General features: G+C 45.7%; 1 protein-coding gene and 1 pseudogene across 1 annotated transcript; both read left to right on the forward strand.

Moving 5' to 3' along the window:
• The first annotated feature begins 27,532 nt into the window (after positions 1–27,532).
• On the forward strand, positions 27,533–174,865 carry LOC141201518 (uncharacterized; annotated as a pseudogene).
• Positions 174,866–216,056: 41,191 nt separating this feature from the next.
• Positions 216,057–217,061, forward strand: LOC141201519 (uncharacterized; the record flags this gene model as incomplete). Its single annotated transcript, XM_073663522.1, has 1 exon — positions 216,057–217,061. A coding segment is annotated over one exon (1,005 nt), but the record flags the coding sequence as incomplete, so codon positions are not given.
• Between the last annotated feature and the right edge of the window lie 71,297 nt (positions 217,062–288,358).

Raw genomic sequence — 288,358 nt, forward strand, 5'->3', positions numbered from 1 at the left:
GCTTTGTTGCAGGACAAGATGACGTTTTCAGCGGTACCATTTTTATTTGCATTCGTCTTTTTGATTGCGTTTTATTGCATTTTTTGTTTGGCGGTATGATGATAAAGCATGTTTTTTTTTTTTACCGTGTTCACTAAAGGGGTTAACTAGTGGGACAGTTTTATAGGACAAGTTGTTCCGGACACGGCAATACCATATATGGGTACTTTTATTTTATTTTTATTTATTTTTTTCCACAATAATTTTGATTTATGGGTGCAATATACATATATATATATATATATATATATATATATTTTGGATTCTTTTTTTTTAAAAATATTTTTACAATTTTTTTTTTTTTTCAACATTCTGATTCTTTTTTTACTTTTACATCTTGTCCCACTATGGGACTTTCACATTCTATTTTCAGATCGCTTGTACAGCATAGAGAGCAGCAGCAGCTCCCTGTTCTATACAGGCTGTCACTGCTGCAGAGGGAGAAGATACTTTGTTCATGCACTGCGCATGACCAAAGTATCTTCCTGCTGTCCGGGGACCCAGATGTTGTCATGACGACATCGGGTCATCACGGCAACATCCGGGAGCTGAGGCAGACAGCGCTGATGCCAGCAGGAAAGGTGAGTATCGGCAATCACCTCCCCTTGCCCCCGCAATCCTGCGATCGACTTTGATCGCAGCATTGAGGGGGTTAATGTGCAGGGAGCGGTGCAGGACCACTCCCTGCACATAGTACCGGGTGTCAGCTGTGACAATCAGCTGACACCTGGCGGATATCGTCCCGCACCGCTTGTGTGCGGGCGCGATCGCCATATGACCTAATAGTACGTCATTGGTCCAATCGGCCCAGGTCACCATGATGTACTATTAGGTCATATGTCAGAAAAGGGTTAAAGCAGTTGGCGCTGTTGGACTCATGGGTCTGTGCGACAGATGGTTACTTCTGAATCCAGGCTAGCTCCAGCTGGTACAGATGCTCGTCTTGGGCCTGTCGCTTGGCTCTCTCGGCCTGGGCCTGTTGCTCGGCAGCCTCTCAGTCAGCTTGAGCCTGTCGCTCAGCAGCTGCTCTGCTCACACCTGGAATTTCAGGATCAGCTGCAGTCGTCTGTCACGGTCGTCTGCGGCAAGCTGCTCCAAGCCATCTGCAGGTGGGGGTCCACACTACCCTGGCTGCGGGTCTTCCTGGCAATCACAGGTGGGACCCCTGTGGCAGCGCTATCTGGGCTTTGGCTAGCCGCCCCCTCATCAGGGCTCTGCTGTCAGACTGGCTCTGCGGCATCTTGCAACAGTTCAGCAATCAGTGGGGCCTCGGTTTTGCCCGTGGGGTCAATCTGTCTCAGTTCTCAGAGGACAGTGATAGTGGCCTTCGCCTGCTGGTGATACCAGGGCTCTCCACATGTAGCCATCATTGTCAAACAGAAGATAGAACAGAAAAACCAGAGAAGGGAGGGGATGCAACTGCTACACGTACAGTAAAGACCAGATAAAAAAATATTAAAACACTGAGTCTGGGTCCCTAAAATGTTGCACAGAATTCTTACAAGAACCGTGCAAGTTTTCAGTGACAGGAATGATTGCTTAATCCAGCCACTGATGTTCTGTAATATCCCACCGCTTGCCACCAATTTGTCAGGGATTCAATGATCCCAATTACTCACAGAGACCACCCACTGTGATGTCTTGGGCAAACAGCTCTCTGCTGCCCCCCTCCTATCGTCCGGACAATTGCAAGATTGGCCGACGATCAATATAGGAGGCCGCAGGCTGTTCTCCCTAAGTACTTATCAGCAGGCTAGCAGTGAGCATACGGCATGGACACCACCTTCTAACACATGGAATATATGTACAGTACAGACCAAAAGTTTGGACACACCTTCTCATTTAAAGAATTTTCTGTATTTTCATGACTATGAAAATTGTACATTCACACTGAAGGCATCAAAACTATGAATTAACACATGTGGAATTATATACTTAACAAAAAAGTGTGAAACAACTGAAAATATGTCTTATATTCTAGGTTCTTCAAAGTAGCCACCTTTTGCTTTGATGACTGCTTTGCACACTCTTGGCATTCTCTTGATGAGCTTCAAGAGGTAGCCACCGGAAATGGTTTTCACTTCACAGGTGTGCCCTGTCAGGTTTAATAAGTGGGATTTCTTGCCTTATAAATGGGGTTAGGACCATCAGTTGTGTTGTGCAGAAGTCAGGTGGATACACAGCTGATAGTCCTACTGAATAGACTGTTAGAATTTGTATTATGGCAAGAAAAAAGCAGCTAAGTAAAGAAAAACGAGTGGCCATCATTACTTTAAGAAATATCTAGTTTCGCTGGTTGACCGCAGAAGCCGAAAGTGATACCATATTTTCCATTATGAATTTACCTTTCTTTAGAGACCATACATGACATAGCTGCGGTCTGTTATTTTGTACTTTTGCATTACCGCTCACCGGAGAGGCATAAAGCTACGGAAAATTATGCATATGTGTCCCATTATTATCGGAAGTATAGAACTTCCGATATTCCGTATTTCGTGTCGGTGCTGGCCAGACTGTAGATTTCTGTAGAGCAGAAGTAGGATGCCCTGGGGGTGAGAGAGAATTCCTTTGAAGCCAGGAACTGAATCATTCTAACCTAGGTGTATAATTATCACAGGCCCGTGCCACTAGGAAATACACTTGTATGTTAACTTGAGTTTGCCACCTCTCCTGTGTAAGTGATTTGCATGGACAGCTTCTTTTGCTTCTGACAGATGATCGATAAGTGAAGGGGAATGAGGGGTTGGGGAAGTTGTTAATATTTTCTATGACATTGGGAATGTCTCCTACCTTACCTGTTGTTCTCCATCCAAGAGATTCTACAGGCCTCTACGGGGTTCTCGCCATTCGAACTTCAGTATGGCCGAAATCCACGGGGTCTCCTGGATATAGCCAAGGAAATCTGGGAAGCCAAAGTCATGTCACACAGAAGTATCATTGAGCACATGGAACTGATGCAGCAGAAGATTGCGAAGGTGATGCCCATCGTAAAAGAACATCTCCTCCAGGCACAAGAAGCTCATGCCAGGGTCTACAACCAGTCAGCCAGAGTGAGACAGTTCAATCCGGAAGACCGAGTCCTTGTGTTAATTCCTACTGTGGAGAGCAAGTTCTTAGCCAAATGGCAAGGGCCGTATGAGGTGGTGGAGAAGCTTGCTGATGTGAACTATAAAATTCATCAACTAGGAAGACAGAAACCATATCAGATCTACCATGTAAACCTCATCAAGCCATGGCAAGACAGAGAGCCGGCTGAAACTCCGTACTTGCTGGGCAAGCCAGAAGGCGAGGTTAAAGGTGTCGCCATAGCAAAGATGCTGTAGAAGGCCCAAAAACAACAGTGCCCAGACCTGTTCTCGGAATTGTTGGGTTGCACAAACATCGTAGAACACAAAGTTATGATAGAGCCACATGTGCGCGTAAACGTGAAGCCCTATCAAATTCTGGAGGCCCAACGAGAAGTGATCTCCAAGGAGGAGGAGCATATGTTGAAACTCAGGGTTTTTGAGGAATCCAAGAGCGGCTGCTCGAGCCCGAATGTCCTAGTCCCTAAGACCGATGGTGAATGGTTCTGCAACGACTATTGGAAGTTGAATGAGGTCTCCAAATTCGACGCATATCCCATGCCACGCATCGATGAGCTGATTGAGAGACTTGGGCCAGCAAGGTACATAACAACCTTGGATTTGACGAAGGGATATTGGCAGATCTCCATTGCACAGGGAGCCAAGGAGCACACTGTGTTTTCTATGCCAGATGGAAGCTTCCAGTATGTCCATATGGAGTTTGGACTTCAGGGGGCCCCTGCAACCTTCCAGAGAGCTATGGATTGAATCCTTGCTCCCCATAAGCAATACACCAGGGCATACCTGGACTATATTGTTATCTTCATCCCGGACTGGGAGAGTCATCTGGAAAAGGTCCAGGCGGTGTTTGATGCTCTAAAGAAGGCGGGGTTTTCAATAAACCCGAAGAAATGTGCCATGGGGAAATAAGCCAAATACCTGGGTTATGTAGTGGGTAGAGGCGACATCAAACCCCAAATCAGTAAAGTGGAGGCAATACAAACCAGGCCGAGACCGCTGTCAAAAAAGCAGGTTAGAGCCTTCCTGGGGATCGTGGGATACTACAGGAGGTTCATACCAAACTTCGCCATGATGGCCACACCCCTGACTGACCTTCTTAGGGGGATGAAATCGGCAATGGCCAAATGGTCTGAAGAGGCAGAGACTGCCTTTCAAAAAATGAAAGGAGCTCTGTGTAAGCAACCGGTCCTGGTTGCCCCCGACTTTAAGAACGAGTTTATGCTCCAAACGGACGCCTCAGATGTCGGTTTAGGATCAGTCCTTTCCCAGGAGATACACGGGAAGAATCATCTTCTCTGTTCTTGTTCTCTGAGTAGAAAGCTGTCCTCATGTGAGAGGAATTATTTGGTCATAGAGAAGGAGTGCTTGGCCATAAAGTGTGCGGTGGACACATTACGATACTATCTGATAGGACGTAAGTTTAGATTGGTATCCGACCATGCCCCACTTAGATGGTTGAGGGAAACAAAGGGTTAAAATGCTAGGGTCACCCGCTGGTTCTTAGCCCTACAAGATTTCAACTTCCATGTAGAGCATAGAGAAGGGAAGCTACATGGTAATGCTGATGCCCTATCGAGAATCCCCTGTCTGGCAGTAGAAAATGCCAAGCCCCATGGTTTTAAGCAGAGGGGGGAGGTATGTAAAATGTGTAATGGTCGCCTAATCGAAGGTATGTATGTGTCAGAGATGGCTGGTCTCTGTGATGTAACCCGGAGTGTTTTCTCTAGTGCATGTAAGCACTAAGAGGATCATTGAGCTGTGAGAGTGTAGCGGGTCTAGCTCACCTCTGGGTGTGGTTAACAGCCCATATAATGGAGGCTGTTGTTTGGTACATGGTCTGTGTGTCTGAAGGGAGGAGGCCTCCTGGCTAACCAGAGACTTTGCGAAAACGACTGTTTTCTTTTTTTTTGTCCGCATTGTTTGTTTTCATTTTGCTTTTGACTGGTTGATGAAGCAAATAAACAGTTATGGACATTTAAAGGAACATGCCTCCTGTTTGCCTCTCATCGCACCTGAGTCAGTACAATCCCTACAGCCATTAGAACCCCTCCAACTTAATATTGGTCCAAGTGATGGTGCTATACATGTCGTGTTTCATCTCTATAAAAAGATAAAATCGCAATAATGAGCAAGACAACATCTCCCACCTGGGACCTCCAGGGGCAATATATCCTGTAGGTTGGTGATCGCTTAAAATTCTGAAGGGCCAAGCACATTCCACAAACAGCCCCAACATGAGATCATATAGGGGGGTATGTGGGTGTAACCTTGAGCTAATAAAAAGCAGTATTAGAGTTTGGTTAATTTGTCAGTCTTTGGAAGACATACAGTAACATTGTCAACAAGACAATGATCCAAAGCACATTGCTAAAGCAACACTCGAGTGGTTTAAGGGGAAACGTGTAAATGTTTTGGAGTGGCCTAGTCAAAGCCCAAACTTTAATCCAATTGAGAATTTGTGGTCAGACCAGAGGATTGCTGTTCCCCAAAGGAAACTCTCTAACTTTTAGGAGCTGAAGCAGTTTTGCCTTAAGGAATGGGCAAAAATCCCAGTGGCAAGATGTGGAAAGCTCATACAGACTTATCCAATGCGACTTGCATCTGTAATTGCTGCAAAAGGAGGATCTACAAAAGTACTGACTCTAGAGAGGTGAATAGTTATGGAAACTGGGGTTTCAGTTTTTTTGTCCTATTTGTTGTTTGCTTCAAAATACAAAGAAAACCAAATGTTCACAGTTGTAGGTATGTTCTTTATATGAACTGATACAAACCTTTAGAAAAAAGGAAATTCCAGGTTGTGAGGGAGCAAAACACAAAAAATGCCATGGGGTTGAATACTTTGGCAAGCCAGTGTAGTTTGTTGTGGGTTCTGACCATTTTCCCAATCGGAGTGCTTCCCTCCGCTAAGCTGTGAGCCATTTCTGTGACATCAGGTTTAGTGTTTTTTTTTCATTATTCCTTTTTATTTCATGTAATTGTATATATTGTGTTGTGTTTTTACCATTTTGTATCATCTTGTATATTTTTTATAAACACTGCCTATCTTTCTGGAATAAATATATAAAATTTAATAGCAATTCCTGATCATGTGCACAGATCTTACAAATTCTCATAGAAAATGCGGGGATAAGGTTTGCAATGCGTTTTTGGGGCCAAATTCACACAGATTTACCACATCAAAAACGCATCGTGTGCACATACCCTTATGCTACCTGTAACGGGTATCCAATTGGCCTGTATAAACAATTGGCAGTGGCAGCTAGTAGTGGTTCCTTTTTTATTATCGTGCAGTTGGCAGTGACTGTAAGGGGTAGAGGTGTATCTAAAACATATATCCAAGCATTGGAAATGGAGGTGTATATACCATACGCTCACTGTTAGTTGCCCAATAACCGGCCTAGCAGTGGAAGCAGCTGCAGCATCGTTAATCACTCGTCAGTAGTGTTGAGCATTCCGATACTGAAATATCGGGTATCGGCCGATATTCGCGGTATCGGAATTCCGATACTTAATTCCGATACTTTTACAATATCGAATACCGGAATCGGAAGTTCCCATAATGCCTGCGCTCTGCAGTGTCTGTGAAGGATGACAAGCTGGATGGCAGCGCTCAGCTGAGATCCAGCCTGTCATCAGAATGCCATCCCAGCGGGGGAGAATTCTCCTGATTGTTTAAAAGCCGGCGCGCGGTAAAAAGCCGCCGGCTTTTAAACAATCACACAGACCCATACTGCTTCCCCGCAGCCTCCCACCCCGATCCTCCGCTCCCCTCGCCACCTCCAATCCCAATCGTAAGTTAGGACCGGACGGGGAGCGCAGCACCAAGGAGCGGGGAGCGAAGGACCCGGGCGGGGAAGCCGGCAGTGAAAAGACTTCACCGCCGGCTTTCCCGTTCTGTGCTGCGCTTTCCCGCCGGTTATTTCAAATGAACAGCTGAGGTATCAGGTGATGCTGATCAGCTGTTCATTTGAAGTAGCCGCGGGGCCCTCAGAGGGTTCATGTGAGTTCATGCTTGACTGCATGAACTCACATGAACTTTCCCACGGCCGCACAGGTCAGCCTCACCTCCCAGACCATCAGCCCGTCATGATTGGTGTGTGTGCGGGTGTCTGTGCGTGTGTGTGCGGGGTGTGTGTGCGATGTCTGCGTGTGTGTGCGGGGTGTCTGTGCGATGTTTGTGGGTGTGTGCGCGTGTACGCGGTGTCTGTGCGTGCAGGCAGACATAGGCCGATGTGACACTACTACTCCCATCGGCCTATGTCTGTCCCCCGTCCACTCGTGCCAGCAGGTTCAGCTCGATGGGAGCAGTAGTTCCCATCAGCCTGATCCTGCTATTTAAACTGCCCTACTGTGCCCCAATAAATTTTAAATACATGTCATTGGTGGCCAGTGGTTACCTACAATAAATTAGTTCATACATTACCTGTCCCCGCCGATCGCCACCTAAAATAAAGTAAAAAATAAAAAACTACACCTATACTCACCTAGACACCTAATTCCCCGAAGCCATCGATCTCCTGTAATAAAATATAAAATAATAAACCACAACCTTATCCTTACCCCTCCGTAGTAGTCCACGAGTGTCCCACGAAGATCTCCAGTTCAGAGCAGCCACATAGAATGTGACCGCTCTGAACCGCTGCCACCGCTAGAATGACGGGGCCGTAAGGGTTCACCGGAGTTCAGGCAGCGCTGCTCCGGTTAGCTCCTTTACGGCCCTGCTGTATCGTGAGAAATTCCCACGGTACAGCACTGCCGTAAAGGAGGTCTCCGGAGCTGCGCTGCCTGAATGCACTCCGGTGACCTCAGTCAGTGGCTCCCGCTGCCGGGAGCGGACGTGTTCCCGGCAGTGTGAGCTTACAGCAGCCATGCACAGCTGTCACCATCTCCAGATGTGACAGCTGTGCATGGGAGATCAGCGCAGGAACGTGGACAGGTAACTATTATTTTTAGTAAACTAAGAATTAAATAAAATGGTGTGTTTTATTTCAAATAAATTATTTTTTTCTGGGTGTAGTGTGTGTTTTTTCTTTTTAACACTTTGTAGGTTAGTAATGGGGGTGTCTTATAGACGCCCATCATTACTAACCTGGGCTTCATGGCAGCTGGCGCTGACATGAACCCCACCACTATTACCCCACTGCCACCGCACCAGGGCAGTGTGGAAGAGCGAGGCTAAGTGCCAGAATTGGCGCATCATATGGATGCGCCATTTCTGGGGCGGCTGACGGCTGGTGTTTCTAGCCTGGGAGGGGGCCATTATTCATGGCACCCTTCCTGGGCTATTAATATCAGCCCCCAGCTGTCTGCCTAGCCTTTGCTAGCTATTAAAATAGGGGGGACCCCACGTCATTTTTTTTGGGGGGGTCCCCCATTTTAATAGCTAGTAAAGGCTAGGTATTCAGCTGGGGGCTGATATTAGTAGTCTGGGAAGCTCCGTGGGTTTTACCCCCTTCCCAGGCTTCAAACATCTGCCCCAGCCGTCTGCTTAACCTCCGCTAGAGACTAAAATTATGGGGGATCCCACGCCATTTTTTTTTTAAATAAATCCTTTATTTTAACACTAAATGACATTTGAGGAGTTAATAAAGATGCAGTCCCTAAATTATTATTTATTTTTTAATTAATTTTTCCCAAAACTTTTGACGTGGGCTTCGCCATATTTTTGTATGCCAGCCAGGTACAGCATCCAGCTTCTATGAACGCGCTATTTTCCGGGGCAGCTGCGGACTGCATTTTTCAGCGGGGGGGGGGGGGTTTGGCAGAAAGCTTGGGTCTCCCTGCGCTGCAGATTCCAGCCCCCAGCTGCCTAGTTGTACCTGGCTGGACACAAAAATAGGGAGAAGCTCCACGTTTTTTTTTAATTATTTCATGAAATTCATGGAATAATTAAGAAAAAAAGGGCTTCCCTATATTGTTGTGTCCAACCAGGTACAAATAGGCAGCTGGTGGTTGGGGGCAGCCCGTTCCTGCCTGCTGTACCTGGCTGGACACAAACATAGTGCGAAGCCCCACGTCAATTTTTTTTTAATTATTTCAGGAAATTCATGAAAAAAATTGATGTGGGGCTTCGCCCTATATTTGTGTCCAGTCAGGTACAGCAGGCAGGAACGGACTGCGCCCAACCACCAGCTGCCTATTTGTACCTAGCCGGACACAAAAATATAGGGAAGCCCTTTTTTTCTTAATTATTCCATGAATTTCATGAAATAATTAAAAAAAAAAATACGTGGAGCTTCGCCCTATTTTTGTGTCCAGCCAGGTACAACTAGGCAGCTGGGGGCTGGAATCTGCAGCGCAGGGAGGCCCAAGCTTTTTGGGCCCCACCCGCTGCAAATTGCAGTCCGCAGCCGCCCCAGAAGATGGCGCTGTACCCAACTCATCCAGGGCCCTGGTGCGGTGGCTCACTGGGTAATAAAGGGGTTAAGGCCAGCTTGGCATTATCAGCTGGCCCTAAGCCCGAAATTCATGGGGTCACGCCAATATTAGACATGACCGCCATGAATTTCTAGTAAAGTATTTAAAAAAAACACAAACACCCAGAAAAAAGTCTTTTAATTGAAATAAAGACACAATTCTTTATTGTTCTAAATTAAACTATACTTACCATCACACCCATTCCAGCTGAAGCCAACGATCTCCTGCAATAAAAGAAAAATAATAAAGCAACCTCATCCTTACCTTTCCATGGTTCCCACGACAGGGAGAATTCTCACGCTGAAGCGCTGAGTGCAGGAGAATTTTCCCACGCTGTCAGTGACGAGCATGAGGTGAGCTGAGTTCATTGGACATGACCTCGGCTCATCTTTATGCCGTCACAGCCAGACACTGAGGAGCGCAAGCAAGCCTGCGCTTCTCAGTGTCTGCGGGATGACAGGCTGGATGGCAGCGTTCTGCTGCGGTCCAGCCTGTCATCTCGATGTAGCAGAGCTGAAGCTGTCGTGGGAACCATGGAAAGGTAAGGATGAGGTTGCTTTATTATTTTTCTTTTATTGCAGGAGATCGTTGGCTTCAGCTGGAATGGGCGTGACTGTAAGTATGGTTTAATTTAGAACAATAAAGAATTGTGTGTTTATTTCAATTAAAGGACTTTATTCTGGGTGTTTGTGTTTTTCTTTAACTTTGACTATGGGGTTAGTAATGGGGGTGTCTTATAGACGCCTCTCCATTACTAACCTGGGCTTGATGTCAGCTGGCATTATATCAACCCCAGCCCTATTACCCCCTGCCACCGCTACAGGGCAGTGGGAAGAGCGAGGCTAAGTGCCAGAATTGGCGCATCCTATGGATGCGCCATTTCTGGGGCGGCTGACGGCTGGTGTTTCTAGCCTGGGAGGGGGCCAATATTCATGGCACCCTTCCTGGGCTATTAAAATCAGCCCCCAGCTGTCTGCCTAGCCTTTGCTAGCTATTAAATTAGGGGGGACCCCACGTTATTTTTTTGGGGGGGTTCCCCCATTTTAATAGCTAGTAAAGGCTAGGTATTCAGCTGGGGGCTGATATTAGTAGCCTGGGAAGCTCCGTGGGTATTACCCCCTTCCCAGGCTTCAAACATCTGCCCCAGCTGTCTGCTTAACCTCCGCTAGAGCCTAAAATTATGGGGAACCCCACGCCAATTTTTTTTTAAATAAATCCTTTATTTTAACACTAAATGACAAGTACAGTAATCAACACTGTCACTGTACTTCATATATATGTGACTGACATGTTTCTATCTATCTAATCTATGTGTGATTCTCTATTCTTTCTATTCTAAATTGTCGGGTACAGATGCTGAATTGCCGGCCGGCTTTTTTAAAGAGACGGTGCACGAAAACACTAATATTTTTTTAAATAAATCCTTTACACTAAATGACAAGTACAGTAAGCAACACTGTCACTGCACTTCATATATATGTGACTGACATGTTTCTATCTACCTAATCTATGTGTGAAGCTCTATTCTTTCTGTTGTAAATTGTCGGGTACCGGTGAATGCCGCTGATGAATTGCCGGCTTTTCATGTCATTCTACATTATTCTTAGTTGTTTTACTTCATGTAGAATTAACCTACAAGGAAAGAAAGGGTTTATTTTCATTCCGATATTTGTGTCCCATTGACTTGCATTGGCTTCCGGTATCGGAATCGGCGATATCCGATACTGTTTGGGTATCGGCCCGATCCAATCCGATACGATATTTCCTGATATCGGAAGGTATCGCTCAACACTACTCGTCAGTCAACTGTGTAATTGTCCTGACGATTGGAGGCGACGGAGTTGCATCCCCTGACAAACTGGTGACAGCAGTGGGATCTGGGTGATCTCTCAATTGGTGTCAGGGGTGGGACATTACAGAACATCAATGATCTGGTTTGAGCAATCATTCCTGTCACTAAAACTTGCACGGTCCTTGCGAGGATTCTGTGCAGAGTTTTGAGGATCAGACTCAATGTTTTATTTTTTACCTGGGACAATAGTGTACGTGTACCAGTTGCACCCTTTCCTGTTTTTCTCACCAATCTTCTATTTGGCAATCATGGCTACAGTTGGGGAGGTCTGGTACAGAAAGCTGAAGGAGGCTCTTGCTGCGGTCTGTACAGTCAGACTGATTGACTTCACTTCATGGATGCTATGTGGTTATTTGGGTATACTTCAGTATAGGACACATATCAGATTGTATTAGGAGTCGCTGGTGAGCGGGGGCGCCGTATTATCTTCAAGCTAGGGTGCCAACCTCCGCAGCAAGGCAGGGACACCTATTAGCGACTTAATAGGGCAAGAAGTTAGGTTGCTATATCATTCGCTTGTCTCGGCAATAAACTCTTTTATCTACCGATATTATTGTTATTGCACGGCCTATAGAGACTATGTTTACTTCACCGAGGCTGAAACAAATTGATGCCAATTTCTATGCCTTGTTTTGAGCATTTGATGCCTGGTAAATGGGATTTTTTAATTATTTGTGATACTCTCACCCGCGATATACCTTTTAAGTATACTAAGGTTTATCTAACTATTAGGTTTTTCCTCTGACTTACCTTCATATTAGTAAAGCATTGTATTTTGTCTGGTGGGTGATGGACTTCAGGTCAACTGGTATTTCTGGTGGAAATAAGTGGTCTACCAGGGCTAGCCGTCAGTGGGCAGGGGCGCCACATTACGTCAAAGCTAGGGTGCCAACCTCCGCGGCCAGGGAGGGACACTTTTCAAGGTATCACTAGGGTGAGATAGAGATTTATCATTCCATACCTATTTTTTGGGCAAGTTTTATATTATCTAAAAGTGTTATTGCGCGTATTTGTCCCATATGGAGTGTTTTTTTTTCTGGTCTTTGACTATTTTAATTATATGATCTAATAAAGGTTATATTTTGGCTGGTATTTTCCTTGATAAGCTGTGTTTGTTAACCTGTCACTTGGTAAGCCTAGCATGGACCACCACCTGCAGATGGCCTTCCTGCAACTCGACACAGACGATTGTGATGGACGACTAATGCAGATTCAGCAACATCAAGAGTGAGAGGCTGAGAGAGCCGAGCAACAGTCCCAACTCGAACAAGAGCACCAGCTGGCGTTAGCCCAACTCCAGACGGAGCCATCCACCCCACTGAACAGTGAGTCCAGTAATGTCCACACCTTTAACCCCTTTACCCCTGAAGTTGGTTTGCACGTTAATGACCGGGCCAATTTTTACAGTTCTGACCACTGTCACTTTATGGAGGTAATAACTCTGGAACGCTTCAACGGATCCCACTGATTCTGTGATTGTTTTTTTTTGTGACATATTGTACTTCATGATAGTGGCAACATTTATTTGATATCACTTGCGTTCATTTCTGAAAAAAATCGGAAATTTGGCAAAAATGTAGAAAATTTCGCAATTTTCAAAGTTTGAATTTTCATGTCCTTAAATCAGAGAGATATGTCACACAAAATAGTTAAATAACATTTCCCACATGTCTACTTTACATCGGCACAATTTTTTTTTGTTAGGAAGCTATAAGGGTTAAAAGTTGACCAGCGATTTCTCATTTTTCCAACAAAATTTACAAAACCATTTAGGGACCACATCACATTTGAAGTTACTTTGAGGGGCCGTTATGACAGAAAATACCCCAAAGTGACACCATTCTAAAACTGCACCCCTCAAGGTGCTCAAAATCACAATCAAGAAGTTTATTAACCCTTCAGGTGCTTCACAGGAATTTTTGGAATGTGAAAGAAAACAATGAACATTTAACTTTTTTTCACATAAATGTTACCTCAGACCCAATTTTTCTTATTTTCGCAAGGGTAACAGGAAAAAATCGACCCCATAATGTATTGTGCAATTTCTCCTGAGCACGCCGATCCCCCATATATGTTGGAAAACCACTGTTTGAGCACATGGCAGGTTTCGGAAGGGAAGGAGCGTCATTTGACTTTTTGAATGTAAAATTTAATTGAATAATTAGCGGACGCCATGTCGCATTTGGAGAGCCCCTGATGTGCCTAAACAGTGGAAACCCCCCACAAGTGACCCCATTTTAAAACTAGACCTCTCGAGGAACTTATCTAGATGTTTGCTGAGCACCTTGAACCCCCAGGTGCTTCACAGAAGTTTATAAAAATGAGTCCTAGAAATAAAATTTTCACATTTTTCCCATAAAAATGTTTTTCAGCCCCCAATTTTGCATTTTCATAAGTGTAACAGGAGAAATTGCACCATTTGACTTTTTGAATGTAAAATTTGCTTGAATAATTAGCGGACGCCATGTTGCGTTTGAAGAGCCCCTGATGTGCTTAAACTGTGGAAACCACCCACAACTGATGCCATTTTGGAAACTAGACCCCGCAAGGAACTTCTCTAGATGTGTGGTGAGCACCCTGAACCCCCAGGTGCTTCACAGAAGTTTATAAGGTAGAATAAACTTTTTCCACAAAAACTACTTTTTAGCCCCAATTTTTTTATTTTCATAAGGGTAACAGGGGAAAATGGACCCCAATAACTGTTGAGCAATTTCTCCTGAGTACGCCAATACCACATATGTGGGAAAAATACACTGGGCGCACAGCAGGGTTCAGAAGGGAAAGAACACTGTGTGACTTTTTGAATGGAAAATTGGCTGGAATCCAGGAATCGCTCGTGCATGGCAGGCAATCCTCGGAAGGCTTTTTTGGCTGTATAACAGAAGCAAAACATATGGGGTGGAGACTTGAGCATGACACTCGAGCACCCGCAATACGCGGTGCATACCCGAGCACGCGATGCAAACTCAAGAAGCGAGCACTTGCGCTCAACACTAGTTGCTATATCGTCATTATTTTTTCTTTACTTTTTAAAAAATCCCAACTCCAACACAACCCTAACCCTAGCATAACCCTAACCCTAGCACAACCCTAAACCTAGAGTTTATTTTTTACGCTGTTCCTCGTGCGGTATAAGTGATTAGACGACTTTATTTTTCGGGTCGGTGTGATTACAATGATACTGGATTCATTTCAGGTTTTTATGCTTAGCAGCGGTCACACACTAAAAGATTTTTTGCAAAGACAATCATTTTTCCATATTTCGGCCATACATTTTCCATATTTTGGCCAACAGTCATGTGACAGCTTGTTTTTTGAGGGACGAGTTGACGTTTTTATCGCTACCATTTTCGGGCACACATTTTTTGATTGCTTTCTGATTTTTGGGAGGCAGAATAAACAAAAAACAACAATTCAGGAATTTTTTTTATGCTATTCCGCATGTGGTAAAATTGATAAGGCGGCTTTATCTTTCAGGTCAGTACTTTTACAGCGGTACAACATTTATATCTTTTTTATATTTTGGTGCTTTTACAAAATAAAAACTATTTTATAGAAAAAATAATTTTTTTTTTGCATCGCTTTATTCTGAGAGCTATAACTTTTTTATTTTTCGGCTGATGGAGCTGTATGGCGGCTTGTTTTTTTGTGGGACAAGATGACGTTTTCAGAGGTACCATTTTTATTTACATTCGTCTGTTTGATCGCGTTTTATTCCATTTTCTGTTTGGCGGAATGATGATAAAGCATAGTTTTTTGCTTCATGTTTTGTTTTTTACAATGTTCACTAAAGGGGTTAACTAGTGGGACAGTTTTATAGCTCAGGTCGTTCTGGATGTGGCGATACCAAATATGTGTACTTTTATTTATTTTTCATAATATTTATTAGTACAGTATATATAAAGTTGTTTTTTTTTTATTATTTTTTCTTTTTAATATTTTTTTTTCACTTTCTGACACTTTCTTTTACACTTTATCCCACTATGGGACTTTCACTTTTTGCAGGCTCATCGTTGCATAGCATACAGATGCAGCAGTAGCATCTCTATGCTTTGCAGGCTGTCAGCCCTGCAGACACAAGTTAAGTAGAACGTGCACTGAGCACAATCTACCTAACTTCCTGATGTCTGGCGACCCAGATGTCGCTGGGTCACCATGGCATCGATCGGGACCCTGAGCACACATCACGGAGTCCCCATTCAAGGTAAGAGGGGCGTTGCTTGCTCCCAGAATGCTACGATCGACTTCAAGTGCAGCATTTCGGGGGTTATTGTGTCGGGAGCGGTTCGGGATTGCTCCTGGCATATAGCACAGTGTGTCAGCTGTGAGAATCAGCCGACACACGGCGGCGATCACCGCACACAGCTTCTGTGCAGGCACGATGACATTGTGCGTAATAGTAGGTACTTGGTCCATAAGGCCTAGAGCACAGGGACGTACTATTACTTACAATGTCAGTAAGGGTTAAACCCAGTCCTGAGCATTTTCCTGTCATGGAGAAAGACGCTGATCGGGACACATTTTTGAGAAGGTTTGCGAAATTCTGCAGACAATACCAACTGCCTGATTACCAGTGAGCCCGATATGTAACTGCTGCGAAGCAAAGCTCTGGATGTGTTCGCCTCTCTCCCTCGAGATCAAGACGGAGGCTATGAGGCCACCAAATAGGCCCTGATAGGGAAATAACAGCTGACTCCTGAGGTGCACCGCAAAAAGTTCTGGACCCTCTAACGTGGACCTCAAGACAGCTACAGTGATGTGGTGGACGTTCTCAGAAGCAACTTCAAGAAGTGGGTCCAGGGAATATCTGTTACCCAAAGAAGAGAGGGGAATCCAGCTCAAAGGACTGTGAAATGTCTTTATTCACAAAGTGCTCAGTGGAGGATAGAACAAGCCATCAGCGATACAGCTCACATGACAGGTGATATCTACCCTTAATCATGATGATCGACAATGGTGAGCAGCTGCTTATATACAGAGTTCCAGTTAACACACCGGTATCTTAATTAAATAGCAAAGTTACTCATTGAAAACAAGTGATAACAGACATGGAACAGAAACACCAAGGTTACTTACCGGTAGCCGGTTTTTCCTGAGCCCATGACAGCACACCTTGAGAGAGAGGATCCGCCCCACCAAGGACAGGAAACCGTCTGAAATAAAAGGGCGGTACCTCTCCCTCGCTTCAGTTGTTTACAGAGCATTGAGAGGACCTCCCTAAACAGGTTAGGCACATAACCAACACCACAATATACATATACACACCACCCCACACAGTGCACACCAGGGTGTGAGAAACATAGAAAAAATAAGGGGGGGAAACTACGGGTGCTGTCATGGGCTCAGGAAAAACCGGCTACCGGTAAGTAACCTTGGTGTTTTCCCCTCCCCCATGACAGCACACCTTGAGAGAATTCTGGAGAATTTATGAGCACCCTAGGGAGGGACCACCGCCTGAAGTACCCTTCTCCCAAAGGTGAGATCAGAAGAGGATAGATCCAACCGATAGTGCTTAAAGAAGGTGGATGGTGTAGACCAAGTAGCAGCCCTACATATCTGCTCGATCGAGACGTCTGCTCTCTCTGCCCAGGAGGTTGCAACGGCTCTGGTGGAATGAGCCCTTACATTGTCCGGGGCTGGAACCCCTGTGGACGTATAGGCTAAGCAAATGGCCTCCCTGAGCCACCTAGAGATGGCACCCTTGGACACACCATGACCTTTCCTACACCCTTGAAAGGCCAGGAACAGAGAACAGTCTTTCCTCCACAGACTAGTCATGTGAATGTACTGTAGCAGGGACCTCCTAACATCTAGGCTATGGAACCTGACTTCCCCTGGGTTCTTGGGATTGCTGCAGAACGAGGGTAGCACAATCTCCTGACTACGGTGAAATCTAGATACCACCTTGGGAAGGTATGCTGGATCTGGCCGCAAGGTGACCCTATCCTCAAAGATTTGTGTGTAAGGAGGATTAACCGAGAGGGCCTGCAGATCCCCCACCCTACGGGCTGATGTTAAGGCCACTAGAAGGATGGTCTTAAGGGTGAGAATTTTTGGAGAAACCTTGTGTAGGGGTTCGAATGGTTCACTAGTAAGAGCGTTCAAGACTAAATTCAGGTCCCAAGGAGGAACACCCATGGACCTAACCGGTCCAGCTCTGGCACAGGACTTGATAAACCTCGAGATCCACCTATTCCCAGCCAGATTACAATTGTAGAGTGCTCCCAAAGCTGAAACTTGAACCTTAAGGGTCCCTGTAGCTAGACCCAGGTCCCGCCCCTTTTGCAGAAATTCCAGGATCCCTCTGATCGGAGGTTTGCTCGATAGCGGAATATCTATAAACTCTAGGAATTTACCCCAAACTCTGCTATAAATCTTAGTTGTAATCGGTTTTCTGCTCCCCAATAAAGTAGAAACTAAGCCTGGTGAAAACCCCTTGCTACTCAATAGCGACCTCTCAAATTCCATGCCGAAAGATGGAACCCCCTGGCCTGGGCATGGAATACTGGTCCCTGCATGAGAAGGTCCGGCCTCTCTGGTAGAATCCAGGGATCTGACACCGACATTAGCCGAAGCAGAGAGAACCAAGGCCTCTTGGGCCAAAAAGGGGCTATCAAAATCACCCTGGCGCCTTCCTCCCGGATCTTCCTCACCACTACTGGAATCATCACTAATGGCGGAAAGGCATAGGCCTTCCTGAACCCCCAAGGAATCTGGAGGGCATCTACGGCATGGGGATTTTCTGCCGGATTTAGGGAGCAAAATCTCTGCACCTTTCTGTTTGCCCTTGTGGCGAAAAGGTCTATGTCTGGCTGCCCCCATAACTGGACAATCTGATGGAAGACCTCCGGGTTCAACCCCCACTCCCCCTGTCTTAGGGTATGGCGGCTTAGAAAATCTGCCTTCACGTTTTCTATCCCCTTTATGTGAAGGGCGCTGAGGGATAGGAGGTTTCGCTCTGCTAGACCAAGGATCCTGTCTGCCACCACCATCAGAGGGCGTGACCTTGTCCCTCCTTGGTGATTCACATAGGCTACTGCGGTTCGGTTGTCGGACCTGACCTGGTGATTTTGGATGTGAGGGAGGAAGCCCCTGAGGGATCTTTCTACTGCCCAAAGCTCCTTTAAGTTTGAGGATGATCCCCTCTCGTGGTAAGCCCAGTGACCCTGTATTGAGAGTTCTGCCAGATGACCCCCCCATCCGTAACTGCTTGCGTCGGTCGTAACTACCCGATCTATCGATCTGGACCATTGAACGCCTGTGGTCAGATTTCCCCTGACTGTTCACCACGAAAGAGAATCTACTACTTCTGGGGAGAGAGAGAGCCTGCCTTCTAAACGCCCGTTGCAGGACCTCTGTGCTGACAGGACCTCCCACTGAAGCCGCCTCATATGCCCCTGGGCCCACATTACTGCTGGGAGACAGGCCGTCATAGAACCCAGGAGGGACATTGCCTCTCTCAGAGACATCTCTGGAGCTTGAATGGCCTTCGAGACTAATGCAATTAACCTGCAGATTTTGTCCTCTGGGAGGAAGCAGGTTTGACGACGAGAGTCTAGGATTAGACCTAGAAAGGTCTGAGTCCTGGAGGGGGTTAGTCTTGATTTTTGGAAATTTACTAACCACCCCAGCTGATGCAACACTTCCGTGACCACTAGGAGCTGACTGGAGCAGTGGGCTTCTGTTTTCCCTATTATCAAGAAGTCGTCTAAATATGGCACGATCACTACATTCTTGATCCGTAGGAAGGCTGTCACTTCTGCTATTAGTTTCGTAAATATTCTCGGGGCAATGGAGAGGCCAAAGGGTAGGGCAGCAAACTGAAAATGCCTCAGCTTCCCCTGAATAAACAGGGCTACTCTCAGATACTTCTGATACTCCGGATGGATTGGGACGTGATAATATGCGTCCTTCAAGTCTATTACAGCCATAAAGCAGTTGCGATGTAAGAGCTTCACTGCCGAGCTTACTGACTCCATCTTGAAAGTCTGGTTTTCTACTACTTGGTTCAGACTCCTGAGGTTGATGATGGTCCTTAAGGACCCGTTTGTTTTTTTTATCATGAATAGTGGGGAATAGAACCCCCTCCCTCTCTGTGTTGCTGGTACTTCGAGAAGGACCTGCTTTCCTACTAACTCTAACACTTCTGTTTCCAGGGCTAATTGTTCTTCCTGGACCTTTCGTAGGGGGGTAACCACAAAGGTCCGCCAGGGGGTCTGGCTGAACCGGATCTTCAGGCCCCCACTGATAATTTTCAGAATCCATGGGTTTGTTGTTATCGCGTCCCAAGCTGGAAAAAAGTGGGAAAGCCTTCCACCCACTTCCAGCCTGGCGTCATTGGGAGGATCTCTTCGAACTCGAGGATGGTCCTCCAAACATGTAGCCCGATTCTTTTTTGGACTTGGCTTCCCATTTCTTTTTGTCTCCCGGAGGACGACCCTGGTTAAATTTTCTTCTCCGAAAACTAAATCTTCTTGGTTCCCCCGAAAATCCCGGGAACCCTTTGGTTTTATCGCCTGCTTTTTCTAACAGGTCCTCTAACTTTTGGCCAAACAGGAGTCTACCGTCACACGGGAGGGAGCACAGTTTCTGTTTCGAAGGTAGGTCGCCTGGGCAACCCTTGAGCCACAAGGCCCGCCTGGCTGCGTTGGATAGTCCTGCTGCCCTAGCTGACAGTCTGACCGAGTCAGCTGAAGAGTCGGCCAGGAAGGCCGAAGCTGTTTGAATTAAAGGTAGCTCTGCAAGTATTGCCTGTCTGGAGACCTTTTTATCTTTAAGCTGGTCTTCCAGCTGTTGGAGCCACACCATCAAGGACCTCGCCACACAGGTGCTAGCCACCGCTGGTTTTAGGCCACCTGCTGCCGCCTCCCACGTGTGGCACAGGAAGGAGTCAGCTCTTTTATCCAGGGCATCTTTTAGGACGCCAGAGTCCTCCAAGGGCAGGGAAGATCTCTTTGATGACCTTGCCACAGTCCCGTCCACCTTGGGGATCTTATCCCAAGATTCCGCATCCTTCTCTTCGAAGGGGTACCTTCTTTTGGAGAAGGAGGGTAAAGCCCCTGATCTCTCAGGTCTCCTCCACTCCTGGTCAATGAGGCCCTGAATCTTACTGTTCACCGGAAATGAGCGTCTCTTCCTCTCTCCCAAGCCCGCAAACATGATGTCCTCCCGGGATTTAGATGCTCTCTCTTCCTCCAGACCCATGGTTGATCTTACTGCCCTAACCAGTCTGTCTGTATTCTCAATGGGGAAGCAGGGTCTACCGCCCCCCGATGAGGAAGAGGACGATGAATCCCACTGCTCCTCGGACTGGGAGGAATCAGAGACGGAGGAAACCTCTCTACGGGGCCTTTTCTTCCCTCTAAGGAACCCCTTCAGGGACCCCTGAACTTCTGCATGTACTATGGACTTTAAATTTGCAGCAAAATCCTGGGAATTCTCAGCTATGGTTTTGGTCACACAGCCCTGGCAAAGTGGTTTCTGCCACTCTACTGAGAGGGAAGCTTGGCAAAGGGCACACATCCTATGCTTTTGCTTGGCACTACTCTTCTTAGGCTCCTAAAAAAAGGAAGCACATAAGAGACTTCCTGTTACTAACCAGTGACATTCACGAAGCTCACTCACCCTGGGAGGTCACAAAAGGGTACCGGATTCGGAGGCTGTCGCGGAACTGATGATTCCATTCTGGATGGTCCCGAGGCGCTCGAAGCCTTACTCCTGCGGCTGCCACTACGATTACTCGAGCGGCTGTCTGTATACGATGCATCCCTCTGCTTCTGTTGCTGAGGTGGGGGGGGTAAGCTGCTGCTCCTGGCTATCTGGATCAGCCATGTCTCAGAAGCGCACCACGCTTCCAGGATAGCTCCCCCCTTAAATATAGGGCCATCCAGCCTCCTCCGGTCTGTGGGCCCTCCCCCTTCCTCAGGCCGGAGCTCCGTTGAAAAAAACCGGCCTGGGACGCTCCGATGGGCGCCGCCATCTTGGATCGGCGCCGCCTCCTGACGTCACCCAGCGCGCCGCTCCCAGCATGCCCTGCGCCGTGACGTCAGGCGCGTCACACCCGGAAGCGTTCCACACTGCAGGGGGAGGACGGCGCCGCGGTCTCCGGGAGGACAGAGCCTGCCTCACCGCGTGCGTCCCGCTCGGCGCAGAGACCCCAGGGGAAGCTGCGGACGGCGCTTCTGGGATACTGAACCCGGTGCACAGGCCAGTGTCCGCTCTTCCACACCGGGACAGCCCCAGGTAAGTCTTCTTTCCAGACAGGTTCCCCATCAAGGACAGGAAACCAACTGAAGCGAGGGAGAGGTACCGCCCTTTTATTTCAGACGGTTTCCTGTCCTTGGTGGGGCGGATCCTCTCTCTCAAGGTGTGCTGTCATGGGGGAGGGGAAAAACCCAGCTGTCACAGGTTTACCGCGACAGAGCGGGGTCAGAAGACAGCAGCGTCTGAGTTCAAGTGCTCCTGCATTGAATAGAAGCACTTCTCCTTCATATTAAACAGTTCAGGTTTCTGTCAGCAGTGCAGGAGTTAAACTGCTCAGCTTTGAGTCTCTGTAGCGTCCTTCTTGGAGGTTGTCAGCTGTGCAGCATCAGCCACTCCCCTCTCCTATATAGTTTTTGCTCTGGCTATCTGCATTGCCAGTGTAAGTCTTGTACAGCCTGGTGAGGAGCGCAGGATTCAGTGTTCGGTAGAGGCATATGGAGTGTTGATCTTTGACTGTTGCTTGGTGTTTCGGTTGTGTGCATTGTCCCATCCTCTCCTATTTGGTTTTTCCTTCCTTTCCTCCCCAGTGTTCCTCTCTGTTGTCTGTCAGTACATATCTGTATGATTGGTATTTTTATTATCCCTGTGCTGTGTTCCAAATTATTATGCAAATAATATTTTTTCAGATTTTCCCAAATTACCTATATGAATTGCAGTCATTGTAATTTTCCAGTCAAATAACTATTAGAGTACAATTGAAAGGTTTTTTGTACAAACTGCCTATGATAACAGGATATTTTTAAAAAAATAAAACACTCAAACTGCACTCAAAATGCATGTTCCAAATTATTAGGCACAGCAGAGTTTTCAACCTTTTCATTTTAATAAAGAACAAAAAAATGTTCATTTTTGAAATTATAAGCATTAGCAGGTTATTACACACTGAAATCAAACAGTTTTCAACTCAAAACTTTATTCTAGGTGATGTTACATTTGCACATAGGACCGCTTGTTGGAAAGGAGCTTCTGAACTCTCTCGTCCATTGAATTTGTCAGGTTTTGGATGGTTTCTGCTTCAGTTGTTTTGCATGAGGACAGAATACCCTCCCAGAGCTGTTGCTTAGATGTGAGCTGCCTCCCGCCATCATAGACACTCCTTTTGATAATGCTCCAGAGGTTCTCAATGGGGTTGAGGTCAGGGGAGCATGGGTGCCACACCATAAGTTTGTCCCCTTTTATGCCCATAGCAGCCAGAGATGCAGATGTGTTATGTGCAGCATGAGACGGGGTATTATCATGCATGAAATGATCTCGATGGTCCAGATGGATGGAGTGGAGGATGGCTGGTTGATGGACACCCCATGCAAACACGGCTACGGCGCTAACAAGGAGGAGGTGGAGTAATGTTTTAGGCTGGAATCATGGGGAGAGAGATTGTCGGCCCTTTTAGGATCCCTGAAGGGGTAAAGATGAACTCCATAATGTATGTTGAGTTTCTCAAACAGCACTTCCTTCCATGGTTCAAGAAGAAGAACCGTGCATTCCGCAGCAAGATCATTTTCATGCATGATAATGCCCCGTCTCATGCTGCACATAACACATCTGCATCTCTGGCTGCTATGGGCATAAAAGGGGACAAACTTATGGTGTGGCACCCATGCTCCCCTGACCTCAACCCCATTGAGAACCTCTGGAGCATTATCAAAAGGAGTGTCTATGATGGCGGGAGGCAGCTCACATCTAAGCAACAGCTCTGGGAGGGTATTCTGTCCTCATGCAAAACAACTGAAGCAGAAACCATCCAAAACCTGACAAATTCAATGGACGAGAGAGTTCAGAAGCTCCTTTCCAACAAGCGGTCCTATGTGCAAATGTAACATCACCTAGAATAAAGTTTTGAGTTGAAAACTGTTTGATTTCAGTGTGTAATAACCTGCTAATGCTTATAATTTCAAAAATGAACATTTTTTTGTTCTTTATTAAAATGAAAAGGTTGAAAACTCTGCTGTGCCTAATAATTTGGAACATGCATTTTGAGTGCAGTTTGAGTGTTTTATTTTTTTAAAAATATCCTGTTATCATAGGCAGTTTGTACAAAAAACCTTTCAGTTGTACTCTAATAGTTATTTGACTGGAAAATTACAATGACTGCAATTCATATAGGTAATTTGGGAAAATCTGAGAAAATATTATTTGCATAATAATTTGGAACACAGTGTATATACATTATTCTCCCCCACTTCCCTGGGTGAGGGAGGGGACAGAAAAGGGTTTATTCAGGAGTACAGCAAGGTCGGTGGCCCCAGCATCTGCACCATCAGAAATAACCTGGGGATCAGGGATGACTAGGGTACCCCTAGAGTTAAGACAGGGAAGGAGCCCCTGGCCCAGAGTAATCTGACAGCAGCACTAGACTAGTTGTCATTGTACGGTTACAATAGATCATTTGAGGTTAACCCATTGTGGATCATATGTAAATACTGTGATCAGGTAATGTTGTAATAAGAAAGCTGCTCCTGACAAAACATAAACGGCAATGATGCTTCCACAAAATATATGTACAGTATAGAAATATTATCTATTGAGCCACAGCCTCACTGCGCAGGCGCGGGACCAGCGGCCGGACATGTAGAAAAGCGCATGCGCCCCACAATATCAGAGCTTTCCGGGAGCAACATTCCAATACGTGGGCGGCGCCAGCAGTGACTGTATGCAGCGCCGCCCCTGATTGAGTAGCGGGATCACACCCCTATGACTGAAAACGAGCAGGTAGGACAATGTATATATAATGTTATAAAATCATTATACTACCACCGATTTTAATGAAAAAAGCTTGTTAGTGTGACGCACATTGCATCACTAGCAAAGCAATGGGGGCCGTGTAGAGCGCAGCCAGGACGCGACAGGTTCCCTTTACAGCCAGGGATGTCACATTCAAATACACAGAGGCCAAAGGTCAAAGCTCGGACAAAGTCGCCGACCAACCTGGATATTTATAAAAAAAATATGTCTACAAATGAGGAAATTTTTCTTTATCAAATAAAAAGACTAATTTAAAAATTATAGTGGAATATTATAATATGTTATGTAAAAGCAATAAAAAGCACATGGCCCAATGGCCTCATTTATATATGTAATTTAATAGAGGATAAAAATCCTTGAATGAAATAGATAATGTATGATGCAAACAAAAGTGCCCCCAAACACAGTATGATACCCCCACACTCACAGTATGATGACCCTACTGTACCCCTCTGCCTCAATCCCCCCCAACAAAGAATGGTGACCCCATCACAGTATGATTCTCCAACTGTAATCCCCACACAGCCCTCCATACAGTATAAAGGGCCCCACATAGCCCTCCATACAGTATAATGGGCCCCACATAGAGCCCTCCATACAGTATAATGGGCCCCACATAGAGCCCTCCATACAGTATAATGGGCCCCACAGAGAGCACTCCATACAGTATAATGGGCCCCACAGAGAGCACTCCATACAGTATAAATGGGCCCCACATAGTCCTCCATACAGTACTGTATACACGGCCCCGCAAGGTGCTCCGTACTGTATACACGGCCCCACAAGGTGCTCCGCGTACCGTATACACGGCCCCGCATGGTGCTCCGTACCGTATACACAACCCCGCATGGTGCTCCGTACCGTATACACGGCCCCGCATGGTGCTCCGTACCGTATACACGGCCCCGCATGGTGCTCCGTACCGTATACACGGCCCCGCATGGTGCTCCGTACCGTATACACGGCCCCGCATGGTGCTCCGTACCGTATACACGGCCCCGCATGGTGCTCCGTACTGTATACACGACCCCGCAAGGTGCTCTGCACAGTATACGCGGCTCCGCATGGTGCTCCGTACTGTATACACGACCCCGCATGGTGCTCCTCCCAGTATAATGGCCCCAGATTAAAAAAAAAAAAATCACCTCTGCCATTCCAACGCTGATCCCTACCTACCTGTGGGCCCACAGGTCATCTCCCTTTCACTAGCGCCGTGGCCACTCTCCTCTGTGCGCGCCCTCCCGTCAGTCCGCACGATCCGATGGGAGGGCGCGTGCAGAGGACAGTGGCCACGGCAGTATTAAGATGATGGCTGACGCCCATGCAGCCCAAAACCTCTGCTGGAGGACCGGCCCGGGGGGCATCTGCCCTTCTGCCACCCGGCCCAGCCCGTCCCTGTCTGCCCTTATCGGGGTATCTAAGGCTGCACGAAGAGCCTACAACAACCAGCAGAGGGCAGCAACACAGTGACATCGTCTGATCTTGACTATGAGACAGAGAAACACAAAGAGACAGCAGGAGAGACAGACGACGGAGGGGGGGAGAGAGAGACAGACGACGGAGGGGGGGGAGAGAGAGACAGACGACGGAGGGGGGGGAGAGAGAGACAGACGACGGAGGGGGGGGAGAGAGAGACAGACGACGGAGGGGGGGGAGAGAGAGACAGACGACGGAGGGGGGGGAGAGAGAGACAGACGACGGAGGGGGGGGAGAGAGAGACAGACGACGGAGGGGGGGGGGAGAGAGACAGACGACGGAGGGGGGGGGGAGAGAGACAGACGACGGAGGGGGGGGGAGAGAGACAGACGACGGAGGGGGGGGAGAGAGACAGACGACGGAGGGGGGGGGGAGAGACAGACGACGGAGGGGGGGGAGAGAGACGACGGAGGGGGGGGAGAGAGACGACGGAGGGGGGGAGAGAGACGACGGAGGGGGGGAGAGAGACGACGGAGGGGGGGGAGAGAGACAGACGACGGAGGGGGGGGGAGAGAGACAGACGACGGAGGGGGGGGGGAGAGAGACAGACGACGGAGGGGGGGGAGAGAGACAGACGACGGAGGGGGGGGGAGAGACAGACGACGGAGGGGGGGAGAGAGACAGACGACGGAGGGGGGGGGAGAGACAGACGACGGAGGGGGGGGAGAGAGACGACGGAGGGGGGGGAGAGAGACGACGGAGGGGGGGAGAGAGACGACGGAGGGGGGGGAGAGAGACGACGGAGGGGGGGGAGAGAGACGACGGAGGGGGGGAGAGAGACGACGGAGGGGGGGAGAGAGACGACGGAGGGGGGGAGAGAGACGACGGAGGGGGGGAGAGAGACGACGGAGGGGGGAGAGAGACGACGGAGGGGGGGGGGGAGAGAGACGACGGAGGGGGGGGGGAGAGACGACGGAGGGGGGGGAGAGAGACGACGGAGGGGGGGAGAGAGACGACGGAGGGGGGGGAGAGAGACGACGGAGGGGGGAGAGAGACGACGGAGGGGGGAGAGAGAGACGACGGAGGGGGGGAGAGAGACGACGGAGGGGGGGGAGAGAGACGACGGAGGGGGGGAGAGAGACGACGGAGGGGGGGGAGAGAGACGACGGAGGGGGGAGAGAGACGACGGAGGGGGGAGAGAGAGACGACGGAGGGGGGGAGAGAGACGACGGAGGGGGGGGAGAGAGACGACGGAGGGGGGGGAGAGAGACGACGGAGGGGGGGGAGAGAGACGACGGAGGGGGGGAGAGAGACGACGGAGGGGGGAGAGAGACGACGGAGGGGGGGAGAGAGACGACGGAGGGGGGAGAGAGACGACGGAGGGGGGAGAGAGAGACGACGGAGGGGGGGGAGAGAGACGACGGAGGGGGGGGAGAGAGACGACGGAGGGGGGAGAGAGACGACGGAGGGGGGGGAGAGAGACGACGGAGGGGGGAGAGAGAGACGACGGAGGGGGGGAGAGAGAGACGACGGAGGGGGGGAGAGAGAGAACAAAGCATCACAACAGGAAGAGGCTGCTGCACTGAGAGCGGAGGACCTGTGGTGACGTCACTGTCATGTGATCAGGGGGCGGAGCTCAGGAAAGGTAGAGACTAAATCCATGTGGGCTAAAGGACCTGACGTCATACCCATAAGACTTGATGATGTCACCGGAAGGGGCGGGGCCTCGCGCTCCATTGCTCTCTGCTGCTGAGACTGTGGCGATTACTCTGAGGAGCTGAGGTGATTTGGGGGCGGAGATAAGTGGATGTTCCTGTATGGGGGCTGCACAGGGAGCAGGGGGATTCTGAAGGTGCGAGACTGCGTGGGTGAGGAGGGGGTCCTGTTACTTGCGTGGAGTCTCCCCCGTGACCGTCCCCCGCTGGCGCTGTAGTTACCACGGTGACCGTCCCCCGCTGGCGCTGTAGTTACCACGGTGACCGTCCCCCGCTGGCGCTGTAGTTACCACGGTGGCCGTCCCCCGCTGGCGCTGTAGTTACCACGGTGGCCGTCCCCCGCTGGCGCTGTAGTTACCACGGTGACCGTCTCCCGCTGGAGGTGTAGTTACCACGGTGACCGTCTCCCGCTGGAGGTGTAGTTACCACGGTGACCGTCTCCCGCTGGAGGTGTAGTTACCACGGTGACCGTCTCCCGCTGGAGGTGTAGTTACCACGGTGACCGTCTCCCGCTGGAGGTGTAGTTACCACGGTGACCGTCTCCCGCTGGAGGTGTAGTTACCACGGTGACCGTCCTCTGCCGGCGGTGTAGTTACCACGGTGACCGTCCCCCGCTTGCGCTGTAGTTACCACGGTGACCGTCCCCCGCTTGCGCTGTAGTTACCACGGTGACCATCCCCTGCTGGAGGTGTAGTTACCACGGTGACCGTCTCCCGCTGGCGCTGTAGTTACCATGGTGACCATCCCCCGCTGGAGGTGGAGTTACCACGGTGACCATCCCCCGCTGGCGCTGTAGTTACCACGGTGACCGTCCCCCGCTGGAGGTGTAGTTACCACGGTGACCGTCCCCCGCTGGAGGTGTAGTTACCACGGTGACCGTCCCCCGCTGGAGGTGTAGTTACCACGGTGACCGTCCCCCGCTGGAGGTGTAGTTACCACGGTGACCGTCCCCCGCTGGAGGTGTAGTTACCACGGTGACCGTCCCCCGCTGGAGGTGTAGTTACCACGGTGACCGTCCTCCGCTGGAGGTGTAGTTACCACGGTGACCGTCCCCCGCTGGAGGTGTAGTTACCACGGTGACCGTCCCCCGCTGGAGGTGTAGTTACCACGGTGACCGTCCCCCGCTGGAGGTGTAGTTACCACGGTGACCGTCCTCCGCTGGAGGTGTAGTTACCACGGTGACCGTCCCCCGCTGGAGGTGTAGTTACCACGGTGACCGTCCCCCGCTGGAGGTGTAGTTACCACGGTGACCGTCCCCCGCTGGAGGTGTAGTTACCACGGTGACCGTCTCCCGCTGGAGGTGTAGTTACCACGGTGACCGTCTCCCGCTGGAGGTGTAGTTACCACGGTGACCGTCTCCCGCTGGAGGTGTAGTTACCACGGTGACCGTCTCCCGCTGGAGGTGTAGTTACCACGGTGACCGTCCCCCGCTGGAGGTGTAGTTACCACGGTGACCGTCTCCCGCCGGCGCTGTAGTTACCACGGTGACCGTCTCCCGCCGGCGCTGTAGTTACCACGGTGACCGTCCTCTGCCGGCGCTGTAGTTACCACGGTGACCGTCCCCCGCTTGCGCTGTAGTTACCACGGTGACCGTCCCCCGCTTGCGCTGTAGTTACCACGGTGACCGTCCCCCGCTTGCGCTGTAGTTACCACGGTGACCGTCCCCCGCTGGAGGTGTAGTTACCACGGTGACCGTCTCCCGCTGGAGGTGTAGTTACCACGGTGACCGTCTCCCGCTGGAGGTGTAGTTACCACGGTGACCGTCTCCCGCTGGAGGTGTAGTTACCACGGTGACCGTCTCCCGCTGGAGGTGTAGTTACCACGGTGACCGTCTCCCGCTGGAGGTGTAGTTACCACGGTGACCGTCCTCTGCCGGCGGTGTAGTTACCACGGTGACCGTCCCCCGCTTGCGCTGTAGTTACCACGGTGACCGTCCCCCGCTTGCGCTGTAGTTACCACGGTGACCGTCCCCTGCTTGCGCTGTAGTTACCACGGTGACCGTCCCCTGCTGGAGGTGTAGTTACCACGGTGACCGTCCCCCACTGGCGCTGTAGTTACCACGGTGACTGTCCTCCGCTGGAGGTGTAGTTACCATGGTGATTGTCCTCCGCTTGCGCTGTAGTTACCACGGTGACCGTCCACCGCTGGAGGTGTAGTTACCACGGTGACCGTCCCCTGCTGGAGGTGTAGTTACCACAGTGACTGTCCTCTGCTGGCGGTGTAGTTACCACGGTGACCGTCCCCCGCTGGCGGTGTAGTTACCACGGTGACCGTCCTTTGCTGGCGCTGTAGTTACCACGGTGATCGTCCTCCGCTGGCGGTGTAGTTACCACGGTGACCGTCCTCTGCTGGCGGTGTAGTTACCACGGTGACCGTCCTCCTACGAGGCTGATAATGAGCGGTCAGGTCGGCGGAGGAGGCCGCGGTGGAGTTTGTGGCTTTTCCTCCAGATTCTTACTGATAAATGTCGGATATTTGGGGCAGAATTCAGTGATTGTCGTTATATCGTCCCCTGTGATCTCCATCTTCTCCTTTATCATGAAGACGCCGGCAGGACGAGATCCCTCCAGCTGATCCAGTGCTGATCCCTCCTTCTCCTGAATGACCCCCGGAGGATGGACGAGGACGAGACCACCAGAAGATTATTACACTTCACCCTGGAGATCATCTCCCTGCTGAGCGGAGAGGTAACTCCTCTACATTTCTATCAGATTTATTGTGATATGTAACAAGTCTGACATCGGGAAGAGGAAATCCAGAAGAGGAAGAGAAGGATTCTTTACTGTAAGAGCAGTGATTGTGTGCAGCTCTCTGCCAGGAGGAGTTGTCATGGGGATTCCCTATAAGAGCTGTAGAGGGGCCTGGATGTCTGTCCTGAGTGTAATAATATTCCAGGTTATGGCCCCAGATTACTGGAGACGTTTATTGATCCCGGGATTTCTACTGATTGTCAGATCTGGAGTCGGGAAGGAATTCTTCTCCCTAAGTGTCTCTCTCCATACACAGGATTACACAATAGTGAGGAAGACACCGGGGGAGGGTGTGACTCCCATCATCCATCTCCAGGAGTCAGGAGGGCGGAGCTCGGGCCCCATCACAGAGCCTCCGCCGCACCCCCCGATACATGAGAGGAAGAAGAAGAAGATCCTAGAGCTCAGCAACAAGATGATTGAGCTGCTGAGCGGAGAGGTGACTGCTGGGACATTATACAGGACAGCACTGGAGGATTCTGGGTGATGACCGGAGAGGTGACTGCTGGGACATTATACAGGACAGCACTGGAGGATTCTGGGTGATGACCGGAGAGCTGACGCTGGGACATTATACAGGACAGCACTGGAGGATTCTGGGTGATGACTGGAGGTGACTGCTGGTACATTATGCAGGACAGCACTGGAGGATTCTGGGTGATGACCAGAGAGGTGACTGCTGGGACATTATACATGACGGCACTGGAGGATTCTGGGTGATGACTGGAGAGGTGACTGCTGGGACATTATACAGGACAGCACTGGAGGATTCTGGGTGTTGAGCGGAGAGGTGACTGCTGGGACATTATACAGGACAGCACTGGAGGATTCTGGGTGATGACCGGAGAGGTGACTGCTGGGACATTATACAGGACAGCACTGGAGGATTCTGGGTGATGAGCGGAGACGTGACTGCTGGGACATTATACAGGACAGCACTGGAGGATTCTGGGTGATCACGGTGTCGTTGTTGTCAGGCTCCTATAAGGTGTCAGGACGTCGCTGTCTATCTCTCCATGGAGGAGTGGGAGTATCTAGAAGGACACCAGGATCGGTACCAGGAGGTGATAATGGAGGAGCTCCGGCCTCTGACATCACCAGGTGAGAGGAGACTCTTGTTGGCTCCTGTGGATGTGATGACGTCTCTCGGCCTCGTCCTATAATAGATGAGTTTTCTCCAGACTTGCTCTGGTTTTCTCTACATTTTCTCACAGCTTTCATTCCCTGATTATTCTCTTCTGATCTGTGAGTCGCGGTTTCTCCGCTGTCGTCTTCATCAGTCTTGAGTCTTCGTCCTCGGCGGCTTCTTTCAGAAACTTTCACCTTCCTTAGAGCATCGGTCACATTTTGTCTGCAGATGTCCCAACTCTTCTGTCCGTTCTCTCCTATGATTTCTTTCGGTACTGGAGTCTGATCGTTACTCAGCAGAGTCGGGGTTAATTTACTGATGATTTTTCATCTAATCTGCTGTCGCTTGTCCATACCTCTGAACTCTGTGTGGCATTGACCTGGTCTCTAATCTGAGCTGCTGTTAACCTGCGATTTCTGAGGCTGGTGACTCGGATAAACTTATCCTCAGAAGCAGAGGTGACTCTTGGTCTTCCTTTCCTGGGGCGGTCCTCATGTGAGCCAGTTTCTTTGTAGCGCTTGATGATTTTTGCAACTGCACTTGGGGACACTTTCAAAGTTTGCCCAATTTTTCGCACTGACTGACCTTCATTTCTTAAAGTAATGATGGCTAGTTGTTTTTCTTTACTCAGCTGCTTTTTTTCTTGCTTAATACAAATTCTAACAGTCTATTCAGTAGGACTATCAGCTGTGTATCCACCAGACTTCTGCACAACACAACTGATGGTCCCAACCCCATTTATAAGGCGAGAAATCCCACTTATTAAACCTGACAGGGCACACCTGTGAAGTGAAAACCATTTCCTGTGACTACCTCTTGAAGCTCATCAAGAGAATGCCAAGAGTGTGCAAAGCAGTCATCAAAGCAAAAGGTGGCTACTTTGAAGAACCTAGAATATAAGACATATTTTCAGTTGTTTCACACTTTTTTGTTAAGTATATAATTCCACATGTGTTAATTCATAGTCTTGATGCCTTCAGTGTGAATGTACAATTTTCATAGTCATGAAAATACAGAAAAATCTTTAAATGAGAAGGTATGTCCAAATTTTTGGTCTCGTATGTATGTGTGTATATATATATATACACACACACACACACACACACACACACACACACACACACTTAGGTCCATATGTATTTGGACAGAGACAACGTTTTTTCTAGTTTTGGTTCTAGACATTACCACAATGAATTTTAAACAAAACAATTCAGATGCAGTTGAAGTTCAGACTTTCAGCTTTCATTTGAGGGAATCCACATTAAAATTGGATGAAGGGTTTAGGAGTTTCAGCTCCTTAACATGTGCCACCCTGTTTTTAAAGGGACCAAAAGTAATTGGACAGATGAAATAATTGTAAATAAAATGTTCATTTCTAGTAATTGGTTGAAAACCCTTTGTTGGCAATGACTGCCTGAAGTCTTGAACTCATGGACATCACCAGACGCTGTGTTTCCTCCTTTTTGATGCTCTGCCAGGCCTTCACTGCGGTGGTTTTCAGTTGCTGTTTGTTTGTGGGCCTTTCTGTCTGAAGTTTAGTCTTTAACAAGTGAAATGCATGCTCAATTGGGTTGAGATCAGGTGACTGACTTGGCCATTCAAGAATATTCCACTTCTTTGCTTTAGTAAACTCCTGGGTTGCTTTGGCTTTATGTTTTGGGTCATTGTCCATCTGTAGTATGAAACGACAACCAATCAGTTTGGCTGCATTTGGCTGGATCTGAGCACACAGTATGGCTCTGAATACATCAGAATTCATTCGGCTGCTTCTGTCCTGTGTCACATCATCAATAAATCACTAGTGACCCAGTGCCACTGGCAGCCATGCATGCCCAAGCCATCACACTGCCTCCGCCGTGTTTTACAGATGATGTGGTATGCTTTGGATCATGAGCTGTACCACGCCTTCGCCATACTTTTCTCTTTCCATCATTCTGGTAGAGGTTGATCTTGGTTTCATCTGTCCAAAGAATGTTCTTCCAGAACTGTGCTGGCTTTTTTAGATGTTTTTTAGCAAAGTCCAGTCTAGCCTTTTTCTTCTTGATGCTTATGAGTGGCTTGCACCGTGCAGTGAACCCTCTGTAGTTACTTTCATGCAGTCTTCTCTTTATGGTAGATTTGTATATTGATACGCCTACCTCCTGGAGAGTGGTGGTCACTTGGTTGGCTGTTGTGAAGGGGTTTCTCTTCACCACGGAGATTATTCTGCGATCATCCACCACTGTTGTCTTCCGTGGGCGCCCAGGTCTTTTTGCATTGATGAGTTCACCATTGCTTTCTTTCTTTCTCAGGATGTACCAAACTGTAGATTTTGTCACTCCTAATATTGTAGCAATTTCTCGGATGGTTTTTTTCTGTTTTTGCAGCTTAAGGATGGCTTGTTTCACCTGCATGGAGAGCTCCTTTGACTGCATGTTTACTTCACAGCAAAACCTTCCAAATGCAAACAGCACACCTCAAATCAACTCCAGGCCTTTTATCTGCTTAATTGAGAATGACATAACGAAGGGATTGCCCACACCTGTCCATGAAATAGCCTTGGAGTCAATTGTCCAATTACTTTTGGTCCCTTTAAAAACAGGGTGGCACATGTTAAGGAGCTGAAACTCCTAAACCCTTCATCCAATTTTAATGTGGATACGCTCAAATGAAAGCTGAAAGTCTGAACTTCAACTGCATCTGAATTGTTTTGTTTAAAGATCATTGTGGTAATGTCTAGAACTAAAATTAGAAAAACGTTGTCTCTGTCCAAATATATATGGACCTATCCGTATATATATATATATATATATATATATATATATATATATATATATATATATATATATATATATATATACACACAAAAACATTTGTTCTAATTTTGGGAGACAAAGCAAAAATAATGGTAACTTCAATCTGAGATCCTGGCGTGGTAATAAGTGTAAGTCTCCCTTACAGGGATGTTTGTTCAGAAGAATATGTATTATGGAGCTTTTCTGTGGAGTCTGACCAGACAATCTCTCCTTGGCTCCCCGTGTTCATCAGTAAGCGCCCATGACCCCGGTGCCTGCTCTCTAGTTGTCCTTTCTACACATTGATAGGTACTAACCGCTGTGTACCGGGTGCTCCCCACAACACCGTCCTTCCGGGTTCTGTGACTTCGTACGTCAGTCGTACATGTGCCCTTTTTTCCTCCTTTAGAGTCAAATGCAGAACTTGCTGCTTATTTTAGTGTTTATACCGAGGCGGATGTTGAGAGTTATCTCTATTTAAAGAAGAAGAAAAACACGGTAACCCGTCTTTTAGTAGATCAGGTTCTCTCCTCTTAGTGATCCCAGAGGATCCTGTCCAGGACGGAGGCCGTGTCCTCACGGTGACATCATGAGCTCTCAAAATACAATCACTGGTAAATGGTCACCGTCCTTCCCCCAATCTCTATACAGTGATTTAGGAGAGAAGAAACCAATGGATAGAAATGTGGAGCTTTTTCCAGCTCCTCTGTGGTTCCATCCCTGGTGGAGACGAAACTTGGAGAAGTTGTGTTTTTTAGTACGGCTACTTCATTGACTGATGAGGGTCTTCTCTGTCCCTCTCCTCAGGGTCCTCATCCTCCGAGTGCAGAGCAGAAAGCATTAGGCTTTGGTCTCGCTGATTATCACTTCATACTTGGGGCCCACAATGTGCTGGGACCTCGGTACCGGTGGTGAGGACCGCAACAATGTAATTTATTCACTGATACATAAACATAGAATTACCGGTTCTGAGAGACGAGTCTCATATATAGACAGATACACGGCAGGTCTTGTATTCAGTCTGTGTGTCTCCACAGATGGATCCAGGGGGAGAAATCCACCAGAGAGATGTCCCCGTTCTCTGTATCCCCAGGACTGTCCAGAGGAGAATCACAATATCCCGGAGGATCATCAGGTAGATGACACTGAAGTCCCCACAGCATCTGACCATGATGTGATGGGATTTGAGCTCATCTTACATTTTTTCTTTTTAGGATGAAGATCTGATTAATATTAAGGTTGAAGTTATACATGGAGCCCAAGAGGCGACCGCAATATGGGCCGATCAGCAGGGTGAGGAGGGGAGACTGTCATGTCTGTTCTGTGGTCATCTACTACTACTTCCATCATTGCATGACACAATCTACAGTGGCATGTAAAAGTTTGGGCACCCCTGGTCAAAATTACTGTTATTGTGACCAGTTAAGCAAGTTGAAGATGAAATGATCTCTAAAAGACCTAAAGTTAAAGATGACACATTTCCTTTGTATTACCCTTGGACATTTGTGTGCTCAGATAACTTTGACCAATGATTCAGACCTTACTTAGCCTGTTAGGGTAAGGGCTCATTCCCTATCATCGTTAGGAAAGTCCAGCTTTATAAAAACCCTGCCTACTCTAACAATGTGCCAAATAAACAGCAGCCATGGCTTCTTCTAATCCGCTGTCTAGCACTCTGAAAATGGTGGAGGCCCACAAAGCAGGAGAAGGCTATGAGCGAAGCGTTTTCAAGTTGCCCTTTCCTCGGTTCAAAATGTAATAAAGAAATGTCAGTTAACAGAAACAGTGGAGGTCAAGATAAGGTCTGGAAGACCAAGCAAATTTTCAGTAGGATTGCTATAGAGGCAAATCAGAACCCCCTCCTGACTGCAAAAGACCTTCAGAAAGATTTAGCAGACTCTGGAGTTGTGGTACATTATTATACTCTTCAGAGACACCTGCACAAATATGGCCTTCATGGAAGAGTCATCAGAAGAAAACCTCTCCTGCGACCTCACCATGAAATTCAGCGTCAGAAGTATGCAAAAGTACATCTAAGAAGGTCTGATGCATTTTGGAAACAAGTCTTGTGGACCGATGAGGTTAAAATAGACCAATGATAAAAGTTGTGTGGAGAAAAAGGGCACAGAATTTTAGGAAAAGAACATCTCGCCAACCATTAAGCATGGTGGTGGATCAATCATGCTTTGGGGTTGTGTTGCAGCCAATGGCACAGGGAACGGGTAGAGGGAAGAATGGATTCCATGAAATTTCAGCAAATTCTTGATGCAAACATAACACCATGTTAAATGTAAAAGATGAAAATATATATAATTTATTATTTATTGTTTTGCCTAAAATACAAAGGAAATGTCATCTTTAACTTTAGGGCGTTTAGAGATTATTTCATCTTCAACTTAACTGTTCACAATAACAGTAATTTTGACCATTGGTGCCCAAACTTTTACATGTCACTGTATTCTGTCACTATGTGTTTCCTACAGATGGACTCATGGAAAGAAATCCACCAGAGAGATGTCCCCGTCCTCTGTATCCCCAGGACTGTCCAGAGGAGAATCACAACATCCCGGAGAGTCATCAGGTAGACGGTGCTGAGCCCTGTACCGGATCTGTATATGGGGGGACATTTCTGATCGAGGTCATAGATGTCACAGATTTTGGTGGTTTCTTGTATTGTGCTGATTGTTACATCTGATATATCAGGAGGAAGATCCAACTAAGAATAAAGTGAAGGACGAGACAGAAGAAGAAGCGATGACGAGGAGGGATCAGCCGTGTGTGAATGACGGGAAGGAGGAGATTCCTGTAGATGTTTCCATAGGTATGTAATAATGACCGGCGTGTGATGATGATGACTGGCGTATGACGATGATGATTGGCATGTGACTATGATTAGCGGCGTATGACGATGATGATTGGCATGTGACTATGATTAGCGGCGTGTGATGATGATGACTGGCATGTGACTATGATTAGCGGCGTATGACGATGATGATTGGCATGTGACTATGATTAGCGGCGTGTGATGATGATGACTGGCGTATGACGATGATGATTGGCATGTGACTATGATTAGCGGCGTGTGATGATGATGACTGGCGTATGACGATGATGATTGGCATGTGACTATGATTAGCGGCGCCTGACGATGACCCTTGTGTGATATTGTATGAAGTCTCCGGTGCAGTGAAGCTTTATCCGCCGTCCACATCACAGCAGAAGCGTCCGGTGATGGCGCGGCTGCTCTTGTACAGAGTCCGGTTGCGCACCGATGAATAACTGGGCCGCATTCACACCTCTTAATGATTTAATAAGCACATTTTTAATTTTCCTAATTGTGTTTTTTAATATTACTTCCATCTTTTATTTTCGTATTATTCTTACACAAGTCTCTTGCTGCCATATAAATGACTGAGCTTGCGATTCGGACAGAACCCCGGGGGAAGATTCCGTATAATGAGGCACTGTGGACGCCGTCTGGCCTATGATCCAGTGATGTCCATCTTTTTCAGCGTGCATAAAAGCGCAGTCGACCAGAGGCTAGACGGAGTCCGGTGTAACTCTGCTGCCTCATTATTCTGAATGGATCCCTCAGGGGTGTCATCTGAATCGTGTATTTTGTAGATTTAGATGGAAACCCCGATGTACAGTGGGTACGGAAAGTATTCAGACCCCTTTACATTTTTCACTCTTTGTTTTATTGCAGCTATTCGGTAAGTTCTAAAAAGTTCATTTTTTTCTCATTATAGTACACTCTGCACCCCATCTTGACTGAAAAAAAACAGAAATGTAGACATTTTTGCAAATTTATTAAAAAAGAAAAACTGAAATATCACATGGTCATAAGTATTCAGACCCTTTGCTCAGACACTCATATTTAAGTCACGTGCTGTCTATTTCCTTGTGATCCTCCTTGAGATGGTTCTACTCCTTCATTGGAGTCCAGCTGTGTTTAATTAAACTGATAGGACTTGATTTGGAAAGACACACACCTGTCTATATAAGACGTCACCGCTCACAGCCAATAAAGACAAAGCTAGGTAATTAAAATAAATCTTCTCTCAACGGGTTAATTACATTGGGGGAATTTTTAATAGTAGTGGACAACTTCTTTAATTGCGTGGACACTTTTCTATACTAAGGGCAAGATACGAAGCTTGAGAGTGAAATGGCACTGGAGGTACATTAAGGGAACCTGTCATCAGTAATTACCATTAAAGAACTATTTGCTGTCTAATCTCTGCCACCCCTGACTTGTGCCAATGTCACCAGTTTATGTGTCATTCACTTTACCCGTCATTGTGTTGAGCTACAACTAATGAGATCTCTGATATTATAGGGTTTATTATGGTTAGTAGATGCAGACATTTTTGCTTTGTGCACAGACTTGCACAAACCACATTTATTTCCCCCACATTCAATATGCAAATTGCCTCTTCAGAGAAAAAGAGGACTTGTACTCTACAGCGCCACCTATTGGAAGCAGCAATCCTACAGGTCACAACCAACCATTTAACGAGTCGTTCAATATGACTTAGGATAAAAGTCAAATCAGAATCTCAATTTGCAGACACGGTGTTTCGGGCTGTTGGTCCTCGTCAGTGCAAAGTACGAGTTCTGATTTGGCTAGGTGAGAGCCACATTCAATAAAACCTTTGGTATTTGTCATCCACGTGTCAGTTGGATTTCTTGTAGAGACATAAGCTCGGAGAAATGATGTTACCAATAATAACGTCCCTCTCAGCAATGAAGGAACAACTAGGTATGAAAATCTCTGCTAGATCCTTGTCGGTGTATAACATAGGTAAATGTTTTCTGGTAATATTCACTATATTATAGGAATCTTCTCTGCAGCCAGTATTGAATGCATCTCTAGACTGATGGATGTTTCCTTCTTTGTGAGTTTTCGGTAATGTATGAAATATTGGACATTGTGGGTGATTTTCCTTTAATCGTTCTATTTGTTTGGCATTAAGTACAGGCGATACCAAACCCTCCTCCAAAAGACAATGTAAGGGGGTATTGTATGAATTAGTAGGATCTCCATCTAGAGTGCGGCATATATTAGTATCGTCATCCATGTTCATAACCTCCGGCTCATACAACCCACTATCCAGAGCTGTAATCGAGCCCCCTTTATCTGCAGCTCTAATGACTTTATTAGGGCTGTGCTCAGGGCCGTATCTGGCATTCATGCTGCCCTAGGCACTTTAAGTGGTCACGCCCCCTACTGGTAATTCATACTAAAAGTGCTCACACCCTTTAGGCCCCCTTCACACGTACCGGAGACACACACGTACACCCATTATAATCTATAGGCTGCGCACATGGTCACACGGACCGGACATGTCCGTTTTTTGCCGGCAGCTCTGACGTCAGTACGTCCTGCACACAGATGACATAAAGTGTGACATCCGCACACACGTCTGTGTGACACGTGCCGGAAGAGAGTGCAGAATAGAAATGACAGATATTTAGGTGTTAGATGTGCAAAGATCGAGATAGATGATAGATATCCGTGAGATATATAATTAGTGCCCTGAGTGTGTAGTTTACTGTACTTGTGTTTAGCTAATAAATTAAAAAAGCGATGTGGAGTCCTACCTATTTTTGATAACCAGCAAAGGTAAAGCAGACAGCTGTGAGTGGATATTATCAGGGTGGTAAGGTCCTCGGTTACTGGGCCCTTCCCAGCCTAAAAATACCAGCCCTCAGCCGCCTCAGAAATGGGGCACCAATTCAGGTGCTTCGCACGGCTCTTCCCGATTGCCCTGGTGCGGTGGCAATCGGGGTAATGGCGGTTAGGGTTGATGACAGCTGTGATTTGTCATAAAACACAGCTGTCTTCAAGCCCTCAGGTTAGTAATGGAGGGGGAAAGGAAAGAGATCCCGACACGCACCTGTAGTCAATCATTTATTCCACATCCACAAATCTGCAAAACGCTTCAGCTCCTCCAGAGCTTTTCTCAATTGTGGGCAATCACATAGAAATACAACATTTATATAGAAAAAATAAAGGAAATGACATCACAATGAAATAAAAAATGAAAAAAACTACAAACATTCATATAATCATATTAGTCTCATTATATAAAATATACACTGCTCAAAAAAATAAAGGGAACACTTATATTCTGTTGTGTAACTCCAAGTAAATGAAACTTCTGTGAAATCAAACTGTCCACTTAGGAAGCAACACTGATTGACAATCAATTTCACATGCTGTTATACAAATGGAATAGACAATGGATGGAAATTATTGTCAATTATCAAGACGCCCTCAATAAAGGAGTGATTCTGCAGGTGGGGACCACAGACCATATCTCAGTACCAATGCTTTCTGGCTGATGTTTTGGTCAGTTTTGAATATTGGTTGTACTTTCACACTCGTGGTAGCATGAGACGGACTCTATAACCCACAGAAGTTGCTCAGGTAGTGCAGCTCATCCAGGATGGCACATCAATGCGAGCTGTGGCAAGAAGATTTGCTGTGTCTGTCAGCGTAGTGTCCAGAGGCTGGAGGCGGTACCAGGAGACAGGCCAGTACACCAGGAGACGTGGGGCGCCATAGGAGGGCAACAACCCAGCAGCAGGACCGCTACCTCCACCTTTGTGCAAGGAGGAGCACTGCCAGAGCCCTGCAAAATGACCTCCAGCAGGCCACAAATGTGCATGTGGCTGCACAAACGGTTATAAACCGACTCCATGAGGGTGGTATGAGGGCCCGACGTCCACAGATGGGGGTTGTGCTCACAGCCCAACACCGTGCAGGGTGCTTGGCATTTGCCACAGAACACCAGGATTGGCAAAGTCGCCACTGGCGCCCTGTGCTCTTCACAGATGAAAGCAGGTTCACACTGAGCACATGTGACAGACGTGACAGAGTCTGGAAACGCCGTGGAGAGCGATCTGCTGCCTGCAACATCCTTCAGCATGACCGGTTTGGCAGTGGGTCAGTAATGGTGTGGGGTGGCATTTCTTTGGAGGGCCGCACAGCCCTCCATGTGCTCGCCAGAGGTAGCCTGACTCCCATTAGGTACCAAGATGAGATCCTCAGACCCCTTGTAAGACCATATGCTGGTGTGATTGGCCCTGGGTTCCTCCTAATGCAGGACAATGCCAGACCTCATGTGGCTGGAGTGTGTCAACAGTTCCTGCAAGATGAAGGCATTGAAGCTATGGACTGGCCGCCCGTTCCCCCAGACCTGAATCCGATTGAGCACATCATGTCTCGCTCCATCCACCGTTGTCACGTTGCACCCCAGACTGTCCAAGAGTTGGCGGATGCTTTAGTCCAGGTCTGGGAGGAGATCCCACAGGAGACCATCCGCAACCTCAGCAGGAGCATGCCCAGGCGTTGTAGGGAGGTCACACAGGCACGTGGAGGCCACACACAATACTCAGCCTCATCAGGAGCATGCCCAGGCATTGTAGGGAGGTCATACAGGCACGTGGAGGCCACACACAATACTCAGCCTCATCAGGAGCATGCCCAGGCGTTGTAGAGAGGTCATACAGGCACGTGGAGGCCACACACAATACTCCGCCTCATCAGGAGCATGCCCAGGCGTTGTAGGGAGGTCATACAGGCACGTGGAGGCCACACACAATACTGAGCCTCATTTTGACTTGTTTTAAGGACATTACATCAAAGTTGGATCAGCCTGTAATGTGTTTTTCCACTTTGTACAGAACAAAGTATTCAATGAGAATATTTCATTCATTCAGATCTAGGATGGGTATTTCAGTGTTCCCTTTATTTTTTTGAGCAGTGTATATACACAAAGATGAAAAAACGTCCATAACAAAGTATAATAACTGTCAAATTAAATATTTTATTTTACACCAATACACATTGCCACAAATATATATATAGGCGTATATACAGTGCTGGCCAAAAGTACTCAGTTTCTTCCTGAAAATGATTGCAATCACAAATTCTTTGGTCTTATTATCTTCATTTAATTTGCTTGCAAGGAAAAAACACAAAAGAGAATGAAGCAAAAATCAAATCATTGATCATTTCACACAAAACTCCAAAAAAGGGCCAGACAAAAGTATTGGCACCCTCAGCCTAATACTTGGTTGCACAACCTTTAGCCAAAATAACTGCGAACAACCGCTTCCGGTAACCATCAATGAGTTTCTTACAATACTCTGCTGGAATTGTAGACCATTCTTCTTTGGCAAACTGCTCCAGGTCCCTGATATTTGAAGGGTGCCTTCTCCAAACTGCCATTTTGAGATCTCTCCACAGGTGTTCTATGGGATTTAGGTCTGGACTCATTGCTGGCCACCTTAGAAGTCTCCAGTGCTTTCTCTAAAACCATTTTATAGTGCCTTTGGAAGTGTGTTTTAGGTCATTGTCCTGCTGGAAGACCCATGACCTCGGAGGGAGACCCAGCTTTCTCACACTGGGCCCTACATTATGCTGCAAAATTTGTTAGTAGTCTTCAGACTTCATAATGCCATGCACACGGTCAAGCAGTTCAGTGCCAGAGGCAGCAAAGCAACCCCAAAACATCAGGGAACCTCCGCCATGTTTGACTGTAGGGACCGTGTTCTTTTCTTTGAATACCTCTTTTTTTTTCCTGTACACTCTATGTTGATGCTTTTTCCCAAAAAGCTCTACTTTTGTCTCATCTGACCAGAGAACATTCTTCCAAAACGTTTTAGGCTTTCTCAGGTAAGTTTTGGAAAACTACAGCCTGGCTTTTTTATGTCTCGGGGTAAGAAGTGGGGTCTTCCTGGGTATCCTACCATACAGTCCCTTTTCATTCAGACACCGACGGATAGTACAGGTTGATACTGTTGTACCCTCGGACTGCAGGGCAGCTTGAACTTGTTTGGATGTTAGTCGAGGTTCTTTATCCACCATCCGCACAATCTTGCGTTGAAATCTCTCGTCAATTTTTCTTTTCCGTCCACATCTAGGGAGGTTAGCCACAGTGCCATAGGCTTTACACTTCTTGATGACACTGCGCACGGAAGACACAGGAACATTCAGGTCTTTGGAGATGGACTTGTAGCCTTGAGATTGCTCATGCTTCCTCACAATATGGTTTCTCAAGTCCTCAGACAGTTCTTTGGTCTTCTTTCTTTTCTCCATGCTCAATGTGGTACACACAAGGACACAGGACAGAGGTTGAGTCAACTTTAATCCTTGTTAACTGGCTGCAAGTGTGATTTAGTTATTGCCAACACCTGTTAGGTGCCACAGGTAAGTTACAGGTGCTGTTAATTACACGAATTAGAGAAGCATCACATGATTTTTAAAAGGGTGCCAATACTTTTGTCCACCCCTTTTTTAGGTTTGGTGTGGAATTATATCCAATTTGGCTTTAGGACAATTCTTTTTGTGTTTTTTCATTGAAGACAAATTAAATGAAGAGAATAATACCAAAGAATTTGTGATTGCAATCATTTTCAGGAAGAAACTGAGTATTATCTGACAGAATTGCAGGGGTGCCAATACTTTTGGCAAGCACTGTAGGAAATGCAAAAAAAACATACTAATAAGTTTTACTTATATAGCGCCAACATATTCCGCAGCACTTTACAATTAAGCGGGGACATGTACAGACAATAAATTCAATACAAGGTAAGACAGTTTAAACAGTTACATTAGGAGCGAGGGTCCTTCCGCTCGCACGCTTACAATCTACAAGGGAATGGGGGGACACAGTAGGTGAAAAGTGCTTGTTATTTCAGGTCTGGCAATTATAATAAATAGGGATTTTTACATAAAGCTGCATGATCCGGTCATCAGCCTGTATGTATAAGTGCAATAATCAAGTATCGAGTGCAGTTATCGTGTGCATGGAGGGTGAGGAGACAGATGAAGAGTAGGGAGCAGATTCTGAATAATATTTAGAAGGAGGAAAAAGGGGAAAGTTGGTTTACTGAGTAGTTGAGGTGGTCGGCTTGTTTAAAGAGATGGGTTTTTAAAGCGCGCTTGAAGACATGGGGGCTAGGCATCAGTCGGTTCTTCTAGGGTAGAGCATTCCAGAGAACTGGCACAGCACGAGAGACGTCTTGGAGACGGAGGTGCGAGGTTCAGATTATGAGGGATGTTAGTCTTAGGTCATTTGTAGAACGGAGGGCACGTGTAGGGCGATAGGCAGAGATGAGAGAAGAGATATAAGGTGGTGCCGAACTGTGGAGAGCTTTGTGGGTGACAGCTATGAGTTTATATTGGACCCTGTAGCGAATGGGCAACCTGTGTAATGACTGGCACAAGATGGAGGCATCGGTGAAGCGGCTGGACAGAAATACGACCCTGGCTGCTGCATTCAGGACAGATTGGAGAGGAGAAAGTTTGGTAAGAGGGAGACCGATCAGAAGAGAGTTGCGGTAGTCCAGACGAGAGTGAATAAGAGCGACAGTAAGAGTTTTAGCAGTTTCAAAGGTGAGAAAAGGTCGGATTCTGGAGATGTTTTTAAGATGCAGGTGACAAGAGCGAGTGAGTGATCGGATATAGGGAGTAAAGGAAAGGTTAGTGTCGAATATGACCCCAAGGCAGCGAACGTGCTACTGGGAGTTATGGTTGAACCATCCAAGGTAAATTCAATGTCAGGTAGAGTTGGGTTAGTAGAGGGGAGAAACACAAGAAGTTCAGTTTTGTAGAGATTCAGTTTAAGATAGAGGGAGGACATTATGTTAGAGACAGCGGACAGACAATTCTTAGTATTTTGTATTAGGGTAGGGGTGATGTCAGGTGAAGAGGTGTCAGCATAGAGATGATACTGGAACCCAAATCTGCTGATTGTTAGTCCAATAGGGGCAGTGTATAGAGAGAAGAGGAGGGGGCATAGGACTGATCCCTGCGGGACACCGATAGTAAGGGGACGAGGAGAGGAAGAGGAGCCGGCAAAAGATACAGTGAAGGAGCGGTCAGAGATGTAGGAGGAGAACCAGGAGAGAACAGTTTCCTGGAGGCCTATAGAGCGGAGCATAGTGAGGAGGAGCTGGTGATCCACAGTGTCAAATGCGGCAGAGAGATCCAGGAGAATCAGCAGGGAGCAGTGACCTTTGGATTTAGCGGTTAGTAGATCATTAGAGACTTTAGTGAGGGTAGTTTCAGTGGAGTGTAAGGAGCGGAAACCAGATTGTAGAGGGTCGAGGAGAGAGTTATCTGAGAGATAGTGGATTAGACGGGAGTGGACCAAGCGTTCCAGGAGTTTAGAGATTTAAGTTAGATTAGAGACAGGTCTGTAGTTAGCAGCACAGTTCTGGTCCAGGGATGGCTTTTTAAGTAAAGGGGTTATGATGGCATGTTTAAATGAGGAGGGAAAGATACCTGAAGAAAGAGAGAGGTTAAATATTTTAGTCAGGTGAGTGGTGACCACCGGGGAGAGAGACTGCAGATGTGAAGGAATGGGGTCACTGTTGCAGGTTGGGAAGAAGTGAGGAGCTGGGTAACTTCTTCTTCTGTAACAGGCTCAAAGATGGCTAGTGAGCTTGAAGTGCGGCAGGGAAGGGGATCCAGGCACTGAGGAGATTGGACCAAAATGACCTGATGGATGTGGTTGATTTTTTCTAGGAAATAAGTGGCCAGATCCTCACCGCTGAGGTTGGTGGTGGGGGCCTGTGCATTAGGTTTCAGGAGGGAGTTTAAGGTTTCAAAAAGTCATTTTGGATTGTTGGACAGTGAAGTGATGAGGGGGATGTTATAGCAGAAGATGAGGTCCCCCAAGTTCAAAGACCCCATCTATGCTATATAAGTCTGACGGTTACCTTAGGTCAAAAACAACAACTAAATGTTCCTTCCTTGTATCAATAGAAACTAACGTGTCCTTGCTAGTCATCAGAATGTGTCTGATTAAATGTTTCAACACAAGCATAGGCATCACGAGAACAGAAACCAGTCTTTTTTTGCACAGCTAAATTGTATGATCGGACCATATATGGTAAATCTGTTTCTTCCTCCAGGGTGTATATAAACCCTATGCTTTGTAATAAAGTTAGAGTCTGTTGACGCATACTACCTGTCTTGTGTCTTATTCTCTCCGGGCCTGTATACTAAAGGATAGAAGAACCAGAAAGCAGTGACGACAGGGGTGAAGTAGGATTGTTTGGCCAGATGAAGGGCAGAGTTATAGGTTTTGAGCATGAATTCATAGTGGATGAAGTCCTCTGCTAAAAGAGATTTTCTCCACTGACGCTCAGCGCACCTTGAGCAACGCTGAAGAAAGCGTGTTTGCATTGTGTGCCAGGGCTGCCGTTGTCTGCGTTGGGTCTTTCTGCGTGTAGAAGGTGCTACTTCATTTAGGGCGCTCTTCACTGTATTATTGTAGTGTGACAATGCCAAGTTTGGACAGAAGAGGGAGGAGATGGGGGCTGAAGATGTGTGGAGATTGTCCATAAGCTGCTGGGTATTAATGGTACGTGTATTCCTAGAAGTGTGGTAAGTGGGGGTGTCCCAGGTGAGGAGACAGTTCTTGACAGAGAAGGAAAGAAGGTTGTGGTCCGACAGCGGGAAAGGAGAGTTAGTAAAGTCATGCAGCGAGCAGAGACGGGAGAAAACCAGGTCCAGAGTATTCCCGTCTTCATGTGTAGGAGAATTAGTAACCTGTGAGAGGCCGAATGAGGAGGTTAGAGAAAGTAGATGAGAGGCAGATTGGGAGAAGGGATCATCAATGGGGATGTTAAAGTCTCCTGTGATGAGCGTGGGGATGTCACAAGATAGAAAGTGAAGAAGCCAGTTGGCAAAGTTATCCAGGAACTGGTGGGAGGAGCCTGGAGGGCGATACACAACTGCCACTCACAGTGAGAAGGGTTTGAAGAGTCTGATGGTGTGGACTTCAAAGGAAGGAAACATAAGTGAGGGAACTGGGGGGATGACCTGGAAAGCACATTGTGGTGAAAGGAGCAAACCAACACCTCCACCCTGTCTATTCTCAGGTCTGGCCGTAAGTGAAAATTTCAGCCCACCAAATGAGAGAGCATCAGCTGCGGTGGTGTCTGAATGCTGGATCCAGATTTTTGTAATAGCCAGAAGGTTAAGGGAATTAGAGAGGAAAAAATCGTGAATGTAAGTTAGTTTGTTACACACAGACAGTGCGTTCCAGAGGGCACAATGAAAGCAATAGGAGAGGGCATGCACTGAATGTTACTAAGATTAGCAGGGTTTCTATATGCAGCTGGAGGAGAGTGGTGTATGCTAGTGCAGGGAGGCCCAGTGTTGGGGGAGATGTTGCCAGCGACTAGGAGGAGAAAAATGAGAAAGAGCAGGTGGTGCAATGATTTGTATGAACGTTTTGCGTGCTGTATGGAGGTAGTGGATGGTTTGGAGTGGGTGAGAAATATCAGTGGAGCCTCAGAGTTATACATGAGAGAGGGGAGAAGGGAGGGGTGGATATGGAGAGAGTGCACAGAATGTGCTAAAGGGCAGGCGAGATGTGAGAAAGCAGAAGTTAAAACAAGTAAGATAATAATCATCGTACCATTTAACTATACGCACCAAAGTCTAAAAAACAAATATCATCATTCACCCACAACACATTCTAATTCTCCTCTGTATATCATAAATGGGAAGGAAAAATTATTGACCTAATTTATATATTATTTATTTTACATTTTTCGCAATCTCCACTTTTAAATCTGTATCTGCTGCCTGCAGTCTATCAGCAGTCAACAAGATTAAATCCAGGGAACACTTATTAATCTGCTGGAATTGATCGCACAAAGTCCCATCCTCTGAAAACAGAGTGGGGCGCAGATGGACTCGCAGTCCTCGCGATAGGCGTTTTTCTCCACAGTATTCCATTACAGTTGCAGCATGAAGTTCATAGGAGACTCACCTTTTGGATTCTTTTCCCAGTCACGTCTCCTGAATTCACTTGTGGATATTTTGAGAAAGTCCGTAGATATCGTTGTCTGAGACAAAATACCAGGTGATAGAAGAAGTGAGTGCTCCTAGGAGAGGAGGCGGTATTAAGAGAAGGTTATTAAGGAGCGAAGCCTTCTGGATATTGACTGTAAATCGTCTGTCTCCTAAAGGCCTGAATCTAGAGTATAATGTGAGTCCGTCAGTAGAGCTGGGGGACAAATGTCCCCTTTCTCTTCTTTCTTCTTGCAGACAGTACAGACACGGTGGTCTCGCTGGAGCGCAGATACCGCATTGTGCACTAACACATCTATGGTTATAGAAATGATCGGGGTCAGGAATGAAGTTGAGATTTGATGAAGGTTTTTTATGGATAGAGCAACATTGGATTCCGGGGAAGAAGCTTTCACATTACTATTTGTGGCTTCGGTTCTTATGTTGTGATAATGTCGGTATACTCATTGTTTTTTCAGTATGTAGACAGTGATCAGGTCATAGAAGGGTTATGGGTTTAGAATTGCTTTCATTTGTCATTGGGTGAATATTTTAATATCTGAACGGATGACTAAATTATCAGCATTAGAACATTTTAATAAAAAAAATAGAGAAAAAAATAATAATTAAAATATTAAAAATTCTCCAGACCCTCATCACAAGATGGCGCCGAGAACTCTGCACAACAACATGGAGAGGAGGAGATGGCGCGGGAGGATGCTGAGGCTGAGTCGCACCCGGGAGAACCTGAGCCTACGTAAAGACAGGTATCTGTACAACTCCGCTCTGCTATACAAGACACAGACGTATCTCTTAGGCCGGGGTCCCACTAGCGTACGGTGTGCGATGCGAGACCCCCCGATGCGATATGCTAATGACACTCGCTGCTGCTCTGCTGCGAGCGGGAGCCGAATGTCAGTGCTCCATGCTCTGATCCTCTCGCACGGCTGCAGAGGGGACGGGGAAATCACTATCTCCATCTCCTCTGGTGCTGGCATTGGCGGGAATCGCACTGCACTCGGGTGGTATCTGAGTGCAGCGCGATGTTTCACACGCACCTGTAGATTATATGGGTGCGTGCGATCCAATCGGAGCTGGAAAACAAAACGCCGCTGAGCAGAGAATCCGAGGATTACTGGGTCCGGACGCAGTCTGGGGTTTTATCAGATTGAAGTGAGAGCGAGCCCTGACTGGGGAAACAGATGAACTTACTATAGATGTGAACCTGATGAGACTACTGGACTTACAGAACCTCCAGGAGCAGAGAAATCCTCATCACTGGAGAAAGCGGCCACTATGTGACGTCAGAGGGAGGAGGAGCCGGAGGAGCGACTGCACCGGGATCATCTGCAGATCTGGGCGGGGCAATGACCCCTGAGGGGGAGGAGCTGCGGTGACGTCATCACTGTCACATGACCGCAGCCTCATCACAGCTCCTTCACCATTATAATAACTTTATAGTTTATAGAATCATTACAGTCTGTGAGGAAACACTGCGGAGCCAATCACCACCCGAAGCCCCGCCCCTGATCACATGGCGGTGACGTCACCACAGGTCCTTCACCACTTCTCTCCTGAGCCCCGCCCCCTGATCACATGGCGGTGACGTCACCACAGGTCCTTCACCACTTCTCTCCTGAGCCCCGCCCCCTGATAACATGGCGGTGACGTCACCACAGGTCCTTCACCACCTCTCTCCTGAGCTCTGCCCCCTGATCACATGGCGGTGACGTCACCACAGGTCCTTCACCACCTCTCTCCTTAGCTCCGCCCCCTGATCACATGGCGGTGACGTCACCACAGGTCCTCCCGCTCTCAGTGCAGCAGCTCCGTCCTGGCTGTGCGCAGCTCTTGCTCTCTGGTATCAGCCAGCAGCAGGTTTCCGCTTCCCGCCATTCCGGTGAGATTACAGGGAGGGTTTGTGGTGAATCTGTGAGAGGAGAGTGTGGGGTGAGATCAGAGCTGTTCCTGTGGAGGCTCCTGCTCCATGTGACTGCGGCTCCTCAGTGTTGTATGGGGGATGTGCAGCGGCTCCTCCTCACCTCACCGCCCCCGCTGGAGGTGTAGTTACCACGGTGACCGTCCCCCGCTGGAGGTGGAGTTACCACGGTGACCGTCCCCCGCTGGAGTTACCACGGTGACCGTCCCCCGCTGGAGGTGTAGTTACCACGGTGACCGTCCCTCGCTGGAGGTGGAGTTACCACGGTGACCGCCCCCGCTGGAGGTGTAGTTACCACGGTGACCGCCCCCGCTGGAGGTGTAGTTACCACGGTGACCGCCCCCGCTGGAGGTGTAGTTACCACGGTGACCGCCCCCGCTGGAGGTGTAGTTACCACGGTGACCGCCCCCGCTGGAGGTGTAGTTACCACGGTGACCGCCCCCGCTGGAGGTGTAGTTACCACGGTGACCGCCCCCGCTGGAGGTGTAGTTACCACGGTGACCGCCCCCGCTGGAGGTGTAGTTACCACGGTGACCGCCCCCGCTGGAGGTGTAGTTACCACGGTGACCGCCCCCGCTGGAGGTGTAGTTACCACGGTGACCGCCCCCGCTGGAGGTGTAGTTACCACGGTGACCGCCCCCGCTGGAGGTGTAGTTACCACGGTGACCGCCCCCGCTGGAGGTGTAGTTTCCACGGTGACCGCCCCCGCTGGAGGTGTAGTTTCCACGGTGACCGCCCCCGCTGGAGGTGTAGTTACCACGGTGACCGCCCCCGCTGGAGGTGTAGTTACCACGGTGACCGTCCTCCGCCGGCGGTGTAGTTACCACGGTGACTGTCCTCTGCTGGAGCTGTAGTTACCACGGTGACCGTCCCCCGCTGGAGGTGTAGTTACCATGATTACCGTCCCCCGCTGGAGGTGTTGTTACCACGGTGACCGCCCCTGCTGGAGGTGTAGTTACCACGGTGACCGCCCCCGCTGGAGGTGTATTTACCACGGTGACCATCCTCTCCTGGAGCTGTAGTTACCACGGTGACTGCCCCCGCTGGAGGTGGAGTTACCACGGTGACCGCCCCCGCTGGAGGTGTAGTTACCACAGTGACCGTCCCCTGCTGGAGGTGTAGTTACCACAGTGACCGTCCTTCGCTGGAGGTGGAGTTACCACGGTGACCGCCCCCCGCTGGAGGTGTAGTTACAACAATGGTGACAGTCCTCTTCTGGCGGTGTAGTTACCACGGTGACCGAACTCCGCTGGAGCTGTAGTTACCACGGTGACCGCCCCCGCTGGCGCTGTAGTTACCACAGTGACCGTCCCCCGCTGGCGCTGTAGTTACCACGGTGACCGTCCTCTGCTGGAGGTGTAGTTACCACGCTGACCGTCCCCCGCTGGCGTTGTAGTTACCACGGTGACTGTCCCCCGCTGGCGCTGTAGTTACCACAGTGACCGCCCCCCGCTGGCACTTTAGTTACCATGGTGACCGTCCTCCTACGAGGCTGATAATGAACGGTCAGGTCGGTGGAGGAGGCCGCGGTGGAGTTTGTGGCTTTTCCTCCAGATTCTTCCTGATAAATGTCGGATATTTGGGGCAGAATTGATTGTCGTTATATCGTCCCCTGTGATCTCCATCTTCTCCTTTATCATGAAGACGCCAGCAGGACGAGATCCCTCCAGCTGATCCACTGCTCATCCCTCCTTCTCCTGAATGACCCCGAGGATGGACGAGGATGAGACCACCAGAAGGTTATTACACTTCACCCTGGAGATCATCTCCCTGCTGAGCGGAGAGGTAACTCCTCTACATTTCTATCAGCTTTATTGTGTTATGTAACAACTCCGACATCGGGAAGAGGAAATCCTGAAGAGGAAGAGAAGGATTCTTTACTGTAAGAGCAGTGATTGTGTGCAGCTCTCTGCCAGGAGGAGTTGTCATGGGGATTCCCTATAAGAGCTGTAGAGGGGCCTGGATGTCTGTCCTGAGTGTAATAATATTCCAGGTTATGGCCCCAGATTACTGGAGACGGTTATTGATCCCGGGATTTCTACTGATTGTCAGATCTTGAGTCGGGAAGGAATTCTTCTCCCTAAGTGTCTCTCTCCATACACAGGATTACACAATAGTGAGGAAGACACCGGGGGAGGGTGTGACTCCCATCATCCATCTCCAGGAGTCAGGAGGGCGGAGCCCGGGCCCCATCACAGAGCCTCCCCCACACCCCCCGATACTTGAGAGGAAGAAGAAGATCCTAGAGCTCAGCAACAAGATGATTGAGCTGCTGAGCGGAGAGGTGACTGCTGGGACATTATACAGGACAGCACTGGAGGATTCTGGGTGATGAGCGGAGAGGTGACTGCTGGGACATTATACAGGATGGCACTGGAGGATTCTGGGTGATGAGCGGAGAGGTGACTGCTGAGACATTATACAGGACAGCACTGAAGGATTCTGGGTGATGACCGGAGAGGTGACTGCTGGGACATTATACAGCACAGCACTGGAGGATTCTGGGTGATGACCGGAGAGGTGACTGCTGGGACATTATACAGGACAGCACTGGAGGATTCTGGGTGATGACTGGAGAGGTGACTGCTGGGACATTATACAGTACAGCACTGGAGGATTCTGGGTGATGAGCGGAGAGGTGACTGCTGGGACATTATACAGGACAGCACTGGAGGATTCTGAGTGATGAGCGGAGAGGTGACTGCTGGGACATTATACAGGACGGCACTGGAGGATTCTGGGTGATGACCGGAGAGGTGACTGCTGGGACATTATACAGGATGGCACTGGAGGATTCTGGGTGATGAGCGGAGAGGTGACTGCTGAGACATTATACAGGACAGCACTGGAGGATTCTGGGTGATGACCGGAGAGGTGACTGCTGGGACATTATACAGCACAGCACTGGAGGATTCTGGGTGATGACCGGAGAGGTGACTGCTGGGACATTATACAGGACAGCACTGGAGGATTCTGGGTGATGACCGGGGAGGTGACTACTGGGACATTATACAGGACAGCACTGGAGGATTCTGGGTGATGAGCGGAGAGGTGACTACTGGGACATTATACAGGACAGCACTGGAGGATTCTGGGTGATGAACGGAGAGGTGACTACTGGGACATTATACAGGACAGCACTGGAGGATCCTGAGTGATGAGCGGAGAGGTGACTGCTGGGACATTATACAGGACAGCACTGGAGGATTCTGGGTGATGACCGGAGTGGTGACTGCCGGGACATTATACAGGACAGCACTGGAGGATTCTGGGTGATGACCGGAGTGGTGACTGCCGGGACATTATACAGGACAGCACTGGAGGATTCTGGGTGATGACGGTGTCGTTGTTGTCAGGTTCCTATAAGGTGTCAGGACGTCGCTGTCTATCTCTCCATGGAGGAGTGGGAGTATCTAGAAGGACACCAGGATCGGTACCAGGAGGTGATGATGGAGGAGCTCCGGCCTCTTACACCAGGTTCGCTGTAGATGACGTGTAATGATGAATCTCCCATTTTCGGCTTTTCTCCTCTTTTTTTGCCTTGTACATGTGACTCTTGTGCTGCTGTTCTCGCTCCCTCCCTGTCTCGTCTTCTCCACTCCCCTCCCCCATCGCTCACACAGGAGAGTGATTGTCAGCAGCGTTTGATTTTAGATTCTATGGATAAATCAGCAGATTTCCGATTGTGTTTGGAGGACAATGAAGCCTCATAAGGCGACAGCAGAAGAAATATTAGGAAGATTCATCGCTTCATGACATAATGGCCGATCAGTAATGAGGGTTATGAAGGGTCGTTCCTCCTGAGCTTGTTGGGGTCTCAGGACTCCTGTTCTGGTGACTGATGGGGTCCTCTGTCCCCTGATCCGACGTCCCACACCGGGCGGTTACTCTGGTGACGTCCCTCCCCCGGTATCAGTATGGTACAATATAAGAGAGGGCCCTGCTCACAGTCTACATGTTAGAGGGGAATAGAAGGAGTTTCTTATCGGACACGACCAGAATAAGATGTTACACGTCTCTGAGGTCTCAGATTTGTAATGATTTACATTTATTGTGTATTGTTACTTACAGGGAACCTGTCTGGTTGGATATCACCAGTAACATGCACATATGGGGTTAATCTGCTGGCTAATAGCATTAGGGAGGTGCCCGGCCGCTGTACTGAGTGTGCGGCACCCGGAAGCCGCCGGCTTTCAGTCATGCAGGCGCTAACGCAGCTACAGTCACCGTACGCAGCACTGAGCGGCGTCTGTAACTGCGCCCGGGACTGAGACTGACAGCCGGCTCAGCAGTGCATCAGTACAGAGCGACCGTCACTCAGTGTCGGGGCGCAGTTACAGCTGTCGCTCACAATGCTGCCAGTGGTGCCTGTAGCTACACCTTCTTGATTCCTTGGGATTACAGTCTGGCCTATGCATTTTTTGTGAGGGTGGTAGTAGTGGCGAGGGACTGTTGTGTTCCTACACCCTGGCTCCCTGACAAAGACAAATGTCCCCATTCTCCTGTGCTGTGCGTGTGGTGCAGAACACTCACGTTTTGGTCGCAGATCTCTGCCGTCTTCGGTTTTTCCATTTCAGTAACCGCCGCACACACGATAGGGGACTTCCACTCCGCTTTATAAAAAAGAACTTTACTTAACCGTCCAACTTCACCATGAGGGAACACGCAGTATTGGGCGCATCCTTTTCCAGGTTCACAGTTCATTGCACAGCATATGTTAATATTCACCGTCTGTTTCTCCTGAGATGTCCCTTCCATAGTCGACCTCTTTGGCCTCTGAGACCCTCGCAGTTTTTAGAGTCCCGTTCCATTTCCTCTGTACTATTCCCCGTCTGACTTCCCCTTCTGGGAGATTTTGAGACAAGTTACTCTGCTGACTCCTGTGGACCGTAGGCCCCGAACATTAAGGGAAAGTCGTTTTAGAGTTCCTGACTAACGTTCCTCTGCTGCTGGTCGGACCGGGTTTCTGTGCCCCCTGGACCTCCAGCTACTGCTCTGTCACATCCCTCCCTCAGAACTAACTGACAGGAAAAAACGTTACTCCGCCCTGGCCTAATCTCCTCCCCTTTTGACTGGGCCAATCACCAATCCTCCTTCGGTTGCTGGGCAGACTTCCCCGTTACTCCCCTGCTGCAGTCACTAAACCTCCTGGTAACTACCCCGGCTCCTCCTGCTCTGCAGCTATTGCTGAACACATTAACTGTTTCTATCCTAAACTATTGCGTTCACCACTACACTGTACCCAATTCCTAGTAATAATAATAATACGTTTTATTTATATAGCGCCAACATATTCCGCAGCAGTTTACAATTAAGCGGGGACATGTACAGACAATAAATTCAATACAAGGTAAGACAGTTTAAACAGTTACATTAGGAGCGAGGGTCCGGCCGCTCGCACGCTTACATTCTACAAGGGAATGGGGGGGACACAGTAGGTGAAAAGTGCTTGTTATTTCAGGTCTGACAATTATAATAAATAGGGATTTTCATATAAAGCTGCATGATCCGGTCATCAGCCCGTATGTATAAGTGCAATAATCAAGTATCGAGTGCAGTTATCTTGTGCATGGAGGGTGAGGAGACAGATGAAGAGTAGGGAACAGATTCTGAACAATATTTAGAAGGAGGGGACAGGGGAAAGTTGGTTTACTGAGTAGTTAAGGTGGTCGGCTTGTTTAACCCCTTAAGCCCCGCGGGTGGTTTGCACGTTAATGACCAGGCCAATTTTTACAATTCTGACCACTGTCACTTTATGAGGTAATTACTCTGGAACGCTTCAACGGATCCCCCTGATTCTGAGACTGTTTTTTCGTGACATATTGTACTTCATGATTGTGGAAAAATTTCTTTGATATCACTTGCGTTTATTTGTGAAAAAAACGGAAATTTGGCGAAAATTTTGAAAATTTTGCAATTTTCAAAATTTTAATTTTTAAGCCCTGAAATCAGAGCGATATGTCACACAAAAGAGTTAATAAATAACATTTCCCACATGTCTACTTTACATCAGCACAATTTTGGAACCAAAATTTTTTTTTGTTAGGGAGCTATAAGGGTTAAAAGTTTACCAGCGATTTCTCATTTTTCCAACAAAATTTACAAAACCATTTTTTTAGGGACCGCATCACATTTGAAGTCACTTGGAGAGGTCTTTATGACAGAAAATACCCAAAAGTGACACCATTCTAAAAACTGCACCCCTCAAGGTGCTCAAAACCGCATTCAAGAACTTTATTAACACTTCAGGTGCTTCACAGGAATTTTTTGAATGTGGAAGAAAAAAATGAACATTTAACTTTTTTCACAAAAATGTTACTTTAGACCCAATTTTTTTTATTTTCACAGGGGTAACAAGAAAAAATGGACCCCAAAATTTGTTGTGCAATTTCCCCTGGGCACGCAGATACCCAATATTTGGGGAAAAAACACTGTTTGGGCGCACGGCAGGGCTCGGAAGGGAAGGAGCGCCATTTGACTTTTTGATTGTAAAATTTGCTTGAATAATTAGCGGACTCCATGTTGTGTTTGGAGAGCCCCTGTGTGCCCAAACTTTGGAGCTCCCCCACAAGTGACCCCATTTTGGAAACTAGACCCCCCAAGGCACCTTTATAGATGCATAGTGAGCATTTGGAACCCCCAGATGCTTCACAAATTGATTCGTAAAAATGAAAAAGTGAAAAAAAAAACACTTTTTCATTTTTACGAATCAATTTGTGAAGCACCTAGGGGTTCCAAGTGCTCACTATGCATCTAGATAGGTGCCTTGGGGGGTCTAGTTTCCAAAATGGGGTCACTTGTGGGGGAGCTCCAATGTTTGGGCACACAGGGACTCTCCAAATGCAACATGATATCCGCTAACAAATTGAATGGAAAATCGGCTCAAATTGTTAGCGGACACCACGTTGCGTTTGGAGAGCCCCTCTGTGCCCAAACTTTGGAGCTCCCCCACAAGTGACCCCATTTTGGAAACTAGACCCCCCAAGGCACCTTTCTAGATGCATAGTGAACACTTGGAACCCCCAGGTGCTTCACAAATTGATTCGTAAAAATGAAAAAGTGAAAAAAAAAAACACTTTTTCATTTTTATGAATCAATTTGAGAAGCACCTGGGGTTCCAAGTGCTCACTATGAATCTAGATAGGTGCCTTGGGGGGTGTAGTTTCCAAAATGGGGTCACTTGTGGGGGAACTCCAATGTTTGGGCACACAGGGGCTCTCCAAACGCAACATGGCGTCCGCTAACAATTTGAGCCGATTTTCCATTCAATTTGTTAGCGGACACCATGTCGCGTTTGGAGAGCCCGTGATGTGCCTAAACAGTGGAGCTCCCCCACAAGTGTCCCCATTTTGGAAACTATACCCCTCAAGGATTTTATTAAGGTGTATAGTGAACATTTTGAACCCAGAGGTACGGCACAGAATTTGTTTACATTAGGTCATCATATTGAATAAGTTGTCATTATTCTTGAGCGAAAGTGCTCGCTACTTGAGTTTGCATCGGGTACTCAGGTATGCACCATGTACAGCGTGTGCTCGAGTGACATGCTCGAGTCCCTGCTCCGCATGTTTCACGGTTATTAGACACCCAAAAAAAACATGCGGGGATCGCTCGTGCATGGCAGGCAATCCCCGTAAAGTTTTTTGGCCGCGAAGCATATGGGGCAGAGACTCGAGCATGTCACTCAAATACCCACGATACTCAATGCATACCAGAGCACCCGATGCAAACTCAAGTAGCGAGCACTTGCTCTCAACACTAGTCGCCATATCGTCATCTTTTTTTCTTACTTTTGAAAAAAATCCCAACCCCAGCCCTAACCCTAGCACAACCCTAGCCCTAGCACAACCCTAGCCCTAGCACAACCCTAGCCCTAGCACAACCCTAGCCCCAGCACAACCCTAGCCCCAGCACAACCCTAGCCCCAGCACAACCCTAGCCCCAGCACAACCCTAGCCCCAGCACAGCCCTAGCCCCAAACCCAGCCCTAACCCAATCCTAACCCAAGAGTTTATCTTTGACGCCGTTCCTTGTGTGGTATAAGTGATTAGACGACTTTATTCTTCGGGTCGGTGTGATTACAGCAATGCCAGAATCATGTGGGGTTTTTATGACTGACAGCTGTCACACACTAAAAGACGCATTTTTTGTAAAATCTAGTTTTTGCATCGCCATATTTTGAGAGCTATAATTTTTCCAGATTTTGGCAGACAGTCATGTGACGGCTCGTTTTTTGCGGGATGACTTGACGTTGTTATTGGTGCCATTTTCAGGCACGTGACATTTTTTGATCGCTTTCTATTCCGATTTTTTTGGGAGGCAGAATAAACAAAAACCAACAATTCAGGAATTGTTTTTTTGTTTTTTTTTTAATTCTGTTCCGCTTGTGGTAAAATTGATGAGGTAGCTTTATTCTTCGGGTCAGTACGTTTACAGCGGTACCACATTTGTATCATTTTTCTATGTTTTGGCGCTTATACACAATAAAAGCTATTTTATAGAAAAAAATATTTTTTAGCATCGCTTTATTCTGAGAGCTATAACTTTTTTATTTTTCGGCTGATGGAGCTGCATGGCGGCTTGTTTTTTGCGGGACGAGATGACGTTTTCAGCGGTATCATTTTTATTTATATGCATCTTTTTGATCGCGTGTTATTCCACTTTTTGTTTGGCGGTATGGTGATAAAGCATTGTTTTTTGCTTTATTTTTTTTTTTTTTTTTTTTTTTACCTTGTTCACTGAAGGGGTTAACTAGTGGGACAGTTTTATAGGTCAGGTTGTTCTGGACGCGGCGATACCAAATATGTGTACTTTTATTGTTTTTTTTGTTTTTTTTTTATAATAATATTTATTGATGGGTACATTATATTTTTATTTTGGGTGGATTATTTTTTTTATTTTTTTTTTATATTTTTGCAAATTTTTTTTTAATTTTTTTTTTCCACTTTCACACAGTTTATACACTTTATTACTTTGTCCCACTCTGGGACTTTCACTTTTTTTTCTCTGATCGCCTGCATGGCACAGGAATGCAGCACCATCCCTATGCCATGCAAGCTGTCAGAAATGCACAGTGTGAAGATTGCTTGGAGATGCACTGCGCATGTCCAAGCAATCTTCCTGCTGTCTGGTGACCCGGATGTTGTCATGACGACATCGGGTCGTCATGGCAACACCCGGGAAGCCTTTGCAGACTGCGCTGGAAGCCGGAAGAGGAGGTGAGAATCGGCGATCACCTCCCCTTGCCCCCGCAATGCCGCGATCGACTTCGACTTCGATCGCAGCATCGCGGGGGTTAATGTGCTGGGAGCGGTGCAGGACCGCTCCCTGCACATAGTACCGGGTGTCAGCTGTGACAATCAGCTGACACCCGGCGGCGATCGCGCCCGCACAGCCTGTGTGCGCGCGCGATCGCCATGACGTACTAATACGGGTCTGGCTCTTAAGTCCCAGGGCACAGACGCGTATTAGTACGGCAAATGTTGTTAAGGGGTTAAAGAGATGGGTTTTTAAAGCGCATTTGAAGACATGGGGGCTAGGCATCAGTCGGATCTTCTGGGGTAGAGCATTCCAGAGAACTGGCGCAGCACGAGAGAAGTCTTGGAGACGGAGGTGTGAGGTTCGGATTATGAGGGATGTTAGTCTTAGGTCATTTGTAGAACGGAGGGCACATGTATGGCGATAGACAGAGATGAAAGAGGAGATATAAGGCGGTGCAGAACTGTGGAGAGCTTTGTGGGTGAGAGCGATGAGTTTATATTGGACCCTGTAGTGAATGGGCAACCAGTGTAATGACTGGCACAAGATGGAGGCATCGGTGAAGCGGCTGGACAGAAATACGACCCTGGCTGCCGCATTCAGGACCGATTGGAGAGGAGAAAGTTTGGTAAGAGGGAGACCAATCAGAAGAGAGTTGCAGTAGTCCAGACGAGAGTGAATAAGAGCGACAGTAAGAGTTTTAGCAGTTTCAAAGGTGAGAAAATGTCGGATTCTGGAGATGTTTTTAAGATGCAGGTGACAAGAGTGAGCGAGTGATCGGATATAGGGAGTAAAGGAAAGGATAGTGTCGAATATGACCCCAAGGCAGCGGCCGTGCTGCTTGGGGGTTATGGTTGAACCCTCCAAGGTAATTTCGATGTTAGGTAGAGTTGGGTTAGTAGAGGGGAGAAACACAAGAAGTTCAGTTTTAGAGAGATTCAGTTTAAGATAGAGGGAGGACATGATGTTAGAGACAGCGGACAGTCAATCCTTGGTATTTTGTATTAGGGTAGGGGTGATGTAAGGGGAAGAACTGTATAATTGGGTGTCTTCAGCATAGAGATGATACTGAAACCCAAATCTGCTGATTGTTTGTCCAATAGGGGCAGTGTATAGAGAGAAGAGGAGGGGACCAAGGACTGAGCCTTGCGGGACGCGATAGTAAGGGAACGAGGAGAGGAAGAAGAGCCGGCAAAAGATACAGTGAAGGAGCGGTCAGAGAGGTAGGAGATCCAGGAGAGAACGGTTTCCTTGAGGCCTATAGAGCAGAGCATAGTGAGGAGGAGCTGGTGACCCACAGTGTCAAATGCAGCAGAGAGATCCAGGAGAATCAGCAGGGAGCAGTGACCTTTGGACTTAGCTGTTCATAGATCATTAGAGACTTTAGTGAGGGCAGTTTCAGTGGAGTGTAAGGAGCTGAAACCAGATTGTAGAGGGTCAAGAAGAGAGTTATCTGAGAGGTATCGGATTAGACGGGAGTGGACCAGGCGTTCCAGGAGTTTAGAGATGAAAGGAAGATTAGAGACAGGTCTGTAGTTAGCAGTGCAGTTCTGGTCCAGTGATGGCTTTTTAAGTAAAGGGGTTATGATGGCATGTTTAAATGAGGAGGGAAAGATACCTGAAGAAATAGAGAGGTTAACCCCTTACTTACCGGGGACGTATTAGTACGCATATTTGCGTACCGCCGGTTCAGTGAGGGCTCCGCCGCTGAGCCCTCACTGAACCGAGCACATGTCAGCTGATTCTTACAGCTGACATGTGCCCGCAACAGCCGCGGGTGGAATCGCGATCCACCCGCGGCTGTTAACCAGTTAAATGCTGCTGTCAATCTCCGACAGCAGCATTTAACGCGCGCTTCCGGGTAGCGCGTCATAAGCCCCGCCCACCGGCGACCCCGTCACGTGATCGCGGGTCGCCGATGGGCGTGCATGACAACCCAGGGTCTGCAGCAGACGCCTGTGGTTGTCATGATCTTGTCGCTATGAGCGCCACCTAGTGGTCGGCGCTCATAGCACAGGACCATTTCTGCTGCATGCAGGGGACCTGCTCGTCCCCTGTATGTAGCAGAGGCGATCGGACAGTTGCTGCTTCTAGTCTCCTATGGAGACTATAGAAGCATGCAAAAAGTAAAAAAAAAAAGTTTTTAAAAATATAAAAAAAAATAAAAAAATATAAAAGTTTAAATCACCCCCCTTTCGCCCCATTCAAAATAAAATATATAAAAAAAAAACCCACATACACATATTTGGTATCGACGCGTTCAGAATCGCACGATCTATCAATATAAAAAAAGAATTATTCCGATCGGTAAACGGCGTAACGAGAAAAAAATTCTAAACGCCAGAATTACGTTTTTTGGTCGCTGCAAAATTGCAATAAAATGCAATAACGGGCGATCAAAACATCGGATCTACCCCCAAATGGTATCAATAAAAACGTCAGCCCGGCACGCAAAAAATAAGCCCTCAACCAGCCCCAGATCCCGAAAAATGGAGACGCTACGGGTCTTAGAAAATGGCGCTATTTTTTTATTTTTTTTTTTACCAAATTTTGGAATTTTTTTTCACCACTTAAATATAAAAGAACCTATACATGTTTGGTGTCTATGAACTCGTAATGACCTGTAGAATAAGAAGAGCAGGTCAGTTTTAGCATTCAGTGAACATAGTAAAAAAAATAAATAAAAAACAACTGTGGTATTGCACTTTTTTTGCAATTTTACCGCACTTGGAATTTTTTTCCCGTTTTCCCGTACAGGATATGATAAAACTAGTAATGGCGTTGAAAAGTACAACTCGTCCCGCAAAAAATAAGCCCTCACATGGCCATATTGACCAAAAAATAAAAACGCTATGGCTCTGGGAACAAGGGGAGCAAAAACGAAAATGCAAAAACGAAAAATGCTCCGGGGCTTAAGGGGTTAAATATTTGTCAGGTGAGTGGTGACCACCGGTGAGAGAGAGTGCAGGAGGTGTGAAGGAATGGGGTCACAGTTGCAGGTTGTAGGTCGAGAAGAAGTGAGGAGCTGGGTAACTTCTTTTGTAACAGGCTCAAAGATGGCTAGTGAGCTTGAAGTGCGGCAGGGAAGGGGATCCAGGCACTGAGGAGATTAAGCTGAGATGTCCTGATTGATGTGGTTGATTTTTTTCTAGGAAATAAGTGGCCAGATCCTCACCGCTGAGGTTGGTGGTGGGGGCCTGTGCATTAGGTTTCAGGAGGGAGTTTAAGGTTTCAAAAAGTCGTTTTGGATTGTTGGACAGTGAAGTGATGAGGGTGGTGAAATAGGATTGTTTGGCCAGATGAAGGGCAGAGTTATAGGTTTTGAGTATGAATTTATAGTGGATGAAGTCCTCTGCTAAAATAGATTTTCTCCACTGACGCTCAACACACCTAGAGCAACGCTGAAGAAAACGTGTTTGCATTGCGTGCCATGGCTGCCGTTGTCTGTGTCGGGTCTTTCTGCGTGTAGAAGGTGCTGCTTCATCTAGGGCGCTCTTCACTGTATTATTGTAGTGTGACAATGCCAAGTCTGGACAGAAGAGGGAGGAGATGGGGGCTGAAGATGTGTGGAGATTGTCCATAAGCTGCTGGGTATTAATGGTACCTGTATTCCTATAAGTGAGGTAAGTAGGGGTGTCCCGGGTGAGGAGACAGTTCTTGACAGAGAAGGAAAGAAGGTTGTGGTCCGAGAGCGGGAGAGGGGAGTTAGTAAAGTCATGCAGCGAGGATAGACGGGAGAAAACCAGGTCCAGAGTATTCCCGTCTTCATGTGTAGGAGAGTTAGTAACCTATGAGAGGCAGATTGGGAGAGGAGATCATTGATGGGAATGTTAAAGTCTCCCATGATGAGGGTGGGGATGTCACAGGATAGAAAGTGAGGAAGCCAGGTGGCAAAGTGATCCAAGAACTGGCGGGAGGAGCCTGGAGGGCGATACACAACCGCCACTCACAGGGAGAAGGGTTTGAAGAGTCTGACAGTGTGGACTTCAAAGGAAGGAAACATAAGTGAGGGAACCGGGGTGGGGGGTGACCTGGAAAGCACATTGTGGTGAAAGGAGCAAACCAACACCTCCACCCTGTCTATTCTCAGGTCTGGCCGTATGTGAAAATTTCAGCCCACCAAATGAGAGTGCAGCAGCTGCGGTGGTGTCTGAATGCTGGGTCCAGATTTATGTAATAGCCAGAAGGTGAAGGGAATTGCTGAGGAAAAAATCATGAATGTAAGTTAGTTTGTTACACACAGACCGTGCGTTCCAGAGAGCACAATGAAAGCAATTGGAGAGGGCAGGCACTGAATGTTACTAAGATTAGCTGGGTTTCTATATGCAGCTGGAGGAGAGTATATGCTAGTGCCGGGAGGCCTAGGGTTGGGGGAGATGTCACCAGCGACTAGGAGAAGGAGAAAAAAGAGAAAGAGCAGGTGGTGCAATGATTTGTATGAACGTTTTGAGTGCTATATGGAGGTAGTGGATGTTATACATGAGAGAGGGGAGAAGGGAGGGGTGGATATGGAGAGAGTGCATAGAATGTGTTAAAGGGCGGGCGAGATGTGAGAAAGCAGAAGTTAAAACAAGTAAGAGGCTGATTGCAATGACTAATGCAATACAACTGACCAAGAAGCAGCATGTTTGTATGAATATCTTATGCACCTTACCTGTCTCCTGCCCTGTCCAACTGCCATTGTATAACTGCTTATTAAAAGCACTTTAAGCTATTGCACTTAGTCTGTTGCACGCGTGACCCAGCACGCGTGCTATCCTGAGCCAGAGCTGAATATATATGAATTGAAATGTCTGCTAACATGCAGCACCTAATCTAATACTCTACCTATATATACTCACCCTATAACTAACACATCAGACATTAGGTCACATACATACTCATATATAAACACAGGGTACAGCAATATGTGCAGAAAGAGGGAAGAGGCGCATGACCGTCCTGGTCTCCCTCTTACACATTTCCTCCCCCGTGATATTAATATCTCACTCCTCTGCTACGTGTTATCTCTTCTGAAATCTGCATTGTATCTCCATGTTACTTGCAATGCTCTGCAGCTAATCACTGGTATATACACTGCTCAAAAAAATAAAGGGAACACTTAAACAACAGAATATAACTCCAAGTAAATCAAACTTCTGTGAAATCAAACTGTCCACTTAGGAAGCAACACTGATTGACAATCAATTCCACATGCTGTTATGCAAATGGAATAGACAATAGATGGAAATTATTGTCAATTATCAAGACACCCTCAATAAAGGAGTGGTTCTGCAGGTGGGGACCACAGACCACATCTCAGTACCAATGCTTTCTGACTGATGTTTTGGTCACTTTTGAACGTGTAAACCTGCTGCCGTTTCACTCGGGTGCGCCAGTTACGTTCCCTTCACCAGCCTTTGTTGCGCCTTCACCCAGGCTGCATTGTACAGAGCGTCCTGCTCTGCAGCTTAGCAAACAAACCACTGACTCACCCAAACCTTTGCTGAAGGTTTTTTAATGGATTCTGTGGCCATGAGCCACTTGTAAGACTCGGCAGGAGGGAGTGGACCGCCCCACTGCCACCTGCAGATCACTCCCAAAATAAAAGCCCACGCTGGGTTTTCTTAAATCCAACTTGGTCAAATAGTTTGACCAAGTCCAAACTTTCCTTTTATTTTGCTCTGCAGCCGCAGGTGTTTCTGTGACTCCAGTGCACTCCAGCGGGTTCAATGTGCCTCTATGAGCATCCTGGGGGATACATACCGTCCCCTGCATATAATTCCCCTCACTGCCTCACGACTGTAATACAGAGATAAAAGCCTGTGATCCCAATGTATTACCTGTGACAATACGGCTTTTTTTCTCAGTTATTCCAGACGATTAGATTTGTTAAATCAAGAGAAATGGCATTTATAGAAGGGCCGGATGATTTTCTCACAGTGAATGTCATTGTAGGTTAAAATAATTGAAAAAGAATGTAGAACTTGTGGAGACCGGTTGGACTTGATGGACCTGAGTCTTATTTAAACCTATATAACTATGTATTCATGGGGTTAATCGCAAAGGTCAGAGTTTAAGCCCCGATCGCTGCAGTTACAGGTAGATGCTGGATATTGGGAAGGGATTAAATACTTTATAGGAAAAAGTATATTTTATTAGAACAGATGTTTTTCGGTCATCCCATCTGAAAATAACTATAAAGTGAAGACCCCGATGGGCTCATACTGGGACCCCCTCACATAGACTCCTCGGGTGCTATTATTTTCAACAATAAAGAGGTTAAATAGCCGGAGGTTTACTTATTTCTAGTTCTCAGAAGGAAAAAAACTCCTCAGACGACCCCCCATGGGGAATCGGCATGTGTCCCTTATTCATTATCCTGTGACTATGACATAAATCTGTGTTGGGAGTCCTCCTATAATCCATGTGGTGACGGCTCGGAGGACCTGCTTCTCCCGCTGCTCAGTGACTGGGCTTCTGTGCACTGCTGATCACCATTATTGGCATCCCTTCATTTATTTCATGGCCTGTACAATATCTTCAGAAATAATGAAAGTTACAGTATATCCTTAGGACTTTTTTAATTGGTGGTCCAAAGTAATACAACAATAGAACATTGTTTAACCTCCTTGTGGCAATTTCAAAGAAGAAACCGAATAAACAGCATGTGCAGCAATAAAGGCCCCCCTAAACCCCTAATTAATACTTGGCAGAAAAACAAGAACATCCTCCAGCGGTAGCCAGAAATATAAAAAGCAAAGTTTATTGATCACATTAGAAACTGTAGTAGCAAGTCACCAAAAGAGATCCATAGATATTCTATTCTATTTTCTGCTGTTTGTCTCCACGTCCGAGACTGGATGAAGACTGCTAATCAACGTTGGGTGAGCTGACTATTCCTTTACCCCATTCCTCTCTGTTCTTCAAGTAATTAATACTTGGTTGCCCACCCTTTGGCATTGCTGACAGCCTCCACACGTTTCTTGTAGCCATCTATAAGCTTCTTGCACTTCTCAGCTGGGATTTTCTCCCACTTTTCCTTTGCAGTTTGTTCGAGCTCTTGAATGTTTGCAGGTTCTTTTTCCCAACGGCAGATTTCAGCTCACCCCAAAGATTTTCAGTGGGATTGAGGTCTGGACTCGTTGCTGGCCATTATAAAACAGTCCATGTTTTTTCTTTCTCAACCATTCCTGTGTACTTTTGGATGTGTGCTTTGGGTCATTGTCTTGGTGGAGGACCCATGATCTTTGACTCAAACTACATTTTCTTTCACTGGGTAGGACATGTCGCTCTAAAACCTCTTGATAATTCTCTGATTTCATGATTCCTGTGATATGGTCAAGGCCTCCAGTACCAGATGCTGCAATGCAACCCCACAGCGTTGTGGATACTCCACCATGCTTAAGTGTTGGTAAGGTTTTCTTTCCTTATATAACCTTCATTGCGCCGTCTGTAAACAAACTGTTGCTTTGCATTGCCAAAAAGCTCTATTTTTGTTTCATCTGTCCACAGAACATTTTCCCAGAAGGATTGAGGCTTGTCAAGGTACTCTTTGGCAAAGATCAGTCGTTCCTTTTTATGTCTTTTATTCAACAATGGTTTCTTCCTTGGCCTTCGGACATAAAACTCTGCTTGGTTTAGTGTGTGGTGTATGGTACTTGTTGAAACCATGACCCCAGACTATTCCAGGTTGGCCTTCAGGTCTTTGGATGTTTGACGTGATGTTTTTTTTCCACTGTTTCCACCAATCTTCGAAGACCTCTTTTGCCAATTTTCCTCTTTCCAGGGAGGTTCTTGACGGTTCCATGCTTGGCAAACTTATTAATGACATTGCGCACTGTTGAAACTGGGATACCAAGGTTTTTGGAGATGGCCTTCTACTCTTTGGAAGTCTTGTGTTTGCTAATAGCAGTTCTGATGTCCTCAAGCAGCTCCTTTGTCTAATCCATTGTGACAAAGGAACGGGGCCTACCATGTGGCTTTTTAAAACACTGAAGTCATCATTCATTGGCTAATTCTTGTCACATGGGCACTGACAATCACAGGAGAATCTCTTTTGTGATTTACCACAGGCGAGTCAAAATGTGTTTCCATACTAAATTAAGGTAAAGGTGGAAATACCAGTGACACAGAAAGCTTTCGATTTTTCTATTTTTCCCTCCCATTGTTTTTTGTTTTAAATTATCATTTGCTCTTTTGTATTTAACATGAGTCTCTATACAAAAAAACTGTTTCACTTTATTCATTTTTTTCAGGAGATATTCCACATTATGTACTTAAAGCGCACCTGTCAGCAGGATTGTGCTTAGTAAGCTACATAGACTGTCAGGTAGGCGCCATTACACTGATTAAAATGATACCTTTTTTGATGAAATCCGTCCTGTGGTTCTTGTGTAATCTTTACTTTCAGTTTGGAGATAATGATATGCCCGTGCTCCAGGGCGACCTGTGGGGGGCGCTCTATCTGGTGCTCTGATTGCATATTCACCTGTATGCTCTTATGGCAGCTCACTGTGCCTTCACTGACCTGCCTCCTATTTTACCTAGCCACGCACTACTAGATGCATTATGTAAAATAGGAGGCAGGTCAGTGAACGATCAGTGAGCTGTCATAAGAGCATACAGATGAATATGTCAGCAGAAACCCAGATAGAGCGCCCCCCATAGGCTGCCCCGGAAAACGAGCATATCATTATCTCCAAACTGAAAGTAAAGATTACACAAGAACCACAAGACGGATTTTATCAACCAAGGTATCCGCTGTCTAGCACTCTGAAAATGGTGGAGGCCCACGAAGCAGGAGAAGGCTATGAGCTAAGCGTTTTCAAGTTGCCCTTTCCTCGGTTCAAAATGTAATAAAGAAAGGGCAGTTAACAGAAACAGTGGAGGTCAATATAAGGTCTGGAAGACCAAGCTAATTCTCAGTAGGATTGCTAGAGAGGCAAATCAGAACCCCCTCCTGACTGCAAAAAACCTTCAGAAAGATTTAGCAGACTCTGGAGTTGTGGTACATTATTGTACTCTTCAGAGACACCTGCACAAATATGGCCTTCATGGAAGAGTCATCAGAAGAAAACCTCTCCTGCGACCTCACCATGAAATTCAGCGTCAGAAGTATGCAAAAGTACATCTAAGAAGGTCTGATGCATTTTGGAAAATATATATAATTTATTATTTATTGTTTTGCCTAAAATACAAAGGAAATGTCATCTTTAACTTTAGGCCGTTTAGAGATTATTTCATCTTCAATTTAACTGTTCACAATAACAGTAATTTTGACCATTGGTGCCCAAACTTTTACATGTCACTGTATTCTGTCACTATGTGTTTCCTACAGATGGACTCATGGAAAGAAATCCACCAGAGAGATGTCCCCGTCCTCTGTATCCCCAGGACTGTCCAGAGGAGAATCACAACATCCCGGAGGATCATCAGGTAGACGGTGCTGAGCCCTGTACCGGATCTGCATATGGGGGGACTTTTCTGATCGAGGTCATAGATGTCGTATATTTTGGTGGTTTCTTGTATTGTGCTGATTGTTACATCTGATATATCAGGAGGAAGATCCGACTAAGAATAAAGTGAAGGACGAGACAGAAGAAGAAGCGATGACGAGGGGGGATCAGCCGTGTGTGAGTGACGGGAAGGAGGAGATTCCTGTAGATGTTTCCACAGGTATGTAATAATGACCGGCGTGTGATGATGATGATGACTGGCATGTTACTATGATGATTGGCATGTGACTATGATTAGCGGCGTGTGATGATGATGACTGGCGTATGACGATGATGATTGGCATGTGACTATGATTAGCGGCGTGTGATGATGATGACTGGCGTATGACGATGATGATTGGCATGTGACTATGATTAGCGGCGTGTGATGATGATGATTGGCATGTGACTATGATTAGCGACGCCTGACGATGACCGGTGTGTGATATTGTATGAAGTCTCCGGTGCAGTGAAGCTTTATCCGCTGTCCACATCACAGCAGAAGCGTCCGGTGATGGAGCGGCTGCTCTTGTACAGAGTCCGGTTGCGCACCGATGAATAACTGGGCCGCCTTCACACCTCTTCTTAATGATTTAATAAGCACATTTTTAATTTTCCTAATTGTGTTTTTTAATAAAAAATATGCAAATTTATTAAAAAAGAAAAATTGAAATATCACATGGTCATAAGTATTCAGACCCTTTGCTCAGTGTTGAGTAGAAGCACCTTTTGAGCTAATACAGCCATGAGTCTTCTTGGGAATGATGCAACAAGTTTTTCACACCTGGATTTGGGGATCCTCTTCCATTCTTCCTTGCAGATCCTCTCCAGTTCCATCAGGTTGGATGGTGAACGTTGGTGGACAGTCATTTTCCGGTCTCTCCAGAAATGCTCAATTGGGTTTAGGTCAGGGCTCTGGTTGGGCCAGTCAAGAATGGTCACAGAGTTGTTCTGAAGCCACTCCTTTGTCATTTTAGCTGTGTGCTTAGGGTCGTTGTCTTGTTGGAAGATGAACCTTCGGCCAAGTCTGAGGTCCAGAGCACTCTGGAAGAGGTTTTCATCCAGGATATCTCTGTACTTGGCTGCATTCATGTTTCCTTCAATTGCAACTAGTCATCCTGTCCCTGCAGCTGAAAAATACCCACATAGCATGATGCTGCCACCACCATGTTTCACTGTAGGGATTGTATTTGGCAGGTCATGAGCAGTGCCAGGTTTTCTCCACACATACCGCTTAGAATTATCACCAAAAAGTTCTATCTTCGTCTCATCAGACCAGAGAATCTTATTTCTCATAGTCTGTGAGTCCTTCATGTGTTTTTGAGCAAACTCTATGCGGGCTTTCATATGTCTTGCATTGAGGAGAGGCTTCCATCTGGCCACTCTGCCATAAAGGCCCGACTGGTGGAGAGCTCCAGTGATCGTTGACTTTGTGGAGCTTTCTCCAATCTCCCTACTTCATCTCTGGAGCTGAGCCACAGTGATCTTGGGGTTCTTCTTTACCTCTCTCACCAAGGCTCTTCTCCCACGATTGCTCAGTTTGGCTGGACGGCCAGGTCTAGGAAGACTTCTGGTGGTCACAAACTTCTTCCATTTAAGGATTATGAAGGCCACTGTGCTCTTAGGAACCTTCAGTAATGCAGAAATTCTTTTGTAATCTTGGCCAGATCTGTGCCTTGCCACAATTCTGTCTCTGAGCTCCTTGGGCAGTTCCTTTGAGCTCATGATTCTCATTTGGTCTGACATGCACTGTGAGCGGTGAGGTCTTATATAGACAGGTGTGTGCCTTTCCAAATCAAGTCCTATAAGTTTAATTAAACACAGCTGGACTCCAATGAAGGAGTAGAACCATCTCAAGGAGGATCACAAGGAAATGGACAGCATGTGACTTAAATATGAGTGTCTGAGCAAAGGGTCTGAATACTTATGACCATGTGATATTTCAGTTTTTCTTTTTTAATAAATTTGCAAATTTGTCTGCATTTCTGCTTTTTTTCAGTCAAGATGGGGTGCAGACTGTACTTTAATGAGAAAAATAAATGAACTTTTTAGAATTTACCGAATAGCTGCAATGAAACAGAGTGAAAAATTTAAAGGGGTCTGAATACTTCCCGTACCCACTGTAAGTGTTCAGCGTACAGCACAGGATAAATATGCTCCAAAATGTTCTGTACCCCAAAATGCCACCAAGAGCTTCTACTCAACCCACAAAAAAAACAAGTCCCCACTCAGGTTCATCATCTGTAAGCTCTGGAAAAGTGACGTGGCTCCCACTTAAAGAAATCCAGTGACATCCGCGCTCCCAAATCCAAATGCCCCCTCCTCCTGAGCCCCACCGTGTGCAGTTAGCATCCACATGTTTGGCATTACTGTAGCGAGGAGAGACAATTTATTTCTCCAGAAAGCACTAACTGGGAATCATGTACTGGGCACTACAATGTACCGGACACTACAATGTACTGGCCACTATAAGGGAATATTTGCATTTTCACTTCGCAACATCCATTACTGCTCGTTTCTGGAAAGCACCCATGGAGTCAAATTCATCACTACACCTGTAGATACATTTCCATAGGGGTGTAGTTTGCAAACTGGTGTCACTTGAGGGGGGATTCTGCTCTTCTGCCATTTAGGGGCTTTGTATATGGAGTCTGCAAACTGTTCTACTAAAGTTTGTTCTCCAAAAGTAAAATATTGCTCCTTCCCTCCCGAGTCTCGCCATGTGGCTAAGCAGTACAGTACAGCCACATATGGGGTATTGCCCCGTTCAGCAGAAATTGTATAAAGTTATGTGGTCATTTTTACCCATTTTCCCTTGTGAAAATGTAAAATCTGGGGCTAAAATAATATTATAGTGGTAAAAATGTAATTTTTTTTTTCTTCACTGTTCAATTGTATAACATTTTGTGAATCACAATTACCTTGTATTCATTGGGAAAATGCGCGGTGGATGCTGGGTGTGAAGCGCGGGGAAACCCCACTCACAGCCCGGCGTCCACCGCGGGGATCGCATCACCGAGTCACGACTCACTTGACGTGACATCAGGGGAAGCAAGAGCCGGCTGCAGCCGGGGGTCGCGTGATGCCGGTGAGTGGCCAGCGATAGCGCCGCTCACAGCCAATAAAGACAAAGCTAGGTAATTAGAAAAAATCTTCTCTCAACGGGTTAATTACATTGGGGGCATTTTTAATAGTAGTGGACAACTTCTTTAATTACGTGGACACTTTTCTATACTAAGGGCAAGATATGAAGCTTGAGAGAGTGAAATGGCACTGGAGGTACATTAAGGGAACCTGTCATCAGTAATTACCACTTAAAGAACTATTTGCTGTCTAATCTCTGCCACCCCTGACTTGTGCCAATGTCACCAGTTTATAAGTGTCATTCACTTTACCCGTCATTGTGTTAATGTTATGGCATGTAGTTGTCCTCCTTATTACCGGTACTTTCACTGACGAGGGTCTTCATTGTGAGATCCAGAAAATACATTTAGAAATCTCTTTTGTGTTGAAGAAAAAACTCACATCTAATTTATCTTTCCTCCTTATAGGAAATCCTTGTGAGAATAACGGTTCATCACTAAATTGTAAAAAAGAAGATATCTGGGAGCACTCTAATGGAGAAAACCTCATCACCCTTCCTGCACCTCCTGGACTTCACAACACTTCACTTTCTTATAATCCTCCTAATCATGAGGAATCATCTCCTGAACAATCTCACATTGATACCACAATTCCAGGTGACACAGATACAAGATTTCAGTGTGACAAGAAATTTACAAAAAGTTCAGATTTTTTAACACACAGAAAACACACAGGTAAAAAGCCATACTCCTGTTCAGAATGTGGGAAATGCTTTACATATAAATCACAATTTGTTATACATGAGAGAATTCACACAGGAGAAAAGCCATTTTCATGTTCTGAATGTTGGAAGTCCTTTAAACTTAAAGGGGATCTTATTACACATCAGAGAATTCATACAGGAGAGAAGCCATATTCATGTTCGGAATGTTGGAAATGTTGTAGAAGTAAATCAGACCTTGTTAGACATCAAAGAATTCACACAGGGGAAAAACCTTTTTCATGTTTGCAATGTGGAAGGTGCTTTACACATAAATCACAGCTTGTTACACATCAGAGAATTCACACAGGAGAAAAGCCGTATTCATGTTCAGAATGTGGGAAGTTGTTCACGAATAACTGGAGTCTTATTAACCATCAGAGAATTCATACAGGAGAGAAGCCATATTCATGTTCAGAATGTGGGAAGTCCTTTACAGAGAAAAGGAGTCTTATTCCACATCAGCGAATTCACACAGGAGAGAAGCCATATTCGTGTTCAGAATGTGGGAAATGCTTTACAAATAAAGGTGATCTTATTACACATCAGAGAATTCACACAGGAGAAAAAACATTTTTGTGTTCACTATGTGGGAAGACCTTCACAGCTAAAGGGCATCTTAGTAGACATCAGAGCATTCATACTGGAAAGTCGCCATATTCATGTTCAGAATGTGGGAAGTGTTTTAGTTATAAATCAGATCTTGTTAAACATCACAGAATTCACACCGGAGAAAAGCCGTATTCATGTCCAGAATGTGGGAAATGCTTTACAGAGAAATCAACACTTGTGACACACGAGAAAATCCACACAGGAGAGCAGCCGTATTCATGTTCAGAATGTGGGAAATCTTTTATATGTAAATCAAATCTTTCTACTCATAAGAGAATTCATACAGGAGAAAAGCCATTTTCTTGTTCAGAATGTGGGAAATGTTTTAAAAGTAAATCAGAGCTGGTTTTACATCAAAGAAATCACACCGGGGAGAAACCGTTTTCATGTTTACAATGTGGAAAATGCTTTACAGGTAAATCACAACTTCATAAACATCAGAGAACTCACACAGGAGAGAAGCCGTATTCATGTTCAGAATGCGGGAAATCTTTTATACATAAATATCAACTTGTAAAACATGAGAGAAGTCATACAGGAAAGAAACTGTAATTATGTTCACTGTGTTTTATAAAGTTTAATAAACATTGCTCAGCATAAATGAGTACACCCCCTTTGATGAGTAAGATTTTTGTTTAATAGCTCACTGAACAGAAGATCAGTTTCTAAAATTTTGCCAACACTGAATTTCATAGAACATTTTTTTTGTAATCAAAACATGAAAGTAAGTGTAATAATATAACTCTCATTAGAAAATCTTCAGTTTTACTCAAATTAGTTGATGCAAAAATGAGTACACCCCACATCAAAAGCTACTACATCTATTATTTTGTATGGCCTCCATAATTTTAAAGGACGGCACCAAGTTTTCTAGTCCTGGAATGAACAAGTTAGTGACAATACTATATCTATCTTTTTTCTCTCTTTCAATAACGAGCTCTTAGAGCCTGGATGCTGGATGGAGCGATGACAACTTGTCTCTTCAGAATTCCCCATAGGTGTTTGGTTGGGTTCAGATCAGGAGACACTTGGCCACTGAATCACTGTCACCCTGTTCTTCAGAAATGTAACAGTGGCCTACCAAGGGAACAGAGTGATGGCAGCATCTTTTCTTTCACTACAGAGCAGAACATCTGTGAATTCAAGATACCATCAATGAAATGTAGCTCCTCATGCAGCCGCACATAAGGACACGGCCACCACCAGGTCTCACTGTAGACACCATGCATTCTCATTGTATTCCTCACCTCTTCAATGTTATACAGTTTTGAAGCCATCAGTTCCAAAAAAAACCTTTATCTTGGTCTCATTACTCCAGAGTATAAAGTCCCAGGAGTCTTCATATGTTTCCGCATGTGTCCTGGCAGATTGTAGGGCGGCTTTTTTGTGTATGGGATTTAGGAGAGGCTTTCTATGTAGACAACACCCATGTCTGCCATTCCTCTATAGAAAACATTGTCTGCTTTCAGCTCATCTCTCAGTGCTTGGATGAAAAATCACAATTGGGAAGGAATGGACGGGACAAAGAAAGTTACTGATAATCCAGCACTTGTTTTGCAGTGTGAATAAAACCAAAAACTTTTATTGAACAAATCAAATTAAAATCATAGAAACATTAAAAAACAGATAGGAGCAAAACATCTCTGCGTTTCTACCTGGTATTTGTGTTCAGTTCTTCTTCATGACATAATAAATCACCAGTAACTGGCTTCTCATACACATCATAGGGTCTAATGCACAGCGGAGACCCCCAGCCCCAAATGGACGTGTGCAAGTATGTCTACATTACCCCTATGGATGATCATATGTCCACAACAAAAAGCATCCGTGCAATAGAAGAATGAAGTGTCTGCATCTATAATGTGTATATTATGTATAATTACTATAAAAGAGGGAAAAAACACAATTCAGTAAATGGATACAAGGTCTGAAGGAAGCTTCATATCACTGGGGAATCTGGAGTCCAATTCCAGAATCCACAAGGCTTCTCTGGGGTGTACTTTTTATACCAATCTCCCCCCTTAGCTGGTCTGGTGACATATTCAATACCCACAACTGTAAAGTGATTAATCCCTATTGTGTTGTATGAGATGTTGTGATGCTGCAGATGTATTACGTGTTGTGGGGCCAAGAACGTCCCTAACGTGTCCCCCAATGCGGTGACGTAAGGGTCTGACCGTGCCCCCCACATATTGCAGCAGACAAGCTTCACATTGTATGGTGTCAATGACGTGTGGAGCTTCAACTAATGAGATGTCGGATATTATAGGGTTTATTATGGTTAGTAGATGCAGACATTTTTGCTTTGTGCACAGACTTGCACAAACCACATTTATTTCTCCCACATTCAATGAAACCTTTGGTGTTTGTCCTCCACGTGTCAGTTGTCTTTCTTGTTGCTGGATCCTTGTCAGTGTATAACATAGGTAAATGTTTTCTGGTAATATTCACTATATTATAGGAATCTTCTCTGCAGCCAGTATTGAATGTATCTCTAGACTGATGGATGTTTCCTTCTTTGTGCTTTTTCGGTAATGTATGAAATATTGGACATTTTGGGTGATTTTCCTTTAATCGTTCTATTTGTTTGGCATTAAGTACAGCCGATACCAAACCCTCCTCCAAAAGACAATGTAAGGGGGTATTGTATGAATTAGTAGGATCTCCATCTACAGTGCGGCATATATTAGTATCGTCATCCATGTTCATAACCTCCGGCTCATACAACCCACTATCCAGAGCTGTAATCGAGCCCCCTTTATCTGCAGCTCTAATGACTTTATTAGGGCTGTGCTCAGGGCCGTATCTGGCATTCATGCTGCCCTAGGCACTTTAAGTGATCACGCCCCCTACTGGTAATTCATACTAAAAGTGCTCATACCCTGTAGGCCCCCTTCACACGTAAGGGAGACACACACGTACACCATTATAATCTATGGGCTGCGCACATGGTCACACGGACCAGACATGTACGTTTTTGCCGGCAGCCCGGATGTCAGTACGTCCTGCACACAGATGACATAAAGTGTGACATCCGCACACACGTCTGTGTGACACGTGCCGGAAGAGAGTGCAGAATAGAAATGACAGATATTTAGGTGTTAGATGTGCAAAGATCGAGATAGATGATAGATATCCGTGAGATATATAATTAGTGCCCTGTGTGTGGAGTTTACTGTACTTGTGTTTAGCTAATAAATTAAAAAGCGATGTGGAGTCCTACCTATTTTTGATAACCAGTAAAGGTAAAGCAGACAGCTGTGAGCGGATATTATCAGGGTGGGAAGGTCCTCGGTTATTGGGCCCTTCCCAGCCTAAAAATACCAGCCCTCAGCTGCCTCAGAAATGGCGCACCAATTCAGGTGCTTTGCACGGCTCTTCACGATTGCCCTGGTGCGGTGGCAATCGGGGTAATGGTGGTTAGGGTTGATGACCGCTGTGATTTGTCATAAAACACAGCTGTCTTCAAGCCCTCAGGTTAGTAATGGAGGGGGAAAGGAAAGAGATCCCGGCACTCACCTGTAGTCAATCAATCATTTATTTCACATCAGCAAATCTGCAAAACGCTTCAGCTCCTCCAGAGCTTTTGTCAATTGTGGCCAATCTGTTGGAATAATGCATATTAATCTGTATGTGTATTGCAACAACTACTATGCTGTTTCATATGTTGTGCATATTGTGAGGTTGTTAACAAAGTTGTGTTTAAAAAAAAAAAAAAAAACTCACACAGACAGGATGCCCCCTCCTTCTCTTCCTGTATTGTTGTTATATGTTTTGATCTCCTCATGCTGCTCTAACACCAGACTCCATGCTGTGCCTATGCTGGATATGAATAAACCTACATTCTGTGTTCTAAACTCTGGATGTCACACGGATTAATCCTCTGCTAACAGGTTATGGGCCCAGATGTCCCAGAGTCCCCAGAGTCACAGATCCCCAGAACACAGAGGAAAGAAAAAAAAGAAAGACAGCAAGCTGAGAAGAAGCAAAGATGGCCACCAGCAGCAGCAGCTCCATGAAATTTACAGTGCCAAGTCTCACTAACCAGAATTATCAATCCTGGAAATTCAAAGTGAAAATGCTGCTGATAAGAGAAGGTACATGGAAATACACACAGGAGCCTAAACCTGACCCAGTGCCACAGCAGTGGACAGACATGGATCAGAAAGCACAAAGTACCATATCACTCAGTATAGATGATGACCAGATTGTGCATGTGTGTAAATGTAATACTGCAAAGGAAATGTGGGAGCAGTTGCAAAAGGTACATGAGAGGATAAATTTAAGCAATAAGCTCTATCTCACGAGAAAGCTGTACCAGTCTAAGCTACAGAAAGGCCAGGATATGCAGGATTACATAAGAAGTGTTCTGGAAGTTGTAGAACGCCTGAGAGGCATTGGGGAAGATCTAAAGGACTTTCATGTGGCCGCATTACTGCTTAGTGGCCTTCCAGAGAGCTATGATACGCTTGTAACCGCACTAGATGCGCGTCCAGATGATGAGCTTACACTGGATTATGTCAGGGGGAAGCTCATAGAGGAATATAAGCGAAAGGCAGAAGGTGTAGACAGTAGGACATGCAACACAGAATCTGCTTTACAGACACAAAACCTAACTGATAACAGGAAGCACATAAAAGAAACACGTGAATGTTTTGTTTGCAAGAAATCAGGACATTTGAAAGCTGACTGCAGAGTCTGGAAAGCTAGAATGAATCAGCTGAAAAAGCAAAGCAGTCATCAAAGGGTTAAAAGTGCTGTATCTGGAGAAAATGATTCTGTGAATGCTGAAACTGCATTTACTGTCAGTGCAAATACATCAAAGCATGCATGGTGTATAGACTCTGGAGCAACTAGTCACATGACTAATAACAGAGACTTCTTTTCTAAGCTTGACCAAAGTAAGTCAGAGAAAGTGATTATGGCTAATGGTCAGTACATGACTTCAGAAGGCATAGGAGATGGTTATATTGATTGTCAAATCTCACCAAAACAAAGCAGGAAGATCCCAGTAAAGGATGTGCTGTATGTGCCTAGTCTTGAAAGTAATCTACTATCTGTGAAGAAACTCACAAAACAAGGAAATGAAGTTACATTTAAGCATGATAGCTGCATCATCTCAAAGGAAGGTCACACACTAGCAGAGGGAAACATCACAGATGAACTTTATCAGCTGAAATGCAAAGAGTGTGTGTATACAGCGCAACAAGAAGAGCATAAAAACTGTATTCATGTGTGGCATAGGTGACGCGCCCCTGGGCCTGCTGTGTCGCGTAGCGTCTCGCACACGGGGGCTTACCCGGAACCGTATCAGATGAGGGTTGTAGTCTCCGAGCGGCGAGACCCGGTCCGTGCCCAGGGAGTCAAGCTCAGTGTATGGCAGTCTTGATAGATGTTATTTGAGGGTCGACTACGCCACCCGTTGATTTGCAGCTATGGAGCTGCCGCTGCAGGGCAGACCGCTGAGGCCGGTGTAGAATTGTGCAGCGCGATAGTATAACCCCCAACGGGAGGGGTATGGCCTCAGGGCAGCCGACGTGGAAGATAGGGGTAGCAGGAACCACTCAGAGACGGTGCGGTGTAATTCAGGGTCTTTACTGGTAACAACGATAGACCCTCCCGGAGTACTTGTTAGCGATCGGGGCCTGGTCAGTCCTTGAGCAGATGGGATCTCCCCTGGCCAGGCGGAGTTGTAGGCCTTCACAACTAACTGTACTCTTCTGGCTACCTTGCTAGAGGCGGGTATAAGTAGCCCACGTCCCTGAGTGTACCGTGTGGTGCTCACCCGTATGGCCGGTGACTCGGGGCCTTCTAATGGCTTCCGCTCCACGATGGCGGTGCTGGTCCCACACTTGTGACCGTGCCTTTGGGTTTCTGGGACAGAGGACCTGCAATCCCCTGCCGGTCGGTTTCTGCTGCTGGGTAGAGATTAGTCCCCACAGCCTCGGACTCCGGGTCCGGTGATACTCCTCAGTCAGGGCGAGCTCTGCAGCTGCCAGCCCCTGACTCTTTGTAACACTGCTCCACAGAGCTCCTGTTGTTGCTTCCTATGCTGCTTCTCTGTCTCTACTTCTGCTCTTCTTCTACTCACTAACCCTGCCTCAGCCCCGGGTTTATATAGGGGAAGTCCTTCCCCTCCCAAGACTGGGCAGGAGGTGTGGCATGCACAGGATCCCTGACCAAAGGACCTCCCACCTGCTCTCAGACATAACATTACATTACTGTGGAAACCAGACCCCTGGGGTGCCACATAGGCGTCTGGCACACAGAGACCCAGAAGCAATAAGAAAGTTAGTCCAAAAGCAACTAGCTGAGGATATTACAATTGATCTATGTAACCAGACAATGAAGTGTACTAGCTGCATCAAAGGGAAAATGTCTTGGAAAGCTTTTCCTAAGAGAATTAGTACAACAACAGCACAGCCACTAGATTTAATACACACAGATGTCTGTGGTCCAATGAGCACTCTGACCCCAGGGAAGAAGAGATATTTTCTCACATTTATTGATGATCATTCAAGATATACAGTTGTCCACCTGCTTCACAGCAAGAAGGAAGTTCCAGAGAAACTTGAAATATACCTAGCTGAAGTATATAATAAATTTTTAAGAATGCCAAAGATTCTACGTGCAGATAATGGGACTGAATATACAAGTAATGAGACACAGAGCATTTTAAAGAAAAATGGAATCCTATTTCAGACCACTGTACCGTACAACCCAGAGCAAAATGGTGTCGCGGAAAGAAGGAACCGAACACTATGTGAAAGTGGAAGAAGCATGTTATTTGATGCAAATCTGCCCACAGCATATTGGGGTGAAGCAATCATGACAGCTTGCTATCTTCAGAACAGACTACCAGGTAAAGCTACAGAGAAAACTCCATTTGAGCAATGGAATAGCAGAAAGCCAAAACTACATCACATAAGAATATTCGGAAGTAAAGCATTTGTACATGTTCCCAAAGAAAAGCGAACTAAGTGGGAATCTCACGCTAAGGAAGGTATCCTGGTAGGCTACAGCGAAACCCAGAAAGGTTATAGGATTCTACACCCAGAAACAAACAAGGTCACAATAAATAGAAATGTAGTGATTGATGAGAACTTTGTATCACCCAAGTTTTGTGACATCACGCCAGTAGTCCAGCTGAAGTCACAATTACAAGACAGCAACAAGGAGGATGTAGAGGTCTGGCTGGATTCTTCAACTAATGAAGGAACAACAGAACAATCAGGTGAATCTGAAATCAGGAGATCGTCAAGATCAAACAAAGGTATACCAGCTAAACGTCTATCCTACATTGTCAAGACACTACTTGAATCAGAGCCGCAGTCATGGGATGAAATGCAAGCACTACCTGTCCATGAAAGAACAAAGTGGATCGATGCCACTAATGAGGAAATCAAATCGCTTCATCAACTCCAAACTTGGAAACTCACCAAGCTACCACAGGGCAAAAAGGCAATCAAGTGCAAGTGGGTCTTCAAAACCAAATATGACTCTGAAGGTAAAGTCCACAGATTCAAAGCAAGGTTGGTCGCAAAAGGATATTCTCAAAAGTATGGCGAAGATTACGATGCTACATTTGCTCCAGTCGCTAAACAGACCACGTTCAGAGCTTTGTTAGCTGTAGCTGCTGTACAAAAGATGTATGTCAGGCATTTGGATATAAAAACTGCCTTTTTAAATGGTGACATTGAGGAGGACTTATACAAGACTCAACCTGAAGGTTATGTAAAAGGAGGTGAAGAGAATCTTGTTTGCAAACTACAAAAATCTCTTTATGGTCTTAAGCAATCAGCAAGAGCATGGAACACCAAGATGAATAAAGTCTTGTTGGAAGAAGGATTTAAAAGAGGTCAAGCAGATCCATGCTTATACACAAAATATACAGATGGAAAGTGGATGTATATTCTCTTATATGTGGACGACGTGATTGTTGTTCATCAAGACGACGCAGAAATTGGAAAAATGACTGAAATTCTGAATCAGCACTTTGAAACAAAAGACCTTGGAAGTGTGACATATTATCTAGGAATCCAAATCCAGAGAGAGGAAGAACGGAAGTTTTCTTCTAAACCAAAGTGCAAAAATTAATTTGATTCTGAATCAGTTTAAAATGTCAGAGGCCAAAGGTATATCAACCCCAATGGAACCATCCTACCTGAAGCTGGAAGGAGAAGACCTGTTGCCTAACAATGAGAAATATCGTCAGGCAGTGGGGGCACTTCTATACATATCAACTATGACTCGACCGGATATCACAACAACAGTTGGAATCCTTTGCAGATATGTGGAAAAACCGCGCCAAAGAGACTGGAATGCTGTTAAGAGACTTCTCCGATATTTGAAAGAAACGCAAGATGTAAATTTAAAACTATCTGCAGCAGGAGATCTAGAACTTACCGGCTATGTAGATGCGGATTGGGCAGGCGATTCGCGTGATCGTAAATCCACAAGTGGATACTTGTTTAAAGTTGGAGAAAGTTCAATCTCCTGGTCTAGTAGGAAACAAGTGTCTGTTGCCTTGTCATCTACAGAAGCGGAGTATGTGTCCGCAGCCTATGCAAGCCAGGAGGTTGTTTGGCTAAGACAATTGATGGACGATCTTGGCAAACCGACAACTCAGCCGACGGTGATTTATGAGGACAACCAAGGATGCATTAAACTTGCATGCAGTGAAAAGATCAGTGCTAGAACCAAGCACATTGACATCAGACATCATCATCTACGTGATTTGATAGATCGTGGCATAATTCAGTTTGTCTATTGTGAAACTGATAAGATGGTAGCTGACATTATGACAAAGCCATTGCCACGAGCTAGGTTCCAAGAATTGAGAACCACAATGGGACTAAGAGGATAAGTAGTTGTTGAGTGGGGGTGTTGGAATAATATATATTAATCTGTATGTGTATTGCAACAACTACTGTGCTGTTTCATATGTTGTGCATATTGTGAGGTTGTTAACAAAGTTGTGTTTAAAAAAAAAAAAAAAAACCTCACACAGACAGGATGCCCCCTCCTTCTCTTCCTGTATTGTTGTTATATGTTTTGATCTCCTCATGCTGCTGTAACACCAGACTCCATGCTGTGCCTATGCTGGATATGAATAAACCTACATTCTGTGTTCTAAACTCTGGATGTCACGCGGATTAATCCTCTGCTAACACAATCACATAGAAATACAACATTTATATAGAAAAAAAACAAGGAAATGACATCACAATGAAATAAAAAATGAAGAAAACTACAAACATTCATATAATCATATTAGTCTCATTATATAAAATATACACTGCTCAAAAAAATAAAGGGAACACTTACACAACAGAATATAACTCCAAGTAAATCAAACTTCTGTGAAATCAAACTGTCCACTTAGGAAGCAACACTGATTGACAATCAATTTCACATGCTGTTGTGCAAATAAAATAGACAATAGATGGAAATTATTGGCAATTATCAAGATACACTCAATAAAGGAGTGGTTCTGCAGGTGGGGACCACAGACCACATCTCAGTACCAATGCTTTCTGGCTGATGTTTTGGTCACTTTTGAATGTTGGTTGGGCTTTTACACTCATGGTAGCATGAGACTGACTCTACAACCCACAGAAGTTGCTCAGGTAGTGCAGCTCATCCAGGATGGCACATCAATGCGAGCTGTGGCAAGAAGGTTTGCTGTGTCTGTCAGCGTAGTGTCCAGAGGCTGGAGGCGCTACTAGGAGACAGGTCAGTACACCAGGAGATGTGGGGGGCCATAGGAGGGCAACAACCCAGCAGCAGGACCGCTACCTCCGCCTTTGTGCAAGGAGGAACAGTAGGAGTACTGCCAGAGCCCTGCAAAATGACCTCCAGCAGGCCACAAATATGCATGTGTTTGCACAAACGGTTATAAACCAACTCCATGAGGGTGATATGAGGGCCTAATGTCCACAGATGGGGGTTGTGCTCACAGCCCAACACCGTGCAGGGCGCTTGGCATTTGCCACAGAACACCAGGATTGGCAAAGTCGCCACTGGCGCCCTGTGCTCTTCACAGATGAAAGCAGGTTCACACTGAGCACATGTGACAGACGTGACAGAGTCTGGAGACGCCGTGGAGAGCGATCTGCTGCCTGCAACATCCTTCAGCAATGGTGTGGGGTGGCATTTCTTTGGAGGGCCGCACAGCCCTCCATGTGCTCGTCAGAGGTATCCTGACTGCCATTAGGTACCAAGATGAGATCCTCAGACCCCTTGTGAGACCATATGCAGGTGCGGTTTGCCCTGGGTTCCTCCTAATGCAGGACAATGCCAGACCTCATGTGGCTGGAGTGTGTCAGCAGTTCCTGCAAGATGAAGGCATTGAAGCTATGGACTGGCCCGCCCGTTCCCCAGAGCTGAATCCGATTGAGCACATCTGGGACATCATGTCTCGCTCCATCCACCAACGTCACGTTGCACCACAGACGGTCCAGGAGTTGGCGGATGCTTTAGTCCAGGTCTGGGAGGAGATCCCACAGGAGACCATCCGCAACCGAATCAGGAGCATGCCCAGGCATTGTAGGGAGGTCATACAGGCACGTGGAGGCCACACACTATACTCAGCCTCATCAGGAGCATGCCCAGGCATTGTAGGGAGGTCATACAGGCACGTGGAGGCCACACACAATACTCAGCCTCATCAGGAGCATGCCCAGGCATTGTAGGGAGGTCATACAGGCACGTGGAGGCCACACACAATACTCAGCCTCATCAGGAGCATGCCCAGGCGTTGTAGGGAGGTCATACAGGCACGTGGAGGCCACACACAATACTCAGCCTCATCAGGAGCATGCCCAGGCGTTGTAGGGAGGTCATACAGGCATTGGAGGCCACGCACAATACTGAGACTCATTTTGACTTGTTTTCAGGACATTACATCAAAGTTGGATCAGCCTGTAGTGTGTTTTTCCACTTTGTACAGAACAAAGTATTCAATGAGAATATTTCATTTGGGTTATTTCTGTGTTCCCTTTATTTTCTGAGCAGTGTATATACACAAAAATGAAAAACGTCCATAACAAAGTATATTAACTATCAAATTAAATATTTTATTTTACACCAATACACATTGCCACAAATATATATATAGGCGTATATAGGAAATGCAAAAAAAACATAATAATAAGTTTTATTTATATAGCGCCAACATATTCCGCAGCACTTTACAATTAAGCGGGGACATGTACAGACAATAAATTCAATACAAGGTAAGACAGTTTAAACAGTTACATTAGGAGCGAGGGTCCGGCCGCTCGCACGCTTACAATCTACAAGGGAATGGGGGGACACAGTAGGTGCAAAGTGCTTGTTATTTCAGGTCTGACAATTATAATAAATAGGGACTTTCATATAAAGCTGCATGATCCGGTCATCAGCCCGTATGTATAAGTGTAATAATCAAGTATCGAGTGCAGTTATCGTGTGCATGGAGGGTGTGGAGACAGATGAAGAGTAGGGAACAGATTCTGAATAATATTTAGAAGGAGGGAACAGGGGAAAGTTGGTTTACTGAGTAGTTGAGGTGGTCGGTTTGTTTAAAGAGATGGGTTTTTAAAGCGCGCTTGAAGACATGTGGGCTAGGCATCAGTCAGATCGTCTGGGGTAGAGCATTCCAGAGAACTGGCGCAGCACGAGAGAAGTCTTGGAGACGGAGGTGCAAGGTTCGGATTATGGGGGATGTTAGTCTTAGGTCATTTGTAGAACGGAGGGCAAATGTAGGGTGATTTACAGAGATGAGAGAGGAGATATAAGGCGGTGCAGAACTGTGGAGAGCTTTGTGGGTGAGAGTGATGAGTTTATATTGGACCCTGTAGCGAATGGGCAACCAGTGTAATGACTGGCACGAGATGGAGGCATCAGTGAAGCGGCTGGACAGAAATACGACATTGGCTGCCGCATTCAGGACGCATTGGAGAGGAGAAAGTTTGGTAAGAGGGAGACCGATCAGAAGAGAGTTGCAGTAGTCCAGACGAGAGTGAAGAAGAGTGACAGTCAGAGTTTTAGCAGTTTCAAAGGTGAGAAAAGGTCGGATTCTGGAGATGTTTTTAAGATGCAGGTGACAAGAGCGGGTGAGTGATTGGATATAGGCAGTAAAGGAAAGGTTAGTGTCGAATATGACCCCAAGGCAGCGGCCGTGCTGCTGGGAGTTATGGTTGAACCATCCAAGGTAATTTCAATGTCAGGCAGAGTTGGGTTAGTAGATGGAAGAAACATAAGAAGTTCAGTTTTGGAGAGATTCAGTTTAAGATAGAGGGAGGACATGATGTTAGAGACAGCGGACAGACAGTCCTTGGTGTTTTGTATTAGGGTAGGGGTGATGACATGGGAAGAGGTGTATAATTGGGTGTCGTCAGCATAGAGATGATACTGGAAACCAAATCTGCTGATTGTCCAATAGGGGCAGTGTATAGAGAGAAGAGGAGGGGGCCTAGGACTGAGCCCTGCGAGACCCCGATAGTAAGGGAACGAGGAGAGGAAGAGGAGCCGGCAAAAGATACAGTGAAGGAGCGGTCAGAGAGGTAGGAGGAGAACCAGGAGAGAACAGTGTCCTTGACAGGAGCATAGTGAGGAGGAGCTGGTGATCCACAGTGTCATATGCAGCAGAGAGATCCAGGAGAATCAGCAGGGAGCAGTGACCTTTGGATTTAGCTGTTAGTAGATCATTAGAGACTTTAGTGAGGGCAGTTTCAGTGGAGTGTAAGGAGCAGAAACCAGATTGTAGAGGGTCGAAGAGAGAGTTATCTGAGATATAGCGGATTAGACGGGAGTGGACCAAGCGTTCCAGGAGTTTAGAGATGTAAAGAAGGTTAGAGACAGGTCTGTAGTTAGCAGTGCAGTTCTGGTCCAGGGATGGCTTTTTAAGTAAAGGGGTTATGATGGCATGTTTAAATGAGGAGGGAAAGATACCTGAAGAAAGAGAGAGGTTAAATATTTTAGTCAGGTGAGTGGTGACCACCGGTGAGAGAGACTGCAGGAGATGTGAAGGTTGTAGGTCAAGAAGAAATGAGAAGCTGGGTGATGTCTTCTTCTGTAACAGGCTCAAAGATGGCTAGTGAGCTTGAAGTGCGGCAGGGAAGGGGATCCAGGCACTGAGGAGATTGGGCTGAGATGTCCTGATGGATGTGGTTAATTTTTTCTAGGAAATAAGTGGCCAGATCCTACCCGCTGAGGTTGGTGGTGGGGGCCTGTGCATTAGGTTTCAGGAGGGAGTTTAAGGTTTCAAAAAGTAATTTTGGATTGTTGGACAGTGAAGTGATGAGGGTGGTGAAGTAGGATTGTTTGGCCAGATGAAGGGCAGAGTTATAGGTTTTGAGCATGAATTTATAGTGGATGAAGTCCTCTGCTAAAAGAGATTTTCTCCACTGACGCTCAGCACACCTTGAGCAATGCTGAAGAAAACGTGTTTGCATTGTGTGCCAGGGCTGCCGTTGTCTGTGTCGGGTCTTTCTGCGTGTAGAAGGTGCTGCTTCATCTAGGGAGCTCTTCACTGTATTATTGTAGTGTGACAATGCCAAGTCTGGACAGGAGAGGGAGGAGATGAGGGCTAAAGATGTGTGGAGATTGTCCATAAGCTGCTGGGTATTAATGGTACGTGTATTCCTATAAGTGAGGTAAGTGGGGGTGTCCCGGGTGAGGAGACGGTTCTTGACAGAGAAGGAAACAAGGTTGTGGTCCGACAGCGGGAGAGGGGAGTTAGTAAACTCATGCAGCGAGCAGAGACGGGAGAAAACCAGGTCCAGAGTATTCCCGTCTTCATGCGTGGGAGAGTTAGTAACCTGTGAGAGGCCGAATGAGGAGGTTAGAGAAAGTAGATGAGAGGCTGATTGACAGAGGGGATCATTGATGGGGATGTTAAAGTCTCCCATGATGAGGGTGGGGATGTCACAGGATAGAAAGTGAGGAAGCCAGGTGGCAAAGTGATCCAAGAACTGGTGGGAGGAGCCTGGAGGGCGATACACAACCGCCACTCACAGGGAGAAGGGTTTGTAGAGTCTGATGGTGTGGACTTCAAAGGAAGGAAACATAAGTGAGGGAAGCGGGGTGGGGGGGGTGACCTGGAAAGCACATTGTGGTGAAAGGAGCAAACCAACACCTCCACCCTGTCTATTCTCAGGTCTGGTGGTATGTGAAAATTTCAGGCCACCAAATGAGAGAGCAGCAGCTGCGGTGGTGTCTGAATGCTGGATCCAGGTTTCTGTAATAGCCAGAAGGTGAAGGGAATTAGTGAGGAAAAAATCGTGAATGTAAGTTAGTTTGTTACACACAGACTGTGCGTTCCAGAGAGCACAATGAAAGCAATAGGAGAGGGCATGCAGTGAATGTTAATAAGATTAGCAGGGTTTCTATATGCAGCTGGAGGAGAGTGGTGTATGCTAGTGGTGGGAGGCCCAGGGTTGGGAGAGATGTTGCCAGCGACTAGGAGAAGGAGAAAAAAGAGAAAGAGCAGGTGGTGCAATGATTTGTATGAGCGTTTTGAGTGCTGTATGGAGGTAGTGGATGGTTTGGAGTGGGTGAGAAATGTCAGTAGAGCCTCAGAGGTATACATGAGAGAGGGGAGAAGGGAGGGGTGGATATGGAGAGAGTGCACAGAATGTGTTAAAGGGTGGGCGAGATGTGAGAAAGCAGAAGTTAAAACAAGTAAGATAATAATCATCGTACCATTTAACTATACGCACCAAAGTCTAAAAAACATATATCATAATTCACCCACAACACATTCTAATTCTCCTCTGTATATCATAAATGGGAAGGAAAAATTATTGACCTAATTTATATATTATTTGTTTATTTTACATTTTTCGCAATCTCCACTTCTAAATCTGTATCTGCTGCCTGCAGTCTATCAGCAGTCAACAAGACTAAATCCAGGGAACACTTATTAATCTGCTCGAATTGATCGCAGAAAGTCCCATCCTCTGAAAACAGAGTGGGGCGCAGATGGACTCGCAGTCCTCGCGATAGGCGTTTTTCTCCACAGTATTCCATTAAAGTTGCAGCATGAAGTTCATAGGAGACTCACCTTTTGGATTCTTTTCCCAGTCACGTCTCCTGAATTCACTTGTGGATATTTTGAGAAAGTCCGTAGATATCGTTGTCTGAGACAAAATACCAGGTGATAGAACAAGTGAGTGCTCCTAGGAGAGGAGGCGGTATTAAGAGAAGGTTATTAAGGAGCGAAGCCTTCTGGATATTGACTGTAAATCGTCTGTCTCCTAAAGGCCTGAATCTAGAGTATAATGTGAGTCCGTCAGTAGAGCTGGGGGACAAATGTTCCCTTTCTCTTCTTTCTTCTTGCAGACAGTACAGACACGGTGGTCTCGCTGGAGCAGATACCGCATTGTGCACTAACACATCTATGGTTATAGAAATGATCGGGGTCAGGAATGAAGTTGAGATTTGATGAAGGTTTTTTATGGATAGAGCAACATTGGATTCTGGGGAAGAAGCTTTCACATTACTATTTGTGGCTTCGGCTCTTATGTTGTGATAATGTCGGTATACTCATTGTTTTTCAGTATGTAGACAGTGATCAGGTCATAGAAATGTTATGGGTTTAGAATTGCTTTCATTTCTCATTGGGTGAATATTTTAATATCTGAACGGACGACTAAATTATCAGCATTAGAACATTTTAATAACATTTTTTAAAATTAAAAAAATAGGAGAAAAAAATAATAAATTACAATATTAAAAATTCGCCAGACCCTCATCACAAGATGGCGCCGAGAACTCTACACAACAACATGGAGAGGAGGAGATGGCGCGGGAGGATGCTGAGGCTGAGTCGCACCCGGGAGAACCTGAGCCTACGTAAAGACAGGTATCTGTACAACTCCGCTCTGCTATACAAGACACAGACGTATCTCTTAGGCCGGGGTCCCACTAGCGTACGGTATGCGATGCGAGACCCCCCGATGCGATATGCTAATGACACTCGCTGCTGCTCTGCTGCGAGCGGGAGCCGAATGTCAGTGCTCCATGCTCTGATCTTCTCGCACGGCTGCGGAGGGGACGGGGAAATCACTATCTCCATCTCCTCTGTTGCTGGCATTGGCGGGAATCGCACTGCACTCGGGTGGTATCTGAGTGCAGCGCGATGTTTCACACGCACCCGTAGATTATATGTGTGCAAGCGATCCGATCGGAGCTGGAAAAGAAAACGCCGCTGAGCAGAGAATCCAAGGATTACTGGGTACGGACGCAGTCTGGTGTTTTATCAGATTGAAGTGAGAGCGAGCCCTGACTGGGGAAACAGATGAACTTACTATAGATGTGGACCTGATGAGACTACTGGACTTACAGAACCTCCGGGAGCAGAGAAATCCTCATCACTGGAGAAAGCGGCCACTATGTGACGTCAGAGGGAGGAGGAGCCGGAGGAGCGACTGCGCCGGGATCATCGGCAGATCTGGGCGGGGCAATGACCCCTGAGGGGGAGGAGCTGCGGTGACGTCATCACTGTCACATGACCGCAGCCTCATCACAGCTCCTTCACCATTATAATAACTTTATAGTTTATAGAATCATTACAGTCTGTGAGGAAACATCAGACAGAAAAGGAGAAAAGAGAAGAAACAATATTTATTTTATTTTCAATGTTTTATTTCTTGAGAATCTAATATAAAGTAGGGACAAACAGATGATTTCATGAAGAATCTTTGCAGGTGTATAACAAGGAAACATAAAATATAGATATTTATACATTCAAGTGAATTATTCTTGTGACATCACAAGAAGAGGGGAAGTGTCAGATATAAACTTTAAGAATAAAATATATGATTCCAAAAAGAAGAATTTTTTCTTAGATTCATAAACTAGTGTCATAATGTATAAGGAATAAAGTAGATTGTCTCAGGTATATACAGGACCAGAGAATAAGAAATGGAGGGAGGGAGGGGTGAGACAGACTTTGGTATAGAAGGAAAAAGGAAGGAGGGAGTGGGGGAGGGGGGTCCAGTATATTCTACGTCAGATCTTCAAGATATTAATAAAACATTAAATGGTTGAGGACAGAAAATGAGTAGAATTCCTGTAAATCTGCCGAGGATTCCAGACATAATGGAGGAGGTAAGGCTTTGTATTGAGAGAGCAGCCAGTTCTTCAGTATGGTTCAGTTGATCAATTCTGAGGATTAATTGTTTCTTGTTTGGGATATTTGAAGGGCGCCAAAGTGGGGGTAGGAGAAGTTTGCCGGCAGTAAACACGAAGGAGGCCAATTTAGACAAGAACTTTTTATCTGGATCAATTGGAAAGTTTAGAAAAATATGTTTAGGGGTTAGGGCTATGTTGGTGTGGAGCAATTCGTATAAGGTTTGGGAAACGATTTTCCAAAATTCTTGTAAGATTTGACATGACCACCAAAGGTGGAGGTAGGAGCCCGTATGATTTTCCCATCTCCAGCATATATTTGGAGTGGTAGGAAACCATTTGTGGGTCTGGAGTGGAGTGGTGTACCAATGGGTGATTATTTTGTATGAATTTTCTTGGGCTTTAGCGCATTGTGAGGGGCCGTGTGAGGACTTGTAAATGTGTTTGATTTGAGGTTCTGTAAAGGAGCAGTCAAGATCTTTTTCCCATTTTAATATGACGGCTCTTTTCAGTGGGACGTCTCTTGAGAGTAAGATGTTGTAAAGGGTTGAAAGCGTTTTCCTCGGAGGTCCTTTCTGAGAACAGATAGTTTCATAAGAAGTAAGTGATCTGGAGAGATCCCCTTTAATCATGATCTGGTGTAGTGTCTTCTTTAAAGACTTGTAATGGATGTAGGTATAATTGGACATTGTAGGTAATGTCTTCATATCTTTAAAGGAAATAAAGGTGCCTTCATTGAATAATTGGTCTATAAGGGGAGAGGTGTCTAAGTTCCTTTTTCTGAATTTTTTAAAGATTAGAGAGATAAAATCTGATACTCGAGCTAATGGAGCAAGGGCAGGGGCGAAAAAATCTACTACTGATTTCCAACATTTAACCACCGTACGAGTGAGGAGGTTGTGAAAAGTGTTTTCATGTATTAAAGTAGAGGGTGAAAAAATAACTGAGCGTGGAGGTATGGGGGACATGTGTTCCTCTACAGAGAGCCAGGGTTTCTCTTTTGGGTTCCTGATCCACTCAATAGTTCTAGAAAGCACGGCCGCTAAGTAGTAGTTATGGATGTTGGGGGCTCCCATGCCACCTAAAGTTTTAGGCATTGAAAGAGTACGCGAGTTAAGTCTCGAGCGGTGATTGTTCCAAATGTAGTTAAAGAAAGGAGAGTTAATTTTAGTTAGAAATGCTTTTGAAAGCGTAATGGGTAGCATTTGGAAAAGGTAGATGAATTTGGGTAAGAGGATGTTTTTTATTACATTTTTTCTGCCCATCCAGGAGAGGTAGGGGGCTTTCCATTTTTTGGTATGTTCTGTTATTAATGAGAGAAGTGGTTTATAATTTAGATTGTAGAGGTTTTTTTGGGATGCACTTATCTTAATGCACAAATAGGAAATGTATTTGTCTGGCCAGCGGAAGGGGTATCGTGATTTCAGGTGAGTTAGAGAGTATACGGGTATGTTTATTCCTAAGGCCTCAGATTTGGTTACATTTATTTTAAAATTAGACAGGGAGCCATATCTCTCTAGGATCTGCATAAGGGCTGGTAGGCCTTTGTGTGGCTGCGTCATGGTGATTAGGAGATCGTCTGCAAAGGCCATGGTTTTGTGATGGAGTCCCTGAAGTTTAACACCAATTATGTCATCACAGAGATTAATGGATTTGATCAAGGGTTCCATTACCATAATGACTAACAATGGTGAAAGAGGCCAGCCTTGCCTTGTTCCATTATGTATAGTAAATGGTTTAGGCAGGGAGTTATTTAGTTTAATTTTGGCCGAGGGGTGAGAATACATTTGGAGAATGGCTGATGTTACTAATGGAGGGAAATTAAAGCAATTAAGAGTTTCTTGTAGGAAGTTCCAATCCACTCTGTCAAAAGCTTTCTCTGCATCAGTACCTAAAAGTACCAAGGGAAGCTTGTGGTAAATAGAGTATTGTGTCAGGTGAAGGATCCGCCAAGCATTGTCCTTACCCTCCCTACCTTTAATGAAGCCTGCCTGATCCGAGATGAGATTAAGTTAGGTAGGAACTCTGCAATGCGTTTTGCAAGCATGGTTGCTTAAGTTTTAAGATCTAAGTTTGGTAGAGAAATCGGTCTGTAATTGCTACAGAGTTCTGGATCCTTGCCTTCCTTATGAAGAAGGGATATATGGGCTTCCAAAGATTGAGGAGGGAAAGGTTCGCCCTGGAGTACCTTGCTACACATTTTCGTGAAATGAGGTTCTAAGATCTTGGAGAAGGTTTTGTAGTATAAGATAGGAAGGCCTTCTGGGCCAGGAGCTTTTCCCTTGGACCTATTTGACAGAACGGAGCGGACTTCTTTAATGTCGAATGGTTTGGATAGAAATGCCTGTTGTTCCGGGGATAGTTTAGGCAAATTAATTGTAGGTAAAAAGGATTGAATGTCTGAGCGTTTTTTTCTCTATGTTTGGAAGAGGTTCGTCTGGGTGGAGATTGTACAGGTTAGAGTAATATTTTAAGAATTCTGAGGAAATATTATTGTAGTCTGTTGTACTTTGGCCATTAGGGGTTTTTAAAGAGTGGATATAGGTTTTAGCTTGTCTTGATTTGATTAACGACATCATAAGTTTACAAGTCTTATCGCCATTCACAAACATGCGATTTTTCCAGTTAACCGCTTCCCGACCGCCCACTGTACATAAACGTCCGCGCTGCCTGGGCTCTGTGCAGCGCGGACGTTTAAAAACGGTGGGTGGTCCCGCAGCGCTCAGGACCCCCAGGGTCCTGCAAGCGCTGCGGGAGCGGTGCAGAGCGATAGCTCTGACAGGGAACATCATCGGGACCTGATTGGATCAGGTCCCAGTGATGTTAACCCTTTGCTGTCTTCTATATACCGCGATCTATAGTGATCGCGGCATATAGAAGACAGCAGGAGGAGAGGGGGTCATCCACTTACCTCTCCGACGACCCCTGATTCCTTTCAGGACCTTGGGTTGCTATGGCAGCTGGAGGTCACATGACCGCCTCAAGCTCTGCCATATATGGTGTCATGCCTGGCTCAGCCTGCAGCTGAACCCAGGCAGGAGACTGACTGTGAAACAGTCAGTGAAGATCTCATATAATGTAATATATGTCTATTACATTACATGAGATCAGGGATCAGAAAAATAAAAATTAATGTCCCATACAGGGACTAAGTAAAAATGTAAAAAAAAGTAAAAAAAAATGTTTTGAAACTGTTAAAAAAAAATACAAAATCAATTAAAATAAATAAATAAAATATTAAACTGATAAATCCATATATTTATGCAAAAATAAAAAAAGTACACATATTTGGTATTGCCGCGTCCGAAACAACCCGAGCTATAAAACTGTCACACTAATTAACTCCTTCTGTTCACACCGTAATAAAAATAAATAAAAAACGGAGCAAAAAACTATGCTTTTTCCTCATATCGCCAAACAAAAAGTGGAAAAAAATGCGATCAAAAAGCAAAATGGAAATCAAAATGGTACCGCTGAAAACGTCATCTTGTTCCGCAAAAAACAAGCCGCCATACAGCTCCATCAGCCGAAAAATAAAAAAGTTATAGCGCTCAGAATAAAGCAATGCAAAAAAATAATTTTTTCTATAAAATTGTTTTATTGTGTAAAAGCGCCAAAACATAAAAAAATATACAGTAAGTGTAGTATCGCTGTAAAGGTACTGACCCGAAGAATAACGCTGCTGTCACGCTGTCTCTGTGTACTGGAGGTAGGGGGCCTAAGCTGACCCTAAGCTGGGGCCCTGACTAATCCCTCTACCTGGAGGTACTGTTAAAGGTACAGAGGTCCAGGCCGCCAGCGTAACCCCTACCTCCTGAGGATCCCAGCACCTCAGTAATCTAGTCCTGAGAAGGACCCCTGATCACAACAAAAGGGGACAGGTAATAATATGCCCACACTCAGTACTTAGACGAACGAGACAGTATAAGGGTAAAACTAAAACCACCTTGCATACAAAAACTACACAACTACAACAGAGGGAACACCAACGGGAAAGGAGATAAATGATAAAGCGAGGAAGGGAAAAAAACACTCCAAATACACTTAGCTCTGAAACTCCAAATACCACGATCCGCTCTGTTAGTCTGCATGAAATGCTTTCACCGACACTTCCCCAACAGACCGGCAGGCATTTGAAGGAGTCCCACTACAGCAGCATTGATTGCAGCTGGGCGAGGCTGGACCTCGTCTAGCACAGAGAGAGAGAGAGTTAACTCCCTCACTGCCGAAAAACACAAAGCACCAAAAACTCAGCTGCGAGAAGTCAGGCTGTGTAATCGTGACGATCTTCGTGGCGACACACCCGTGACAGTACCCCCCCTTCTACGAGGGGCCTCCGGACCCTCAGGGCCAGGTTTATCCGGGTGAGTCGTGTGGAAGGCCCGAACTAATCGGTCTGCGTTAATATCCGACGCAGGAACCCACATCCTCTCCTCAGGACCATACCCCTTCCAATGAACCAGGTACTGAAGGGACCGGCGATTAAAGCGTGAATCGATGACCCTCGATACCTGGAACTCCAAGTTACCATTGACCACCACTGGAGGGGGAGGTAAAGGTGACGGTACGACCGGCGCCACATACCTCTTAAGCAACGATCTGTGGAACACGTTGTGAATTTTAAACGTAGGGGGGAGGTCAAGACGGAATGCCACCGGATTAATTATAGAACTGATCCTGTACGGCCCGATGAACCTGGGACCCAGTTTCCAGGAGGGAACCTTAAGTTTTATATTCCTGGTAGACAACCATACCCGAACGTTCACACTTAGGTCCGGACCAGACACTCTCCTCCTATCAGCCATACGTTTGTATCGGTTCCCCATAGTATTCAGATTCTTCAGCACCCCTCTCCATACTGAAGCGAGTGATGAGGAAAATCGTTCCTCCTCAGGAACCCCCGAAGAGCCCCCCCTACTGAAAGTACAAAACTGGGGGTGAAAACCATATGCCCCAAAAAACGGGGACTTACCAGTGGACTCGCTCCGCCTATTATTAAGAGCAAACTCTGCCAGAGGTAAGAAAGAAGCCCAGTCCTCCCGGTTCTCTGACACAAAACACCGGAGATATGTCTCTAAGCTCTGGTTCATAAGTTCCGTCTGACCATTGGTCTGAGGATGAAAAGCCGATGAGAACGATAAATGCATCCCCCGCCGTGTACAAAACGCCTTCCAGAATTTGGACACAAACTGAGACCCCCGATCTGACACCACCTCGGAGGGTACCCCGTGAAGCCTCACAATCTCCCCAATGAACACCTGCGCAAGAGTTTTAGCATTAGGAAGAGCAGGAAGAGCGATAAAATGTGCCATCTTGCTGAACTTGTCCACTACAACGAGTATGACCGTTTTACCCGAAGACGGAGGGAGGTCCGTAATAAAGTCCATAGACAGATGAGTCCAAGGACGCTCCGGGATCTTCAAAGGTAAGAGGGCCCCAGACGGATGGGTATGTGAGGTCTTAGAGCGCGCACAAACCCCACAGGACGCGACAAAAGTTACCACCTCCTTATGTAAGTTAGGCCACCAAAACCGACGCGAGAGGAGATCCACAGTTGCTTTACTCCCCGGGTGTCCTGCAAAAACTGAGTTATGGTGTGCCTCGATCACCTTTTGTCGCAACTGATCTGGAACAAACAGTCTCCCCGGAGGTCCAACAGGGGCGTCCCCCTGAGCCTCCAATACCTCCTCCTCAAGCTCAGAGCATACTGCCGAAACCACCACCCCCTCCTGAAGGATAGGAATCGGGTCGTCCGTATTCCCGGCCCCAGGGAAACTACGAGATAAGGCATCCGCCTTTACATTTTTTGACCCAGGACGATATGTAACGACAAAATTAAACCTGGTAAAAAACAATGACCACCTAGCTTGTCTGGGATTCAGACGTTTCGCGGACTTCAGATATAGCAGGTTCTTGTGATCGGTGATGACGGTGACCGGATGGACTGCCCCCTCTAAAAATTGGCGCCACTCCTCAAAAGCTAACTTAATGGCCAAGAGTTCCCTATTGCCGACATCGTAATTCCTCTCAGCGGACGACAATTTTTTAGAGAAAAAGGCGCACGGATGCCACTTACCAGGGGACGAACCTTGTGACAACACTGCTCCCACCTCTACCTCGGAAGCGTCTACCTCTACAATGAATGGCTGTGACGCATCGGGTTGAATGAGTATGGGTGCCGAGGCAAAACATTTTTTCAAGGAGGAGAATGCTTGACAAGCCTTGTCAGACCACCTAGAAAAATCCGTCCCCTTTTTAGTCATGTCTGTGAGAGGCTTAACCATGGACGAGAAATTACGAATGAACTTCCGGTAATAATTAGCAAACCCCAGGAAACGTTGTAGTGCCTTAAGATTCTCTGGCCGATCCCACTCAAGAACTGCCCGCACTTTCCCAGGGTCCATACGAAAACCGGACGCTGAAACCAGGAAGCCTAAAAACTGGAGTTCCTGTACGACGAACACACACTTTTCCCATTTGGCATACAGTTTATTATCCCACAAGATCTGTAACACCTGCCTAACGTGCTCCTGATGAGACACCAGATCCGGCGAGTAAATTAAGATATCATCCAGATATATGACAACAAACTGTCCCACCAGGCGGCGAAAAATGTCATTAACAAAGTGTTGGAACACCGCTGGGGCATTAGTCAGACCGAATGGCATGACAAGGTTCTCATAATGCCCCTCCAGAGTGTTAAACGCCGTCTTCCACTCATCCCCCTCCTTCATCCTAATCAGATTGTACGCCCCCCTGAGATCCAACTTAGAGAACCATTTGGCGCCCACGATCTGATTAAAGAGATCGGGACTAAGTGGGAACGGATACGGATCTCGGACCGTAATCCGATTAAGTTCACGGAAATCCAGGCAAGGGCGTAGGCCTCCATCTTTCTTCTTAACAAAGAAGAACCCCGCGGCCACCGGTGAAGATGAAGGTCTAATATGCCCCTTAGCCAGACTTTCTGAAATATAATCCTTCATGGCCTGCCTCTCAGGACCAGAAAGGTTATACAACCTAGCTTTAGGTAACTTGGCCTCAGGGAGCAGTTTTACAGAACAGTCATACTCGCGATGAGGAGGTAGTTCCTGACACCCTTTCTCCGAGAATACATCCTCAAAGTCTGCCAGAAATGGAGGTAAGACCCTAGGAGTAACCGCACCGATGACCGTATTCATGCAGTTTTTATTACAGAATTTACTCCATTGGCTTATCTCTCTGGATTGCCAATTAATAACCGGGTTATGCTTAGTTAACCAAGGAAGGCCCAACACTATCGGAGTGGGAAGATCCTCCAACACGTAGCAAGACAACAGTTCTTTATGTATCGCCCCCACTTGAAGTTTTACGTTATGCACAGCTTGCAAAAAACTTCCCTGACCGAGAGGCCTGGCATCGATCGAGAATATGGGGATGGGTTTAGCCAACTCACTCAATCGCATACCTTGAACCCGGGCAAACCGAGCGTCCACCAGATTAGCCCCGGCCCCACTATCCAGAAGAACAGATATCCTCTCAGTTCTCGTACCCACCACCACCTCCGCCGGTACGAGAAACTGAGACGAACCTAGGGACGAAATACCTACTCCCAGATTGCCGTCCACCACACAACCTGGGATCAACAGTTTTCCGACGACTCTTCACTCTGCAAGGGACGGGATGGACACCCCCCAATAAAATGTCCCTTTCTCCCGCAGAAGAAACACCTTCCTGTCTTATGGCGCACCACCGGTCCCCTCCCCCGAAATGATGTCCCTCCTAATTGCATAGGCTCCTCTGGACTGACCAGGGGAACCACCATATGAGGGGAACTTGTAGGAGGTGGAGTCATCACAGGGGGTGGAGTTATCCCGCACCTCTCCCGAAGCCGTCTGTCAATGCGAATAGCAAGGGCCATAGCGGCTTCCAGTGACGCGGGAGAGTCATACTGTGCCAACACATCCTGTAATTTGTCGGATAAACCTTGACAAAACTGGCTCCTAAGAGCCGGGTCATTCCACTGGGTGTCAGTGGCCCACCTACGGAACTCCGAACAGAATTCCTCCGCCGGACGATCTCCCTGCCGGATCCTACGTAACTTAGATTCAGCAAGGGAGATCCGATCCGGGTCATCATATACAAGACCCAGAGCAGCAAAAAACCTATCCACTGACTGGAGAGCCGGGGAGCCCGGGGGAAGAGAGAACGCCCAAGATTGTGGGTCCCCTTGTAGGAGCGAGATGACAATTCCCACCCTTTGTTCTTCACTCCCCGATGACCGAGGCCACAGCCGAAAGTACAACTTGCATGCCTCCCGGAAAACAAAAAACTTGTCCCGCCCCCCAGTGAACCTGTCAGGGAGAGCTACTTTAGGTTCTGGTCCGGCTTGCTCCTGAGGATACAAAACCTTGGACCTAACGTCCGCCAGCTCCATGGACAAACTCTGCAACTGCCGAGCTAGACCGGCTACTGGATCCATGGTAGCTGGAGAAAATCTAAGTGGTCGGTGAAAATGTCACGCTGTCTCTGTGTACTGGAGGTAGGGGGCCTAAGCTGACCCTAAGCTGGGGCCCTGACTAATCCCTCTACCTGGAGGTACTGTTAAAGGTACAGAGGTCCAGGCCGCCAGCGTAACCCCTACCTCCTGAGGATCCCTGCACCTAAGTAATCTAGTCCTGAGAAGGACCCCTGATCACAACAAAAGGGGACAGGTAATAATATGCCCACACTCAGTACTTAGACGAACGAGACAGTACAAGGGTAAAAAAAAAACCACCTTGCATACAAAAACTACACAACTACAACAGAGGGAACACCAACGGGAAAGGAGATAAATGATAAAGCGAGGAAGGGAAAAAACACTCCAAATACACTTAGCTCTGAAACTCCAAATACCACGATCCGCTCTGTTAGTCTGCATGAAATGCTTTCACCGACACTTCCCCAACAGACCGGCAGGCATTTGAAGGAGTCCCACTACAGCAGCATTGATTGCAGCTGGGCGAGGCTGGACCTCGTCTAGCACAGAGAGAGAGAGAGTTAACTCCCTCACTGCCGAAAAACACAAAGCACCAAAAACTCAGCTGCGAGAAGTCAGGCTGTGTAATCGTGACGATCTTCGTGGCGACACACCCGTGACAGCTGCCTGATCACTTTTACCACACACAGAACGGCATAAAAAAAACCTCAAAAAACAATTCCTGAATTGTTGGTTTTTGTTAATTTTACCTCCCAAAAAATGGAATAGAAAGCGATCAAAAAATGTCACGTACCCAAAAATGGTACCAATAAAAATGTCAACTCGTCCCGCAAAAAACAAGGCATCACATGACTCTGTCGGCCGAAATATGGAAAAATTATAGCTCTCAAAATATGGCGATGCAAAAACTAGATTTTGCAAAAAAAAAAGCGTCTTTTAGTGTGTGACAGCTGTCAGTCATAAAAACCCAATATAAATCTGGTATCTCTGTAATCGCACCGACCCGAAGAATAAAGTAATCTAATCAGTTATATCACACTAGGAACGGCGTAAAAAAATAAATAAAACTAATTCTTCACCTGCTACTGATTTGTTTATTATGTCTCCCAAAGATCGCAGTGAGGCTCTGCTCACATTTATCCTGCGTTCTGCGCTGAGCACTTACACCAGAGTTTCCGTGTAAATCTCTGAAATATGTGATTTAGCCGGAACCCATGACGGAAGATTCCCTGTAATGAGGCAGATATAGGCCACTGTGGATGCCGTCTAGCCTGGGATCCCACGGTGTCATTTGTTTTAGGCGTGCATAAAAGTGCGGTTGGCCACAGTTTTTTGCACTTCTGAAAAAAAGGACACCGCTAAACAGAGGCCAGACGGAGTCCAGAGTAACTCTGCTGCCTCATTACAGTGAATGGATCCCGCAGGGGTTTCATCTGAATTACATCACTTGGAAATTTAGATGGAAACCCCGATGTAAGTGCTCAGCCTCGAGCGCCGGATAAATGTTACGTAAAATGTTCCCAATAAAAGCTTCAACTCAGTCCTCAAAAAAAACTAGTCCCCACTTAGGTCCGTCATCTGTTAAAAATATTCCAAGTTACTGGTAGCAGAAAGGCTGTGGAAAAGCGAAATGGCCCTTGCCCCCCAAAAGAAATTCAGAAAATTTTGTGCTCCCAAATCCAAATGCCTATTCTACAATAATTTGTTCTCCAATTGTCAAATAGCGCTCCGTCCCCCCCAGATCTCGCCGTATGGCTGAGCGGTACGATACAGCCACATATGGGGTATTGCCACTTTTAGAAGAAATTGTGTGACACATTTCGGCACCATTTTTACCCATTGCCCTGTGTGAAAATGTAAAATCTGAGGGTAAAACATTTTTTGTGGTAAAAATATAATTATGTTTTTTCACTGCACAATGGTATAAATTTAAAAATTCCCTAGATGAATTCCTTGAGAGGTGCAGTTTACAAAATGGGGTCACTTGTGGGGGTTTCTGCTGTTTCGGCATGTCAGCGACTCTTCAAATGTGACATGGTGTCTGCTGCCTATCCCAGCCAACATAGCGCTCCTTTCTCTTCTCAACCCTGCCATACACCAAAGCAGTGGTTTTCTCCCACATATGGGGTATCGGCGTGTTCAGGAGAAATTGCACAACAAATTTCATGGTGCAATTTATCCTATTACCCTTATGATAATGCAAAATTAAGGGATGAAAAACGTTTTTGTGGGAAAAATGTGAAAATTTTATTTTTACAGCTCAATATTATAAACTTCTGTGAAGCAGCTGGGGGTGCAAGGTGCTCACCACACATCTAGATAAGTTCCCTAAGGGGTCTAGTTTCCAAAATGGTGTCACTTGTGGGGGGTTGCCACTGTTTAGGAACTTCAGGGGCTTTCCAAACGCAACATGGTGTCTGCTAATTATTCAGACAAATTTTACATTCAAAAAGTCAAATGGCGCTCCTTCCCTTCCGAACCCTGCCGTGCGCCCAAACAGTGGTTTTTCCTCACATATGGGGTATCAGCGCGCTCAAGAGAAATTGCACAAAAAATTTTGGGGTCCATTTTTTCCTGTTACCCCTGTGAAAATAAAAAAAAATGGGTCTAAAGTAACATTTTTGTGAAAAAAGTTAAATGTTAATTTTTTTCTTCCACATTCCAAAAATTCCTCTGAAGCACCTGAAGGGTTAATAAAGTTCTTGAATGTGGTTTTGAGCACCTTAAGGGGTGCAGTTTTTAGAATGGTGTCACTTTTGGGTATTTTCTGTCATAAAGACCCCTCAAAGTGACTTCAAATATGATGTGGTCCCTAAAAAAATGTTTTTGTAAATTTTGTTGGAAAAATGAGAAATCGCTGGTCAACTTTTAACCCTTATAGCTCCCTAACAAAAAAAAATTTTGGTTCCAAAATTGTGCTGATGTAAAGTAGACATGTGGGAAATGTTATTTATTAACTATTTTGTGTGACATATCTCTCTGATTTAAGGGCATGAAAATTCAAAGTTTGAAAATTGCTAAATTTTCGCCAAATTTCCAATTTTTTCACAAATAAACGCAAGTGATATCAAAGAAATTTTACCACTATCATGAAGTACAATATGTCACGAAAAAACAATCTCAGAATCAAGGGAATCCGTTGAAGCATTTCAGAGTAATTGCTTCATAAAATGACAGTGGTCAGAATTGAAAAAATTGGCCCGGTCACGAAGGCAAAAACAGGCTCTGGTGCGAAGTGGTTAAAGTATATTTTTGCAGACTGCTTGTTTAGCAGGTCTTTTAATTGTAGGCGTTTGGCTGTTAAAGCCTCCAAACTTTGATGTAGAAGAGTTCTTTTATGCTCTAGTTCTAGTTTGGCTATTTCTTCATAAAGGTCTTGTGAATTTTTTTTTCTCTGTTTATTTAGAAAGGAAGATATGGAAATCAGTTCACCTCTGACCACCGATTTATGGGTTTCCCAAAGGATTGGATAACTTATTTCTGGTGTGGCGTTAGTTTCAAAGAAGTTGGTTAGTGTAGTTTTTAATACGTTGTTTATTGGAATCTGAAGACAGGATTGATTCATTTAATCTCCATGTGCGATAAATAGAATGGGGTTTGGAGATTGAAAAACAAACTGAGACTATTGAGTGGTCCGAGTGAACCGATGGAAGTATTTCTGCCTTTAAAGCTCTTGGTAGTAAGTGCCTTGGAAGGAAGACAGTCAATCCTATGGTAGGAATTGTGAGAATGAGAAAAGTATGTATAGTCTAAATCAGAAGGGTGGAGGTATCGCCAAATATCTATAAGTGATGAGGTATGGAGTGATTTTTTTATTCTGGCTAGATCTCGGTAGGAAACTTGGCATTGTTTTGAGGAAGAATCTAAAGAGGGATCCATGGGTATATTAAGGTCTCCTCCGATGATTGGAATACCCTCCATAAAAGAGCAGAATTTATTCAGTTTGGAAATAATCCATTTGATTTGTTTTTAATTTGGAGCGTATAAGTTACAGATTGTTACCAGGGTGCCTGCCAAAAGGCCTTTCACAAAAGTAAATCGCCCCTCTGAATCGATTAGAGAATCGTTCAGAAGAAAGGTGTGTCCTTGGCAAAAGCTATTGACATTCCTCGAGATCTCTTTTGAGGTGTAGTGGCGTGATACCATTGGTTATAATAAGCTTTTTCAAAGGTGGGGAGTTTCTTTGATTGAAAATGTGTTTCTTGTATGAAAAGAATATTGAAGTTTTACTTTCTAAATCTGTCTAATGTTTGGGATCTTGGTATAGGTGAATTGAGGCCATGGGAATTAAAGTTTGTTAGTTTGATATTACCTTGTCTGGAATCCATGGGGGGCGGTGTTGGAACGTGGAAGTTTATCCTTAGAAGTATTAGAGGGAAGAGAAGGGATAGGAGAGATGGAAAATTGTAGAGATATAGTGTCATTAGAACAGTAGGAACAGTATCAATAAGAGAGGTACAAAAAGTATTTGTAAATACAAATAACAGTACTATAAAATATAGTATTGTATTACAAACAGTAGGAAGGGGGGTGTGATGGTGTCAGTGCAATAAGCTCTGTGCATGATCATTTACACGTGATCTCGTAAAGGCGAGCCCGTCGCTGCAACTAAAGTTAAGGGTAACATTAAAGATGCAGGGACAGACCTGTTGCAGAGGACTCCAGTTGGAGCTAACACACAGAGCTTAAGGAACAAGTAAGGCGGTTCTTTTAGCCTAAGATGTCAGTTGGCAAAGAAAACCTCACCAATTGCGCCTCACTCAACAGGGAAGCAGAAAAATAGAGAAAATAAAAAAGAATAGTCCTTGGACTTAAACAGTTCATTACTGAGAATTAGTATAACAGTCTTTTGACTCGTAATGCCAGGGTGCAGGGAAACATCACCAAATTGCACCCTATTCAGCATTAGATTAATGGCTAAATAAGTAAAAGGTTCATAAGTTTGAACAGTCAACCAATTATAGGAATCCAAAACAGAAGTTATAATGACTTAGGACTAATTAAGTCTGGCAAGAAGAACTTTGGTTCAGCCGGCTTCGCTGTCCTTAGAGATAGAAGAGTGCTTTGTTAGTTTACGTTTGGATCGTTGCGACTTGGTAGGCGAGAAGACACTCCAAGGTGTGGGTAGAAATAGGGGATTCAAGGAAGATGCAGAATTGGATGCTTCCAGATCCGGGTATTTTTCAAGAGTGATTCCGAGTTCTTTACAAGCATCTTGGATCTCAGTCGAGGTCCTAGCTTGGATTCGCTTGTCCTTAATAATAGATCTTTGATGCAAAAGTCCAAGAATCGACAAATGACGTCACGTGGTGGATCTCCTGGCTTGGGTCTGGGCCTCAGGGCTCTATGCGCTCTCACTATTTCAATGTTAGGATTGTCAGAATTCAAAATCTTGAGAAATATTTCTATGAGTGTTGGATTTATTGCTTCAGTTGCTACCGATTCAGGGAGGCCTTTTATGCGAAGATTGTTTCGTCTTTCTCTATTTTCGTGATCTTCTAGGATGGAATATATTTGATTAATTTGGCCTTCTTGATTTTGAATGCAGGTTAATGAAGCATTAGATTGTTGTATTACAGTAGAATGGGTAGTTTCTAGAGAATCTACTCTCTGACCTATTTGTGTGATTTCTTGTTTTATGGCGGTGAGGTCCTTTCACAATAGGTTCTAATGATTTACCAAGTATCCTTTTAATGAAGGAGCGAGATACTGGATGATCATTTGTAGATCCGCAGTCATCTGCATCACTTTCTGGTTCAGAATCAGAGTCATATTGAGAATGCAAATATGAAGGTTGCTGGGACTTAGGTTTAGATGTAGTAGCTTGTTGTTTTTTGAGGTATTTGTTCATGTCAATTTGAGTGAGAGAAGTAATTGACCCAGAGGTTGCTCCCAAGGCCTTATTGCCAATTTTGACCATTATGAAATATTCAATTTAGTTTTGAAATAAGAAAAATAATAACATGACACCATGTGGCAGTGAGGGTCTGAGCCGGAGCGGGGCCGGCGGCAGTGAGGGCCTGAGCCAGAGCGGGGCCGGCGGCAGTGAGGGCCTGAGCCGGTGCGGGGCCGGCGGCAGTGAGGGCCTGAGCCGGCGGCAGTGAGGGCCTGAGCCGGCGGCAGTGAGGGCCTGAGCCGGCGGCAGTGAGGGTCTGAGCCGGCGGCAGTGAGGGTCTGAGCCGGCGGCAGTGAGGGTCTGAGCCGGCGGCAGTGAGGGTCTGAGCCGGCGGCGGTGAGGGTCTGAGCCGGCAGCGGTGAGGGTCTGAGCCGGAGCGGGGCTGGTGGTGGTGAGGGTCTGAGCCGGAGCGGGGCTGGTGGCGGTGAGGGTCTGAACCGGAGCGGGGCTGGCGGCAGTGAGGGTCTGAGCCAGAGCGGGGCTGGCGGCAGTGAGGGTCTGAGCCGGAGCGGGGCCGGCGGCAGTGAGGGTCTGAGGCGGAGCAGGGCCGGCAGCAGTGAGGGTCTGAGCCGGAGCGGGGCCAGCGGCAGTGAGGGTCTGAGCCGGAGCGGGGCCGGCGGCAGTGAGGGTCTGAGCCGGAGCGGGGCCGGCGGCAGTGAGGGTCTGAGCCGGAGCGGGGCCGGCGGCAGTGAGGGTCTGAGCTGGAGCGGGGCCGGCGGCAGTGAGGGTCTGAGCCGGAGCGGGGCCGGCGGCAGTGAGGGTCTGAGCCGGAGCGGGGCTGGAGGCAGTGAGGGTCTGAGGCGGAGCGGGGCTGGCGGCAGTGAGGGTCTGAGGCGGAGCGGGGCTGGAGGCAGTGAGGGTCTGAGGCGGAGCGGGGCTGGCGGCAGTGAGGGTCTGAGGCGGAGCGGGGCTGGAGGCAGTGAGGGTCTGAGCCGGAGCGGGGCTGGAGGCAGTGAGGGTCTGAGGCGGAGCAGGGCTGGAGGCAGTGGGGGTCTGAGGCGGAGCAGGGCTGGCGGCAGTGAGGGTCTGAGGTGGAGCGGGGCTGGAGGCAGTGAGGGTCTGAGCTGGAGCGGGGCTGGCAGCAGTGAGGGTCTGAGGCGGAGCGGAGCTGGTGGCAGTGAGGGTCTGAGCCGGAGCGGGGCTGGTGGCAGTGAGGGTCTGAGCCGGAGCGGGGCTGGTGGCAGTGAGGGTCTGAGGCGGAGCGGGGCTGGCGGCAGTGAGGGTCTGAGCCGGTGGCAGTGAGGGTCTGAGCCGGCGGCAGTGAGGGTCTGAGCCGGGGGCGGTGAGGGTCTGAGCCGGCGGCGGTGAGGGTCTGAGCCGGAGCGGGGCTGGTGGTGGTGAGGGTCTGAGCCGGAGCGGGGCTGGTGGTGGTGAGGGTCTGAGCCGGAGCGGGGCTGGTGGTGGTGAGGGTCTGAGCCGGAGCGGGGCTGGCGGCGGTGAGGGTCTGAGCCGGAGCGGGGCTGGCGGCAGTGAGGGTCTGAGCCGGAGCGGGGCTGGCGGCAGTGAGGGTCTGAGGCGGAGCAGGGCCGGCGGCAGTGAGGGTCTGAGCCGGAGCGGGGCCGGCGGCAGTGAGGGTCTGAGACGGAGCGGGGCCGGCGGCAGTGAGGGTCTGAGCCGGAGCGGGGCCGGCGGCAGTGAGGGTCTGAGCCGGAGCGGGGCCGGCGGCAGTGAGGGTCTGAGCCGGAGGGGGGCCGGCGGCAGTGAGGGTCTGAGCCGGAGGGGGGCCGGCGGCAGTGAGGGTCTGAGCCGGAGCGGGGCCGGCGGCAGTGAGGGTCTGAGCCGGAGCGGGGCCGGCGGCAGTGAGGGTCTGAGCCGGAGCGGGGCCGGCGGCAGTGAGGGTCTGAGCCGGAGCGGGGCCGGCGGCAGTGAGGGTCTGAGCCGGAGCGGGGCCGGCGGCAGTGAGGGTCTGAGCCGGAGCGGGGCCGGCGGCAGTGAGGGTCTGAGCCGGAGCGGGGCCGGCGGCAGTGAGGGTCTGAGCCGGAGCGGGGCCGGCGGCAGTGAGGGTCTGAGCCGGAGCGGGGCCGGCGGCAGTGAGGGTCTGAGCCGGAGCGGGGCCGACGGCAGTGAGGGTCTGAGCTGGAGCGGGGCTGGAGGCAGTGAGGGTCTGAGGCGGAGCGGGGCTGGCGGCAGTGAGGGTCTGAGGCGGAGCGGGGCTGGAGGCAGTGAGGGTCTGAGGCGGAGCGGGGCTGGCGGCGGTGAGGGTCTGAGGCGGAGCGGGGCTGGAGGCAGTGAGGGTCTGAGCCGGAGCGGGGCTGGAGGCAGTGAGGGTCTGAGGCGGAGCAGGGCTGGAGGCAGTGAGGGTCTGAGGCGGAGCAGGGCTGGCGGCAGTGAGGGTCTGAGGCGGAGCGGGGCTGGAGGCAGTGAGGGTCTGAGGGTCTGAGCCGGAGCGGGGCTGGCGGCAGTGAGGGTCTGAGGCGGAGCGGAGCTGGTGGCAGTGAGGGTCTGAGCCGGAGCGGGGCTGGTGGCAGTGAGGGTCTGAGCCGGAGCGGGGCTGGTGGCAGTGAGGGTCTGAGCCGGAGCGGGGCTGGTGGCAGTGAGGGTCTGAGGCGGAGCGGGGCTGGTGGCAGTGAGGGTCTGAGCCGGAGCAGGGCTGGCGGCAGTGAGGGTCTGAGGCGGAGCGGGGCCGGCGGCAGTGAGGGTCTGAGCCGGAGCAGGGCCGGCGGCAGTGAGGGTCTGAGCCGGAGCGGGGCCGGTGGCAGTGAGGGTCTGAGCCGGAGCGGGGCCGGTGGCAGTGAGGGTCTGAGCCGGAGCGGGGCCGGTGGCAGTGAGGGTCTGAGTCGGAGCGGGGCTGGTGGCAGTGAGGGTCTGAGGCGGAGCTGGGCTGGTGGCAGTGAGGGTCTGAGCCGGAGCGGGGCTGGTGGCAGTGAGGGTCTGAGCCGGAGCGGGGCCGGCGGCAGTGAGGGTCTGAGCCGGAGCGGGGCCGGCGGCAGTGAGGGTCTGAGCTGGAGCGGGGCTGGAGGCAGTGAGGGTCTGAGGCGGAGCGGGGCTGGCGGCAGTGAGGGTCTGAGGCGGAGCGGGGCTGGCGGCAGTGAGGGTCTGAAGCGGAGGGGGGCTGGAGGCAGTGAGGGTCTGAGCCGGAGCGGGGCTGGAGGCAGTGAGGGTCTGAGCCGGAGCGGGGCTGGAGGCAGTGAGGGTCTGAGGCGGAGCAGGGCTGGAGGCAGTGAGGGTCTGAGGCGGAGCAGGGCTGGCGGCAGTGAGGGTCTGAGGCGGAGCGGGGCTGGAGGCAGTGAGGGTCTGAGCCGGAGCGGGGCTGGCGGCAGTGAGGGTCTGAGGCGGAGCGGAGCTGGTGGCAGTGAGGGTCTGAGCCGGAGCGGGGCTGGTGGCAGTGAGGGTCTGAGCCGGAGCGGGGCTGGTGGCAGTGAGGGTCTGAGGCGGAGCGGGGCTGGTGGCAGTGAGGGTCTGAGCCGGAGCGGGGCCGGTGGCAGTGAGGGTCTGAGGCGGAGCGGGGCCGGCGGCAGTGAGGGTCTGAGCCGGAGCGGGGCCGGCGGCAGTGAGGGTCTGAGCCGGAGCGGGGCCGGTGGCAGTGAGGGTCTGAGCCGGAGCGGGGCCGGTGGCAGTGAGGGTCTGAGCCGGAGCGGGGCCGGTGGCAGTGAGGGTCTGAGTCGGAGCGGGGCTGGTGGCAGTGAGGGTCTGAGGCGGAGCTGGGCTGGTGGCAGTGAGGGTCTGAGCCGGAGCTGGGCTGGTGGCAGTGAGGGTCTGAGCCGGAGCGGGGCTGGTGGCAGTGAGGGTCTGAGGCGGAGCGGGGCTGGTGGCAGTGAGGGTCTGAGGCGGAGCGGGGCTGGAGGCAGTGAGGGTCTGAGGCGGAGCGGGGCTGGCGGCAGTGAGGGTCTGAGGCGGAGCGGGGTTGGAGGCAGTGAGGGTCTGAGCCGGAGCGGGGCTGGTGGCAGTGAGCGTCTGAGGCGGAGCGGGGCTGGCGGCAGTGAGGGTCTGAGGCGGAGCGGGGCTGGAGGCAGTGAGGGTCTGAGGCGGAGCGGGGCTGGAGGCAGTGAGGGTCTGAGGCGGAGCGGGGCTGGAGGCAGTGAGGGTCTGAGGCAGAGCGGGGCTGGAGGCAGTGAGGGTCTGAGGCGGAGCGGGGCTGGAGGCAGTGAGGGTCTGAGGCGGAGCGGGGCTGGAGGCAGTGAGGGTCTGAGGCGGAGCGGGGCTGGAGGCAGTGAGGGTCTGAGGCGGAGCGGGGCTGGAGGCAGTGAGGGTCTGAGCCGGAGCAGGGCTGGTGGCAGTGAGGGTCTGAGGCGGAGCGGGACTGGAGGCAGTGAGGGTCTGAGCCGGAGCGGGGCTGGTGGCAGTGAGGGTCTGAGCCAGAGCGGGGCTGGTGGCAGTGAGGGTCTGAGCCGGAGCGGGGCTGGAGGCAGTGAGGGTCTGAGGCGGAGCGGGGCTGGAGGCAGTGAGGGTCTGAGGCGGAGCGGGGCTGGTGGCAGTGAGGGTCTGAGGCGGAGCGAGGCTGGTGGCAGTGAGGGTCTGAGCCGGAGCGGGGCTGGTGGCAGTGAGGGTCTGAGCCGGAGCGGGGCTGGTGGCAGTGAGGGTCTGAGGCGGAGCGGGGCTGGCGGCAGTGAGGGTCTGAGGCGGAGCGGGGCTGGTGGCAGTGAGGGTCTGAGGCGGAGCGGGGCTGGCGGCAGTGAGGGTCTGAGGCGGAGCGGGGCTGGTGGCAGTGAGGGTCTGAGGCGGAGCGGGGCTGGTGGCAGTGAGGGTCTGAGGCGGAGCGGGGCTGGTGGCAGTGAGGGTCTGAGCCGGAGCGGGGCTGGTGGCAGTGAGGGTCTGAGGCGGAGCGGGGCTGGCGGCAGTGAGAGTCTGAGGCGTAAACCGTGTGCTGCACAATCTGAAGAGAAAAAGCAATATAAGAAAAGGGATCAAACACGTCACACTGCGGGAGCCAATCACAAACCGGAGCTCTCACTGCTAAGCCCCGCTCCCTGATCACATGACGGTGACGTCACCACAGGTACACCAGCTCTCAGTGCAGCAGCTCCGTCCTGGTTGTGCGCAGCTCTTGCTCTCTGGTATCAGCCAGCAGCAGGTTTCCGCTTCCCGCCATTCCGGTGAGATTACAGGGAGGGTTTGTGGTGAATCTGTGAGAGGAGAGTGTGGGGTGAGATCAGAGCTGTTCCTGTGGAGGCTCCTGCTCCATGTGACTGCGGCTCCTCAGTGTTGTATGGGGGATGTGCAGCGGCTCCTCCTCACCTCACCGACCCCGCTGGAGGTGGAGTTACCACGGTGACCGTCCCCCGCTGGAGGTGGAGTTACCACGGTGACCGCCCGTGCTGGAGGTGTAGTTACCACGGTGACCGTCCCCCCCACTGGCAGTGTAGTTACCACGGTGACCGTCCACTGCTGGAGGTGTAGTTACCACGGTGACCGGCCTCCGCTGGAGGTGTAGTCACCACGGTGACCGTCCTCCGCTGGAGGTGTAGTTACCACGGTGACCGTCCTCCGCTGGAGGTGTAGTTACCACGGTGACCGTCCTCCGCTGGAGGTGTAGTCACCACGGTGACCGTCCCCTGCTGGAGGTGGAGTTACCACGGTGACCGCCCCTGCTGGAGGTGTAGTTACCACGGTGACCATCCCCCCCACTGGCAGTGTAGTTACCACGGTGACCGTCCACTGCTGGAGGTGTAGTTACCACGGTGACCGTCCTCCGCTGGAGGTGTAGTCACCACGGTGACCGTCCTCCGCTGGAGGTGTAGTTACCACGGTGACCGTCCTCCGCTGGAGGTGTAGTTACAACGGTGACCGTCCCCCGCTGGAGGTGTAGTTACCACGGTGACCGTCCCCCGCTGGCAGTGTAGTTACCACAGTGACCGTCCTTCGCTGGAGGTGTAGCTACCACGGTGACCGTCCCCCCCACTGGCAGTGTAGTTACCACGGTGACCGTCCTCTGCTGGAGGTGTAGTTACCACAGTGACCGTCCTTCGCTGGAGGTGTAGTTACCACAGTGACCATCCTATGCTGGCAGTGTAGTTACCACGGTGACCGCCCCTGCTGGAGGTGTAGTTACCACGGTGACCATCCCCCACACTGGCAGTGTAGTTACCACGGTGACCGTCCACTGCTGGAGGTGTAGTTACCACGGTGACCGTCCTCCGCTGGAGGTGTAGTCACCACGGTGACCGTCCTCCGCTGGAGGTGTAGTTACCACGGTGACCGTCCTCCGCTGGAGGTGTAGTTACAACGGTGACCGTCCCCCGCTGGAGGTGTAGTTACCACGGTGACCGTCCCCCGCTGGCAGTGTAGTTACCACAGTGACCGTCCTTCGCTGGAGGTGTAGTTACCACGGTGACCGTCCCCTCCACTGGCAGTGTAGTTACCACGGTGACCGTCCTCTGCTGGAGGTGTAGTTACCACAGTGACCGTCCTTCGCTGGAGGTGTAGTTACCACGGTGACCGTCCTCCTACGAGGCTGATAATGAGCGGTCAGATCGGTGGAGGAGGCCGCGGTGGAGTTTGTGGCTTTTTCTCCAGATTCTTCCTGATAAATGTCGGATATTTGGGGCAGAATTCAGTGATTGTCGTTATATCGTCCCCTGTGATCTCCATCTTCTCCTTTTCATGAAGACGCCGGCAGGACGAGATCCCTCCAGCTGATCCAGTGCTCATCCCTCCTTCTCCTGAATGACCCCGAGGATGGACGAGGGCGAGACCACCAGAAGATTATTACACTTCACCCTGGAGATCATCTCCCTGCTGAGCGGAGAGGTAACTCCTCTACATTTCTATCAGCTTTATTGTGTTATGTAACAAGTCCGACATCGGGAAGAGGAAATCCAGAAGAGGAAGAGAAGGATTCTTTACTGTAAGAGCAGTGATTGTGTGCAGCTCTCTGCCAGGAGGAGTTCTCATGGGGATTCCCTATAAGAGCTGTAGAGGGGCCTGGATGTCTGTCCTGAGTGTAATAATATTCCAGGTTATGGCCCCAGATTACTGGAGACGGTTATTGATCCCGGGATTTCTACTGATTGTCAGATCTGGAGTCGGGAAGGAATTCTTCTCCCTAAGTGTCTCTCTCCATACACAGGATTACACAATAGTGAGGAAGACACCGGGGGAGGGTGTGACTCCCATCATCCATCTCCAGGAGTCAGGAGGGCGGAGCCCGGACCCCATCACAGAGCCTCCCCCGCACCCCCCGATACATGAAAGGAAGAAGAAGATCCTAGAGCTCAGCAACAAGATGATTGAGCTGCTGAGCGGAGAGGTGACTGCTGGGACATTATACAGGACGGCACTGGAGGATTCTGGGTGATGACCGGAGAGGTGACTGCTGGGACATTATACAGGACAGTACTAGAGGATTCTGGGTGATGAGCGGAGAGGTGACTGCTGGGACATTATACAAGACAGCACTGGAGGATTCTGGATGATGACTGGAGAGGTGACTGCTGGGACATTATACAGGACAGCACTGGAGGATTCTGGGTGATGAGCGGAGAGGTGACTGCTGAGACATTATACAGGACAGCACTGGAGGATTCTGGGTGATGACGGTGTCGTTGTTGTCAGGTTCCTATAAGGTGTCAGGACGTCGCTGTCTACCTCTCCATGGAGGAGTGGGAGTATCTAGAAGGACACCAGGATCGGTACCAGGAGGTGATGATGGAGGAGCTCCGGCCTCTTGCACCAGGTTCGCTGTAGATGACGTGTAATGATGAATCTCCCATTTTCGGCTTTTCTCTTCTTTTTTGCCTTGTACATGTGACTCTTGTGCTGCTGTTCTCGCTCCCTCCCTGTCTCGTCTTCTCTGCTCCCCTCCCCCATCGCTCACACAGGAGAGTGATTGTCCGCAGCGTTTGATTTTACATTCTGTGGATAAATCAGCAGATTTCCGATTGTGTTTGGAGGACAATGAAGCCACATAAGGCGACAGCAGAAGAAATATTAGGAAGATTCATCGCTTCATGACATAATGGCCGATCAGTAATGAGGGTTATGAAGGGTCGTTCCTCCTGAGCTTTTTGGGGTCTCAGGACTTGTTCTGGTGACTGATGGGGTCCTCTGTCCCCTTATCCGACGTCCCACACTGGGCGATTACTCTGGTGACGTCTCTCTCCCGGTATCAGTATGGTACAATATAAGGGAGGGCCCTGCTCACAGTCTACATGTTACAGGGGAATAGAAGGAGTTTCGTATCGGACACGACCAGAATAAGATGTTACACGTCTCTGAGGTCTCAGATTTGTAGTGATTTACATTTATTGTGCATTGTTCCTTACAGGGAACCTGTGTGGTTGGATATCGCCAGTAACATGCACATATGGGGTTAATCTGCTGGTTAATAGCATTAGGGAGGTGCCCGGCCGCTGTACTGAGTGTGCGGCACCCGGAAGCCGCCGGCTTTCAGTCATGCAGGCGCCAACGCAGCTACTGTCACCGTACGCAGCACTGAGCGGCGTCTGTAACTGCGCCCGGGACTGAGACTGACAGCCGGCTCAGCAGTGCATCAGTACAGAGCGACCGTCACTCAGTGTCGGGGCGCAGTTACAGCTGTCGCTCACAGTGCTGCCAGTGGTGACTGTAGCTACGCCTTCTTGATTCCTTGGGATTACATCAGGCCTATGCATTTTTTGTGAGGGTGGTAGTAGTGGCGAGGGACTGTTGTGTTTCTACACCCTGGCTCCCTAACAAAGACAAATGTCCCCATTCTCCTGTGCTGTGCGTGTGGTGCAGAACACTCACGTTTTGGTCGCAGATCTCTGCCGTCTTCGGTTTTTCCACTTCAGTAACCGCCGCACACACGATAGGGGACTTCCACTCCGTTTTATATAAAAGAACTTTACTTAACCGTCCAACTTCACCATGAGGGAACACGCAGTATTGGGCGCATCCTTTTCCAGGTTCACAGTTCATTGCACAGCATATGTTAATATTCACCGTCTGTTTCTCCTGAGATGTCCCTTCCATAGTCGACCTCTTTGGCCTCTGAGACCCTCACAGTTTTTAGAGTCCCGTTCCATTTCCTCTGTACTATTCCCCGTCCGACTTCCCCTTCTGGGAAGATTTTGAGACAAGTTACTCTGCTGACTCCTGTGGACCGTAGGCCCCGAACATTAAGGGAAAGTCGTTTTAGAGTTTCTGACTAACGTTCCTCTGCAGCTGGTCGGACCGGGTTTCTGTGCCCCTTGGACCTCCAGCTACTGCTCTGTCACATCCCTCCCTCAGAACTAACTGACAGGAAAAAACGTTGCTCCGCCCTGGCCTAATCTCCTCCCCTTTTGACTGGGCCAATCACCAATCCTCCTTCGGTTGCTGGGCAGACTTCCCCGTTACTCCCCTGCTGCAGTCACTAAACCTCCTGGTAACTACCCCGGCTCCTCCTGCTCTGCAGCTATTGCTGAACACATTAACTGTTTCTATCCTAAACTATTGCGTTCACCCCTACACTGTACCCAATTCCTAATAATAATAATAATTTTTATTTACATAGCGCCAACATATTCCGCAGCGCTTTACATATAAGCGGGGACATGTACAGACAATAAATTCAATACAAGGTGAGACAGTTTAAACAGTTACATTAGGAGCGAGGGTCCGGCCGCTTACAATCTACAAGGGAATGGGGGGACACAATAGGTGCAAAGTGCTTGTTATTTCAGGTCTGACAATTATAATAAATAGGGATTTTCATATAAAGCTGCATGATCCGGTCATCAGCCCGTATGTATAAGTGCAATAATCAAGTATCGAGTGCAGTTATCTTGTGCATGGAGGGTGTGGAGACAGATGAATAGTAGGATGCAGATTCTGAACAATATTTAGAAGTAGGGAACAGGGGAAAGTTGGTTTACTGAGTAGTTGAGGTGGTTGGCTTGTTTAAAGAGATGGGTTTTTACAGCGCGCTTGAAGACATGGGGCTAGGCATCAGTCGGATCATCTGGGGTAGAGCATTCCAGAGAACTGGCGCAGCACAAGAGAAGTTTTGGAGGCGGAGGTGGGAGGTTCGGATTATGGGGGATGTTAGGTCATTTGTAGAACGGAGGGCACGTGTAGGGCGATAGACAGAGATGAGAGAGGAGATATAAGGCGGTACAGAACTGTGGAGAGCTTTGTGGGTGAGAGCGATGAGTTTATATTGGACCCTGTAGCAAATGGGCAACCAGTGCAATGACTGGCACAAGATGGAGGCATCGGTGAAGCGGCTGGACAGAAATACGACCCTGGCTGCTGCATTCAGGACGGATTGGAGAGGAGAAAGTTTGGTAAGAGGGAGACCGATCAGAAGAGAGTTGCAGTAGTCCAGACGAGAGTAAATAAGAGCGACAGTAAGAGTTTTAGCAGTTTCAAAGGTGAGAAAAGGTCGGATTCTGGAGATGTTTTTAAGATGCAGGTGACAAGAGCGAGTGAGTGATCGGATATAGGCAGTAAAGGAAAAGTTAGTGTCGAATATGACCCCAAGGCAGCGGGCGTGCTGCTGGGAGTTATGGTTGAACCCTCCAAGGTAATTTTGATGTTAGGTAGAGTTGGGTTAGTAGAGGGGAGAAACACAAGAAGTTCAGTTTTGGAGAGATTCAGTTTAAGATAGAGGGAGGACATGATGTTAGAGACAGCGGACAGACAATCCTTGGTATTTTGTATTAGGGTAGGGGTGATGTCAGGTGAAGAGGTGTATAATTGGGTGTCGTCAACATAGAGATGATACTGAAACCCAAATCTGCTGATTGTTTGTCCAATAGGGGCAGTGTATAGAGAGAAGAGGAGGGGGCCTAGGACTGAGCCCTGCGGGACCCCGATAGTAAGGGGATGAGGACAGGAAGAGGAGCCAGAAAAAGATACAGTGAAGGAGCGGTCAGACAGGTAGGAGGAAAGCCAGAAGAGAACAGTGTCCTTGAAGCCGATAGAGCGGAGCATGAGGAGGAGCTGGTGATCCACAGTGTCAAATGCTGCAGAGAGACCCAGGAGAATCAGCAGGGAGCAGTGACCTTTGGATTTAGCTGTTAGTAGATCATTAGAGACTTTAGTGAGGGCAGTTTCAGTGGAGTGTAAGGAGCGGAAACCAGATTGTAGAGGGTCGAGGAGAGAGTTATCTGGGAGATAGCGGATTAGACGGGATTGGACCAAGCGTTCCAGGAGTTTAGAGATGTAAGGAAGATTAGAGACAGGTCTGTAGTTAGCAGTGCCGTTCGTGTCCAGGGATGGCTTTTTAAGTAAAGGGGTTATGATGACATGTTTAAATGAGGAAGGAAAGATATCTGAAGAAAGAGAGAGGTTATATATTTTAGTCAGGTGAGTGGTGACCACCGGTGAGAGAGACTGCAGCAGATGTGAAGGAATGGGGTCACTGTTGCAGGTTGTAGGTCGAGAATAAATGAGAAGCTGGGTAACTTCTTCTTCTGTAACAGGCTCAAAGATGGCTGGTGTGCTTGAAGGGCGGCAGGGAAGGGGATCCAGGCACTGAGGAGATTGGGCTGAGATGTCCTGATGGATGTGGTTGATTTTTTCTAGGAAATAAGTGGCCAGATCCTCACCGCTGAGGTTGGTGATGGAGGTCTGTGCATTAGGTTTCAGGAGGGAGTTCAAGGTTTCAAAAAGTCATTTTGGATTGTTGGACAGTGAAGTGATGAGGGGGGTGAAGTAGGATTGCTTGGCCAGATGAAGGGCAGAGTTATAGGTTTTGAGCATGAATTCATAGTGGATGAAGCTAAAAAAGATTTTCTGCACTGAAGCTCAGCACACCTAGAGCAACGCTGAAGAAAACGTATTTGCATTGTGTGCCAGGGCTGCCATTGTCTGTGTCTGGTCTTTCTGCGTGTAGAAGGTGCTGCTTCATCTAGGGCGCTCTTCAGTGTATTATTGTATTGTGATCATGCCAAGTCTGGACAGGAGAGGGAGGAGATGGGGGCTAAAGATGTGTGGAGATTGTCCATAAGCTGCTGTAAGTGGGGTGTCCCGGGGTGAGGAACCAGTTCTTGACACAGAAGAAAACAAGGTTGTTGTCCGAGAGCGGGAGAGGGGATTTAGTAAAGTCATGCAGCGAGCAGAAACAGGAGAAAACCAGGACCAGAGTATTCCCGTCTTCATGTGTAGGAGAGTTAGAGGCCGAATGAGGAGGTTAGAGAAAGTAGATGAGAGGCAGATTGGGAGAGGGGATCATTGATGGGGATATTAAAGTCTCCCATAATGAGGGTGGGGATGTCACAGGATAGAAAGTGAGGAAGCCAGGTGGCAAAGTGATCCAGGAACTGGCGGGAGGAGCCTGGAGGGTGGTACACAGTACGGTTTCACTCTTACCCTTACCCGAGGCTCGGTGACAGTGTCATGTCGGATCACAGATGTATGACCAGGCAGTACTGAGAATACGTCTGTATTCTGCTGCATCAAATTCGGAGCCTCCCATTGCTGCTGTTTAGTGAGAGCATCACTTATTTTAACGTCACACCTGACCTCGTCCCTGGCTGGTGTCAGAGGGTTCCCAGACGGTACGACTGGCGTCTCATCCGTAATCGAACATTCCCGGACTTTCCAGGCTTTTAGCAGGTTCACATGATACAATTGTTTCGGTTTTCTCTTTCCGGGTTGGTACACTCGGTAATTCACCTCTCCCACCTTTTTCCGGACTTCATTTGGCCCTTGCCGCTTGATCTCCTTGGGTAGCCCAAGGTGGCAGAACATGGCAAACAGCTCGCAGGGGATACTTATTGCCTCCGGGTAACAGGTGGCATAATCTACTACCACCAAAATATGTTGGTGGCCACGGGCAGATTTTACTATAGGCCCCACCAGATTCAACGCAATCCGCTGAAAAGGTACCTCTATACTGGGTAGAGGTACCAATGGAGTCCGGAAATTTGCAGTGGGTGTGGTAAGTTGACACTTGGGACACGACTCACAATACCTCTGTACCTCGGCATAAATCCCGGGCCAAAAGAACCTCTGCAAAATACGTTCTTGCGTTTTTTTTTTCACCCCTAGGTATCCACCCAGCGTGTGCGTGCGTGTGTGCGTGCGTGTGTGCGTGTGTGTGTGTGTGAGAGCCATCTCTAGTAGCGCCCGGCAGTACGACTGGAATACTGCTAGCTATTCCACCACTTCATCCCGGATTTTATCAACTCTATATAATAGATCCTGGTTGACAGCCATGCGCGGAAAATCGCCTCTGCACCCGGTTGCTGAGGCATCCCATTTATTTCTACCACCCTTTCTTGTGCGCAGGCTAGAGTGGGATCCTGCAGCTGAGCTGTCCCAAAAGTACCAGGGGACACTTCCAGCTCTGGGATCGACGGGGTCTCCTCAACCTCTCCTGCCAATACCTCTAGGGGAACCTATCGGGGTTACACTCTGTCCCTAGGTCGGCGACCCCCTACGGCAGGTATCCCTGACTCGGAATCTTTGGGTTCAGTGCCCGGACATTTACCCTGGGAGGGTTAATTTTGTTCTCCCACAGGGACCAGTACAGGGGCAAGTATCTTCCCAAAACAGTCCCATCAGGAAGGATCTTCACCACTGCCACCACATGTTTCATCTCCCCACACGGGGTGGAAAAAGTAACCTCTGCTGTCGGGTACTCTCGGAGGTCCCCATGTATGCAAACAACCCCGACTTTCCGTCCACTGGGGTTCTCCTTGGCAACCAGTGACCCATGGAGCAGAGTCACTAGGCTCCCTGAGTCCAAGAGAGCCTCCTTCTGGTACCCTTTGACGAGTACCTGGCACAAGTGGGTTTCATTGCCTGCAGCGTCTGCAGTGACGTTGTAGACTGTCTGGGCATGCATCGAGACTCTGCGCGTGAACCCACAGTCCCATGGGTTCAACAGTCAGGGGGCAGTTGTCAGCCACATGTCCTGGCCCTTGGCGCTGCCAGCACCTGATAGTGGAGGCACCATTAGTCTTTGAGACCGTTTAGGGGACACTGGTCTGCCTCCCTCACTCCAGGGTACCCCCTCATTATGGGCTCGGTACTAACTGTCCCCAGCAGAGGGACGTGACCCTTTCACCAGCTCCTGGGCTTGCAGGATCCTGCATGATAGTCGCAGTGGGGCAGAGTCCCGTATGAAGTCCTGAGTGGCCATGTACTGCCCGATCAGGCTAACCACCTGGTTTAAAGTACCCGGGTCCCCTTGCCGCACCCAACGCTGTATAGCTGCTGGCAGAGTTCTCTCTAGCCGATCGACCACCACCCTCTCCACCATCTGGGCCAGAGTCAAAGTCTGAGGCTGGAGCCACCTTTTAACTGGCTACAGCAAGTCATATGCCTGAGACCTGGCGGGCTGGGCCTCCACAAAGGTCCATGAAAACACCCGTTGGGTTCTCAAATATGTATTAACTCCCAGTAGGGCAAGGATCTCACCTTTCAGCTTCCCATAGTCCTGGTCATCATCGCAACTCAGGCCAAAGTAGGCCTTCTGCTTGTCGCCTATCAGAAACTGAGCCACCATAAGAGCATACAGATGAATATGTCAGCAGAAACCCAGATAGAGCGCCCCCCATAGGCTGCCCCGGAGCACGAGCATATCATTATCTCCAAACTGAAAGTAAAGATTACACAAGAACCACAAGACGGATTTCATCAACCAAGGTGTCATATTAATCAGTGTAATGTCGCCCTCCTGACAGTGTATGTAGTTTACTAAGCACAATCCTGCTGACAGGTGCCAATAACGATGAGCAGGAATGTATCGCATATGAAGTTGTCCTCTATTTTCATCTTCTCCTTTTATTGTAAAGACGCCGGCAGGACGAGATCCCTCCAGCTGATCCAGTGTTCATCCCTCCTTCTCCTGAATGACCCCGAGGATGGACGAGGACGAGACCACCAGAAGATTATTACACTTCACTCTGGAGATCATCTCCCTGCTGAGCGGAGAGGTAACTCCTCTACATTTCTATCAGCTTTATTGTGTTATGTAACAAGTCCGACATCGGGAAGAGGAAATCCAGAAGAGGAAGAGAAGGATTCTTTACTGTAAGAGCAGTGATTGTGTGCAGCTCTCTGCCAGGAGGAGTTGTCATGGGGATTCCCTATAAGAGCTGTAGAGGGGCCTGGATGTCTGTCCTGAGTGTAATAATATTCCAGGTTATGGCCCCAGATTACTGGAGACGGTTATTGATCCCGGGATTTCTACTGATTGTGTTAGAACCTTGCTGTTAGGTTTTTTTTCCTTTGCTGGTCACATGACCTTGTTGGCCTATTTAATCCTGCTCCGCCCTTCTGGCTTTGCTGGACTTTATTGTATATCTACTTTCTGGCTAGCCTGTGCTCTGTATCTAACTCTGTTAGTTTGCTTGGTCTACGGACCTCTATGTTCTATCTATTTTGTTTGTTCGTCTGTCTGCTACTATTTCTGTTAGGAGGTGTCCCATATTCCTCCCAGTCCTTAGTACCTGTAGGGATTTCCTCCCCACATCTATAGGTCTTCGTACAGACTAGATTAGGACTTTAGCAGGTCTGATCGCAGGATCAGGTTCCCTGTTACATCGTAGGGATTCAGCTGAGTCTTATAGTAGGGACAGATCTCCTCTCTTTCCTTAGCTTTGGTAGCAGAACATAACAGTAAGTCCAGCCTGCAAATTCTCTAAGGAAAGATTTTTTTTTTTTTTTTTTTTTTCCATCATGGTGTCGGTTCAGGATTTGGCTAAACACCTGCAGGGACTCTCTCTGGAAGTGGCCGAGCTCCATCAGCACGTGAGTAACTGTCCTGGAGCATATTTCTTGGAGCCTAAGGTATGTTTGCCGGATTTATTTTTTGGTGAACATCGAGAATTTTTTTCATTTAAAAATGCTTGCTTATTGTATTTTCGTTTGAGACCCAAGTCCTCTGGGGATGAATCCCAGCGCGTAGGGTTCATAATGTCACTTTTGCGCAAAGAGCCTCAGGAGTGGGCCTTTTCTTTGCAACCTAGTGATACATGCTTCAGATCAGTGGATAGTTTTTTTTCTGCTTTAGGACTATTATATGATGATCCTGACCGTGTGGCATCAGCTGAGACTGAGTTGAGACGTTTAAAACAAGGATCAAGTAATGTAGAAAAATATTGTACAAATTTTCGTCGTTGGTCCACTCAAACAGGGTGGAACGATTCTGCTCTGAAAAGTCTATTTCTTGCTGGGCTCAGTGAAAGGGTTAAAGACCTGCTAATTGCTTATCCTACACCTGAGGATTTGCAACAGGCTATGCAATTAGCTATACGGGTGGATAGGAGACTGCGTGCTAGGGTTAATGAGAGCAAATCCTCTGCTATGTCAGTTTCTGGTTATGATAATGTGTGTACTAACAGTGGTGAACCGATGGAGATTGGATCGGTGGCACCTCGCTCTCAAGAAAAAGATCGTCGTTTTTCAGAAGGCTTGTGTTTCTATTGCGGGAAATCTGGTCATTTGATTAAAGGCTGTGAGCTTCGTATGAAGAAAGAAAAAAAAATGGTCAGTCACGCCCGTATTGCCTGTTTAAATTCCAAGGGTATATTTTTAGCTGCTTCCACGATTGCTCAGGAAAAATTAATGGAATTTCGGGTGTTTGTTGATTGCGGGTCTACACTGAATGTAATTGATGGGGGATTCGTGGAAAAACTCAATTTAAAACCTGAACCTTTATCATCCCCCATTGCTGTGGTTTCTGTGGATGGCTCCCCTTTGAAGAATATTACTCTCAAGGTCAGTGAATTTCCTCTCACTATTAATGGTGTTCACCATGAGAAATTGGATTTGGTAGTGTTGAATAACTTGCCTTCTCCAGTAATATTGGGTTTGCCCTGGTTAAAATTTCACAATCCTGTACTGGATTGGTCTACCAGTGAAATTAAATCCTGGAGCCATAAATGTTATGACAAGTGTTGTAACGGGCGTATTGCAGCTTTGGATAGGGGAGAATTGCCTGTTCCTATTCAGGATTTTTGGAGAGTTTTTTCTGAGAAGGAATCGCAGGTTTTGCCTCCCCATAGAGACTATGATTGTTCTATTGAATTTGTCCCTGGAGCGACTCTTCCTAAAAGTCGTTTATTTAACCTTACTATTCCTGAGAGGAAGGCTTTGGAGGAATACATACAGACAAGTTTGGCCGCCGGTCACATTAGGCCCTCTAAGTCTCCTGTGGCGGTTGGATTTTTTTTTGTAAAAAAAAAGGACGGTGGTTTACGTCCTTGTCTGGATTTCCGTGAGATTAACAAAATTACGGTACGCAATCCTTACCCACTGCCATTGATTCCTGATCTGTTTAACCAGTTAATGGGGGCCAAGTGGTTCTCTAAAATTGACCTTAAGGGGGCATACAATCTGTTGCGCATGAAGGAGGGTGATGAATGGAAGACTGCTTTTAACACTCCTGTGGGTCATTTTGAGAATCTGGTGATGCCTTTTGGTCTTACTAATGCTCCTGCATTTTTTCAGAATCTGATTAATGACATCCTTAGACCTTTGATTGGTAAAAATGTGGTTGTGTATTTGGATGACATTTTGATTTATTCGTCAGATCTGGAGTCTCATTGGCGGAGCGTGCGTGAGGTATTACAGTTATTAATGGACAATTCGCTTTTTGCTAAGCTGGAGAAATGTGAGTTCGCTGTACAGAGAATTAGTTTTTTGGGCTACATTATCTCCAGCAAAGGTTTTGAGATGGATCCGGTTAAGGTTCAGGCTGTGCAGGAATGGCCTAGGCCTATTGGTTTGAAATCAATACAGAGGTTTTTGGGTTTCGCCAATTACTATAGAAAATTCATAAAAAATTTTTCTAGTATTGTCAAACCTCTGACTGATCTCACCAGGAAAGGTGCTGATGCGGTTCAGTGGTCTTCTGAGGCCATTGAAGCTTTTGTGTATCTCAAGGAGAGGTTCACCTCTGCTCCCATCCTTATGCAGCCTGATGTTACTAGGCCGTTTTTGGTTGAGGTTGATGCTTCCTCTGTGGGGGTTGGCGCAGTATTGTCTCAGGATAACGGTGATGGATTACATCCTTGTGCCTTTTTTTCCAAAAAATTTTCGGAGACTGAATTGAATTACGATATTGGTAATCGGGAATTATTGGCTATTAAACTCGCATTTGAACACTGGCGTCACTTCTTGGAAGGTGCGGAATTTCCCGTTCAGGTTCTTACGGATCATAAAAATCTGATATATCTTGATGTTGCCAAGCGCCTGAATGCCCGTCAGGCTAGGTGGGCACTGTTTTTCTCGCGGTTTAATTTCTCCGTTACTTACATCCCTGGTACTAAGAATGTTAAGGCGGATGCCTTGTCTCGCAGTTTTTCTCCCATAGTCGGTGCTGAGAAAGAGGAAAACATTTTACAAGAAGGTGTTGTGATAGCTGCTTTAGACTCCGTTTTGGAAGATGAGATTCTTAAAGCTCAGGAGAATGCCCCATCTAACACTCCTCATGGGAGGTTGTTTGTGCCTGGGACCTTTAGGAGAGATTTGTTTGTTGAGTGTCACGAATCTCGGTTGGCAGGTCATCCCGGAATCTCTGAGACCAAGAGACTGGTGGGTCGCAGTTTTTGGTGGCCTGGATGGCAGAAGGAAGTCATTAAGTGGGTGCGCCAATGTACTATATGTGCTAGATCCAAGTCCTCACATACTCCTGCTGCGGGGTTGCTTTGTCCTTTGGAGGTCCCCAGTGCTCCTTGGACACATTTGGCTATGGACTTTATAACTGACCTTCCCCCCTCTGAGGGTTTTACTGTCATCTGGGTGGTCGTGGACCGTTTTAGCAAGATGTGTCACTTGGTTCCCTTCGTCAAACTGCCCTGCGCTAAAACTCTCGCTAAGGCCTTTGTCAAGGAGATTGTCAGACTTCATGGCGTTCCTACTGACATTGTTTCTGATAGGGGTCCTCAGTTCGTGGCTCGTTTTTGGCGTGCCTTTTGTGACAGGTTGGGAATTCATTTGTCGTTTTCGTCCGGATACCATCCTGAATCTAATGGCCAAACAGAAAGGAAAAACCAGGATGTTGAGCAGTTCTTGCGTTGTTTTGTGGCAGACAATCAAGAGGGGTGGTCTGAGTTTCTGCCACTTGCCGAATTTGCTCTGAACAATCATACATCTTCTTCTGCTGGTTGTTCGCCTTTTTTTTGTTGTTCTGGGAGACATCCGTCGTTTGGGTCGTTCTCCAAGTTGGGATCTGCCGTGCCTGAGGAGGAGAATTTTTCCGGTGATTTGGAAAGAGTTTGGACGGATGTGCGTGGTAATCTTCAGGAGGCCAACAGAAAATCTAAAGACTACTTTGATAGGAAACGACAGGAGGTTTTGTTCGCTGTTGGTGACATGGTTTGGTTGTCCTCTAGGAATCTGCGGTTGAGGATTCCTTCTAAGAAATTGGGTCCCAAGTTTGTAGGGCCCTTTAAGGTGCTTCAGGTTGTCAACCAATCTGCTGTTAGGTTGGAGGTTCCTACCTCCTGGAGAATTAATCCGGTCTTTCATGTCTCTCTGTTAAAAAAAGCTGTTGTGTCGGATGGTGACGCCTCTGCCTCTGTTCCTCCGGTGGTGGAGGACGGGGAATATGAAATTTCTCGCATCCTTGACTCTAGACGGTATAGAGGTAGTTTGCAGTATCTTGTGGCCTGGAAAGGTTTCGGACCCGAGGATAACTCTTGGGTGAGGTCAGATGATGTTTCCGCGTCCAGACTTATCAGAGCGTTTCACAGGAGATTTCCTGATAAGCCTGGTCCTAGGGGATCCGGAGGATCCTCTTAGAAGGGGGGGTACTGTTAGAACCTTGCTGTTAGGTTTTTTTTCCTTTGCTGGTCACATGACCTTGTTGGCCTATTTAATCCTGCTCCGCCCTTCTGGCTTTGCTGGACTTTATTGTATATCTACTTTCTGGCTAGCCTGTGCTCTGTATCTAACTCTGTTAGTTTGCTTGGTCTACGGACCTCTATGTTCTATCTATTTTGTTTGTTCGTCTGTCTGCTACTATTTCTGTTAGGAGGTGTCCCATATTCCTCCCAGTCCTTAGTACCTGTAGGGATTTCCTCCCCACATCTATAGGTCTTCGTACAGACTAGATTAGGACTTTAGCAGGTCTGATCGCAGGATCAGGTTCCCTGTTACATCGTAGGGATTCAGCTGAGTCTTATAGTAGGGACAGATCTCCTCTCTTTCCTTAGCTTTGGTAGCAGAACATAACAGATTGTCAGATCTGGAGTCGGGAAGGAATTCTTCTCCCTAAGTGTCTCTCTCCATACACAGGATTACACAATAGTGAGGAAGACATCGGGGGAGGGTGTGACTCCCATCATCCATCTCCAGGAGTCAGGAGGGCGGAGCCTGGACCCCATCACAGAGCCTCCCCCGCACCCCCCGATACATGAGAGGAGGAAGAAGAAGATCCTAGAGCTCAGCAACAAGATGATTGAGCTGCTGAGCGGAGAGGTGACTGCTGGGACATTATACAGGACAGCACTGGAGGATTCTGGGTGATGAGCGGAGAGGTGACTGCTGGGACATTATACAGGACAGCACTGGAGGATTCTGGGTGATGAGCGGAGAGGTGACTGCTGGGACATTATACAGGACAGCACTGGGGGATTCTGGGTGATGAGCGGAGAGGTGACTGCTGGGACATTATACAGGACAGCACTGGAGGATTCTGGGTGATGAGCGGAGAGGTGACTGCTGGGACATTATACAGGACGGCACTGGAGGATTCCGGGTGATGATAGGAGAGGTGACTGCTGGGACATTATACAGGACAGCACTGGAGGATTCTGGGTGATGAATGGTGAGGTGACTGCTGGGACATTATACAGGACAGCGCTGGAGGATTCTGGGTGATGTCCGGAGAGGTGACTGCTGGGACATTATACAGGACAGCACTGGAGGATTCTGGGTGACGACCGGAGAGGTGACTGCTGGGACATTATACAGGACAGCACTGGAGGATTCTGGGTGATGAATGGTGAGGTGACTGCTGGGACATTATACAGGACAGCGCTGGAGGATTCTGGGTGATGTCCGGAGAGGTGACTGCTGGGACATTATACAGGACAGCACTGGAGGATTCTTGGTGATGAGCGGAGAGGTGACTGCTGGGACATTATACAGGACAGCACTGGAGGATTCTGGGTGATGAGCAGAGAGGTGACTGCTGGGAAATTATACAGGACAGCACTGGAGGATTCTGGGTGATGAGCGGAGAGGTGACTGCTGGGACATTATACAGGACAGCACTGGAGGATTCTGGGTGATGAGCGGAGAGGTGAATGCTGGGACATTATACAGGACGGCACTGGAGGATTCTGGGTGATGAGCGGAGAGGTGACTGCTGGGGCATTATACAGGACAGCACTGGAGGATTCTGGGTGATGACCGGAGAGGTGACTGCTGGGACATTATATAGGATAGCACTGGAGGATTCTGGGTGATGAGCGGAGAGGTGACTGCTGGGACATTATACAGGACAGCACTGGAGGATTCTGGGTGATGATGGTGTCGTTGTTGTCAGGTTCCTATAAGGTGTCAGGACGTCGCTGTCTATCTCTCCATGGAGGAGTGGGAGTATCTAGAAGGATACCAGGATCGGTACCAGGAGGTGATGATGGAGGAGCTCCGGCCTCTGACATTACCAGGTGAGAGGAGACTCTTGTTGGCTCCGGTGGATGTGATGACGTCTCTCGACCTCCTATAATAGATGATTTTTCTCCAGACTTGCTCTGGTTTTCTCTACATTTTCTCACAGCTTTCATTCCCTGATTCTTCTCTTCTGATCTGTGAGTCGCGGTTTCTCCGCTGTCGTCTTCATCAGTCTTGAGTCTTCGTCCTCGGCAGCTTCTTTCAGAATCTTTCACCTTCCTTAGAGCATCGGTCACATTTTGTCTGCAGATGTCCCAGCGCTTCTGTCCGTTCTCTCCTATGATTTCTTTCGGTACCGGAGTCTGATCGTTACTCAGCAGAGTCGGGGTTAACTTACTGATGATTTTCCCCCTAATCCGCTGTCGCTCGTCCGTCCCTCTGAATCGGTCAGGCTCAATGTCGTCATCAGTCGTGGTCGGGCGTCCGGCTTTTTGGGTTTTGTTTCTCAGCATTTATTGGGTGGTAAGAACGACGTCGCTGCCATTTTCCAGGTCAGTACAGTTACAGCAATTCCAAACTTGTCGGGTTTATTTTTTAGAATATATTTTATGGGTTAAATATTCAGAACTGTTCCTGACACCCATCACTTTATCTTCCGTTATTGGAGCTGTGTGAGGGCTTCTCTTCTTGAATGATGCGCTGACCTTTTTGTTGGTGACTTTTTTGATCGTTGTTTTTTCATTGCAGTTTTGGGGAGGTGTTTTTCATGTGTTTTTTTTCTTTTGCCGTTTACCGTGTGAGATAAATCCTAACGTGAAACTGCCAAATAATAAATATATATATATATACTGTACAGACCAAAAGTTTGGACACACCTTCTCATTTAAAGATTTTTCTGTATTTTCATGACTTTGAAAATTGTACATTCACACTGAAGGCATCAAAACTATGAATTAACACATGTGGAATTATATACTTAACAAAAAAGTGTGAAACAACTGAAAATATGTCTTATATTCTAGGTTCTTCAAAGTAGCCACCTTTTGCTTTGATGACTGGTTTGTACACTCTTGGCATTCTCTTGATGAGCTTCAAGAGGTAGTCACCGGAAATGGTTTTCACTTCACAGGTGTGCCCTGTCAGGGTTAATAAGTGGGATTTCTTGCCTTATAAATGGGGTTGGGACCATCAGTTGTGTTGTGAAGAAGTCTGGTGGATACACAGCTGATAGTCCTACTGAATAGACTGTTAGCTGGCCATCATTACTTTAAGAAATGAAGGTCAGTCAGTGCGAAAAATTGGGCAAACTTTGAAAGTGTCCCCAAGTGCAGTTGCAAAAACCATCTATCGCTACAAAGAAATTGGCTCACATGAGGACCGCCCCAGGAAAGGAAGACCAAGAGTCACCTCTGCTTCTGAGCATAAGTTTATCCGAGTCAACAGCCTCAGAAATCGCAGGTTAACAGCAGCTCAGATTAGAGACCAGGTCAATGCCACACAGAGTTCTAGCAGCAGACACATCTCTACAACAACTGTTAAGAGTAGACTTTGTGCAGCAAGCCTTCATGGTAAAATAGCTGCTAGGAAACCACTGCTAAGGACAGGCAACAAGCAGAAGAGACTTGTTAGGGCTAAAGAACACAAGGAATGGACATTAGACCAGTGGAAATCTGTGCTTTGGTCTGATGAGTCCAAATTTGAGATCTTTGGTTCCAACTACCGTGTCTTTGTGTGACGCAGAAAAGGTGAACGGATGGACTCTACATGCCTGGTTCCCACCGTGAAGCATGGAGGAGGAGGTGTGATGGTGTGGGGGTGCTTTGCTGGTGACACTGTTGGAAATTTATTCAAAATTGAAGGCATACTGAACCAGCATGGCTACCACAGCATCTTGCAGCGGCACGCTATTCCATCCGGTTTGCGTTTAGTTGGACCATCATTTATTTTTCAACAGGACAATGACCCCAAACACACCTCCAGGCTGTGTAAGGGCTATTTGACCAAGAAGGAGAGTGATGGGGTGCTATGCCAGATGACCTGGCCTCCAGTCACCAGACCTGAACCCAATGGAGATGGTTTGGTGTGAGCTGCACCGCAGAGTGAAGGCAAAAGGGCCAACAAGTGCTAAGCATCTCTAGGAACTCCTTCAAGATTGTTGGAAGACCATTTCCGGTGACTACCTCTTGAAGCTCATCAAGAGAATGCCAAGAGTGTGCAAAGCAGTCATGAAAGCAAAAGGTGGCTACTTTGAAAAACCAAGAATATAAGACATATTTTCAGTTGTTTCACACTTTTTTGTTAAGTATATAATTCCACATGTGTTAATTCATAGTTTTGATGCCTTCAGTGTGAATGTACAATTTTCATAGTTATGAAAATACAGAAAAATCTTTAAATGAGGTGTGTCCAAACTTTTGGTCTGTACTGTATGTATATATTTTATTATTTGGCAAAATAATGTGTGTGTGTGTGTAAATAAATAAATATATATATTTTATACAAAAACATTTGTTCTAATTTTGGGAGACAAAGCAAAATTAATGGGGACTTCAATCTGAGATCCGGGTGTGGTGGTAATAAGTGTAAGTCTCCCTTAAAGGGATGTTTGTTCAGAAGAATATGTATTATGGAGCTTTTCTGTGGAGTCTGACCAGACAATCTCTCCTTGGCTCCCTGTGTGCATCAGTAAGCTCCCATGACCCCGGTGCCTGCTCTCTAGTTGTCCTTTCTACACATTGATAGGTACTAACCGCTGCGTACCGGGTGCTCCCCACAACACCGTCCTTCCGGGTTCTATGACTTCGTACGTTAGTCGTACATGTGCCCTTTTTTCCTCCTTTAGAGTCAAACGCAGAACTTGCTGCCTATTTTAGTGTTTATACCGAGGCAGATGTGGAGATTTATCTCTATTTAAAGAAGAAGAAAAATGCGGTAACCCGTCTTTTAATAGATCAGGTTCTCTCCTCTGAGTGATCCCAGAGGATCCTGTCCAGGAGGGAGGCCGTGTCCTCATGGTGACATCATGAGCTCTCAAAATGCAATCACTGGTAAATGGTCACTGTCCTTCCCCCAATCTCCATACAGTGAATTAGGAGAGAAGAAACCGATAGATAGAAATGTGGAGCTTTCTCCAGCTCCTCTGTGGTTCCATCCCTGGAGACGGAACTTGGAGAAGTTGTGTTTTTTAGTACGGCTCCTCCATCTGACTGACGAGGGTCTTCTCTGTCCCTCTCCTCAGGGTCCTCATCCTCTCTGCAGAGCATTAGGTTTTGGCCTTGCTGATTATCACTTCATACTTGAGGCCCACAATGTGCTGGGTCCTTGGTACCGGTGGTGAGGACCACAACAATGTAATTTAGTCCCTGATACATAAATATAGAATTACCGGTTCTGAGAGACGAGTCTCATATATAGACAGATACACGGCAGGTCATGTATTCAGTCTGTGTGTCTCCACAGATGGATCCAGGAGGAGAAATCCACCAGAGAGATGTCCCCGTCCTCTGTATCCCCAGGACTGTCCAGAGGAGAATCACAACATCCCGGAGGATCATCAGGTAGATGACACTGAAGTCCCCACAACATCTGACCATGACGTGATGGGATTTGAGCTCATGTTACATTGTTCTTTTTAGGATGAAGATCTGATTGATATTAAGGTTGAGGTTATACATGGAGCACAAGAGGCGACCGCAATATGGGCCGATCAGCAGGGTGAGGAGGGGAGACTGTCATGTCGGTTCTGTGGCCATCTACTACTACTCCCATCATCTCATGATCACATGATACAATCTACAGTGGCATGTAAAAGTTTGGGCACCCCTGGTCAAAATTACTGTTATTGTGACCAGTTAAGCAAGTTGAAGATGAAATGATCTCTAAAAGACCTAAAGTTAAAGATGACACATTTCCTTTGTATTACCCTTGGACATTTGTGTGCTCAGATAACTTTGACCAATGATTCAGACTTTACTTCGCCTGTTAGGGTAAGGGTTCGTTCACTATCATCGTTAGGAAAGGCCAGCTTTATAAAAACCCTGCCTACTCTAACAATGTGCCAAATAAACAGCAGCCATGGCTTCTTCTAAGCAGCTGTCTAGCACTCTGAAAATGGTGGAGGCCCACAAAGCAGGAGAAGGCTATGAGCAAAGCGTTTTCAAGTTGCCCTTTCCTCAGTTCAAAATGTAATAAAAAAATGTCAGTTAATAGAAACAGTGGAAGACCAAGCAAATTTTCAGTAAGATTGCTAGAGAGGCAAATCAGAACCCCCGCCTGACTGCAAAAGACCTTCAGAAAGATTTATCAGACTCTGGAGTTGTGGTACATTGTTGTACTCTTCAGAGACACCTGCACAAATATGGCCTTCATGGAAGAGTCATCAGAAGAAAACCTCTCCTGCGACCTCACCATGAAATTCAGCGTCAGAAGTATGCAAAAGTACATCTAAGAAGGTCTGATGCATTTTGGAAGCAAGTCTTGTGGACCGATGAGGTTAAAATAGAGCAATGATCAAAGTTGTGTGGAGTAAAAAGGGCACAGAATTTTAGGAAAAGAACATCTCGCCAACCATTAAGCATGGTGGTGGATCAATCATGCTTTGGGGTTGTGTTGCAGCCAATGGCACAGGGAACGGGTAGAGGGAAGAATGGATTCCATTAAATTTCAGCAAATTCTTGATGCAAACATAACACCATCTGCAAAAAAGCTGGAGGTGAAAAGAGGATGGCAAATGATGATGATACTAAACACACGTCAAAAGGCGCAAGCTGAAGGTTTTACAATGGCCCTCATAGTCCCCTGATTTGAATATCATTGAAAATCTGTGGCTAGACCTCAAAATAGCAGACGATGTAAGACGACCCAAGAATCTCACAGAACTGGAAGAATTCTCCAAAGAAGAATGAATGAAAATCCCTCAAACAAGAACTGAAAGACTATTGTCTGGCTACAAAAAGCATTTACAAGCTGTGATACTTTCAAAAGGGGGCGTTACTAGGTACTAACCTTGCCGGGTGCCAAAACTTTTGCATTTGCCCATTTTCCCTTATTGAATTTTTTTTTAAATGTAAAAGATGAAAATATATATAATTTATTATGTATTGTTTTGCCTAAAATACAAAGGAAATGTCATCTTTAACTTTAGGCCGTTTAGAGATTATTTCATCTTCAACTTAACTGTTCACAATAACAGTAATTTTGACCATTGGTGCCCAAACTTTTACATGTCACTGTATTCTGTCACTATGTGTTTCCTACAGATGGACTCATGGAAAGAAATCCACCAGAGAGATGTCCCCGTCCTCTGTATCCCCAGGACTGTCCAGAGGAGAATCACAACATCCCGGAGGATCATCAGGTAGACGGTGCTGAGCCCTGTACCGGATCTGTATATGGGGGGACATTTCTGATCGAGGTCATAGATGTCACAGATTTTGGTGGTTTCTTGTATTGTGCTGATTGTTACATCTGATATATCAGGAGGAAGATCCGACTAAGAATAAAGAGGAGGATGAGACAGAAGAAGAAGTGATGACGAGGGGGGGATCAGCCGTGTGTGAGTGACGGGAAGGAGGAGATTCCTGTAGATGTTTCCACAGGTGTGTAATAATGACCGGCGTGTGATGATGATGGTGATGACCGGCGTGTGATGATGATGATGACTGGCGTATGACGATGATGATTGGCTTGTGACTATGATTAGTGACGTGTGATGATGATGACTGGCGTATGACGATGATGATTGGCATGTGACTATGATTAGCGGCGTGTGATGATGATGACTGGCGTATGATGATGATGATTGGCATGTGACTATGATTAGCGGCGTGTGACGATGACCGGTGTGTGATATTGTATGGAGTCTCCGGTGCAGTGAAGCTTTATCACAGCAGAAGCGTCCGGTGATGGCGCGGCTGCTCCTGTACAGAGTCCGGTTGCGCACCGATGAATAACTGGGCCGCATTCACACCTCTTCTTAATGATTTAATAAGCACATTTTTAATTTTCCTAATTGTGTTTTTAATATTACTTCCATCTTTTATTTTCATATTATTCTTACACAAGTCTCATGCTGCCATATAAATGACTGAGCTTGCGATTCGGACAGAACCCCGGGGGAAGATTCCATATAATGAGGCGCTGTGGACGCCGTCTGGCCTATGATCCAGTGATGTCCATCTTTTTCAGCGTGCATAAAAGCGCAGTCGACCAGAGGCTAGACGGAGTCCAGTGTAACTCTGCTGCCTCATTATTCTGAATGGATCCCTCGGGGGTGTCATCTGAATCATGTATTTTGTAGATTTAGATGGAAACCCCGATATACAGTGGGTACGGAAAGTATTCTTACCTCTTTAAATTTTTCACTCCTTGTTTTATTGCAGCTATTCGGTAAGTTCTAAAAAGTTCATTATTTTCTCATTATAGTACACTCTGCACCCCATCTTGACTGAAAAAAACAGAAATGTAGACATTTTTGCAAATTTATTAAAAAAGAATTCAGACCCTTTGCTCAGTATGGAGTAGAAGCCCCTTTTTGAGCTAGTACAGCCATGAGTCTTCTTGGGAATGATGCAACAAGTTTTTCACCCCTGGATTTGGGGATCCTCTGCCATTCTTCCTTGCAGATCCTCTCCAGTTCCATCAGGTTGGATGGTGAACGTTGGTGTACAGCCATTTTCAGGTCTCTCCAGAGATGCTCAATTGGGTTTAGGTCAGGGCTCTGGCTGGGCCAGGCAAGAATGGCCACAGAGTTCTGAAGCCACTCCTTTGTTATTTTAGCTGTGTGCTTAGGGTCACTGTCTTGTTGGAAGGTGAACCTTCAGCCAAGTCTGAGGTCCAGAGCACTCTGGAAGAGGTTTTCATCCAGGATATCTCTGTACTTGGCTGCATTCATGTTTCCTTCAATTGCAACCAGTCATCCTGTCCCTACAGCTGAAAAATACCCCCATAGCATGATGCTGCCACCACCATGTTTCACTGTAGGGATTGTATTGGGCATGTCAGGAGCAGTGCCAGGTTTTCTCCACACATACCGCTTAGAATTATCACCAAAAACTTCTATCTTCGTCTCATCAGACCAGAGAATCTTATTTCTCATAGTCTGTGAGTCCTTCATGTGTTTTTGAGCAAACTCTATGCGGGCTTTCGTATGTCTTGCACTGAGGAGAGGCTTCCATCTGGCCACTCTGCGATAAAGGCCCGACTGGTGGAAGGTTGCAGTGATCGTTGACTTTTGTGAGCTTTCTCCCATCTGCCTACTGAATCGCTGGAGCTCAGCCACAGTGATCTTGGGGTTTTTCTTTACCTCTCCTACCAAGGCTCTTCTCCCACGATTGCTCAGTTTGGCTGGACGGCCAGGTCTAGGTAGACTTCTGGTGGTCACAAACTTCTTCCATTTAAGGATTATGATGGCCACTGTGCTCTTAGGAACCTTGAGTAATGCAGAAATTCTTTTGTAACCTTGGCCAGATCTGTGCCTTGCCACAATTCTGTCTCTGAGCTCCTTGGGCAGTTCCTTTGAGCTCATGATTCTCATTTGGTCTGACATGCACTGTGAGCGGTGAGGTCTTATATAGACTGGTGTGTGCCTTTCCAAATCAAGTCCTATGAGTTTCATTAAACACAGCTGGACTCCAATGAAGGAGTAGAACCAGGAGGATCACAAGGAAATGGACAGCATGTGACTTAAATATGAGTGTCTGAGCAAAGGGTCTGAATACTTATGCCCATGTGATATTTCAGTTTTTCTTTTTTAATAAATTTGCAAAATTGTCTGCATTCCTGCTTTTTTTCAGTCAAGATGGGGTGCAGAGTGTACTTTAATGAGAAAAATAAATGAACTTTTTAGAATTTACCAAATGGCTGCAATGAAACAAAGAGTGAAAAATTTAAAGGGGTCTGAATACTTCCCGTACCCACTGTAAGTGTTCAGCGTACAGCACAGGATAAATATGATCCAAAATGTTCTGTACCCCAAAATGCCACCATTAAGAGCCTCTACTCAACCCACAAAAAACAAGTCCCCACTCAGGTTCATCATCTGTAAACAGTAATATAGGGGGTGTCCATATCACTGGTAGCACAAAGGCTCTGGAAAAGTGACTTGGCTCCCACTTAAAGAAATCCAGTGACATCTGCGCTCCCAAATCCAAATGCCCCCTCCTCCTGGGCCCCACCGTGTGCAGTTAGCATCCACATGTTTGGCATTACTGTAGCGAGGAGAGACAATTTATTTCTCCACAAGGCACTAGCTGGGAATCATGTACTGGGCGCTACAACGTAAGGGCACTACAATGTACCGGACACTACAATGTACTGACCACTATAAGGGAATATTTGCATTTTCACTTCACAACATCCATTACTGCTCATTTCTGGAAATCACCCATGGAGTCAAATTCATCACTACACCTGTAGATACATTTCCATAGGGTGTAATTTCCAAACTGGTGTCACTTGAGGGGGGATTCTGCTCTTCTGCCACTTAGGGGCTCTGTATATGGAGTCTGCAAGCTGTTCTACTAAAGTTTGTTCTCCAAGAGTCAAATAGCGCTCCGTCCCTCCCGAGTCTCGCCATGTGGCTAAGCAGTACAGTACAGCCACATATGGTGTATCGCCCCGTTCAGCAGAAATTGTATAAAAAATTATGTGGTCATTTTTACCCATTTTCCCTTGTGAAAATGTAAAATCTGGGGCTAAAATAATATTATAGTGGAAAAATGTATTTTTTTTTTCTTCACCGTTCAATTGTATAACATTTTGTGAATCACAATTACCTTGTATTCATTGGGAAAGTGCGCGGTGGATGCTGGGTGTGACGCGTGGGGAAACCCCACCCACAGCCCGGCATCCACCGCGGGGATCGCATCACCGAGTCACGCCTCACTTGACGTGACATCAGGGGAAGCAAGAGCCGGCTGCAGCCGGGGGTCGTGTGATGCCGGTGAGTGGCCAGCGATAGCGCCGCTCACAGCCAATAAAGACAAAGCTAGGTAATTAGAAAAAATCTTCTCTCAACGGGTTAATTACATTGGGGGCATTTAGTAGTGGACATCTTTTTTAACTGCGTGGACACTTTTCTATACTAAGGGCAAGATACGAAGCTTGAGAGAGTGAAATGGCACTGGAGGTACATTAAGGGAACCTGTCATCAGTAATTACCACTTAAAGAACTATTTGCTGTCTAATCTCTGCCACCTCTGACTTGTGCCAATGTCACCAGTTTATAAGTGTCATTCACTTTACCCGTCATTGTGTTAATGTTATGGCATGTAGTTGTCCTCCTTATTACCTGTACTTTCACTGACGAGGGTCTTCATTGTGAGCTCCAGAAAATACATTCAGAAATCTCTTTTGTGTTGAAGAAAAAACTCACATCTAATTCATCTTTCATCCTAATAGGAAATCCTTGTGAGAATAACGGTTCATCACTGAACTGTAAAAAAGAAGATCTCATGAAGCACTCTAATGGAGAAAACCTCATCACCCTTCCTGCACCTCCTGGACTTCACAGCACTTCACATTCTTATAATCCTCCTAATCATGAGGAATCATCTCCTGAGCAATCTCACATTATTACCAAAAGTCCAGGGGACAAAGTGGATTCAAGATTTCAGTGTGACAAGAAATTTACAAAAAGCTCAGATTTTTTAACACACAGAAAACACAAAGGAAAAAAGCCATACTCCTGTCCAGAATGTGGGAAATTCTTTACATATAAATCACAATTTGTTATACATGAGAGAATTCACACAGGAGAGAAGCCATTTTCTTGTTCGGAATGTGGGAAATGTTTTGGAAGTAAATCAGAGCTTGTTAAACATCAAAGAATTCACACAGGAGAAAAACCTTTTTCATGTTCGGAATGTGGGAAGTCCTTCAAACATAAAGGGAATCTTATTACACATCAGAGAATTCATACAGGAGAGAAGCCATTTTCATGTTTGGAATGTGGGAAATGTTGTAAAAATAAATCAGACCTTGTTAAACATCAAAGAATTCACACAGGGGAAAAGCCGTATTCATGTTTACAATGTGGAAGGTGCTTTACAGAGAAATCACAACTTGTTAAACATCAGAGAATTCACACAGGAGAAAAGCCGTATTCATGTTCAGAATGTGGAAAGTCCTTCACAGGTAAAGGGGATCTTATTATACATCAGAGAATTCACACAGGAGAGAAGCCATATTCATGTTCAGAATGTGGGAAATGTTGTAGAAGTAAATCAGACCTTGTTAAACATCAAAGAATTCACACAGGGGAAAAAACTTTTTCATGTTTACAATGTGGAAGGTGCTTTCCAGATAAATCACAGCTTGTTATACATCACAGAATTCACACAGGAGAAAAGCCGTATTCATGTTCAGAATGTGGGAAATGCTTTACATTTAAAGGGAGTCTTATTACACATCAGAAAATTCACACAGGAGAGAAGCCATTTTCCTGTTCAGAATGTGGGAAATGCTTTACATTTAAAGGGAGTCTTATTACACATCAGAAAATTCACACAGGAGAGAAGCCATATTCATGTTCAGAATGTGGGAAATCCTTTACAGATAAAAGGAGTCTTATTCCACATCAGCGACTTCACACAGGAGAGAAGCCATATTCATGTTCAGAATGTGGGAAATGCTTTACAAATAAATGGAATCTTATTACACATCAGAGAAATCATACAGGAGAAAAAACATTTTCATGTTCACTATGTGAGAAGTCCTTCACAAATAAAGGGAATCTTTTTACACATCAGAGAAATCATACAGGAGAAAAAACATTTTCATGTTCGGAATGTGAGAAGTCCTTCACAAATAAAGGGAGTCTTATAACACATCAGAGAATTCACACAGGAGAAAAACCATTTTTGTGTTCACTATGTGGGAAGACCTTCACAGCTAAAGGGCATCTTAGTAGACATCAGAGCATTCATACTGGAAAGAAGCCATATTCATGTTCAGAATGTGGGAAGTGTTTTAGTTATAAATCAGATCTTGTTAAACATCAGAGGATTCACACAGGAGAAAAGCCGTATTCATGTTCAGAATGTGGGAAATGTTTTACAAATAAAGGGAATCTTGTTATACATCAAAGAATTCACACAGGAGAGAAGCCGTATTCATGTTCAGAATGTGGGAAATCTTTTATACATAAATCATACCTTGTAAAACATGAGAGAAGTCATACGGGAAAGAAAGCATAATTATGTTCACTGTGTTTTATAAAGTTTAATAAGCATTGTTCAGCATAAATGAGTACACCCCCTTTGATGAGTAAGATTTTATTTAATAGCTCACTGAACACAAGATCAATTTCTACAATTTTGTCAACACTAAGTTTCATAGAACATTTTTTTGTAATCAAAACATGAAAGTAAGGTTATTAATATAACTATCATTACAAAATCTTCAGTTTTACTCAAATTAGTTGATGCAAAAATGAGTACACCCCACATCAAAAGCTACTACATCTATTATTTTGTATGGCCTCGATAATTTTAAAGGACGGCACCAAGTTTTCTAGGCCTGGAATGAACAAGTTAGTGACAATACTATATCTATCTTTTATCTCTTTTTCGATAACGAGCTCTTAGAGCCTGGATGCTGGATGGAGCGATGACAACTTGTCTCTTCAGAATCCCCCATAGGTGTTTGGTTGGGTTCAGATCAGGAGACACTTGGCCACTGAATCACTGTCACCCTGTTCTTCAGAAATGTAACAGTGGCCTACCAAGGGAACAGAGTGATGGCAGCATCTTCTTTGTCACTATAGAGCAGAACATCTGTGAATTCAAGATACCATCAATGAAATGTAGCTCCTCATGCAGCCGCACATAAGGACACGGCCACCACCAGGTCTCACTGTAGACCCCATGCATTCTCATTGTATTCCTCCCCTCTTCAATGTTATACAGTTTTGAAGCCATCCGTTCCAAAAAAAACATTTATCTTGGTCTCATCACTCCAGAGTATAAAGTCCCAGGAGTCTTCATATGTTTCCGCATGTGTCCTGGCAGATTGTAGGGCGGCTTTTTTGTGCATGGGATTTAGGAGAGGCTTTCTATGTGGACAACACCCATGTCTGTCATTACTCTATAGAAAACATTGTCTGCTTTCAGCTCATCTCTCAATGCTTGGATGAAAAATCACAGTTGGGAAGGAATGGACGGGACAAAGAAAGTTACTGATAATCCAGCACTTGTTTTCCAGTGTGAATAAAACCAAAAACTTTTATTGAACAAATCAAATTAAAATCATAGAAACATTAAAAAACAGATAGGAGCAAATCATCTCTGCGTTTCAAACTGGTATTTCATAGAATCATAGAATGGTAGAGTTGGAAGGGACCTCCTGGGTCATCTGGTCCAACCCCCTGCTCAAAGCAGGATTCACTAAATCATCTCAGACAGATGTCTGTCCAGCCTCTGTTTCAAGACGTCCATTGAAGGGGAACTCACCACCTCTCGTGGCAGCCTGTTCCACTCATTAATCACCCTAACTGTCAAAAAGTTTTTTCTAATATCTAATCTGTGTCTCCTCCCATTTAGTTTCATCCCATTGCTTCTAGTCTTTCCTTGTGCAAATGAGAATAAAGATGATCCTTCTACAATGTGACAGCCCTTGACATATTTGTAGACAGCTATTAAGTCTCCTCTCAGTCTTCTTTTTTGCAAGCTAAACAGTCCCAAATCCTGCAACCGTTCCTCATAGGACATGGTTTGCAGACCAGTCACCATTCTGGTCGCTCTTCTCTGAACTTGCTCCAGTTTGTCTATGTCTTTTTTAAAATGTGGAGCCCAAAACTGTACACAGTATTCCAGATGAGGTCTGACCAAAGAGGAGTAAAGACCAATAATGACTAGACGTGATCTAGACTGTATGCTTCTGTTAATACATCCCAGAATTGTATTTGCCTTTTTTGCTGCTGCATCACACTGTTGACTCATGTTCAGTCTATGATCTATTAGTATACCTAAGTCTTTTTCACATGTACTGTTGCTTAGCTCTATTCCTCCCATTCTGTATATGCTTTTTTCATTTTTATTGCCCAGATGTAGTACTTTGCATTTTTCCCTGTTAACAACCATTCTGTTGGTTGCTGCCCACTGCTCCAGTTTATTTAGGTCTTTTTGAATCCTCTCTCTCTCTTCTCTAGTATTAGCTATCCCTCCTAGCTTTGTGTCATCAGCAAATTTAATCAGTTTACCCTCAATTCCTTCATCTAAATCATTGATAAAGATGTTGAACAATACAGGTCCCAGGACGGAGCCCTGTGGTACCCCACTTGAGACATTCATCCAGCTGGATGTGAAGCCATTTACAATCACCCTTTGAGTCCGATCACTAAGCCAGTTATGAATCCACCTAACAGTTGCCTGGTCCATTGCATACTTGGTCATTTTTTCAATAAGGATGGTGTGAGATACTTTGTCAAATGCTTTGCTGAAGTCAAGATATACTATATCTACAGCATTTCCCTGATCCACCCAGTCAGTGATTCTGTCATAGAAGGAAATTAAGTTAGTCTGACATGACTTGTTAGTTATAAACCCATGCTGACTCTGGTTAATCACTTCATTCTTATCCAGGTACTTACATACATGTTGTTTAATAATTTGTTCAAAGATCTTTCCTGGTATAGAAGTCAGACTCACCGGCCTATAGTTCCCTGGGTCCACCTTCTTCCCCTTTTTGAAGATAGGAACAACATTTGCTCTTCTCCAGTCTTCTGGGACTTCTCCTGTTCTCCAAGAATTTTCAAAGATTATGGAGAGTGGTTCTAAAATTTCTTCTACGATCTCCTTCAGTACTATGGGGTGTAATTCATCTGGACCTGGAGACTTGAACTCATTTATGTTAGCTAAATATTCCCTCACAATCTTTCTGTTTACAGATAACTTGGATTCTTCTATTCCTTTAAAAGGACAGTGAAGATCAGTTGATGTTACATTTTCTTTCTGAGAGAAAACAGATGCAAAATAGGAATTAAAAAGTTTGGCCTTCTCAACATCCTCTCTTACCATTTCTCCATTTTCATCCTGTAAAAATCCTATAGCATCTTTGACTTTTCTTTTACTTTTGACATACCCCCAAAATCCTTTTTTATTGCTTTTGACATCTCTTGCAAGCCTTAATTCATTGTCAGCTTTAGCTAACCTGATACATGCCCTGCAGGATCTGCAGACTGCATTATAATCTTCTTTAGATATGCCTCCCTCTTTCCATTTAATAAACATTTCTTTCTTTCTTTTTAGCATGTGTTTAAGTTCTGTGTTCATCCATCCTGGTTTCCTTAAATGCTTCCCATTCTTCCTACTTTTCGGGATTGTTAACGATTGTGCTTTGAGAATCTCATTTTTAAAAATTTCCATCCTTCCTGGACATTTTTGTCCTTAAGGACATCCAGCCATTGGATCCCTCCTATTCTCTTTCTGAGTCTCTTAAAATCTGCCTTTCTAAAATCTAACCTTGAAGTTTGAGTCTTCACATGTCTTCCTCCTCTAGTTATCCAAAATTCTATAATAGCATGATCGCTGCCTCCTAGGGTCCCAGCCACTTTTACCTCCTCAACCATTTCCTCCTTGTTTATAAGGATTAGATCCAAAGTAGCAGATCCCCTTGTTTTCTCCCCTACCTTTTGGAAGATAAAGTTGTCAGCAAGAGAGGATAAGAATTTTCTTGACCTGTTAGTTTTACTTGAGAGAGATTCCCAACAAATGTCTGGATAGTTGAAATCTCCCATGACCACTACGTCATATTTTTTTGAGAACTTGGTCATTTGATACATAAAGAGTTCATCCATATCTTCAGCTTGCCCAGGTGGCCTGTAGTAAATGCCTACAATGGTGTCCTTTCCGTTGTTCTCTCCTTGTATTCTTACCCAAACAGTTTCCACAGAACTCCCAGTCTCTGAAGCTTCAATCTCTGTGCAGATATACGCTTTTCTAACATACAATGCGACACCTCCTCCTCGTTTATCAAGTCTGTTTCTTGCAAATAAGTTGTATCCTTTTAGCCTTTTATTCCAATCATGTGTATCGTCCCACCAAGTTTCAGTGATTCCAATGACATCATATTTCTTTTCCTGCGTTAGTAGTTCTAATTCTCCTTGTTTGTTGCCCATGCTTTGTGCATTTGTATAAAAACATTTTAGTTTGTGATTGGTTTCTCTTCCTCCCATATTTTTATTATTTAAATTGTTTTGTCTTTGTTCTTCCTTTCCACTTCCAGTAGCAGAGATCTCTGTTATTTGTGTTCAGTTATTCTTCATGACATAATAAATCACCAGTAACCGGCTTCTTATACACATCATAGGGTCTAATGCACAGCGGAGACCCCCAGCCCCAAATGGACGTGTGCAAGTATGTCTACATTACCCCTATGGACGATCATATGTCCACAACAAAAAGCATCCGTGCAATAGAAGAATGAAGTGTCTGCATCTATAATGTGTATATTATGTATAATTACTATAAAAGAGGAAAAAACACAATTCAGTAAATGGATACAAGGTCTGAAGGAAGATTCATATCACTGGGGAATCTGGAGTCCAATTCCAGAATCCACAAGGCTTCTCTGGGGTGTACTTTTTATACCAATCTCCCCCCTTAGCTGGTCTGGTGACATATTCAATACCCACAACTGTAAAGGGATTAATCCCTATTGTGTTGTATGAGATGTTGTGATGCTGCAGATGTATTACGTGTTGTGGGGCCAAGAACGTCCCTAACGTGTCCCCCAATGCGGTGACGTAAGAGTCTGACCGTGCCCCCCACATATTACAGCAGACAAGCTTCACATTGTATGGTGTCAATGGCGTGTGGAGCTACAACTAATGAGATGTCGGATATTATAGGGTTTATTATGGTTAGTAGATGCAGACATTTTTGCTTTGTGCACAGACTTGCACAAACCACATTTATTTCTCCCACATTCAATGAAACCTTTGGTGTTTGTCCTCCACGTGTCAGTTGGGTTTCTTGTTGCTGGATCCTTGTCGGTGTATAACATAGGTAAATGTTTTCTGGTAATATTCACTATATTATAGGAATCTTCTCTGCAGCCAGTATTGAATGTAACTCTAGACTGATGGATGTTTCCTTTGTGCGTTTTCAGTAATATATGAAATATTGGACATTGTGGGTGATTTTCCTTTAATCATTCTATTTGTTTGGCATTAAGTACAGCCGATACCAAACCCTCCTCCAAAAGACAATGTAAGGGGGTATTGTATGAATTAGTAGGATCTCCATCTAGAGTGCGGCATATATTAGTATCGTCACCCATGTTCATAACCTCCGGCTCATACAACCCACTATCCAGAGCTGTGATCGAGCCCCCTTTATCTGCAGCTCTAATTACTTTATTAGGGCTGTGCTCAGGGCCGTATCTGGCATTCATGCTGCCCTAGGCACTTTAAGTTGTCACGCCCCCTACTGGTAATTCATACTAGAAGTGCTCACACCCTTTAGGCCCCCTTCACACGTACCGGAGACACACACGTACACCCATTATAATCTATAGGCTGCGCACATGGTCACACGGACCGGACATGTCCGTTTTTTGCCGGCAGCTCGGACGTCAGTACGTCCTGCATACAGATGACATAAAGTGTGACATCCGCACACACGTCTGTGTGACACGTGCCGGAAGAGAGTGCAGAATAGAAATGACAGATATTTAGGTGTTAGATGTGCAAAGATCGAGATAGATATCCATGAGATATATAATTACTGCCCTGTGTGTGGAGTTTACTGTACTTGTGTTTAGCTAATAAATTAAAAAAGAGATGTGGAATCCTCCCTATTTTTGATAACCAGCAAAGGTAAAGCAGACAGCTGTGAGCGGATATTATCAGGGTGGGAAGGTCCTCGGTTACTGGGCCCTTCCCAGCCTAAAAATACCAGCCCTCAGCCGCCTCAGAAATGGCGCACCAATTCAGGTGCTTTTCACGGCTCTTCACGATTGCCCTGGTGCGGTGGCAATCGGGGTAATGGTGGTTAGGGTTGATGACAGCTGTGATTTGTCAAAAAACACAGCTGTCTTCAAGCCCTCAGGTTAGTAATGGAGAGGGAAAGGAAAGAGATCCCGGCACTCACCTGTAGTCAATCATTTATTCCACATCCACAAATCTGCAAAACGTTTCAGCTCCTCCAGAGCTTTTGTCAATTGTGGGCAATCACATAGAAATACAACATTTATATAGAAAAAAAAACAAGGAAATGACATCACAATGAAATAAAAAATGAAGAAAACTACAAACATTCATATAATCATATTAGTCTCATTATATAAAATATACACTGCTCAAAAAATAAAGGGAACACTTACACAACAGAATATAACTCCAAGTAAATCAAACTTCTGTGAAATCAAACTGTCCACTTACGAAGCAACACTGATTGACAATCAATTTCACATGCTGTTGTGCAAATGGGATAAACAATAGATGGAAATTATTGTCAATTATCCAGACACCCTCAATAAAGGAGTGGTTCGGCAGGTGGGGACCACAGACCACATCTCTGTACCAATGCTTTCTGGCTGATGTTTTGGTCACTTTTGAATATTGGTTGTGCTTTCACACTCGTGGTAGCATGAGACGGACTCTACAACCCACAGAAGTTGCTCAGGTAGTGCAGCTCATCCAGGATGGCACATCAATGCGAACTGTGGCAAGAAGGTTTGCTGTGTCTGTCAGCGTAGTGTCCAGAGGCTGGAGGCGGTACCAGGAGACAGGCCAGTACACCAGGAGAGGGGAGGGGAGTGGAGGGGGCCGTAGGAGGGCAACAACCCAGCAGCAGGACCGCTACCTCCGCCTTTGTGCAAGGAGGAACAGGAGGAGCACTTCCAGAGCCCAGCAAAATTACCTCCAGCAGGCCACAAATGTGCATGTGTCTGCACAAACGGTTAGGAGCCGACTCCATAAAGGTGGTATGAGGGCCCGACGTCCACAGATGGGGGTTGTGCTCAGAGCCCAACACCGTGCAGGACGCTTGGCATTTGCCACAGAACACGAGGATTGGCAAAGTCGCCACTGGCGCCCTCTGCTCTTCACAGATGAAAGCAGGTTCACACGAAGCACATGTGACAGACGTGACAGAGTCTGGAGACGCCGTGGAGAGCGATCTGCTGCCTGCAACATCCTTCAGCATGACCGGTTTGGCAGTGGGTCAGTAATGGTGTGGGGTGGCATTTCTTTGGAGGGCCGCACAGCCCTCCATGTGCTCGCCAGAGGTAGCCTGACTGCCATTAGGTACCGAGATGAGATCCTCTGACCCCTTGTGAGACCATATGCTGGTGCGGTTGGCCCTGGGTTCCTCCTAATGCAGGACAATACCAGACCTCATGTGGCTGGAGTGTGTCAGCAGTTCCTGCAAGATGAAGGCATTGAAGCTATGGACTGGCCCGCCCATTCCCCAGACCTGAATCCGATGGAGCGAGACATGATGTCCCCGATGTGCTCAATCCACCAACGTCACGTTGCACCACAGACTGTCCAGGAGTTGGCGGATGCTTTAGTCCAGGTCTGGGAGGAGATCCCACAGGAGACCATCCGCAACCTTATCAGGAGCATGCCCAGGCGTTGTAGTGAGGTCATACAGGCACATGGAGGCCACACACAATACTGAGCCTCATCAGGAGCATGCCCAGGCGTTGTAGGGAGGTCATACAGGCACGTGGAGGCCACACACAATACTGAGCCTCATCAGGAGCATTCCCAGGTGTTGTAGGGAGGTCATACAGGCACGTGGAGGCCACACACAATACTGAGCCTCATTGTGACTTGTTTTAAGGACATTACATTAAAGTTGGATCAGCCTGTAGTGTGTTTTTCCACTTTAATTTTGGGGGTGACTCCAAATCCAGGCCTCCATTGGTTAATAAATGTGATTTCCATTGATGCTTTTTGTGTGATTTTGTTATCAGCACATTCAACTTTGTACAGAACAAAGTATTCAATGAGAATATTTCATTCATTCAGATCTAGGATGGGTTATTTCAGTGTTCCCTTTATTTTTTTGAGCAGTGTATATACACAAAAATGAAAAAACGTCCATAACAAAGTATATTAACTATCAAATAAAATATGTAATTTTACACCAATACACATTGCCACAAATATATATATAGGAAATGCAAAAAAAACAATCATTTTTATTTATATAGCGCCAACATATTCCGCAGCACTTTACAATTAAGCGGGTACATGTACAGACAATAAATTCAATACAAGGTAAGACAGTTTAAACAGTTACATTAGGAGCGAGGGTCCGGCCGCTCGCACGCTTACAATCTACAAGGGAATGGGGGGACACAGTAGGTGAAAAGTGCTTGTTATTTCAGGTCTGACAATTATAATAAATAGGGATTTTCATATAAAGCTGCATGATCCGGTCATCAGCCCGTATGTATAAGTGCAATAATCAAGTATCGAGTGCAGTTATCTTGTGCATGGAGGATGTGGAGACAAATGAAGAGTAGGGAACAGATTCTGAATAATATTTAGAAGGAGGGAACAGGGGAAAGTTGGTTTACTGAGTAGTTGAGGTGGTCGGCTTGTTTAAAGAGATGGGTTTTAAAAGCGCGCTTGAAGACATGGGGGCTAGGCATCAGTCGGATCGTCTGGGGTAGAGCATTCCAGAGAACTGGTGCAGCACGAGAGAAGTCTTGGAGACGGAGGTGCGAGGTTCGGATTATGAGGGATGTTAGGTCATTTGTAGAACGGAGGGCAGGTGTAGGGCGATAGATAGAGATGACAGAGGAGATATAAGGCGGTGCAGAACTGTGGAGAGCTTTGTGGGTGAGACCGATGAGTTTATATTGGATCCTGTAGCGAATGGGTAACCAGTGTAATGACTGGCACAAGATGGAAGCATCGGTGAAGCGGCTGGACAGAAATACGACCCTGGCTGTCGCATTCGGGACGGATTGGAGAGGAGAAAGTTTGGTAAGAGTGAGACCGATCAGAAGAGAGTTGCAGTAGTCCAGATGGGAGTGAATAAGAGTGACAGTAAGAGTTTTAGCAGTTTCAAAGGTGAGAAAAGGAAGGATTCTGGAGATGTTTTTAAGATGCAGGTGACAAGAGCGAGTGAGTGATCGGATATAGGCAGTAAAGGAAAGGTTAGTGTCGAATATGACTCCAAGGCAGCGGCCGTGCTGCTTGGGGGTTATGGTTGAACCATCCAAGGTAATTTCGATGATAGGTAGAGTTGGGTTAGTAAAGGGGAGAAACACAAGAAGTTCAGTTTTGGAGAGATTCAGTTTAAGATAGAGGGAGGACATGATGTTAGAGACAGCAGACAGTAAATCCTTGGTATTTTGTATTAGGGTAGGGGTGATGTCAGGTGAAGAGGTGTATAGTTGGGTGTCGTCAGCATAGAGATGATACTGGAACCCAAATCTGCTGATTGTTTGTCCAATAGAGGCAGTGTATAGAGAGAAGAGGAGGGGGCCTAGGACTGAGCCCTGCGAGACCCCGATAGTAAGGGAACGAGGAGAGGAAGAGGAGCCAGCAAAAGACACAGTGAAGGAGCGGTCAGAGAGGTAGGAGAACCAGGAGAGAACAGTGTCCTTGAAGCCAATAGAGTGGAGCATAGTGAGGAGGAGCTGGTGATCCACAGTGTCAAATGCTGCAGAGAGATCCAGGAGAATCAGCAGGGAGCAGTGACCTTTGGATTTAGCTGTTCGTAGATCATTAGAGTCTTTAGTGAGGGCAGTTTCAGTGAAGTGTAAGGAGCGGAAACCAGATTGTAGATGGTCGAGGAGAAAGTTATCTGAGAGATAGCGGATTAGATGGGAGTGGACCAGGCGTTCCAGGAGTTTAGAGATGAAAGGAAGGTTAGAGACAGGTCTGTAGTTCGCAGCGCAGTTCTGGTCCAGGGACGGCTTTTTAAGTAAAGGGGTTATGATGGCATGTTTAAATGAGGAGGGAAAGATACCTGACGAAAGAGAGAGGTTAAATATTTTAGTCAGGTGAGTGGTGACCACCGGTGAGAGAGACTGCAGGAGATGTGAAGGAATGGGGTCACTGTTGCAGGTTGTAGGTCGAGAAGAAGTGAGAAGCTGTGTAACTTCTTCTTCTGTAACAGGCTCAAAGATGGCTAGTGAGCTTGAAGTGCGGCAGGGAAGGGGATCCAGGCACTGAGGAGATTGGGCTGAGATGTCCTGATGGATGTGGTTGATTTTTTCTAGGAAATTAGTAGCCAGATCCTCACCGCTGAGGTTGGTGGTGGGGGCCTGTACGTTAGGTTTCAGGAGGGAGTTTAAGGTTTCAAAAAGTCATTTTGGATTGTTGGACAGTGAAGTGATGAGGGTGGTGAAGTAGGATTGTTTGGCCGGATGAAGGGCAGAGTTATAGGTTTTGAGCATGAATTTATAGTGGATGAAGTCCTCTGCTAAAAGAGATTTTCTCCACTGACGCTCAGCACACCTTGAGCAACGCTGAAGAAAACGTATTTGCATTGTGTGCCAGGGCTGCCATTGTCTGCGTCGGATCTTTCTGCATATAGAAGGTGCTGCTTCATCTAGGGCGCTCTTCAGTGTATTATTGTAGTGTGACAATGCCAAGTCCGGGCAGGAGAGGGAGGAGATGGGGGCTGAAGATGTGTGGAGATTGTCCATAAGCTGCCTGGGTATTAATGGTATGTATATTCCTATAAGTGTGGTAAGTGGGGGTGTCCCGGTTGAGGAGACAATTCTTGACAGAGAAGGAAAGAAGGTTGTGGTCCGACAGCGGGAGAGGGGAGTTAGTAAAGTCATGCAGCGAGCATAGACGGGAGAAAACCAGGTCCAGAGTATTCCGGTCTTTATGCGTAGGAGAGTTAGTAACCTGTGAGAGGCCGAATGAGGGGGTTAGAGAAAGTAGATGAGAGGCAGATTGGGAGAGGAGATCATTGATGGGGATGTTAAAGTCTCCCATGATGAGGGTGGGGATGTCACAGGATAGAAAGTGCGGAAGCCAGTTTGCAAAGTGATCCAGTAACTGGCGGCAGGAGCCTGGAGGGCGATACACAACTGCCACTCACAGGGAGAAGGGTTTTAAGAGTCTGACGGTGTGGACTTCAAAGGAAGGAAACATAAGTGAGGGAACTGGGGGGATGACCTGGAAAGCACATTGTGGTGAAAGGAGCAAACCAACACCTCCACCTTGTCTGTTCTCAGGTTTGGCGGCATGCAAAAATTTCAGCTCACTAAACGAGAGAGCAGCAGCTGCGGTGGTGTCTGAATGCTGGATCCAGGTTTCTGTAATAGCCAGAAGGTTAAGGGAATTAGTGAGGAAAAAATCGTGAGTGTAAGTTAGTTACACACAGACCGTGCGTTACAGAGAGTACAGTGGAAAGCGATAGGAGAGGGCATGCACTGAATGTTAATAAGATTAGCAGGGTTTCTATATGCAGCTGGAGGAGAGTGGTGTATGCTAGCACACGGAGGCCCAGTGTTGGGAGAGATGTTGCCAGCGACTAGGAGAAGGAGAAAAAAGAGAAAGAGCAGGTGGTGCAATGATTTGTATGAACATTTTGCGTGCTGTATGGAGGTAGTGGATGGTTTGGAGTGGGTGAGGAATGTCAGTAGAACCTCAGAGTTATACATGGGAGAGGCGTGAAGGGAGGGGTGGATATGGAGAGAGTGCACAGAATGTGTTAAAGGGCGGACGAGATGTGAGAAAGCAGAAGTTAAAACAAGTAAGATAATAATCATCGTACCATATAACAGTGATCAGGTCATAGAAGGGTTATGGGTTTAGAATTGCTTTCATTCATCATTGGGTGAATATTTTAATATCTGAATGGACGACTAAATTATCAGCATTAGAACATTTTAATAACATTTTTTAAAATTTAAAAAATAGGAGAAAAAAATAATAATTACAATATGAAAAATTCTCCAGACCCTGATCACAAGATGGCGCCGAGAACTCTGCACAACAACATGGAGAGGAGGAGATGGCGCGGGAGGATGCTGAGGCTGAGTCGCACCCGGGAGAACCTGAGCCTACGTAAAGACAGGTATCTGTACAACTCCGCTCTGCTATACAAGACACAGACGTATCTCTTAGGCCGGGGTCCCACTAGCGTACGGTATGCGATGCGAGACCCCCCGATGCGATATGCTAATGACACTCGCTGCTGCTCTGCTGTGAGCGGGAGCCGAATGTCAGTGCTCCATGCTCTGATCCTCTCGCACGGCTGCGGAGGGGACGGGGAAATCACTGTCTCCATCTCCTCTGGTGCTGGCATTGGCGGGAATCGCACTGCACTCGGGTGGTATCTGAGTGCAGCGCGATGTTTCACACGCACCTGTAGATTATATGGGTGCGTGCGATCCGATCGGAGCTGGAAAACAAAACGCCGCTGAGCAGAGAATCCGAGGATTACTGGGTCCGGACGCAGTCTGGGGTTTTATCGGATTGAAGTGAGAGCGAGCCCTGACTGGGGAAACAGATGAACTTACTATAGATGTGGACCTGATGAGACTACTGGACTTACAGAACCTCCGGGAGCAGAGAAATCCTCATCACTGGAGAAAGCGGCCACTATGTGACGTCAGAGGGAGGAGGAGCCGGAGGAGCGACTGCGCCGGGATCATCTGCAGATCTGGGCGGGGCAATGACCCCTGAGGGGGAGGAGCTGCGGTGACATCATCACTGTCACATGACCGCAGCCTCATCACAGCTCCTTCACCATTATAATAACTTTATAGTTTATAGAATCATTACAGTCTGTGAGGAAACACTGCGGAGCCAATCAGAGCAGAGACAACAGGCCGGGACAGACAGCTTCTGCGCGCTGCCTCCAACAACCAGCAGAGGGCAGCAACACAGAGACAGCGTGTGATCCTGACTATGAGACAGAGAGACGGCAGAGGATGGGGAGAGAGACACCACAGGAAGAGGCTGCTGCACTGAGAGCGGAGGACCTGTGGGACGTCACCGTCATGTGATCAGGGGCGGGGCTCAGGAGAGGTAGAGACTACATACACCTGGGCTAAATGACGTCATACCCATGTGACTTGATGATGTCACCGGAAGGGGCGGGGCCTCGCTCTCCATTGCTCTCTGCTGCTGAGGCTGTGGTGATTACACCGAGGAGCTGAGGTGATTTGGGGGCGCAGATAAGTGGCTGTTCCTGTATAGAGGCTGCACAGGGAGCGGGGGGATTCTGTAGGTGCGAGACTGCGTGGGTGAGGAGGGGGTCCTGTTACTTGCATGGAATCTCCCTGACCCCCTGCTGCTGGTGTAGTTACCACCGTGACCGTCCCCCGCTGGCGATGTGGTTACCATGGTGACCATCCCCCCCACTGGCGGTGTAGTTACCATGGTGACCATCCCCCCCCCCTTGCTGGCGGTGTAGTTACCATGGTGACCATCCCCCCGCTGGCGGTGTAGTTACCATGGTGACCATCCCCCCCCCCCTTGCTGGCGCTGTAGTTACCACGGTGACCGTCCCCTGCTGGAGGTGTAGTTACCACGGTGACCGTCCTCCTAGAGGCTGATAATGAGCGGTCAGGTCGGTGGAGGAGGCCGCGGTGGAGTTTGTGGCTTTTCCTCCAGATTCTTCCTGATAAATGTCGGATATTTGGGGCAGAATTCAGTGATTGTCGTTATATCGTCTCCTGTGATCTCCATCTTCTCCTTTATCATGAAGACGCCGGCAGGACGAGATCCCTCCAGCTGATCCAGTGTTCATCCCTCCTTCTCCTGAATGACCCCGAGGATGGACGAGGACGAGACCACCAGAAGATTATTACACTTCACCCTGGAGATCATCTCCCTGCTGAGCGGAGAGGTAACTCCTCTACATTTCTATCAGCTTTATTGTGTTATGTAACAAGTCCGACATCGGGAAGAGGAAATCCAGAAGAGGAAGAGAAGGATTCTTTACTGTAAGAGCAGTGATTGTGTGCAGCTCTCTGCCAGGAGGAGTTGTCATGGGGATTCCCTATAAGAGCTGTGGAGGGGCCTGGATGTCTGTCCTGAGTGTAATAATATTCCAGGTTATGGCCCCAGATTACTGGAGACGGTTATTGATCCCGGGATTTCTACTGATTGTCAGATCTGGAGTCGGGAAGGAATTCTTCTCCCTAAGTGTCTCTCTCCATACACAGGATTACACAATAGTGAGAAAGACACCGGGGGAGGGTGTGACTCCCATCATCCATCTCCAGGAGTCAGGAGGGCGGAGCCCAGACCCCGTCACAGAGCCTCCCCCGCACCCCCCGATACATGAGAGGAAGAAGAAGAAGATCCTAGAGCTCAGCAACAAGATGATTGAGCTGCTGAGCGGAGAGGTGACTGCTGGGACATTATACTGGACGGCACTGGAGGATTCTGGGTGATGAACGGAGAGGTGACTGCTGGGACATTATACAGAACAGCACTGGAGGATTCTGGGTGATGACCGGAGAGGTGACTGCTGGGACATTATACAGGACAGCACTGGAGGATTCTGGGTGATGACCGGAGAGGTGATTGCTGGGACATTATACAGAACAGCACTGGAGGATTCTGGGTGATGACCGGAGAGGTGATTGCTGGGACATTATACAGGGCAGCACTGGAGGATTCTGGGCGATGACCGGAGAGGTGACTGCTGGGACATTATACAGGACAGCACTGGAGGATTCTGGGTGATGAGCAGAGAGGTGACTGCTGGGACATTATACAGGAGAGCACTGGAGGATTCTGGGTGATGAGCAGAGAGGTGACTGCTGGGACATTATACAGGACAGCACTGGAGGATTCTGGGTGATGTCCGGAAAGGTGACTGCTGGGACATTATACAGGACGGCACTGGAGGATTCTGGGTGATGTCCGGAGAGGTGACTGCTGGGACATTATACAGGACGGCACTGGAGGATTCTGGGTGATGTCCGGAGAGGTGACTGCTGGGACATTATACAGGACGGCACTGGAGGATTCTGGGTGATGTCCGGAGAGGTGACTGCTGGGACATTATACAGGACGGCACTGGAGGATTCTGGGTGATGTCCGGAGAGGTGACTGCTGGGACATTATACAGGACGGCACTGGAGGATTCTGGGTGATGACCGGAGAGGTGACTGCTGGGACATTATACAGGACGGCACTGGAGGATTCTGGGTGATGAGCGGAGAAGTGACTGCTGGGACATTATACAGGACAGCACTGGAGGATTCTGGGTGATGACTGTGTCGTTGTTGTCAGGTTCCTATAAGGTGTCAGGACGTCGCTGTCTATCTCTCCATGGAGGAGTGGGAGTATCTAGAAGGACACCAGGATCGGTACCAGGAGGTGATGATGGAGGAGCTCCGGCCTCTTAAACCAGGTTCGCTGTAGATGACGTGTAATGATGAATCTCCCATTTTCGACTTTTCTCCTCTTTTTTTGCCTTGCACATGTGACTCTTGCGCTGATGTTCTCGCTCCCTCCCTGTCTCGTCTTCTCCTCTCCCCTCCCCCATCGCTCACACAGGAGAGTGATTGTCAGCAGAGTTTGATTTTAGATTCTGTGGATATATCAGCAGATTTCCGATTGTGTTTGGAGGACAATGAAGCCTCATAAGGCGACAGCAGAAGAAATATTAGGAAGATTCATCTCTTCATGACATAATGGCCGATCAGTAATGAGGGCTATGAAGGGTCGTTCCTCCTGAGCTTGTTGGGGTCTCAGGACTCCTGTTCTGGTGACTGATGGGGTCCTTTGTCCCCTGATCCGACGTCCCACACTGGGCGGTTACTCTGGTGACGTCCCTCCCCCGGTATCAGTATGGTACAATATAAGGGAGGGCCCTGCTCACAGTCTACATGTTAGGGGGGAATAGAAGGAGTTTTGTATCGGACACGACCAGAATAAGATGTTACACGTCTCTGAGGTCTCAGATTTGTAGTGATTTACATTTATTGTGCATTGTTCCTTACAGGGAACCTGTCTGGTTGGATATTGCCAATAACATGCACATATGGGGTTAATCTGCTGGTTAATAGCATTAGGGAGGTGCCCGGCCGCTGTACTCAGTGTGCGGCACCCGGAAGCCGCCGGCTTTCAGTCATGCAGGCGCCAACGCACCTACTGTCACCGTACGCAGCACTGAGCGGCGTCTGTAACTGCGCCCGGGACTGAGACTGGCAGCCGGCTCAGCAGTGCATCAGTACAGAGCGACCGTCACTCAGTGTCGGGGCACAGTTACAGCTGTCGCTCACAGTGGTGACTGTAGCTACACCTTCTTGATTCCTTGGGATTACAGTCTGGCCTATGCATTTTTTGTGAGGGTGGTAGTAGTGGCGAGGGACTGTTGTGTTCCTACACCCTGGCTCCCTGACAAAGACAAATGTCCCAATTCTCCTGTGCTGTGCGTGTGGTGCAGAACACTCACGTGTTGGTCGCAGATCTCTGCCGTCTTCGGTTTTCCTCTTCAGTAACCGCCGCACACACGATAGGGGACTTCCACTCCGTTTTATAAAAAAGAACTTTACTTAACAGTCCAACTTCACCATGAGGGAACACGCAGTATTGGGCGCATCCTTTTCCAGGTGCACAGTTCATTGCACAGCATATGTTAATATTCACCGTCTGTTTCTCCTGAGATGTCCCTTCCATAGTGCACCTCTTTGGCCTCTGAGACCCTCGCAGTTTTTAGAGTCCCGTTCCATTTCCTCTGTACTATTCCCCGTCTGACTTCCCCTTCTGGGAAGATTTTGAGACAAGTTACTCTGCTGACTCCTGTGGACCGTAGGCCCCGAACATTAAGGGAAAGTCGTTTTAGAGTTCCTAACGTTCCTCTGCTGCTGGTCGGACCGGGTTTCTGTGCCCCCTGGACCTCCAGCTACTGCTCTGTCACATCCCTCCCTCAGAACTAACTGACAGGAAAAACCGTTACTCCGCCCTCGCCTAATCTCCTCCCCTTTTGACTGGGCCAATCACCAATCCTCCTTCGGTTGCTGGGCAGACTTCCCCGTTACTCCCCTGCTGCAGTCACTAAACCTCCTGGTAACTACCCCGGCTCCTCCTGCTCTGCAGCTATTGCTAAACACAGTAACTGTTTCTATCCTAAACTATTGCGTTCACCACTACACTGTACCCAATTCCTAGTAATAATAATACGTTTCATTTATATAGTGCCAACATATTCCGCAGCACTTTACAATTAAGCGGGGACATGTACAGACAATAAATTCAATACAAGGTAAGACAGTTTAAACAGTTACATTAGGAGCGAGGGTCCGGCCGCTCACACGCTTACATTCTACAAGGGAATGGGGGGACACAGTAGGTGCAAAGTGCTTGTTATTTCAGGTCTGACAATTATAATAAATAGGGATTTTCATATAAAGCTGCATGATCCGGTCATCAGCCCGTATGTATAAGTGCAATAATCAAGTATCGAGTGCAGTTATCTTGTGCATGGAGGGTGTGGAGACAGATGAATAGTAGTGAGCACATTCTGAATAATATTTAGAAGGAGGGGACAAGGGAAAGTTGGTTTACTGAGTTGTTGAGGTGGTCGGCTTGTTTAAAGAGATGGGTTTTTAAAGCGCACTTGAAGACATGGGGGCTAGGCATCAGTCAGATCGTCAGGGGTAGAGCATTCCAGAGAACTGGCGCAGCACGAGAGAAGTCTTGGAGACGGAGGTGCGAGGTTCAGATTATGAGGGATGTTAGTCTTAGGTTATTTGTAGAACGGAGGGCACGTGTAGGGCGATAGGCAGAGATGAGAGAAGAGATGTAAGGCGGTACAGAACTGTGGAGAACTTTGTGGGTGAGAGCGATGAGTTTATATTGGACCCTGTAGCGAATGGGCAACCAGTGTAATGACTGGCACAAGATGGAAGCATCGGTGAAGCGGCTGGACAGAAATACGACCCTGGCTGCCACAGTCAGGACGGATTGGAGAGGAGAAAGTTTGGTAAGCGGAAGACCAATCAGAAGAGAGTTGCAGTAGTCCAAACGAGAGTAAATAAGAGCGACAGTAAGAGTTTTAGCAGTTTCAAAGGTGAGAAAAGGTCGGATTCTGGAGATGTTTTTAAGATGCAGGTGACAAGAGCGAGTGAGTGATCGGATATAGGGAGTAAAGGAAAGGTTAGTGTCGAAGATATGTCCCCAAGGCAGCGGCCGTGCTGCTTGGGAGTTATGGTTGAACCCTCCAAGGTAATTTTGATGTTAGGCAGAGTTGGGTTAGTAGAGGGGAGAAACACGAGGAGTTCAGTTTTGGAGAGATTCAGTTTAAGATAGAGGGAGGACATGATGTTAGAGACAGCAGACAGACAGTCCTTGGTATTTTGTATTAGGGTAGGGGTGATGTCAGGGGAAGAACTGTATAATTGGGTGTCTTCAGCATAGAGATGACACTGAAACCCAAGTCTGCTGATTGTTTGTCCAAAAGGGGCAGTGTATAGAGAGAAGAGGAGGGGGCCTAGGACTGAGCCCTGCGGAACTCCTACTATAAGGGGATGAGGAGAGGAAGAGGAGCCGGCAAAAGATACAGTGAAGGAGGGTCAGAGAGGTAGAAGAACCAGGAGAGAATGGTTTCCTTGAGGCCTATAGAGTGGAGCATAGTGAGGAGGAGCTGGTGATCCACAGTGTCAAATGTGGCAGAGAGATCCAGGAGAATCAGCAGGGAGCAGTGACCTTTGGATTTAGCTGTTAGTAGATCATTAGAGACTTTAGTGAGGGCAGTTTCAGTGGAGTGGAGCGGAAATCAGATTGTAGAGGGTCGAGGAGTTATCTGAGAGATAGCGGATTAGACGGGAGTGGACCAAGCGTTCCAGGAGTTTAGAGATGTAAGGAAGATTAGAGACAGGTCTGTAGTTAGCAGTGCAGTTCTGGTCCAGGGATGGCTATTTAAGTAAAGGGGTTATGATGGCATGTTTAAATGAGGGAAAGATACCTGAAGAAAGAGAGAGGTTAAATATTTTAGTCAGGTGAGTGGTGATCACCGGTGAGAGAGACTGCAGCAGATGTGAAGGAATGGGGTCACTGTTGCTGGTTGTAGGTCGAGAAGAAATGAGAAGCTGGGTAACTTCTTCTTCTGTGACAGGCTCAAAGATGGCTAGTGAGCTTGAAGTGCAGCAGGGAAGGGGATCCAGGCACTGAGGAGATTGGGCTGAGATGTCCTGATGGATGTGGTTGATTTTTTCTAGGAAATAAGTGGCCAGATCCTCACCGCTGAGGCTGGTGGTAGCAGCCTGTGCATTAGGTTTTAGGAGGCAGTTTAAGGTTTCAAAAAGTCATTTTGGATTGTTGGATAGTGAAGTGATGAGGGGGGTGAAGTAGGATTGTTTGGCCATATGAAGGGCAGAGTTATAGGTTTTGAGCATGAATTCATAGTGGATGAAGTCCTCTGCTAAAAGAGATTTCCTTCACTGCCGCTCAGCACACCTTGAGCAACGCTGAAGAAAACGTATTTGCATTGTGTGCCAGGGCTGCCGTTGTCTGTGTCGGGTCTTTCTGCGTGTAGAAGGTGCTGCTTCATCTAGGGTTCTCTTCACTGTATTATTGTAGTGTGACAATGGCAAGTCTAGACAGGAGATGGGGGCTGAAGATGTGTGGAGATTGTCCATAAGCTGCTGGGTATTAATGGCACGTGTTTTCCTATAAGTGTGGTAAGTGGGGGGTGTCCCGGGTGAGGAGACAGTTCTTGACAGAGAAGGAAAGAAGGTTGTGGTCTGAGAGCAGGAGAGGGGAGTTAGTAAAGTCATGCAGCGAGCATAGACGGAAGAAAACCAGGTCCAGAGTATTCCCATCTTCATGTGTAGGAGAGTTAGTAACCTATGAGAGGCAGATTGGGAGAGGAGATCATTGATGGGGATGTTAAAGTCTCCCATGATGAGGGTGGGGATGTCACAGGATAGAAAGTGAGGAAGCCAGGTGGCAAAGTGATCCAGGAACTGGCGGGAGGGGCCTGGAGGGCGATACACAACCACCACTCACAGGGAGAAGGGTTTGAAGAGTCTGACGGTGTGGACTTCAAAGGAAGGCAACATAAGTGAGTGAACCGGGGTGGGGGTGACCTGGAAAGCACATTGTGGTGAAAGGAGCAAACCAACACCTCCACCCTGTCTATTCTCAGGTCTGGCCATATGTGAAAATTTCAATCCACCAAATGAGAGAGCAGCAGCTGCGGTGGTGTCTGAATGCTGGATCCAGATTTTTGTAATAGCCAGAAGGTGAAGGGAATTGCTGAGGAAAAAATCGTGAATGTAAGTTAGTTTGTTACACACAGACCGTGCGTTCCAGAGAGAACAATGAAAGCAATAGGAGAGGGAAAGCACTGAATGTTACTAAGATTAGCAGGGTTTCTATATGCAGCTGGAGGAGAGTATATGCTAGTGCAGGGAGGCCCAGGGTTGGGGGAGATGTCGCCAGCAACTAGGAGAAGGAGAGAAAAAGAGAAAGAGCAGGTGGTGCAATGATTTGTATGAACGTTTTGAGTGCTGTATGGAGGTAGTGGATGGTTTGGAGTGGGTGAGAAATGTCAGTAGAGCCTCAGAGTTATACAAGAGAGAGGGGAGAAGGGAGGGGTGGATATGGAGAGAGTGCATAGAATGTGTTAAAAGGCGGACGAGATGTGAGAAAGCAGAAGTTAAAACAAGTAAGAGGCAGATTGCTATGACTAATGCATAATGCAATACAACTGACTAAGAAGCAGCATGTTTGTATGAATATCTTATGCACCTTACCTGTCTCATGCCCTGTCCAACTGCCTTGGTATAACTGCTTAATAAAAGCACTTTAAGGTATTGCACTTAGTCTGTTGCACGCGTGACCCAACATGCTTGCTATCCTGAGCCAGAGCTGAATATATATGAATTGAAATGTCTGCTAACATGCAGCACCTAATCTAATACTCTATCTATATATACTCACCCTATAACTAACACATCAGACATTAGGTCACATACATACTCATATATAAACACAGGGTACAGCAATATGTGCAGAAAGAGGGAAGAGGCGCATGACCGTCCTGGTCACCCTCTTACACATTTCCTCCCCCTTGATATTAATATCTCACTCCTCTGCTACGTGTTATCTCTTCTGAAATCTGCATTGTATTTCCATGTTACTTGCAATGCTCTGCAGCTAATCACTGGTATATACACTGCTCAAAAAAATAAAGGGAACACTTAACAGAATATAACTCCAAGTGAATGAAACTTCTGTGAAATCAAACTGTCCACTTAGGAAGCAACACTGATTGACAATCAATTTCACATGCTGTTGTGCAAATTGAATAGACAATAGATGGAAATTATTGGCAATTATCAAGACACCCTCAATAAAGGAGTGGTTCTGCAGGTGGGGACCACAGACCACATCTCAGTACCAATGCTTTCTGGCTGATGTTTTGGTCACTTTTGAACATGTAAACCTGCCACCGTTTCACTCAGGTGCGCCAGTTACGTTGCCTTCAAAAGCCTTTGCCTTCACCCAGGCTTGCATTGTACAGAGCCTCCTGCTCTGCCGCTTAGCAAACAAACCACTGACACACCCAAACCTTTGCTGAAGGTTTTTTAATGGATTCTGTGGCCATGAGCCACTTGTAAGACTCGGCTGGAGGGAGTGGACCGCCCCACTGCCACCTGCAGATCACTCCCAAAATAAAAGCCCACGCTGGGTTTTCTTAAGTCCAAACTTTACTTTTATTTTGCTCTGCAACCACAGGTGTTTCTGTGATTCCAGTGCACTCCAGCGGGTTCAATGTGCCTCTATGCGCATCCTAGGGTATACATACCGTCCCTCGCATATAATTCCCCTCACTGCCTCACGACTGTAGTAAATAGATAAAAACTGTTACGGGTCCGGGTGGTGGAACCTCTGTGCCGCGGTGCAAGGAGGGAGGAGGGACCCAGAGGGGCGTAACTAAGTATCAACCCGAACCGACCCTGGTCGGATGTCGGCTAACAACTCCGTGACCAGGGAGGATCCGGACAGAGGGACCAGGTGCTACTCTGGGGACGACCTTGTAAGAGATCAGGTGGCTCCCACGGGTCAGATGGCTAGGACTGACCGGTATGATGGATGGATACAGCAATCAGGCTGAAGTCTCTGGTATAGCTGACAGGTGGTCACGGTACGTGACAGCAGAGCAGGTAGTAGTCTCTAAGTTTACCAGGCGGGTGGTCACGGCAAGTGACGGCAGGAGCCTCCAGGTAGGCTATCAGGTGGTCACGGCAAGTGACGGCCAAGCAGGGTAAAGTCTCTAGGCTAGCAGGCAGGTGGTCATCACGGCAAGTGATGGCAGAGCCTCCAGGTAGGCTAGCAGGTAACAGACGGGTAACAGGCGAGCACTCCCAGGTGAGCGGGTTAGCAAGCACGGCAGGTAGCAGGCAGGTGCTTCCTGGTAAGCAGGTGGACTTGCCCATAGACAGACTGGCGGATGACCGGAGACAGACTGTCGGGCTGGAGAGTAGACAAGCTGGCAGACAGGACTGGTAGTCAGGCTGGCAACGGGACCTGAGGGCTGAAGCAGAGGTAAGTATACTTGTGCAACAACTTTTGCTCGGACACCTCCATTTTGGAGGAGGTGCCTTATATATGGGAGGTCCTCCGGCAATTGGCCGGGGACTCCTTAGGACGGCGCACGCGGCCCCTGTAAGAGAGAGGGAGCGCGCGCCCTAAGCACAGTGCCCGGGAAGGAGCGCGCGCCGGCCGCTGCAGGAAGAGGAGCGCTGGAGGACGCCGCGCGGGGAGGTGAGAGGGACGGCGTCTCTGCCTGGCAGGAGGCAGAGACGCCGATGCTACAAAAACCTGTGATCCCAATGTATTACCTGTGACAATACAGCTTTTCTTCTCAGTTATTCCAGACGATTAGATTTGTTCAATCAAGAGGAATGGCATTTATAGAAGGGCCGGATGATTTTCTCACAGTGAATGTCATTGTAGGTTAAAATAATTGATAAAGAATGTAGAACTTGTGGAGACCGGTTGGACTTGATGGACCTGAGTCTTATTTAAACCTATATAACTATGTATTCAAGGGGTTAACCGCAAAGGTCAGAGTTTAAGCGCCGATCGCTGCAGGTACAGGTAGATGCTGGATATTGGGAAGGGATTAAATACTTTATAGGAAAATAAAAAAAAGATCTTCAGCTCACCTGGCCCAGCTTGCCCAGTCCTCCTTTCCATGATCTCGGTGCTCGGAATTAGTCCATCCCCATCTGGGAGAAAAATCTTCAGTGAAAGCTAAAAATAGTATTCCAGCACACGATGTAGAAAAATTAAAAAAAGCCTTTATTTAATCCATCGTTAAAAAATACAATTCCAACAGAAATTAAAGCGTGTGTAGGCTTACGCGTTTCGGATCATATTTGACCCTTAGTCATAGCATAAAGTACTGAATAAATGTTGCACTTTTCAAGGAAAAACTGTCAAGGGAAGCTGCCAAGGGTAAAGGCCCCATCACACTAAGCGATGCAGCAGCGATCCCGACAACGATACGACCTGTCAGGGATCGTTGCTGCATCGCTAATACATCGCTGGTGAGCTGTCAAACAGGCAGGCTCACTAGCGATCAGGGGAGCAGCGATATCGTGGAAAGAATCGTTCCACGATGTCCTGCTCCCGTTACCAGCCTGCTGCTGAAGCAGGAGCAGGCTGGTAACTATGGTAAACATCGGGTTACTAAGTGCGCGTGTGCCCCTAGTAACCCGCTGTTTACCTTGGATACTACTCTGCTATGGTGCGCGGGAGGTTACCGTTCACCTTAGCAGAGTCGTATCCATGATAAACATCGGGTTACTAGGGGCACACGCGCACTTAGTAACCCAATGTTTATCATGGATATTACTCTGCTAAGGTGAACGGTAACCTCCCGCGCACCATAGCAGAGTGGTATCCAAGGTAAAAAGCGGGTTACTAAGTGCGCGCGTGCCCCTAGTAACCCGATGTTTACCATGGATACCAGCCAGATCGTTGGTCCCGCTGGTCACACACAGCGATGTGTGCTGGCCAGCGGGAGGCCAACGACCAAAAAATGGTCCAGGACACTTTGCAGCAATCAGCGACCTCACAGCAGGGGCCTGATCGCTGCAAAGTGTTACACATAGCGACATCGCTGGTGAGTCACCAAAACCGTGACACAGCAGCGATCTCGCTAGCGATATCGCTATGTGAGACGGGGGCTTAAGACCCCCCAAAATCAGCTGTGATATCAGCATCACTAATTCAAGGCTAGCAGTGATCTAAACACTAGTTTAACCCTATAGTACATTCATCCTCTACAAACATATAACAGTGTGAACTGTCACTTAGTAATGCACTAATTATTTGATCACTTATTGCACTAATTATTTGATCACTTATTACCCAAGTTTTTTATATATGTGAATTCATTGAATAAACAATTGATACACTATTTAAATATATATGTAACAATAAGAGCTTCTAAAGATATCTAACATTTGATTTCAAGGGCATACTTTTCCCAAAAGAAAGGTCAGGCAGATTTAAGACACAACATGCAACAATTGGAGAAACTCCTGTCTACACACCTGAGAACCTGGTGGGATCATACCATGTTTGAAAAATATGTAGAAAATTTGATGATTCCCAGAGGACTAAGAATAAAAAAACAGTCTACTGTTCAATTTGATGAAGTTTTCCAAAAAGAATGGAATGACATTTTGACGGGATGTTCCCTTAATCTTATGGAGCTTCTTATAGATTATGAACAAAGAAAAGTGAAAGAGCTGGATCTAAAAATCAAAGAAATAGAAAATTCTTTGACAGAATTTTTAGACAATGCCACATATAAGAAGCTGAGGTCTGACATTATGGACAGATTGGAAAAATTAGAGGATACTATTGTTGAGAATAAACAAAAAAAAATATGAAAGAGATGTTAAAGATTATGAGACCGGACATGTGTATGACTGGTGACCCCCGCAAAGACCCTATAGAAATCCTAGATCTCCAAAGAAACCAAAATCAATTTTAAAAGGTCAAAGTGGCAATAAGATCCCAGGCAGTGGAGGGACACCACGAGTCACTTTTAGCTCCTCTGAACCAGAAACGACAGATGGGGAAACGGAAGAAGATGAAAATGATTGTTATGGTTTAGGAGAAGGATCTAGTGGGGCAAAAAACGGTGTAGCTCCAAACCCAGATCCAAATCAAAATCCTGCAGGAGAGCGGGGCGTAAGCACAGATCTAAAACACAAGAAACACAACTACAGGACGAGATACCGCAAATAAATCAGTTTACGGTCCTAAATCAATCTGCATGTATCCTTACGAACAATGAATTGAAAATATTGCGCAAAGGGCTTAACTTTGTGCCAAAGGACAATGGTGACTTTTTTTCTACAATCTTGGATGTCAACAAATTTGTGAGAAGACTGACTATCAGGAAACATTTTTTTGACCAGGATCAATCAGCTGCTGAAACTAATCCTTCTTTTTTGCCAGTTAATGAGTATGCAGGACTTTCGTTTAAAGAACAAGTTACCCTGACAGGACTTAATTCCTTATCTGATTTTTCACAAAGGGACAATCTTGTTGGTGATAACAGTGTTGTTTCTAAAGTGCCAAACATTTATCCCTTACAATCAAGAGCCCCCATTATGGATGAGTTTCAGCTTTCTGTGGAACGGGAATTAAAATCTATATTTTCTAATTGTAATAAGGGGGATAATCTATCTAAGGGAGAAAGACAAGCACTAAAAAGTATACAAAACAACCCAAACATTGTAGTGAAGAATGCTGATAAGGGGGGATCAGTGGTAATATTGGATAAGACCCTATATGTAAGAGAGGTTAATAATATTTTAAATGACAGCCACTCATACAGAAAAATTGATGGGGATCCAACCCGAACTATAGAGGAAAAATTGGGGAAAATCCTACAAGAGGGGGTAGATTTAGGTATTCTTAATTTAAAACAAAAAGAATTCCTATTACCAGAAAATCCCAAAATTCCTATTTTTTCATGCCCTACCAAAAACTCATAAAGGGCTTTTTCCTCCTCCATTTAGGCCTATAGTGTCGGGTGTGGATTCACTATTGGAAAGACTAGGTTCCTGGCTAGATGGGAGACTGCAACCATTGGTAGTTATGTCACCCAGCTATTTGAAAGACAGCAAACATGTACTATCAGTAATGCTAAATCAGAACTGGGATGAAAATCTCATGTGGATTACCTGTGATGTAAAAACATTATATTCTTGCATTCCACATGGTTTAGCTATGCAAGCATTGACAGATCAACTAAACACATACTCCAATTATTCTGATGTAATGAAAGAATTTATTCTGGATGTCACTCTATTTTTGCTTCAGAATAATTACTTTAAATTCTCCCACCAGTTCTATGTACAGTGTCAGGGATGTTCCATGGGAGCCAAATTCTCCCCGTCCCTGGCAAATCTGTACATGAACTGGTGGGAGTCCAAATTTATCTACTCTGAATCTAACCCTTTTTCAGACTGCATAGAACAATACCTGCGTTTTATAGATGACATTTTGGTAGTGTGGAAAGGATCAGATGATTTAGTCCCTGGTTTTAATGATTACATTAATGATAATGATTTAAATCTGTCTTTTACAGTAGATACCAATAGAGATACCATTTCCTTTCTGGATATAAAGCTGAGTGGAGATAGGTTGAATAGGAAAGTAGACTGTCAGCTCTTCCGCAAAAAAATCTCAGGAAATTCTATTTTGTTTCCAGTCAACACCCACAACATGTAATCAGGAATATCCCCACCGGGGAGTTTATCAGAGCTCGGAGGTGTTGTACTGGTCATAGTATATATAAGGAAGAATGTGACAACATTAAAAAGAGACTCCAGCACAGGGGCTATAATCATAAAACCATTGAAAAAGCTGAAATAAAAGCTAATGAAAAAAGCAGAGATCACTATCTACTCCAGACAAAAAAATCAGACCGGAAAGATTTCTCTAAAGAAATGATCTTCTCCACCAGATATCATAGCAATTATTATAAAGTAATTAATGTTGTTCGAAAACATCTACCATTATTAACTACTGACAGTACCCTTAGAGAAATTCTAAAAAATGGTTGTAAATTTGTTCCAAAAAAATCCCTGACAATAGGAAATCTCCCCGAGTGACCTCCGAGAAAATACAGGTAACGTAGGTCACACATGGTTGTCCACTAAGGGCTCATTCAGATGCGGGCAGAAGTCATGCGGTTTATGCAAATTCATGATAAATAATAACAAGTCTGTCATAAGTAATGAGGGTCAAGTGTTTAATCTGAAGACTTTCATGAACTCTGCCGCTGACCACTGTGTCTATATCATTTTTTGCACAATATGCAGAAAACAATATGTGGGATCTACAAGCCGTAGTGTAAGAAAAAGACTGTCGGAGCACATTTATGACATTAATAATGTCACTACCCGCAGTCTCTCGGGGGCTTCCAAACACTTTTTGTATGAACACAAGGGGGATTTAAGTAGCCTGCGAGTAAGTGCTTTGGAATTTGTTTCTGCTCCCCGGCGAGGTGGAGATAGGGTTAAATTACTCCAGATGACTGAAGCTCGATGGATTCTAAAACTAAATACCAGATACCCAGCAGGACTAAATCTAAAACATGAATTGATGTATCTATATTAAAAATTTTGGGACAAATTGAGGCATTTAACAAATGGAAATACATTTTTTTCTTTTTTTTTTTTCAAGACAGAGGAAAAAAAGGGACAAAAAAACAAAAAAAAAATAAATAAAAAAAACATAGGAGAAAAAATTGTATTTTTTATTTTTGTGATTAATCTAGGGGACTCTATAACTAATAGTATACAAAATAAAACATGCTAATTACGTTTTGTAATAATTTCCAGCCATTTTCATATGGTTTTAAAGTGGAGAAGTTTTTTGTTTTTTTTTGTTTTTCTTTTGGGAAAAGTATGCCCTTGAAATCAAATGTTAGATATCTTTAGAAGCTCTTATTGTTACATATATATTTAAATAGTGCATCAATTGTTTATTCAATGAATTCACATATATAAAAAACTTGGGTAATAAGTGATCAAATAATTAGTGCATTACTAAGTGACAGTTCACATTGTTATATGTTTGTAGAGGATGAATGTACTATAGGGTTAAACTAGTGTTTAGATCACTGCTAGCCTTGAATTAGTGATGCTGATATCACAGCTGATTTTGGGGGGTCTTACCCTTGGCAGCTTCCCTTGACTGTTTTTCCTTGAAAAGTGCAACATTTATTCAGTACTTTATGCTATGACTAAGGGTCAAATATGATCCGAAACGCGTAAGCCTACACACGCTTTTATTTCTGTTGGAATTGTATTTTTTAACGATGGATTAAATAAAGGCTTTTTTTAATTTTTCTACATCGTGTGCTGGAATACTATTTTTTGCTTTCACTTTATAGGAAAATGTATATTTTATTAGAACAGATGTTTTTCGGTCATCCCATCTGAAAATAACTATAAAGTGAAGACCCCGATGGGCTCATACTGGGACCCCCTCACATAGACTCCTCGGGTGCTATTATTTTCAACAATAAAGAGGTTAAATAGCCGGAGGTTTACTTATTTCTAGTTCTCAGAAGGAAAAAATCTCCTCAGTCGACCCCCCCATGGGGAATCGGCATCTGTCCCTTATTCATTATCCTGTGACTATGACATAAATCTGTGTTGGGAATCCTCCTATAATCCATGTGGTGACGGCTCGGAGGACCTGCTTCTCCCGCTGCTCAGTGACTGGGCTTCTGTGCACTGCTGATCACCATTATTGGCGTCCCTTCATTTTTTTCATGGCCTGTACAATATCTTCAGAAATAATGAAAGTTACAGTATATCCTTAGGATTTTTTTAATTGGTGGTCCAAAGTAATACAACAATAGAACATTGTTTAACCTCCTTGTGGCAATTTCAAAGAAGAAACCAAATAAGCAGCATGTGCAGCAATAAAGGCCCCCCTAAACCCCTAATTAATACTTGGCAGAAAAACAAGAACCTCCTCCAGCGGTAGCCAAAAATATAAAAAGAGAAGTTTATTGATCACATTAGAAACTGTAGTAGCAAGTCACCAAAAGAGATCCATAGATATTCTATTGTATTTTCTGCTGTTTGTCTCCACGTCCGAGACTGGGACGGCTCCACGCGCTGCCTTACAGATGAAGACTGCTAATCAACGGTGGGTGAGCTGACTATTCCTTTACCCCATTCCACTCTGTTCTTCAAGTAATTAATACTTGGTTGCCCACCCTTTGGCATTGCTGACAGCCTCCACACGTTTCTTGTAGCCATCTATAAGCTTCTTGCACTTCTCAGCTGGGATTTTCTCCCACTCTTCCTTTGCAGTTTGTTCGAGCTTTTGAATGTTTCCAGGGTTCTTTTTCCCAACGGCAGATTTCAGCTCACCCCAAAGATTTTCAGTGGGATTGAGGTCTGGACTCATTGCTGGCCATTATAAAACAGTCCATGTTTTTTCTTTTTCAACCCTTTCCTGTGTACTTTCGGATGTGTGCTTTGGGTCATTGTCTTGCTGGAGGACCCATGATCTTTGACTGAAACTAAATTTTCTTTCACTGGGTAGGACATTTCGCTCTAAAACCTCTTGATAATGCTCTGATTTCATGATTCCTGTGATATGGTCAAGGCCTCCAGTACCAGATGCTGCAATGCAACCCCACAGCATTGTGGATCCTCCACCATGCTTAAGTGTTGGTAAGGTTTTCTTTCCTTATATAACCTTCATTGCGCCGTCTGTAAACAAACTGTTGCTTTGCATTGCCAAAAAGCTCTATTTTTGTTTCATCTGTCCACAGAACATTTTCCCAGAAGGATTGAGGCTTGTCAAGGTACTCTTTGGCAAAGATCAGTCATTCCTTTTTATGTCTTTTATTCAGCAATGGTTTCTTCCTTGGCCTTCGGACATAAAGTTCTCCTTTGTTTAGTGTGCGGCGAATGGTACTTGTTGAAACCATGACCCCAGACTATTCCAGGTTGGCCTTCAGGTCTTTGGATGTTTGACATGATGTTTTTTTTCCACTATTTCCACCAATCTTCGAAGACCTCTTTTGCCAATTTTCCTCTTTCCAGGGAGGTTCTTGACTGTTCCATGCTTGGCAAACTTATTAATGACATTGCGCCCTGTTGAAACTGGGATACCAAGGTTTTTGGAGATGGCCTTCTACCCTTTGGAAGTCTTGTGTTTGCTAATAGCAGTTCTGATGTCCTCAAGCAGCTCCTTTGTCTAATCCATTGTGACAAAGGAACGGGGCCTACCATGTGGCTTTTTAAAACTCTGAAGTCATCATTCATTGGCTAATTCTTGTCACATGGGCACTGACAATCACAGGAGAATCTCTTTTGTGATTTACCACAGGCGAGTCAAAATGTGTTTCCATACTAAATTAAGGTAAAGGTGGAAATACCAGTGACACAGAAAGCTTTAGATTTTTCTATTTTTCCCTCCCATTGTTTTTTGTTTTAAATTATCATTTGCTCTTTTGTATTTAACATGAGTCTCTATACAAAAAAACCTGTTTCACTTTATTCATTTTTTTCAGGAGATATTCCACATTATGTACTTAAAGCGCACCTGTCAGCAGGATTGTGCTTAGTAAACTTCATAGACTGTCAGGTAGGCGACATTACACTGATTAAAATGATACCTTTTTTGATGAAATCCGTCCTGTGGTCCTTGTGTAATCTTTACTTTCAGTTTGGAGATAATGATATGCTCGTGCTCCAGGGCGACCTGTGGGGGGCGCTCTATCTGGTGCTCTGATTACATATTCACCTGTATGCTCTTATGGCAGCTCACTGTGCCTTCACTGACCTGCCTCCTATTTTACCTAGCCACACACTACTAGATGCATTATGTAAAATAGGAGGCAGGTCAGTGAACGATAAGTGAGCTGTCATAAGAGCATACAGATGAATATGTAAGCAGAAACCCAGATAGAGCGCCCCCCATAGGCTGCCCCGGAAAACGAGCATATCATTATTTCCAAACTGAAAGTAAAGATTACACAAGAACCACAAGACGGATTTCATCAACCAAGGTATCCGCTGTCTAGCACTCTGAAAATGGTGGAGGCCCACAAAGCAGGAGGAGGCTATGAGCAAAGCGTTTTCAAGTTGCCCTTTCCTCGGTTCAAAATGTAATAAAGAAATGGCAGTTAACAGAAACAGTGGAGGGCAAGATAAGGTCTGGAAGACCAAGCAAATTTTCAGTAGGATTGCTAGAGAGGCAAATCAGAACCCCCGCCTGACTGCAAAAGACCTTCAGAAAGATTTAGCAGACTCTGGAGTTGTGGTACATTGTTGTACTGTTCAGAGACACCTGCACAAATATGGCCTTCATGGAAGAGTCATCAGAAGAAAACCTCTCCTGCGACCTCACCATGAAATTCAGCGTCAGAAGTATGCAAAAGTACATCTAAGAAAGTCTGATGCATTTTGGAAACAAGTCTTGTGGACCGATGAGGTTAAAATAGAGCAATGATCAAAGTTGTGTGGAGAAAAAAGGGCACAGAATTTTAGAAAAAGAACATCTCGCCAACCATTAAGCATGGTGGTGGATAAATCCTGCTTTGGGGTTGTGTTGCAGCCAATGGCACAGGGAACGGGTAGGGGGAAGAATGGATTCCATGAAATTTCAGCAAATTCTTGATGCAAGCATAACAGCATCTGCAAAAAAGCTGGAGGTGAAAAGAGGATGGCAAATGATAATGATACTACTAAACACACGTCAAAAGGTGCAAGCTGAAGGTTTTACAATGGCCCTCATAGTCCCCTGATTTGAACATCATTGAAAATCTGTGGCTAGACCTCAAAATAACAGACGATGCAAGATGACCCAAGACTCTCACAGAACTGGAAGAATTCTCCAAAGAAGAATGAATGCATGAAAATCCCTCAAACAAGAATTGAAAGACTATTGTCTGGCTACAAAAAGCATTTACAAGCTGTGATACTTTCAAAAGGGGGCGCTACTAGCTACTAACCTTGCCGGGTGCCAACACTTTTTTGCATTTGCCCATTTTCCCTTATTGATTTTTTTTTTTAAATGTAAAAGATGAAAATATATATAATTTATTATTTATTGTTTTGCCTAAAATACAAAGGAAATGTCATCTGTAACTTTAGGCCGTTTAGAGATTATTTCATCTTCAACTTAACTGTTCACAATAACAGTAATTTTGACCATTGGTGCCCAAACTTTTACATGTCACTGTATTCTGTCACTATGTGTCTCCCACAGATGGACTCATGGAAAGAAATCCACCAGAGAGATGTCCCCGTCCTCTGTATCCCCAGGACTGTCCAGAGAAGAATCACAACATCCCGGAGGATCATCAGGTAGACGGTGCTGAGCCCTGTACCGGATCTGTATATGGGGGGACATTTCTGATCGAGGTCATAGATGTCACAGATTTTGGTGGTTTCTTGTATTGTGCTGATTGTTACATCTGATATATCAGGAGGAAGATCCAACTAAGAAAAAAGTGAAGGACGAGACAGAAGAAGAAGCGATGACGAGGGGGGATCAGCCGTGTGTGAGTGACGGGAAGGAGGAGATTCCTGTAGATATTTCCACAGGTGTGTAATAATGACCGTCGTGTGATGATGACGATGATGACCGGCATATGACGATGACGATTGGCATGTGACTATGATTAGCGGCGTGTGATGATGATGATTGGCATGTGATTATGATTAGCGGCGTGTGATTATGATGACTGGCTTATGACGATGATGATTGGCATGTGACTATGCTAAGCGGCGTGTGATGATGACCGGTGTGTGATTATTGTATGAAGTCTCCGGTGCAGTGAAGCTTTATCCGCCGTCCACATCACAGCAGAAGCGTCCGGTGATGGCGCGGCTGCTCCTGTACAGAGTCCGGTTGCGCACCGATGAATAACTGGGCCGCATTCACACCTCTTCTTAATGATTTAATAAGCACATTTTTATTTTTCCTAATTGTGTTTTTTAATATTACTTCCATCTTTTATTTTCATATTATTCTTGCACAAGTCTCATGCTGCCATATAAATGACTGAGCTTGCGATTCGGACAGAACCCCGGGGGAATATTCCGTATAATGAGGCTCTGTGGACGCCGTCTGGCCTATGATCCAGTGATGTCCATCTTTTTCAGCGTGCATAAAAGCGCAGTCGACCAGAGGCTAGACGGAGTCCAGTGTAACTCTGCTGCCTCATTATTCTGAATGGATCCCTCGGGGGTGTCATCTGAATCATATATTTTGTAGATTTAGATGGAAACCCCGATGTACAGTGGGTACGGAAAGTATTCAGACCCTTTAAATTTTTCACTCTCTGTTTTATTGCAGCTATTCAGTAAGTTCTAAAAAGTTCATTTATTTTTCTCATTATAGTACACTCTGCACCCCATCTTGACTGAAAAAAACAAGAAATGTAGAAATTTTTGCAAATTTATTAAAAAAGAAAAACTGAAATATCACATGGGCATAAGTATTCAGACCCCTTGCTCAGTATTGAGTAGAAGCACCTTTTTGAGCTAGTACAGCCATGAGTCTTCTTGGGAATGATGCAACAAGTTTTTCACAACTGGATTTGGGGATCCTCTGCCATTCTTCCTTACAGATCCTCTCCAGTTCCATCAGGTTGGATGGTGAACGTTGGTGGACAGCCATTTTCAGGTCTCTCCAGAGATGCTCAATTGGGTTTAGGTCAGGGCTCTGGCTGGGCCAGTCAAGAATGGTCACAGAGTTGTTCTGAAGCCACTCCTTTTGTCATTTTAGCTGTGTGCTTAGGGTCACTATCTTGTTGGAAGGTGAAACTTCGGCCAAGTCCGAGGTCCAGAGCACTCTGGAAGAGGTTTTCATCCAGGATATCTCTGTACTTGGCTGCATTCATGTTTCCTTCATTTGCAACCAGTCATCCTGTCCATGCAGCTGAAAAATACCCCCATAGCATGATGCTGCCACCACCATGTTTCACTGTAGGGATTGTATTGGGCAGGTCATGAGCAGTGCCTGGTTTTCTCCGGTTAGAATTATCACCAAAAAGTTCTATCTTCGTCTCATCAGACCAGAGAATCTTACTTCTCATAATCTGTGAGTCCTTCATGTGTTTTTGAGCAAACTCTATGTGGGCTTTCATATGTCTTGCACTGAGTAGATCCTTCCATCTGGCCACTGTTCCATAAAGGCCCGACTGGTGGAGGGCTGCAGTGATCGTTGACTTTTGTGAGCTTTCTCCCATCTCCCTACTGCATTGCTGGAGCTCAGCCACAGTGATCTTGGGGTTTTTCTTTACCTCTCCTACCAAGGCTCTTCTCCCACGATTGCTCAGTTTGGCTGGACGGCCAGGTCTAGAAAGACTTCTGGTGGTCCCAAACTTCTTCCATTTAAGGATTATGAAGGCCACTGTGCTCTTAGGAACCTTGAGTAATGCAGAAATTCTTTTGTAACCTTGGCTAGATCTGTGCCTTTCCACAATTCTGTCTCTGAGCTCCTTGGGCAGTTCCTTTGAGCTCATGATTCTCATTTGGTCTGACATGCACTGTGAGCCGTGAGGTCTTATTTAGACAGGTGTGTGTCTTTCCAAATCAAGTCCTATAAGTTTAATTAAACACAGCTGGACTCCAATGAAGGAGTAGAACCATCTCAAGGAGGATCACAAGGAAATGGACAGCATGTGACTTAAATATGAGTGTCTGAGCAAAGGGTCTGAATACTTATGACCATGTGATATTTCAGTTTTTCTTTTTTAATAAATTTGCAAAATTGTCTGCATTTCTGCTTTTTCTTCAGTCAAGATGGGGTGCAGAGTGTACTTCAATGAGAAAAATAAATGAACTTTTTAGAATTTACCAAATGGCTGCAATGAAACAAAGAGTGAAAAATGTAAAGGGGTCTGAATACTTCCCGTACCCACTGTAAGTGTTCAACGTACAGCACAGGATAAATATGATCCAAAATGTTCTGTACCCCAAAATGCCACCATTAAGAGCTTCTACTCAACCCACAAAAAACAAGTCCCCACTCGGGTTCATCATCTGTAAACAGTAATATAGGGGGTGTCCATATTACTGGTAGCACAAAGGCTCTGGAAAAGTGACTTGGCTCCCACTTAAAGAAATCCAGTGACATCTGCGCTCCCAAATCCAAATGCCCCCTCCTCCTGGGCCCCACCGTGAGCAGTTAGCATCCACATGTTTGGCATTACTGTAGCGGGGAGAGACAATTTATTTCTCCAGAAAGCACTAGCTGGGAATCATGTACTGGGCGCTACAACGTAAGGGCACTACAATGTACCGGACACTACAATGTACTGGCCACTATAATGAAATATTTGCATTTTCACTTCACAACATCCATTACTGCTCGTTTCTGGAAAGCACCCATGGAGTCAAATTCATCACTACACCTGTAGATACATTTCCATAGGGGTGTAATTTCCAAACTGGTGTCACTTGAGGGAGGATTCTGCTCTTCTGCCACTTAGGGTCTCTGTATATGGAGTCTGCAAACTGTTCTACTAAAGTTTGTTCTCCAAGAGTCAAATAGCGCTCCGTCCCTCCCGAGTCTCACCGTATGGCTAAGCAGTACTGTACAGCCACATATGGGGTATGGGGTTCAGCTGAAATTGTATAAAATTATGTGGTCATTTTTACCCATTTTCCCTTGTGAAAATGTAAAATCTGGGGCTAAAATAATATTATAGTGGTAAAAATGTAATTTTTTTTTTCTTCACCGTTCAATTGTATAACATTTTGTGAATCACAATTACCTTGCATTCATTGGGAAAGTGCGCGGTGGATGCTGGATGTGACGCACGGTGAAACCCCACCCACAGCCCGGCATCCACCGCGGGGATCGCATCACCAAGTCACGCCTCATTTGACGTGACATCAGGGGAAGTAAGAGCCGGCTGAGGCCGGGGGTCGCGTGATGCCGGTGAGTGGCCAGCGATAGCGCCGCTCACAGGCAATAAAGACAAAGCTAGGTAATTAAATAAAATCTTCTCTCAATGGGTTAATTACATTGGGGGCATTTTTAATAGTAGTGGACAACTTCTTTAATTACATGGACACTTTTCTATATTAAGGCCACGATATGAAGCTTGAGAGAGTGAAATGGCACTGGAGGTACATTAAGGGAACCGGTCATCAGTAATTACCACTTAAAGAACTATTTGCCATCTAATCTCTGCCACCCCTGACTTGTGCCAATGTCACCAGTTTATAAGTGTCATTCACTTTACCTGTCATTGTGTTAATGTTATGGCATGTAGTTGTCCTCCTTATTACCGGTACTTTCACTGACGAGGGTCTTCATTGTGAGCGCCATAAAAAACATTTAAAAATCCTTTTTGTGTTGTTGAAAAAATCACATGTAATCTATCTTTCCTCCTTACAGGAAATCCTTGTGAGAATAACGGGTTATCACTAAATTGTAAAAAAGAAGATATCATGAAGCACTCTAATGGAGAAAACCTCATCACCCTTCCTGCACCTCCTGGACTTCACAGCACTTCACTTTCTTATAATCCTCCTAATCATGAGGAATGATCTCCTGAGCAATCTCACATTGTTACCAAAAGTCCAGGGGGCAAAGTGGATTCAAGATTTCAGTGTGACAAGCAATTTACAAAAAGCTCAGATTTTTTAACACACAGAAAAAACAAAGGTAAAAAGCCATACTCCTGTTCAGAATGTGGGAAATGCTTTACATATAAATCACAATTTGTTAGACATGAGAGAAATCACACAGGAGAAAAGCCGTATTCATGTTCAAAATGTGGAAAGTCCTTCACAGGTAAAGGAAGTCTTATTATACATCAGAGAATTCACACAGGAGAGAAGCCATTTCCTTGTTCAGAATGTGCGAAATGTTTTAAAAGTAAATCAGAGCTGGTTTTACATCAAAGAAATCACACAGGGGAGAAACCGTTTTCATGTTTACAATGTGAAAAATGCTTTACAGGTAAATCAGATCTTGTTAAACATCAGAGAAGTCACACAGGAGAGAAGCCGTATTCATGTTCAGAATGTGGAAAGTCGTTCACGAATAACTGGAGTCTTATTACACATCAGAGAATTCACACAGGAGAGAAGCCATATTCATGTACAGAATGTGGGAAGTCCTTTATAGATAAAGGCAATCTTATTACACATCAGAGAATTCACACAGGAGAGAAGCCATATTCGTGTTCAGAATGTGGGAAATGCTTTACAAATAAAGGGAATCTTATTAGACATCAGAGAAATCACACAGGAGAAAAAACATTTTCATGTTCACTATGTGAGAAGTCCTTCACAAATAAACGGAATCTTAGTAGACATCAGAGCATTCATACTGGAAAGTCGCCATATTCATGCTCCGAATGTGGGAAGTGTTTTAGTTATAAATCACATCTTGTTAAACATCACAGAATTCACACAGGAGAGAAGCCGTATTCATGTTCAGAATGTGGGAAATCTTTTATGCGTAAATCAATTCTTGCTGCACATAACAGAATTCACACAGGAGAAAAGCCATTTTCTTGTTCAGAATGTGGGAAATGTTTTAAAAGTAAATCAGAACTTGTTATACATCAAAGAATTCACACAGGAGAAAAGCCATTTTCTTGTTCAGAATGTGGGAAATGCTTTACAGGTAAAGGGAATCTTATTACACATCGGAAAATTCACACAGGAGAGAAGCCGTATTCATGCTCATTCTGTGAGAAATGCTTTACAAAAAAAACTTATCTTGTGCAGCATGAGAGAAGTCACACAGGAGAGAAGCCGTATTCATGTTCAGAATGTGGGAAATCTTTTATACATAAATCACACCTTGTAAAACATGAGAGAAGTCAAATGGGAAAGAAAGTGTAATTATGCTCACTGTGTTATATAAAGTTTAATAAGCATTGTTCAGCATAAATGAGTACACCCCCTTTAATGAGTAAGATTTTATTTAATAGCTCACTGAACACAAGATCAATTTCTAAAATTTTGCCAACACTAAGTTTCATAGAACATTTTTTTGTAATCAAAACATGAAAGTAAGGGTAATAATATAACTCTCATTACAAAATCTTCAGTTTTACTCAAATTAGTTGATGCAAAAATGAGTACACCCCACATCAAAAGCTACTACATCTATTATTTTGTATGGAGTCCATAATTTTAAAGGACGGCACCAAGTTTTCTAGGCCTGGAATGAACAAGTTAGTGACAATACTACATCTATCTTTATTCTCTTTTTCGATAACGAGCTCTTAGAGGCTGGATGGAGCGATGACAACTTGTCTCTACAGAATTCCCCATAGGTGTTTGGTTGGGTTCAGATCAGGAGACACTTGGCCACTGAATCACTGTCACCCTGTTCTTCAGAAATGTAACAGTGGCCTACCAAGGGAACAGAGTGATGGCAGCATCTTTTCTGTCACTATAGAGCAGAACATCTGTGAATTCAAGATCCCATCAATGAAATGTAGCTACTCATGCAGCCGCACATAAGGACACGGCCACCACCAGGTCTCACTGTAGACTCCATGCGTTCTCATTGTATTCCTCACTTCTTCAATGTCATACAGTTTTGAAGCCATCAGTTCCAAAAAAAAACATTTATCTTGGTCTCATCACTCCAGAGTATAAAGTCCCAGGAATCTTCATGTGTTTCCGCATGTGTCCTGGCAGATTGTAGGGCGGCTTTTTTGTGTATGGGATTTAGGAGAGGCTTTCTATGTGGACAACACCCATGTCTGTCATTACTCTATAGAAAACATTGTCTGCTTTCAGCTCATCTCTCAATGCTTGGATGAAAAATCACAGTTGGGAAGGAATGGACGGGACAAAGAAAGTTACTGATAATCCAGCACTTGTTTTCCAGTGTGAATAAAACCAAAAACTTATTGAACAAATCAAATTAAAATCATAGAAACATTAAAAAACAGATAGGAGCAAAACATCTCTGCGTTTCTACCTGGTATTTGTGTTCAGTTCTTCTTCATGACATAATAAATAACCAGTAACCGGCTTCTTATACACATCATAGTGTCTAATGCACAGCGGAGACCCCCAGACCCAAATGGACATGTGCAAGTATGTCTACATTACCCCTATGGATGATCATATGTCCACAACAAAAAGCATCCGTGCAATAGAAGAATGAAGTGTCTGCATCTATAATGTGTATATTATGTATAATTACTATAAAAGAGGGAAAAACACAATTCAGTAAATGGATACAAGGTCTGAACGAAGCTTTATATCACTGGGGAATCTGGAGTCCAATTCCAGAATCCACAAGGCTTCTCGGGGGTGTACTTTTTATACCAATCTCCCCCCTTAGCTGGTCTGGTGACATATTCAATACCCACAACTGTAAAGTGATTAATTCCTATTGTGTTGTATGAGATGTTGTGATGCTGCAGATGTATTACGTGTTGTGGGGCCAAGAACGTCCCTAACGTGTCCCCCAATGCGGTGACGTAAGGGTCTGACCGTGCCCCCCACATATTGCAGCAGACAAGCTTCACATTGTATGGTGTCAATGACGTGTGGAGCTACAACTAATGAGATGTCGGATATTATAGGGTTTATTATGGTTAGTAGATGCAGACATTTTTGCTTTGTGCACAGACTTGCACAAACCACATTTATTTCTCCCACATTCAATGAAACCTTTGGTGTTTGTCCTCCACGTGTCAGTTGTCTTTCTTGTTGCTGGATCCTTGTCATTGTATAACATAGGTAAATGTTTTCTGGTAATATTCACTATATTATAGGAATCTTCTCTGCAGCCAGTATTGAATGTATCTCTAGACTGATGGATGTTTCCTTCTTTGTGAGTTTTCGGTAATGTATGAAATATTGGACATTGTGGGTGATTTTCCTTTAATCGTTCTATTTGTTTGGGATTAAGTACAGCCGATACCAAACCCTCCTCCAAAAGACAATGTAAGGGGGTATTGTATGAATTAGTAGGATCTCCATCTAGAGTGCGGCATATATTAGTATTGTCACCCATGTTCATAACCTCCGGCTCATACAACCCACTATCCAGAGCTGTAATCGAGCCCCCTTTATCTGCAGCTCTAATGACTTTATTAGGGCTGTGCTCAGGGCCGTATCTGGCATTCATGCTGCCCTAGGCACTTTAAGTGCTCACGCCCCCTACTGGTAATTCATACTAAAAGTGCTCATACCCTTTAGGCCCCCTTCACACGTAAGGGAGACACACACATACACCCATTATAATATATAGGCTGCGCACATGTTCACACGGACCGGACATGTCCGTTTTTTGCCGGCAGCTCGGACGTCAGTACGTCCTGCACACAGATGACATAGAGTGTGACATCCGCGCACACGTCTGTGTGACACGTGCCGGAAGAGAGTGCAGAATAGAAATGACAGATATTTAGATGTTAGATGTGCAAAGATCGAGATAGATGATAGATATCCGTGAGATATATAATTACTGCCCTGTGTGTGGAGTTTACTGTACTTGTGTTTAGCTAATAAATTAAAAAAGATGTGGAGTCCTCCCTATTTTTGATAACCAGCAAAGGTAAAGCAGACAGCTGTGAGCGGATATTATCAGGGTGGGAAGGTCCTCGGTTATTGGGCCCTTCCCAGCCTAAAACTACCAGCCCGCAGCCGCCTCAGCAATGTCGCACCAATTCCGGTACTTTGCACGGCTCTTCACGATTGCCCTGGTGCGGTGGCAATCGGGTTAATGGTGGTTACGGTTGATGACCGCTGTGATTTGTCAAAAAACCCAGCTGTCTTCAAGGCCTCAGGTTAGTAATGGAGAGGGAAAGGAAAGAGATCCCGGCACTCACCTGTAGTCAATCATATATCACATCAGCAAATCTGCAAAACGCTTCAGCTCCTCCAGAGCTTTTGTCAATTGTGGCCAATCTGTTGCAATAATGCATATTAATCTGTATGTGTATTGCAACAACTACTTTGCTGTTTCATATGTTGTGCATATTGTGAGGTTGTTAACAAAGTTGTGTTTTAAAAAAAAAAAACTCAGACAGGATGCCCCCTCCTTCTCTTCCTGTATTGATGTTTTGATCTCCTCATGCTGCTGTAACACCAGACTCCATGCTGTGCGTATGCTGGATATGAATAAACCTACATTCTGTGTTCTAAACTCTGGATGTCACGCGGATTAATCCTCTGCTAACAGGTTATGGGCCCAGATGTCTCAGAGTCACAGATCCCCAGAACACAGAGGAAAGAAAAGAAAGAAAGACAGCAAACTGAGAAGAAGCAAAGATGGCCACCAGCAGCAGCAGCTCCATGAAATTTACAGTGCCAAGTCTCACTAACCAGAATTATCAATCCTGGAAATTCAAAGTGAAAATGCTGCTGATAAGAGAAGGTACGTGGAAATACACACAGGAGCCTAAACCTGACCCAGTGCCACAGCAGTGGACAGACATGGATCAGAAAGCACAAAGTACCATATCACTCAGTATAGATTATGACCAGATTGTGCATGTGTGTAAATGTAATACTGCAAAGGAAATGTGGGAGCAGTTGCAAAAGGTACATGAGAGGATAAATTTAAGCAATAAGCTCTATCTCACGAGAAAGCTGTACCAGTCTAAGCTACAGAAAGGCCAGGATATGCAGGATTACATAAGAAGTGTTCTGGAAGTTGTAGAACGCCTGAGAGGCATTGGGGAAGATCTAAAGGACTTTCATGTGGCCGCATTACTGCTTAGTGGCCTTCCAGAGAGCTATGATACGCTTGTAACCGCACTAGATGCGCGTCCAGATGATGAGCTTACACTGGAGTATGTCAGGGGGAAGCTCATAGATGAATATAAGCGAAAGGCAGAAGGTGTAGACAGTAGGACATGCAACACAGAATCTGCTTTACAGACACAAAACCTAACTGATAACAGGAAGCACATAAAAGAAACACGTGAATGTTTTGTTTGCAAGAAATCAGGACATTTGAAAGCTGACTGCAGAGTCTGGAAAGCTAGAATGAATCAGCTGAAAAAGCAAAGCAGTCATCAAAGGGTTAAAAGTGCTGTATCTGGAGAAAATGATTCTGTGAATACTGAAACTGCATTTACTGTCAGTGCAAATACATCAAAGCATGCATGGTGTATAGACTCTGGAGCAACTAGTCACATGACTAATAGAGACTTCTTTTCTAAGCTTGACCAAAGTAAATCAGAGAAAGTGATTATGGCTAATGGTCAGTACATGACTTCAGAAGGCATAGGAGATGGTTATATTGATTCACAAATCTCACCAAAACAAAGCAGGAAGATCCCAGTAAAGGATGTGCTGTATGTGCCTAGTCTTGAAAGTAATCTACTATCTGTGAAGAAACTCGCAAAACAAGGAAATTAAGTTACATTTAAGCATGATAGCTGCATCATCTCAAAGGAAGGTCACACACTAGCAGAGGGAAACATCACAGATGAACTTTATCAGCTGAAATGCAAAGAGTGTGTGTATACAGCGCAACAAGAAGAGCATAAAAACTGTATTCATGTGTGGCATAGGCGTCTGGCACACAGAGACCCAGAAGCAATAAGAAAGTTAGTCCAAAAGCAACTAGCTGAGGATATTACAATTGATCTATGTAACCAGACAATGAAGTGTACTAGCTGCATCAAAGGGAAAATGTCTTGGAAAGCTTTTCCTAAGAGAATTAGTACAACAACAGCACAGCCACTAGATTTAATACACACAGATGTCTGTGGTCCAATGAGCACTCTGACCCCAGGGAAGAAGAGATATTTTCTCACATTTATTGATGATCATTCAAGATATACAGTTGTCCACCTGCTTCACAGCAAGAAGGAAGTTCCAGAGAAACTTGAAATATACCTAGCTGAAGTATATAATAAATTTGGAAGAATGCCAAAGATTCTAAGTGCAGATAATGGGACTGAATATACAAGTAATGAGACACAGAGCATTTTAAAGAAAAATGGAATCCTATTTCAGACCACTGTACCGTACAACCCAGAGCAAAATGGTGTCGCGGAAAGAAGGAACCGAACACTATGTGAAAGTGGAAGAAGCATGTTATTTGATGCAAATCTGCCCACAGCATATTGGGGTGAAGCAATCATGACAGCTTGCTATCTTCAGAACAGACTACCAGGTAAAGCTACAGAGAAAACTCCATTTGAGCAATGGAATAGCAGAAAGCCAAAACTACATCACATAAGAATATTCGGAAGTAAAGCATTTGTACATGTTCCCAAAGAAAAGCGAACTAAGTGGGAATCTCATGCTAAGGAAGGTATCCTGGTAAGCTACAGCGAAACCCAGAAAGGTTATAGGATTCTACACCCAGAAACAAACAAGGTCACAATAAGTAGAGATGTAGTGATTGATGAGAACTTTGTATCACCCAAGTTTTGTGACATCACGCCAGTAGTCCAGCTGAAGTCACAATTACAAGACAGCAACAAGGAGGATGTAGAGGTCTGGCTGGATTCTTCAACTAATGAAGGAACAACAGAACAATCAGGTGAATCTGAAATCAGGAGATCGTCAAGATCAAACAAAGGTATACCAGCTAAACGTCTATCCTACATTGTCAAGACACTACCTGAATCAGAGCCGCAGTCATGGGATGAAATGCAAGCACTACCTGTCCATGAAAGAACAAAGTGGATCGATGCCGCTAATGAGGAAATCAAATCGCTTCATCAACTCCAAACTTGGAAACTCACCAAGCTACCACAGGGCAAAAAGGCAATCAAGTGCAAGTGGGTCTTCAAAACCAAATATGACTCTGAAGGTAAAGTCCACAGATTCAAAGCAAGGTTGGTCGCAAAAGGATATTCTCAAAAGTATGGCGAAGATTACGATGCTACATTTGCTCCAGTCGCTAAACAGACCACGTTCAGAGCTTTGTTAGCTGTAGCTGCTGTACAAAAGATGTATGTCAGGCATTTGGATATAAAAACTGCCTTTTTAAATGGTGACATTGAGGAGGACTTATACATGACTCAACCTGAAGGTTATGTAAAAGGAGGTGAAGAGAATCTTGTTTGCAAACTACAAAAATCTCTCTATGGTCTTAAGCAATCAGCAAGAGCATGGAACACCAAGATGAATAAAGTCTTGTTGGAAGAAGGATTTAAAAGAGGTCAAGCAGATCCGTGCTTATACACAAAATATACAGATGGAAAGTGGATGTATATTCTCTTATATGTGGACGACGTGATTGTTGTTCATCAAGACGACGCAGAAATTGGAAAAATGACTGAAATTCTGAATCAGCACTTTGAAACAAAAGACCTTGGAAGTGTGACATATTATCTAGGAATCCAAATCCAGAGAGAGGAAGATGGAAGTTTTCTTCTAAACCAAAGTGCAAAAATTAATTTGATTCTGAATCAGTTTAAAATGTCAGAGGCCAAAGGTATATCAACCCCAATGGAATCATCCTACCTGAAGCTGGAAGGAGAAGATGACCTGTTGCCTAACAATGAGAAATATCGTCAGGCAGTGGGGGCACTTCTATACATATCAACTATGACTCGACCGGATATCACAACAACAGTTGGAATCCTTTGCAGATATGTGGGAAAACCGCGCCAAAGAGACTGGAATGCTGTTAAGAGACTTCTCCGATATTTGAAAGAAACGCAAGATGTAAATTTAAAACTATCTGCAGCAGGAGATCTAGAACTTACCGGCTATGTAGATGCGGATTGGGCAGGTGATTCGCGTGATCGTAAATCCACAAGTGGATACTTGTTTAAAGTTGGAGAAAGTTCAATCTCCTGGTCTAGTAGGAAACAAGTGTCTGTTGCCTTGTCATCTACAGAAGCGGAGTATGTGTCCGCAGCCTATGCAAGCCAGGAGGTTGTTTGGCTAAGACAATTGATGGACGATCTTGGCAAACCGACAACTCAGCCGACGGTGATTTATGAGGACAACCAAGGATGCATTAAACTTGCATGCAGTGAAAAGATCAGTGCTAGAACCAAGCACATTGACGTCAGACATCATCATCTACGTGATTTGATAGATCGTGGCATAATTCAGTTTGTCTATTGTGAAACTGATAAGATGGTAGCTGACATTATGATAAAGCCATTGCCACGAGCTAGGTTCCAAGAATTGAGAACCACAATGGGACTAAGAGGATAAGTAGTTGTTGAGTGGGGGTGTTGGAATAATACATATTAATCTGTATGTGTATTGCAACAACTACTGTGCTGTTTCATATGTTGTGCATATTGTGAAGTTGTTAACAAAGTTGTGTTTAAAAAAAAAAAACTCACACAGACAGGATGCCCCCTCCTTCTCTTCCTGTATTGTTGTTATATGTTTTGATCTCCTCATGCTGCTGTAACACCAGACTCCATGCTGTGCCTATGCTGGATATGAATAAACCTACATTCTGTGTTCTAAACTCTGGATGTCACGCGGATTAATCCTCTGCTAACACAATCACATAGAAATACAACATTTATATAGAAAAAAAACAAGGAAATGACATCACAATTAAATAAAAAATGAAGAAAACCACAAACATTCATATAATCATATTAGTCTCATTATATAAAATCTACACTGCTCAAAAAAATAAAGGGAACACTTACACAACAGAATGTAACTCCAAGTGAATCAAACTTCTGTGGCATCAAACTGTCCACTTAGGAAGCAACACTGATTGACAATCAATTTCACATGGTGTTGTGCAAATAAAATAGACAATAGATGGAAATTATTGGCAATTATCAAGATACACTCAATAAAGGAGTGGTTCTGCAGGTGGGGACCACAGACCACATCTCAGTACCAATGCTTTCTGGCTGATGTTTTGGTCACTTTTGAATGTTGGTTGGGCTTTTACACTCATGGTAGCATGAGACTGACTCTACAACCCACAGAAGTTGCTCAGGTAGTGCAGCTCATCCAGGATGGCACATCAATGCGAGCTGTGGCAAGAAGGTTTGCTGTGTCTGTCAGCGTAGTGTCCAGAGGCTGGAGGCGCTACCAGGAGACAGGTCAGTACACCAGGAGATGTGGGGGACCATAGGAGGGCAACAACCCAGCAGCAGGACCGCTACCTCCGCCTTTGTGCAAGGAGGAACAGTAGGAGTACTGCCAGAGCCCTGCAAAATGACCTCCAGCAGGCCACAAATATGCATGTGTCTGCACAAACGGTTATAAACCGACTCCATGAGGGTGATATGAGGGCCTAATGTCCACAGATGGGGGTTGTGCTCACAGCCCAACAACGTGCAGGGCGCTTGGCATTTGCCACAGAACACCAGGATTGGCAAAGTCGCCACTGGCGCCCTGTGCTCTTCACAGATGAAAGCAGGTTCACACTGAGCACATGTGACAGACGTGACAGAGTCTGGAGACGCCGTGGAGAGCGACCTGCTGCCTGCAACATCCTTCAGCATGACCGGTTTGGCAGTGGGTCAGTAATGGTGTGGGGTGGCATTTCTTTGGAGGGCCGCACAGCCCTCCATGTGCTCGCCAGAGGTATCCTGACTGCCATTAGGTACCAAGATGAGATCCTCAGACCCCTTGTGAGACCATATGCAGGTGCGGTTTGCCCTGGGTTCCTCCTAATGCAGGACAATGCCAGACCTCATGTGGCTGGAGTGTGTCAGCAGTTCCTGCAAGATGAAGGCATTGAAGCTATGGACTGGCCCGCCCGTTCCCCAGACCTGAATCCGATTGAGCACATCTGGGACATCATGTCTTGCTCCATCCACCAACGTCACGTTGCACCACAGACTGTCCAGGAGTTGGCGGATGCTTTAGTCCAGGTCTGGGAGGAGATCCCACAGGAGACCATCCGCAACCGAATCAGGAGCATGCCCAGGCATTGTAGGGAGGTCATACAGGCACGTGGAGGCCACACACAATACTGAGCCTCATCAGGAGCATGCCCAGGCGTTGTAGGGAGGTCATACAGGCACGTGGAGGCCACACACAATACTCAGCCTCATCAGGAGCATGCCCAGGCGTTGTAGGAAGGTCATACAGGCACGTGGAGGCCACACACAATACTCAGCCTCATCAGGAGCATGCCCAGGCTTTGTAGGGAGGTCATACAGGCACGTGGAGGCCACACACAATACTCAGCCTCATCAGGAGCATGCCCAGGCGTTGTAGGGAGGTCATACAGGCACGTGGAGGCCACGCACAATACTCAGCCTCATCAGGAGCATGCCCAGGCATTGTAGGGAGGTCATACAGGCACGTGGAGGCCACACACTATACTCAGCCTCATCAGGAGCATGCCCAGGTATTGTAGGGAGGTCATACAGGCACGTGGAGGCCACACACAATACTCAGCCTCATCAGGAGCATGCCCAGGCATTGTAGGGAGGTCATACAGGCATTGGAGGCCACGCACAATACTCAGCCTCATCAGGAGCATGCCCAGGCGTTGTAGGAAGGTCATACAGGCACGTGGAGGCCACACACAATACTCAGCCTCATCAGGAGCATGCCCAGGCGTTGTAGGGAGGTCATACAGGCACGTGGAGGCCACACACAATACTCAGCCTCATCAGGAGCATGCCCAGGCGTTGTAGGGAGGTCATACAGGCACGTGGAGGCCACGCACAATACTCAGCCTCATCAGGAGCATGCCCAGGCATTGTAGGGAGGTCATACAGGCACGTGGAGGCCACACACTATACTCAGCCTCATCAGGAGCATGCCCAGGTATTGTAGGGAGGTCATACAGGCACGTGGAGGCCACACACAATACTCAGCCTCATCAGGAGCATGCCCAGGCATTGTAGGGAGGTCATACAGGCATTGGAGGCCACGCACAATACTCAGCCTCATCAGGAGCATGCCCAGGCGTTGTAGGGAGGTCATACAGGCACGTGGAGGCCACACACAATACTCAGCCTCATCAGGAGCATGCCCAGGCGTTGTAGGGAGGTCATACAGGCACGTGGAGGCCACACACAATACTCAGCCTCATCAGGAGCATGCCCAGGTATTGTAGGGAGGTCATACAGGCACGTGGAGGCCACACACAATACTCAGCCTCATCAGGAGCATGCCCAGGCGTTGTAGGGAGGTCATACAGGCACGTGGAGGCCACACACAATACTCAGCCTCATCAGGAGCATGCCCAGGCGTTGTAGGGAGGTCATACAGGCACATGGAGGCCACACACAATACTCAACCTCATCAGGAGCATGCCCAGGCGTTGTAGGGAGGTCATACAGGCACGTGGAGGCCACGCACAATACTCAGCCTCATCAGGAGCATGCCCAGGCATTGTAGGGAGGTCATACAGGCACGTGGAGGCCACACACTATACTCAGCCTCATCAGGAACATGCCCAGGCGTTGTAGGGAGGTCATACAGGCACGTGGAGGCCACACACAATACTCAGCCTCATCAGGAGCATGCCCAGGCATTGTAGGGAGGTCATACATTCATTGGAGGCCAAGCACAATACTCAGCCTCATCAGGAGCATGCCCAGGTGTTGTAGGGAGGTCATACAGGCACGTGGAGGCCACACACAATACTCAGCCTCATCAGGAGCATGCCCAGGCGTTGTAGGGAGGTCATACAGGCACGTGGAGGCCACACACAATACTGAGACTCATTTTGACTTGTTTTCAGGACATTACATCAAAGTTGGATCAGCCTGTAGTGTGTTTTCCACTTTGTACAGAACAAAGTATTCAATGAGAAGATTTCATTCATTCAGATCTAGGATGGGTTATTTCAGTGTTCCCTTTATTTTTTTGAGCAGTGTATATACACAAAAATGAAAAAACATCCATAACAAAGTATAATAACTATCAAATAAAATATTTTATTTTACACCAATACACATTGCCACAAATATATATGTAGGCGTATATAGGAAATGCAGAAAAAACACAATAATACGTTTCATTTATATAGCGCCAACATATTCCGCAGCACTTTACAAATAAGCGGGGACATGTACAGACAATATATTCAATACAAGGTAAGACAGTTTAAACAGTTACATTAGGAGCGAGGGTCCGGCCGCTTACAATCTACAAGGGAATGGGGGGACACAGTAGGTGCAAAGTGCTTGTTATTTCAGGTCTGACAATTATAATAAATAGGGATTTTCATATAAAGCTGCATGATCCGGTCATCAGCCCGTATGTATAAGTGCAATAATCAAGTATCGAGTGCAGTTATCGAGTGCATGGAGGGTGTGGAGACAGATGAAGAGTAGGGAGCAGATTCTGAATAATATTTAGAAGGAGGGAACAGGGGAAAGTTGGTTTACTGAGTAGTTGAGGTGGTCGGCTTGTTTAAAGAGATGGGTCTTTAAAGCGCGCTTGAAGACATGGGGGCTAGGCATCAGTCAGATCGTCTGGGGTAGAGCATTCCAGAGAACTGGCGCAGCACGAGAGACGTCTTAGAGACAGAGGTGCAAGGTTCGGATTATGGGGGATGTTAGTCTTAGGTCATTTGTAGAACGGAGGGCACGTGTAGGGCGATTTACAGAGATGAGAGAGGAGATATAAGGCGGTGCAGAACTGTGGAGAGCTTTGTGGGTGAGAGTGATGAGTTTATATTGGACCCTGTAGCGAATGGGCAACCTGTGTAATGACTGGCACAAGATGGAGGCATCGGTGAAGCGGCTGGACAGAAATACGACATTGGCTGCCGCATTCAGGACGGATTGGAGAGGAGAAAGTTTGGTAAGAGGGAGACCAATCAGAAGAGAGTTGCAGTAGTCCAGACGAGAGTGAAGAAGAGCGACAGTCAGAGTTTTATCAGTTTCAAAGGTGAGAAAAGGTCGGATTCTGGAGATGTTTTTAAGATGCAGGTGACAAGAGCGGGTGAGTGATCGGATATAGGGAGTAAAGGAAAAGTTAGTGTCGAATATGACCCCAAGGCAGCGGCCGTGCTGCTGGGAGTTATGGTTGAACCCTCCAAGGTAATTTCGATGATAGGTAGAGTTAGGTTAGTAGATGGAAGAAACATAAGAAGTTCAGTTTTAGAGAGATTCAGTTTGAGATAGAGGGAGGACATGATGTTAGAGACAGCGGACAGACAATCCTTGGTATTTTGTATTAGGGTAGGGGTGATGTCATGGGAAGAGGTGTATAATTGGGTGTCGTCAGCATAGAGATGATACTGGAAACCAAATCTGCTGATTGTTTGTCCAATAGGGGCAGTGTATAGAGAGAAGAGGAGGGGGCCTAGGACTGAGCCCTGCGAGACCCCGATAGTAAGGGAACGAGGAGAGGAAGAGGAGCCGGCAAAAGATACAGTGAAGGAGCGGTCAGAGAGGTAGGAGGAGAACCAGGAGAGAACGGTTTCCTTGAACCCGATAGATCGGAGCATAGTGAGGAGGAGCTGGTGATCCACAGTGTCATATGCAGCAGAGAGATCCAGGAGAATCAGCAGGGAGCAGTGACCTTTGGATTTAGATGTTAGTAGATCATTAGAGACTTTAGTGAGGGCAGTTTCAGTGGAGTGTAAGGAGCAGAAACCAGATTGTAGAGGGTCGAGGAGAGAGTTATCTGAGAGATAGCGGATTAGACGGGAGTGGACCAAGCGTTCCAGGAGTTTAGAGATGTAAGGAAGATTAGAGACAGGTCTGTAGTTAGCAGTGCAGTTCTGGTCCAGGGATGGCTTTTTAAGTAAAGGGGTTATGATGGCATGTTTAAATGAGGAAGGAAAGATACCTGAAGAAAGAGAGAGGTTAAATATTTTAGTCAGGTGAGTGGTGACCACCGGTGAGAGAGACTGCAGGAGATGTGAAGGTTGTAGGTCAAGAAGAAATGAGAAGCTGGGTGACGTCTTCTTCTGTAACAGGCTCAAAGATGGCTAGTGAGCTTGAAGTGCGGCAGGGAAGGGGATTCAGGCACTGAGGAGATTGGGCTGAGATGTCCTGATAGATGTGGTTGATTTTTTTCTAGGAAATAAGTGGCCAGATCCTCACCGCTGAGGTTGGTGGTGGGGGCCTGTGCTTTAGGTTTCAGGAGAGAGTTTAAGGTTTCAAAAAGTCATTTTGGATTGTTGGACAGTGAAGTGATGAGGGGGGTGAAGTAGGATTGTTTGGCCAGATGAAGGGCAGAGTTATAGGTTTTGAGCATGAATTTATAGTGGATGAAGTCCTCTGCTAAAAGAGATTTTCTCCACTGACGCTCAGCACAACTTGAGCAACGCTGAAGAAAACGTGTTTGCATTGTGTGCCAGGGCTGCCGTTGTCTGTGTCGGGTGTTTCTGCATATAGAAGGTGCTGCTTCATCTAGGGCGCTCTTCACTCTATTATTGTAGTGTGACAATGCCAAGTCCGGGCAGGAGAGGGAGGAGATGGGGGCTGAAGATGTGTGGAGATTGTCCATAAGCTGCTGGGTATTAATGGTACGTGTATTCCTATAAGTGAGGTAAGTGGGGGTGTCCCGGGTGAGGAGACGGTTCTTGACAGAGAAGGAAACAAGGTTGTGGTCCGACAGCGGGAGAGGGGAGTTAGTAAAGTCATGCAGCGAGCAGAGACGGGAGAAAACCAGGTCCAGAGTATTCCCGTCTTCATGCGTGGGAGAGTTAGTAACCTGTGAGAGGCCGAATGAGGAGGTTAGAGAAAGTAGATGAGAGGCAGATTGACAGAGGGGATCATTGATGGGGATGTTAAAGTCTCCCATGATGAGGGTGGGGATGTCACAGGATAGAAAGTGAGGAAGCCAGGTGGCAAAGTGATCCAAGAACTGGTGGGAGGAGCCTGGAGGGCGATACACAACCGCCACTCACCGGGAGAAGGGTTTGTAGAGTCTGATGGTGTGGACTTCAAAGGAAGGAAACATAAGTGAGGGAAGCGGGGTGTGGGGGGGGGGGTGACCTGGAAAGCACATTGTGGTGAAAGGAGCAAACCAACACCTCCACCCTGTCTATTCTCAGGTCTGGTGGTATGTGAAAATTTCAGGCCACCAAATGAGAGAGCAGCAGCTGCGGTGGTGTCTGAATGCTGGATCCAGGTTTCTGTAATAGCCAGAAGGTGAAGGGAATTAGTGAGGAAAAAATCGTGAATGTAAGTTAGTTTGTTACACACAGACTGTGCGTTCCAGAGAGCACAATGAAAGCAATAGGAGAGGGCATGCAGTGAATGTTAATAAGATTAGCAGGGTTTCTATATGCAGCTGGAGGAGAGTGGTGTATGCTAGTGGTGGGAGGCCCAGGGTTGGGAGAGATGTTGCCAGCGACTAGGAGAAGGAGAAAAAAGAGAAAGAGCAGGTGGTGCAATGATTTGTATGAGCGTTTTGAGTGCTGTATGGAGGTAGTGGATGGTTTGGAGTGGGTGAGAAATGTCAGTAGAGCCTCAGAGGTATACATGAGAGAGGGGAGAAGGGAGGGGTGGATATGGAGAGAGTGCATAGAATGTGTTAAAGGGTGGGCGAGATGTGAGAAAGCAGAAGTTAAAACAAGTAAGATAATAATCATCGTACCATTTAACTATACGCACCAAAGTCTAAAAAACATATATCATAATTCACCCACAACACATTCTAATTCTCCTCTGTATATCATAAATGGGAAGGAAAAATTATTGACCTAATTTATATATTATTTGTTAGTTTACATTTTTCGCTATCTCCACTTTTAAATCTGTATCTGCTGCCTGCAGTCTATCAGCAGTCAACAAGATTAAATCCAGGGAACACTTATTAATCTGCTCGAATTGATCGCAGAAAGTCCCATCCTCTGAAAACAGAGTGGGGCGCAGATGGACTCGCAGTCCTCGCGATAGGCGTTTTTCTCCACAGTATTCCATTACAGTTGCAGCATGAAGTTCATAGGAGACTCACCTTTTGGATTCTTTTCCCAGTCACGTCTCCTGAATTCACTTGTGGATATTTTGAGAAAGTCTGTAGATATCGTTGTCTGAGACAGAATACCAGGTGATAGAACAAGTGAGTGCTCCTAGGAGAGGAGGCGGTATTAAGAGAAGGTTATTAAGGAGGGAAGCCTTCTGGATATTGACTGTAAATCGTCTGTCTCCTAAAGGCCTGAATCTAGAGTATAATGTGAGTCCGTCAGTAGAGCTGGGGGACAAATGTTCCCTTTCTCTTCTTTCTTCTTGCAGACAGTACAGACACGGTGGTCTCGCTGGAGCGCAGATACCGCATTGTGCACTAACACATCTATGGTTATAGAAATGATCGGGGTCAGGAATGAAGTTGAGATTGGATGAAGGTTTTTTATGGATAGAGCAACATTGGATTCCGGGGAAGAAGCTTTCACATTACTATTTGTGGCTTCGGCTCTTATGTTGTGATAATGTCGGTATACTCATTGTTTTTCAGTATGTAGACAGTGATCAGGTCATAGAAGGGTTATGGGTTTAGAATTGCTTTCATTCGTCATCTGGTGAATATTTTAATATCTGAACGGACGACTAAATTATCAGCATTAGAACATTTTAATAACATTTTTTAAAATTAAAAAAATAGGAAAAAAAAAAAAAAAAGAAAACTTCTCCAGACCCTGATCACAAGATGGCGCTGAGAACTCTGCACAACAACATGGAGAGGAGGAGATGGCGCGGGAGGATGCTGAGGCTGAGTCGCACCCGGGAGAACCTGAGCCTACGTAAAGACAGGTATCTGTACAACTCCGCTCTGCTATACAAGACACAGACGTATCTCTTAGGCCGGGGTCCCACTAGCGTACGGTATGCGATGCGAGACCCCCCGATGCGATATGCTAATGACACTCGCTGCTGCTCTGCTGCGAGCGGGAGCCAAATGTCAGTGCTCCATGCTCTGATCCTCTCGCACGGCTGCGGAGGGGACGGGGAAATCACTATCTCCATCTCCTCTGCTGCTGGCATTGGCGGGAATCGCACTGCACTCGGGTGGTATCTGAGTGCAGCGCGATGTTTCACACGCAGCTGTAGATTATATGGGTGCGTGCGATCCTATCGGAGCTGGAAAACAAAACGCCGCTGAGCAGAGAATCCGAGGATTACTGGGTACAGACGCAGTCTGGGGTTTTATCAGATTGAAGTGAGAGCGAGCCCTGACTGGGGAAACAGGTGAACTTACTATAGATGTGGACCTGATGACACTACTGGACTTACAGAACCTCCGGGAGCAGAGAAATCCTCATCACTGGAGAAAGCGGCCACTATGTGACGTCAGAGGGAGGAGGAGCCGGAGGAGCGACTGCGCCGGGATCATCTGCAGATCTGGGCGGGGCAATGACCCCTGAGGGGGAGGAGCTGCGGTGACGTCATCACTGTCACATGACCGCAGCCTCATCACAGCTCCTTCACCATTATAATAACTTTATAGTTTATAGAATCATTACAGTCTGTGAGGAAACATCAGACAGAGAAGGAGGAAAGAGAAGAAACAATATTTATTTTATTTTCAATGTTTTATTTCTTGAGAATCTAATATAAAGTAGGGACAAACAGATGATTTCATGAAGAATCTTTGCAGGTTTATAACAAGGAAACATAAAATATAGATATTTATACATTCAAGTGAATTATTCTTGTGACATCACAAGAAGAGGGGAAGTGTCAGATATAAACTTTAAGAATAAAATATATGATTCCAAAAAGAAGAATTTTTTCTTAGATTCATAAACTAGTGTCATAATGTATAAGGAATAAAGTAGATTGTCTCAGGTATATACAGGACCAGAGAATAAGAAATGGAGGGAGGGAGGGGTGAGACAGACTTTGGTATAGGAGAAGGAAAAAGGAAGGAGGGAGTGGGGGAGGGGGGTCCAGTATATTCTACGTCAGATCTTCAAGATATTAATAAAACATTAAATGGTTGAGGACAGAAAATGAGTAGAATTCCTGTAAATCTGCCGAGGACTCCAGACATAATGGAGGAGGTAAGGCTTTGTATGGAGAGAGCAGCCAGTTCTTCAGTATGGTTCAGTTGATCAATTCTGAGGATTAATTGTTTCTTGTTTGGGATATTTGAAGGGCACCAAAGTGGGGGTAGGAGACGTTTGCCGGCAGTAAACACGAAGGAGGCCAATTTAGACAAGAACTTTTTATCTGGATCAATTGGAAAGTTTAGAAAAATATGTTTAGGGGTTAGGGCTATGTTGGTGTGGAGCAATTCGTATAAGGTTTGGGAAACGATTTTCCAAAATTCTTGTAAGATTTGACATGACCACCAAAGGAGGAGGTAGGAGCCCGTATGATTTTCCCATCTCCAGCATACAGGGGTGGATTAAGAGTAGCAAGGGCCCCGGGCAGTTTAGAAGGCGCGGCCCCCCCCCCCCACACCTGATTTATCACGTGACATGTCACATGATCCCCTGTGATAGATCATGTGATAGTTCATGGGAAATTAATTTGGCATAATATTAATTGTGCTGCCTCATCTGAGAGCAGCACAATATAGGGGCAGATACCCTGATTCCAGCGATGTGTCACTTTTTCAGCTGCTTGTTGTCATTTTGAGAAAATCAGCGTTTTATCTGCTGCAGATCTAGCAGCTCTCTGAATGCTGCTCTGTATAGCCCCGCCCACACCACTGATTGGCCGCTTTCTGCCCATGCTCAGTGTACACAGAAATCTACTGATCAGTGATGGGGGTGGGGTCCTACAGAACTTACTAGTCATCTAGTGATAATTACCTTCTGACAAATCAATGATTTTATCAAAACAACACTAAGCAGCCCAGTAAGTGACACATTACTGGAATCAGTGCCTCTAACCCTACATTATGCTGCTCTCAGATTAGGTGGCAAAAACCTGATGACAGATTCCCTTTAAAGGAGCTGTAAACACAAAAAAGTTTGTATAAAAAAAAAATACAAGCCATTTGTGAAATTAACCTTTTTTCATTGTTAATTCACATTAGACTGTATCTTCAACACTTTTGTCAGCAGGTCTTATTACAGACTCTGAATAGGGCAGCTCTCTCCCTCTCCCTCAGCAGAAAGTCACAGCATGGTGAAAAAACGGGATCTTTTATGATTTTCTCATAATAAATAAAAAAGGACATGCAAGTCCTCCAAACTATTTTCCGTTTCTCTATAGGGGAGGTCCTAAATCTTTTTGTTTCTTTAGTTGATCACATGTCAAAAAGGCAAAGCATTTACTATGAACTCGCCTAAAAAAATATACACTGGGAGAGTAATATCATCATCTGCATGTAAATATTCCTTGACTCTAAGGGCTCGCTCACACTGTCGTATAACACGGCCGAATGCTATGTGATGTTTTATCGGATAGGACTTGGCCCTATGTTATACTATGGGACAGTGCAGATCTGCGATTATTGGCATGAGAAAATAATCTCATTCGATATTCGGACCATGTGCACCCATACAAGTCTCACAGAGACTATGGAGAAGATGGAGAAATTAAGTTCTCCATCTTCTCCATATCTGTGCTGCGAGAGAACTGGATCACACTCAGTTGAAGCTCTGACAGAGTTTGAGCCGAGTGTCATTAGCATAATTGGCCCTATTCTCTTGCATGAGAGAATATTTGGCTTAGTGAGTGGACCCTAAAACTGAATAGTAGTGACGGACAGGCACCTCACAAGCGGGATCCATGTAGCTCTCAGATGTCATGTAGGTAGGGCTTCATTCCATGGGGTAGGGTTTAATTTCAAGGTATATAAAAAAAATGGACTTCAAATAAAAATTAAATGAACACAAAAAGCACTAATTGAATTATTTTTTTCGTATTTATGTTTGCAGCCCCTTTAAAAACCCTTTGAGGACCAAGGCACATATATGTCCCATAGTTTTAAACTGGAAAAAAATTTGATTGAATAAAATTTAAGGTCCTCGAAGGTTTAAGTAGGTCATAAATTCATATGAATACTTGCTCATACAATTGCACATGCCAAAAGATGAAGAAGAACAGAATCAAAAATATGACATTAAGTGGAGCACTTACAGGTATTCAAGGTGAAAGAGACCAGCAAAGGCATCGTCTCGAATGACAGTAAATGAGTTAGAATTCAGCAAGCTGAAAATGAAGACAGCATGTTAGAAGCGAACCAGACTTTATGGTGCTCAGAATTAGTCAAGCAGAATTTATTGACTGCTCTTGCAAAGCACTGAGACTCCCGCTGTGTATAGATGGCGCCGTGCGGCCTCCCGCTGTGTATAGATGGCACCGTATAGATGGCTACGTGCGGCCTTCTGCTGAGTATACGTGTATAGGTGGCTACGTGCGGCCTCCTGCTGAGTATACGTGTATAGATGGGTACGTGCGGCCTCCTGCTGAGTATAGATGCCGCACGGTGCTCCCCCCAGAGACAGCAGGAGGCCGCACAGTGCCATCTATATTCAGCGGGAGGCCGCACGTAGCCATCTATACTCAGCAGGAGACCGCACGGCGACATCTATACTCAGCGGGGGGCCGCACGTAGCCACCTATACACAGCGGGGGGCGCACGTAGCCATCTATACACAGCGGGGGGCGCACGGCGCCGTCTATACACAGCGGGGGGGCCGCACGTAGCCATCTATACACAGCGGGAGGCGACACGGCGCCCCCCCAGAGACATCAGGAGGCCGCACGGCGCCAACTATACTCAGCAGGAGGCCGCATGCAGTCATACACACACACAAACATATACAGACACGCATAAACACATTTGAAACACAAAAATACATACAAACAGACATCACACAATGACATCTGCCCACACACACACACACAGACATCACACACAAACAGACAGACATCACACACACACACACCGGCCCCCACACACACACCTGCCCACACACACACACACCTGCCCACACACACACATGCGCACACACCTGCCCACACACACACGCCCACACACACATCTGTGTGTGTGTGTATGTATAGTGTGTGTGTGTGTGTATAATGTGTGTGTATGTATAGTGTGTGTGTGTGTGTGTGTGTATAATTTGTGTGTGTGTATTTTTTTTTTAAGTTAAAAACAAGTAAAATGCATGTGGCATCAATATCAAGACTCCAGATATAAGGGCCTATTCACACTGAATTTTGCAATGCATTCATCTCCTCTTTCCAGGCTTCTATCTAAATCCCTGAAAAATGGCATTCAGATGGGCCTTGACATAGCCATTAATTTGAACAAAGGCAAACCGAGGCTAAAGTCTGAATCTTTAGGCTCCATTTGCTCTGCTTTCAGAAGTCTCATTTCAGACAGCACAATCCTGAATTTCAGGGATTCAGTTGTAAGCCTTGTGTAAAGACCTGAATGCAGTGTTGAATGTAGTGTGAATAGGTCCTTACATCCTACACCACCTCAGGGGATTGTTGTTATGGAGTATTGCCCCTGGGTGGCCGCAGTTATGACCACCACCAGGGCTCGCAGTCACCCACCCTAGCTTTGGTATTCTGGGGAGCCGGTATAATGAATATCTGAGAAGAGCCCTAGAGAAGCAAGAACATTGGACAACCAAGAGGTGGTGGCCTCAAGTCAGGTGTAGTGTTCAACACGGCAAGACTTTCTAACCTGCCCACACACACACACACATATACACACACACACACACCTGCCCACACACACACACACCTGCCCACACACACACACCTGCCCACACACACACACACACACACCTGCCCACACACACACCTGCCCACACACACACACCTGCCCACACACACACACACACCTGCCCACACACACACCTGCCCCCACACACACACCTGCCCACACACACACACACTTGCCCACACACACACCTGCCCACACACACACACCAGCCCACACACACACCTGCCCACACACACCTGCCCACACACACACACACCTGCCCACACACACACCTGCCCAGACACAAACACCTGCCCCCACACACCTGCCCACACACACACACCTGCCCACACACACACCTGCCCATGCACACACACCTGCCCACACACACACCTGCCCATGCACACACACCTGCCCACACACACACACACACCTGCCCACACAGACACACACACACACACCTGCCCACACAGACACACACCTGGACACACACACACACATACACACTCACCGGCTCCATTCCTCCTGCCTGCTCTCTCTTCTCCGTTGCAGCAGTGCAGGCCGGGGCGCACTGCGTGACGTCAGAGCTAGGAGACACGGCCGCGCACAGGGCCGTGTCTCCTAGCAGTGACGCGGCCAGGCCAGCACAGGGAAGTTAACTGCTGCAGTGCTGGCCCGGACGATGAAGAAGTAGCGGCGGCCGCTGCTGGGGGAGCGGTCCGGGCCCCCCCCTCTCGCCACTGCTACGGTATGTGCCGCGGCGGCCCGCACATATAATGAGGGCAATACGGCATTAGACTCCCCGCCCGGAGCCGCGGGCCCCCTGCAGGCTCGGGGCCCCGGGCGGTTGCCCGGATTGCCCTCATAATCCGCCTATGCTGCCGACTCCAACTCAAAAATATCTCCCGGATCCGCACATTCCTAAATCATGAATCTGCAAAAACACTAGTGCACGCCCTCATCATCTCCCGCCTTGACTACTGCAACCTCCTGCTCTGTGGCCTTCCCTCTAACACTCTTGCACCATTCCAATCTATCCCAAACTCTGCTGCTCGACTAATCAACCTGTCCCCCCGCTATTCCCCGGCCTCTCCTCTCTGTCAATCTCTTCACTGGCTCCCCATTGCTCAGAGACTCCAGTTCAAAACCCTAACCATGACATACAAAGCCATTCACAACCTGTCTCCTCCATATATCTCCAACCAAGTCTCCCGTTACATACCTGCACGCAACCTCCGATCCTCACAAGATCTCCTGCTCTACTCCCCTCTTATCTCCACCTCCCACAGCCGTATACAAGATTTCTCCCGTGCTTCCGCCCTACTCTGGAACTCTCTACCCCAACGTATCAGACTCTCGCCTACTTTGGAAACCTTCAAAAGGAACCTGAAGACCCACCTCTTCCGACAAGCCTACAACCTGCAGTAACCACCGCTCCACCATACCGCTGCACGAGCTCTACCCTCACCTACTGTATCCTCACCCATCCCTCGTAGATTGTGAGCCCTCGCGGGCAGGGTCCTCGCTCCTCCTGTACCAGTCGCTGTCACATTGTGTTCAAGATTATTGTAATTGTTCTTGTATTATACCACTTTTTCACATGTAAAGCGCCATGGAATAAATGGCGCTATAATAATAAATAATAATAATAATAATAATCTACAAGACGTCACCGACCACGACCGATGGATCCTGTAACTAAGGCTCCTATCACATCTACAAGACGTCACCGACCACAACCGATGGATCCGGTAACTAAGTCTCCGATCACATCTACAAGACATCACCGACCACGACCGATGGATCCTGTAACTAAGGCTCCGATCACATCAACAAGACGTCACCGACCACAACCGATGGATCCTGTAACTAAGGCTCCGATCACATCTACAAGACGTCACCGACCACGAACGAAGGATTCTTTAACTAAGACTCCGATCACATCTACAAGACATCCCCGACCAAGACCGATGGATCCTGTAACTAAGGCTCCAATCACATCTACAAGACGTCACCAACCACGAGCAATGGATCCTGTAACTAAGGCTCCGATCACATCTACTAGACGTCACCGACCACGACCGATGGATCCTGTAACTAAGGATCCCATCACATCTACAAGACGTCACTGACCACGACCGATGGATCCTGTAACTAAGGCTCCGATCACATCTACAAGACGTCATCAACCACGAGCGATGGATCCTGTAACTAAGTCTCCGATCACATCTACAAGACGTCACCGACCACGACCAACGGATCCTGTAACTAAGGCTCTGATCACATCTACAAGACGTCACCGACCACGAGCGATGGATCCTGTAACTAAGACTCCGATCACATCTACAAGACGTCACCGACCACGACCGACGAATCCTGTAACTAAGGCTCTGATCACATCTACAAGAAGTCACCGACCACGAGCGATGGATCCTGTAACTGAGACTCCGATCACATCTACAAGACGTCACCGACCACGAGCGATGGATCCTGTAACTAAGACTCCAATCACATCTACAAGACGTCAACGACCACGAGCGATGGATCCTGTAACTAAGGCTCCGATCACATCTACAAGACGTCAACAACCACGAGCGATGGATCCTGTAACTAAGGCTCCAATCACATCTACAAAACGTCACCGACCACGACCAATGGATCCTGTAACTAAGGATCCGATCACATCTACAAGACGTCAACGACCACGACCGATGGATCCTGTAACTAAGGCTCCAATCATATCTACAAGACGTCACCAACCACGAGCGATGGATCCTGTAACTAAGGCTCCAATCACATCTACAAAACGTCACCGACCACGACCAATGGATCCTGTAACTAAGGATCCGATCACATCTACAAGACGTCCACGACCGATGGATCCTGTAATTAAGGCTCCGATCACATCTACAAGACGTCACTGACCACGACCGATGGATCCTGTAACTAAGGCTCCAATCACATCTACAAGACGTCACCGACATCGACCGATGGATCCTGTAACTAAGGCTCCAATCACATCTACAAGACGTCACCGACCACGAACGAAGGATCCTGTAACTAAGGCTCCGATCACATCTACAAGACGTCCCCGACCATGACCGATGGATCCTGTAACTAAGGCTCCAATCACATCTACAAGACGTCACCAACCACGAGCGATGGATCCTGTAACTAAGGCTCCGATCACATCTACAAGACATCACCGACCACGACCGATGGATCCTGTAACTAAGGCTCAGATCACATCAACAAGACGTCACCGACCACAACCGATGGATCCTGTAACTAAGGCTCCGATCACATCTACAAGATGTCACCGACCACGAACAAAGGATCCTGTAACTAAGACTCCGATCACATCTACAAGACGTCACCAACCACGAGCGATGGATCCTGTAGCTAAGGCTCCGATCACATCTACAAGACGTCACCGACCACGACCGATGGATCCTGTAACTAAGGATCCGATCACATCTACAAGACATCCATGACCGATGGATCCTGTAACTAAGGCTCCGATCACATCTACAAGACGTCACTGACCACGACCGATGGATCCTGTAACTAAGGCTCCGATCACATCTACAAGACGTCATCAACCACGAGCGATGGATCCTGTAACTAATGCTTCGATCACATCTACAAGACGTCATCAACCACGAGCGATGGATCCTGTAACTAAGGCTCCGATCACATCCACAAGACGTCACCGACCACGAGCGATGGATCCTGTAACTAAGGCTCCGATCACATCTACAAGACATCACCGACCATGACCGATGGATCCTGTAACTAAGGCTCCGATCACATCTACAAGACGTCACCGACCACGACCGATGGATCCTGTAACTAAGGCTCTGATCACATCTACAAGACGTCACCGACCACGACCGATGGATCCTGTAACTAAGGCTCCGAACACATCTACAAGACGTCACCGACGACGACCGATGGATCCTGTAACTAAGGCTCCGATCACATCTACAAGACGTCACCGACCACTACCGATGGATCCTGTAACTAAGACTCCGATCACATCTACAAGACGTCACCGACCATGACCGATGGATCCTGTAACTAAGGCTCCGATCATATCTACAAGACGTCACCGACATCGACCGATGGATCCTGTAACTAAGGCTCCAATCACATCTACAAGAAGTCACCGACCACGAACGAAGGATCCTGTAACTAAGGCTCCGATCACATCTACAAGACGTCCCCGACCACGACCGATGGATCCTGTAACTAAGGCTCCAATCACATCTACAAGACGTCACCAACCACGAGCGATGGATCCTGTAACTAAGGCTCCGATCACATCTACAAGACATCACCGACCACGACCGATGGATCCTGTAACTAAGTCTCCGATCACATCAACAAGACGTCACCGACCACAATCGATGGATCCTGTAACTAAGGCTCCGATCACATCTACAAGACGTCACCGACCACGAACGAAGGATCCTGTAACTAAGACTCCGATCACATCTACAAGACATCACCAACCACGAGCGATGGATCCTGTAGCTAAGGCTCCGATCACATCTACAAGACGTCACCGACCACGACCGATGGATCCTGTAACTAAGGATCCGATCACATCTACAAGACGTCCATGACCGATGGATCCTGTAACTAAGGCTCCGATCACATCTACAAGACGTCACTGACCACGACCGATGGATCCTGTAACTAAGGCTCAGATCACATCTACAAGACGTCATCAACCACGAGCGATGGATCCTGTAACTAATGCTTCGATCACATCTACAAGACGTCATCAACCACGAGCGATGTATCCTGTAACTAAGGCTCCGATCACATCTACAAGACGTCACCGACCACGACCGATGGATCCTGTAACTAAGGCTCCGATCACATCTACAAGACGTAACTGACCACGACCGATGGATCCTGTAACTAAGGCTCCGATCACATCTACAAGACGTCACCGACCACGACCGATGAATCCTGTAACTAAGGCTCCGATCACATCTACAAGACGTCACCGACCACTACCGATGGATCCTGTAACTAAGACTCCGATCACATCTACAAGACGTCACCGACCACGACCGATGGATCCTGTAACTAAGGCTCCGATCACATCTACAAGACGTCCCCGACCACGACCGATGGATCCTGTAACTAACGCTCTGATCACATCTACAAGACGTCACCGACCACTGATGGATCCTGTAACTAAGGCTCTGATGACATCTACAAGACGTCACCAACCACGACCGATGGATCCAGTAACTAAGGCTCCGATCGCATCTACAAGACATCACCGACCACGACCGATGGATCCAGTAACTAAGGCTCCGATCACATCTACAAGACATCACCGACCACGACCGATGGATCCTGTAACTAAGGCTCCGATCACATCTACAAGACGTCACCGACCACGACCGATGGATCCTGTAACTAAGGCTCCGATCACATCTACAAGACGTCACCGACCACTGATGGATCCGGTCTCTAGGCCTCTGGTCTCCTCCTGGAATCCCCTCAGTGCTGACGTCACACAGATCCTGTTCTGTCTCCAGGAATATAATCTGCGGGGAATGTTCTCTGCTCTGTATATAATATCTCCTGGGCGCAGTTCTCTGTATAATGGCTGATAACAGAGAGAACAGAGATCCAAGAGAAGTATGAAGTGTCTGCTGCACTGAGGGGGAGGAGCTGTGGTGACGTCATCATTATCACAGGTCCTTCACCTCTCTCCCGAGCTCCGCCCCCTGATCACATGGCGGTGATGTCACCACAGGTCCTCTAGCTCTCAATGTAGATCTCCGTCCTGGTTGTGTGCAGCTCTTGCTCTCTGTTATCAGCCGGCAGGACGAGATCCCTCCAGCTGATCCAGTGTTCATCCCTCCTTCTCCTGAATGACCCCGAGGATGGACGAGGACGAGACCACCAGAAGATTATTACACTTCACCCTGGAGATCATCTCCCTGCTGAGCGGAGAGGTAACTCCTCTACATTTCTATCAGCTTTATTGTGTTATGTAACTACTCCAACATCTATCTGATATGAGAGCATCATGATGTGGGGGCAGAGACCCTGATTCCAGTGATCGGTCGCTTACTGTGCTGCTCGCTGCAGTTCTGATGAAATCCCTGTTTTTTCTGCTGTAGCTCTAGTAGTGCTATGAGCTCTGTATAGCTCCACCCACAGCCCTGATTGGCCGCTCTCTGTACACTGTGCATAGGCAGAAAGCTGCCAGTCAGTGGCAATAACTTTGTGACAGATTCCATTTAACCTCTTCATGACATTCACCGTACATGCAGCACCTGATGCAAGCAATCCAGAGTATTAGATCAGCGATCCGGGCAGGAAAAGTTGATGTCCCGTCCAGAGACAAGGTCAATTAGTGTAAAAAAAAAAAGTTTTTAAAATTTGTAAAAACATTTTAAAAAAACAACAACAAAGAAAGGAAAAATTCTTAATTAAATACACATATTTACATAAAAATAAATAAAGTACACTTTTGGTATCGCTGTGTCCAGAACGACCCGATCTATAAAACTGTCCCACTAGTTAACCCCTTCAGTGAACACGGTAAAAAAAAAAAAAAAAAAAAACCTAAGCAAAAAACAATGCTTTATCACCATAGCGACAAACAAAAAATGTAATAACACGCGATCAAAAAGGCGAATGTAAATAAAAATGGTATCGCTGAAAACACCATCTTGTCCCGCAAAAACACAAGCCGCGATACAGCTCCATCAGCTGAAAAATAAAAAAGTTATAGCTCTCAGAATAAAGCGATGCAAATAAAATTGTTTTCTATAAAATAGCTTTTATTGTGTAAAAGCGCCAAAACATAGAAAAATGCTATAAATGTGGTACCGCTGTAAACGTACTGACCCGAAGAATGAAGCTGCCTTATCAATTTTACCACACGCGGAACAGAATAAAAAAAACATAAAAAAAAATTCTGAAAGTTCTGTTTTTTGTTTATTCTGCCTCCCAAAAATTGGAATAGAAAGTGATCAAAAAATGTCACGTGCCTGAAAATGGCACCAATAAAAACGTCAACTCGTCCCGCAAAAAACAAGCCGTCACATGACTGTCGGCCAAAATATGGATAAATTATTGCTCTTAAAATATGGCGATGCAAAAACTAGATTTTACAAAGATGCGTCTTTTAGTGTGTGACAGCTGTCAATCATAAAAACCCGGTATGATTCTGGTATCGCTGTAATCGCACCGACCCGAAGAATAAAGTCGTTTAATCACTTATACCACACGAGGAACGGCGTAAAAAATAAACTCTGGGGTTAGGGTTGTGATGGGGTTAGGCTAGGGTTAGGGCTGGGTTCGGGGTTAGGGTTGTGATGGGGTTGGGATTTTTTTCAAAATTAAAAAAAATAAAGATGACGATATGGCGACTAGTGTCGAGCGTCAGTGCTCGCTACTTGAGTTTGCATCGGGTGCTCGGGTATGCATTGAGTATCGCGGGTGCTCGAGTCTCCACCCCATATGCATTGTGGCCAAAAAAACCTCGCGGGGATTGCCTGCCATGCACGAGCGATCCCCGCATGTTTTTTTTTGGGTGTCTAATAACCATGAAACATGCGAGCGGGGACTCGAGCACCCGCGATACATGGTGCATACCCGAGTACCTGCTGCAAAATCATGTAGTGAGCACTAATGACAACTTATTCAATATGATGACCTAATATTATCAAATTCTGTGTCGTACCTCTGGGTTCAAAATGTTCACTATACCCCTTAATAAAATCCTTGAGGGGTCTAGTTTCCAAAATGGTGTCACTTGTGGGGGGTTTCCACTGTTTAGGCACATCAGGGGCTCTCCAAACGCAACATGGCATCATAGAATCATAGAATCATAGAATGGTAGAGTTGGAGGGGACCTCCTGGGTCATCTGGTCCAACCCCCTGCTCAAAGCAGGATTCACTAAATAATAATAATTAGCGTCCGCTAATTATTCAAGCAAATTTTACATTCAAAAAGTCAAATGGCGCTCCTTCCCTTCCGAGCCCTGCCGTGCGCCCAAACATTGGTTTTTCCTCACATATGGGGTATCGGTGTGCTCAGGGGAAATTGCACAACAAATTTTGGGGTCCATTTTTTCCTGTTACCCCTGCGAAAATAAAAAAAATTGGGTCTAAAGTAACATTTTTGTGAAAAAAGTTAAATGTTAATTTTTTTCTTCCACATTCCAAAAATTCCTGTGAAGCACCTGAAGGGTTAATAAAGTTCTTGAATGTGGTTTTGAGCACCTTGAGGGGTGCAGTTTTTAGAATGGTGTCACTTTTGGGTATTTTCTGTCATAAAGGCCCCTCAAAGTCACTTCAAATGTGATGTGGTCCCTAAAAAAATGGTTTTGTAAATTTTGTTGTGAAAATGAGAAATCGCTGGTCAACTTTTAACCCTTATAGCTCCCTAATAAAAAATAAATTTGCTTCCAAAATTGTGCTGATGTAAAGTAGACATGGGGGAAATGTTATTTATTAACTCTTTTGTGTGACATATCTCTCTGATTTAAGGGCATAAAAATTCAAATTTTGAAAATTGCAAAATTTTCCAAATTTTCGCCAAATTTCCATTTTTTTTACAAATAAACGCAAGTGATATCGAAGAAATTTTACCACAATCATGAAGTACAATATGTCACGTATAAACAATCTCAGAATCAGGGGGATCCGTTGAAGCGTTCCAGAGTAATTACCTCATAAAGTGACAGTGGTCAGAATTGTAAAAATTGGCCCGGTCATTAACGTGCAAATCACCCTCGGGGGTAAAGGGGGTTAATAATAATGATATAACTTAATATTCAGAAGAATTAAAGGGGTATTCCCATCTCCAAGATCCTATCCCTATGGGATACCGGATATATAGTGTGTTTCATATAAATGCTGTGTTTTTTTGTGTAAACTGCATTTTATATAAATTGTGAGACCTGTTGACAGGCAGCACAAAAAGGGTTAATCTTCCTCTAACAGGCTTGATCATGTGACCAAGCTCTGTTTAATATGCAGAAGCTTCTGGAAAAACGCCTCTGGGCAGTCAGCCAATGACTGCAGCTCTAACAGTCACATGGGAGTGGGAGGAGTTAAATCCTGTGAGGTAGTTAAGGATTGAAGAGGCAGTTGGTGGTCAGACATTTTGAGAAGAGGAAGCCATTTTGTAGGTGAAGGAGTTACCTACCTTCTCCCTGACTGCTGCGCTTAAAAAGGGGACAGACACAATAAGGGGAGCTGATAGTCTTCATATTAGGAAGAATTACCTCAGGGCAGAAACAGAGCACAGCGCTGAGGAAGAAATATTCAGATTTGATGAAACCAGAGGTTTCCATGATCTGCCTGTCTGCAGGTGCACAACAATATTCAACCATGAGTGTCATCCTGTACCTCAGCTCCCTACCGCTTGTGAATAAGGCTATGTGCCCACGATGCAGAAATGAAGCAGAAATTTTCCTGACCGTTTCTGCATCTCCTTGCCAGAAAAATGCATGCGGATTCTATGTGCGTTTTTGACGCTTTTTAATGCGTTTTTTAAGCGTTTTTGAAGCAAAATAAAGTTAATGGGGGAAAAAAAAGGCCAATAATGTCATTTCCTAGTCAAACCCCTATTCACCATTTTGGAAGTATTCAGGATGCCACAAGAACTGCAGCCCCTGTAATTAATATAAAAAATATATATACACATACATACTCTATGCAGATATGTACGCGTGTGTATACATGGGCACCCCTCCCACACACACACACACTCCTCACCCAGTATCCAATTACGGCTCTTTCACACGTCAGAATCTCCGGTACGAATGGTGATGACTTTTTCCACACATACCGGAAACACACACAGACCCATTTCAATGTATGCTTGGTCACGCATACGCTGTACAATAATCTTACATTTCAATGTATTTAAAAAAAAAAATGGGTGGGTTCACGTGTATTTTTAATAACCAGCTGAGGGAAAGCAGACGGCTGAGGGCTGATATAGTCTGGGAAGTAGCCAAGGATCATGGCCCCTTCCCTTGCTATTAATATCAGGCCGCAGCAGTTAGCTTAGCCTTTACTGTCCATTCTACAGGGGGACCCAAAAAAAAAATGACATAGTGTCCCCCTATAAATTGGAGCCAGCAAAGGCTCTGCGGACAGCTGTGACCTGATATTAATAGCCTAGAAAGGGGCCAAGGTTATAGACCCCCTCCCAGGCTATAATAACAGCCCTCAGCCGCCCCAGATTTTGCGCATCATATTTTTGCGCCAAATCTGACGCTTAGCCTCGCTCTTCCACGCTGCCCTGGTGCGGTGGCAGGGGGTAATAGTAGTGGGGTTCATGTCAGCACCAGCTGCCATAAAGCCCAGGTTAGTAATGAGGGGCGTCTATAAGACACCCCCATTACTAACCTACAAAGAGTTAAAAAGAAAAAACACACACTACACCCAGAAAAGAATTATTTATTTGAAATAAAACACACAATTTTATTTAATTATTAATTTACTAAAAAAAAATAATTACCTGTCCACGTTCCTGCGATGATCTCCAATGCACAGCTGTCACATCTGGAGATGTGACAGCTGTCATGGCTGCTGTAAGCTCACACTGCTGGGAACACGTCCGCTCCCGGCAGTGTGAGGCACTGACTGAGGTCACCAGAGTGCATTCAGTCAGCGCAGCTCCGGTGACCCCCCTTACGGCCCTGCTGTACCGTGGGAATTTCTCACGGTCAGCGGGGCCGTAAAGGAGGTCACCAGAGCAGCGCTGCCTGAAATCCGGTGAACTCACTTATGCAATGACGGGGCTGCTTTACGGCCCCTTCATTGTAGCGGTGGCAGCGGTTTAGAGCGGTCACATTTTATGTGGCTGCTCTAAACTGGAGATCTTCATGGGACACTCGTGGATTACTACGGAGGGGTAAGGATAAAATTGTGTTTTTTTATTTTATATTTTATTACAGGAGATTGAGGGCTTCGGGGAATTAGGTGTATAGGTGAGTATAGGTGTATTTTTTTTATTTTTTACTTTATTTTAGGTGGCGATCGGCGGGGACAGGTAATGTATAAACTAAATTTCTTTAGGCAACCACTGGCCACCAATGAAATGTATTTTTAAAATTAATTGGGGACCAAACAAAAAAAAAATGGGGACTTTAAATTAATAAAACAAAATAGGTTGCCAAAAAAAAAAAAAATGGGGGCATACAAAAAATAAAAAATGTATAGGGGCAAAAATATAAACCTATGGGGGCCAAAAATAACATATGGGGCAGTTTTACGGACACATTAGGGCAATTTTAACAGCAGGATAAGGCTGATGGGAACTACTGCTCCCATCGAGCTGATCCTGCTGCCACTAGTGGACGGGGGACAGACATAGGCCGAAGGGAGTAGTAGTGTCACATAGACCTATGGCTGCCTGCACGCAGACACCCGCTGACAACCGCAGACACCGCACAGAGCCCATGCTGACACCGCGCAGGTTTCCAGCGCAGACACCCGCAGACACCAATCATGACCGGGACATTCAGGTCCATCTTGTACCACCCCTGGTGCTCAGCCATGATCCAGGAAGACAGGAATGGTATGGGATTCTCGTCTTCCTGGATTTATGGGATGGCTGGAACGCCCCCGCATGAGGTCACTTCCCATTTGCTGCAGTCTTGTGTTCCAAAATCGTTGCAAATCCACTTTAAATCTGCAAGTAGTTTTACATATTTGCAGATTTGAAGCGTTCCAATGCAAGTCAATGGCGGCGAAAACGCAGCGCTTCTGCAAAATAATTGGTGGTGCTGCGTTTTTTTTCCCCATGAAAAACGGAAGTGGAAATTAGAGCAGCATGTGCAGAGCACACGCGGATTATCATTGCGGGACATGGCGGGCCTTCTACCAAGCGTTTTTGAAGCGTTTCTGCAGCGTTTTTGCTGCTGCAGAAACGCTTCATAAACGCATCGTGGGCACACAGCCTAAGAATTTGACCCATTATCCCCAGTAAAGGGACTTCTGTTTAAGTTCTTTAGGCTTCTTTATGACTGGGGCTCGGGTGCACAGACTACTACCACCATCATCACCCTCTACCTGGAGGCATTTACTGGAAAAATATTATATTGTGGAGTTTAATTTGAGAAGAGAGGACTCTTCTCCTGACAGAAAACTGTCCACAGCGAGATACATTGTATACTGCGAGGAGTGCAGCCCCCTGCCATACACCACATGAGATTACCACACTTGTGCACACTTAAAGGGGTACTCCCATCTCCAAGATCCTATCCCAATATGTAGTAGGTGTAATAATAGGAATATTAGCAAATACCTTCAATTAGAAATGTAGTATAGTATTTTTGATTCGCCACTTACCTCATGTGCAGAGCATCGCAGGACCTTAGGTTTCCATGGTTACGTCCACTGATAAAATCACAGTTAGTTGGCTAGCTGCTAGTGGTCGTAACCATGGATACCTAAGGTCCTGCGATGCTCTGCACATGGGGTAAGAGAGCTAGCGAACCAAAAATACTATACTACATTTCTAATTGAAGGTATTTGCTAATATTATTATTATTATTACACCTACTACATATTGGGATGGGATCTTGGAGATGGGAGGACCCCTTTAACTGAAAAAAAACCTAAAGAAATGAACTGGAATATAAATGAGTGTACATGCAGCATGTAAGAGCGTGTTCACACATGGCCCAAATAGGGTCACTGTGTAATTTTGATCAAAATTAAAGTCAAACTAGTAAGAATTGAAAAAATTGGCCTAATCAGAAAGGTGAAAACAGTCTCGTGGGTGAAAGTGTTAATAGGAACCTGTAATTAGGTTTTGGGTTAGAAAGCCACAACTATTTCATTATCTCTCTGGGGTTTTGTGTTTTACCACTTTTCTCCATACACAGGATTACACAATAGTGAGGAAGACACCGGGGGAGGGTGTGACTCCCATCATCCATCTCCAGGAGTCAGGAGGGCGGAGCCCGGACCCCATCACAGAGCCTCCCCCGCACCCCCCGATACATGAGAGGAAGAAGAAGAAGATCCTAGAGCTCAGCAACAAGATGATTGAGCTGCTGAGCGGAGAGGTGACTGCTGGGACATTATACAGGACAGCACTGGAGGATTCTGGGTGATGAGCGGAGAGGTGACTGCTGGAACATTATACAGGACAGCACTGGAGGATTCTGGGTGATGAGCGGAGAGGTGACTGCTGGGACATTATACAGGACTGCACTGGAGGATTCTGGGTGATGACCGGAGAGGTGACTGCTGGGACATTATACAGGACAGCACTGGAGGATTCTGGGTGATGACCGGAGAGGTGACTGCTGGGACATTATACGGGACAGCACTGGAGGATGCTGGGTGATGAGTGGAGAGGTGACTGCTGGGACATTATACAGGACAGCACTGGAGGATTCTGGGTGATGACCGGAGAGGTGACTGCTGGGACATTATACAGGACGGCACTGGAGGATTCTGGGTGATGAGCGGAGAGGTGACTGCTGGGACATTATACAGGACAGCACTGGAGGATTCTGGGTGATGAGCGGAGAGGTGACTGCTGGGACATTATACAGGACAGCACTGGAGGATTCTGGGTGATGACCGGAGAGGTGACTGCTGGGACATTATACAGGACAGCACTGGAGGATTCTAGGTGATGAGCGGAGAGGCGACTGCTGGGACATTATACAGGACAGCACTGGAGGATTCTGGGTGATGACCGGAGAGTTGACTGCTGGGACATTATACAGGATAGCACTGGAGGATTCTGGGTGATGGATGAGCGGAGAGGTGACTGCCGGGACATTATACAGGGCAGCACTGGAGGATTCTGGGTGATGGCGGTGTCGTTGTTGTCAGGTTCCTATAAGGTGTCAGGACGTCGCTGTCTGTCTCTCCATGGAGGAGTGGGAGTATCTAGAAGGACACCAGGATCGGTACCAGGAGGTGATGATGGAGGAGCTCCGGCCTCTGACATCACCAGGTGAGAGGAGACTCTTGTTGGCTCCGGTGGATGTGATGACGTCTCTCGGCCTTTTCTGGTTATTAAAAATAGAAGGGACCCCCACATCATTATTTTGGGAGGGGGTCACCCCTTGTTAATAACCAGTAAAGGCTACGCAGATGTTAATATTAATCCCCTGGGAAGATCTATGTATATTAATGTTTATTACCCGCTTCCCAGACTATAAGCATCAGCTGTCCGCTTTCCCCCTTTGCTTTTTTTACTTTAAATTCTTTAATTATTAGCTAAATCCATGTACAGCAGCTCCACACGCCCTGCACTGATGATATATCTCACTGACTCATTTCTATCTTTCTAGATCTATAAAAAATGTTTTATTAGTTAGAAAATTAGCCTGAAATGTCAGAGAATGACCGTCTGTAAAAGCTGATGTTATAAACGCGTTTGATACGGATGTCATACAGATGCGAGACAGGTGAGAGAAGTCGCATCGTACTCGCAACACAATCATCCTACTGTTCAGGAATATCTACAAAAAACTGCCTGTAAACAGTGGGTTAACAGGTAAAACCACCCTCCATCTAAGGATCTGGTATATTGAAAATGCAATCATATTCAAATCAGATGGGGCTTACCCATGTAAGCAATGGGGATTAGCGTGCGGCTCTGAACGCCCACTGTTTACAGGCAGTTTTTTGTAGATGGTTATGTGTCATTTATTACTAACTTTTTGATATCATACTACTTTCCATCTGCTGTTTGATACTACTCTGTTAAACTTTATATATACCGTTGTTTTGAGGGCATGAGGATTTAAGTACCCCTGTGGCTCTGTTTATGTGACTCCTACCCCGAATGACTTACTATTTATATATATATATATTTTTTATCTATATTTTAAATGATCAAATAAATATGTGTTTTTAATCACTAATAAACATAGAATTACCGGTTCTGAGAGACGTGTTTCATATATAGACCGATACACGGCAGGTCATGTATTCAGTCTCTGTGTCTCCACAGATGGATCCAGGAGGAGAAATCCACCAGAGAGATGTCCCCATCCTCTGTATCCCCAGGACTGTCCAGAGGAGAATCACAGCATCCCGGAGGATCATCAGGTAGACGACACTGAAGTCCCCACAACATCTGACCATGAAGTGATGGGACCTGAGCTCATCTTACATTGTTCTTTTTAGGGTGAAGATCTGATTGATATTAAGGTTGAGGTTATACATGGAGCAGAAGAGGCGACCGCAATATGGGCCGATCAGCAGGGTGAGGAGGGGAGACTGTCATGTCTGTTCTGTGGTCACCTACTACTACTCCCATGATTTCATCATAACATGTGGTAGATCACTCACACGGAGGTAGACACAGGTACACTGTTTCTTTAAAAACTTCTGGTTGGTTTATTAAAATGCAGCATAAACCAACACTGAGTCCATAAAAGAAATCACGGCCCTTTGGCCAAAAGAGGAAAACAAAGCAAAATGGTAACACAAAAGCACAGTCTTTGTGATAGCAGGGATCCCCCTGCTGAGAGTTCAGCAACTCCACTTGGTTCAGGAAAAACAAACACAAGATCCTCTCTGGAGCTAGCTTCTCCAGACACTGAACACTGAATGCCTCAGTAGGACTTGTATTTAAATCAAAGACCACACTCTGAGATGGAGATATGGTGAATGACCTCCCACCCTTCACAATGATCATTCACAAAAAACACTCCCTTTTAACATGGAAGTTTAACCTCTTTAAGCAAATAACATGTTGGAGCAAATTTCATGGTTTCAATTCACAGAAGCTAATAGCCTCCGTGAAATAGATCTTCCCTCTATCACTTTACCAGTAACTTTGTCACACATGACACAATCTATTCTGTTACTGTGTGTTTCCTACAGATGGATTCAGGAGGAGAAATCCACCAGAGAGATGTCTCCGTCCTCTGTATCCCCAGGACTGTCCAGAAGAGAATCACAACATCCCGGAGGATCATCAGGTAGACTGTGCTGAGCCCTGTACCGGATCTGTATATGGGGGACATTTCTGATTGAGGTCATAGATGTCACAGATTTTGGTGGTTTCTTGTATTGTGCTGATTGTTACATCTGATATATCAGGAGGAAGATCCGACTAAGAATAAAGTGAAGGATGAGACAGAAGAAGAAGCGATGACGAGGGGGGATCAGCCGTGTGTGAGTGACGGGAAGGAGGAGATTCCGGTAGATGTTTTCACAGGTATGTAATAATGACCGGTGTGTGATGATGATGATGACCGACGTGTGATGATGATGATGATGATGATGATGATGACCGGTGTGTGATATCGTGTGAAGTCTCCGGTGCAGTGAAGCTTTATCCGTTGTCCACATCACAGCAGAAGCGTCCGGTGATGGCGCGGCTGCTCCTGTAGAGTCCGGCTGTGCACTGATGAATACCGGGGCCGCCTTCACACCTCTTCTTAATGATTTAGGAATCACATATTAGTTTTCCTTTACCTTCTATAATATTCCTTCCATCCTTTACGTCCATATTTTTCTTCCACAAGTCCGTGCTGCCATATAAATGACTGAGCTTGTGTTCCAGGTTATGAATCTCCCTGTCCTATGGATCTCGGGGATGTAGCAGCCTCTGCCTGGTGCTGACGAGTGATGACACATGTCACATGTAGAGTCGTCCTACCTGTCGCCTCTGTTTGCCTCCCACTGCCTCCTACACTGAGGCTGGCGTTCTGGTCCCTCCTCATCCAGGCCGGCCGCCCGGTGGCATGAAGACCCCTATGGTAAGTCAGTAAGTGCCATGCTATGGAGGTGTGGGTCAGACATACGGCTGTCGTCCCTCTGCCACGATGGAGGCCATCTTGGATGTAGGAGGACCAGAACACCGGTCTCAGTCGGAGACAAGCGGAGGACACCAGGTAGGTGACAGTACATGACAGATGTTTAGTCCTCTGTGCCGGGTGGAGAATTGCTTCATCATAAAAGGATTAGGAGCTCGTATCTACAAACAGCGGCGATGGCCGCATCTAGAGTTGTCATTATCTGACAGTCATGTTGGGTTTTGAGACCTGGTCCAATCAACATATAAACATGGAGACTAAATACTGCCCAGAGGGGGCGCCCTTCACCATGCACGGATTATATCCCCTGTCAGCGTCTCATTTATGGTGAATATTGTAATATGGAGAGATTCACTATATGGAGAATAGTATTGGGCCACACGCATTAATCACTGCAGTCTGGCTTCTCCTTCAGGCCCTGTTGTCCCCCCGGTGTATAACATCCAGCCCTGTCCCACCCCCCAGTATATAACATGTGGCTCCTCGGTATGTATTGGTTACAATTTCAACTGCTGGGTATATAGATCCTGGGGGGCATACTCAGGGGGTGATATGTGCTGGACAGGCCACATGTTATACAGGGGTTATATTCACAATAACCAGGGTGTACTTTATTATAAGAGCACATTGTGATTTTGGGAACGTCCCTTTAGAAGAATCTTCACTCTCGGTCTCTCCAGACAAGATGTCGTCTAGGAATCGTCCCACCATCTGAGCCTCTAACGTGAATAAATAATTCTCTTTCCAACAGTAAAATACATAAATTACCAAAAGAAGGTAAGAAGACGTCCTCATCCAGGTTCCGAAAGTTTTAAGTTTTTTTTTTTTACCAATAAATTGGATGAAATTCTTTTTCCGACAAGAATTGTTACCAAAGAAAGAAACTGCTGCTCAGATTCCCGGCCGTTCCTCCGACATTTATGAATGACATGATAACCGGGTGTCACCATTCTCCATACATGTGTCCCCACACTTCTGACACTCAGCACTGATTGGACAATGTAGGGGAACAATGGTAACGCCCAGTTGTCAGTATTTTCTTACATTTATAGGGTGAATAGCAGAAGAACTGCGCAGCTTAGTGACCAGTAACATTATGACTCCGGAAATGAGAGGACGAGAAAGTAAAAAAATCAATAAAATAATGTATCTGTAAGGCCGATAATGGGGGAAATGATTTACAGATAAAATGACCAAACAACTTACAATCCTAGAATGTTCTGGTTGGAGGGGACCACCTCCAGGGTCCCCGTATCCAGCCCCCTGCTCAATGCAGGACTCACCATCTCAGACAGATGTCTGTCCGGCCTCTGTAGGATTGTTTCTTCCATTCTTGATCGTTTATTTCTCATTACTGACCTCGCTGTATGAGGAGCTTTTTTGTGGGGGATGAGTTGTATTTCTCATCTTGTTACTTTATCATCTTTATTCTGCTGTTATTTTTTAGAATTTTTCTCTCTTCATGAGCTGCACAAGTTGAGTGATAAAACGACCGTCCACCCTGAGACTGAGAAGTGACTATACGGTTATCATATATAGACTCCCTTCCTTGTGTCCTCCATTTGCCTCCTGTAACGGTGAACCGATGGAGGAAACCTGGCAGGTCCTAATAATAAGGCGCTTACACACAGTCTCCATACAGCCGGTCCCAGAGGTTTCCCGGCTTCCATCTTTTTACCACTGTACAGTGATCTGGACTTACAGTACAGACACCGGGGCTGCTCCACATAGTAGTGCTGGCTGGTAGAGCGAGCTGGCAAAAGAAGGTCGACATGTCAGATCTGACCCAAAGATGGCAGGTGCTAGACAATCAAGAAGCGGGACGAGGTCAGAATCAGGAAGCCGAGTAAGGCTGAGCTCACACGATGCGTTTTTAATGCGTTTCCGCGGCGTTTTTGCAGTTGCGTAAACGCCGCGGAAACGCATTAAAAACGCATGGTAGAAGGGCAGCAATGTTCCCCAATTGAAATCCGCATGAGCTGTGCCCATGATGCGGATTTTTCCGCAACGTAAACGCTGCGCTCAAAAATCCGCAGCATGTCAATTAATTTTGCGTCAACGCGGCGTTTTTGCCGCCATTGACTTGCATTAGAACGCGCCAATTCCGCAAGACTGCATCTGTACTTGCGTAATTGGTGCGTTCTAATGTGCCATTAAAAAAGCTGTAAAACAAGAATAAAATAAAAAATAAATGTATACTTACCTTCTGTCGGCCCGCGCACCGCTCTTGCTTGGTTCCCGGCACTTTGCAGTGAAGGACCTGCGCTGACGTCAGAGTCATGTGACGGGTCACGTGACGCTGACGTCGGCAGGTCTTTCAATTCAAAGTTGCCGGCGAGGGAGAACGGATTGAGCGGGACACCGGGGGCCATCGGAGGGTAAAGTATACATTATTTTTTATTTTTACCACTCTCTCGAGTCACACTATATAAATCCATGCTGTTTGTATGGATTTATATAGTGTGACCTAGTTGTCACAAGCAATTTCCAGGTGATGCTAAAATCGCCTGGAAAGCGCTTGTCAATCCACATGCGGAAATGCATGTGGAAACGCATGTGAATTCGCATGTATTCTGCAGGAAAAACGCATGCACAATCTGCATGCGTTTTTTCTGCCAGGGAGATGCAGAAATAATGCAGAAATTTTCTGCTTCATTTCTGCATCGTGTGCACATACCCTAAGAATGGTCCTGTAGATGGAGGCCAAAGTCATCCCGGGGTATTATGGAAGCCAGACAAGGTTACCAGAGACAAACAGGAGCAATGAAAGCAGGTGCAGAATACATCTGTAACTGGTGACGCCCCGCAGACTGCTGGGAGATTAATAGGATGTGGCGCTGCCCCATAGGTCACAGCACAGGAAAGGCAGGGGAGGGTGGGGTAGACGTATTACTGCACTCCCCATACCACTGCACTGGCCGTCCTGGAAGCCGGGGGAAGAGACCACCGATCTGAGGGGGCAGCGGAGGGCAGAGGACCCCATAGGGGACTGTAAAGGGAAATGTGTAGTGTTCAGTCCCGGGGTGGAGGGTCGCTGTAACTGCGGTAATACAACTAATCCAAGCCAATAACAATATATTTATTTCATTTTCTTTTAGGACTTTTCTACAATAAATACTTTGTTTCTTTTCAGACATTTTTGTGTTACCAAATCCTGGCGCCATAAACCATAAGCGATGTATTGTTACATGGTGACAGTATTCCTCATTGTTCCCATATAATATACACAACGTCCTGATCAGTCTTTATTACACAAGAATAAGAGGACACTTTTCTACACTGAGGGCATGATAGGAAGCTTGAGAGAGTGAAATGGCACTGGTGGTACATTAAGGGGGTAAATCCTGATGACAGGTTCCCTTTAAGAACTGTCTATTTTCTGTCTAATCTCTGCCACCCCTGACTTGTGCCAATGTCACCAGTTTATAAGTGTCATTCACTTTACCTGTCATTGTGTTAATGTGATGGCATGTAGTTGTCCTCCTTATTACCGATACTTTCACTGACGAGGGTCTTCATTATTAGATGTGATTTTTTTTTTCTATCTTTCATCCTTATAGGAAATCCTTGTGGGAATAACGGTTTATCACTAAACTGTAAAAAAGAAGATATCAGGAAGCACTCTAATGGAGAAAACCCCATCACCCTTCCTGCTCCTCCTGGACTTCACAGCACTTCACCTTCTTATAATCCTCCTGATCATGAGGAATCATCACCTGAGCAATCTCACATTATTACCAAAAGTCCAGGGGGCAAAGTGGATTCAAGATTTCAGTGTGACAAGCAACTTACTAAAAGCTCAGCTCAGACACAAAGAAAACACAAAGGAGAAAAGCCATACTGCTGTTCAGAATGTGGGAAATGCTTTACAAATTAAACAAAATTTGTTATACATCAGAGAATTCACACAGGAGAGAAGCCATATTCCTGTTCAGAATGTGGGAAATGCTTTACAGAGAAATCAAAATGTGTTAGACATGAGAGAATTCACACAGGAATAAAGCCATTTTCATGTTTGGAATGTGGGAAGGCCTTCCCAGGTAAATGGAGTCTTTCTACCCATCAGAGAATTCACACAGGAGAGAAGCCATATTCATGTTCAGAATGTGGGAAATGCTTTACAGATAAAGGGAATCTTATTACACATCAGAGAATTCACACAGGAGAGAAGCTGTATTCATGTTCAGAATGTGGGAAATGCTTTACATGTAAATCAAGATTTATTACACATCAGAGAATTCACACAGGAGAAAAACCATTTTCATGTTCAGTATGTGGGAAATGCTTTACAGATAAAGGGACTCTTATTAGACATCAGAAAACTCACACAGGAGAGAAGCCGTATTCCTGTTCAGAATGTGGGAAATGCTTTACATATAAATCAAATTGTGTTAAACATGAGAGAATTCACACAGGAGAAAAGACATTTTCATGTTCGGAATGTGGGAAGGCCTTCACAGGTAAAGGGAGTCTTGTGTTGCACAAGAGAAGTCACACTGGGGAGAAGCTGTATTCCTGTTCAGAATGTGGGAAATGCTTTACAGAGAAATCAAAATGTGTTATACATGAGAGAATTCACACAGGAGAAAAGTCATTTTCATGTTCAGTATGTGGGAAATACTTTATTGATAAAAAGACTCTTATTAGACATCAGAAAACTCAAACAGGAGAGAAGCCATATTCCTGTTCAGAATGTGGGAAATGCTTTACAGATAAAATGAATCTTATTAAACATCAGAAAATTCATACAGGAGAAAAGCCATTTTCATGTTTGGAATGTGGGAAGGCCTTCACAGGTAAATTAAGTCTTGTGATGCACGAGAGAAGTCACACTGGGGAGAAGCCGTATTCACGTATTCATGTTCACTATGTGGGAAATCTTTTGTAAATAAATCGTATCTTGTTAGACATGAGGGAAGTCATACAGGAAAGAAACTGTAATCATGTACACTGTGTGTTTTAAAATTTTTAATAAAATTGCTCAGAATAATGAGTACACCCCCTTTGATAAGTAAGATTGTCATTAATATCTCACTGAATACCAGAACAATTTCTAAAATTGTCCTTTCCCCATGACCAGCGCCACACGAGAGAGGGAATTCACCCAATAAGGACAGGAAGCGTACTGAGTAAGAGGGCTGCACCTCTACCCCGCATCATTTTGGTTTCCTGTCCATGAGGGAACCTGAAGCTGAAGAATCAGGAGAGGAAAGTTAAAGGAGAAACTTACCCAGGCCTTGCCTGGAAGAAAGGCTCCTTGTCTATAGTGCCGGTCTAGGGTCCTGGAAGCGCCACCGCTGGTCACTTGAGGGCTCATGTAGATGCAAGCGCCGAAGTCCTTTTGGATGCTTGCTGGCTCCAACAATGTCCCAGGCTTGCGCATGTGCAGGACGCCCTGGGATTGGTGCGCCCTGATGAAGAGCATGCCGGAGACTTCTGACCTGAAGTGTTGGATTTAACTTCTAGGGGGTCTGGAGAAGGCATGCACAAGGGTGTGCGGGAGTTGCTGTGGCTGGTCCCTCTTTTAAAATCACGCCTGACTGCCAAAAGAGTGGGTTTTCTCTGGCTCTCCTTCCCCACGTGATATGGAGGAACGGCAGTGCCAGGATCAGAGTTCACGCAGCAATGGCAGTCTCATGAGTTGCAGAAGTGACAGTACCACCAAACACGAATAATGGTGTGATTTGATCCAGCCTATGAATCTGGTACCCTTATTAAACTCCAGAATGCTGACTGATCTTTGAGAAATTTCACCATGGTAATTAAGTCCCTTTTTCTTGTCTCTAATTACTAGGAACGGCTTAAGAAATGTGGCACAAAAGAATAAGGAGTGTACCCTTTGTAGGGATAAGTTACCTGACTTGTGGCAGAAAAGACTGTGCAGATTGTATACAGAAAACCGCATGTGAAGAATCCACTAACTTCATGGATTTGAGATCCGTGATCAGGGCACAAGTTAAGAATTCCCTTGAGACCCTTATTCATAAAAAAAGGAATAGAAAAGGAAGGAAGGGGTCCAAAAAACTATCACCTGATTTAGATGAATCTATAAAGTCGGAAGGTGAATGTGGATCGGATTCTTGTTCCTTTTCATTCTTTAATGGCGATACAGGGGGTAGGCCATGCTTTCCTATAAAAGTCACAGATAGGTTGATTAAGGCTGTGAGAGCTACCATGGGCATCTCGGATGCTAAGACCCCCAAATCCATACAAGAGTTCATGTTTTGTGGATTAGAGCAAAAAAAAAAGAGGCGCATATTTCTAATTAATGAAAAGATTCAGGCTCTCATTAAGAGAGAAAAACGAAGAGAAATGGTTCACTACCATCATCTTCTAAGAGAAGATGCCAAAACAAGACTCATGGAATAATATCCCAAAGATAGACGTAGCAGTGGCCAATTCATCCAGAAAATCTACCTTGCCTTTTGAGGATGTGGGTATTCTGAAAGACCATCTGGATAGAAAGGCAGATGGTTACTTAAGACACACCTGGGAGTCCTCGGTGGGTGCCCTGAAGCCAGCGGTCTCTACGACCTGTACAGCCAGATCTATGATTATCTGGTTGCAACAACTAGAAGGTCAACCGAAGGATAATGTCCCAAAGGAAAAGATCCTGGCTGATGCAGGGAGCAGCAGCTTTTATTGCAGATGCCTCAACAGACTCAGTGAGGCTGGCAGCCAGGTTAGCGGGCCTCTTTATGGCCACTCGTAGGGCGCTATGGGTAAAAAGTTGGCCTGGGGATGTCCAGTCAAAGACCAAACTGTGTTCAATCCCATGTGATGGGGGCTTTCTTTTTGGTCAAGTTCTGGATGACATCTTGGACAAAGCTGGAGATAAAAAGAAAGGATTCCCCAGTTTGTCTATCCCAGAATACAGGAGTACCTTTTGGAATAGAAGATACAGCCGGAAAAGACCTCCTAGGATCAGGGAAAATAGGAAGTCAGAAGACTAAAAAAAAGGTTTCATGTTTGGGGGCCGCCTTCAGGGGGAAGGAAGTCTTCCCAGTGATGTCATTCCCCCGGAAGGAGGAATGCTTTCCCTCTTCCTCCATGCATACGAATAAAAATCATCCCATGTCTGGATTCTAGGGATAGTGGAAGCAGACCTAAAATTGGAATTCCAGACTATCCTTCCACCCCTGCGAACCTTCATGGTGACACCTCTCCGAAGATCTTCCAAGCAATAGTTAGTCCTGGAGGCAAGAGTTTTTGGTCCTCTTGGGAGGTACCCATAGAAGAATAAGGAAAGGCATTATATTCCCCCCTTTTCTTGATAAAGAAGCTGGATGGCACTTTCAGAACTATAGTAAATTTGAGAGGTCTGAACAGATTTCTGGTGTATCAACCCTTCAAGATGAAGTCAAAACAATCGGATGTAAAACTTCTGTTTCTAGGTTGCTTCATCGTGAGGACCTGCGCCGCGGTCAGCTGACTGTGACGCGGGTGCCACGTGATGCTGACGCCGCGGGCCGCCCCACCTATCATGACGCGGTATGCGTCATCAAAGGTCCTCAAACCTATCGATCAGACTATGGACATCCGGTTTTTTACACACGTGGTGATTGGCGTGGGCACATTTAAACGGGATCACATTGACACTGACACATACCCCCTGACGAAGGTTCGCCGAAACACGCGTTGGGGTAGATGTACACCACCCAGCTGTTGGTACGCTCCTGGCTTCCTGTACCCAAGGTAGCTATATATTTTATCTGCATACGGAATCATGACTTATAAACTACCCTAGATGGATAGGAATATTATGTTATGGATTGGAGCATATTTATTTAATCATCGATAATATTGTCGGGCCATAAGGGCTGGCTGTGTGATATGTCCGTTCTCTTTTCTGTACATGGTCATTGGTGTTTACTACTCCTTATGTAATCTAATTGACTTTTAACTAAGATATATTCAATAAAGATTTATATATTTTTTTACATCTAAGTAATGTTTATGGGCTTTATGTCGCTATTTTTTCCATGGTCATTTTTCTCAGCTGTTTTTGCGATGCCCTCTCGTTAATCGTCCATTAGTCTCCCCGTTGTGGTGGTGTATTAGCTGCGTGATTATGCGGACTCTTCTGTGGTATGTCTTAATGAGAAAAGATGCATACTACCATGTTCCAATCCAGGAGTACACTTAGGAATATCCACATGAAATAGGGAATATATCATAGAGACACATAGGTCAATATGAACAACCCAGCAGTAATTGATAGATTGTATATACTGTGTGGACCAAAATAAATGGAAGACCATTCGGTTAAGAACACAGGAGAAAAGGAGAACCACCGAATGTCCAGTCCAATATACAAGAGACATAAACCAAAATATATATAAAATATATATAAAAGACCTTTATTGGAAAATGGTCAAAGTGGTGCTACAAACACATGAGAACCCACCATATAAAAATGTAATTGCAACCTAATAAAAAGAACATGACACAATAGATATAACAGTTGCAATAGACAAGATATATTACAAACCCACAAAAATTACGTAATTGAGTAAGTGGAATAAACAAGTATGTCAGAGCCAGAAAAAATAGTATATACTTCCGCACAATATTCTGTAGAACTATATTAGGGGTGAAGTATACACTGCCGCACAATGGTCTATGGGGCTATATAAGGAAAGAAGTTACTGCTACTGAAATAAATAAGTACCAGGTACCAAATTATTTTTGTAAGGTATATAATTTAACAATGAATGCACACAATACTAAGCAGAGAACTGACATACCTGATTGTGGAATGTAATGGAGGGATCACGGGAATACCCCGACGCGCGTTTCGGACAGAAGCGTCCTTCGTCATGGGGTGTTGGTCTTTGGAGACAACCAAGTATAAGAAGGAATGTGGCGCCGAAAAGGAAGTCACAGTGTGCGCAGCGTGTCTATTCCGGAACCGGAAGTGACCTGGCAGTGACTTAGCAACGTTGATCAACAGGGGCGGGCAGATGCCATATCCAACATGCAATGCGCGGTAAGGTCCTGTATTGTGGTCTGCCTAGTGTAGTTGCGCATGCGCTGTCAGGAGGCACCAGGACCTGCGGGCAACCGCATCATGTGACCGGCTGTATCTGACCCGAGCCTCCGGACACATAAAGATGCGGGGCCAGCAGGAACAGGGAGCGCAGACAACGCAAGCTCACCAGACAGATCAGAGTTGGTGACCAAATATATTACTGACCCAGATCAAAAGAAGCATAATAATAATTAAAAATACATAAAATGTTGTGAATATTAAATATAATATATATGGTAAATATCTAGCTGGGAAATTTATATTTCGATTACCAACGCAAAGTGCAATGTGCAAAACATAAACTAATGTATGTATGCATAGGTATATCATAGTGTGAGTGCTAATATATACCAGTGATTGATAAAGTGATATAGAGTAAAAAGTGTAAATCTATAATAGACTAATTAAAATAAATTAAACATAACATAGAAGAAAATGAATATATATATATATATATATATATATATATAATATAAAGTGCAACTTGTAAATCACAGAGGTTAATTAATACCTGGTGTACCACATATCCATATGCAATAAATATTATAAAATAGAAATAAATGATACAACCATTATATATATATGTGCATAAGAAACATGTTAGTAAGAAAAATAATAAATAGAAATAAAAATAGAAATAAAAGTGAAAGATGTATATATTTAAATCCAAACACCTACATCACATAATCAAATCGTAAATGTACCAATTGTGGGCATGGTATAATAGACAAAAAATAGTGTATAAAAAGTGTGTAAAAGTGAAAATATACACAATATACACAATATATAAGTAGAGGAGTCCTGAGGAGATAATTTGCATATTCCCACTGCATTTTGGGGTAAGTGAAGAGTCTCCGCGAGCTCAAAGAACACTGGATTTTGGCTGTTGGAGCTGAAAAGAGGACATCGGTAAACCAGGGGAGGAGTCCTGAGGAGATAATTTGCATATTCCCACTGCATTTTGGGGTAAGTGAAGAGTCTCCGCGAGCTCAAAGAACACTGGATTTTGGCTGTTGGAGCTGAAAAGAGGACATCGGTAAACCAGGGGAGGAGTCCTGAGGAGATAATTTGCATATTCCCACTGCATTTTGGGGTAAGTGAAGAGTCTCCGCGAGCTCGAAGAACACTGGATTTTGGCTGTTGGAGCTGAAAAGAGGACATCGGTAAACCAGGGGAGGAGTCCTGAGGAGATAATTTGCATATTCCCACTGCATTTTGGGGTAAGTGAAGAGTCTCCGCGAGCTCAAAGAACACTGGATTTTGGCTGTTGGAGCTGAAAAGAGGACATCGGTAAACCAGGGGAGGAGTCCTGAGGAGATAATTTGCATATTCCCACTGCATTTTGGGGTAAGTGAAGAGTCTCCGCGAGCTCGAAGAACACTGGATTTTGGCTGTTGGAGCTGAAAAGAGGACATCGGTAAACCAGGGGAGGAGTCCTGAGGAGATAATTTGCATATTCCCACTGCATTTTGGGGTAAGTGAAGAGTCTCCGCGAGCTCAAAGAACACTGGATTTTGGCTGTTGGAGCTGAAAAGAGGACATCGGTAAACCAGGGGAGGAGTCCTGAGGAGATAATTTGCATATTCCCACTGCATTTTGGGGTAAGTGAAGAGTCTCCGCGAGCTCAAAGAACACTGGATTTTGGCTGTTGGAGCTGAAAAGAGGACATCGGTAAACCAGGGGAGGAGTCCTGAGGAGATAATTTGCATATTCCCACTGCATTTTGGGGTAAGTGAAGAGTCTCCGCGAGCTCAAAGAACACTGGATTTTGGCTGTTGGAGCTGAAAAGAGGACATCGGTAAACCAGGGGAGGAGTCCTGAGGAGATAATTTGCATATTCCCACTGCATTTTGGGGTAAGTGAAGAGTCTCCGCGAGCTCAAAGAACACTGGATTTTGGCTGTTGGAGCTGAAAAGAGGACATCGGTAAACCAGGGGAGGAGTCCTGAGGAGATAATTTGCATATTCCCACTGCATTTTGGGGTAAGTGAAGAGTCTCCGCGAGCTCAAAGAACACTGGATTTTGGCTGTTGGAGCTGAAAAGAGGACATCGGTAAACCAGGGGAGGAGTCCTGAGGAGATAATTTGCATATTCCCACTGCATTTTGGGGTAAGTGATGAGTCTCCGCGAGCTCAAAGAACACTGGATTTTGGCTGTTGGAGCTGAAAAGAGGACATCGGTAAACCAGGGGAGGAGTCCTGAGGAGATAATTTGCATATTCCCACTGCATTTTGGGGTAAGTGATGAGTCTCCGCGAGCTCAAAGAACACTGGATTTTCGCTGTTGGAGCTGAAAAGAGGACATCGGTAAACCAGGGGAGGAGTCCTGAGGAGATAATTTGCATATTCCCACTGCATTTTGGGGTAAGTGAAGAGTCTCCGCGAGCTCAAAGAACACTGGATTTTGGCTGTTGGAGCTGAAAAGAGGACATCGGTAAACCAGGGGAGGAGTCCTGAGGAGATAATTTGCATATTCCCACTGCATTTTGGGGTAAGTGAAGAGTCTCCGCGAGCTCAAAGAACACTGGATTTTGGCTGTTGGAGCTGAAAAGAGGACATCGGTAAACCAGGGGAGGAGTCCTGAGGAGATAATTTGCATATTCCCACTGCATTTTGGGGTAAGTGAAGAGTCTCCGCGAGCTCAAAGAACACTGGATTTTGGCTGTTGGAGCTGAAAAGAGGACATCGGTAAACCAGGGGAGGAGTCCTGAGGAGATAATTTGCATATTCCCACTGCATTTTGGGGTAAGTGAAGAGTCTCCGCGAGCTCAAAGAACACTGGATTTTGGCTGTTGGAGCTGAAAAGAGGACATCGGTAAACCAGGGGAGGAGTCCTGAGGAGATAATTTGCATATTCCCACTGCATTTTGGGGTAAGTGAAGAGTCTCCGCGAGCTCAAAGAACACTGGATTTTGGCTGTTGGAGCTGAAAAGAGGACATCGGTAAACCAGGGGAGGAGTCCTGAGGAGATAATTTGCATATTCCCACTGCATTTTGGGGTAAGTGAAGAGTCTCCGCGAGCTCAAAGAACACTGGATTTTGGCTGTTGGAGCTGAAAAGAGGACATCGGTAAACCAGGGGAGGAGTCCTGAGGAGATAATTTGCATATTCCCACTGCATTTTGGGGTAAGTGAAGAGTCTCCGCGAGCTCAAAGAACACTGGATTTTGGCTGTTGGAGCTGAAAAGAGGACATCGGTAAACCAGGGGAGGAGTCCTGAGGAGATAATTTGCATATTCCCACTGCATTTTGGGGTAAGTGAAGAGTCTCCGCGAGCTCAAAGAACACTGGATTTTGGCTGTTGGAGCTGAAAAGAGGACATCGGTAAACCAGGGGAGGAGTCCTGAGGAGATAATTTGCATATTCCCACTGCATTTTGGGGTAAGTGAAGAGTCTCCGCGAGCTCAAAGAACACTGGATTTTGGCTGTTGGAGCTGAAAAGAGGACATCGGTAAACCAGGGGAGGAGTCCTGAGGAGATAATTTGCATATTCCCACTGCATTTTGGGGTAAGTGAAGAGTCTCCGCGAGCTCAAAGAACACTGGATTTTGGCTGTTGGAGCTGAAAAGAGGACATCGGTAAACCAGGGGAGGAGTCCTGAGGAGATAATTTGCATATTCCCACTGCATTTTGGGGTAAGTGAAGAGTCTCCGCGAGCTCAAAGAACACTGGATTTTGGCTGTTGGAGCTGAAAAGAGGACATCAGTAAACCGCGCGCCTACCGGCGCGCGCATTTTGAAGCTTTTTTTTTAAGCTTTTTTCACTGTTTTCAGAACATTAACAATAAGAACATGGAAGAGTCCAGGAGCCATTTGGTGAACTGCATATCCTGCTACATGTTCACAGACTTGCCAGTGGAAAAGCCAAACTTCACATGCCAGAAATGCAAGCTTGTGTCCCTGTTGGAGGAAAAGTTGCGAAATCTAGAAGAGAGGTTAACTACCTTGAAAATCATTAAGGAAGGTGAAGAGTTCTTAGACAGAGCAGAATTATCTCTTCATGATTCAGAAAGAGAAGAAATTCGAACTGCACCTGAGGAAACAGAGGAATGGAAGCATGTGACCCACAGAAGCAGGAGGATCGAGAGGCAGTCAGCACCCATACTGCTCAGGAACCAGTACCAGGCTCTCACGCAGGAGAACCATGAAGAAATACAGCAAAATAAGACTTTGCCAGCAATGAATAACCTTGTAAGCCCTCAGAATCCTCATGGATGGAGAAAGAAGAATGTTGTGAAGAAAAAACGGAGAGTGGTGGTCATGGGGGATTCCCTGTTAAGAGGAACAGAGGCCGCTATCTGCAGTCCAGACATAACCTCAAGAGAAATGTGCTGTCTTCCAGGAGCAAAAATTAAAGATGTGTCTGACAGGATATCAAGACTCTTCAGACCTACAGATCACTACCCATTCCTGCTAATACATGTGGGGACAAATGACACCGCAAGAAAGGACCTGGAAACCATCTGCAGTGACTTTGAAGACTTAGGCAAGAAAGTGAAAGAATTGGGAGCGCAGGTGGTCTTCTCATCCATCCTCCCAGTGGATGGCCATGGAACAATGAGGTGGAATAAGATTCTACAGGTGAACAACTGGCTACGTCGATGGTGCCGTCAACAAGGATTTGGATTTCTGGATCACGGAATGAATTACCTATACGATGGACTACTTGCTAGAGATGGGGTGCACCTTACGAAGACTGGAAAACGTGTATTTGGAAGTCACCTTGCTACACTCATCAGAAGAGCTTTAAACTAGAACAATGTGGGAAGGAAAGCAAAAGGCCAGAAAAAGCCATACAGCTGACAAATACTATTGAGATCTCTGCTACTGGAAGTGGAAAAGAAGAACAAAGACAAAACAATTTAAATAATAAAACTATGGGAGGAAGAGAAACCAATCACAAACTAAAATGTTTTTATACAAATGCACAAAGCATGGGCAACAAACAAGGAGAATTGGAACTACTAATGCAGGAAAAGGAATATGATGTCATTGGAATCACTGAAACTTGGTGGGACGATACACATGATTGGAATAAAAGGCTAAAAGGATACAACTTATTTGCAAGAAACAGACTTGATAAATGAGGAGGAGGTGTTGCATTGTATGTTAGAAAAGCGTATATCTGCACAGAGATTGAAGCTTCAGAGACTGGGAGTTCTGTGGAAACTGTTTGGGTAAGAATACAAGGAGAGAACAACGGAAAGGACACCATTGTAGGCATTTACTACAGGCCACCTGGGCAAGCTGAAGATATGGATGAACTCTTTATGTATCAAATGACCAAGTTCTCCAAAAAATATGACGTAGTGGTCATGGGAGATTTCAACTATCCAGACATTTGTTGGGAATCTCTCTCAAGTAAAACTAACAGGTCAAGCAAATTCTTATCCTCTCTTGCTGACAACTTTATCTTCCAAAAGGTAGGGGAGAAAACAAGGGGATCTGCTACTTTGGATCTAATCCTTATAAACAGGGAGGAAATGGTTGAGGAGGTAAAGGTGGCTGGGACCCTAGGAGGCAGCGATCATGCTATTATAGAATTTTGGATAACTAGAGGAGGAAGACATGTGAAGACTCAAACTTCAAGGTTAGATTTTAGAAAGGCAGATTTTAAGAGACTCAGAAAGAGAATAGGAGGGATCCAATGGCTGGATGTCCTTAAGGACAAAAATGTCCAGGAAGGATGGGAAATTTTTAAAAATGAGATTCTCAAAGCACAATCGTTAACAATCCCGAAAAGTAGGAAGAATGGGAAGCATTTAAGGAAACCAGGATGGATGAACACAGAACTTAAGCACATGCTAAAAAGAAAGAAAGAAATGTTTATTAAATGGAAAGAGGGAGGCATATCTAAAGAAGATTATAATGCAGTCTGCAGATCCTGCAGAGCACGTATCAGGTTAGCTAAAGCTGACAATGAATTAAGGCTTGCAAGAGATGTCAAAAGCAATAAAAAAGGATTTTGGGGGTATGTCAAAAGTAAAAGAAAAGTCAAAGATGCTATAGGATTTTTACAGGATGAAAATGGAGAAATGGTAAGAGAGGATGTTGAGAAGGCCGAACTTTTTAATTCCTATTTTGCATCTGTTTTCTCTCAGAAACAAAATGTAACATCAACTGATCTTCACTGTCCTTTTAAAGGAATAGAGGAATCCAAGTTATCTGTAAACAGAAAGATTGTGAGGGAATATTTAGCTAACATAAATGAGTTCAAGTCTCCAGGTCCAGATGAATTACACCCCAGAGTACTGAAGGAGATCGTAGAAGAAATTTTAGAACCACTCTCCATAATCTTTGAAAATTCTTGGAGAACAGGAGAAGTCCCAGAAGACTGGAGAAGAGCAAATGTTGTTCCTATCTTCAAAAAGGGGAAGAAGGTGGACCCAGGGAACTATAGGCCGGTGAGTCTGACTTCTATACCAGGAAAGATCTTTGAACAAATTATTAAACAACATGTATGTAAGTACATGGATAAGAATGAAGTGATTAACCAGAGTCAGCATGGGTTTGTAACTAACAAGTCATGTCAGACTAACTTAATTTCCTTCTATGACAGAATCACTGACTGGGTGGATCAGGGAAATGCTGTAGATATAGTATATCTTGACTTCAGCAAAGCATTTGACAAAGTATCTCACACCATCCTTATTGAAAAAATGACCAAGTATGCAATGGACCAGGCAACTGTTAGGTGGATTCATAACTGGCTTAGTGATCGGACTCAAAGGGTGGTTGTAAATGGCTTCACATCCAGCTGGATGAATGTCTCAAGTGGGGTACCACAGGGCTCCATCCTGGGACCTGTATTGTTCAACATCTTTATCAATGATTTAGATGAAGGAATTGAGGGTAAACTGATTAAATTTGCTGATGACACAAAGCTAGGAGGGATAGCTAATACTAGAGAAGAGAGAGAGAGGATTCAAAAAGACCTAAATAAACTGGAGCAGTGGGCAGCAACCAACAGAATGGTTTTTAACAGGGAAAAATGCAAAGTACTACATCTGGGCAATAAAAATGAAAAAAGCATATACAGAATGGGAGGAATAGAGCTAAGCAACAGTACATGTGAAAAAGACTTAGGTATACTAATAGATCATAGACTGAACATGAGTCAACAGTGTGATGCAGCAGCAAAAAAGGCAAATACAATTCTGGGATGTATTAACAGAAGCATACAGTCTAGATCACGTGAAGTCATTATCGGTCTTTACTCCTCTTTGGTCAGACCTCATCTGGAATACTGTGTACAGTTTTGGGCACCACATTTTAAAAAAGACATCGACAAACTAGAGCAAGTTCAGAGAAGAGCGACCAGAATGGTGACTGGTCTGCAAACCATGTCCTATGAGGAACGGTTGCAGGATTTGGGAATGTTTAGCTTGCAAAAAAGAAGACTGAGAGGAGACTTAACAGCTGTCTACAAATATGTCAAGGGCTGTCACATTGTAGAAGGATCATCTTTATTCTCATTTGCACAAGGAAAGACTAGAAGCAATGGGATGAAACTAAATGGGAGGAGACACAGATTAGATATTAGAAAAAATTTTTTGACAGTTAGGGTGATTAATGAGTGGAACAGGCTGCCACGAGAGGTGGTGAGTTCCCCTTCAATGGACGTCTTCAAACAGAGGCTGGACAGACATCTGTCTGAGATGATCTAGTGAATCCTGCTTTGAGCAGGGGGTTGGACCAGATGACCCAGGAGGTCCCTTCCAACTCTACCATTCTATGATTCTATGATTCTATGAGGATGTTCAAATAAAGTGCATGTATAGTGACGTATAAAAAAGAAAGAAAAAATGAAAAAAATGGATGAAAAGAGTGTATGTGAAAACAAATCAGTGAGAGTGAAAGTGAATGGTAATATGTGTTGGTGTAAATACTCGGACATGTAAGAATAGTGAAATAAAAAAGCGCCGCAAAACCCCAATCGTCTGTAATGTTTCAATAGTTCACAGTTGCAGGTCCACATCCAGGTTCAGGAGTCAGATGGGATATTTCATAGCCAGTGAAGTATACGGAAATCAACACCAAGACGCACACTAAATAAATAATGAATAAAAGAATTTGTTTAGAATACAATAAAAACAAACATAAAACCTGTAAAAATGGTACAAAAGACCAAAGGACAGTTACAGGAATGGAACAAAGCTTATGCTTTCATTGAGGCCCAGGGGGTGTACAGTTTTTAGTGTCCAAATCCACCTAGTTTCTAATTTGCCCAGAGATTTGCTAATTTTTCCGCCTCTGATATTATGTGGGATATGTTAGAACTCTCCTGTTAGGTTTTTTCCTTTGCTGGTCACATGACCTTTTTTGCCTATTTAATCCTGCTCCGCCCTTCTGGCCATGCTGGACTTCATTGTAATTTCTACTCTTAAGCTAGCTTGGTGCTCTGTTACCTTTCTCAGTCAGTTTAGCTAGGTCTTTGGACCTCTATGTTCTATGTTGTTTGTTTTTCTTTTTACTGCTACAATTTCTGCTAGGAGGTGTCCATCTTTCTCCCAGTCCCTAGTTCTTGTAGGGATCCCTCCCTCACATCTATAGGTCTTCGTTCAGACTAGCTGAGGACTTTAGCGGGTCTGATCGCAGGATCAGGTTCCCCGTTACATCGTAGGGATCTAGCGTAGTTCTATTGTAGGGACAGATCTCCGGTCTTTCCTTAGTGCTTGTAGCAGATCATAACAGGATATGATCAATTCCAATAGCTCGCAATAAAGAAGCATTGCAGTTGTGATGCTGTTTACAATGTCGTGGTAGTGTTTTCAATACCGATGCATCACTGGCATCCTTTGCTGCTTCGATTCCTAATACGTGTTCACGTATTCGGACTTTTAACTGGCGAGTTGTCAATCCCACATAAATTAGTGGACAGGGGCAGATGACATAATATATCACTGCAGATGTAGTGCAAGTGATAGGATGTTGTATCTGGTAGGTCGATAGTCCATCAGAACTTTGGAAATCACGGGCACGTCCAATATTAGGACATGCAACACATTTGCCACATGGTTTGCAGCCCTTCGGAGGTTCGAGATTGGACAGAAACGTGTTACCCTCATTGGTGTAGTGACTCTTCACCAAACAGTCACGTAAATTACGTGACCTCCTAAAAGTAATGTTAGGTTTAGGGTCAAGGTATTTAGCGAGGACCGGATCAGATAAAAGAATTGGCCATGATTTTTCCAAGAAATGACGCATTAGATTCGTTTGGCCATGATATTGAGTGATAAATCTGACCCGATTATTGAAAGAGGGTGTCCTTTTTGAATATAGAGCCATATGACGTGAAGTATGCTTGGCTGTGTTGTATGCTCTTTTGATAGAGCGGCGGCTATATCCTCTCTCCAAAAATCGGTTCTTTAAATCATCTGCCTGTGTTTCAAAATCAGCATTATTGGAACATATGCGGCGCAGCCTCAGAAATTGACCTATTGGTATTGATCGAATCATGGCTGGTGGGTGGGACGAAGAAGCTAGTAAGAGAGAATTTACCGATGTAGTCTTACGGAATAGATCCGTCTGCAAACAATTGTTTACGTCTTTTTTTATTTTAACATCCAAGAATTCAATGGACTGCTTGTCAAAGTGATATGTGAGGTGAATATTATGAGAATTATGATTTAAAGTACTCATGAATTCATGCAGTTCCTGTTCTGACCCCTGCCAGATCAAAAATATGTCATCTATGTACCGCGTCCAAAAAAGAACGCGGTCCACAGATGCACATCGATCGGACAGGAAGAGGTCCCTCTCCCACAGCCCCAGGAACAAGTTGGCATATGATGGGGCAAAAGAAGCACCCATCGCAGTTCCCTGGAGCTGCAGGTAGAACGACCCCTTAAACAGGAAAAAGTTATGAGACAACGTAAACTGTAATAGTTGTACAATAAAGTAGCTCATTGTGGAAGGAATAGTTGAAGTCTGTAAAAAATATTGCGTTGCCTGTACACTATCAGTGTGTCGAATGTTAGTATACAGTGCCTCCACATCACATGTGACCAAAAGAGTATTCTTATCCACATGAAGGCCATCTACTTTTTTTAGAAATTCACTAGTATCTTTGGTGAAAGATAGAAGTAATTCAACCAAAGGTTGTAATTTGGAGTCAATAAATTTATTGACATTTTCGAGGCAGTTACCTTTCCCCGATATGATTGGCCGGCCGGGTGGTACTTGACTGTTTTTGTGGATTTTCGGAAGCAGATAAAGGGTGGGAATGGATGGCTCACAGACCTTCAATGCCTGATGTAACTCATTGCAGATAATCACATCATTCTTGGCTTCAAGCAGAAGATTCGACAGCTCATTTTGGAATTTAGTAAGAGGATTGAATGTCATCTTCCTATATGTATTGGAGTCACTTAATTGTCGAAGTGCCTCTGCCTCATACATGATTTTGGGCCAAACCACCACATTCCCACCCTTATCCGCCGGTTTGAAAACAATATCATTGAGGTTACGTAACCGAAGCAGGCTCTGTCTTTCGGTCTTAGTCAAGTTATCAAAAGACGGATATCGGGAAATATTGTCAAAATCTTGACTAACCATCTTTACAAAAATGTCGATGTTAGGACAAGTAGATAATGGTGGAAATTTCTGAGATTTTGTCCTTATGGAGGCTGGAATCCATGGCTCCGAGAGTATTTACAAAGATCATAGTGGAGATGACAGCGAATCTTTGTGAACAGAACACCCTAATAATTCCATACTTAGACTATTTCCTGACGGTAGGCAGATCACTAGAACCCTGCATACAGGGATGGTGGATCGGCACTCCGTTAGCGTGGTGCACGTGGAGTAGAATATGCAGAAAGGAAGTAATTCCCGGCACTCACGTATTCAGTGAATAATTGCTCACTAGATCGCTCACTCAGCTGCACACGGAGGTAGACACAGGTACGCTTTCTTTATATCTCTTGTTGGTTTATTAGAATGTGTCATAAACCAACATTGAGTCAATGAAAATAAAACAGCCCTTTGGGCAAAACGGGAAAACAAAAAATAAAATGGTCACGCAAAACACAGTCCTTGTGTTAGCAGGGGTCTACCTGCTCAGAGTCTAGCAACTCCACAAGGTTCAGGTCAGCTCAACACTAACATGTCTGGAGTTTGCCTCCCCAGACTTACTGAACAAGTAATGCCTCAGCAGACCTTGTATTTAGACCCCAGACCGCACCTTCAGGTGGAGATATGGAGAACAACCTCCCCCCGCTCTATGGTTGTTCTTATAAAGACATACATTTTACAAGTGGCGACTTAACCCTTCTCAGCAAATAATATGCTGAAGGAAACTTAACGGCTTTATTTCACTAAAGCTAATGGCCTCAGGAAAACATATCTCCCCTCCAGCACTTTACCAGTGACTTTGTCACATCTTTTATTTCATTGCCAATTCCAGTGGACATTTCAGCCCGTCCCAGGCTTTTTTCAGCAATACAGTCATCATACAATCACTAGTTTATAAAGGATTACACCTCAGAAGTGACATCAGATGAAAAACAAAAATCCGCCTACCCGATATAATTCTTCATGCATGAATCCCGTATAACATAATCTATTTTTTATTTTATGTATTTTTTGAATTATTATATTATTCACGGCTACGTAGACATTATTGCATTAAATATAATTAATCAAAGCTATATTGATGAATCATATGCTATACAGAAAGTTTATTCCTTAGAATATTATAGTGTATCAAATCTATTCTATTAGTTATTTTTAAATTAATCCTCTATTAGATTTATTTCTATTCAATTTACTAATATGAAGTTGAAACATGATTATCTCATTATATTATTATTATTATTATATCATGTGTAAATTATCTTATGAAAATAACCTCTACTTGGACTGTGTCGAGTATCATCATTGAAATTACATCAAGTAGGGATTCATCAATATTAAATCAGCGCAACAATGTTGTCTAAAACAAAGAAATACCGTATTTTTCGCACTATAAGATGCACCTAGGTTTTAGAGGAAGAAAATAGAAAAAAAATGTAAGCAAAAAATGTGGTCATGATTCCCTGTTAAGGGGGAGGGGGTCTGCTGCTAACACTGTTATAGGGGTAATGTCCCCCAATTCTGTTAATATTCCCCATCCTGGTCTGTATGGCCCCCTCCTTCCTCTTATACGTGGCCCTCATCACCATCCTGATATGCATGGCACCCCTCATCCCCATCCTGGTCTGCATGGCACCCAAATCCCCCATCTTTGCATATATGGCACCCCAATCTCTTATCCTGGTATGCATGGCACCCCTTAATCCCCATCCTGATATGCTAGGTACCCCTCATCCTGGTAGGCATGGCACCCCTCATCCTGGTATGCATGGTTCCCCTCATCTTGGTATGCATGGCACCCCTCATCCCTCTTCTTGGTATGCATGACACCCCTCATCCTGGTATGCATGGCACCCCTCATCCCTCTTCTTGGTATGCATGGCACCCCTCATCCTGGTATGCATGGCACCCCTCATCCTAGTATACAAGGCCATCCCCTGATCCCCATCACGCTGCACACACAAAAATAAACAATTATAATCACCTCCTCTCTCCTCCAGCGCTACGTCCCACTCTGCTGTCGACACTCACTATGAAAGGCGTGCATGGCGTCCCTGCCATGCGCCCTCACAGTGTGAGATGCTGTTCTGGAATAGTTACTGCTCCCTGCGCCAGAACTGTGTGTGGGGTGCAGTGACCATTAACTCACATAGTACCTGCAGCACAGCTCCTGCTGCGGACGGCAGTCTTTGTGCCCACTATTAAAGACCATGAATATTCACTACAACCCATGGGAGTGGATTGTAGTGAATATTCATGGTCTTTAATAGCGGGAACATAAACCGGACAGAGGCAGCAGGAGCCGCACTGCGGCTACAGTGTGCGCGTTTTTGAGGAAAATTAATATTCATTGTTCTCCACGCCCATGGGCGTGCGGAGCAGTGAATATTCATTTTCTTTAGCAGCGGGCACAGTGTAGGCTGCAGCAGGCGGCTCCAATGGATCGCCTCAAGTCCCTTGTGATGTTCTCTAGAAGTGTATAAATTAGCTCCATCAATGGTAACTAATATAGTATCATCTCCACTATCATCAATCATTTTAATTTTTTTCAAAAAAATCTTTAGTATCCAGAAGAAATGCTTTTGTTTTGTTTTTTTGATTAATCGAGGAGGATCCTACCAACATGATTGATAACGAGGATAATACCGAGTTAGTTGATGCCACAATTGGCCTTGCCTGGAGGATCAATTAAGGTTGTATGCACCTTTGGTAGTATATAAAATACAGGTGTAAGGGGATCCATCTTCACCAAAAACTCCGCTAATTTATCATCAATAATACCCAGGTTTTTATATTTATCAATCATGTTGGAAATTTTCCTCTGAATTTTGGGCAAGGGATCATGGCTCAGTGGTTCATAGGTCGTCTGATCTGACAATTGTCGCAACATTTCTTTTTTTAATATTTGTAACGATCCATTACCACCACTGAACCACCCTTGGCTGCCGGTTTAATTTCGATCGAATCGTCATGCCTTAAAGAAGTCAATGCTTGTCTCTCTCTAAAACCCAAATTCATTCTTGGATAAGGACCACTTTGTCTATCTGCATACGTGAATTTGGGTGGAGAGAAAAAGCTTCTTTGTCATAATCCCAGTTCAGATGCAGTAAAGCATTTCAACTGTAATACAGGTAAAGTGCGCGCAGGTGTAATCACATTTGAAAAAAACGTTTTAATCGGACATTATGGAGAAACTTAATGTCCAAATCAAGTTGAAATGTATTAAGTTTGGACATAACAACAAATGAAAGTCCTTTCTGCAATACTTGCATCTGAATTGCAAAAAAGTTTTTGATGAAATGTTTGTAACAAGGGACTCCTCTCTACCTGAGATCTTGTTTGCATCGTTGGTGTAGCTGTGTCGGTGATGGCGACCTGCTCTCCTCCTCTTCTTGTGATATTCTGCTTCTTTGTTCTCGCAGAAAAAGGACGTGGATTCCTCCAGGATCCTGAGAACTCGCTGCTAGAATCAGATGAATAAAAATCATTCCTAAAACATTGTCTGGGATTTCTAATCCTATTGAAAGTTTGCTCTCGCCATCTATAAACTTTATTATTTAGATAGTCTTCAGTGTCACGAGTAAATTTCCTTCTTTTTCTCTCTTGTAAATCCTTTCAATGAATATCCAGAACAGAATTCAAAGATTCCTTCATAATGGAAAGTTTATCAGATTTCAAACAGGAGGTTAATTGCTCTTCAATATTAGCACTCTGAACTTTAAGGTCAGCGATGGCTTTATGCAATCTGTCAATAGTTAGTAACATCAAATCCATAGAGCATTTATTAATCACTTGCTCAAAATCATCGCAGAATATATTATCTTCTGAAAACAGCATCGAACGTAGGTTAAACCCTTAAGTCCTGCTGTATTTTCTTTTCTCGATAATATTCTACAAGTGTTTCAGCATGCAACTCGTATGAAATCAACCTCTTAGTTTCCCCTCTCAAAGTCTTGTCTTTTGAACTCACTTGTTGGGATTTTCAGGAAATCTGTTGATATTGTGGATTGCGCCATAATTCTAGCGGCTTCTTCCTAATTGAAAATCCGACTTGTTGCAGCGATGGTGAAAAATGTGTGCTCGTATCCCAATATGAATACAGGGATGGTGGATCGGTGGTGGTGGTGCACGTGGAGTAGAATATGCAGAAAGGAAGTAATTCCCAGCACTCACGTGTTCAGTGAATAATTGCTCTTTTATTTCATTGCCAATTCCAAAGGATGTTTCAGCCTGTCCCAGGCTTTTTTCAACAATGCAGTCATCATACAATCACTAGTTTATATTAAATTACATTAGATTAGATAAGTCGCATTATTATTTTTTATTATTATAGCACTATTAATTCCTTTACGCTTTACATGTTTAAAAGGGATATACACAGCAAACAACAAGTACAATAATTGGAACAAAAACAAGTCAGCAACTGGTACAGGAGGAGAGAGGACCCTGCACGCGAGGGCTCACAATCTATAAGGGATGGGTGAGGATACAGTAGGTGAGGGTAGAGCTGGTCGTGCAGCAGTGTGGTGGAGCAAGGGTTACTGCAGGTTGTAGTCTTGTTGGAACAGGTAGGTCTTCAGGCTCCTTTTGAAGGTTTCCACGGTCGACGAGAGTCTGATGTGTTGGGGTAGAGAGTTCCAGAGTAGGGGGGATGCACGGCAGAAATCTTGTATGCGATTGTGGGAAGAGGAGATAAGAGAGGAGTAGAGAAGGAGATCTTGTGAGGATCAGAGGTTGGTGCAGGTAAGTACCGGGAAACTAGGTCACAGATATATGAAGGAGACAGACTGTGGATGGCTTTTTATGCCATGGTTAGGGTTTTGAACTGGAGTCTCTGGGCAATGGGGAGCCAGTGAAGGGATTGACAGAGAGGAGAGGCCGGGGAATAGCGGGGGGACAGGTGGATTAGTCGGGCAGCAGAGTTTAGGATAGATTAGAGTGTTAGAAGGGAGGCCACAGAGCAGGAGGTTGCAGTAGTCGAGGCGGGAGATGATGAGGGCATGCACGGGTGTTTTTGCAGATTCGTGGTTGAGGAATGTGCGGATCCGGGAAATATTTTTGAGTTGGAGTCGGCAGGAAGTGGAAAGGGCTTGGATATGAGGTTTGAAGGAGAGATCAGAGTCAAGGGTTACCCCGAGGCAGCGAGCTTGCGGGACTGGGGAGAGTGGACAGCCATTGACTTTGATAGATGGGGGGTTGAGCGAGATGGTGGAAAGATGATGAATTCAGTTTTATCCATATTAAGTTTTAGAAATCTAGAGAAGAAAGATGAAATAGCAGACAGATATTGTGGGATTTTGGTTAGTAAGGAGGTGATATCAGGTCCAGAGAGGTAGATCTGTGTGTCATCGGCATAGAGGTGATACTGAAAGCTGTGAGACTCTATGAGCTGTCCCAGGCCGAAGGTGTAGATGGAGAAGAGCAGGGGTCTTGGAACTGAGCCTTGGGGAACACTGACAGATACGAGGCGAGGTGAGGAGGTGGTGTGTGAGTGGGAGATGCTGAATGTCCGGTCTGTTAGGTATGAAGAGATCCAAGATAGGGCCAAGTTTGTGATGCCAAGAGATGATGGTCTACTGTGTCAAAGGCAGATGACAGGTCCAGAAAGAGAAGGGCAGAGTAGTGTCGCTTGGATTTGGCGGTCAGTAGGTCGTTGGTGTCTTTAGTCAGGGCAGTTTCAGAAGAATGGTGCGGTCGGATGCCAGATTGGAGGCGGTGAAAGAGGGAGCAGGAGGAGAGGTGGGAGAACAGCTCAAGATGGACGTGTTGTTCCAGTAGTTTTGAGGCATAGGGGAGAAGCAATATAGGGCAATAGCTAGTCAAAGAGGATGGGTCAAGGGATGGATTTTTGAGGATGGGTGTGATCGAGGCATGTTTGGAGCATGAGGGGAAGACACCAGTTGCTAGTGACAGGTTGAAGAGGTGGGTTAGGGTTGGGATGAAGACTGCAGGTTTGGGATGAGGTGGAACGGGATTGGGTCAAGTTCACAGGTGGTGAGATGTTACTTGGAGAGAAAAGTTGATCTTCTGTGATGGCGGAGAAGCTGGTTTTGGAGGAGGAGAGTTGAGTAGATATGAAGAGGGACTGTGGGAACTTATGGCATTATATGAAATTTTATCTAATAGAGGAGGATTCATTTAAAAAGAACTAATAGAATAGATTTGATGCACTATTATATTCTAAGGAAAAAAACTTTCTGTATAGTAGTATATGATTCATCAATATAGCTTTGATTAATTGTATTTAATGCAATAATGTCTATGTAGCTGTGAATAATATAAAAAATATACAGTACAGACCAAAAGTTTGGACACACCTTCTCATTTAATGATTTTTCTGTATTTTCATGACTATGAAAATTGTACATTCACACTGAAGGCATCAAAACTATGAATTAACACATGTGGAATTATATACTTAACAAAAAAACTGTGAAACAACTGAAAATATGTCTTATATTCCAGGTTCTTCAAAGTAGCCACCTTTTGCTTTGATGACTGCTTTGCACACTCTTGGCATTCTCTTGATGAGCTTCAAGAGGTAGTCACCGGAAATGGTTTTCACTTCACAGGTGTGCCCTGTCAGGTTTAATTAGTGGGATTTCTTGCCTTATAAATGGGGTTGGGACCATCAGTTGTGTTGTGCAGAAGTCAGATGGATACACAGCTGATAGTCCTACTGAATAGACTGTTAAAATTTGTATTATGGCAAGAAAAAGCAGCTAAGTAAAGATAAATGAGTGGCCATCAGTACTTTAAGAAATGAAGGTCAGTCAGTGCGAAAAATTGGGCAAACTTTGAAAGTGTCCCCAAGTGCAGTTGCAAAAACTATCAAGCGCTACAAAGAAACTGGCTCACATGAGGACCGCCCCAGGAAAGGAAGACCAAGAGTCACCTCTGCTTCTGAGGATAAGTTTATCCGAGTCACCAGCCTCAGAAATCGCAGGTTAACAGCAGCTGAGATTAGAGACCAGGTCAATGCCACACAGAGTTCTAGCAGCAGACACATCTCTTCAACAACTGTTAAGAGGAGACTTTGTGCAGCAGGCCTTCATGGTAAAATAGCTGCTAGGAAACCACTGCTAATGACAGGCAACAAGCAGAAGAGACTAGTTTGGGCTAAAGAACACAAGTAATGGACATTAGACCAGTGGAAATCTGTTCTTTGGTCTGATGAGTCCAAATTTGAGATCTTTGGTTCCAACCACCGTGTCTTTGTGCGACGCAGAAAAGGTGAACGGATGGACTCTACATGCCTGGTTCCCACCGTGAAGCATGGAGGAGGAGGTGTGATGGTGTGGGGGGGCTTTGCTGGTGACACTGTTGGGGATTTATTCAAAATTGAAGGCATACTGAACCAGCATGGCTACCACAGCATCTTGCAGCGGCATGCTATTCCATCCGGTTTGCGTTTAGTTGGACCATCATTTATTTTTCAACAGGACAATGACCCCAAACACACCTCCAGGCTGTGTAAGGGCTATTTGACCAAGAAGGAGAGTGATGGGGTGCTACGCCAGATGACCTTGCCTCCACAGTCACCAGACCTGAACCCAATCGAGATGGTTTGGGGTGAGCTGGACCGCAGAGTGAAGGCAAAAGGGCCAACAAGTGCTAAACATCTCTGGGAACTCCTTCAAGATTGTTGGAAGACCATTTCTGGTGACTACCTCTTGAAGCTCATCAAGAGAATGCCAAGAGTGTGCAAAGCAGTCAACAAAGCAAAAGGTGGCTACTTTGAAGAACCTAGAATATAAGACATATTTTCAGTTGTTTCACACTTTTTTGTTAAGTATATAATTCCACATGTGTTAATTCATAGTTTTGATACTTTCAGTGTGAATGTGCAATTTTCATAGTCATGAAAATACAGAAAACTCTATAAATGAGCAGGTGTGTCCAAACCTTTGGTCTGTACTGTATATAGTTTTGTTTTATGTATTTTTTGAATTAACGTTATACGAGATTTATGCATAAAGAATTTTATTGGGTAGGCATTTTTTTGTTTTACATATGATGTCACTTCCGAGGTGTAATCCTTTATAAACTAGTGATTTTATGATGTCTAGTAGATGTGATCAGAGTCTTCGTTACAGGATCCATCGCTCGTGGATGGTGATGTCTTGTAGATGTGATCGGAGCCTTAGTTACAGGATCCATCGGTCGTGGTCGTTGATGTCTTGTAGATGTGATCGGAGCCTTAGTTACAGGATCCATCGGTCGAGGTCGGTGAAGTCTTGTAGATGTGATCGGAACCTTAGTTACAGGATCCATCGGTCGTGATTGGTGCCATCTTGTAGATGTGATCGGAGCCTTAGTTACAGGATCCGTCGGTCGTGGTTGGTGTCATTTTGTCGATGTGATCAGAGCCTTAGTTAAAGGATCCATGTCACGACACAGCTGTCGGGTGACCACGGATCAGGGGTTCCTATCCTGACCCTAACACTAGGGGGCGCCCTAGCTGACCCTATTCCCCAGGATACCTCTGAAGGTGAGGATGCCGAGGCCTCCACCCTCGCTCTAACTCCTGAGTTAGCCCTCCGCTTGTTCTCCCCCACTCGGGGAAGAGGGGTGCTACTGTGCATCGAAGTACACCCACCTGACAAACAGGGCAGCACAGACAGGGATAAACAGAAAATTCCAGGCACACAAAATATTCTCTCATGGGGAGCAGTGACTATTCCAGCACAGAGTGGGACACAGTGCTGGAGGAGAGAGGGGGTGAGTGTAATTGTTTATGGTTTTTTTTTGTGAAGTGCTACGAGGATCAGGGGGTGCCAAGCATACCAGGATGAGTGGGGTCATACATACCAGGAGTCGCACTACAGGCACAGTGTGCCGGCTATTAAGGAAAATGAATGTTCACTGCTCCTGAATATTCATTTTATTTAGTAGCGGGCACAGTGTAGGCTGCTGCAGACTGCTGCCTCCTGTGCCCCGCTACTCCGCCGCTGTCGCTTCCCCTACATACCCCACCACCCACAGCCACAGTATTTATGTATATCGGACTATAAGACGCCTTCCCCCCACACTTTCCTCCAAAATTCTGGAGGAAAAAAGTGCGTCTTATAGTCCGAAAAATATGGTCATTTATTTCAGTTCTTCAATGCAAAAGTGAAACTCCAAGGCTTTACTCACGTAAGAGATGGCAGAAGGAAGGCGACTCCCTGCTCCCCGCGGAGTTCTGCGGCCACCAGGAACGGGGGTCCGACAACCTCCGAGTAAGTCCAGCGTTCAATCAGGACCCCGCACCAGAGTGTTCCTGAACTACAGACCGTATCCTTTCCTGTCTGTGTGTGTAGATAGGCCGGGTCTCCCTCTGAACTCCTCTCAGAAAAAGGGCACTGGTGGCAGCTCCGCTCCCTCCGATACCCGGTGGGATCCTCAGGGCCTACCGGGCTTTCCCGACCAGGACGTGGAGTAGCAAGGTCGCGTGTCGGGGGCCGGTACCCCTCTTGCAGCCAGACTCCCTCTGAATATATCAGGTGGTGAGGACAGGTGGAGTACACCGCTCCGTCTGCATCCTCCCTGGGATCCATTTGCTGTGTACACTCCTAAGCTCCGGGCCTTCTTGGTCGTGGTCCTTGACCGGGTTGAGACATTCCTTGTCTACAACCTTCCCCTCGACCCAAGGCCAAGGTACGAGGGCTGTGTCTCCATCCGCTGCAGGTCCACACAGGATCCACGTTCAGGGTGGGAGATCACAATCAAAAGACAGAAAAGGACCAAAACCAAAGATGGCTTTTTATTAAATATGGAATTTTAAGTGTCACTAAAATGTGAGTCCTCCACCCTCACCCACTAAATGGTTCCCCTAGCTCTTGGTTCCCCAGTCTCCCTGGAACCAGGAGGGCAGCACCTAGTGCATTCTAGCCCCCTCTGGTGGAGAAGTGTGGTGTTGGATGTAAAGGAAGGGTCCTGAGCATCGCACTGTTCTTACCTCAGAGGAGGAACACTCCACTCCATTAAAGAAGTGCAACATCCCTGTGGTGGTCGAACCCCCAGGGGCGCCACATCACCAGCAAAGCACCCCCACACCATCACACCTCCTCCTCCATGCTTCACGGTGGGAACCAGGCATGTAGGGTCCATCCGTTCACCTTTTCTGCGTCGCACAAAGACACGGTGGTTGGAACCAAAGATCTCAAATTTGGACTCATCAGACCAAAGCATAGATTTCCACTGGTCTAATGTCCATTCCTTGTGTTCTTTAGCCCAAACAAGTCTCTTCTGCTTGTTGCCTGTCCTTAGCAGTGGTTTCCTAGCAGCTATTTTACCATGAAGGCCTGCTGCACAAAGTCTCCTCTTAACAGTTGTTGAAGAGATGTGTCTGCTGCTAGAACTCTGTGTGGCATTGACGTGGTCTCTAATCTGAGCTGCTGTTAACCTGCGATTTCTGAGGCTGATGACTTGGATAAACTTATCCTCAGAAGCAGAGGTGACTCTTGGTCTTCCTTTCCTGGGGCGGTCTTCATGTGAGACAGTTTCTTTGTAGCGCTTGATGGTTTTTGCAACCGCACTTGGGGACACTTTCAAAGTTTGCCCAATTTTTCGGACTGACTGACATTCATATCTTAAAGTAATGATGGCCACTCGTTTTTCTTTACTTAGAATTTGTATTATGGCAAGAAAAAAGCAGCTAACAGTCTATTCAGTAGGACTATCAGCTGGAAGGTTCCTGGGGCGTTGCAGAGCCCAAATGGCATGCAGTTGAACTCGCTGAGGCCCATTGGTGTTGTAAACGCGGTCTTTTCCTTATCCGCCTCTGCTACAGGAACCTGCCAGTACCCACTAGCAAGATCCAAAGTAGAGAAATAATTAGCAGATTTTAATGCAGTTAGTGACTCCTCCATCCTGGGTAGCGGGTATGCGTCTTTATGTGTTATGCGGTTAATTTGCCTGTAGTCTACACACATTCTCATTGTGCCATCTTTTTTCTTTACAAGAACTAATGGAGCTGCCCAGGGGCTACAACTGTCTCTTATTACCCCAGCCTCCTTCATCTCTCGTAACATCCCTTTGGCATTTTGGTAGTGTGCTGGCGGTACAGGCCGGTACTTTTCTTTAATGGGTGGATGGTCTCCCGTGGGGATATGGTGTTGAACCCCTTTTACCTGCCCGAAGTCGAGTGGGTGTTTACTGAAGACCCTTTCATACTCCTGGACCACCCGGTATACTCCTTGTTTTTGGTGCTGAGGGGTGGAGTCAGTGCCCACATGCAGCTTCTGACACCAGTCCTCCATCTGTCCCTTGGAGCCATTATCCTCCGCCTGTTGGGATGGAGGTAAGGGTTCCACTGTCGTTATAGAATTTTGGTTAACGGTGAATAGCTTGGCTAGGGTGGCATACCGGGGCAAATGGACTTATTTTTCACCAATGTTCAGGATGCGGACTGCCACTCTCCCATGGCGGCCATCAACCACCCCCCTGGCTGTCAAAATGGTGGGCCTACTGTCAGAGTAGACGGGCTCTACCAGGGCCTGGTAATCTCTACCCCTTAGACCGATGGCTGCCCGGCACCATATCAGCATTTCACTTCTTCTCACCACCAGACAGTTCTACCTGTTGTCTTCTCATCAGGGCTCTGATCTCCCTCTGTAGAACCCGCTGCTGGCTGGAACCGCAACCTGCTGTAACAAGACAATTATTTCTGCAAGACAATTTTCAATGACATTAGTGCCTAAAGTTATCATGGGATGACTTTCTCGGCGATCAATGTCGACAATTATTAGTCCTTGTGCTGGCAGCTCGACTTTGCCAACCTTTTATGGTCACTTCCTTGTACCCCACCTGAGGTACGGGTTGACCATTGCTAGCATAAATAGTCAAATGTTCATCTGGACAGCAGGTAATGTCCGAATCAGTCTAGTACCGTTTGAAAAGAATGTAGGGGATGGTGGTCACCTGCGATCCAGTGTCCAGCAACGCGCTCATTGGAAAGCCGTCCAGCACGACAGGTAGGACTGGTCGTCCTCACACATATTTGTCTCGCCAGCTTGATGGGCCTGGTGGTCTTACTCCTGGGGGTTGGCCCTCTGCCCCAGGTTTTGCTTGTTTAATTGACAGTACCTTGCATAATGCCCTGGCTGGTTGCAGCGGCGGCAGATGGGTTGTCAGTCCTGGTCATAGCGGTCGCTGTTCCTCCCTCTGGACGGGACGTCCTCCGGACTGGAAGCCAACTGGATCTTTCCTTTAGGATGCACCTGCAAGGACTGCACAGTTTTGGTTAGTGCAGCTACACTTTTAGTCAGCTCTTGGACCTGATGGTGCAGGTCTGTAGACGGGGCATTGTCTCCTACAGGCTCCGGGAAAAAGGGTGCCACCTCCTGGTGGTAGGTGATAGCTGGGCGCCGGTGAGCTGTAGCGCCACCTGGTGCTGGTTCTCGTAGCACCCGGATGGCCCTTTCCTTAAATTGAGCAAAGTCCAACTCAGGGTTTTGCAGAGCCATTATGCGCAGCTGGGTTCGGTGGGCGCTGGACAGTAAACCCTCAATAAATTGCTCAGTTAATAGTCTGTTTTCATCATGCACACTGTCAGGGTCTATCTGTTTGATGGCCCTCAGCGCCTCCTGCAGGTTTAAAGCATAGTCCCGTACACTGTCCTGTGCCCGTTGTTTGCACCCATAAAACTTCATCTTTATCTCTGCTGCAGTACGGGTGTCAAAAGTGTCCTTTAGACGGGCCAGTATCTCTTTCACAGTCCCTTTTTCCCTGGCTGACCAGGATTTTACTTCTCTCTGGGCTGCACCAATCAACTGGCCTATGAGGATGCTCACTTTCTGCTCCTCGTACAGGGGGTATACTTTAAATAAACTGCTTAGTCTCACCTTGAAGTCACTCAGGGTGTGCGACTCTCCTGAGTACTGGGGCAACCACGCTGCCCCCGGTATGTAAGGCATGGTGAATGGCATTACTGTGGCAGCGGCTGTGCCGGTGGTTGAAGTTCCCTCTATATCGGGCGTCTTCCTCCCCCCTAGTGAACCGTGGCCTACCTTCCTTCTCTTTTCTTCCGTAGGCCGCAGTTCCGCAGGTGATGATCTCCGTCGAGGACCTGGCGGCGCACGCGTCTGACGTCAGCGCTCGCTGGGCTCCTTCCAGGACCTGGCGTTGCGTCAGTGTGTGGGGCGGGGCTTTGGACTTCGCGCGCTTCCAGTGGTTCCGCCCCTCTTCTTCCCGAGCGGCGACCCAAAAACGGCGGACTATGGCGGGAAAACAGCGGCAATGGCGGGAAAACTTCACCACAGTATGCGACACAGTTCTTGAAGGCGCGCAGTACCCGGTGGTAGCGGGCACGTAATCCTGCCGACTACGCCAAAGTTGACGCGCCCCTGGGCTGTGGGGTACCCGGAGCCGGGCCTGTAGATGCTGGGGGTTGTAGTCACTGTGGCGGTGACCCGGTCCGTGACCCAGGTGGTCAATCCAAGGCGTATTTATGTATAGGTTATTTATAATGTCCGACTACGCCACCTGTGGAATGCAGTCAATAGAGACCGCCGCTGCGGAACAGTCCTCTGAAGCTGATGGTTTGGCAGCAGGGTAGTATAACTCCCCACAGAAAGAGTGTTGCTTCAGGGCAGTGTATGTGGATGATGATGGTAGTAGTGCAAGGTATCAGTAATGACAACATGGAGTCTTTGCAGTGCAGTCCCAGGGTCTTTACTATTGGCAATTATATGGGCCCCAACGGGAGTACCGGCTAGTGATAAAGGCCTGATCAGTCTGGGAGCAATCCTAGAGTCCTCCTGGCCAGGTGGAGTTGTAGGCCTGCCGTTCTGACTGTACTCTTTGGCTATCCCGCTTATAGTCGTGTTGTGGCCCACGTCCCTGAGTGTAACGTGCTCTGCTCACCCGTATGGCTGGCGACTCGGGCCTAGTGTATTCCTCGCTCCTCTGTGGCGGTATTGGTCCTTTCGTGTGGCTGAGCCTCCGGGCTTCTGATGAGGCCAAGAGCCCTGCAATCTCCTGCCCTGCGGTATCTGCTGCTGGGTATGCAATCCCCACAGCCTCGGACTCCTGTGTCCGGTCCTCTGTGTAAACCGTCCAGGACGAGCTATCTCCAGCTCCAGTCCCTGGCTTCTTGCTCCTGCGCGTCCCACTTGACTCCTCACACTAGACTAGACTGCCTAGACTAGACTGCTCTAACCCCGCCTCCAGACCCAGTTATAAAGGGCAGGATCCTCCCCTTTCTGGTCTGGGGCAGGAAGTGTTGCATGTACTGTGTTCCTGACCAGGAACCCCCTGTTTTGCTCCCAGACATGGTATTACTACCACTGTGGCAGCCAGACCCTCTGGGGTGCCACACAGCCTTGACTCTTACAAAACTAAAGGGTTTTTCCCAAAATTCTAAGTTGTCCCATATCAATAATAAAACTTACTAATCGTTTGGGGTCCAACCACTGGCCCCCTTAGCAATCCAGACAATGGGTCCCTAGATCCCAGGAACCAGGCTCTGCATAGCCCTGTATTGAATGGAGTGGAGGTGTACATACTAGACCACAACTTTATTCATTGTCTATAAGACTGTCAGATTACAGCCCTGACTATTCCCTACAGTCCCATAGGGAATAAATGATGATTTTTGGAATAACCTTTTTAATCTAAGCAGCTTTAAATGTTTATTGGAATCTCGCACTTCCTGTCTGCCGTGTAAGTGACGCAGCTCTAATGATTGTGTTATATCGCACTTCCTGTCTGCGGTGTAAGTGAGCGCAGCTCTAATGATTGTGTTATATCGCACGTCCTGTCTGCGGTGTAAGTGAGCACAGCTCTAATGATTGTGTTATATCGCACTTCCTGTCTGCTGTGTAAGTGACGCAGCTCTAATGATTGTGTTATATCGCACTTCCTGTCTGCGGTGTAAGTAACGCAGCTCTAATGATTCTGCTTCTTGTGTTATATCGCCGGGTCTAAGTCTAGGAAGAGAGGACTGAATCCACCCGATTCTGAAACTCTCCTCTCCACATCCTGTTCATGCAATTCTCATTATTGTTTGACGACATTAAATTATTTTAATACAACGTTGGACTGTGATGATCCTGATTTAGTAATAGGAGACGGTGAATGTGGTTGAACCAACAGGTCCACGAGCCGATATTAGAAAGCCGACAGATTTGTAGTTGTAGAAAAGAGAAAAGTAGAAAAATCAAATCAAAATAAAAACCAAAAGACGAGATAAGCCGGAATTACAGCTAGAATGTAAAGCTGCCATAAGGTTGCTACATGGATTTCTATATACATTTTTGGCATGCTACTTTTATTTTTCTTAGAAAAGCTGCCTTCCTAAAGGTGCTGGTGAGTGACCCGTCTGCTGTCTGCTGAGCGGGGGCCGTGTGCCGGAACCTCTTCATTTACAGGACCCCACAAATTACAAGTTACAATTAGTCAGAAGTGTTCACTGTCCCTTTATAAAGAATTGTTACTAAATAACAGGACGGTTTATTAAAGAGGTCGTCCTCTGCAATCAATAATGCCCCCATCCATTTCAATGTGGAAAAAAGTTTTTTTGTGATTCCCTTTGGTTGTTATAAGGGTCTGTGAGGGGCGCTATCGCTGACGGCTCATTGGGCATCTCTGACCCCGGCTACAGCCGGCTCTGACCCCGCTGAGGTCATGTCACATTCCAGATTCATGCCGGCGTGACCCAGTGGCGCCACCTCCTGTCACAGCCCAGCATCCACCGCGCGCTCTCCCTCTCCTCTGCATTCATCTAGCAATTAAAAGACTATATACGGTACATAAATATATATCAGCAGGCCGCTGTGAATAAAGCACATACGTCATTACAGTAAATATTGCAGGAATCCTTCATCATCTCCCCTCCAGATTATAAGCAGTGTAATGATTGCAGTAATCATCCATACCATCCACCCCAGTTTATTACCATAGTAACATCATTGTCAGCTATCATCCATTCTATGCCATTCACCATGCTCGCTGCTCCCTATGGTTTATTGTCACAGACAGTCACCATGACGACCGGCACTAATCATTCATCACATACTCTTATGTTTCCCAATAACTGTGCAGTGTAAACTGCTGCCAATCACCCAATGAACAAGTGTAAAGAGGTGGTCCGCCACATTGTAAAATGCCCCCATCCATTTACACCTTTTAACTAACTATTTTTGGAAATACCTTATGTAGCCAGATGTGCCTGTGGGTGGCGCTATCCCTTCCTGCTCAGTCCACATCACGTGACCTCGGCTGATGTCACCTCAACTTCCGGATTTCTTGGATTCACCTAGGCATGACCCAGTCGCACGCACTAAACCCCCCCGCCACGATTGACTGGGTTGTGAACGGCGTTTCACCGCACGTCACATCCCAAAAGGCCTTCACACAGGAAGTGCAGGAGCGCCCTTACTGCCATTCCCCATAAGGACTCAGCTGAATATGCATCCCCACTGGGATCTCTCTCATATGGTTTGGACCATCACAGCCTTACTCAGAGCGACTATGTGAGCAAGGCCCAGGAGCGGACCGAAACGTAAAAGTCCCCTCTAAACAAAAGAACTGTTTTTTATCCACCACTTGCAGGTTTTTCTAAATATCATTAAAACTTTTGCATTGGATCTCCTGAGTGTGCGGTGGAAGTTTCTATCCTCTAGTGATTGTGGGGTCTGCAGCTCCCTTCCACCGGCCCCTCGCTCTATAGCTGGGGGCAGGACAATTTTTGTAATCGTGAACATCCCAAAATCCAGAGAGCGCTTGCGGCCGATGAAAGCAGAGGAGAGAGGGAAAGCGCGCGCTTGATTTTGGACCGATACTGGATGGAAGGGGGCATTATAGAATGTAGCGGACCACCTCTTTAAGCTTAAAAATAATCATTCTCAGAATTATATCGTCCTGTAAGCAAGAGATGTCAAGAAAAATGACCGTCTATGTGCAGACAATGATGTGTTACTGATAGGGATGTGTGGATCCATGGATGTTCAGGTTCAGCAGATTCTACCAAGCTACAGTTAAAAGTTTGGTTTTGGACCGAACTTGACCCCGAACCCAATAGAAGTCAATAGGGACCCTAACTTCAGTGCTTAAAAAGGGCTGTAAAATGTTCATAGTAAGGGCTAAGGGGCTGCAAAAGGAAGCCAAATGGGGGTAAGTGCAGGACAATTGCCCTGAAGACAAATGTTGATAGGAAAATGACTTAAAATAACATAATAAAAAAAAAGAAACAATTATAATCTTGAACCAGGAGGCAGAGGTCCAAGTGAAGCAGGAGGTTGAGGAGGAGGAGGAGGAGGAGGTGGCGGTGTAGGTGGGAAAAGTGGAGGAGGAGTAGGTAGCCAAAACTGTATTTTTTGTTTTTGTTTTTTTTAAGGGGTACTCTGAAAACAGGCAGTGTAATAATCTGCGAGCCACTCTCTCTCTCTGAAAATAGGCAGTGTAATAATCTGCGAGCCACTCTCTCTCTCTGAAAACAGGCAGTGTAATAATCTGCGAGCCACTCTCTCTCTCTGAAAACAGGCAGTGTAATAATCTGCGAGCCACTCTCTCTCTGAATACAGGCAGTGTAATAATCTGCGAGCCACTCTCTCTCTGAATACAGGCCGTGTAATAATCTGCGATCCACTCTCTCTCTGAATACAGGCAGTGTAATAATCTGCGAGCCACTCTCTCTCTGAATACAGGCAGTGTAATAATCTGCGATCCACTCTCTCTCTGAATACAGGCAGTGTAATAATCTGCGAGCCACTCTCTCTCTGAATACAGGCAGTGTAATAATCTGCGAGCCACTCTCTCTCTGAATACAGGCAGTGTAATAATCTGTGATCCACTCTCTCTCTGAATACAGGCAGTGTAATAATCTGCGATCCACTCTCTCTCTGAATACAGGCAGTGTAATAATCTGCGATCCACTCTCTCTCTGAATACAGGCAGTGTAATAATCTGCGATCCACTCTCTCTCTGAATACAGGCAGTGTAATAATCTGCGAGCCACTCTCTCTCTCTGAATACAGGCAGTGTAATAATCTGCGAGCCACTCTCTCTCTGAATACAGGCCGTGTAATAATCTGCGAGCCACTCTCTCTCTGAATACAGGCCGTGTAATAATCTGTGAGCCACTCTCTCTCTGAATACAGGCCGTGTAATACTCTGCAGTTTTTTGGGTTGAAAACAAAGCGGAGAGCATCAAATAGATGTGTCAGTTTTGCTGGTGGTGGTGAATGTAGCTGCTGCAGGGAGAGAAAGGCCGTGGTCGATCTGTGTCGGCTACGTGCCCAAATGAAACACCTTCCTTTGCTGCAAGTAGGCGACAGGATTCTCTGTGTAATTTCGTAGGCCCGAGTATCGTTGGATGAATGGTGAGGCCAGAACAAGTAGAAGTGGTTTTAGGTTGGTTGGCTGAGAGTGCCTTCAGTCTCATTGCTTTGTCTTCCACCTAATCCCCTGCTGAAAGCGCAGATTTGGCACCTGCGGCTCATGGGCATCTGTCTTCCACCTCACCCCCTGGCAAGCAGTCTGAGCCCCAAGTCATGCAGCGGTATCTTCCGCTTTTTGATGACTGCTGGCTGTGGTTCCGTGGGCCATCCATCTGGCCCTGGCCAACAATTGGAAGAGATTGAGTGCACTGATGCCCAACCACTTGTTTTGTTGGAGGATGAGTACGTGGGATGGGTAGTGTAAACGGTCAGCAGACCGCTGCAGCCCATCTCTGATGATGCTGACGATGAAACACTGTGCCAACTACTGCTGCAGCTTCCTGCAGTGTGCACACCGGCATGGAGGGCAGGGGTGAAGACTGGGGGGAACATCATGTGGGGGATTATTGTTATTATTTATTTTTAGAGCACCATTGATTCTATGGTGCTGTACATGAGGAGGAGTTACATACAAACACAAATAGAAATTGCAATGAACAAACTAATAGTGACGGACAAGTACAAAGGGGAGAGGACCCTACCATTGCGGCCTTACATTCTACAGGATAATGGGGAAGGATAGTAGTTTTGGGGGGTGCAACAGCTCTGCTGTTGGTAAGGTGGCAGTCGGGTCATTGCAGGCTGTAAGCTGTTCTGAAGACATGGGTTTTAAAGTTCCGCTTGAAAGTTCCAAATGAGGGGATAATCGGATGTGTTGGGCCACAGAATTCTACAGGATGGGGAATACTCGGGAGAAGTCTTGCAGGCGATTGGATGAGGAACGTACGATTGTGGAGGAGAGAAGGAGGTCTTGGGAGGACCAGAGATTACGTGGTGGGAGATATCAGCAATTAGTTCAGAGACAGGGGCGGACCTACCGCTGGTGCAGCTGCACCGGAGCCTGGCCGTGCAAGGGTGCAGGGGGGCCCTTACCGGGCGGTTAATATTGAGGGCAATCTGGCCTGCTTCTCTGAGCCCCAGGCTCTGGGGGGCCCATGGCCAGATTGCCCTCTCATGTGCGGCGAGCAGCGAGCGATCCCTCCAGCTCCGCTGCTGACAGAAGGAAAATGGCAGTGGAGCTGTGGGATCCGTCCTCTGCTTCCTGCCCGGCGCTTCCTCCCTGACACAGGCTCGTACAGCTTGATGACGTCATCAAGCAGCTCGGGCCTGTGTAAGGGAGGAAGTTACCGGCAACAAGGAGGATGCTGCGGGAGCGTGCTGAGAGGTAAGTTGTGTTTTTTGTTTTGTTTTTTTTTTGTACTGATACACTGGGGAGAGGAACAGGAGAATGAGGGGAGGTGGGGGGAGAGCAATGATGGGCAGAGCAATGATGGGCAAAGGAATGATGGGCTGATCAGTAATGGGAAGAGCAGTGATGAGCAGAGCAGTGATGGGCAGAGCAATGATGGGGAGAGCAATGATGGGAGAGCAATGATGGGCAGAGCAGTGATTGGCAAAGCAATGATGGGGAGAGAAATGATGGGCAGAGCTATGATGGGGACAGTGGGGAAGAGCAGAGCAATGATGGGGACGGGGAAAGCAATGATGAGGATGGTGGGGATGGGGAGAGCAATGATGGGGATGGTGGGGATGGGGAGAGCAATGATGAGGATGGTGGGGATGGGAGAGCAATGATGAGGATGGTGGAGAAGGGGAGAGCAATGATGGGGATGGTGGGGATGGGTAGAGCAATAATGGGGATGGTGAGAATGGTGGGGATTGGGAGAGCAATGATGGTGCTGGGGAGAGCAATGATGGGGGTTGCTGGGAGAGAGCAATGATGGGGGTGCAGTGCTGGGAGAGAGCAATGATGGGGTACTGGGAGAGAGCAATGATGGGGGTGCTGGGAGAGCAATGATGGGGGTGCTGGGAGAGAACAATGATGGGGTGCTGGGAAAGAGCAATGATGGGGGTGCTGGGAGAGAGCAATGACAGGGGTGCTGAGAGAGAGCAATGATGGGGGTGTTGGGAAAAAGCAATGATGGGGTGCTCGGAAAGAGCAATGATGGGGGTGCTTGGAAAGAGTAATGACTGGGGTACTTGGGGAGAGCAGTGATGGGGGTGCTGGGAGAGAGCAATGATGGGGGTGCTGGGAGGGAGCAATGATGGAGGTGCTCGGAAAGAGCAATGACGGGGGTACTTGGGGAGAGTAGTGATGGGGGTGCTGGGAGAGAGCAATGATGGGGGTGCTGGGAGAGAGCAATGATGGGGGTGCTGGGAGAGAGCAATGACAGGGGTGCTGAGAGAGAGCAATGATGGGGGTGTTGGGAAAAAGCAATGATGGGGTGCTCGGAAAGAGCAATGATGGGGGTGCTTGGAAAGAGTAATGACTGGGGTACTTGGGGAGAGCAGTGATGGGGGTGCTGGGAGAGAGCAATGATGGAGGTGCCTGGAAAGAGCAATGATGGGGGTGCTGGGAGAGAGCAGTGATGTGTGTGCTGGGGGAGAGCAATGATGGGGGTGCTGGGAGAGAGCAGCGATGGGGGTTTCACTTTGCTTGTACTGTAAAACCTGGTATATTTTCCGTGTGCACATAGCCTTACAGTTAATTGGGGAGAGTCACAGAGACTGAATAATTTATACTATTGGCCGGTGGAGATTATAGTTAATGGGGGACACAGTGCTGCTTATCACTTTATATTTTGATTACTAAGTGGCTAATAGTATATTAATGGGGGGGGGTCTACATATCTGTATTCAGGGGCGCAGTGTGGGGGAAACACGTGTATATATACAATATATGTGACCTTGTTATTTTCTAGACTGGAGATCATCGTGACAAGACGAGTCGTGGCTGGGAGATGTCGACATGAAGGTCCGACCAGATGGAGAAGAAGAAGCAGAAACCGGCTCTGATCAGATGAGACGTCAGCGGTAAGGGCCTGGATGTAAATATTATTCTGTATCTGCACTGTGTGACTTGGAGTGATAATGTTATCTGTAAAATCCCTTAGGCTGCATTCTCACATTTGTGTGAAATATCCATGTGCTGTAAGATTTTTTTATTGGATGGTCCACAGACTCGTAGAGTTTTATAGGTCCATTCAGAAATCCATGAAAATCATGGATCTGAGAATAAGATCTGTGAGGGTCAGAGAATGTCCAGTTGTGATCTGATTTTGAGGATCAGAATAGGACATGCTCAATGCAGGAATGTAGCCTTATTATATATAGCACAGTCAGGCTTGGACTGGCCCACAAGAGAACAGGAGAATCCTCCGGTAGGCCCTTGTGCAAGAGTGCAGGGTCGGCGTCAGCACCTGGCGCACCCCGGCAAGTGCCGGGGCCCTGAGCAGGCGGGGGGGGGCACTCGCTGTCGGGCACCCCGCTGCGCTATGGGACCCGTGAGCGGAGGAGAGCAGTGTCAGTGCCCGCTCCCCCTCGCTTGCTCAGGGCCCCGGCAGCCGGCGGCACAATACTTACCTCTTCCCAGGCCTCTGCAGCAGCTCCTGTCTCTTCTGCGTCCTCTGACTGTGATGTCTCAGGTCAGAGGGTGTGGTGACCGCTTTCCACCACGCTCTCTCCTGAGCCGTCACAGCGCAGAGCAGGAAGACGCCGGCGACGCGGGTGAGGGGTCTGGAGCAGTGGCAGCAGGTGAGAAGTGTGGTGAGTATTTCATTTTTTTTTAATGTATGTAGGCATGGGGCATTATAAGGGATGGGGGTGTGACATCCTGCATGGGGCATTAAAAGGGAGGAAATGAAATACTGCATGGGGCATTATAAGGGAGGGGGGGTGACATCCTGCATGGGGCATTAAAGGGGGGGAGTGACATCCTGCATGGGGCATTATAAGGGGGGGAGTGACATCCTGCATGGGGCATTATAAGGGAGGGTGTGTGTGACATCCTGCATGGGGCATTATATGGGGGGGGAGTGACATCCTGCATGGGGCAATATAAGGGGTGGGGGTGTGACATCCTGCATGGGGCATTATATGGGGGGGGAGTGACATCCTGCATGGGGCATTATAAGGGGTGGGGGTGACATAATGCATGGGGCATTATAAGGGGGCGACATCCTTCATGGGGCAATATAAGGGGGGTGACATCCTGCATGGGGCATTATAAGGAGGGCGACATCCTTCATGGGGCATTACAAGGGGGGTGACATCCTGCATGGGGCATTATAAGGGTGGGTGACATCCTGCATGGGGAATTATAAGGGGGGAACAGCCTGCATGGGGCATTATAAGGGGGGAACAGCCTGTGTGGGGCATTATGTGGGGGGAACAGCCTGCATGAGGCATTATGTGGTGGGAACAGCCTGCATGGAGCGTTATATGGGGGTCAGTATTCTGTATGGAGCGTTATATGGGGCCAGTATCCTGTATGGGGCCTTATATGGGGGCCAGTATTCTGTGTGGAGCGATTCGCCGGTTTCTGAGCTATTGTTGAATTTACAATAGATATCACTCATGTAATGTAAGAAGTGAAATCTTTGGCATTGTACTATATATATCTATATCTATATCTATATCTATATATATATATATATATATATATATTTCTCTGCGGTATCTGTGCATCATGAATCGTAGTGTGTGTTAAAGGGGCCACTGAGACTCTTTCGCCCGGGGTCCAGAAAAACCTGGAGCCGGCCCTGCAAGAGTGTCCACCACCCTCTTATATGAGCAGCACTTGGCACAATATAATTGACTCGCTATGTACAGACAAAGGCAGAATCTTATTCATTTACCAATCTACCCCGTTCATTGTTATATATATTTGTAATTGAGAATAACGTCATATTTGCATGAAGCTGAAACGTGGGGCCCTGGAGTTGGATAGTGGGGGGCCACTTGGCACCACAGTCAGACACTGCTTGTGTCTCTTGTATTCGGGGGCTCTGTGTCCGGTCTTCAGTCTTCGATCAGGTAGTTTGTTGTGTAGGACATATACTATTTTAGTGCCCTGCCCCCATCACAGAGATTGACCCCCATAACACTTGTAATGTAACTTGGGACAGGAGCTGACATTATGATACCACAATGGGTGGAGATAGACGTGGTCTGCCATCTGTAAATGGCGCCCCCATAATTCCTGGTTCTACTTCAGGAATATTGAGGGTAGTAATGGCCACTTCCATCAAAAAATAAAAAGTCAAGACAAAAAAACTCACATGACACTTTTATTTTCTTTCTTTTTATTTTTTTATTGGTATAGCAATAAGCAACATTGTAATAAAAATATTACTGGCCCCTTAAGAAATTAAACTCTGATCACAATGACTCTCAGATCAGGCTTCATAAAGAACACAGAACTGGGTGTGGTCATTGAGGACTGGCTGAGAGCCATTGAAGCCAGAGATCCAGAGGAAGGCGAAGAAACCCCCCGGAGAGCTCTGCCTCAGGGGGGAAAAAAATTCCTTCCTGACCCCAGTGGTGGCGATCGGATATTTCCCTGGATCACGTCTGTCCTGCTGCATATTGCTGTATATCTACATGTATTATAAGCTCAGGCAAAGGAAAAGACAAATACACCCTGCTCAAGAGGAGCTTCCAATCTAATATACAGGCTGCTCCTGAGGGCATGCAGAATAATGTACACCCTGTCCGAGGAGTTTACAATCTAATATACAGTATACAGACTGCTCCTGAGGGCATGCAGAATAATGCACACCCTGTCCTAGGAGCTTACAATCTAATATACAGTATGCAGACTGCTCCTGAGGGCATGCAGAATAATGCACACCCTGTCCTAGGAGCTTACAGCCTAATATACAATATACAGACTGCTCCTGAGGGCATGCAGAATAATGCACACCCTGTCCTAGGAGCTTACCATCTAATATACAGTATACAGACTGGTCCTGAGGGCATGCAGAATAATGTACACCCTGTCCTAGGAGCTTAAAGCCTAATATACAATTTACAGACTGCTCCTGAGGGCATGCAGAATAATGCACACTCTGTCCTAGGAGCTTAAAGCCTAATATACAGTATACAGACTGCTCCTGAGGGCATGCAGAATAATGCACACCCTGTCCTAGAAGCTTAAAGCCTAATATACAATATACAGACTGCTCCTGAGGGCATGCAGAATAATGTACACCCTGTCCTAGGAGTTTACAGCCTAATATACAATATGCAGACTGCTCCTGAGGGCATGCAGAATAATGTACACCCTGTCCTAGGAGCTTAAAGCCTAATATACAATATACAGACTGCTCCTGAGGGCATGCAGAATAATGTACACCCTGTCCTAGGAGCTTACAGCCTAATATACAATATACAGACTGCTCCTGAGGGCATGCAGAATAATGCACACCCTGTCCTAGGAGCTTACCATCTAATATACAGTATACAGACTGCTCCTGGGGGCATGCAGAATAATGTACACCCTGTCCTAGGAGCTTACAATCTAATACAGTGTGGGGTGCACACACGTGTCCTCTTCAGCAAAGTGTCCTGTTCGACAAGTGTATGACAGTCATTTCAATGGCAAACGACTAACGTCCATCCATCTCTTCTATCTTCACACAGGTATAACATCTCTGCTTGCTGGATCTATGTCATCTGCTGAACTCTCATCTTGAAACAATTTCTATGGTATAACATCTCTGCTTGCTGGATCTATGTCATCTTCTGAACTCTCATCTTGAAACCATTTCTATGGTATAACATCTCTACTTGCTGGATCTATGTCATCTGCTGAACTCTCATCTTGAAACCATTTCTATGGTACAACATCTCAGCTTTCTGGATCTATGTCATCTGCTGAACTCTCATCTTGAAACCATTTCTATGGTATAACATCTCTGCTTGCTGGATCTATGTCATCTGCTGAACTCTCATCTTGAAACCATTTCTATGGTATAACATCTCTGCTTGCTGGATCTATGTCAACTGCTGAACTCTCATCTTGAAACCATTTCTATGGTATAACATCTCTGCTTGCTGGATCGATGTCATCTGCTGATCTCTCATCTTGAAACCATTTATATGGTTTAACATCTCTGCTTGCTGGATCTATGTCATCTGCTGAACTCTCATCTTGAAACCATTTCTATGGTTTAACATCTCTCCTTGCTGGATCTATGTAATCTGCTGAACTTTCATTTTGAAACCATTTCTATGGTATAACATCTCTGCTTGCTGGATCTATGTCATCTGCTGAACTCTCATCTTGAAACCATTTCTATGGTATAACATCTCTGCTTGCTGGATCTGTGTCATCTGCTGAACTCTCATCTTGAACCCATTTCTATGGTAAAACATCTCTGCTTGCTGGATCTATGTCATCTGCTGAACTCTCATTTTTAAACCATTTCTATGGTATAAGATCTCTGCTTGTTCGATATATGTCATCAGTTGAACTCTCATCATGAAACCATTTCTATGCTATAACATCTCTGCTTGCTGGATCTATGTCATCTGCTGATCTCTCATCATGAAACCATTTCTACGGTATAACATCTCTGCTTGCTGGATTTATGTCAACTGCTGAACTCTTATCTTGAAACCATTTCTATGGTATAACATCTCTGCTTGCTGGATCTATGTCATCTGCTGATCTCTCATCTTGAAACCATTTCTATGGTTTAACATCTCTGCTTGCTGGATCTATGTCATCTGCTGAACTCTCATCTTGAAACCATTTCTATGGTTTAACATCTCTGCTTGCTGGATCTATGTAATCTGCTGAACTCTCATCTTGAAACCATTTCTATGGTATAACATCTCTGCTTGCTGGATCTGTGTCATCTGCTGAACTCTCATCTTGAAATCATTTCTATGGTAAAACATCTCTGCTTGCTGGATCTATGTCATCTGCTGAACTCTCATTTTTAAACCATTTCTATGGTATAAGATCTCTGCTTGTTCGATCTATGTCATCAGATGAACTTTCATCATGAAACCATTTCTATGGTATAACATCTCTGCTTGCTGGATCTATGTCATCTGCTGAACTCTCATCTTGAAACCATTTCTATGGTATAACATCTCTGCTTGCTGGATTTATGTCATCTGCTGATCTCTCATCATGAAACTATTTCTATGGTATAACATCTCTGCTTGCTGGGTCTATGTCATCTGCTGAACTCTCATCTTGAAACCAATTCTATGGTATAGCATCTCTGCTTGCTGGATCTATGTCATCAGCTGAACTCTCCTCCTGAAACCATTTCTATGGTATAACATCTCTGCTTGCTGGATCTATGTCATCTGCTGAACTATCATCTTGAAACCATTTCTATGGTATAACATCTCTGCTTGCTGGATCTATGTCATCTGCTGAACTCTCCTCTTGAACCATTTCTATGGTATAACATATCTGCTTGCTGGATCTATGTCATCTGCTGAACTCTCATCTTGAAACCATGTCTATGGTATAACATCTCTGCTTTCTGGATCTGTGTCATCTGCTGAACTCTCATCTTGAAACCATTTCTATGGTATAACATCTCTGCTTGCTGGATCTATGTCATCTGCTGAACTCTCATCTTGATACCATTTCTATGGTATAACATCTCTGCTTGCTGGATCTGTGTCATCTGCTGAACTCTCATCTTGAAACCATTTCTATGGTATAACATCTCTGCTTGCTGGATCTATGTCATCTGCTGAACTCTCATCTTGAAACCATTTCTATGGTATAACATCTCTGCTTGCAGAATCGATGTCATCTGCTGAACTCTCATCTTGAAACCATTTCTATGGCATAACATCTCTGCTTGCTGGATCTGTGTCATCTGCTGATCTCTCATCATGAAACAATTTCTATGGTATAACATCTCTGCTTGCTGGATCTATGTCATCTGCTGAACTCTCATCTTGAAACCATTTCTATGGTATAAAATCTCTGCTTGTTCGATCTATGTCATCAGTTGAACTCTCATCATGAAACCATTTCTATGGTATAACATCTCTGCTTGCTGGATCTATGTCATCTGCTGATCTCTCATCATGAAACCATTTCTACGGTATAACATCTCTGCTTGCTGGATTTATGTCAACTGCTGAACTCTCATCTTGAAACCATTTCTATGGTACAACATCTCTGCTTGCTGGATCTATGTCATCTGCTGATCTCTCATCATGAAACCATTTCTATGGTATAACATCTCTGCTTGCTGGGTCTTTGTTATCTGCTGAACTCTCATCTTGAAACCATTTCTATGGTATAGCATCTCTGCTTGCTGAATCTATGTCATCAGCTGAACTCTCATCTTGAAACCATTTCTATGGTATAACATCTCTGCTTGCTGGATCTATGTCATCTGCTGAACTCTCCTCTTGAAACCATTTCTATGGTATAACATCTCTGCTTGCTGGATCTATGTCATCTGCTGAACTCTCATCTTGAAACCATTTCTATGGTATAACATCTCTGCTTGCTGGATCTGTGTCATCTGCTGAACTCTCATCTTGAAACCATTTCTATGGTATAACATCTCTGCTTGCTGGATCTATGTCATCTGCTGAACTCTCATCTTGATACCATTTCTATGGTTTAACATCTCTGCTTGCTGGATCTATGTCATCTGCTGAACTCTCATCTTGAAACAATTTCTATGGTATAACATCTCTGTTCCTGGATCTGTGTCATCTGCTGATCTCTCATCTTGAAACCATTTCTATGGTATAACATCTCTGCTTCCTGGATCTGTGTCATCTGCTGAACTCTCATCTTGATACTATTTCTATGGTATAACATCTCTGCTTGCTGGATCTGTGTCATCTGCTGAACTCTCATCTTGAAACCATTTCTATGGTATAACATCTCTGCTTGCTGGATCTATGTCATCTGCTGAACTCTCATCTTGAAACCATTTCTATGGTATAACATCTCTGCTTTCTGGATCTGTGTCATCTGCTGAACTCTCATCTTGAAACCATTTCTATGGTATAACATCTCTGCTTGCTGGATCTATGTCTTCTGCTGAACTCTCATCTTGATACCATTTCTATGGTTTAACATCTCTGCTTGCTGGATCTATGTCATCTGCTGAACTCTCATCTTGAAACAATTTCTATGGTATAACATCTCTGCTTGCTGGATCTGTGTCATCTGCTGAACTCTCATCTTGAAACCATTTCTATGGTATAACATCTCTGCTTGCTGGATCTATGTCATCTGCTGAACTCTCATCTTGAAACCATTTCTATGGTATAACATCTCTGCTTGCAGGATTGATGTCATCTGCTGAACTCTCATCTTGAAACCATTTCTATGTTATAACATCTCTGCTTGCTGGATCTGTGTCATCTGCTGAACTCTCATCTTGAAACCATTTCTATGGTTTAACATCTCTGCTTGCTGGATCTATGTCATCTGCTGAACTCTCATCATGAAACCATTTCTATGGTATAACATCTCTGCTTGCTGGATCTGTGTCATTTGCTGAACTCTCATCTTGAAACCATTTCTATGGTATAACATCTCTGCTTGCTGGATCTGTGTCATCTGCTGAACTCTCATCTTGAAACCATTTCTATGGTATAACATCTCTGCTTCCTGGATCTATGTCATTTGCTGAACTCTCATCTTGAAACCATTTCTATGGTATAACATCTCTGCTTGCTGGATCTATGTCATCTGCTGAACTCTCATCTTGAAACCATTTCTATGGTATAACATCTCAGCATCCTGGATCTATGTCATTTGCTGAACTCTCATCTTGAAACCATTTCTATGGTATAACATCTCTGCTTGCTGGATCTGTGTCATCTGCTGATCTCTCATCATGAAACAATTTCTATGGTATAACATCTCTGCTTTCTGGATCTATGTCATCTGCTGAACTCTCATCTTGAAACCATTTCTATGGTATAAGATCTCTGCTTGTTCGATTTATGTCATCAGTTGAACTCTCATCATGAAACCATTTCTATGGTATAACATCTCTGCTTGCTGGATCTATGTCATCTGCTGATCTCTCATCATGAAACCATTTCTACGGTATAACATCTCTGCTTGCTGGATTTATGTCAACTGCTGAACTCTCATCTTGAAACCATTTCTATGGTACAACATCTCTGCTTGCTGGATCTATGTCATCTGCTGATCTCTCATCATGAAACCATTTCTATGGTATAACATCTCTGCTTGCTGGGTCTTTGTCATCTGCTGAACTCTCAACTTGAAACCATTTCTATGGTATAGCATCTCTGCTTGCTGGATCTATGTCATCATGTGAACTCTCATCTTGAAACCATTTCTATGGTATAACATCTCTGCTTGCTGGATCTATGTCATCTGCTGAACTCTCCTCTTGAAACCATTTCTATGGTATAACATCTCTGCTTGCTGGATCTATGTCATCTGCTGAACTCTCATCTTGAAACCATTTCTATGGTATAACATCTCTGTTGCTGGATCTGTGTCATCTGCTGAACTCTCATCTTGAAACCATTTCTATGGTATAACATCTCTGCTTGCTGGATCTGTGTCATCTGCTGAACTCTCATCTTGAAACCATTTCTATGGTATAATATCTCTGCTTTCTGGATCTATGTCATCTGCTGAACTCTCATCTTGAAACCATTTCTATGGTTTAACATGTCTGCTTGCTGGATCCATGTCATCTGCTGAACTCTCATATTGAAACCATTTCTATGGTATAACATCTCTGCTTTCTGGATCTGTGTCATCTGCTGAACTCTCATCTTGAAACCATTTCTATGGTATAACATCTCTGCTTGCTGGATCTATGTCATCTGCTGAACTCTCATTTTGATACCATTTCTATGGTTTAACATCTCTGCTTGCTGGATCTATGTCATCTGCTGAACTCTCATCTTGATACAATTTCTATGGTTTAACATCTCTGCTTGCTGGATCTATGTCATCTGCTGAACTCTCATCTTGAAACAATTTCTATGGTATAACATCTCTGCTTGCTGGATCTGTGTCATCTGCTGAACTCTCATCTTGAAACTATTTCTATGATATAATATCTCTGCTTGCTGGATCTATGTCATCTGCTGAACTCTCATCTTGAAACCATTTCTATGGTTTAACATCTCTGCTTGCTGGATCTATGTTATCTGCTGAACTCTCATCTTGAAACCATTTCTATGGTATAACATCTCTGCTTGCTGGATCTGTGTCATCTGCTGAACTCTCATCTTGAAACCATTTCTATGGTATAACATCTCTGCTTGCTGGATCTGTGTCATCTGCTGAACTCTCGTCTTGAAACCATTTCTATGGTATAACATCTCTGCTTGCTGGATCTATGTCATCTGCTTAACTCTCATCTTGAAACCATTTTTATGGTTTAACATCTCTGCTTGCTGGATCTATGTCATCTGCTGAACTCTCATCTTGAAACCATTTCTATGGTTTAACATCTCTGCTTGCTGGATCTGTGTCATCTGCTGAACTCTCATCTTGAAACAATTTCTATGGTATAACATCTCTGCTTGCTGGATCTGTGTCATCTGCTGAACTCTCAGCTTGAAACCATTTCTATGGTATAACATCTCTGCTTGCTGGATCTATGTCACCTGCTGAACTCTCATCTTGAAACCATTTCAATGGTATAACATCTCTGTTGCTGGATCTATGTCATCTGCTGAACTCTCATCTTGAAACCATTTCTATGGTATAACATCTCTGCTTGCTGGATCTATGTCATCTGCTGAACACTGATCTTGAAACCATTTCTATGGTGTAACATCTCTGCTTGCTGTATCTATGTCATCTGCTTAACTCTCATCTTGAAACCATTTTTATGGTTTAACATCTCTGCTTGCTTGATCTATGTCATCTGCTGAACTCTCATCTTGAAACCATTTCTATGGTTTAACATCTCTGCTTGCTGGATCTGTGTCATCTGCTGAACTCTCATCTTGAAACAATTTCTATGGTATAACATCTCTGCTTGCTGGATCTGTGTCATCTGCTGAACATGCATCTTGAAACCATTTCTATGGTATAACATCTCTGCTTGCTGGATCTGTGTCATCTGCTGAACTCTCAGCTTGAAACCATTTCTATGGTATAACATCTCTGCTTGCTGGATCTATGTCACCTGCTGAACTCTCATCTTGAAACCATTTCAATGGTATAACATCTCTGTTGCTGGATCTATGTCATCTGCTGAACTCTCATCTTGAAACCATTTCTATGGTATAACATCTCTGCTTGCTGGATCTCTGTCATCTGCTGAACACTGATCTTGAAACCATTTCTATGGTATAACATCTCTGCTTGCAGGATCTATGTCATCTGCTGAACTGTCATCTTGAATCAATTTCTATGGTATAACATCTCTGCTTGCTAGATCTATGTCACCTGCTGAACTCTCATCTTGAAACCATTTCAATGGTATAACATCTCTGCTTGCTGGATCTATGTCATCTGCTGAACTCTCATCTTGAAACCATTTCAATGGTATAACATCTCTGTTTGCTGGATCTATGTTATCTGCTGAACACTGATCTTGAAACCATTTTGATGGTATAACATCTCTGCTTGCAGGATCTATGTCATCTGCTGAACTCTCATCTTGAAACCATTTCTATGGTATAACATCTCTGCTTGCTGGATCTATGTCATCTGCTGAACTCTCATCTTGAAACAATTTCTATGGTATAACATCTCTGCTTGCTGGATCTATGTCATCTACTGAACTCTCATCTTGAAACCATTTCTATGGTATAACATCTCAGCTTGCTGGATCTATGTCATCTGCTGAACTCTGATCTTGAAACCACTTCTATGGTATAACATCTCTGCTTGTTGGATCTATGTCATCAGCTGAACTCTCATCTTAAAACCATTTCTATGGTATAACATCTCTGCTTGCTGGATCTATGTCATCAGCTGAACTCTCATCTTGAAACCATTTCTATGGTATAACATCTCTGCTTGCTGGATCTATGTCATCTTCTGAACTCTCATCTTGAAACCATTTCTATGGTATAACATCTCTGCTTGCTGGATCTATTTCATCTGCTGAACTCTCATCTTGAAACCATTTCTATGGTATAACATCTCTGATTGCTGTATCTATGTCACCAGCTGAACTCTCATCTTAAAACCATTTCTATGGTATAACATCTCTACTTGCTATATCTATGTCATCTGCTGAACTCTCATCTTGAAACCATTTCTATGGTATAACATCTCTGCTTGCTGGATCTATGTCATCAGCTGAACTCTCATCTTGAAACCATTTCTATGGTATAACATCTCTGTTTGCTGGATCTGTATCATCTGCTGAACTCTCATCTTGAAACTAGTTCTATGGTATAACATCTCTGCTTCCTGGATGTATGTCATCTGCTGAACTCTCCTCTTGAAACGATTTCTATGGTATAACATCTCTGCTTGCTGGATCTATGTCATCTGCTGAACTCTCATCTTGAAACCATTTCTATGGTATAACATCTCTGCTTGCTGGATCTATGTCATCTGCTGAACTCTCATCTTGAAACCATTTCTATGGTATAACATCTCTGCTTGCTGGATCTGTGTCATCTGCTGAACTTTCATCTTGAAACCATTTCTATGGTATAACATCTCTGCTTGCTCGATCTATGTCATCTGCTGAACTCTCATCTTGAAACCATTTCTATTGTTTAATATCTCTGCTTGCTGGATCTATGTCATCTGCTGAACTCTCCTCTTGAAACCATTTCTATGGTATAACATCTCTGCTTGCTGGATCCATGTCATCTGTTGAACTCTCATCTTGAAACCATTTCTATGGTTTAATATCTCTGCTTGCTGGATCTATGTCATCTGCTGAACTCTCATCTTGAAACCATTTCTATGGTATAACATCTCTGCTTGCTGGATCTATGTCATCTGCTGAACTCTCATCTTGAAACCATTTCTATGGTATAGCATCTCTGCTTGCTGGATCTATTTTATCTGCTGAACTCTCATCTTGAAACCATTTCTATGGTATAACATCTCTGCTTGCTGGATCTGTGTCATCTGCTGAACTTTCATCTTGAAACCATTTCTATGGTATAACATCTCTGCTTGCTCGATCTATGTCATCTGCTGAACTCTCATCTTGAAACCATTTCTATTGTTTAATATCTCTGCTTGCTGGATCTATGTCATCTGCTGAACTCTCATCTTGAAACCATTTCTATGGTATAGCATCTCTGCTTGCTGGATCTATTTTATCTGCTGAACTCTCATCTTGAAACCATTTCTATGGTATAACATCTCTGCTTGCTGGATCTATGTCATCAGCTGAACTCTCATCTTGAAACCATTTCTATGGTATAACATCTCTGCTTGCTGTATCTATGTCATCTGCTGAACTCTCATCTTGAAACCATTTCTATGGTATAATATCTCTGCTTGCTGGATCTATGTCATCAGCTGAACTCTCATCTTGAAACCATTTCTATGGTATAACATCTCTGCTTGCTGGATCTATGTCATCTGCTGAACTCTCATCTTGAAACCATTTCTATGGTATAGCATCTCTGCTTGCTGGATCTGTATCATCTGCTGAACTCTCATCTTGAAACCATTTCTATGGTATAACATCTCTGCTTCCTGGATCTATGTCATCTGCTGAACTCTCCTCTTGAAACGATTTCTATGGTATAACATCTCTGCTTGCTGGTTCTATGTCATCTGCTGAACTCTCATCTTGAAACCATTTCTATGGTATAACATCTCTGCTTGCTGGATCTGTGTCATCTGCTGAACTTTCATCTTGAAACCATTTCTATGGTATAACATCTCTGCTTGCTGGATCTTTGTCATCTGCTGAACCCTCATCTTGAAACCATTTCTATGGTTTAACATCTCTGCTTGCTGGATCTATGTCATCTGCTGAACTCTCATCTTGAAACCATTTCTATGGTATAACATCTCTGCTTCCTCGATCTATGTCATCTGCTGAACTCTCATCTTGAAACCATTTCTATGGTATAACATCTCTGCTTGCTCGATCTATGTCATCAGCTGAACTCTCATCATGAAACCATTTCTATGGTATAACATCTCTGCTTGCTGTATCTATGTCATCTGCTGAACTCTCATATTGAAACCTTTTCTATGGTATAACATCTCTGCTTGCTGGATCTATGTCATCTGCTGAACTCTCATCTTGAAACCATTTCTATGGTATAACATCTCTGCTTGCTGGGTCTATGTCAGCTGCTGAACTCTCATCTTGAAACCTTTTCTATGGTATAACATCTCTGCTTGCTGGATCTATGTCATCTGCTGAACTCTCATCTTGAAACCATTTCTATGGTATAACATCTCTGCTTGCTGTATCTATGTCATCTGCTGAACTCTGATCTTGAAACCATTTCTATGGTATAACATCTCTGCTCCCTGGATCTATGTCATCTGCTGAACTCTCATCTTGAAACCATTTCTATGGTATAACATCTCTGCTTGCTGTATCTATGTCATCTGCTGAACTCTGATCTTGAAACCATTTCTATGGTATAACATCTCTGCTTCCTGGATCTATGTCATCTTCTGAACTCTCGTCTTGAAACCATTTCTATGATATAGCATCTCTGCTTGCTGGATCTATGTCATCAGCTGAACTCTCATCTTGAAACCATTTCTATGGTATAACATCTCTGCTTGCAGTATCTATGTCTTCTGCTGAACTCTCATATTGAAACCATTTCTATGGTATAACATCTCTGCTTGCTAGATCTATGTCACCTGCTTAACTCTCATCTTGAAACCATTTCAATGGTATAACATCTCTGCTTGCTGGATCTATGTCACCTGCTGAACTCTCATCTTGAAACCATTTCAATGGTATAACATCTCTGTTTGCTGGATCTATGTTATCTGCTGAACTCTCATCTTGAAACCATTTCTATGGTATAACATCTCTGCTTGCTGGATCTATGTCATCTGCTGAACTCTTATCTTGATACAATTTCTATGGTTTAACATCACTGCTTGCTGGATCTATGTCATCTGCTGAACTCTCATCTTGAAACAATTTCTATGGTATAACATCTCTGCTTGCTGGATCTGTGTCATCTGCTGAACTCTCATCTTGAAACTATTTCTATGATATAATATCTCTGCTTGCTGGACCTATGTCATCTGCTGAACTCTCATCTTGAAACCATTTCTATGGTTTAACATCTCTGCTTGCTGGATCTATGTCATCTGCTGAACTCTCATCTTGAAACCATTTCTATGGTATAACATCTCTGCTTGCTGGATCTGTGTCATCTGCTGAACTCTCGTCTTGAAACCATTTCTATGGTATAACATCTCTGCTTGCTGGATCTATGTCATCTGCTGAACTCTCATCTTGAAACCATTTTTATGGTTTAACATCTTTGCTTGCTTGATCTATGTCATCTGCTGAACTCTCATCTTGAAACCATTTCTATGGTTTAACATCTCTGCTTGCTGGATCTGTGTCATCTGCTGAACTCTCATCTTGAAACAATTTCTATGGTATAACATCTCTGCTTGCTGGATCTGTGTCATCTGCTGAACACGCATCTTGACATCATTTCTATGGTATAACATCTCTGCTTGCTGGATCTGTGTCATCTGCTGAACTCTCAGCTTGAAACCATTTCTATGGTATAACATCTCTGCTTGCTGGATCTATGTCACCTGCTGAACTCTCATCTTGAAACCATTTCAATGGTATAACATCTCTGTTGCTGGATCTATGTCATCTGCTGAACTCTCATCTTGAAACCATTTCTATGGTATAACATCTCTGCTTGCTGGATCTATGTCATCTGCTGAACACTGATCTTGAAACCATTTCTATGGTATAACATCTCTGCTTGCTGGATCTATGTCATCTGCTGAACTCTCATCTTGAAACCATTTCTATGGTATAACATCTCTGCTTGCTGGATCTATGTCATCTGCTGAACTCTCATCTTGAAACAATTTCTATGGTATAACATCTCTGCTTGCTGGATCTATGTCATCTGCTGAACTCTCATCTTGAAACCATTTCTATGGTATAACATCTCAGCTTGCTGGATCTATGTCATCTGCTGAACTCTCATCTTGAAACCACTTCTATGGTATAACATCTCTGCTTGTTGGATCTATGTCATCAGCTGAACTCTCATCTTAAAACCATTTCTATGGTATAACATCTCTGCTTGCTGGATCTATGTCATCAGCTGAACTCTCATCTTAAAACCATTTCTATGGTATAACATCTCTGCTTGCTGGATCTATGTCATCTGCTGAACTCTCATCTTGAAACCATTTTTATGGTATAACATCTCTGCTTGCTGGATCTATTTCATCTGCTGAACTCTCATCTTGAAACCATTTCTATGGTATAACATCTGTGATTGCTGTATCTATGTCATCAGCTGAACTCTCATCTTAAAACCATTTCTATGGTATAACATCTCTGCTTGCTGTATCTATGTCATCTGCTGAACTCTCATCTTGAAACCATTTCTATGGTATAACATCTCTGCTTGCTGGATCTATGTCATCAGCTGAACTCTCATCTTGAAACCATTTCTATGGTATAACATCTCTGTTTGCTGGATCTGTATCATCTGCTGAACTCTCATCTTGAAACCAGTTCTATGGTATAACATCTCTGCTTCCTGGATGTATGTCATCTGCTGAACTCTCCTCTTGAAACGATTTATATGGTATAACATCTCTGCTTGCTGGATCTTTGTCATCTGCTGAACTCTCATCTTGAAACCATTTCTATGGTATAACATCTCTGCTTGCTGGATCTATGTCATCTGCTGAACTCTCATCTTGAAACCATTTCTATGGTATAACATCTCTGCTTGCTGGATCTGTGTCATCAGCTGAACTCTCATCTTGAAACCATTTCTATGGTATAACATCTCTGTTTGCTGGATCTGTATCATCTGCTGAACTCTCATCTTGAAACCAGTTCTATGGTATAACATCTCTGCTTCCTGGATGTATGTCATCTGCTGAACTCTCCTCTTGAAACGATTTATATGGTATAACATCTCTGCTTGCTGGATCTTTGTCATCTGCTGAACTCTCATCTTGAAACCATTTCTATGGTATAACATCTCTGCTTGCTGGATCTATGTCATCTGCTGAACTCTCATGTTGAAACCATTTCTATGGTATAACATCTCTGCTTGCTGGATCTGTGTCATCTGCTGAACTTTCATCTTGAAACCATTTCTATGGTATAACATCTCTGCTTGCTGGATCTATGTCATCTGCTGAACTCTCATCTTGAAACCATTTCTATGGTTTAATATCTCTGCTTGCTGGATCTATGTCATCTGCTGAACTCTCATCTTGAAACCATTTCTATGGTATAGCATCTCTGCTTGCTGGATCTATGTCATCTGCTGAACTCTCATCTTGAAACCATTTCTATGGTTTAACATCTCTGCTTGCTGGATCTATGTCATCTGCTGAACTCTCATCTTGAAACCATTTCTATGGTATAACATCTCTGGTTGCTGGATCTATGTCATCTGCTGAACTCTCATCTTGAAACCATTTCTATGGTATAGCATCTCTGCTTGCTGGATCTATGTTATCTGCTGAACTCTCATCTTGAAACCATTTCTATGGTATAACATCTCTGCTTGCTGGATCTATGTCATCAGCTGAACTCTCATCTTGAAACCATTTCTATGGTATAACATCTCTGCTTGCTCGATCTATGTCATCTGCTGAACTCTCATCTTGAAACCATTTCTATGGTATAACATCTCTGCTTGCTGGATCTATGTCATCTGATGAACTCTCATCTTGAAACCATTTCTATGGTATAATATCTCTGCTTGCTGGATCTATGTCAGCTGCTGAACTCTCATCTTGAAACCATTTCTATGTTATAACATCTCTGCCTGCTGTATCTATGTCATCTGCTGAACTCTCATCTTGAAACCATTTCTATGGTATAACATCTCTGCTTGCTGGATCTATGTCATCTGCTGAACTCTCAGCTTGAAACCATTTCTATGGTATAACATCTCTGCTTGCTGGATCTATGTCAGCTGCTGAACTCTCATCTTGAAACCATTTCCATGGTATAACATCTCTGCTTGCTGGATCTATGTCATCAGCTGAACTCTCATCTTGAAACCATTTCTATGGTATAACATCTCTACTTGCTGGATCTATGTCATCTCCTGAACTCTAATCTTGAAACCATTTCTATGGTATAACATCTCTGCTTGCTGGATCTTTGTAATATGCTGAACTCCCCTCTTGAAACCATTTCTATGGTATAACATCTCTGCTTGCTGTATCTGTGCTCTGTTATTTGATGCATTGTATTCAATAGTCACTGTCTGTCCTTCCATCATTGTAGACTTTATCTGATGGTGAAAGGTGTTATACTGTGTCAGGCATAGTGTGTTAGGTCTGTGTCTTTGATCAGCTATCCACTCCCTGGTGAGCTGAGCAGCTGCCAATTTAGTCACAAGCAGCTCCCACAATCCCTCTCACCTGATGCTATAGTCCTTCTTATAAATCTAGATGCATCATAAGGGGTGCACGCACGTGTCCTCTTCAGCAAAGTGTCCTGTTCAACAAGTGTTTGACAGTCATTTCAATGGCAGTCATTCAGGGCAGGAGTCAGGTAACCGACACTTTATACTCTCTTCTAACTATGTACTTTACTCCTGCATCCATATTCCTGTGTCATTTTTTCAACCACATTGACCGCCCTATCCCCCCTCCATCACCACTCATCCATATCTGCCCCTCTCTCCTTCCCTCTCCTATGTACAGCTCCCATGCTCTTTTGAACTTCCTGAAAAATCTCACTCTATTTTATCCAAAGGTATTGCACAGGAAATCATGTCACAAATCCAAAAACTATCTGCTCTTTCTCTTTTAACTGCTACTACTCATTTCAGGGGATATCTCTTCTAGCCCCAGACCACCCTCCACCAACCTCAACCTCTCCCTTACCTCACATCGAAACCCTGCTAACCTTATTAACATCAGCTGTACTCCTTCATCTACCTCCATCAATTGCGCACTGAGGAATCCACGGTCTATATGCAACAAGCTTCCTTTCCTGCACAATTACTTTCTGATCAACGCTTTCAATCTGCTGGCCCTCACTGAAACCTGGATCCAGGATTCTGACACTGTCTCCCCTGCTGCTATTTCTCATGGCGGCCTGCATTTTTCACATTCCCCGAGACCTGCAAACAGACTTGGTGGTGGGGTCGGCATACTCCTGTCCCCCCATTGCACCTTCCAGGTCATCCCCCCCAGTACCATCACTCTCATTCCCTTCTTTTGAGGTCCACACAATGAGGCTCTTCCATCCCCTCTCCCTCAGAGTAGCGGTCGTATACCATTCCCCAGGCTCACCCACCCAGTTCTTTGACCATTTTTCTGCCTGGCTGCCGCACTTCATGTCCTCAGATTTACCAACCCTTATCCTGGGAGACTTCAAAATCCCCATAAACAGCCCCACCTCCTCATCCGCATCCCAGCTTCTATCTTTAACCACTTCTCTTGGCCTCTCACAGCTTTCAACCTCTGAGACACACAAAGATGGAAACACCCTTGATCTGGTCTTTGTCCGGCTTAGTTCAATCCCCTACCTAAATAACTCCCCTCTCTGATCATAACATTCTCTCTGTCACACTCACAAATCCTCGCTTGCCCCAGCACACTCCTACCTATCACACATTCAGAATTCTACAAGCCATTAACCCTCATACACTTACAGACTCCCTTCACTCATCACTGTCCCCAATCTCCTCTTTTTCCTGTCCTGATCTGGCTGTAAACCACTACAATGACACCCTCAGAAGCACGCTGGACCAAGTAGCACCCGTCACCCTCAGAACCTCTAAACACAGAGCAAAACAGCCCTGGCTCACACCGCAAAGCCGATTTCTCCAGCGTTGCTCTAGAAGTGCCGAACGCCTATGGAGGAAAACTCGCACACTAGACTTTATCCACTACAAATTTATGTTAAAAACATATAACTCTGCCCTTCAAAGCGCAGGCCCCCATCACGGACATTTGTGCCGAGTACTTGGCCTCCTACTTCACAGAGAAAATAGACACCATCCATCAGGAAATCAGCTCCCAGCCACCAAGAGCCGTGACTCCCACCCCTCCCCACATCCCCTCTGCATCACCCTCCACATATGACCCAGTCACAGAAGACAAAGTCTCCAGGCTCCTCTCTTCTTCCCATCCCACTACATGCACCACTGACCCCATCCCCTCACATCTACTCCAGTCTCTTTCTTCAGTCGTCACTACTCGCCTAACTAAAATCTTCAACCTCTCCCTCTCTTCTGGTATCTTCCCCTCCTCCTTCAAACATTCCATCATTACTCCATTATTAAAAAAAGCCCTCTCTTGACCTTTCCTGCACAAACAACTACAGACCAGTCTCCAATCTTCCCTTCATCTCTAAACTCTTGGAGCGCCTGGTCTACTCCCGCCTTACCAGTTACCTCTCCACTCACTCTCTTCTAGACCCATCACAGTTCGGCTTCCATCCCCTATATTCTACAGAAACTGCACTCATCAAAGTAACCAATGACCTTCTGACAGAAAAATGTAATGGTGACCCTCATTCTTCTTGACCTCTCTGCAGCCTTTGACACCGTTGACCACCACCTCCTACTCTCTACGCTCCACTCAATCGGCATTAAGGACACTGCTCTCTCCTGGTTCTCCTCCTACCTATCTGACCGCTCTTTCAGTGTATCGTTCGCTGGCTCCACTTCTTCCCCTCTTCCTCTCACTATTGGGGTTCCTCAGGGTTCAGTCCTTGGCCCTCTCCTATTCTCTCTCTACACAGCCCCAGTTGGACAGACCATCAGCAAACTTGGTTTTCAGTACCATCTTTATGCTGATGACACACAACTATACACCTCATCCCCTGACCTTACCCCCGCTGTACTACAGAACACCAGTGACTGTCTGGCCGCAGTTTCTAACATCATGTCCGCTCTCTACCTGAAACTCAACCTTTCCAAAACTGAACTTCTTCTACTCCCGCCGTCTGCTCACCTCTCTAAATCTGACATCTCTCTCTCAATGTGTGGCACCACAATAATGCCGAGCCAGCAGGCGCGTTGTCTGGGCGTTGTGTTTGACACCAATGTTTCCTTCACCTTCCACATACAATCTCTTGCCCACTCTTGTTGCTTGCACCTGAAGAACATCTCTAGAATCCGCCACTTTCTCACCTTGAAAACAACAAAAACCCTCACTGTTGCCCTGATCCACTCCCGCCTCGACTACTGTAACTCTCTATTAATTGGCCTCCCCCTCACTCGACTTTCCCCCCTCCAGTCCATCTTTAATGCTGCTGCCAGGGTCATCTATTTGGCTAACCGTTACTCAGACTCCTCCGCTCTGTGCCAGTCATTGCACTGGCTGCCCATGAATTATAGGATCCAATTTAAATTGCTTGTTCTCACCCACAAACCTCTCCACAGTGCGGCACCACCCTGCATCTCTTCCCTCATTTCTGTTTATCGGCTTACCCGTTCTCTACGCTCCGCAAGCGACTTTCGACTAACATCCACACAAATCCGTACCTCCCACTCCCTGCTTCAAAACATCTCCTGAGCTGCACCTATTCTTAGGAATGCTGTACCCCAAGAAATTAGGATGAACCACAATTTACACAGTTTTAGGCGCTCCCTAAAAACACACTTGTTTAGGGCAGCCTATCACCTTCCCTAATCGAAGTCCTTTTATCTTCTTATAGCCCATCCCTTATTTCTCCACACAACTCTCCACCGAACCAAAAAGCACCAGAAATACTGGCTGGTGATGAGCTCCTGCAGCCTTTATCTATCCCTCATCCCCTCAAGATGGCTGGACCATCCTTGCAAATAAGCCATTGTACTTTGTGTCACCCCCACCTCATTGTAGATTGTAAGCTCTTACGAGCAGGGTCGCCATTCTTTTTGCTGTAATTATTGTATTATCTTTAGCTATGTTACTTATGACTGTTGTATATGAACCTGTGAATTGTTAAGAGCTGTGGAATATGTTGGCGCTATATAAATAAATATTATTATTATTATATTATACAAGCTGCTCCTGAGGGCATGCAGAATAATGTACACCCTGTCCTAGGAGCTTACAATCTAATATACAATATACAGACTGCTCCTGAGGGCATGCAGAATAATGCACACCCTGTCCTAGGAGCTTACAATCTAATATACAATATACAGACTGGTCCTGAGGGCATGCAGAATAATGCACACCCTGTCCTAGGAGCTTACAATCTAATATACAATATACAGGCTGCTCCTGAGGGCATGCAGAATAATGCACACCCTGTCCTAGGAGCTTACAATCTAATATACAATATACAGACTGCTCCTGAGGGCATGCAGAATAATGCACACCCTGTCCTAGGAGCTTACAATCTAATATACAGTATACAGGCTGCTCCTGAGGGCATGCAGAATAATGCACACCCTGTCCTAGGAGCTTACAATCTAATATACAATATACAGACTGCTCCTGAGGGCATGCAGAATAATGCACACCCTGACCTAGGAGCTTACAATCTAATATACAATATACAGACTGCTCCTGAGGGCATGCAGAATAATGCACACCCTGTCCTAGGAGCTTACAATCTAATATACAATATACAGACTGCTCCTGAGGGCATGCAGAATAATGCACACCCTGTCCTAGGAGCTTACAATCTAATATACAATATATAGACTGCTCCTGAGGGCATGCAGAATAATGTACACCCTGTCCTAGGAGCTTACAATCTAATATACAATATGCAGACTGCTCCTGAGGGCATGCAGAATAATGTACACCCTGTCCTAGGAGCTTACAATCTAATATACAATATACAGACTGCTCCTGAGGGCATGCAGAATAATGTACACCCTGTCCTAGGAGCTTACAATATAATATACAATATACAGACTGCTCCTGAGGGCATGCAGAATAATGCACATCCTGTCCTAGGAGCTTACAATCTAATATACAATATACAGGCTGCTCCTGAGGGCATGCAGAATAATGTACACCCTGTCCTAGGAGCTTACAATATAATATACAATATACAGACTGCTCCTGAGGGCATGCAGAATAATGCACATCCTGTCCTAGGAGCTTACAATCTAATATACAATATACAGGCTGCTCCTGAGGGCATGCAGAATAATGCACACCCTGTACTAGGAGCTTACAATCTAATATACAATATACAGGCTGCTCCTGAGGGCATGCAGAATAATGCACAGCCTGCCCTAGGAGCTTACAATCTAATATACAATATGCAGACTGCTCCTGAGGGCATGCAGAATAATTCACACCCTGTCCTAGGAGCTTACAATCTAATATACAATATACAGACTGCTCCTGAGGGCATGCAGAATAATGCACACCCTGTCCTAGGAGCTTACAATCTAATAAACAATATACAGACTGCTCCTGAGGGCATGCAGAATAATGCACACCCTGTCCTAGGAGCTTACAATCTAATATACAGTATACAGGCTGCTGCTGAGGGCATGCAGAATAATGCACACCCTGTCCTAGGAGCTTACAATCTAATATACAATATACAGGCTGCTCCTGAGGGCATGCAGAATAATGCACACCCTGTCCTAGGAGCTTACAATCTAATATAAAATATAGAGGCTGCTCCTGAGGGCATGCAGAATAATGCACACCCTGTCCTAGGAGCTTACAATCTAATATAAAATATAGAGGCTGCTCCTGAGGGCATGCAGAATAATGCACACCCTGTCCTAGGAGCTTACAATCTAATATAAAATATAGAGGCTGCTCCTGAGGGCATGCAGAATAATGCACAGCCTGTCCTAGGAGCTTACAAACTAATATACAGTATACAGACTGCTCATGAGGGCATGCAGAATAATGTACACCCTGTCCTAGGAGCTTACAATCTAATATACAATATACAGGCTGCTCTTGAGAGCATGCAGAATAATGCACACCCTGTCCTAGGAGCTTACAATCTACTATACAGTATACAGACTGCTCCTGAGGGCATGCAGAATAATGTACACCCTGTCCTAGGAGCTTACAATCTAATATACAGTATACAGACTGCTCCTGAGGGCCTGCAGAATAATGCACACCCTGTCCTAGGAGCTTACAATCTAATATACAATATATAGGCTGCTCTTGAGGGCCTGCAGAATAATGCACACCCTGTCCTAGGAGCTTACAATCTAATATACAATATATAGGCTGCTCTTGAGGGCATGCAGAATAATGCACACCCTGTCCTAGGAGCTTACAATCTAATATACAATATACAGACTGCTCCTGAGGGCATGCAGAATAATGCACACCCTGTCCTAGGAGCTTACAATCTAATATACAATATACAGACTGCTCCTGAGGGCATGCAGAATAATGTACACCCTGTCCTAGGAGCTTACAATCTACTATACAATATACAGACTGATCCTGAGGGCATGCAGAATAATGTGCACCCTGTCCTAGGAGCTTACAATCTAATATACAGTATACAGACTGCTCCTGAGGGCATGCAGAATAATGTACACCCTGTCCTAGGAGCTTACAATCTAATATACAGTATACAGACTGCTCCTGAGGGCATGCAGAATAATGTACACCCTGTCCTAGGAGCTTACAATCTAATATACAATATACAGGCTGCTCCTGAGGGCATGCAGAATAATGTGCACCCTGTCCTAGGAGCTTACAATCTAATATACAGTATACAGACTGCTCCTGAGGGCATGCAGAATAATGTACACCCTGTCCTAGGAGCTTACAATCTATTATACAGTATACAGACTGCTCCTGAGGGCATGCAGAATAATGTACACCCTGTCCTAGGAGCTTACAATCTAATATACAATATATAGGCTGCTCCTGAGGGTATGCAGAATAATGTACACCCTGTCCTAGGAGCTTACAATCTAATATACAATATATAGGCTGCTCCTGAGGGTATGCAGAATAATGTACACCCTGTCCTAGGAGCTTACAATCTAATATACAATATACAGACTGCTCCTGAGGGCATGCAGAATAATGTACACCCTGTCCTAGGAGCTTACAATCTAATATACAGTATACAGACTGCTCCTGAGGGCATGCAGAATAATGTACACCCTGTCCTAGGAGCTTACAATCTATTATACAGTATACAGACTGCTCCTGAGGGCATGCAGAATAATGTACACCCTGTACTAGGAGCTTACAATCTAATATACAATATACAGACTGCTCCTGAGGACATGCAGAATAATGTACACCCTGTCCTAGGAGCTTACAATCTAATATACAATATACAGACTGCTCCTGAGGGCATGCAGAATAATGTACACCCTGTCCAAGGAGCTTACAATCTAGTATACAATATACAGACTGCTCCTGAGGGCATGCAGAATAATGTACACCCTGTCCTAGGAGCTAACAATCTAATATACAATATACAGACTGCTCCTGAAGGCATGCAGAATAATGCACATCCTGTCCCAGGAGCTTACAATCTAGTATACAATATACAGACTGCTCCTGAGGGCATGCAGAATAATGCACACCCTGTCCTAGGAGCTTACAATCTAGTATACAATATACAGACTGCTCCTGAGGGCATGCAGAATAATGTACACCCTGTCCCAGGAGCTTACAATCTAATATACAGTATACAGACTGCTCCTGAGGGCATGCAGAATAATGCACATCCTGTCCTAGGAGCTTACAATCTAATATACAATATACAGGCTGCTCCTGAGGGCATGCAGAATAATGTACACCCTGTCCCAGGAGCTTACAATCTAATATACAATATACAGACTGCTCCTGAGGGCATGCAGAATAATGCACACCCTGTCCTAGGAGCTTACAATCTAATATACAGTATACAGGCTGCTCCTGAGGGCATGCAGAATAATGCACACCCTGTCCTAGGAGCTTACAATCTAGTATACAATATACAGACTGCTCCTGAGGGCATGCAGAATAATGTACACCCTGTCCTAGGAGCTTACAATCTAATATACAATATACAGACTGCTCCTGAGGGCATGCAGAATAATGTACACCCTGTCCTAGGAGCTTACAATCTAATATACAATATACAGGCTGCTCCTGAGGGCATGCAGAATAATGCACACCCTGTCCTAGGAGCTTACAATCTAATATACAATATACAGACTGCTCCTGAGGGCATGCAGAATAATGTACACCCTGTCCCAGGAGCTTACAATCTAATATACAGTATACAGACTGCTCGTGAGGGCATGCAGAATAATGCACACCCTGTCCTAGGAGCTTACAATCTAATATACAATATACAGGCTGCTCCTGAGGGCATGCAGAATAATGTACACCCTGTCCTAGGAGCTTACAATCTAGTATACAATATACAGACTGCTCCTGAGGGCATGCAGAATAATGTACACACTGTCCTAGGAGCTTACAATCTAATATACAATATATAGGCTGCTTCTGAGGGCATGCAGAATAATGCACACCGTGTCCTAGGAGCTTACAATCTAATATACAATATATAGGCTGCTCCTGAGGGCATGCAGAATAATGCACACCGTGTCCTAGGAGCTTACAATCTAATATACAATATATAGGCTGCTCCTGAGGGTATGCAGAATAATGCACATCCTGTCCTAGGAGCTTACAATCTAATATACAATATACAGGCTGCTCCTGAGGGCATGCAGAATAATGCACACCGTGTCCTAGGAGCTTACAATCTAATATACAATATATAGGCTGCTCCTGAGGGTATGCAGAATAATGCACATCCTGTCCTAGGAGCTTACAATCTAATATACAATATACAGGCTGCTCCTGAGGGCATGCAGAATAATGTACACCCTGTCCTAGGAGCTTACAATCTAATATACAATATACAGACTGCTCCTGAGGGCATGCAGAATAATATACACCCTGTCCTAGGAGCTTACAATCTAATATACAATATACAGACTGCTCCTGAGGGCATGCAGAATAATGTACACCCTGTCCTAGGAGCTTACAATCTAATATACAATATATAGGTTGCTCCTCAGGGCATGCAGAATAATGTACACCCTGTCCTAGGAGCTTACAATCTCATATACAATATACAGACTGCTCCTGAGGGCATGCAGAATAATGCACAACCTGTCCCAGGAGCTTACAATCGAATATACAATGTATAGGCTGCTCCTGAGGGAATGCAGAATAATGCACACCCTGTCCTAGGAGCTTACAATCTAATATACAATATACAGAGTGCTCCTGAGGGCATGCAGAATAATGTACACCCTGTCCTAGGAGCTTACAATCTAATATACAGTATACAGACTGCTCCTGAGGGCATGCAGAATAATGTACACCCTGTCCTAGGAGCTTACAATCTAATATACAGTATACAGTCTGCTCCTGAGGGCATGCAGAATAATGCACACCCTGTCCTAGGAGCTTACAATCTAATATACAATATACATTCTGATCCTGAGGGCATGCAGAATAATGTACACCCTGTCCTAGGAGCTTACAATCTAATATACAATATATAGGCTGCTCCTGAGGGCATAGAGAATAATGTACACCCTGTCCTAGGAGCTTACAATCTAATATACAGTATACAGACTGCTCCTGAGGGCATGCAGAATAATGTACACCCTGTCCTAGGAGCTTACAATCTAATATACAGTATACAGACTGCTCCTGAGGGCATGCAGAATAATGCACACCCTGTCCTAGGAGCTTACAATCTAATATACAATATACAGACTGCTCCTGAGGACATGCAGAATAATGTACATCCTGTCCTAGGAGCTTACAATCTAATATACAGTATACAGACTGCTCCTGAGGGCATGCAGAATAATGTACACACTGTCCTAGGAGCTTACAATCTAATATACAATATACAGGCTGCTCCTGAGGGCATGCAGAATAATGCACACCCTGTCCTAGGAGCTTACAATCTAATATACAGTATACAGACTGCTCCTGAGGGCATGCAGAATAATGTACACCCTGTCCTAGGAGCTTACAATCTAATATACAATATACAGACTGCTCCTGAGGGCATGCAGAATAATGCACACCCTGTCCTAGGAGATTACAATCTAATATACAATATACAGACTGCTCCTGAGGACATGCAGAATAATGTACATCCTGTCCTAGGAGCTTACAATCTAATATACAGTATACAGACTGCTCCTGAGGGCATGCAGAATAATGTACACACTGTCCTAGGAGCTTACAATCTAATATATAATATACAGACTGCTCCTGAGGGCATGCAGAATAATGCACACCCTGTCCTAGGAGCTTACAATCTAATATACAATATACAGGCTGCTCCTGAGGGTATGCAGAATAATGTACACCCTGTCCTAGGAGCTTACAATCTAATATACAGTATACAGGCTGCTCCTGAGGGCATGCAGAATAATGCACACCCTGTCCTAGGAGCTTACAATCTAATATACAATATATAGGCTGCTCCTGAGGGCATGCAGAATAATGTACATCCTGCCCCAGGAGCTTACAATCTAGTATACAATACACAGACTACTCCTGAGGGCATGCAGAATAATGCACACCCTGTCCTAGGAGCTTACAATCTAATATACAATATATAGGCTGCTCCTGAGGGCATGCAGAATAATGCACACCCTGTCCTAGGAGCTTACAATCTAATATACAGTATACAGGCTGCTCCTGAGGGCATGCAGAATAATGTACACCCTGTCCTAGGAGCTTACAATCTAATATACAATATACAGACTGCTCCTGAGGGCATGCAGAATAATGCACATCCTGTCCTAGGAGCTTTCAATCTAATATACAATATACAGGCTGCTCCTGAGGGCATGCAGCATAATGTACACCCTGTCCTAGGAGCTTACAATCTAATATACAATATACAGACTGCTCCTGAGGGCATGCAGAATAATGCACACCCTGTCCTAGGAGCTTACAATCTAATATACAATATACAGGCTGCTCCTGAGGGCATGCAGAATAATGCACACCCTGTCCTAGGAGCTTACAATCTAATATACAATATACAGACTGCTCCTGAGGGCATGCAGAATAATGCACACCCTGTCCTAGGAGCTTAGAATCTAATATACAATATACAGACTGCTCCTGAGGGCATGCAGAATAATGTACACCCTGTCCTAGGAGCTTACAATCTAATATACAATATACAGGCTGCTCCTGAGGGCATGCAGAATAATGTACACCCTGTCCTAGGAGCTTACAATCTAATATACAGTATACAGGCTGCTCCTGAGGGCATGCAGAATAATGCACACCCTGTCCTAGGAGCTTACAATCTAATATACAATATACAGACTGCTCCTGAGGGCATGCAGAATAATGCACACCCTGTCCTAGGAGCTTTCAATCTAATATACAATATACAGGCTGCTCCTGAGGGCATGCAGAATAATGTACACCCTGTCCTAGGAGCTTACAAACTAATATACAGTATACAGACTGCTCCTGAGGGCATGTAGAATAATGTACACCCTGTCCTAGGAGCTTACAATCTAATATACAATATACAGACTGCTCCTGAGGGCATGCAGAATAATGCACACCCTGTCCTAGGAGCTTACAATCCAATATACAATATACAGGCTGCTCCTGAGGGCATGCAGAATAATGTACACCCTGTCCTAGGAGCTTACAATCTAATATACAATATACAGACTGCTCCAGAGGGCATGCAGAATAATGTACACCCTGTCCTAGGAGCTTACAATCTAATATACAATATACAGACTGCTCCTGAGGGCATGCAGAATAATGCACACCCTGTCCTAGGAGCTTACAATCTAATATACAGTATACAGACTGCTCCTGAGGGCATGCAGAATAATGCACATCCTGTCCTAGGAGCTTACAATCTAATATACAATATACAGACTGCTCCTGAGGGCATGCAGAATAATGCACACCCTGTCCTAGGAGCTTACAATCTAATATACAATATACAGACTGCTCCTGAGGGCATGCAGAATAATGCACACCCTGTCCTAGGAGCTTACAATCTAATATACAGTATACAGACTGCTCCTGAGGGCATGCAGAATAATGTACACCCTGTCCTAGGAGCTTACAATCTAATATACAATATACCGAATGCTCCTGAGGGCATGCAGAATAATGCACACCCTGTCCTAGGAGCTTACAATCTAATATACAATATATAGGCTGCTCCTGAGGGCATGCAGAATAATGCACACCCTGTCCTAGGTGCTTACAATCTAATATACAATATACAGACTGCTCCTGAGGGCATGCAGAATAATGTACACCCTGTCCTAGGAGCTTACAATCTAATATACAATATACAGACTGCTCCTGAGGGCATGCAGAATAATGTGCACCCTGTCCTAGGAGCTTACAATCTAATTTACAATATATAGGCTGCTCCTGAGGGCATGCAGAATAATGCACACCTTGTCCTAGGAGCTTACAATCTAATATACAATATACAGACTGCTCCTGAGGGCATGCAGAATAATGTACACCCTGTCCTAGGAGCTTACAATCTAATATACAATATATAGGCTGCTCCTGAGGGCATGCAGAATAATGCACACCCTGTCCTAGGAGCTTACAATCTAATATACAATATACAGACTGCTCCTGAGGGCATGCAGAATAATGCACACCCTGTCCTAGGAGCTTACAATCTAATATACAATATACAGACTGCTCCTGAGGGCATGCAGAATAATGTACACCCTGTCCTAGGAGCTTACAATCTAATATACAGTATACAGACTGCTCCTGAGGGCATGCAGAATAATGTACACCCTGTCCTAGGAGCTTACAATCTAATATACAATATACAGACTGCTCCTGAGGGCATGCAGAATAATGCACACCCTGTCCTAGAAGCTTACAATCTAATATACAATATACAGACTGCTCCTGAGGGCATGCAGAATAATGCACACCCTGTCCTAGGAGCTTACAATCTAATATACAATATACAGACTGCTCCTGAGGGCATGCAGAATAATGTACATCCTGTCCTAGGAGCTTACAATCTAATATACAATATACAGACTGCTCCTGAGGGCATGCAGAATAATGTACACCCTGTCCTAGGAGCTTACAATCTAATATACAGTATACAGACTGCTCCTGAGGGCATGCAGAATAATGCACACCCTGTCCTAGGAGCTTACAATCTAATATACAATATACAGACTGCTCCTGAGGGCATGCAGAATAATGCACACCCTGTCCTAGGAGCTTACAATCTAATATACAATATACAGACTGCTCCTGAGGGCATGCAGAATAATGTACACCCTGTCCTAGGAGCTTACAATCTAATATACAATATACAAGACTGCTTCTGAGGGTATGCAGAATAATGTACACCCTGTCCTAGGAGCTTACAATCTAATATACAGTATACAGACTGCTCCTGAGGGCATGCAGAATAATGCACACCCTGTCCTAGGAGCTTACAATCTAATATACAGTATACAGACTGCTCCTGAGGGCATGCAGAATAATGTACACCCTGTCCTAGGAGCTTACAATCTAATATACAATATACAGGCTGCTCCTGAGGGCATGCAGAATAATGCACACCCTGTCCTAGGAGCTTACAATCTAATATACAATATACAGACTGCTCCTGAGGGCATGCAGAATAATGTACATCCTGTCCTAGGAGCTTACAATCTAATATACAGTATACAGACTGCTCCTGAGGGCATGCAGAATAATGTACACCCTGTCCTAGGAGCTTACAATCTAATATACAGTATACAGACTGCTCCTGAGGGCATGCAGAATAATGTACACCCTGTCCTAGGAGCTTACAATCTAATATACAATATACAGACTGCTCCTAAGGGCATGCAGAATAATGTACATCCTGTCCTAGGAGCTTACAATCTAATATACAGTATACAGACTGCTCCTGAGGGCATGCAGAATAATGTACACCCTGTCCTAGGAGCTTACAATCTAATATACAGTATACAGACTGCTCCTGAGGGCATGCAGAATAATGCACACCCTGTCCTAGGAGCTTACAATCTAATATACAATATACAGACTGCTCCTGAGGGCATGCAGAATAATGTGCACCCTGTCCTAGGAGCTTACAATCTAATATACAATATACAGACTGCTCCTGAGGGCATGCAGAATAATGCACACCCTGTCCTAGGAGCTTACAATCTAATATACAATATACAGACTGCTCCTGAGGGCATGCAGAATAAGGTACACCCTGTCCTAGGAGCTTACAATCTAATATACAATATACAGGCTGCTCCTGAGGGCATGCAGAATAATGTGCACCCTGTCCTAGGAGCTTACAATCTAATATACAATATACAGACTGCTCCTGAGGGCATGCAGAATAATGCACACCCTGTCCTAGGAGCTTACAATCTAATATACAGTATACAGACTGCTCCTGAGGGCATGCAGAATAATGCACACCCTGTCCTAGGAGCTTACAATCTAGTATACAATATACAGACTGCTCCTGAGGGCATGCAGAATAATGTACACCCTGTCCTAGGAGCTTACAATCTAATATACAATATACAGACTGCTCCTGAGGACATGCAGAATAATGTACATCCTGTCCTAGGAGCTTACAATCTAATATACAGTATACAGACTGCTCCTGAGGGCATGCGGAATAATGCACACCCTGTCCTAGGAGCTTACAATCTAGTATACAATATACAGACTGCTCCTGAGGGCATGCAGAATAATGTACACCCTGTCCTAGGAGCTTACAATCTAATATACAATATACAGACTGCTCCTGAGGGCATGCAGAATAATGTACACCCTGTCCTAGGAGCTTACAATCTAATATACAGTATACAGGCTGCTCCTGAGGGCATGCAGAATAATGTACACCCTGTCCTAGGAGCTTACAATCTAATATACAATATACAGGCTGCTCCTGAGGGCATGCAGAATAATGCACACCCTGTCCTAGGAGCTTACAATCTAATATACAATATACAGGCTGCTCCTGAGGGCATGCAGAATAATGCACACCCTGTCCTAGGAGCTTACAATCTAATATACAATATACAGGCTGCTCCTGAGGGCATGCAGAATAATGTACACCCTGTCCTAGGAGCTTTCAATCTAATATACAATATACAGGCTGCTCCTGAGGGCATGCAGAATAATGCACACCCTGTCCTAGGAGCTTACAATCTAATATACAATATACAGACTGCTCCTGAGGGCATGCAGAATAATGCACACCCTGTCCTAGGAGCTTACAATCTAATATACAATATACAGACTGCTCCTGAGGGCATGCAGAATAATGTACACCCTGTCCTAGGAGCTTACAATCTAATATACAATATACAGACTGCTCCTGAGGGCATGCAGAATAATGTACACCCTGTCCTAGGAGCTTACAATCTAATATACAATATACAGACTGCTCCTGAGGGCATGCAGAATAATGCACACCCTGTCCTAGGAGCTTACAATCTAATATACAATATACAGACTGCTCCTGAGGGCATGCAGAATAATGTACACCCTGTCCTAGGAGCTTACAATCTAATATACAGTATACAGACTGCTTCTGAGGGCATGCAGAATAATGCACACCTTGTCCTAGGAGCTTTCAATCTAATATACAATATACAGGCTGCTCCTGAGGGCATGCAGAATAATGCACATCCTGTCCTAGGAGCTTACAATCTAATATACAATATACAGGCTGCTCCTGAGGGCATGCAGAATAATGTACACCCTGTCCTAGGAGCTTACAATCTAATATACAGTATACAGACTGCTCCTGAGGGCATGCAGAATAATGTACACCCTGTCCTAGGAGCTTACAATCTAATATACAATATACAGACTGCTCCTGAGGGCATGCAGAATAATGCACACCATGTCCTAGGAGCTTACAATCTAATATACAATATACAGGCTGCTCCTGAGGGCATGCAGAATAATGTACACCCTGTCCTAGGAGCTTACAATCTAATATACAATATACAGACTGCTCCTGAGGGCATGCAGAATAATGCACACCATGTCCTAGGAGCTTACAATCTAATATACAATATACAGACTGCTCCTGAGGGCATGCAGAATAATGTACATCCTGTCCTAGGAGCTTACAATCTAATATACAATATACAGACTGCTCCTGAGGGCATGCAGAATAATGCACACCCTGTCCTAGGAGCTTACAATCCAATATACAATATACAGGCTGCTCCTGAGGACATGCAGAATAATGTACACCCTGTCCTAGGAGCTTACAATCTAATATACAATATACAGGCTGCTCCTGAGGGCATGCAGAATAATGCACACCCTGTCCTAGGAGCTTACAATCTAATATACAATATACAGACTGCTCCTGAGGGCATGCAGAATAATGTACACCCTGTCCTAGGAGCTTACAATCTAATATACAGTATACAGACTGCTCCTGAGGGCATGCAGAATAATGTACACCATGTCCTAGGAGCTTACAATCTAATATACAATATACAGACTGCTCCTGAGGGCATGCAGAATAATGTACACCGTGTCCCAGGAGCTTACAATCTAATATACAGTATACAGGCTGCTCCTGAGGGCATGCAGAATAATGCACATCCTGTCCTAGGAGCTTACAATCTAATATACAATATACAGACTGCTCCAGAGGGCATGCAGAATAATGTACACCCTGTCCTAGGAGCTTACAATCTAATATACAATATACAGGCTGCTCCTGAGGGCATGCAGAATAATGCACATCCTGTCCTAGGAGCTTACAATCTAATATACAATATACAGACTGCTCCTGAGGGCATACAGAATAATGTACACCCTGTCCTAGGAGCTTACAATCTAATATACAATATACAGACTGCTCCTGAGGGCATGCAGAATAATGCACACCCTGTCCTAGGAGCTTACAATCTAATATACAGTATACAGACTGCTCCTGAGGGCATGCAGAATAATGCACATCCTGTCCTAGGAGCTTACAATCTAATATACAATATACAGACTGCTCCTGAGGGCATGCAGAATAATGCACACCCTGTCCTAGGAGCTTACAATCTAATATACAATATACAGACTGCTCCTGAGGGCATGCAGAATAATGCACACCCTGTCCTAGGAGCTTACAATCTAATATACAGCATACAGACTGCTCCTGAGGGCATGCAGAATAATGCACACCCTGTCCTAGGAGCTTACAATCTAATATGCAGTATACAGACTGCTCCTGAAGGCATGCAGAATAATGTACACCCTGTCCTAGGAGCTTACAATCTAATATACAATATACCGAATGCTCCTGAGGGCATGCAGAATAATGCACACCCTGTCCTAGGAGCTTACAATCTAATATACAATATATAGGCTGCTCCTGAGGGCATGCAGAATAATGCACACCCTGTCCTAGGAGCTTACAATCTAATATACAATATATAGGCTGCTCCTGAGGGCATGCAGAATAATGTACACCCTGTCCTAGGAGCTTACAATCTAATATACAATTTCTGAATGTAGCTTAGCGAGGGGTGGTTGCGGTGGAGGGCGGTCACAGGAGGCCGGTGTCGGCGGGCCCTGGGCTCTCATAAGATGTTGGCGCCGGTGAGCAGAGTAGCTTTTCCCATTCATTGCCCTGCAGTAGGCTTTGGGAAAATGGACGCTTGAGGCGGCGCATGCATCTCCCGAGATCTCAATCTGCACATGCGTCACCTCCAGCAGCCATTTTCCCAAAGCCTACTGCAGGGCAATCTATAGGAAAGGCGACTCTGCTCACCGGCGCCGACATCTTATGAGAGCCCAGGGCCCGCAGCATCGCCCCACTCCTGTCGTCGCCGACTGCCTAAAGCAGTGGCCCTGCCTCCTGTTACCCCGCTCCACCACCGCCGCCCCCTGGTAACCTACTGTTAAACGGACTATAAGAGGCACCACCATTTTATTTAAAAAAATTATTTTCCACCCCAAAATTTGGGGTGCGTCTTATACTCTGCAAAATATGGCAATGGCAATGCAAGTCTATGCGCTTGTGGAAAAATTGGACCGCGCTTTGACATCGGAGTGTGGTCCGATTTTCACCGACTTGCAGAAGGGAGAAGGTGAGAAACCTTTTCTTTCTCCTCTCCATGTCCGAGAAAACCTGATACCACTCTGATGAAAGTCTGATCAGAGTCTGTCCCTCTATTATACCAGGTGCCGCTGCTTCAATTCTGCTCCTGATTTCCTGTGGTTCCAGTTCTGGTCTTCCTGCTGCCATCAAGCCACGGCGTTCTCCCTTGTTTCTGCTCGGCCATCCTGCTGCGCCGCCGTCATCTGTCCGTGCTTCA

This window comes from Phyllobates terribilis, unplaced genomic scaffold (assembly GCF_046119375.1).
Source record: "Phyllobates terribilis strain yellow unplaced genomic scaffold, ASM4611937v1 Scaffold_117__1_contigs__length_5270597, whole genome shotgun sequence".
In the NCBI taxonomy this organism is placed as follows: Eukaryota; Metazoa; Chordata; class Amphibia; order Anura; family Dendrobatidae; genus Phyllobates; species Phyllobates terribilis.